Below are 288,358 nucleotides of genomic sequence, written 5' to 3' on the forward strand. Positions count from 1 at the left end.
TACCTCTTGGCATTTTTTAAGTGCTTACTCTAAGGAGTAGCTTTTCACAGCCCTGTAAGAGTTAATATTGTACGACTTTGAAACCTTGCAACTATATGGGTTCATTTCTCATCCTCTTCCCCACATCCATGATTGTCATTCAGACCATATCTCCATATGCTAAAACCCCACAATACAATTTTTATTGTTTAAATAGCAATATGTTTTTATGCAAAAATTCAGGTTTTATTTTTACTTATTACATTGGTCGGAACTGATGTCAGGAACTGATAACTTTTGTTTTCTACCTCTTAGCTGAACAAAAATACACATGATGTGGCATTCTCCCTTTTCACATTTCACACAAGAATGTATTTTATCCTTTCTTGAACAAAATCCCCAGATTACCAAGGAAACCATCTTTGGAGGAAGTGTTTAATAAGCATATTTTATTTAAATAAATCCTCCAGTAAGAAATGGGAGAATTCATTGCCTTTACTTAGAAGGCAGTGTAAGTGGTTACCCGTCAAATTTTTCTGCGCAGCTCACCAACATTTCCTTATTGGAAACATCAATTTTTCCACATCACAGTTCCCGAAAGGACTTAAAATCTCAAAAAATTTCGTGTCTCCTTTGGCTTGCTTCTCCAATGATTCCACCCAGGCTTTATTAATGGTTCGCTTCATATCATCATCTCCATCTTCATATATTTTCTTGAGAACATTCATCAATCCCTCACTAGGATCTGTTTCAGTGTTGTAGGAAGGATTTTCTTTCTCTTCTCATTCCTTTTCAACCCGAGTCAGGTAGTCCCACTGCGTGTTTTCTGCGTCCTTTCTATATAAGATGAGAACTGTATCTGTTTGACTTCTTTTTGAACTGCCTGCCACAGAGATGGGTTTCAAGAGATTGTTCACAATCATGGAGTAACTCTTCTTATTTATATTCTTTACCAAAAGATCAAATGACCTCTCTGTGAAATGCACTTGCACATTCTCAGTGAGCAGCTGATGAACTTAAGTTTGTGAAAATCTACATTGCCTTATCTGACTGACCCCATCTGTAATTACCAATTGTCACCTTATATCCTGTTCTAATGGGAGAAACCACAGCAGCAGCTTTTCACTGTCAAGTTGTGCTTTTTTCTGTGCTTTCTGCTGCATCGTGTTCTGGATTTCTGTCTCCATCTTGGGATTTTTCAGCTGGCTTTTTCTAGCGGTCTTTTCCAGCAGCACCCTCACCTCTTCCAGATCTTTCTATAGCTTCCAACCGCCCTCCACAGTGGAGTGACTCTGGGTTTCTACAGTCAGCATAGATTTAAAGAAGCTTCCTGGCCTGGGTAGCAGAGTGGGAGCTGAGGGAGCCTCGTCCAAAGCTGAAGCCATGGTCGGGCTGAGTTGGGCAAGGCCCCAGCAGCTGCCGGGCATGGGAGAGAACAGGAAACCATGCACCAAGTGAGCGTGCGCATGCGGGCGGGCACAGACTTCACCTGTTCGTCGCGGCACCCGCAGCCTGCCCGAACACCCACCGGGTGCAAGACCTAGCCCACCTCTGCAATATAGATTTCTTAAGAGAAAGTCTTCTATATTTGTGCAGGTATTTGCTCTTTCTGGTGGCTTTCCTTCCTTCCTGAATATTTGAGCTTCTCTCTAGTATGTTCTTCCTTCAGCCTGAAGAATGTCCTTTAGCATTTCTTGCAGTGCACATCTGCAAATTCTCTTAGTTTTATCTGATAATGTGGTTATTTTGTCTTCATTCTTGAAGGATATTTCCTCTGGATATAGATTTATGAGGTGACCTTTCTTTCTGCATGTGAAAGACCTTTTGTGCTGTCTTCTGCCCTCCTGTTTCTGATGAGAGGTCAGCAGTCATTCAAATCATTGTTCCTGTTCCTTCTAGCTGCTTTCAAGATTTTGTCTTAAGTTTGGTCATCATGAGTTTGACTGGGAGGCACCCAGTGGAGTTCTGTGTTACCCTGTTGCTTATTCACTGAGCTTCTTGAATTGGTAAATTTGTCTCACCAAATTTCCTTAAATATTTTTCTGCCCCATACTTACTCATTTCCTAGGATTACAATCGCATGGAAGTTAAACCTTGAGATATTATCCCACAAATCCCTAATTCCTACCCCATCCCGTTTTCGGTGTTTTCTGTTTGTTCTTCAGATTGGATAATTTCTATCTACCTATCTTCAAGTTCCCTGACTCCTCGGTCATCTTCTTTATGCTACTAAGCCCATCTACTGAAGCCTTTAATTTCAGATTATGAGAGAATAGAAAATACACCTACTGGTTCATGCCTCCAGTTCATGACACAGAGCTCCCAAAACCCTTGTAAATTCGTAAGTGGTCACAGTACTAGGGACATCTTAGATTCTAATGAGGTGACTCTGGGTGGGTGGGCAGGGGGTTTGTTCCTGGATTGGAGCTGGTCACCAGGAAGACCAAACCATGATAAGAAACTTGGAATTTTCAGCCGCCTCTCCCCATTTTCCAGAGAGGGGAAGGGACTGGAAATGGAACTCGATTTATCATGCCTCTGTGAGAAAGCCTCCATAAAACCCCAATAGTACAGGGTTTGGGGGAGGTTGGTGAACACATCCACACTGGAAGGGTTATGCACTCAAACTCCATTGGGACGGCTGCTCCCGAGTCCAGGACCCTCCCAGACCTCACCCTCTCTCTTCACCTGGCCATTAATCTGCATCCTTTATCATTCGTTTAACAAACTGGTAGTAAGTGTTCCCCTGAGCTCTGTGAGCTGCTCTAGCCAATTAATCAAACCTGAGGAGGGGTAAGAGGAACCTCTGTTTTATAGCAGATGGGTCAGAAGCAAAGGTGACAACCTGGATGTGTAACTGGCGTCTGAAGGGGGGGGGCAGTCTTGTGGGACTGAGACTTTTACCTGTGGGATCTGACACTGTCTCCAGGTTGTGTGAATTTAAATTGTAGGACACCCAGCTGGTGTCTCAGAATTGCTTGGCATGGAAATCAGCCCCACCCATCTGGTGACCAGAAGTGTTTTTTTGAGTGTGGTGGTCATGTGAGAGTACAGGAGGCACACAGAGGGGGAAAAACTGCTGTCACTGGTATCCTATTTTTCAGTTCTAAAATTTCCATTCAATTCTTTAAAAAGAATTCCTACTACTCTGCTGAGATTTGTTATCTTTTCTTCAATATACGATTTTTTTTTTTTATACTCTTGAATGCAATTGTATTAGCTGTTCTAAAAATCTTTGGAGATTCTTTTGGTCTCCTTTGCTTGTCTTTGGAGAATAAGCCGTCTTTCTCTTTATTCGTATACTGAGTAATTTTGGATTATATCCTAAGCATTGTGACTGATAAATAATTTAGGATGTGTTGTAGAAACTCTGAATTCTGTTCTTTTCCTCTGAAAATAATTATTTTTTAAATTATTATTTTTAAATTAGGCAGTTAATTTGGCTGAACTCAACTGCAAAGTATCTCCCCCACAGTGGGAAGTAGCTTAATTTTAGTTCAGTTATTTTAGCCTTGGCTGTGCATGAACAGTTCAGAGGTCAGGCAGAGATTTGGGCAGAATTTATATACAGAATTTGGGAACCCTCTCTCTGGCTCGCTCTTATCTTTCCCTTCTCATGCTCAGAGACTGTGGTTGCTCCAAATCCTGTACCCTGGATCTTCTAGCCAGCAAGACTATATATTTCCACTGGAGGTGGACCTGACCTCAGGCCCAAAGTGGTCAAAACCCAAACCAGGAAACTCCCCCACTGTGGTGCCTTTCTTCCAGTTGCTGACTCCCCTTCGGTTTCCGCCTGCTTTCAGTCACTTTTAGTAGCTGGTTTTTAAAGACTTTTCTCTGAGTTTATATGTTCTATTTGTGAAAGAGTTGGTTCAACTGGGGCTATCTGGCCCTGCCAGAAACCTGAGTTTCTCCCACAACATTATAAAATGAAATTTTCAAACATACACCAAAGGTAGAAGAATTTTATAGTGGTAGCCTAGATTGTGCAGTTAAATTACCTTATTTCTATGCATCTCAAAGTAAACTGCAGCCATTACTACTTGCTCCTAAATCCTTCAGCCATATATATAATTAGAATTCAACAAGTTAGTTTTTTTCTTTCAATGTAAAATCTACACACAATGAATGGATATCTGAACTGTGCATTCTTTGAGTTTTTAAAAATCAACTTTATTGAGTTATCATTTACAAGAAAAGTTACCAATTTGGTGTATAAATTCAAGGGGTTTTGTAAAATGTAACCAATGTCACCATCATGATAGAAACGTTTCTGTTGCCCCCAGAGTTCCCTCATGCAGCCAATCCCCTTTCCTCACTCCTAAACTCATTTTTAAGGCCACCCAGTTCTACTTTGAGTGGGAGCCAAGGTGCCCCTTCAAGAACAGGAATTAGAGACAAAGGAGAGAGGCCATCCACTGCCAAGTGTGTCCTGGAGGGCCAGGGAAGAACATAATGGCAAAGCAGAGGCTGGGCTCTTTAGAAGTCTTCCCAGGCTGTCTCTGGAAAGGTGCTGAGTGGCTCAATGAGAGCACACAGTTCATTCTCCTATGGAAAGGTGGATTCTGCCAGTCCATGCAAAATTAAAGATGCCCAACTCTTGAGCCTGTTCTGGTATCAGAGGAGTTTAGAAGGCAGGAGCTTGCTCTGATGATCTTCAAGAATACAACATTAGGCAGGTTCCCATCTCTCTTTGAGCCTGTTTTTTCATTTGTAAAATGGGCTGATCCTCCAGAGGTAAAGTGTCAACTCACCCTTGAGGTTCACATTAACGTGGACTCCTCCTATCCAACAGGTAGCAGGCAACGTGGATTCAGGACATTTAGGACTAGACGTCTGCAGGTCAGTTCTATGGAGTTGTTCAGGGTGTTTGAGAGACTGGGTCCAGGGAGGCAGATTTCCTTGTGAATAGGGTCCCCTTTCTGTGGAATCCAGAGGACTACTGGTTACGTTGCCGCAGCCAGGACTCAAACCTACTCATCTTCCAGAAATGACTTGCATGAAGTAGTTCAGAAGCAATATTTGTGGGAAAATGCTAATTTTTCAGAGATATGGGTTTTATTTTCTACACTTGAATTACCATCTAAGTGCCCCAGAGAGAGACTGCTAGTCCCAAACACTTTTACTCTGAGAATCATTACAACTTAGATTTATGGAGTTCTTGCCAGCGTTTAAGAGCACCCTTTCATTCAATTCTTAAAAAACAATCCAATGAGGCAGGAAGGATAGGTATGAGCCCCCACGTAACGGATGATAAAATGAAGACTTAAAGGGATCACACAACTTGCCTAAGGTCTCATGGTGTGCAGAGCAGAGCTGGGATCAGACAATTCTGAGTCCTGAGTGGCTTGGAGCTGAGTCACCTTTCAGGCTTGTCAATCTCAAGCCATTATCCATGGAACTGTCTTCACTCAGCAGGCTTGAACTAGCAAACCTGGGAAGGAATACATTATATATTGTAATCCTGAGAGCACTCATAAATACACATATTGAAACAATTACTACACTTTGTGCTACAGATATTTTCAGATTTTTCTACTAGATTTCATTGAAAACTGCTGGTCATGATTTCTGAAATTGATTTCATGATTCATTAAACTGTTGACTGGCAGTTTGAAAAATCAGCTTTAGAACACTCAGATTACAAGGGTTTACTTATTGATGCAAATTTATGAGAAATTTGGACTTAAAAATGCCCTTCATTTACTTTTGCTTTTAAATAAAATCTGCACACTTGCACACATTTAAATAAAATCTGCACACTTGCACACATTTAAGGCCAAGGCATAAAAAGGTTCCTCTGGCACACTATTCATACTTCACCTAGAGACACTTCTTACTCCAGAGTGGACTTCAGGCATTTTCGACTTGTCTTTGGAGAACTCCACACCTGCACCCTTTGCACCAGGGGCAGTCCCCTAATCTGGAGTACTTGTACCAGGGATGGACAGGTGACTCAACCTGGCCAATCAGGTGCATCAGGGGACTTGCGGGAGCTACTGGGAAAGCAGCTCTTTTTGTTGTTTTTTTGTTTTTAATAACTACCTGGAAGTAATGTGGGATCCTGGAGCCGGGCAGAGGGTATGGGTATTTCAGCATCTGGGTATAGAAAGCTTGCTGGAGAATGCAGATATTCTGGACCTGGAGAGAGACTGGTACTTCATGATTCTCTGGCTCCAGCATTTGCTAGACTCTGTTAGTCTTTCGTTGTTTTATGCCTAATGAATCTGACTTCTGTAGCTGTAAAAGCATCCTAATGTATTCTTTCATAAAGATATTGATAAATTATTGAATAACAAATTTGTAGGGGCTTTAAAATTTTAGTAATATCAAGTAGCTTAAGGAAACAAAATCAGCATTCCACTACCATAATGTTAACTTCTAAAGGACTATGAGCAAAGAGCTACCAAGAGCATCCTTGGGGCCAGAGGGGAACACATACTAGTTGTGACCCTGAATCTTATTTTACCCTATCAAATGAGGTGTCACCTGCCCCACAGTGCGATGTGTATAGTTACCTACGATTGATATAAATTCCCTATGGACGCAATTTCTCCCTCGCCTTTCCCTTCTGAGTTTCCCTGTGTATTGAAGACTGGTCCTGATGCCTTCCAGTTCTTAATCACTGTGGGGAGTGCTCTGAAAAACTCACTACAAAGGGACCAGGAAACAGTGCCGTAGACTGATTAACGCTGGTGAGTTTCAGTGGGGCTTCTGGTAGGCATGAGAGAACAGAGCGTACTTGAGATGGACTTGCTTTGAACTGACTTTACCCCAACTAACACTGCTTTGGCCCTCATATCTGCTCGCTACCCCTCGTTACTGCATGAGGCACCCTCCTTTCATTTCCTGGGCTGCCTCTTGCCCTCCTCCTCCTCCCCAGCATTTTTTATGCTGCCTTCTCTTTTGACACTTGGCATAATCAGTTCTGCTCTCTGCTTTAGGTCTAGTCCATGGAAACACCAGGTTTCAGTCAGAGACGTTAACAGAACATAATTAACATGGCAATATTTTCGGCTGTTGATGCTCTCACTTCAAAGGAACCAGTTTCACCATCGGTTCTGGTTTTACTAATTCGGTTGATTCAAGCCTGCATATTAATGCAGCACTGAGTGGTTGATTTTATGGACCCACGGCTGGTTCGGTCATGCCAGCTACGATTTGCTGTTACAGTGGATGAAGGTGTAGCTGGTTTTGTAGCTACCATTACATATCCTGGACACGAGGCCTGCTCCTTGGCTGGAGCTTGGGAACATGTGCCACACTTGCTGCCTGGTTCCTCATAGCAGCACTGTCTGGGTTCAAATCCCAGCTCTGACTTCCAACAGATAATCTTAATTTCCCCATCTGTAAAATGGCCGTAGTAATAGCATTGGGTTCTTATGAAGATTTGGTTCATTAATACACAGAAAACAAACAGTACCTGGCAGACACCAAGTGCTCTGTACTTGCTGGTCAGTGTTCTTACTTGGGGACCAGCATAGTCTGGGCTCAGAGGTGGTCCCCTGTCTCCATGTTGGGTTCTGGCTGTGGACACTGCTGGCATGTCTCAGGAGCAAACGGCTGTATCTTACCCCTTAAGACATATAAGAGGTACTTAAGACCTGTAATTTACTAGCTGTTAAAAATGCAATAAGAAGTTGTGGTTTTGTTTGTAGTACTTTTTGTGCCCTGGATATTGCTTGAAAAACGTGGGCTACTAAACTTGGAAAATGTCAAAAATTTTATAATGAGATCTATGCATACATGTAGTTAGCACATTATCAACAGAATTTTAGATTTAATCCTATATAATATTTAAGCTATTTCTGCCAGTAATTGAGTTCCTACACTTTTGCCGTCATACTTTGTCATTATAATGAATATCATTCATCTGTCAATACAACTGCTACATTTTACGGATGTAAATAAAGAATGCCTACCTAACCTTTTTCTGAGTTATTCATCAGTCAAAAGCAAGTATTTTCAAGGCATTCTCTTCCTTGAATTTTCGAGGAAGGGATTAATTACAGCTCTGATTTTTCAGTTATGAGGGAGAAAGTAAAATGTCCTGAGATTTGAACCAAACATCCAGATCATCCAAAAATGGTTTCACAATGGACTAATAGGTCATTTCCCTAGACAGTAAACTAATTTTATGTGGGGGGAAAAAGTTGACAAAATGGAATCTAAGATCCTTATTTTCAGCATACCAAATCTGATGCAGAAACTGTACGTGTTGGAAGTCACATATTAGTAAGTCCTATTAAGGAGAACTATTTAACTTCTACACAAGAGCCCAGGAAAACAAAGCTGGGCTCCACGGTTACTGTGGAACCTTACGGATGTCATTTCACAAAAGGCTGATGTGAGGATTAAATGTAAAGCATTTAAACACACTAGTCAAGACCTAGGAAGAGCTCAGGAAACACTGGCTATTACAATATGTGGAAAAATACAGCCTACCAAATCGGTGAATTTTAAGGACGATTTGCATCAACTCTAGTTAAAACCAGGCAGCCTTTCTCAGGAATGTGATAAATAACTTAGTGGTACCTGGGAGGTGCAGTCAAATGCCCGATTCTTGATTTCAGCTCAGGTTGTGATCTCGGGCTGGTGAGAATGAGCCCCACACCAGGCTTCGACTTTGAGCTCAGGCCACAGTCTGCTTGTTTCTCTCTTCCTCTCGCTAAAATAAAGAATCCTTAGAAAAAAAAGAAAAAAGAAAAAAAAATCCTCTCCCTCTTTCACCCCATAAAAGCATTCCTCTCTTCATAAGAGAGTGTGTGGGAGGTGGAGGGGACATGGAATCCTCCTGCCAAAATGACAAGTGACTTATGTTGCTGTGTGTGGGGACCGACAATTTTCTGCCTCCAAATTTTTTAGGACTCAAACGCTCATTCAGAATATTTTGTCGAAATTCATCATCTAGTATGAAGACCTTGTTTAGACTTTTGGCTACATGTCCATCTCTGTAAAAGGATGTCAGGTAAGTTTTCAAAAGATCAAGAGAAAACTCCACAGAAAGGCAGCAGTTCCTTTTGTCCGCATTCTGAGACACTCCTTAATCAGCCAGTAAGTCTCCTATATTAGAAGTTTATGAAATGGCAGGAAGTTGAATTTTGACGTGGATGTTTGCCCTCAGCAGGTATAGTCACTGGCTGGTGTTTCCAGATCTGAAGCAGGGGGAGTAGGTGGGGGGAGAAAAGGATAAAAGGCGGCAGGCAGCTACCTGCAGACACAAGGGCGGGGTGAGCGATCCTTGAGTCACGGAGAAATAATTGTTAAACCCAAACCTGAGAATAATGGAAGTAATTTCCTCAAACATTAATAGGCATGTTTGATGATGTTTTGTAGCACTTTGGGTAATTCGGTCAGTTCCATTTAAAAAAGGATCAGATGAGGCAGAACTGCTTGCACTTTGGGTTCCCATGTTGATTATTCTTGGGGCACTGCTTTCCATGTGTGCAATCAACTATGCCCAGAAAGCTCATGTTAGGACCCTACCTACCCATGCTGGCCTGCCTTCCCCGAGACCATGCTGATCAGGGTAAGCGGCACAGAAGGCTGCTGTTAGCAGTTGGGCCTGGACACCCACTGAGTGCATAACCCTTGACCATGGGCTTCCCCTATGTTACCTTGATGTACCCAGCCACTCATTCTACAGAACTTGTTTCCAGATGGGCCCCTCTTTGGGTCCCCACTGGGTGTAGAGGAATGTTACTTGAAGTATGGCCCATGGACCAGGGCTGGTCTGTGAGGAGTACAGAAAATAAGTGAGCATTTAGAACTTCCACTGAAATCTGACAGTGCTGTAACATCCAAGCACCCGATTCTGTATTCTATAAAAGTGTCCACAATACACTGGGGGGTAAAAACTGTCCCTCTCCTCCCATACCATGCTGTCTGGGAGCTAGGGCCACCTGGTAGAAAACAGGCCTTGGACGCTGACAGACTTGGGTTCAAATACTGGTGAGAGCACTTTCTAGAAGTATAACCTTGCACAAGCACTTCACCTTTTTGCGTTCCAATTTCCTTATCAGGAAAATGAGGATAATCCCAATGGATCAACTGTAGCAGCGGCAGGTGCAGGCTCTGAGTATCTCCACGCGTGCACCCACCACTCTCCGTCGTCCTCTGCGAGGACTATTCACCCCTGCCATTTTACAGTTGAGGGATCAAGGCACAGAGAAGTGAAATAACCTGGTCTAGGTCACACAGCCATAAGTGGCAGAGCAGGGATTCAAACTCTGGCAGTCTGACTTTAGCTCTGAGCTTCAACCCACTTTGCAGGGATGCAGATCAGATGAGCACTGTACCTGTGTGACCGACTCTGCCCAGTGACTGCTGTCGATCTGCAGCTGTCCTCTCGAGTGGCTGAACCCATCCTGCAGAGCCCAGGCTTGCAGAGTCTTGCTCACAGTCGTGGTGACACCGCTGACTGAGATGCTTGCTTGGTGCCGCCCCACCCCCACCCAGGACGGGACCACCATGCTGGTGAGAATCACAGGTCCCCTGCCAGGCCTTTGGACACACGGACTGCCCAGCACCCGCTCCGGGCCAGCCCTGGGAGCCTTCCCGGCTCATATGATGGAGGGTTTGCATGTTCTAGGAAGTAAAAGGGAGGGTCAGAATAGGTTTAAGCCTTAGTTTAACCAGTTCATTACACAGGTAAGATGAGTATTTCAGTGGCTTTTTACTTTTTCTAAGCAGCGGGAGCACGCAAACACACATAATCCCAGGTAATATCCTTTACGGAATCCCAAAATACTGACTAGGTAAAGCAGAGTTTCTGCGACAGAAGAGCGGAGGGCTTGCCAGTCTTCCCAGACTTCTCTATGACAGCACGCTCCCTCTGCCCTGCCAGGTCTTAAGGTGAAAATCGTAGGCCTCTGAGGAACAGTACGAAAAGCAATCTTAAAAAATCTTTCAAAATTAATATTCGACACTCTTCTAAGTTGTAAGATAAAGAGGCTGGAGACAAACTGGAAATCAGCCTCATGTGGAAAAGAAGGTGGTCCACATCACCTTAAGAGAAAGGGATTCCTAAGTATGAAGGACATACATACATAAAGCAGAGACACTCACAGCTTTGACCCAAATCAGCTGTGATGCAGGGAACATTCTGAACCTTTCTGGGACTGAGTTTCCCTGCTTGCAAACTGAAGGCACCAAATTAGGTTACCTTTCAGGGTTTCTTGCAAGTAAAATACTTGTGCTTTATATGGTTCTGTGAGCTGTCTTTTCTGGAAACTTGTGGGGATGAAAGAGACCCCCATCCGTTCCGGGGAATGGATGAGAAAATGGGGGGTGGTCCAGTCCAGCAGGACCCATCTGTAAGCAGAGGCAGCCAGCATGGCACCTGGATGAAAAGCCTTGTGAAGCTGCATGACGACAAGAGGCAGGAGGACTCGGTGCATCTGAGGGGTAGCCACACCGACCTCAGTGGCAGAGGCCGGGAACATCTGCAGACTCCTGTCCAGCAACCCTGAGACACGCTCAGAAAGCGGAGGGCTGGGTGATAAGCCAATGATCACATTCTTCCCCTGACAAGTTTCAGTTGAATGAAGAGCACCTTTCAGGATGGAGAACGCTACACACCTTCAATCTCCACTTTGGAAGAGCGGACATCATTGTGAAATTCCACATCACTATACTCTTAACATTGTCAAATTTGATAGCTCTCATTCCAAAGCTTTTAGTGAATTAAGAAAATATATTTTTTGGTGACACTGTTAATGACCATTGAAAGTACAAAGAGCATCCATGTTCACAAGAGTGAGTTATGCAGAATTTTGTTAGGGGTGTCATTTAAGGGTGAATATCCAGTACAAATAAGAACATCTATTATTTGGGGCTTGACATCTTGCACCTAAATTTCACAGTGCTTTAAGATTCTCAGGAGGGAACCCACATATTCCCATGTGTATCTGGTGCTTTGGTATAAGGAATGTTCCAAATCCATGGCCGATCTAGGGGGGAAAAAACACATTACATATGTATAATACTTATTTGAACAGGATTACAAAAAATTCACTTAACTGATAGGATAAAACCACACATATGTCAGAGTCTACAAATTGTTAAGAACCCCCAACCTTTTTTTTTTTCTTTTAAAGATTTATGACAGTGCACATGAGCACATGTAGGGGAGACAGAGAATGAATCTCAAGCTGACTCTGTGCTGACCCCGGGGCCCAATGTGGGGTTCAATCTCCCGACCCTGAGATCATGACCTGAGCCAAAATCAAGAGTCAGACACTTAACCAACTGAGCCACCCTGGCACCCCCTTAAGAATTTCCAACAGTGGCTGTTGGCTAGGGTTCATGCTAGGACACAGTCAAGTGACCACGGAAGCAGACCAGCGGAAACCAGGGCGTACGCCCTGGCTTGCCGCTTATATTGACCAGTCACTTTGCTTCTCTCAGCCTCAGTTTCCTTCTGCGTACGTAGAGCTGTCAGGAGGGGTAAGTGAAATGAACACACATAGTGTCCTAGAGCATCCGGCAGAGAAAGAACCTCACAAAGGGCAGCTATCTTCTCTTCTAACACTAGAGAAACCAACAGGGACAGATGGCATACTGCTCTCAGCTGGACACGGTCACATATAACCAAGAGGCCCAGGGTCACCTCCATGAAATGGTTTTGTTCTGTTCCTTAAGAGTAATAACTGATGAGGCATGAAGGTCTCTGTATAATGACTGTAGACCGACGGTAAAGCAAGCAACCGCCTTAGTAGGACATAACAGAACAGAACACTGAAGACCTAGGTTCAGGTCCTGCCCTCATCCTTCTCCGCAAACTTGGGAAGACATTGGGATCTTGGCCTCGAGTTCCGCAGCTGTGAAATGGGAATTAACTACATAAGCAACCTCTCAGGTGGATTATGAAACATAAAGGAGAGGACACCTGTGAAGTTTCTGGCATGTTGCAGGTGCTCAATAAACATGAACTTTTCTCCCTTTTAACCGGGGTTTCAGAAATTGAAAAAATCTGAAATCACTACTGCTAGAATCAAAACAACTCAGAAGAACCATAATAGTATGGGTAGGGTGTAAAGACATTGCTAGGGTGAAAAATCAATCCCCACATAACTGTCCTGATAAGGAGAGCTACATCAGCTCTGAAGGGGGGAATGCTTAGAGTAGAGCAGCCACGCAGCAGGTGTGCTGAGAGGTACCATCCACAGAAGCAGCTGCTCACTGCCCACCCGCTCCTGGGGGAAGCTTTCTCCTCTTCCCGAACAGATGCAGATGGTAGCTCGGAGGGAGGATGGCCTGGCAAACAACGGGAGCCTCTCCTCCCAGCTCATGGTGTTGAGTAACGGCAGCGCAAGCATGCAAACAGCACCCAGCGGGACGCACAGGAAAGAAGGCCAAAGATGGCAACAAGTTATCAGAACCCTGTTCTCTTGTCTTTGGCCTTGAGATGGTGTGAAAGCCTGAAGCCATACACTTCGTTAAACAAGCTTGTGAGAAAGTCCTAACCTGGGCCCGTGCAACACGCTTGCTTCATAAAAGGCTGAAGGTTTGGCAGTGCTGGAGACTCCCCACAGTGCTCCACTGGCCTGAAGCAAGCACCGGCTCTCTTCCACCGGGAGCAGTCTTCTGGGGCCAGACGTCTCCCATCTTTTCCTGCAAACTGCTCTGTTGGGTGACCTCGGCTCTACTTCATCCCCATGGTAAAGGATACGCCGATCCTTGCTGTGTGAGTAGCTATTAGATTCTTCACCAGGACAGGGTTTGTGATGCAAACATCTGCCAGTCGGCTAGCAACTTCGAGACTGCCACGGCACTTATTCCTCTCCCTCACAACTAGCCAACACTGACCAAGCTAGGGAACTACTACACTGGCAAATTCTCTGGACACTCTGCTGGATAAATGACCAAATGTCTATACCTACGGGCTGATCATTTGCCATACCAGCGGAAAGGTTCACCATTACACGTTGGGAGAGAGACGCAAAAAGGCTAACGGGAAGCTAAGAAGAGGCTGTGACTGTTGTCTTTTTACCATTACAGGAAGTCAGGATTAACACTTATGGCTTAGATGAAAGCCTGTTTTAAACAATCCTCCTAAACTGTCCCAAGAAAGAAAAACTTACCTCATGAAATAGTCCTGCATATATCTGAAATACGTGTTGAGTGCTGGCTAGATGCCAGGTACTCTGCTAGACAAAGCTGAGGTCCTCTCAGTTTATAGTCCATGGAGGATAGGGTGGGGTGGGCAGACAGACAAGGAGGCAGGCCATGGTGCCGGAATTCTGAACTTTACCACATCGGCGCGGTGGTTCCCAAACCCGGCCGATGTGAGAACTGCCGGAGCATTTCCCCAGAGCTCACCTCAAGGGAGCTTGTTTCAGTCGGTCTGGGCTGGGGCCTGGCCTTACACATTCTTACCAAGCTCTAAAGGTGATCTTAACACAATCAGATTTGGGGATCAGAGGCTAAATGGGATGAGAAGCTTCTTCCTGGGATACAATGGAAGGATTTAAAACAGGAGTGTGACATGATGAGAGGTACATGGCAGCAGGGGAGATGATGTCCAGTGGGAGGGGACCAACACCAGGGAGACGAACAGGCGGTGCAGTCTAGGTGAGACACAGTGAGGCCAACATTAAGGCCATGGCAGGAAGGCTGGGGATGAGGGGAGAGCCAAAGGGTTTTAGCTCTGTGTCTATCCCATCTGCCCCCATGGTCGGTCAGTTGAGGACAACGTGCATCTGATATCTCTAACTCCAGAACTTAGCCCTCTATGGGGAGGTGGCACAGTGTGACAGTAAAGGGGGCATGGAGTTCACCTGAGTGCTTAGGTTCTTTGTAAAGTAGGGGTTATGTTAATACTGGTATCATGGGGGTAGTGAATATTCAATAAATTCAGGTCAAGTGCCCATAGCAGTTCCTGGCACGTAATATGTACTTAAAGAGTGCTAGCTGCTATAATATAATTACTACCACCCTCAACTCAGTGGGTGAGGATTATCATTAGCCTATGTGCTACGTAGGTCCTCAGGTGTTTTAACAGCTAGACAAATCCAAGTACAATAACCCGTTCTACTTAGCCAGGAAATAAGCTCTTTCCTCTAAGAATTGCCCTTGTGTTAAAAAGTTAGGACTTGACCCCCATGTCCAAACACCCATACAGACATTTACTACTGTCTTCAGGGGAACATAATATCCTACCTATAGAAGTCACTGTCACCTGAGCAATCACCTTTAATTCTTTCCTTGAATCAGGCACAGACTATTTGTATATGGTGTGTGTTGTGTGTGATCCCAAAGAGATGAACTAATGAGATGATTCCTGATGCCACTTTACTTTAGCCTACTCTGAAATCAACGAATGTATAAAAAGACTTGCCAGCTTGCAATACAAAGGAAAGCTCCAAAGTATTGTACACTGGGTTACCGACCTAGTAGAGAAGCAATCTTTGCTGATTGTGATACCAGTGTTACCTGAAACCCATTAACACTCTTCTCTGTGAAGATCTCCCATATTAATCTGTGGCTAAAAAAAGCACAAGAGAACAATCTATCCAGTGGGAGGAGGAATAATTCAAGTTGCTAAAAACCAAGTACTGATTTCAATATCATTTGACAAAATTACTTTTTTACTTTGATAATTCTAGATTTCCTTAAGGTTTCTGTTTACAAAGTAATTTTAAAAGCTAAGCTGGAAGTTTGGTGTCAGCCTTCTGTTTGTACTATGAAACAAAAAGATTTTATTAAAGGAGATGATCAAGATCATGTCTAAAAACGTTTTCTGGTTCTCTCACTAAAAAAAAAAAAATCCTCATTTCTAAAGATCTTTCAAAAACACGTCCTTGAAAATTAAGCATATCAAAAATATGCTTAAGTGACTTACTTCTTTTGCATTTTCTTTGGATTAGAAAGCTGAATCAGTCTCTGTTTCCCTTACAAAAATACTTTATGAATCGGACTCTACTATTTAGCAACAATTCTGACAGGTCTAGACTGAAGTTTATTCCTATACTATCTGAATTCAAGGAATTATTTCAAGTGAATCAAGCAGCAGGGGGAATAAACTATCTGGGAACTAATGATTTAGAGGATTATATACACTACATGTATGCTAAATCTCGATCACGTATAACTCATGTGACAACCAGGTTTTAATGACCTCTCCTACAGAGCAATTACATACACAGCTAATTAGCTTAGTTCTAGACAATTAAAAGTTAAATTCTGAAATATACTAAACCTGCAAAAGATAAACACAACTTGGCAGATACAACCTTAACCAAGTGATCAATATTGACCTCATCAGTATTCAGGCAGATGGTTATCATGTGACTCATTACATGATGCACCAAGAAAAACAACATCTCTTCTGTGGTGTTCTTGGCAAAAGTGCATAACCTGGATCTACTTATGAAGAAACAATGGACAAACCAAACATACAATGTCCCTCACCATCTATAAAATAACTGGCCTGTGTTCAGCCAAGTGTCACTATCATAAAACACACAAAAATCTTGTGGCACTATTCCAAATTAATGAAGACTAAAGAGACTGATGAACAAATGTGACATGTAACCTGAAACTTCCCTTTTGCTTATAAAGGACATTATTAGGGCAACAGATGAAATCTGAATAAATTCTGTAGATGATAGTATTGAATCAATGTTAATTCCTGATTTTGGTAACTGTACTGTGGCTATGTAAAAGAATATTTTTAAGAAATATATACTGAAGTATTTGGAGATCACAAACATTGTGTTTACAACTTTCAAAGGGATCAGAAAAAAGTTAACACGAGAAAGAAGGATTATGTAAATATTATAAAATATTCACATTTGGGGAACCTGGGTGAAGAGAAAATGGGAATTCTTTGTACTTAGAACTTTTTTCTAAATCTGAAATTATGTCAGAAAAATTCAAAGAAAAGAATACTACACTTAACTCTTGAACAACATGGGTTTAACTGCATACGTCCACTCACATGTGGGTTTTTTCCCCAATAAATATACATACAATACTCAAGTGTATTTTCTCTTCCTTATAATTTTCTTAATAACGTTTTTTTTTTCCTCTAGCTTACTTTATTGTAGGAATACAGTGTATAATACATGTAACATACAAAATACGTGTTAACTAGGTTATCAGTTTTCTGGTCAACAGTAGGCTATTAATAGTTAAGTTTTTGGGGAGTCAAAGGTTATATGCGGATTTTCAACTGCACTGGGGGGGTCAGTACCCCTAACTGCAGCATTGTGCAAGGGCCAACTGTATACATATACCATGTGTATTTAAAAGAAAAAAGAAAAAAAAAAACCCACAAAAAACCCAGATCACTTAACTAAGTCTCTGAAGCCCTGTACGTTCAATTATTCTTAAATTTGCCATATGACTTATTCTTTGAGTACAAATCAGATAGGCTCTACTTAACCTTACCTTGTTTTACCTGCTTTAAAGTGTATCAGAGAATACGAAGAATATACGCTAAAAAGGGAGTACGAAGCAGATGCCTCTGGCATATAATAGCTCAAGAGAGATCACATACTGGCCTATTTCATTCTTTTCAGGCTCAGGGTCACACAGCAAGTGGGACATATGGAAATAAGATTTAAAATGTTGGTGATTTTGCTTTATAAAAGATTTTTTTTTTCTCACGTCAGACGGGTGATGTGCCGAGGTCGTAACAAGGTTTGAGAGAGGCATGTGTCACAAATTGGCATGAACACCCAATTATCATGCTTACGAACTACAAAAGGATCTAGAAGAACTCCTTTAGAACTACAACTCCTGTCAGTCAGATGAGTTTGGTTAGGTATAACTTCTCAGGTAAAGAGTAATTGAAACTCCATAAGGCCAGGGATTTGTGTTTGTCTTGTTCACTTGTACCCAGACAGTGTCTGCACACAGTAATACACCTGTGGGGAGAACAGAGACGCAGCGAGCACTGTGTAAAGCAAGGTATACCTGCAGCTGTGTCAGTTTTGCTTTATTATTTGATCAATTTCTTGGTTTCAGGGTGTCTGGCTGGTATTTTATAATAAACTGTCCCTTGTTCTCAGCAGTGTATTTCTTTGCTAAACCTTCTATATAGTCCTCATAATAAAAAAAAAAATACCAAGATCTTCTACATGTTACAGTGGTTTGAAGATCATTTTCAAACAAAGTGCTTTTGAGATGTTCTTAACCACTCACTTTTCCAAATTTTAGTAAGACGCCTTTCTTCTAGTCCGTTGGATTCCCTCAAATGCTGGCTACATATGAACTGGTGATACTGGAGTGACTGGCATTATTCTGCATGACAATGAAGCAGTGTGGAAGGCAACACTGTACCAATAAAAAATCAAACACTCCAGTCTCTCTTGTATATATCTTTCAAAGGAAATGTATAAACCCAGAAAACTCCGCTAAACAGTGGAAAACATTCAGCTTGTTGGCCAAATAAAAGATTCATCATAACAAAGTCTAAGATACTACACAGTCATAAACTTTTAAATTCTCGGGAACGTTTTTTCTATCAGAACCGAAGAAACCTCAGGATATTTTTAAGTCTCCTCTATCTCTTTCATTCTTGCTTTCAAAGGCCTTTGGAGATCAGGATTAAGTGGAGGAGGTGGAATTCCAGCCAAGGTTCTGGGCTGGGGGTGGAAAGTCCAAGGCCAGACCACCGGAAGTCAAACTCACTCAGTCTGTTGGTCCATCCATCCATCCGTCCGTCCGTCCCCACCTCCACTAAGGTTATTTAGAACTCAGGTTTAAGGAGGAAAAAACAAAGAACACGAACAGACAGAAGGAGAAAAAACAAAGGTACAGCATAAAGGTGGAAGGATGTTTTCATCATCAGGTCCCGTGACACTGGGTGGGTTCAGGGACGGTCCTGCACAGGCCTTAGGCTCTTTTCATCAACTTGGCAAGGAGAAGGGGAGAAAATGACCACTGGTCCATTACTACATGCCAGGAATGGAACTAGATATTCTAAATAACAGAAACAACAGCTCACGATTATTGACTGCTAACTCCGCACTAGACACTGGGTTAGGGGCTTCACAGATAGCATCTTGGTTACTCTTTTCAACAAATGCTATGAAGTAGGCACTCTTACTTTCCCATTTTACCAATAGAGACACTAAGGCCCAGAGAAAGCAAATAACTGCCCAAGGTCACTTAGTAAGTTGCAAGGTTGGCACAGAGTCTCTGAAATGCGGATAAAACCGACATAATCTTGCTAGCGAAAAATGAAGATGCATAAATATACAACAAATTTAGAGGACTCAAATATACATAGCTTGGAAAGAAGGAAAAAAGAACACCTTCAGAAACTTGCTATCAATACGACTGGTTATAGCTCTAGAAAGTCACCTGCCAGAGGTAGCTGCACACTACGCAGCATGAGACTGTATGGACACATCTGACGGAGTCAATGCCATCGAAGAAACAGGTCCACTGGAAGGGGAAGGTTGGTTTACCACCAAAACCAGAAAGGGCAAGTGAGGGTGGGGGAGTAGCTAGAACCCATCTAGCACTGTCCAGGGAAGAAAGGGACCCAGTGGACAAGGCTGACTCTGCTAAGGAATCAGAGATTTTGGTATATTAATGGAGTGATGTCATTAAAACTTCCCAAACAAAAACCAAATTTTCCCTGTTCAGATTCAGAATTTATTCAAAAACCATTGACTATAATCTGGCTATCTGTGTAGGCATCTACCTTCCAAGGGAAAATATGCTGGTTGTAATAGGACCTTTTGCCATTTTAAATTAATAAGCATGTCCTGATTATTCATCTGCTCCTGTGTGAGTCTGACAAGTGTGAACTTGCCTTAAAGACAGACATTCTAGGGCTAAAAAAAGTGCAGCCCATGGAGCTGGGTCAGACCTGGGACGGAGTTGGTGCCACTCATGTCAGCCAGCTTTCCTCCAAAACACCATGAACCTGAACCAATATTCCAATGACTTTCTATTATGAAAAATACTTGGGTCACTATCTTTAAGAAAGTCATAGTCTAGGGCAGCCTGGGGATCTCCCCTTTAAGAGGATGGCAGGTGTTTGTGAAGTCAAAATTATTTTCATCAAAATATTAAGCCATGGGTGCCTGGGTGGCTCAGTCGTTAAGCATCTGCCTTTGGCTCAGGTCATGATCCCAGGGTCCTGGGATCGAGTCCCACATCAGGCTCCCTGCTCAGAGGGGAGTCAGCTTCTCCCTCTGCCCCTCCCCCCACTCGTTTTCTCAATCTCGCGCGCTCTCTCAAGTAAATAGAATCTTAAAAAAAAAATAGTAAGCTATCATTTGTCATCTTTACTTCTTGTGAATGTATAGAGGCTTTGTGACGTGACATTGCAATAGGGCAGCTCTGAGAATTCAGTGGTTTTTCATTAAACCAGATAGTAAAGAGGACTGCCTGCAAAAATTGTAAATAATGCCACCATGCCACCTTCTTCACTTTTTTTGGGAAATACTTAAAAAAAAAGTTATATATAATAGGTTTATTACTTTTACAAACTAATATAAAGAATTCTTGGTTTTGAGGTCTAATATAATAAATCTCAATAGATATAAAAACCCAAGTGAAAAGCTCCTTATGGTCCTTAATAATAAGAGTGCAGAGGGGTCCTGGATGAGAATGACCACTCTAGTGGCCCCAGACAGGGCAGCGAAGACGCCTCTGCAAACCTGCATTTCCAAAGTATTCCATGAGCCAACCTCCCACTGAGAGACCGATGGCTTCTTCTGGGCACAACACCCATCATCTCCTTTCATGTGTGTCCTACCTTTACTTCCATACAGTTCTGGAGGCAGGTCATATGGCACAGGAAAGGCGGCCGCTGGCTCCTTGCTCCCAAAGAAGAATTTCTGTTTTACTTTGAAGCTGTCCAGGCCCTGCAAACACAGAGGGCATCTATGAGTGCACCCCATGTTCTGAAAAGGATCTCAAGAAGCAATTATATCTGTATCGTACTCACAGCAAAACTGAAGTTATTTCAGAGCTATTGTCAGTATTTGATAGGTCAGATATATTTACAACTCCCCTAATCTTTCCTAAAAATAAGAGGTTCAAATTTTAAAAATTAAATCATAACAAAGTTCACAGAAGTTTAATAAAGGAAATAAAAGAGAAAACAATTTTGGATATCATAGCCCATTTCTCCTAACCGCTATGTACAGTTTGCAAGGAGTGTGTAGAAGACAGTGTATATAAATAATTTCAATATTGCTATAGTAACAGGCTGCTCACTCTGGTGTAAGAATAAAAGTTGCCTTCATGTATAATGAAAGTGTTCCAATATAATGTGATAGGAATATAAAAACAAAAACTCTTCCAGACTCACCAAAATGGAAGGTTTATTCCAAGAACTCCAGAATAGGGTATTATTTTTAGATCTTAACCAGGATACGAGTTAAAGTGCTGTATCTCAGCTGATGTACAGAATCACTACCGCCTTCTAGGACCTTTGCAGCAATGCAGGTACTTAATATGGGAGCCTCATTTTCCCCATGCCTCCACACATGGATCTCCTCTCTGGTCTCCCTCGGTGGATCATCCCAGTACCTTGTTTGCAAGTCAGTCTGTCTCTCATCCCTTCTGTCCACCCATCCACATACCCACCCTTCATATCCTAAATACCCACATATCACACAGTGCTAATGTCCTTGGAACCCATAAAAGAACTAGAACTCTAGTTCTTAGTCTTGATGATCACGTAACTGAGTAGGGGAGGCTGCTCGTGGGCACAGTGTAGGATGTGCTAAGAGTCGGAGTTATGCTGACCCGGGCTTCAGACAATCGGGTTCTACCATTGCTCTGGCATTTGGTGAGCTGCGAGAATGGCTGATACTTGCATTTGTTCATTCCACACATTATTTCTTGAGTGTCTCTTTGGTGTCAGGCACGGTGCCAGACACTGACTGCCTAAGCGTTAAGAAAGATGTCATTGTCCCTGTCCTCATGGGGTACACAGCCTAGTGGGGAGACACTGCATTTATAAAAGTGAAATAATTACATATTTGTGATAACCACTATGAAGAAAAACACAAGTACTAGAAGAGAGAATAGACCTGTTTTAGACTGGATGGGAGGGTGGATGGGAGGTCAATAGAAGTCTCCCTAAAAGAGTGACATTTTAATTAGACCCTGAAAGAGGAGTAGGGTTGGGAGAGGTGAGAGGGGAAAGAATATTCCAGGCAGAAGGAACATATCTGAAAAGATGCAGAGGTAGCAAAGAGCTTGCATGTTCCAGAAGCTAAAAACAATGGTTAGTGGGATACCTAGCCACTTATTTACTAGACCTCAATTTCCTCATTTGTAAAATCAGAATAAAGCATCTGGATGTCATCACGTTAAAATGTCTTTCACGTCAGCACCTAGTCTTGGTGCACAGCTGGTGTTCAAGCAATGCTAGGCTGCAAAAATAGAATAAAGGTGATTGCCTGCTTACTCTACAGGCTTTTCCATTAGAGCAAATCAATGTGCAAATGCTCTGTGCACGTGAAGACCTACAGAAAGGTATGGGTGATGAAGAAAGGGCCAGCACTGATGAAGATGGTGATGAGAAACAGTGAAAGGCAGTAAGTGTTGGGAATCAGTGTAAGAATGCTACACAGAAAAGGAAGAAATGCCTTTTACCAATTTTGGGATAAGACAAGGCTTTGTAGAAAACATTACAGCGGGGCCTTGAGAAATTGGTAGAATTTTGATAAGCAGAGATGGCAGGAAAGAACATCAAGGGAGACCAGTATAAGCCACGGCAGAGTTGTTAAAGCAGAGAGCAGGCACATCAGGCCCAGGAAGAGGGCTGAGAACACTGGAGAGAACCAGACAGAGAAGGTCTGAACAGGAAGCAGTGTGGGTAACAGTGGCTTGTACCTATTTAACTGGGCCCAACCCCAGGCCATAGTGACTTGGGATGGGCACATGGGCCACATCAGAGGTGTCAGGGAAGAGACCATCTTTGTGCTGAGGAGTTCATGCTTTAAGATGTGAGCCTTGAGCTGCTGGGGGCTCTCACGTACTTCAAAATGAACTATGAAAATATGGCCCAAACCCCTGGATTCAGCTCTGCCCAAAGCAAGGGACTCACCCTCTGTGTTTCCCTTTTTTCTTACGCTGAGTTAGTTATCCATCACTTATAACCCACAGCATCACAAGATCCCAGTTATTAAAGTGTATGGCCCATACTTTGATATACAGTGAGGAGTTGCAGGTTTTTGAACCGAGAAGTTCCACTATAAAGGCTTACTGGCACAGATGAGAATAGATCCAACAGGGAATTGTTAGAGCCAGAAGACTGACAGCTACTGCCACACCAATGGGAGATTGGTGAGTGAATGGTAATAGGGATACAAATATCAGCATCCTAACAAAAGGTGAGTTTCCAACGAGGCGAGTTCAGAGGAAAGTGGGGTCAGTGGAAAAGGAAGGAAATAGATTTGAAAGAGACTGAAGGAAAAATTAAAAATCAGGGATATGTGAGAGCAGAAGGAAGGGGGCAGGGAGACCAAGGGAACCTGAAAGGGGACACTGTAGTCTGCCTCCTCACCCCCACTTCCTCCTACCCTGTGGAGGGCTGCTGGGCCATCTCCACAACAGTCAACACTGGTGCCCCTACTCACAGCTTACCTTCAACAAATTCTGGATCGGAGGATAATCTTACGCTCTTCCTTGTGCATATCACTTATTTGCTATGTGACTCGAGGTAAGTTACTTAACCTTTCTGGGCCCGAGTTTCCTCATCTATTAAATGGCATGCTGACAGTAAGTTACTTAGAACAATGACTCGCACACGGATGTAAGTTAGTGTAGTATGTACACCCTGGATGTTCTTGTGATGAAATCACTCCTATTTTACAAGGGAGGAAATAAAATGGAGGTTAAATAGTTGCCCAAGTCCATACAGCTATTAAACAGTAAGGCTGGAAATCAAGCTCTGCCTTTCTGATTCTTAGTCTTCTGTTCCTTCAACTAAGTGAACAAATAGTCTCATATCACCCACCAGGAGCCACAACAAAGGAAGAAGTCCTTGAAAATTTAAGAGGTAATATTAAAGCAGACCAAATCAGGAGGAGCCAAATTCTCGAAACCCCGGTTCTTGACATTTGTGAAAGAGGCCAGAGGTTGGGAAATGATGTCATTTAATGACTATTAAATAACTTAGGTGGAGTTTCAGACAAAAACAACTTCCCTCTTCTCTGGCTCCTAGTCTAGTTCTGTTATTCTCAAGCAAATCATCGCAAAGGATGGAGAGTCTTTATGGCCTGGCCTAGATCTGATGCCCCAACATGCTTTGGCACGCGCCTGTTCTGTGGTGTCTTACTTCACACAGAAGAAGCTTTGAGCCCTCCATGTCTGACAGGAAGCAATATGCTTTCCTGAATGCCATTTCTGATCTAAATTCTAGGGTATTATGGGGGGGGGAAAAAAAGAAGTACCACTTTTCCCTTCAATCTGGATGTCAAATAATTTGAAGCTGTCGTCTAATTATCATTATTTATGTATCAGAGTGGTATCACTTGGCATTTTATAAAACAGAGGAAGGCACCCTCCCAGGCACAGATAAGTAAAAAGACAGTTAAGACAATATATTTATAAAACACTAGGTGAGAGGGTGGACATCTATCACACTTGAGAAATTACTGGCTTTTCCCTTCATCAGCTCTGGAAGGATAAGAGCTGTTACTGCCATGACAGATTAAGTTTAGCGGCTTACCTCAATCACAGAACAAGAAACATGTTCAAATCTCAGAGATATCGTTTATTTTTTAGTTGCATCCAATTAGCATCCTCAAGCAGTAAAACCTTACACAAGGTATCACGTTTTCCTGGGCAAAATGGTAATGACAGTGAGCCTTCTAGAAGAAGCACACTTAATCAAAGATGAAATCAAAGATGGACTCACTGACAAGAAAGTGAAGTACAGGGAGGTGGCTGTCTTGTCCTCCCTATAAGGCGGCATATGATCAACTGTGCTTCCAGGTGGGGGCTTAAGAAAAGCTTCACGGAGGAGAGTAAGCCCAAGAGGCCCAAGAAGGGTGGGTTTCTGATAAACAAAGGGCTCTGTCAATGGGGGGGAGTGCACTTAAGAAGAAAAAGGAACAGCATCCCATCACCATGGGTGTGAGGTCAAGATTTTGACCTCTGCCTTCCACCTTCTGTTGAACTGCTTGATCTACGAGTTGGTGCTGCTACTGCTCAGTACTTGCCAGTGCCAGGCACCGCTTCAACAATTTACAGGCAAGAACTCTCAGTTCTCAAACGATGCTACAAAGTTATTAGTGACTGCCCTGTCCCCACTTCACACTTAAAAAAGGAAGCCTATGGAAGTAATAGCTCCAAAGCCTAACCGCTTATAAACAGGACCCCAACTCCATCGTCATTTTGGCTCCTCTAGCACTGTGTGCTCCCAGACAGTTCCTTTGCTTGGTCCCCGGTATCTCTCCAATACTTCTACGTTCTCCTTCCACATGACTTCACTTTCTAATGGAGGCGAAGAACAGTAGCACAGGATCACACAACTAGTAAGTAGCAGTTGTACCACTAGTGCCCCAGCGCACCTTGCCCGCTAACAAGCACTCACAGGTGACTGGAGCACTGGCTGTGCAGGACACGTTGGGGGAGGGGTGGGAACAGAGGCTGGGGGGCATGCTGTTCTAGGTCACGCCCTGCTGTCACACAAAGGATTCTGGATGTCGTCTCGTGGGCCACGAGGAGACACTGCAGGTTCACAGGGGAATGCAGACCCTGGCAGGTGGGCAAGAGAGCTTCAGAAGTGTAGCAGCAGCCAAGATGGGGAGGGCAGAGATGGAATTAGTCTAGGGAAGGAGAAGACAAAGACCTACAGCAGCAGGCAGCAAAATTCTTGCTAGGGCAGAGGGGACAGGATGTGGCAACTGGATGTGGATAGGAAAGAGGAAGGAGTAGAATGCCAGAATGGGGCTGAGTGGGAGAACATGAAAGCTTAGAGGAAAACTCCACGTGAAACAGTACTGCCCAGCTGTAGCCCCGTGGGAAACCCTGAGTACCCTCAACAGATGGCCGGGGGTCAGAAGTGGTGTGAGAGGGTCAAGGCGGCGGCTCTTGTGAATTTCATTAGTTCTTCCAGCCAGAGCCACAGTCATGATGAGAGAGCAAATACATGTGGTATATATCAATTCTGGCAACAAAAGATAATAAAATAGCTTAACCAGAACAGAGAAAAGAGACTGTAAGAGACAAAGTTCTTGTGCATTTGACTGAAGCATTTTTGATTCTAATGACAGAAAAGAGAAGCTGCCATCTTAGGGGTAAACACATCAAGGGCTCAGAAGGAGCCAAGGTGCCCCTCAGCCCTAAGGCAAGCGTAGGAAAGCTCAGGCTACCCTTGTCTGGAGGAAACCATTTTGGACATTGACCCAGGATTCTCAGATTGTCGTGCACATTAACTCCCAGAGGCAGGAGTAGCTGTAGTCCACAAAGTACAAGGCAGGCTCAAGTCCAGGACTAAGTCAGTGCCTGACAAAGTATGTGCTCCATAAACACCAAAATGCATGAAGTTCAAATAGAAAACTTGCCTCTCCCTGATATACTCACAGACGCCCAAGGACTTGGAATAGAGCTACTAATCTTTGAAATTGTTGGATCTTTCCTATATTCAAATTTTTCTGAACCTAAATGAATTAGAGTCATGCACAAGTTAAATACACTCAAATGGGAGCGCCTGGTGGCTTAGCCGTTAAGCGTCTGCCTTCAGCTCAGGTCATGATCCCAGGGTCCTGGGATCGAGCCCCACATTGGGCTCCCTGCTCGGCAGGAACCCTGCTTCTCCCTCTCACACTCCCCTTGCTTGTGTTCCCTCTCTCGCTGTCTCTGTCAAATAAATAAAATATTAGTAAAATAAATAAAAGTTAAATACACTTAAACGGACAAACCCAACAAAAATTATATACTTGATATATTGGTATTAGACCTCAAAAGAAGTCTTTAAGCACCTGTGTAACAATAGCTAAGTGAAATGTACCCTTGACATTAATCCCCAAAGCTCCCCAAAGTGTTCCCAAACACCGCATGGCTCTAACAGCAAGTTAGGTTCACTTGAGATGGTATGTTTATGGATTCATTCATTTAAAAGCAGAAAAAAATGCGAACAAATCAAAGTTTGGTTACCAGAGACTTTGCTTCCAGACCAAGCCCAGAGATTTCAAATGGCCTCTTTATTATGAATGAAAAATGGTGGCTCCCCATCTACTATTTTCAGGCCACAGAGAACATCCCTTCATGCAACCATTGCATTGGTTCCTGAGTGACAGGTCCTTATTATGGCTGTCGGAAGTGCAGAGCTGAGGGGCCTTCTAGGTGACTGCCTCAGCAGTGTCTGAGACTCTTCATTCTGGGCACCAAACTCAACTGTTGGCAAATGCTAACCTCAAGTCAGTGTTCCGGAACACAAGGATCAGGATGGCCTACCGGGGAAGGACAACAGTGGCAACTCCAGTTGCTGATCGCTCAGAAACGTGGGAGTTTTGGACATGGAGCTCTGCTAAGAAGCACAAAGGTGGGCTGATCTCAAGAAACCGGATTCTGGATGATGTCCAGTTAGAGAAATGATTACAGAACTGGGTATTAAGTAGTCTATTTGGCAAACTTGTAACCAAAAACATTAAAAGGCATGTCTTACTAGCACTGAAGAGGAAACACAAAGCCTCATTTTATAACAAACCGTGTTCTCATTAGTAACCTTTTGGAGACTAACAGATACAGAAATTTTAAGAACATCTACTAAACAGAGAGGGATTGGCATTTGCAAGTATCGCAACAGACTGAGCACATGCACGTGCTTTAATTTCAGCAAGGCAGGTGAGCAATTCTATATTGCAAATTGCTTACAAACATATTTGAACACCTACTACACACAACACCCACTGGGCTAAATCCATGTGGTGTCCAGAGCCATTGTTCTCCACATTTGCTCTCCTCACAGAAAGGACAGTGTGTACTCTAGGAACTGAAAGGAAGCAACACCAACTAAGAGATGTGCCAAGCCCCAGTAGAAAGCAGCTCACAGTTCAATCAAGGAGACACACAAGTAAATAATAATACAAACGATATGTGATTAGCCTACATTCTAGAAAGCTGTGGGATGCAGAGGAGGGGCACCTGGACTGGAGATAAGGGAGACAGGTGGGTTTAGGGGTATAGGGGTCCTGTTCCTGATATAGATTAAGGCTGATGAATGATGGCATTATGGTCATTGGGTATCCACTCGACTGGGCCATCAGATACCAGATGACCGGTTAAACATCACTCACTCTGGGGGGGGGGGGGTGGGGAGGGTCTCTGAGGGTGTTTCTGGATGAGAGTAGGAAATGAGCCAGTGGACTGAATACAGCAGACTGCCTCTGACCCCCCAATGTGGGTGGGTATCATCCAATCTGTTGAGGGCCTGACTAGAACAAAAAAGCTGAGGAAGGGTGAATTTGCCCTCTGTTGGCTGGGACATAGGTCTTCTCCCAAACTTACATTGGGACTGAAAGCATCAACTCTCCTGATCCTCAGACCTTCAGACTCTATAGCTGGTGAAATTACATCACTAGCTCTCCTGAGTCTCTAGCTGGCAAAGGCTGGGACTTCCTCGCCCCAAAGTCATGTGAGCCAATTCCTCACAATAAATCTCTCTATATGTATCTATATATCTTATTGGTTCTGTTTCTCTGGAGAACACAGATGGGCTTGACTCATAATAGGAACTAGTTCTGTATGGCCGAACATAAGGGCCAGGAAACAGAGAGAAGTGGTCAGGCCCAAAGAGTCAGGAGTCACGGCATGAAGAGAAAAGTAGGCCATGCCAAGAAGTCTGGCTTCTATCTTACAAGATTTGAAAGTGGATGACATGACCTGATGTATGGTCTACAAAAACACTCCGGCAGCCGGTGGAGAGCAGCTTGGAGCTGCCTTGGGAAGCATGGTGGGAGGATACTACAGCAGGAGTTGACATGCCCTGGACACAGTGGCAGCAGGAATGGCCAGAAGTGACCAATTATCAGGCAGCATTATGCAGCAAAACTTGGGTGTAAAAGAGTGGCCAGAGATGACTTTGTACACTTTGAGCTAGGACGGTGGGGTGATAATAGTAATCATTAATCAAATTTTTATAATAGTATGGCTTAAGTGATGAAGATGATTTTGGTGAGATTTACAAGGCCCATATCCTCAGGTACCTTTTGAATAATATAACTTGAATTGTAATTGGAAGAGTATCTTATAAGCTTCAAATTATTTGAAAATTGGCCCGATGACATCACTAATCTTGCTGAAAAAACGGGGCTTTCTACTGTCCACGTGGGACGAAGTGCAATTTCACTGGGTCCTGCTTGCCTGTCTCCTTCAGAACAGGAGTCCAACCTCGAAGTCTATGGCCCACATCCCAGCCCCTTCCCAGGCACACAGAACGGCCTGCTGCTCCTCAAGTATAACACGCACTGGTCTGACTGGAAGCCTCATCTCCCTTGATGCAGCGTTAAGCTCATAACTCGGTTTTCAAGATCCAGGTCAAACGTCATCCCCTTACAGAAGCCTTGCGCAGGCCCACCAGGCAGATTACGTGCTCCCTTTCTCAAAGTCCTTACACTGTGTATCACCTACACCACAGTTCTCATCACATACTATAATCCATGAGCTTCATGAGAAAGAAGACTCCATCTCGTTCCTCCTCCTGTTCCCAGGGCTACTGAACTGGAGGCACGGGGAGCTGGTGGAGCTGAACTGGAGGCACTGGGAGCTGGTGGAGCTGAACAGGGTGACTTTGAGGTCATTCCAGGCAGGCTGGAATGTTCAGTGACGAGTCTGGGAGACATCCGAGGAGGGAGCCGTGGAGTTGTGCTGGACAGTCTCTCCTTCAGAAGCTAAGTGTCTCATTCTGTGTTCGAATTACCTCAGCAAAATGACAAATCACCTCAAGGCAAAGATCTTTGGGTTGCCCTGAGTCAAAACCATAAATGTTAACTCTGTGAAGAACAAGCAAAGGTCCACTGGTTTTCCAGAAGCTTCACTTATCAGTAAGTGACACAGTAGCTTAAGGACAAAGTCTCCTCTGTTGCAAAATTTCTTGACGTGGTTTTATGCAGACTGATAAAACACCCATCAACTCACTTGTGGGTGATACCCTCACGCAGTAGCTACCTGTGGGATGGCTTCCTAGCCATCTTCCCTTCTCTGGGAAACAGGCCCACTATCATAGGACAGGGTCAGGGCAGCGCAGAGGTGTGAAAAGCAGACCGAAACTTGAGCAGTCCTTAAATGCAAATGGCTGGCAAATGAGGGGACAAGCCGCTGTGGAGGTATCACCAGTGGCAGCCACCCAGACAGGTGGTATACTGCTGAGGTCCCCAGGGCTGGCCCAGCTCCACCCCTCCCAAGTCTCCGCTGTGCCACTGATTCCATGACATGCCTTTCAGCAGCTTTTCAGAAAACTACCTCCTTCTGCGGGCTTATACAAGCTCAAGTTTGTTTCTGTCAAGAGCAATGAAAAGGACCTGAATACCCACTTTCAGCCCTTTGGGTTCTGCTCACTCACGCCAGTTACTTCTCTCCCAGTCTTGGCACCTGGACATCTCTCAACGAAAGTGCCTTTTTAAAATGACCTTCTTGCTCAACTTGACTAGTAGGTTCCTTGGGAGGAAGAGGTCAAACACTTTTTAAGATTTGAGAGAGAGGGAGAGATAAAGAGAGAGAGGTGAGGAGGGCAAGCGGGGGAGGAACAGAGAGTCCCAAGCAGACTTCCTGCCGAATGTGGAGTCTGACATGGGGCTCGATCCCACGATCCTGAGATTATAACCCGAGCCCAAACCAAGAGTCAGACACTCAAATGACTAAGCCACCCAGGCACCCCAGGTAAAATACTTCTGTGTCTTGTCTACACACCTCATTTTGGCACCCTGCCCAAATAATTTATGGTTCAGTGAAGGACACAGACAGTTCACCCAGAAAAGAGAACGTCTGACGAGACAGTGACGGTTTTGAGTCTTTACTAGTGTTATGGAGGAAGCCTGCTTTAAAGCACTGTTCTAGGATCTGTATCTGAAGACATGCCAAGGAACCTGGATTGCTGGATAAAACGCTATCTTTTTAGTCACTACATTAATTACATGGTCACTGTGCTTGGAGGTTCACTCTTGAATCTTATCAGCATACCATGGAAGGACGGAATCCATTTTTAATATTCTTGCCTGATAGTCTTTATAAATAACTGAATCTCTTATCTAGAATGTACTGTAATGGAGCTCTTTCTTATTCCAACAGTATAGAAGAGTCTAATTTGGGGATTCTAAATGATTATGCCTATTTTTTCCTCTATTAGCTGTCTCTAATGTACAGATAGAAATAGAATCAGAAGTAAAAATTAGCTTAGCAGGGTCTAAAGGACCTGAAGTGCAATATACGTTTTTCCTATTACCATTTTCATGATGAGGCATCGAGTCAGAACAGTTAGAAATGTCTAGAATTTTGCAAATGTGGACAACAAAAGCCAAACAAGAGGGACATGGAATTTATTCCTTAAGCTAGGAAATAATCCTGACCTTAGTTCACAGCTATGGTCACTACAGTCACACCAAATTACTATTATTACCCTAGTGTTATGAATTTACTATTTCCCTGTGATAAAGCTGAAAGATCACAGGAAGGATCAGTTAGAGATGGTGGCTTGAGGGCTGGAGCCCACTCAGCTGTGGAACCCTAGGGAAGTCACTTCCTTGTCTATAGCAAAGGGGGAACCATCGGTCTCCAAGGAAATGGAGGGGGCAGCTGTAAGCAGCGTTAGGATCTGCTCTGACTCTGAAGGAAAGAAACAAAAAGTGCTAGAATTTCATGATTATTACCCTTAGGAGAAACTTATTTGACAGTTATGTAGCAAAACCCTCTGAATTGTAGAAGAAAAGGATGGAGAAAGATTAAGGTAGGAGGGAGAGAGGGAGGGGGAGAAGGAGGGAGGGAGGGAGGGAGAGAGGGAGAGAGAGAAAAGGACTTTTCACCAGAGTGTAGAGGGGAGGGATAGTGAGGAAGACCGCCAAGCTCGGGGGGAGGTGCTCTCTGGCACGCCTTCTGACTATGCCGACAAGTCACATGCGTCTGGACTGAAGCCTGAGGATAAGTACACAGCACTCCCTTAGCTAAATATTCTGGTCTAGTCCAAGCGGTTTACAATGGAGCTGCATCATGTGTGTGTTTATCAGAAGTTCAACTATAGCAGGTGGCAAAAAAAAAAAAAGCATTAACCACTTCATCGTGTGGGCTGTTCTGACTGCATTCCACCGAATGTGTGAGTGAATGTGAGAGGCAAGATAGGTGGTCTTGGGGTCTGTGTGCCCCTCAGAGTGGGAATGTCTCTCTGGGCCAAGAGTGGTTTTAGTGTTTAGAAATCAGAAGGCCTGTACAGCTAGTCCCTACATTAAAAAGCAGCCATACTGTCCAGTGTTCAGCTGCAGAAACTGAGAGCTGCTCCAAGCTGGGAGACAAGCTGGGCTAGACGCCTCAAGAGAGAGACACAGCTTCCAACTTGGTGTGTTTCTAGGGGGCATACCAGTGACTCTGGTCGCACAGATTCTCTGTGACCTTCTGAACTCCTTTTCAAGCAGATGTTGTAAGCTTCCTTGCCTCCTGACTTACACTCATGCCACTTCCAACATGGGATGCCCTTCCCTCTCCTCTCCGCCCACCTTAAACTCTAAGCATTCTTTCCTCTCGCCCCCCCAAATTTTCTAGCTTCCAAAGACCTCCTCCAAAGGAACATCTTGCTCTTGGCTGACTCATCCCTTTGGTGACCTGTCACTACCATCTTGTAATGAATCTTAACAATATTTAAATCCTGCGAAACATGTGATTAACTTTACCCAACGCAATTACCTTCAATCTGTCATCAGGTACGCTCCCTGAGAGCAGCAATCTCACGGCACTCAGAATAGTGAGTGCTAAATATATGTTAGCACAGGCCAGCAGTTGAGAGCGCAGGCTCTAGGTTAGAACTCTGGCCCTGCTACCTCCTGGCCTTGGGCAGGTCATGATGATCAAAGGAAGAGAACATAAAAATCCAACTCGTTTCACGTGTGACCACTCAGGCAGGTTCAAATGTGAACTTACAAATGCTGACGGCAGGAAAAGGACCCCAAGCTCATAGGAACGGATCATCAGCTGGGTGCCGTTCTTCTCTAATGCTCCCCAGGCGGCCCTGGAGAGATTTGCGCTGCAGGACAAGGACAGAGAAAGGGCTGACTCAGTGAGGCATTTCAGCTCAGGTCAAACTTTCACAGCTGCGAGAGCATCGGTCAAAACCACAGATAGCTGCAATCACACTCATTCAGTTTTTGGCAGCATTGTGCATTTTTAAGAAACAGAATACTAAATCCTGCTGTGCTATAATCCCCAGGATTTAGCTAATTGTTAATTTGGGGCAGCTTCACCCTTATCTGCGTTCCCTGCCCCCCCCCCCAGGACAGCTATTAAAATAATTATCCTTTTTGGATTTTTTTCCCCCTCTGTCTAAAGCCCTTTCTTTTCATGACTGGTGTAGCCAGGAGGTCTGATTTTGTTATTTACTAAACTAGCATTTAAGAAAAAAACTATGTTAATATGATCTTAGGTAGTATCCTTAAGCTTCACACTTCTTTCTTCTGCCCTTGGTTTTGGGCCAGGAAATACTAAATTCTACTTTCAATCTAAGGAAAACAGAGGAGGGCAGTAGACTGGCATTTGTATCCAAAAAGAAACGGTGTGTTTGGAATCCTGTTTCATATAGGCAGAGAGTCGCAGGTATGCCTAAAAATCACAGGATGAAGCAGAAGGAACGAGCCCTGGAACTGACCAGATGGGAGGCACCCAGATGCAGTCGGGATGCCTGGGGACAGACCTAAGCTCTGAGGCATCAGCTCTAGAAACATGCTCTCCTGCACCAAACCAGGCTGAGAACCCTCACCCACCAGTTAATTAACATAAACCCACCATAATGTTTTTTTATTTCCAATGAGGCACACCCAAATTCTGTTTTTAGAATAGGAAATATTCTCAGCTACTCAGACCCTTACAGCCCGACTTCAAGGACAATGGAATTATTTCAAAATTTGTTCACTGGGGCATCAAGTATTCTTCTGAAGCAAGTACTGAACTGGCGTCACAGGAATCACAGAATCAAAGAGAGCCAGTCACCAAGAAAAGTGAAAAGTATGACCTCTGTTCAGGGTCCTATGGGGATAGACAAGGACTATGGAAATCAGAGCTAAAAAAGTGCTAAAACAGTTAAGCTAATAACTTTATATGGACAGACCTGCCTGCCTTCTTTCATGGACCATCCTGAGAACAACAAATTCTACTTTGTTGCTCAAGGGCTACAATCATGAACACCACCATCTGTGATGGAGCTCAAGGATGGAAAATGCAGGGGAAGTGGGGAAGTTCACAATAAAGTGGTACTATGATGCTAGAAAAAACTGTTTCCTTTAGAAGTCCAAGAGGATAGCTTGTTTGTAGGTCTCTCACGCATTAGTAAAAGATAGTGACCTCCTGGGCAAAGGCACAGGTCTAATGGCACAACCAACTAGTTAGCGTGAGGTGGAAGCAGTCTCTCGTTGAATATATCCCCCACTTTCTAGGTTACCGCCTGATTGCTCCCTTGACTTGTAACAGCTAACCATCATACACCAGAGGTACTTTCTGGAAGGCCTGTTTCCATTCTTCACTAGTCATTTCAACGTTCCAAGACCGAAGGGCTTATTCCAAGGTAAAGATCATTGGAGACCACGAAGACACCTCTTCAGATTGTTTCTTCTAATCCCTCCTTTGTATTTATAGCATCGAATAAAATCCTAAGCATCTGGAACAATAAACTATATTCTAAGTAATTATACTGAAAGTCACTTGTAAGCTGTCTAGGTGATAAATCAGTATTCCTTGAAAGAGCACCTTTAATGATTCTTTGTATCTGAACACACTTTGGATCCCTGGTACCCAGGGCAGCCAGGACAAAGGGGTATTTTTCCCAAACTCCAGCCCCACCTGCAGTGTGTGTGATGTAGACGGGCACCTACAAGTGTCTGGCAGAAACCCAGTGTCTTGTGAGGTACAGTGACAACACAGGGCTGCTTAGGACAAGTTCTTTTACTCCCAAAACTCCAAAGGAGTTCTATTTTTTCTCTTCCATTCAGGATCTAGGTCTCTTGCTGGTCTTGGCTTCTAGCTATGGCCACTGCTGTTACTCAGGTTCACTTCTACCCTGTTCCCTATCCTTGTTCTTTTGGTTTTCTTCTGCCTCCTGCTGGATGGAGCTGCTCTCTCCTCTGCCAGTGCTCGGGTCTGTTTTGCTGTTGTTGCTGGGTGTCAAATGATGCTTCATCAGAGAGGGCTGGGATTTTAAAATTTATTTTCTATCCTTTAGGGGTATGGGAGGATTCTGAAAGTTGGAGGATTCCAGACGGTGGGGTCCTGGAAGTCCAAAGTTGTACTGTCCCACAGAAACTCTGCCCACGCTGCTAAGTAAGGTGAATAAAACGGTTTCTCAGAAACAGGTGTGTGGCAGTCATGGTTCAACCAGAGAAGCAGAACCACAAGAGGAATGTCTATGAAACAGAATATGTATTAAATTTACAGGAATTTAACTTACGTAATTGCAGGAGCTTCTAAAGCCTCTAAGGGCCATCTTTGCCCTGAAGCTGGAGTTTGAAGTCTGCAGGGCTGGCAGAAGCCAGGAAAGATGCATATACAGCTAGAGCCACAAGCTAGAACCAGAGGCAACAAGCTGAAGCCACAAGTAGAGACTAAAACCATGTTTGCTTGTGTTGCCTCTGGCATTGGGGGGCGGGGGTGGGCGCAGTCTGTGTACACATACCAGGTGAGGCCAGGGTTTAGAGGAGCTAAAACAGGAAGCTGCAGCGGGTGCAGAAGCTGCCGGTCACACTGCTGCCTCTTGCCAACAACATGAGCTGACTCAAAAGGACAACGCTTACGTTATAAAAAGGGCTGCCACTTCACCTGTGCCCTTCAAATCTCCAAAAAGAATCTCCTCTGGGGCCCACTCCAACCAGAAACATACAAGAAAGGGAATTCTGGAAAACGTGGTTCAGCCTATGCATACTGACACATTACAAAGCCACCACAAGATAGGATTTTTTTCTTGAGCCCCCAGCTAAGTGGACCAATGGTCAGTTACTGAACTAGGCAATTTATAGGCCCCTTAATGACAAAGAGCTCAACTGGTAGTAGATGACCCTGACATAGCTTGTAAAGCATGCCTGCTAATTAGAGACCCGAACTCAGTCCAGAATATGGAAATTTCGTCCAAAGTTGAAACCTTTAAGAGTAAATTTAAACTGATAAGGTGTAACAAAGTTCAAGGAAAGCTCAGGAAAGCATAAGGATGCCACCTAAGTAAGGTCCACGGAAAAGACAGATGTTAAGAAAAGATCCCTCACCCCTAATCGGGAGAGAAGATTTCTGTCCTGACTTCCCCATTAACAGCAACATGCTAACACACTCTTCTTCCCAGGCATAGTTTCTTGTTCCTAGAATGAGGGAGTTTTGGCCAATGTGGCCATAATCCGTTTCTGGATCACAGTCTACAATGACTAGAGACATCCACATCCTAACTATATAGGTGCCCTCCCCCTACATATTCCAACCAGAAAGATTAAGTCCATGATACTCACTGGGAGCTCACTGCTGAGGACTGTTTACCTGAATGTTCATGGTAATGTGTTGGGGAAACAGACATACAAGAAAGAAGGGAACAAGGAAGAGGACCTGGGCCCATCTGGCTTCATGCATCTTTAAAAGTTTAAAGTCTGGTAACATCATCTGCCAACTCCAACCCTGGCCTGAGCACCTGTTTGAGCTGTTCATTGAGTTTACTTGTAAGATTTAAAAAATTTTTATTTATATAAAATTTTACTTGAAGTATTATAGTTGACATATTAGTTTTGAGTTTACAGCAGTGATTTGACAATTACATCCATTACAAAATGCTCACCACTGTAAGTACGAGTTTTAAGACTTTGTTAGAAGGTGTACAAAACCACAAGGATGACGGTTATGGGAACATGTGTCCACGGAAAAAACATTTCTTTCATCCTGAGTACTTAATCTAGGCAGCAGCTGCACAATGAGTGCAGACATGGCTAACAGACTGAGCTTTTAGCCACATCTCTTAGAGGACCGGGGGTGGGGGTACAGATACTTTCACAGACAGATGCAATAAACAGAACGTTGGCAGTAGATGTGAGAGAAGATGTAGACAGAGCAGCTGTGTGACGAGGAGGGAAAATGATTAACTCTAGCTAATGCTGCTGTCACCTCATCCTAAAATCTGGCAGGCAGTATGCCTGTCTTTCTCCCCTTCCCCCTCTCCTCTCCCCTCCCCGCCCCCATGCAGTTATTTTCCATTTTGCATTTGCTGGTTTTCTTGTATTGCTCTTGGACTCGGTTTCTTTATGCATTGAAAAATAGTTTCACAAGTGATATGGAAAGATACTCCCTGTGAAAGATTCAAGTTGTATATAGGTATACACAAGGAAATAATCTTTAATTTTGATGGGTTTTCCCTCTAAAACATCTTTCCTGTTTAGACGATCACCAACAATGTATAAGAGACTCTTCTTGGATCCTTGAGAAGACTGGATGGATAATATCTATGAAAATTTTTGCTAACCTAATAGGCAAAATAGTTCTCACTTAACTTTCTCTGATTAGTGGTGGTCAGTGTTTTTAAATGTATTTATTAGACGTCTAGGTTTACTTCTGTGAGTTAACCATCTTAAAATTATGTTACTTGTCTTTTTTACTGATAAGAAGTATGCATAGTTTCCTACTGCTGGTCTAACTGCCATAAATTTAATGGCTTAAAACAGCACAAATTCATTATCTTACACTTCTGGAGATCAGAAGTCTAAAATGGGACTTCCTGGACTAAAATCAAGGTGTTGGCAGGATTGTATTTCTTCTGGAAGCTCTAGGGAAGAATTCATTTCCTTGCCTTTTCCAGTTTTTAGAGGCCACCTGCATTCCTTGTGTCTCCATTCCTCCACCTTCAAAGGTCAAAAAGGTCAGAGGAGTTCTTTTCCTGTTGCCATCATTCTGGACTTCTCCCTCTTCCACTTGTAAGTGCCTTTGTGACTACAATGGGCTCTCCGCGATAATCTCCCACATTATAATTCCATCTGCTACCTTCACGGGCTCTGGAAATTAGGACAACTTTGAGGAGCCATTATTTTATCTCACGGTGCTTTGCATATATTGTAATTATGCAGCAAATGTTCTCCCAGTTTGTTGAAGCTGCTAATGAGAACCTTTATATTTCAGGTCTTTCTTGCTTGCTTTCTTCCTCTTTTGGGGGAGAGGAGACAATTTATCCAAGTTGCAATTTTTTCCTTTACCATATTCTGAATTTGAGGTCTTGTTTAGAAAGGCCTTCTTTATCCATCCTCAAGTGGTGTCTTTTGATGAACTAAATTTCTAAAATATTTTTGAAATCTAAAAATACATCAATTTTTTATGGTCAAGTGCACTTCTGTACCATCTACTAAACCTTTGCCTACTCCAATGTCATGAGAATATTCTTCAGTTTTCACATCATAATTTTAGCTTTCTTGCTTAGGTCTATCATCCATCTGAGATTAATTTTGTTCATGGCTTAAGATAGGCCACAGTTTGTTTATTCTGCATGGATATCCAACTGCCTTAACCACCATTTACTGAAAACCTGGTGCCTTTGTCAAAAGTCTTTGATTACATCTATTTCGGGACTCTATCTCATCAATTAGAATATCTATTCTTATACTACACCACAGTCTAACTCTCATTTTATGCCAAGTCTTCACATCAAGTGCTGTAAATACCTTCCTTAAGACCATCTTGGCTATTTTAGATCTTTTGTATATACACATGTAAATTCTGCAATCGGCTTGTTCTTCTCTAAAGTTGTCTTGCCTATTCTTAATACCTTGGATTTTCAAATTTTAGAATAAGCTTGTGATTTCTTATAATAAACTCTGCTGGGATTTTGATCAGGATAGTAATGAAATCGAAGAAGTTGGGAGCAACTGATGTCAATATTGAATCTTCTAATCCACGAACACACACACACACACACACACACACACACACCTCCATGTATGTAATTTCTTTCAGCACTATTTTATTTATAGTTTTCAGTGTAGATGTTTTACACAACTTTTGTTAAATTTCTAGCTATTTGATGCTTTTGATATTTTTTTAACTTAGAACTTTACTATTTGCAATCCTGTCACCTGTCATACAGATAGTTCTACTTCTTCCTTTATGATCTTTATGCCTTCAATTTCTTATTGCACCAGCTATAGAACAAAAAAATCTCAATCTTAAATCTGTTATTATCATTTCATAAGGCTTCTCCCCATACCACTATCCTGCAATCACGCAAAGTCACAGAAATCCTCCACATTATCAAATCCAATGGAAACTCCTTTGACCTCATCTTCATCTCTTAGCAGCAAATAAATTTCATAACTCACCCAAATCCCTCCTTTAAAAATGAGATATTTTCCCTTGATTTCTGTTAAACTTTGGTTTTCTACTTTCAATCTCTCTGGTCACTTCTATGTGATTTCTAAATACTGGAGTGCCAGGAATGTGTCATACGCCATGCTAAGCTATTAACAGATGATCACTCAGACAAAAGAAGATTCTTAAAATTAAAGCCTCAATGAAGGGACACCTGGGTGGCTCAGTCGGTTAAGCGGCTGCCTTGGCTCAGGTCATGGTCTCAGGGTCCTGGGATCGAGTCCCGCATCAGGCTCCTTGCTTAGCAGGGAGCCTGCTTCTCCCTCTCCCTCTGCTGCTCCCCCTGCTTGTGCTCTGTCAAGTAAGTAAATAAAATCTTAAAAAAAAAAAATTAAAGCCTCAATGAAGAGACACTTTTATAATGCAAAATTTCAAATCAATAGGAAAATAATCCTAATCCATCATGAGAAAAAGTTAACAGAAAATAGGATTAGACTTAGGTAACTGACTAGATGGTAATTTAAAATTAAATATATTTAAAACGATGAGTATGAAAAAAAGTGAAAAAATGCAAATGTGACATTAGCAGTTAATGCACAGCACCTATACATACCACAGTTTAATCCCTTTATTATTATTCTATTAATTCTCACTCTGAACTATTAGATTCTATATCTATAGTATATACTATTATCCTAATTTAACTGATGAGAATAAATCAGTTAAGTAATTTGCTGGTGGTTTCACAGTATGTGGTGAAGCAAGAATCTGAACCCTGCAACCTGACTCTGCTCTAAATTCTAAACCACAAAGCATACTACATACTACAAAGCCTCAGACTAAAAATACAGTAACGGAAATTAGAACATCAATTTGACGAATAAAATAACACTAGTTGCGGCAAAAAAAATTAATGAACTACAAGAGAAATACTGGAAGAAATTACATAGGAAGCAACTCACATGTATTTAGTAAGAGTTATAAAAGGGAAGTAAAAATGGGTAAGTTGAGGGGCGCCTGGATGGCTCAGTCAGTTAAGCGTCTGCCTTTGGCTCAGGTCAAGATCCTAGGGTCCTGGAATCAAGCCCCAAGCTGCGTTCCCTGCTAGTGGGGAGCTTGCTTCTCCCTCTCCCTCTGCCTGCTGCTCCTCCCTGCTTGTGCTCATGCTCACTGTCTCTCAAATAAATAAGGAGAAGCTTAAAAAAAAAGGGGGGGGTAATATGCTCAGAGATGAAAACCAGTAATTAGAGAATTGTTTAAAAAGTAGATCTTCAGACTGAAGGACAACAAATGCTGCTAAGACCAAATAAAAATAAATCCACATCTACTGATCGGTTGTAGTAAAACTATAGAACTATAGAACACCAAAGAAAAATCTTAAAAGCAGGCTGAGACAAAAGGTAGATTTCCCTTAAAGGAACAGTAATTAGATGGCTAATAGCAACAAATGAATTCAAAGCCAATGAAAAAAATCTCCAAAGAAATGGGAGAAGATAATGACCAACTCAGAATTTTAAATCCAGTTAAGATTATTACTTGAAAATGAGGGCAAAAGTAAAGGTAGTTTTACAAAAACAACTCTAAGAGCCTATTATCAGTGAAAAGGTTTCAAGGAACTAAAAAAGGATATAGTTTAGGAAAGAAAACTATAGATTCACTTGAAAGGACAGGTATGCCAGGAAGAAAAGCAAGCAAAGAAATTAGTAAACCTGCGGGTAACTCTAAATAAGAATGATTCATTTCCAAGGCTTCAAACCTGATGAATCTGATAGAAGTAAGAAAAAGGAGGCAAAGAAAGAAAAACACGGAAACAAGGATGCATAAAGTAAAATCATAGAAAATTACAAATACATCAGTATGAACACTGAATGCAAAAGCATTAAAGTTACCTACTAAAGTGGAGATTATCCGATTAGACTTGTAAGGTACATGCCTAAGAAAGGAGAAACAAACATTAAAAGAGAAGGGATTTTTTGGATTCAACAACAAAAGCACAATCCCTGAAAGAAAAAATTGGTAAGTTGGATGTAAGAACTTCTGCTCTGCAGAAGAGAATTATGAGAATTGAGAAATATTAAGAGAATGGAAATAAAAGCCATGGACTGGGGAGAAAATATTTGCAAAACACATATCTGATAAAGGACCCATAGCCAAAATAAACAAAGAACTCTTAAAACTCACGAAGAAAACAGTCACTATTTACAGATGACATGATACTATACGTAGAAAACCCTAAAGGCTTCACTGAAAAGGTCTTAGAATAAATGAATTTAGTAAAGTTGCACGCTAAAAAAAAAAAAAAACAAAAAACAAAAAACACACACAATATGCAGAAATCTGTGTTTCTATACACAAATAACTCTGCAGCAGCAAGAGAAATTAAGTAAACAATCCCATTTATAATTACATCAACAAGAATAAAATACCTATTAATCAAGAAGGTCAAAGACCTATAACTCTGAAAACTATAACACATTAATGAAAGTAACTGAAGACAATACAAAAAAATGGAAAGATGCGATACTCATGGATTGGAAGAATATTAACACGTCCAAAGCAATCAATGGATTCAATGCAATTCCTATCAAGACACCAATGGCATTTTTCAAAGAACTAGAATAAATAATACTAACATTTGTATGGAAACACAAAAGACCTGGAATAGCCAATGCAACCTTAGGAAAGAACAACAAAGCTGGAAATATCACAATCCTATAATAATCTAAACAGTATAGTACAGGCACAAAAACAGACATAGGTAGATGGAACAAAATAGAGAGCCCAGAAGTAAATCCACATTTATATGGTCAATCCATGATAAAGTAGGCAGGAATATGCAATGGGAAAAAGATAGTCTTTTCAATAAAAGGTGCTGGGAAAGCTGGACATACAAAACATGTGAAAGAATGAAACTAGGCCACTTTCTTACACCAAATAAACTCAAAATGGATTTAAGACCTAAACTGAGATGAATCCATAAAACTCCTAGAAGAAAACAGGAGCAGTAATCTCTTGGACATTGGCCTTAATATTCTTCTGGATCTGTTTCCCCAGGCAAGGAAAACAATAGCAAAAACACAACTCAACACCAAAAAAAACCCAAAACCAAAACCAAAAAACACCCCACAAATAATCTCATTAAAAACGGGAAGATGATCTGAATAGATATTTTTCCAAAGACAATATACAGATGGCCGACAGATTTATGAAAAGAGGTTCGGACATTACTAATCACCAGGGAAATGCAAATCAAAACCACAATGAAATAACACCTCACATCTGTTAGAATGGCTAGTATCCAAAAGACAAGAAATAATGTCTTAGCAAGGATGTGGAGAAAAGGAAACCCTTGTGCACTGTTGGTGGGAAAGTAAACTGGTGTAGACAGTAGGGAGGTTCCTAAAAAAATTAGAAATAGAATACCATATGATCCAGTAATTCCACTTCTGGTTATTTACCCAACAAAAACAAGAACACTAATTTGAAAAAATAAATGCACCACTATGTTTACTGCAACACAGTTTATAATAGCCAAGATATGGAAGCAACCTAAGTGTCCATCACTAGATAAATGAGGAAAATGTGGTATATATACACAATGTTATATTACTCAGCCATAAAAATAAGATTTTGCCATTTACATGGATGGACCTAGAGTGATTATGCTAAGCAAAATAAGTCAGACAGACAAATACTATATGGTTTTATTTCACTTATATGTGTAATCTAAGAAACAAAAAAAACGAACAAACAGAAATAGACTCACTAACAGAACTGGTGGGTGCCAGAGGGGAGGAGTTGGGGGGAGGGGTAAAACAGGTGAGGAAATTAAGAGGTACAAACTTCCAGTTATAAAATAGACAAGTCATGGGGACGAAAAGTACAGCATAAGGAATATGGAATATAGTCAATATTTAATAACTTTCTATGGTGACATTTGGTAACTACACTTATAGTGAGCATCTTGCAATATATGTAACTGCTGACAACCACTAAGTTTGTACACCTGAAAATATTGTATTTCAACTATGCTTCAATAAACAAAATTCAATGCAAATTCTGGGTGTGATGAAATAAAAACTAAGAAAACAAACAACCTGATTGAAAAATTGGCAAAGGACGTGAACAGACACCTCACCAAAAGGTATACAGACGGCAGAGAAGCTTAAGAAAAGATGCTCCACATCATGTCATTAGGGAATTGCAACTTAAGACAACGAGCTACCACTGCACACCTGTGAGAATAACCACAAAACAAACAAACAAAGCCACAACAGCAAATACTGGCATCAAGAACTATCATTCTTCGCTGATGAGTACGCAAAATGATAGACCCACTTTGGGAAGCAGTTTGGCAGTTTCTTTCCAACTAAACATACTCACACTATACAACCCAGAAATCATGCTCCTTAATATCTACCTAAAGGAGTTGAAAGTTTATGTCCACACAAAACCTGCACACGGGTGTTTGTAGTAGCTTTATTCTTAACTGCCAAAACTTGGAAACCACCAAGATGTCCTTCAGTTGGTGAGCAGACAGGCTGTGACGCATACTCAGACAATGGACTATTATACAGCACTAAAAAGAAATCAGCTATCCAAGTCACGAAGGAACCTTAAAAGCATGTTGCTAAGTGGAAGGAAGCAATCTGAAAAGACTAGATAGAGTATGATTCCAACTATACAACATTCTGGAAAAGGCAAAACTATACAGACAGTAAAATGATCAGCACTGCCAGAGCAGGGGGTGCAGGGATGGTAGTAGGGAGGGAGGAATAGGTGAAGTGCAGAGGATTTTTGGACAGTGAACTACTCTTTATGACAGTGTAACAGTGGACACATGTCCTTATACTTTTGTTAAACTACATAGAATGTACATGAACCGTAATGTAAACTATGGACTATGGACTTTGGTCAATAATGTATTAATAGTGTTTCATCAAATATAACAAAGGTCTCACACTAATGCAACATGTTAATAGAGGAAAGGGAGATGAAGGGTACTTTCTGCTCAATTTTTTGTTAAACTGCTTAAAAAAGATAGTCTATTAATTTTGAAAAGTAATGAACTACTTATACACATGAAGAGACATGGGACTAAATTATTTGTACTTTTAATTTAATCCCAGTAAAAATACCACTACTTTATTTCCCCAGAGCAAGACAAGCTTAATGAGTTTAGCAACTAATGAATCATTGAATGCTACAACAAAAACTTATGATGTACTATATGTTGGCTAACTGAACATAATGAAAAAAAAATTTTTTTTAAATATTTGTGAGTAGACAAAAAAAAAAAAAAAAAAAAAAGAATAAATAGCCAGGACGACCTATCAAAAGAGAACGGTGGATAAACGCTGGCTCTACCCCACAAAAACTTGCTGAGGTCAGAGCTCAAGCGTCTGCTTTTTATCTCCTCTCTGATGTACTGAGTGGTCTGCATCCTTAGTTTCCTTTCCTTCCCTTTCTCCCTCTTCAATTCTCTGTAGTCTGACTTTCACTCCCCTCAATATTCGTAACTGCCAAAGTCAGTGGTCTTTTCATATAGTACTTATTCTTCTAGATAGATCAGCAGTTCTCACCTGGAAGCAGTTTTGCCCCTAGGAGGACACAGGGTAAGGTCTGAAGTCATTTTCCATTGTCAGGACTGTGGCACGCTGCTGACAACTAGTGAGTAAAGGCCAGGAATGCTAACATCCAACAGTGCAGAAGGCAACCCCCATAATGAAAGTCATCTGGCCCCAAATGTTGACCATGCCATGGTGGAGAAACCGTTTTAGACTTCTCTGCCGTGTTGATGTGATTTTCTGCACCTTCTTTCCATCTCTCTTCCTTGGCTTTCTCTCCACTCGACTATTCAGCTTCTCTCTCATTTGCTGCCCTTCCCACCATGAACCCTCTAAATTCATGCTCTGCCCTGGGCTCATTCTACTGTCCTCTCTTCCTTGGGGACTGTCCTGCTCACCAACAGCAAACATTATGCTGACAAGTATGACTCCTAGACTTCACTAGCTTTGGGCTCTCACCATATTCAACTGACATCTCCAACCATAAGCTGGATTTCTCTATTGGGATGTCACATTATCACCCCAAATCCAATACTCCAAAAACAGAACCTATCAGCACACCTTTCCCCTCTGAAAACCAGCTCTCTCCCGCTTTCCCCTCTATCCGATACAGTCTCATTCAGTCAGGCTCAGAAATCTCATGCGTTTTGGACTTCTCTGCTCCACAGTCAACTAGGTAGAGCCAGTCACCAAGCTATTTCACCCTCTAACATCCTCTATTTCCAATGAGATCTCCCTAGTTCTACCCCTTTCACCCTAGACTCTGGATCCAAGTGGATTGCCCTGTCTCTAGTTTCTCATTTACACCTTCCTCTGGGGGCTCTAAAAGTATTCGTGTGTCCTTCTACCTAAGCATAAGGTAAATACACGACCTGGCATTTAGGACCCTCCTCAGTCTGACCAGATTTATGCTTTTCAATCTTATTTCCCATTATGTCTCTTCCCGACTCCACTACTCTTAAGGGAACAGATTTACTGACTGCCTCCACATCTATGCAAACATTTCCTAGTCCACAAGGTCTTCCGCCCCCGCCCCCACCCCCACTCTTGTGGCTATCTGAGCCCTTTCCTCCCCCACAAACCCCACTGCTTTCAGAAGCTGTCTATGGCTACTGCAGCCCACAGATGTCTCCCAACTGAATCCTGCAGATGTTACATCAGCAAGAAACATCTAATTAACTCAAGAAAAGAAACTAATATACAAAGGCCTAGAAGATACAATTTATCAAGACTATTTTGTTCATTATGGTTATAAATTAAAACTTTAAAACCTAGAGAAAAAGTCTTACTGTTGAAAATTAAGCACAAAAGGTGTAGTAGGGCAGTGGGGTAAGAGCAGAATCTGAGCTGGCATGCATTTCTATTAGTGCCAACACTGCTGATCTTCAAGTTCTGTACTGGTAAAATATGGTAATGTACTTGCTTCATAAAGGTAATGTGTGGATTATATCAGATAAGGTGTGTAAAGTGTCCCTGGCACATAGGTGATGCTTATTAGATATGAGCTATTACCATCACTAATAAACTTGCTAAATTTCTGGGAAGAGGACTCTCTGGTCTTCCTCTGTTGTGACTCACTAAAAAAATGAAATTCTCCAGAAGGCAGATCATCCAGGACTCCTAATCCTAGGAAATTTCAGTGGTAGACAGGTTTAAAGTTTCTTCAATGGACCGCTTCACTGATTTCACAATTCTAGCACAAGTCCCTAGGGCAGAAGTATAGTGAGCTCCTGTTTTTATTCTGTCAAGGAAGTCAATGGGATTTTGGTCCCCTTGATACAGATACATGTTCCAAATTTTTTTTTTAAGTAGGCTCCACGCCTAGCATGGGGCTCAACATGGGGCTTGAACTCACAACCTTGAGACTAAGACCTGAGCTAAGATCAAGAGTCTGACACCTAATTGAATAAGCCACCCAGGCACTCCTCCCCAATTTTTAATGTAGTGACCAGGAATTTAATAGCATGGTTAAAATTAAACCAAATCTGCAAATGTCCAACAATCTTGTGAAATTAAGTACCAAAGGGGACACAACAGGTCAGTTGTGTTTTGGGGCTATATTGTTTTATAGATATAAGGCATTCACAAAGAAATTCCAGAAGGAAAAGAAAAATAAAAGTGATTATGACCAATGTTTTCTCATAAATAAGAGCAGAGCACTAAAGGAGATCAGATACTTGGGTGTGGGCTTTTACAAGTCACAATTCTGACAACTCACCAAATAGGTTGAGAAATCTATTTACAACCTCATTTTGTTCCTCAGCCACAGGCATATTTTGTCCCCAAGCAAATGCTCTCATATCCACATGGAAGTCAGAGGGCTAGCTTTGGTACCATGGTGTAACTCAGCCCAGCTGTCAACCTAGTCTTTAAAAGGATCCATCTATCCAAGGGGCACCTAGGTGGCTCAGTCCTTTGGGTGTCCAACTCTTGATTTTGGCTCATGATCTCAGGGTCGTGAGATCAAGCTCCACATTGGGCTCTGTGCTGGGCATCAAGCCTGCTTAAGATTCTCTCTCTTCTTCTGCCCCTCTCCTTCTCTAAAAAAGTAAAATAAAAATAAAAGGATCCCTCTATCCTTGATCCCACAAATGGAATTACATGGGCTTTAGAAGCCATAATATCAGTATCATTCTACCAAAGAATTTCAGTGTGTGTTTAATAGTCACCACAATGATAACCAAAAACTATCTCGTTTTCTACTGACATATTCCATTATTTGGGTCCACCTCCTGTGGTAGAAAGGCAATACAAAGAATTGAAAAGAGCAATGGACTCGTAAGATTTGAGTTTTGGTTCTGGGCAGCTACAACCTTGGGTTTACGTCCTTTGGGTGGCACCTTTTCATCTATAATATGGGTTTAGCATCATTTGTTCACTTCCCTGGTTAATAATGAGGAATGAATGAAATAATCTAGGTGAAAGTTCTTAGTAAATTGAAAAAACATAAAGGTGGTGTTTGGGAAGTATTAATACTTAAACATGTAAAATGTGAGATGGGCTTAGGAGATCATCATAATGGCTTTTCAGTCTTTAAAAAAAGAAAAATCTAGAGAGTCTTTTGTGCAAAGAACACATTTCAAGCAGATAAAAATGTCTCTAGGTGAACAGGAATTACCTGCATTCCTCTTCCCCTACCCACTGTGGTACTGGGCTCTGAGTTTCCAGAACCCTTAGGGCTCCAAGGAACATGGCATGAAAATCCCTGCTTCAGCCCAATCTCTGGTTTTACACATGGAGAGAAAGCCCAGAGGGCTGAAGCAATGGCCTAGAAGCAAAGAGAGCTTGCAGACGATGGACTGTTATAGACAGGTAACACTACAGTCCAAGGTACAGCCGGCACTGCTTCAATTTAGACCCTGAAAAGCCGTCTGAGTAAAAGTCTCCCCCTGGTCCCCCGACCAAGTGTGTGCAGGCAGGTCCCTGCCTTTATTCTCCTGGGCCCCACAGCGGTGCAGTCTGCTGGGAGCTCTTCTCTTCCTTTGATAGCCTCAGAGTGAAGAGCTCAAAGTACTGGTGCTGCAGAGCAAACAGATGGTTTCTACCAGGACACTGAGACAGCTTGAGGAGCAGCCTCCTCAGGGTCAGTGACCAGCTCCCCAAGGCCTGATGGTGCCTCTCTCCCCTAGAGAGCTAGGCTCACAACCCTACTTCTCCTGCCCTCTCAACCTGTTCGGAGTCTCCGATTCTTCTGTAATCGTCTATGTGAACACCCCTGTGTTTCCACTCCACTGGCACCTTTGCAGTCCCATGTTTGGAATTTCCTAGCAGTCGCTCAGTAGGTTTTTCTGCCTCCATGCTTTATTTCCCTTAACCCACCCCATAGGCTAATTCCAGAAAGAGTAGGACTTAGAGGAAACAGAAGATGAGAACAGTATGTCAATCATAAAGCTGTGAACAACAGCTTTTATCGGTACTACTATCACAACATTGTTGGTCGTCTCACTGTCTCGTTTAAAAATATTCAGTGATCCTTATCTGAAAAGTCTGAAATCCTATACCTGTCGTACAAGCTCCATGAGCCTGGCCCCATCCGCTGTCAGGCTTCTTCCCCATCCTTCCCAGACAAAGCTGCATGCCAGACCAGATGATCTCTCTACCTCCCCCAGCACATCTTGTCTCATGACTCTAGAATAGGATTTCTTCTACTTAAAGTGCCCACCTTCACCTAGCAAAAAAGTACCATTTTCTGAAGCTTCATCTAGTTACTGAATGCAGAAGAGAGCTCCTTCCTCTGAAAGACACCCCACATTATTAGTACTATCCTGGATGCATTTAATTGCTACAGTGTAAAAAATTCCCCTGAACACCTGCATGCACACACACACACACACACACATCACCTACCTACCCCTCACGCGCTACTTATCAAGCTCTCAATGGATCAGCAGATCCAGCTACCAATATGCCAAGCTGAGGGACATCCGCAGGCCCACAGACCCAGCACGGTTAACAGAACGAGTACTGTGTATTTGCAAACGGCAAAAAAAGATGAGTGAAAGAGTGAACAATTTAACACATCTCCCACCCATCTCATTCCTGGTAACCACCAGTTTGTTCTCTATAGTTAATCCGTTTCTTGATTTGCCTCCCCCCACCTTTCTTTGCTCATTTCTTAAATTCCATATGAGTAAAATTATATGGTATTTGTCTTTCTCTGACTTATTTCACTTAGCATAATATTCCGTAGCTCCATCCAAGTCATTGAGGAGTACACTTGTTGTGATGAGCCCCCGGTGTTATACAGAAGTGCTGAATCAGGGGCGCCTGGGTGGCTCAGGTGGTTAAGCGTCTACCTTCGGTTCAGGTCATGATCTCAGGGTCCTGAGATAGAGCCCCACATCGGGCTCCCTGCTCAGCGGGGAGCCTGCTTCTCCCTCTCCCTCTGCCTCCAGCTTCCCCTACTTGTGCTGTCTCTGTCTGATGAATAAATAAAATCTTAGAAAAAAAAAAAGTGCTGAATCATTATACTGTATACCTGAAACTAAGTTTTACATTTATGTTAACTGAAATTTGATTAAATATAAGATGTGAGGACAGAGTTGAGACAATGTACACAGATTTAGCAGATGGCCATCTAGAAGAGAAACTAACCCTGCCGACACCTTGATCTCAAATTTCTAGCCTCCAAAAGTGTGAAAAAATGTTTACACACACAGTGATCAATGATAAGGGACAACAGAAACATCCAGAAGACAGAGGATGTGGGTGGCATTAACCACTATGCAATATGGTTGAGTTTGGTATAAACAGACTGGATGAGCAGAAGCCAGAGGATTAGGTATCAAGACCTCTGTCAGCTGCCCAAATGTTGACCACTAAATGTAAACTGGATGCCCAGGATGAAGAAGTGTTTTAAGAGAGCACTGAAGTTTATTGGTTAAGTATCTGACTCTTGATTTTTGGCTCAAGTTATGATCTCAGGGTCATGAGATTGAGCCCCATGTCAGGCTCTGCACTGAGCATGGAACCTGCTTAAGATTCTCTCCCACTGCTCCCACGTGCGAGTGTGCTCGCGCTCTTAAAAAAGCAAAAAAGCACTGAAGCTTTAAGCGCTATACCCCAACAAAGCCTGGCACAGAATGGATGCTCGGTGAACACTTGGTCAGTGAACCAAGAGGCAGGACACAGGCTGAGAAAAAGCAGCACCGTGGTACTCGGCGGCAGCCCACAGCTGTCAGAGCTTGCTCAGCAAGGGCCACAAAGGATTGCTACAGCAGAACCTAAAACCTGTGCAGGTTGGGAAAGCTATGGCAAAGCAATGGGTAGGAAGACGTAGCATTCTGAAGGGCAGGGAAAGAGGAGTCAGGGGAAGGCCTGGCACAATAGCACTGAAGGATGTCAGTGGGGGAAGAGGGAAGACTTGGCAAGTACTTAAGAAAATGGGGGCTGCAGTAAGTTTTTGGGCTGTGTGTTTTCCTCACAACCTTAGCCAGCAGTGCTGTTCTCAAAGCAGGAGAACAAGATACAAGGTCCTTGTGGGCAGGGATCATGCCTGCCTTGGTAGCCATTCATAACCGAAGCCTGGAGCAGTGCCTAGCACACACGTATGAAATACTCACGCTGGATTATCTGGATTTCAATCCTAGCTCTACCGCCTTATCAGCTGGGCCACTTTCACATCTCTAAAATGGGAACATTACTATGTAGCTCCTAATTAAGAGGATTAAATAAGTTAGAAAAAAAAAAGCAATTGAATATAGCAGAACGCATAAACTTGTTGAATCACTGTTGTACACTTGAAACGAATTTAACATTGTGTGTCAGTCAACTATACTAAAAAAAAAATAAATGAAAAAAATAAAAAACCAAGAAACAAAAACCACTTGGTCAGTATATAGTAAGCATCATGAAAGTATCTGTTATAATTTGTAATGGGTTTTCTTTGGGGGCTAGAACCAGATGAAGGACTCCCAAATAGAACCTCTTCATCTCAAGCCACAGGTATACTTCATAACCAGCAGTGCAAGTGTACAAAGGGTTCTAGGGGCCCTAGGTCAGGGTGGGGGTGGGGGGTCAGGGTCTTTTCCCCATTAGGGATAATGCTCCATCAGACAAGTTCCCATGAGCATGAAAAGGGGCATGCTCTGTCCTTGGTCTACTTGTAGCAGAATGCAAGAAAGTGACGGTGGGGATAGGGCTTCCAATCATCTGTAATGCATAAAGGAAGTCATCCAGAGACTTTGGTACTGATACCATTATTTTTGACAAAGTACATGAGGCATACCAACTAACTCCAATATCTTGGAGCCACAGTGCCAGGCAAATCAAGTCTACCCAGTGACATCTACCAATATTTTTTTGTGTGACCCAATTTGATTTTCACTGCAGGGAAAAAAAATAATCAGAGCAAAAAAGACTGTTTCAGAGCCAAAGGAAGAGACATTAGAGAAGTAGTACTCCATGGCAATGCTGAAAATCAGAGCAGGGTACCATGTCTTATGTTTCCTCAAGAAGCCACGGTGGTTTTACAGTTAAGTATTTGTCTCGTTTTCCCCTGAAGTGGCAGCACCAACATTTCTGCTTCTCCCCGACTATCCCTCAATGCCTGTCAGTTGCTAGGCAACTGTAACTGCCAATGCTTTCTGCCCACCCACAATGCACAGCTTTCCTAATTGTGCTCACTGGGTTTGCCAATTACTCCTCAGAATTATCTTTTTAGCCAAAGCTGCTTCTTCAAGTTCGTCCTCTTGCCTGCTTGGTCCTGTGGTAAAATTCAAACACCGTATTGGTCATCATGTCCCAGTAATTTCAGAAACAACAGGCTGCCCATCAAATACAGGATGATTTCATGGTAGGATCAAAAACTATAAATAGCTTGAAATAAAAGCAACCAGACAAAAGAGAAAATTGCCAGCCAACATAACACCTTAAGTTCAAATGTAAGTGATAGTTTAAAGTTTCTTTGAATAATATACTTCTGGCTGAATGTACTCGTCTTGACTTCATAGAATTTTGACCAGTTTGTCAATTAATCACATATTCAACTTAGAAAAGGCTCTTAACTATGGACAAATCTTTAGGTCACATATCCTATATTGTATGAACAAAACAAAGGCTTTTTAAGCTGTTTTTTTTTTTTAAAGATTTTATTTATTTATTCGACAGAGATAGAGACAGCCAGCGAGAGAGGGAACACAAGCAGGGGGAGTGGGAGAGGAAGAAGCAGGCTCATAGCGGAGGAGCCTGATGTGGGGCTCGATCCCATAATGCCGGGATCACGCCCTGAGCTGAAAGCAGACGCTTAACTGCTGTGCCACCCAGGCACCCCTAAGCTGCTTTCTTGAATCCTAAGAGGACTAATGAATATGAGCTGAACACACGGTTGTTAACAGGAACTAAAATCAAGCAGTGAATGTTCAATACAATATACGGTAGGGTGTGTAACTTCCACATGTATTTTCCATCATCATCCTCACGATGTTCCATAAAAGAGATAAAACCCAAATTATAAAGGACATTCCCAAAATTTATGTGGCAAGGCACTATAGTAAGTGGCAACTGCAAACTAGAATGTCATCTTTAGACTCCATCTCAGTATTATTTCCTCCATAGTACATCGACTGACGGGGTAACATCCCCCACCCTCTGAGGTACCTGGGTCATGGGGTTAAAAGCTATTAAACCCAAGCAACTAGTAGTAGTGGTTTGAGGCTGAGGAGCAGGAAGGCTGACGAATGGGAAGACAAACTTTTTCCATCTACCATTTTCCTATTATGGGCATGCATTACCTATTTGAACATTTTGTGAAGAGCTCTCATTCAAGTATATATAGGTCACTGTAACTATATATAGTTAGCTGCTGAGGACCTAACATGAGTAAAACCTGGCACCTGTTCTCAAGCAGTTCATATTGTATTGAGGCAAAGGAACCCAGAATTAACCAAGGAGGAACATGTAAAAAAGACCAAGCAAAAACTGCTACAAAAACACAATGGGGAAAACAATGAATTATGTCTGCTGAGCTAGAAAAATTTTCAAAAGCAAACACTTGAAATAGACCTTAAGGATAAGCATAATCATTCCGGACAGTACAAAAAGAAAAATAAACTTGGAATCTGAGAAACAGTGAGCAAATGAATGGTAGCTGCATTACAGGGAATATCATTCACTCATACAAAAACTTCTGGACCGCTACAGACCAGGTACTGCATTATGCATGGTAACTACTGGTCTGAAAATACAAGACATTAAAAGTTACCAACAGGATGAATATTTTTGCAGGAAAGGTGTAGGAATTACAAGCTCATTTTCTCTTAAAGTAGAATACTTCTAAAGCACACAGTTCAATAAAGTAGACACTTCACTAAAAATGGTTTCAGTGCAGATAACAGAATTCTGCATACCAACTATATAGTAATAGTTGATGTGGCAACTATATAGTAAAACTTAACCCAGGATCTATGCAAAAGGCTTTCAGTCAAAACCCCAATCTCAACACATAATCAAAGAGAGAATATTAAAATTTTGTGATTCATGCATAACTAGAAGGATAAATAACAGAAAACGAGAACTGTAGTAAAGCTATCATTTTTTTAAGATTCCAGTCCCTGATCTTCAGTAGACACATCTGAGTCCCCATGACCAGAAAGCCAATGTCCTCTACTTGTAATGGGTGGAGAAACGACAGGTAATAAAGTATGTATACGCTGGAAGCAACAAGTAAAGGACACTTTTTTTTTTAATTGCGCCTCACCACTGTTGACGAGGGCCTGTGTTTTTGTTTTTTTAAAGATTTTATTTATTTGACAGAGAGAGAGCCAGCGAGAGAGAGGGAACACAAGCAGGGGGAGTGGGAGAGGAAGAAGCAGGCTCCCAGCGGAGGAGCCTGATATGGGGTTCGATCCCAGAACCCTGGGATCACACCCTGAACCGAAGGCAGACACTTAACGACTGACCCACCCAGGAACCCCAAGTGAAGGACACTTCTAAGACGATAAGTGTTTTTTTTTTTTTTTCAGAATAGGAAATTAGATATTTTGGGATTCTGCTTATCTTTCACAAAATTTACTTTTAACAACTCTGCATATACTGGTCAATGTGGTTCTACAAAGCAATCACACTGCAGGGTTACTCTTTCACTCCAATAAAGCAGCCTCCTTCAGCTCAAGATAATTATAAATTTCCTTTCTCAAATAGCCTTTGGATGCTGACGTTCAGTCTTTTGAGTATGTTCATGGGTAGTTTTGCCTAACTATGAAAAATAAACCTCAATTTTGAGAACGGTAAGAAATGATTTCAAGTCAAAGTTGGGGAATAGGATGGAGGGATCTAAGTGGGTAATAAATACCAGTGAATCCCATGGAAGGCAGAATTGGAAGATGGCCGCCAGGATCCCTGCCCTTGCTCCAAATTTACACATCCGGTACCAACCTCTCCCTTTGAGCATGAGCAAAATTGTGAATATGAAGGATTCCATTCATTCCATTCAGGTTACCAATAAACTGAGTTTATCAGAAAGTTTGGGATGACCATGGATGAGCCTGACTTTATCAGGTGAAGCCTTAGAAGTGGAGGGAAGGGGTCCTTCCCGAGGACAGAGATTCTCCTACTGGCTTCAAAGCAGCAAACTGCTTTGGGGCGCCTGGGTGGTACAGTGGGTTGAGCGTACCACTTGGTTTCGGCTCAAGTCGTGGTCTCAGGGTTGTGAGATCGAGCCCCACGTCGGACTCTGGGCTCAGTGCAGTTGGCTTGGGTTTCTCTCTCCCTCTGCCCGCCCCCCCATGCACTCACTCTCTAAAATACATAAATATTTAAAAAAAAAAAAAAAAAAGGTAAGCAAACAGCTTTGCTGTGACCTGTCCACTGCAAAGAGCAATGGCACAGGAACCAGAGGAAGCACTTTGGAGCCAAAACAATCCCTGGATTATCACCAAGAGAGCAGGATCCTCAGAGTTCTGCCAACAACCCGTGAGCTTGGCAGAGGACCCCAGGCCTTAGAGGAGATCATACACAGCCGGGTTCACACCCTGATCCTGTGTAGAGGACTGCGTCCAGACTCCAGACCCATGGAAAATGCAGAATAAATCTGCAGTTTTATTTAAGCTTAGTTTGTTGGTAACTTATTACACATCAACAGAAAATAGAAAACTAACCCATGGCCAAAAACTGAAGAATGCCTATTTAGAAACAATGCTGGGGGTGTCTGGGTGATTCAGTCTGCCAAGTGTCCGACTCTTGGTTTTGGCTCAGGTCATGATCTCAGGGTTGTGGGATTCAGCCCCGTGTCGCACTCCACACTCAGCAAAGTCTGCTTCCCCTCTCTTTCTCTGCTCCTCCACCTGCTTTTGCACCCTAAATAAACGAACCCGCAAAAAAAAATTTTTTTTTTAAAACCCAATGCTTGTTAATGTGCCTTAAATTCACATCGAAGGAAATTCTCAAGTGACAAAAAGACTTGAGCAATGGCAGTTTTTTTGGTAAAAGTACTTAGCTTCAAAAGGGGACCACCTTGAAGGGCAATACTTTTTTGATGTATGAATCTCGATTGTTAAAAATTCTCATCATGTCAGAGTCAAAATTCATATTGCTTATCATCCATCTTGCTTATTACTATTATTTTTTCTGGTGAACTTGTTTTAATTCTGTTGTACTTAAGAAGGAATTACTCATCCCAAATATGAACATTAACATGGACTGGCAATACACAAAGTAGAAAAGGGACAAAAATTCAAATTTATGTAGTTTTTGATGTATTTGTCTTTTGCTAAAATCCAATTCTTAAAACATAATCTGTCTGCCACTTTGTTGATGGTTAGATTTGCTAGACATTATCACTTCATTTGGACAAGAATCCATGGTTGTCTATATAACTATGTCTCGTCTCTCTCAAGCAGGAAAATGTATTAAAGGATAGCAGCATTCATAAATCAGTTATTCATAAAGTTCTAAATGATGACGATATTATCCAACAGGACAGAATCTAGGGGATACCTAGAAGTATATGTGTTTTGTTTTGTTTTTTGCTTTCACCATGATGTGGCACTTGGTAGGTGAGGCCAGGTTATTAAATATCCTATAATACATGGGACAACTCACAGGACAAAACTATTTTGACAAAAATGCCAACAGTGACCTGTTGAGAAACCCATTATTTGAGTAAAAGCTAAATCCAACTACATTAAGACCATGTCTTATTCCAGAAAGCCTCATGGTAACAAGATATATTTTTAAAAACGCTTAATTGTTCTAATCAATCAAACTGTAAAATACATTGACACAGGACTGCTTTCTATAGACCCAGGACTAAAAGCTTTAGGAAACGCAGGAGACATGAAGACAATGGCAACTCTGCCTTGAAAGCCCGTAAAAGGCAGTCTGCCCTCCCACCCCACTTACTCCAGTAACATCACTGTTTCTTCTCAAACACAACAAGCGCAAGTGTGTGTATTCCCACCTCTGCTTCTCTAGCCAGAATGTTTTCCCCCAGCTACCCATCACAGGGCTCCCTTCCTTCTTGAATGTCTCCATGACAGTGAGGCCTCCCTGACCATCCTATTTAATGAGCAGCCTCCCTCCTCAACTCAAGCATTCACCGCCCTACAGTACAGGGCTTGAGGGTATGGAGGGTTCTTGGGCCCTTGTCTAACCTCCCTGTGCTTCAGTTCCCCTCCCTGTAGAGGGGATTAACAGCTACACGTAGAATACTGAGGATTACATGAGGTGGGTGTGGGGGGAGGAGGTCGGAGAGCACACACGCACGCAGCATGCCTAGAACAGTGCCTGGATCTGATAGTAAGCATTAAACGTTGGCTCTGAACGTAAAAACAACCTGAACCAAGTTCAAAATTAAGCTTTTACTTAACTCACTTAATGGCAAAAAAAACCCTTCTTAGCTCATTCAGTGGTAAAAGTTGACCTAAACAGACATGAGGCTACTTGTAATACCATCTATCAACAACCGTAGTACAATGTGTTATCTTTCTAAATTCCAAGTACCGAACTACATCTGGTCAGAAGGATTCTGAGTAAAAGACTATGCACCTGAATTATTCTCCTTTGTTTTTCTCCATAGCACTTTTCACCTGATACATATAAACTTACTTTTTGGGTAACTCCCACCACAACAAAGTCAAGGATTATTTTATTTAATTGTACTCCCAGCACCTGGAAGAGTGCCTGGTACATAGTAGAGGCTCAACATAAGCTGAGTGAAAGGTTAAGTTCTACGATGTGTAACAGTTCTCTTAGGTAGAAGGAAGATTATTTCTGGAGGATGGTGACCAGTTGTTCTTCAACTCAGGAGGGACAGTTGGGGTCTAATTCATTTGTTTGGCAATGGAACACTATTAAGTGTGAAAAGCCCAGCTGACATGCAGTTCCGTAGGTTTCTCAACTCCCACACTTCAACCTTTTGCTACCTTCTCCCCTAAAAAATGCCACAAAGGCTCAGGGTGTCAATAATTAGTTTTAAGAAAACTCCAAAACATATCATCTGTACACCAAACTTCGGAGTTCAACAGACAATTCCACATGACATTCCCACCCTAAGTCAATTTGCACTCAAAGTGACCATTCTCCCACTGAAACCAGTTCCATTTCCCGATTCCTGTGTGGATGACAATGACCACTCCCATATCCCTACCACCACACCCCAGGAGCAGGAATCACATGTGAAGCATCTCCCACATTCAGTTCTGCACAAAGTCTAGGCAGCACTTTCACAATTACAGCCTCAATCCTAGACAACACTAGGTTCCTTATTAACAAATTCTGAGTGCCTACGTGCCAGGTGCGGGGGTGTGTCAGCCAAGCTGACACGGACATGACTCCTAGTCTGGAGGGGAAGCCAATGGTTACACAGGCAGTCACACCAAAAGGGAAAGAAAACGGACCAAGCAGGAGGCCCAGCACATTACAGAAGACACCAGGCTAAGAAAGCAAGGAGAGTCTCCAACATGTTGAGTTGAGAACTGAAAAGATGGTTAAGGCCTTGCTAGGTGAAAATCTATGTACATAGTATACTCAAAATTGTTAAAACTGCAATTAAATAATATGTACAAGCTGTTTGATAAAACTGCTTTTGTTCTAACAAAGGCCTGGAGAGCAAGAACTGCACTTTTGCTTATTCTTCTATCCCTGTGCCTGGAGTCCTCAGTTCTGCAGTCCTATTTCTCGCCTGTGGAAGGGACACAACCACCTCACAGGCTCCTGTAATGGCTGAATGAAACAATGCAGGTAAGCGCTAGAACTTTCTGCCACATGGCAGCTGCTCAATGAAGGTCTGAAGGTCAAGTCGCTCCCTTGCCCCAGACCAGAAATGACTTTAAAAGTCTCCTACCCAGGGACTGACATTTCACTGAAGATTCTCCAAGGTGACTAAGTCTCAGGACAACCATGTGATCCGTTCAAGTGCCTGATGTTGGATTCTGAGGTTTCCATAGTTTTGCAAATTTACAGGTTGAGCTGCTACAGTGAAGTATTATTACCCTATACTTGTTATAGTCGTTTCATGAACTTACAACGAAGTATTACAAATATCATTTAGAATGTTCAAAATTAAGCTTGAATAGGGAAGATAAGTGTCATCTGTTGAACATGTACCGGTCCCTGATGACAGCTGCTCTACGTAACTTGCTTTAAGCCTCTGAACAAAACTGACAGTTAAAGGTCATATCCTACTTTCATAGAGAAGGAAACTGGAGCTTGGCGAGGTTTATTAATTCACAAATATTATGTGGTTGAACTGAAATTTGGATTTGGGTCTGTGTAGCTCCAAACCCATTCTCTTCCCACCATCCTGATTGCCCTTCCTCAAGAAAGATTCTGGGGTATGTTTTATACAGTTAGTACCCTGCCCCCATTCACATAACCCATATTCACCTGCTCTTCTCCCATGAACACTCACCTCTGCTATCTAAGCAACCATAATCTCTCCGTGTTTCCCAGCTGGCCTATGCACATCTACTCATTTCCCATGACCCTCTCCATTCAGCAGCCCGGGTTATCTTTAAAAGCCACGTATCAGATGTCATTCCATTGTTCAACTCCCAAATGGTTTCCAAAGCACTTAGATTAAAACTCGTATTGTGGCCTTCAAGGCCCTGTGTGATATGGCGTGGCCTGTGCACGGCCACACTGGACCACTCCAATGGTCCACATACTCTACAACTGAGGGTCTAACCCCACCCTTAGGTCAACTCAGCCCAAATGTTACTTCCTGAAGCAAGCCTTCTCTGATCCCTTCAAACACGCTCTAACTTCACCCCATTTTGTTGTTTCTAGCCCTCATCTGGTATTTCGTGCTGACTCATTTGTATCTGGTCTGCCTCTCCCACTCCCCTAGAGCTAAAATGAAAGCTGTTAAGATAGGTTCTCTGTCGCTCTTGTTCCCCACAGTATAAGCAGTGTCTGACACAAGGCAGTAACATGAAGTCTTGCTGGGCACATTGTTCATGCTCTCAAGCATTTAGTGAAAATATAGCATCTTGAGCTCCATATGGCTTTACTAGTGTCCTTGAATGCAACAATGACTGTCCCATTTAATTCCTGCTACCCAGAACTCAGACTTCTGGAAGGAAGAAAGGGAAGCCATACTGTATCACCGTTGTGTTCTCTCCACCTGGCATACCACTGGCATTGAAGAAATGCATGTTGAATATCATGGGCTACTTAAGAAGGTGACTTGGTCCCAGATCTGCATGAGCTGATCACTGGTTACTGGGACAGAGTAAAGTCAAGTAAACATTGGCACACAAATTGAACAGGGAGGCTGTTTCAAAAGCACTTCAAAGCAAGGGTACTACTGTTATAAGCAGCATCAGACATCCCTTAACACTGTACATTTTGAAGATTTGAGAGAGCATGCGAGGACGTGCGCGAGCAGGGGGAGGGGCAGACTCCAGCAGACTCCCCACTAAGCGAGAAGCCCCACTTGGGGCTCGATCTCATGACCCTGAGATCATGACCTGAGCCAAAAATCAAGAGTGAGACACTCAACTGACTGAGTCATCCAGGTGCCCCTGCTGTAAATTTTAAACTGGGCCTTTGAGGAAACAGATTAGGACTCTTGGAGACAGGAGGGGCAGCATATGTTAGGCAAATGAGTATCATAAGCAGAGGCACTGCAGTAGAGCGAGCAAACGTGTTGTGGGAGCACAGCAGAGACAGCCCTGCCTGGAACATAGTGTTTCAAAGGAACAATGGATACGTGTGCACAAGGAGTGGTTTGATAAGAATGCTTTCATTCTAGTGGCTGAGAAGGTAATACACAGTGGTTGTGCTAGACTGTCACTAGTAACTCTTGTACCTGTATTACGATTTTACTTCCACTTCTAGCTCTTTCATTATACTTTATCAATTTATTGCAGTGAACCTGTTAGCTGTGGCCTTCTTTCAGCCTGTGGGTCCTGTCACTGAATGTGGCACCTCATCCTTACAGCTGCTGTGCAGATAAGGGATCTGGATCTGAACCTCATATCCCTTAAGAAACTTCTCTACAAGAAGAGACAATACAATGAAGTAGGAGCTTCAAGTTCCAATGGTGGTACCTTCATAAGTGCTCTAAGGATCTGGAGAAAAGTAAGCAGGAGGCTGGCAAAGTCTCCAAGAGAGGACACCAGACCTGAGACAGTTCTGAGGTGGGGGGCAGCAACTGGAAAGGCAGAGAGAAAAGACAAAGGATCAGGAGAGGGCCACTGGCAGGGTGATAACTGGGGCACAGGAAGCTGCTTCTGGTAGTTCATGCTGGAGAACACAGGATAAGAAAGGTGAACATGGTATGGTCTGGGTCACAATGCCAAGGAGGGCTCTGGATTTTAGCATATAGGAAGTGGGGAGAATCTGAACATGGGACAGTGAGAAAAATTCATGTTTCTTAAAAATGGTTATTGACAACTAGGAAAGGAAAGGTGGCCTTGGAAGTGGGCCTTGGAAGATGGGACAACAGATAGGCAATCGGTTCACAAGTCCAGGTGGCATCTGACTTGGTAATTTCAGAGATCAGAAAAGTAAAGTCTGAAACATTTTAAGGATGAACAGGCTTTGACTGTCCTATCCAAAGGACCCACATGCCCACCTCAAGCACAGAATCCATCTCTTCCTATTTTAATTACTTCTGCGTCCAGCTTCTAATATCGGAGAGAAGATTTAGGTAGTGCCTTTAAGATGCTTATGTTTTACTGTATGGTGACTAACATAATAAAAAATATTAAAAAAAATTCAAAAAAAATAATGCTTATGTTTTTAATCCTGAGTGCCCTGTATTCACAAGAGAAAGGACCTCAGATAGTGGATGCTTTCTGGACTTAAAAACATACGGTGCCCTAGATTGAGAAAATCCATTCTGAAGGTATGTGAATCTCTTCTCTTTCATCTAGCTGCAGATTCACTCAGATGCTCCCTGAAAACCCCATGTACTTTTCCAGCTCCATGGCCTCTGCACCCCCTTCCTCTGCTCAGAGCCCCCTTCCAGTCCACCCAGTTTTCTCTGAGGCATATTTCCAGGCCTACCTGAGATACCACTGTCTTAGCTTTAACGGGTCTCTGACCCACCCTGAACCCACCCCAACCAGATAATACATTTCTAAGGGTGCTTTCACCAGATCCTTACACAGGTAAACAACTAGTGTTGTTGAATAATAATGGCGAGAGTGGGCATCCTTGTGTTCCTGATCTTAAGGGAAAGGCTTCCAGCTTTTCCCCATTGAGAATGATATTTGCTGTAGGCTTTTCATAGATGGTTTTTATGAAATTGAGGAATGTACCCTCTATCCCTATATTCTGAAGTGTTTTAATCAGGAAAGGAAGCTGTATTTTGTCAAATGCTTTTTCTGCATCTATTGAGAGGATCATATGGTTCTTGACTCTTTTCTTGTTGATATGATGTATCACTTTGGAAAATAGTGTGGAGGTCCCTTAAAAAGTTAAAAATTGAGCTACCCTATGATCCAGCAATTGCACTACTGGGTATTTACCCCAAAGATACAGACATAGTGAAGAGAAAGGCCATATGCACCCCAATGTTCATAGCAGCAATATCCACAATAGCTAAATTGCGGAAGGAGCCGAGATGCCTTCAACAGATGACTGGATTAAGAAGATGTGGTCCATATATACAATGGAATATTACTCAGCCATCAGAAAGAACGATTTCTCAACATGTGCTGCAACATGGATGGGACTGGAGGAGATAATGCTAAGCGAAATAAGTCAAGCAGAGAAAGACAATTATCATATGGTTTCACTCATTTATGGAACTTAAGAAGTAGGAAGATCGGTAGGAGAAGAAAGAGAAGAAGGGGGGGTAAACAGAAGGGGGAATGAACCATGAGAGACTATGGACTCTGGGAAACAAACTGAGGGCTTCAGAGGGGAGGGGGGTGGAAGAATGGGATAGGCTGGTGATGGGTATTAAGGAGGGCACGTATTGCATGGTGCACTGGGTGTTATACGCAAATAATGAATCACGGAACTTTACATCAAAAACTAGGGATGTACTGTATGGTAACTAACATGATAAAATATTATAAAAAAATCATCATAATTTCCTCTTGAAAAGCAAAAAAAAAAAAGACTACATACATTTCGCAAGCCCACAAAGCTAGTAAATGACAGAAGAACATCTTAAATCTTCAGTACTCAAATGTATGTTTTTCCATTATAGTACGGTGCCTCAAAAACTTTGTAGATGTCCACTCTTGTGTCTGATGTATACCACTAACACTGTTCAGGTCACAGTTCCTAACCCTGAGCCAGGTGAAAAGCATAACTACTAATTCCCATAAGCTAGGGAAGCAACTTGGTTTTGTTTCTAAATGGCTTTTTTAAGAGTTTCTTTGTATTTTCAAACTTTTAAGTTTTTTCATTAAAGAAATTAATTACTCTGTCATACCTTAATTATTACTAATGACATCAATTGTGTTATTAAATCGTTAAGAGATGCCTAATGGCCTTTGGTCAGAGTAGGAGTCAGGAACTAAAGTTCTAGTCCAGTTCTGTTTTTCCAAGAGCATAGCAACCTACCTTGCTATAAAAATAGACAAGAATGCTTAGTCGGTAAGGCGTTTCTTATAGGGGGTAATGAAAATTCTGAAATCATAGTGATGATTGCACAATTCTGTGAGTATACTAAATCATTAAATTGCAGACTAAAGTGAATCTTAAAGTATGTTAATTATTTAATAAAGATGTTTAAAAAAACACTTAAGAGACTGGATTAGTCAAATGTTAATTACCTAAGAGAAAGTAATTAAGGAATACTAATTTTACCGTATCACTTTTGTTCTGTATTTATCCCGCATGTTAACTTGCCTAATTCCTACTATTGAAGTATTAGGTAATAAAAGTAAATGCAGAATTTATGAAAACCTTACAAATATCAAGACTCAAAATCTGGCAATGATTAGACATACACTCTGAAAACTAAATGACAATTTACAAAAACCACTTTTTGGAAACCCATTCGGTATTCAGAGCAGGAGTTACAAACACATTTTAAAAGTTCTTCCCATCAAGACTATAAAGACTACTTACCTTGTGACAAGGAACCAAGCAATTTCACTGAAGTCTGGAGAAGGTCTCATATATGTTTTAATATGTGGCATAGCATTGCTGCGGCCAGATGTGTCAGCCGACCATTTACTAGTGACAGGAAAGACCCATTACCAGTAAGAAAATATAAACCTCTCATAATCCTAGTATTAGGAAACTTCAATAAAAGCAAAATCCTATAATCTAAACAGTGGGAACACAGTCCTGTGACAGGACCTCTGATATTTTATTAGACTCTGTTTAGAGAGCAGTATAATAAAGCACTGTAGCCTTTTAGTATTTAGTCTTCCCATTTTTATTTTTTTGCCAATAAGACATGTATATACTCCTGTCTATTACCTCTGTTGTGCTTTCACCCACATACGTGCATGTCTTGTCTCCTACAAGGACTGTGAGCCTCTTAAGAGGAGGAATCATGCTCCCACAGTGTATTACCAAGTACAGGCTCAGGAAAAGTTTGTTGAAAGAAAATACAAAATGGGAAAAATGGCAACAGGATGAATATTAAAACAATGTTAAAAAGCAGGAGGACTGGGCACCTGGGTGGCTCAATCGGTTAAGCACCTGCCTTCAGCTCAGGTCATGATCTCAGGGTCCTGGGATCAAGCCCTACATAGGGACCCCTACTCAGAGGGGAGCCTGTTCCTCCTTCTTCCTCTGCTGCTCCCCCTCCTTGTGTTCTGTGTCAAATAAATAAAATCTAAAAAAAAAGGATAATTCAGAAATACTTCAGTCCAAGTCTTAATACCTGCCAGTATTGCAGGACTGAGGTTCTATAGAAAAAAAGGGCCTACATCACGAAGCAAGAATCCTTGCTTGCAAAGAGAAGAGGCTGAGATCAGAATTAGGATTAGGTAGATCATCCCTTCAATCATTAAATTCACTTGGATGACTCGTGAAAGGAGCTCAATATAAAGCAATGTTCTCTGTAGGGAATAACCTCCCAAGAGGCCCACGATGACACACTGAATCAGCCTGCAAGCGACGGCGATGCAATCTGTCTTTGCTGCCAGCCGACAAGTGTAATGAATGCCCGAAGCAACAGGAAACTGCACTGGCCTAGAATATGCAGAATGCACACAGTGGAGCGAGAGGAAGACGGAAGACCATCTTTCACCTGCCCATTCCACCACTTACTGAACCCTTACAACAAGCCAAATATGATCCCATGTCCTGGAGAAAGAGTGGTGTGGATTCTGCTCATAGCAAGCTTGCAGTCACACAGTATGAGCACGTGCAGACAGAAGAATTGTAATCTGGAAATAGTTAAATGCCGCTGAACCACTATGTCGTACACCTGAAACTGATGTACTACTGTATGTCAATTATACTCAAATAACGTTTTAAAAATGCTGCTCACATAAACTCTAGATTACCCATCTTTATTTTTTTTCTTTGCGTGCCAATATTTAAATACAAACTTCACAGATCAGTTTTATTCTTTGGTATTAAAAATCTATTTCAAATAATGTTCAAAACCTTGTTTTAAGTTATTTCTATCACTAACATATGTAGATGAAAAAATACAGCTGTATTATGTAAGGTTTTTTTTAAAAGAACAGACTGACATAAATAACATTCTTATTCCTGAAGAAGCAATAGCAGCATTCTCAACCAATTACTTACTGAAAATAGGAATGGAGCCAATTCTGTTTTTCAGCTGTCTGGATGCTATAGGGAAGAGAGCCCCCAGCTTTTAAAAGAAAAAAAGAAGTATTATAGAAAATAATTTTAGGATCCTTTATTAAGAATCTACAGTAAACACTGAAAAAATGAAGTAATTTCCTATCTCATCTTATAAAATAGTTCTTTGAAAGAAAAGGTCTACACTTGTATTAGTTACGTTCCCTCAGTGGTGTTTCCTTTCTTAGGGATACATGTTAAATGGTAAATGTTTACAATCTGAAAAGAAAAAGGTATTATTTAATCACTCAGGGGTGGTAATTTCAACATCTGTAACAGCACATATTTGAAGTGTTTGAAAAACTCCATGAAGAATTCTGGCCTATCCTGCGGTCCTCATGCAGGTGAGAAATCCTTGGCCTCGTTTTGGTCTGGAGCATCTCCGTTTTTGCCCACGAGCAGGGAGCACTTGGGAAGGCACACTAAGGTGAAAACTCAGTCCTCCTGCTTCCTTTACCTTTTACATTCTGATATTTCCAAGCACAGTTTGTATTAGCTGAACATTCTTACAAATGGAATAGTCATCACTAAAATTAAGATGTTCAGGGGCATCTGGGTAGTACAGTTGGTTAAGCATCTGATTTGGTTTCGGCTCCAGTCACAATCTCAGGGTCATGAGATCGGGTCCTGCGTTGGGCTCTACGCTCAACGGGGAGCGTGCTTGAGATTCTCTCTCTCTCTCTCTCCCCTCCCCGCTCCCTCTGCTCCTCCTACTCATGTTGTCTCTCTCAAATACATAAATCTTAAAAAAAAAAAAAAAAAAAAATTTTTCAGTAAACAGTTGTTTTTAAAAAGCAATTCTAAATGCCATATTCCTGCATAGAAAGTAGAGATATAGTTCCAAGTGGAAACACAGTTAGTAGCCAGCTTTTGTTCATCTTTGAAAGGAGGAAAGTTCTATTGTAGATTCATCAGTGACTTTCCAAACACATGTTGGAACTGCTCCATAAATAATCTATATCCAAAAAGGGCTTTAAATTTCTGAGTCATCACAAGGCATGTCGTATCCTCTACTGCAAATAACTAAAAAAGGTATTCAGGGCCAGTTATGAAATCGTTTTATGGAAAATACCATGCTCTTCCCCATTAAAAAGCACATTTTGAATGAATCTAGTACATCAGAAGTAGAGAAAAGAGAAGACAAAAACCAACCAAACATCACCATGTTTCTGAGTCTCAGTGAAATGATTTTGGCTTTGCCGTTAGGTAGCAACAAATGGGCTGATACACTACAATCCAAACCTTACCAAGATTTTTCTGCCAGGGTCACATCTAGTTTGACAAGCAATAAATGGACCAAATTAGTCTAATTCAGAGCATTCTACTTCCAGCCACAAGCAAATACCAATCAGATTTCCTTTTTCCAGAGACAAACCCTGCTTGGGTTTTTGGTTATTGCCTCCTGAATGTGCTATCTGGAGGGCTGCTGAATTCCAAATAAAAGTTCAGTGTCTAGCACTGTATAAGGAAAATAGTCAACAAGGCTGAAAGTTGCCTACAAAATCATCTTAGGCATTTATAGAAGAAGTGCTTTATTAGAGAGTACAAGTATCAACTAGGCAACACCAAAGGTTCGCCCCAAGATGAAGCAGAAGTTCTGGACCTTAAATATATCTGTGATTCAAAATTTGAAGAACCACACAGAGCCAGAGACAAGCAGGGAGAATACGGAGAGAGAGAGATCAGAGAAAGGCATGTTAGAATTTCTCTTGAAAAGCAGGGCACAACAGGGAAAGGTGCTTTTATTCAGACATCTTGTCTGGACAACCAACCCGTTGTTGGCGGAAGGGACCACCTGACTTGTGGAAACGAGAACAAGTCCTTATAGTGTTACTGTGAGGATTCTGTAACATACTAAAATTGCCCAAAAGCATGGAACCATCTTTGGAACATAGTACTACTCGATATTACCTATTTCCATGATTCTTAGCCAGTTAGGGGAAAATATTCTCCAAATTTCTAACCAGTTCTTTTCTCAAGGAGAATAGCATTTTTATTACTTGTTTTAAAAAGTTTACCGGGAATTTATGAAAGATACACAAAAAAACGCAACTGTGACAGTCTTCAACAATTACCTGGATATCCTTCTAAGCTGGTTCGCACATTTTCCACAGAAGGATAGATCTAAAAATAAAGGGAAAAAAATTTTAAAAAAAAGGAAAAAGACAAAATAACACTCAAAATGTACTGTGTTAAAGAAACTTTCTTAAAAGAACTATTTTAAAGATGAAAATCTCAATTAGAAAGATTTCATTTAGGGACGCCTGGGTGGCTCAGTCGGTTAAGCGTCTGCCTTCGGCTCAGGTCATGATCCCGGGGTCCTGAGATCAAGTCCCACACCCTGCTCCTTGCTCAGCGGGGAGCCTGCTCCTCCCTTTGCCTGTCACTCCCCAACTTGTGCTGACAAATAAAATCTTAAAAAAAAAATTCATTTAATAACTTAGAAAATATACTTTAAATTTTAAGAATTTCCATCTTATGAAAAAGATGTAACTTCTAGTAACTACAGGGATGCACATATACTCAATGAAAAAACTGAGTTTTCCCCTCAAAAATACCAAATTAACACTGAGTTCAATGCAAAGTTAATTATTAAAAGTCTCTAATTAATAATGCTCATAATTCTGCTGGCAAGGCTTTATCAAATTTTGTTTCCTTTGGCTTGAGAACCTGAAGGAAGGAACGGAACAATCACAGGCTAGTGTGTGGCTGAAATGGAGCTCTGCAGAGGGCAGCACCCTCCCAGCACAGAGGATAAAGGGCTACTTGATCACACACGATGGTGCTAACGTGCTGCTGCTGCTTCTAGCCAAGAATCACTGACTAAAACCTCTATGAGGAAGATAACGGGTTCTCAAGCTTCTCCAGGACTAGAGAATAAACATGATCAAGTGAGGCAGGAAGGGCACTCACCAGATGAAGAGGAACGGCACTTCTCCCTGGGGTCCGGCTTTCCTTCCCCAGCGTCACCAAGCTTTCTTTAAACTCGGAACACAACCATTTCGAGTCATCAGCTCCCATAGACCCAATGCTTGAAAACTGACCTACTATCGGCCAAGACTCTCCTTTAGGAGAGGCATGCTCTTTCAGAAGCTGTGAACAGAAAAGCGTTAACAACTCAGAACACGGTTTTCTGTCCATGGAACCCCTAATCAACAGAAAAACACTGAGAATGTTAAGTATCAATTTCATACTCACTTTTCCTTCTTTGGAAAATATTCTTTAATACTAAAAATATTTTAATGGAGTAGGTGGACAGAAGTATTCTTCCAAAATTCTTTGGTTTGTATTAAAGCAAAACCAAATTTTTAAAAAAGATCCTTTTTAGTAGGAATATCGGATAAACCACTGACCTGCCATATGAAATGAGATTTTGCCTTGAAAGAATACCCAAAAAAAACCCCAACAACAACAAAAAAACTATCGTATATTTTGACTCCTATCAATTGAGAGATTTAACACTTGGGCTCCATGTAGTGATGCTCTAGAAAAATAAAAGTGTATTTATGTATATAAACAGTATATATACAGAGCACCCTACACACTACAGGAGCCTGATCTGCACTTCCTGCTTTGATACTTATGCAAAGCTGCAGAATATTTGGAAATTTTATCTACTTAAACATGTACTGAGTGTCTACTACCAAGAGGATGAAGAAAAATAAGCTGCAGTTCCTGTGCCAATGGAGCTCATATTCTGACTGATGCATCGTTTAATTTCATATGTATTATTTTTCTTAACAAAGCGTAGGCATTAACATTATAAACACAGTTACCAAAAAGCCTAGTTCTCAGTTTTTGCCCTCCTGCAGCATGGTGGAAGAAACAGGACAGAACTGACAGCTACAAGACCCAGTTTCTGTTCTGGTGCTCCGCCCCTGATCAGCTACCTGGCCCTGGACACATCCTGGGCTTCCATTTACAGGTCAGTGAAAGGCAAGTCTGACCACGCCCGTCTTCCCTGGAAGGGAGCTGTGATGCAACAGGAGCTTGTGAGAAGTGGTCTGGAAACCAAGATGCTCTTTATCCTCTAGGAAGACTGATTCTATGCACCATGTGCTGGCACCTAACCTGTCTCAACCATCAGGCCACAAACTGACAGCCACCAACCAGCACACTGAAGGCTCAACATGCGCCTTCCTTCTCTAGTTCATCTACTCCTTATGTAATTTGTGAGTGAAGTACTGTTATTATGCCTGTTTTATAGAGGAGAGGCAGGTCACATGACTTGTCAACAGGTGAGGATTTGAACCCAGGTATGGGACTCTACCTGCAAACTATCCACTCAGCCGGTGTGCTCTAATGTCTTCTCTAGGTCAAGACATGAGGCTGTTGGCTTCAAGATCTTACCTGCTCTCAGCTGTGGTCTCATTTCAAAAAAGGAAAGTAAGTTTCATTAACCAAGGGTAATTCTTACATAAATACTTCACAGAAAAAGGTGAAGCTTTTAGGAGAGCCACTTGGGGAATTTATTACTGTCAATGTGTCTCCTGAACAGAGATGAAGAAAACCTCAATCTTTAGCTTGCTTGTTTTAATTTGTTAAAGACTTTTCTTTGTTCATTTTCATACCAGCAGCAAAGGCTGCTTTTGTAATAACTCTTAAAGGCCATGGTTTAGAGAACAAAATACATTATAGCACAGTTGTAGCCTTTACTCAATAGTATTTTTCTGCTCTTTGTTGAATTTGTATGTTAAAAATCCTTCCGATGCTGAAATCAAAAACTACAATAGCTGCATGAACGGAAAGTCTATAAGAAATATAGTAACTAAAAAAGTCCTTATACTTCTGCCATTTAGAGCAGTCTACCCCTTGAAAAGGCAAAACATTAAAAAGTAATTAACTGAAAACTATAATCAGACAAATTATCAAGAGCCTGCTATTCACCCAGAATTGTGCTATTACGAAGCTGCCATCAAAATAGATAATGAAAAATATACACTAATTTAAAAAAATAGTAAAAATTCTGTTACCTTTCTAAGCCTAAAATGTCCCCAATTATCTTTTTGACTTCCTTGAAAGCGTCCTGGGGTTGATCCAATAAGATAAACACTAAAAGGATATAAAATACAAGTTATAGAACAGAGTGATGTGATTTGTGGACCCCCAAATCACAAAATGGACACAAAAACTAATGAAATCATGAGAAGTTCTAAGAGACAACCTATTTTCTTGAGATACCTCCTCAGAAGAGTAACTGATACTCAAACTCATTTTCGAGCACATCAGATCATGGTGGAACACTCACAAGGATAAGGTACCGGCAATGAAATCAGTCACTTTAGCAGTACTCCAGGTGAGCAGGAAGATTACTGGCCCCCACTTTAGTGCCTCAGATCTAGGAAATGCAGATAGTGAGAGAACCTGCTCCCATGTTATAAAGGACAGCCAAATATCATTCTACCTCTTTCCAAGGCCCCTGCACTACAGATACTGTGAGGCTCTCAAGGTATCCACCCACTTTAAGAATCCCAAATTGTTAAATAACACATACTTGGTTTCAGAAAGATCATGCTCGTGGATGATATCTATCCACTCCTTGAGTGAAGGAGCATTATAAGCCATCAAGTAGCTGATGAGATCAGTTTTAAAATGTGTTGCTGATTCTCCAGATCTGTGGGTTCCATGGATACTTCGTGGGTATAAGGGGCTCAACCATATTCTGGAATAGAAAAAAATAACTCGACAGTCAGGAAAGCAACTGATCACAATGATACCTCTGTGTTGACTACACATTCACCCTAAGAGGCGAATCGCACTTCCTGTATCCATATGGTAACCAGAGTGAATCTTTAGGGAACGTGAAGCATAAATCTCATCACACCACTCCAATGGCTTCATGATATTCAGAATGATTTTTCAATACCTCACCATGAATTTCGGACCTAGTAATATCGGGCCTCTGCCCACTTCTGACAACTCAATGCTCTTTGCTTCCTCTTTGGCCACACCTTCCTTATTCTTTACCCTCTCCCAACTCCATACAGCTAAGACCCTGTGACAATAGCTAATAGCTGCATGCCTAATTGTCACAGCAAATCCATACCACCTGGAGTAACCCCAGCAAGCTACACCCATGCAGCTCTTCAGCGAAATGGGAAAACAGTTACCTACACTAAGAAAAATGTATACACAAATTTATTTACCATAAACTCATTTTCATGATGTATATGCTGTAGCAGTGTGAGATATTTTCATATCCTGTACTTTTCTGGCCTCTGCAATGAGTAGATACAACATTGAATGCTATTACATTTACACTAACCTCACACTTTCAAATAACCTAGTAAACAACATATTAAAGACATCTTTCATTTCACCAATTCTCCTCAAAGGAGGACAATTCCCTTCGCCCGAATTTCTAAACACCCACAAGTGGGAAAAGAGCACCTAAACCCAATCCATCTATGACATGCTCCACGACAGATCACAAACAAGTGTGGTTTCAAACCTCGTGCTCAGTTTCAACTGCAAAATGGGTTAGCAGTCCTGCATCACAGGACATGTGTGCCTCACACTTGAGATAATAAACAATGTCAGGCTTAAACAAGCACCGAGGATATATTTGCTGTCACCAACTTTCCGCTTCTGTGGCTATCCCACTGCAATTCTACCCATTAAGCCCAAAGAGAAACTGCCCAGTTCCTTTTCACCTGGCAACCCTCAAAGGAGACTGGCGAGATGCAGGCCACCGGGGCAGGAAGCATCCAGAACCACAAGGATCCTGCCTGTACGTCTTCTGAACTCTGTACACGTTTCTAACAGGGTGGCATGTCACACCTCTCCTTCCCACCTTGCAGAGACCCCTTGTATAAGGGGTAACACATGTGACAAGGATGACAGCCCACGTTCTGGGGCCAGATCTGCTTCTAAATGGCTGGGTCATTTGGGGCCAGCCCAACGACCTCTGTGAGCACCTCTGCCTCTCTACGTGAAGAATGAACACACCGGGCTGGACGGATGTGTCTGTCTCTCCCTCACAAATAGCAATTCAGAGCCCACAGGCTGCTGAGCTCCTCCCGGATTAGAGGCTCAGTCACAGCAGTGTCTGGATGAGGAACAAAACAGAGGACAATTTTCTATACCAGGATACGGAAATGTGAGGTGTTTTTAGCACTTGACAAAGTAAAATGTGAAATTATCATGGGCCAAATAATTTTAAAAGTGAGAAATTAACAGGCAGACCAAGTAGCAGCTGAAAAGGATGGCTGAGACACTTGTAGAGCAGAACAGGACCAGCAGAGCATAACTAGCAGGCCAATCATGAAAACTACACAAAAGGACTACTTTTAAACATTTAAAAAATTATAACCCACAACACAAAAATGCAATTTGAGATTAGGATCTAGACTCACAGTGGGATAACAGCACCCTACTCGAGTGGCTGGCAGGGGAAGTTGGAGATTTCATACCCTTGATACTTTAAGTTTGAAACCATGTGAAGCTACTACCTAGCTCAATTTAAAGAATTAAAAAAAAAAAAACAAAAAATTGGGGCGCCTGGGTAGCGCAGTCGTTAGGCGGCTGCCTTCGGCTCAGGGCGTGATCCTGGCGTTCCAGGATCGAGTCCCACATCGGGCTCCTCCGCTGGGAGCCTGCTTCTTCCTCTCCCACTCCCCCTGCTTGTGTTCCCTCTCTCGCTAGCTGTCTCTGTAAAAATAAATAAAATCTTTAAAAATAAATAAATAAAAATAAATAAAAAAACCAAAAAATAAAAAAAAAAATAAAAACTTTCAATAAAGGAAAAAAAATACTGAACACCTGAATTATTATCCTTAATCCCTTCCCCCACAGCAGCCATCCCACAAAGATCTAAAGAAGCATGGCTCAAGCTTCTGACTCCAAAAAGAGCTGGGGACCATAAGTGGGATTCTTTGAGCCACGTACGACTCAGTGCCAACTTGATAAACTCCATATGACTCATGAGTTTCGAAACCCAGCCCAGCAGCTAAGCAGCTCTCGGAGTGGCAAAGGTGTAGTTAATTCTAAATTCAGTTGATCAAGAGAGTCCTTCTCTGGCTGAGGCTTTTAGAGACAGTGGTGATCCCATCCACCCTGAACCAGCTGGAATCAACTGCATTTTGAGAGGATTTTAAGTGGGACACTTGAAAACTGGAACATGTTTACAGAAAAACTATCATGCATGGGGGTGGGGCTCTAGAGCTACTTGCTATGCTGGGGAAGGGAGCGAAGAGAGAGCACTAGAGATATCGGGCTCAGAGAAGAGCCTGCTTTTCAAGCTGGAAGGGCTGTCTGAAGGGAGAGAGGGTACTCTTGTTCTACACAGCAGTGGAGTTGAAGGAAGCCCACAGGACAGAGGCTAGAAGGTCCTGTATTTCAGTTTAATGTAAGGTTGGCCTCTGCTCTGCCAGAGCTAACACACCCTGAAATTAAGCATTCTAGCCCAGCCCAGGCAGTGACAGGGAACATAAGGCAGGGGAGGAGGAGAGTGGAGAATACACGAACTGTGAAAGGTGCTAGATGAATGCTTGAGTTTCTACTAACCCTGGAGAAGGCAGAGATGTATAAAATGGCTTAAAAAACAGAAATGAAAGCCAGCCAGAAGAGCTTACCAAGTGGGAGAACAATGCTTAAAACAATTTGAGCAAATCCCTAAAACAAGCAAACAAACAAAAAACCAAGCCCGTCTTCTAAAAAGGACTCAAAGACTTGATTTAGCAGCCTAAGTATACCAAGGACAAATGGTTACTAGTAACAAAGCATGAGAAAATTTCAAATTCAATTTTTCTCTTGGCAATTCAGGACCATATGGACATATTAAAGGCTCTAAAAAGGCATCAGATTTCTTTTATGGAAAAATAAACTGAGGATGACAGAAAACTTTTAGTATATGATTAACCGCTAAGTCTCCCCTACCGGGGCAAGTTACTGATGGGGCTCCCCAGAAAAATGGGCTCAGACCTTTCATTTTACACCCTTTCCTGTCTCACATCCTTTGCATCTGCTGTTCCCTGTACCTGGCTGTAGAGTATAATCCCATTTTTGTAAGAGCTAGAAAAAAAAGTATTTCTGTTTACACATATAATAGTCACGGATGTGTATGTATTGAACTGTTAGCACTCATTACTTCAAGAGAGTTGGCCTAGGGTGGGGCGGAGGGGGGGCAGTAAAATACTATTTCTGCGTAGGTCTCTTTTCTATGCCACATGTGAGGGTTTTTTTTTTTTTTTTTAAACAATATAAAAAAAGAAAAAGGGAATGCCACCCACAGCCACTGCTGTGAAGTAATTAGAAGCCTACAAACCCCTGAGTTTTCTGGTGCCAGTCAGCATGGATGAGGTTGGAGGTGTGTATGACAACCCGGAGGCCCTCTTCATACAGTAGTAACATCATTTTCCTTTAAAAACAGAGAAGAGAACAAAAGCATTAACACTACTTTTAAAATATGTACTATTTTTCCAGTGCAAATATAGCTAAAGTTCTTAGACCCTTCTAATACTCAAACTTAACATTTATAATCTTCATTTCTTCTACACATTAAAACCAAAGTCTATTTAAGTGATAGGTAGAAACCACCTTCCAAAATGCTGAGTATCAGTAAATGAACTTTTGCCTCAACCTGCCCACATGGCTTAGCCTGACACTTCGAGCCCTTACCCTTATCTATTATCTGCTTCTGTTCGGGACCATGGAAACCTTCTTGTCCAGTGTTTTCCAAAGTATGGTCACAACCTCCTGCTACATCATGGCTAGCATTTTTTAAGAAGTTGCAATTAAAGGGTGCCTGGGTGGCTCAGTTGGTTAAGCGTCTGACTCTTGAGTTTGGCTCAGGTCATGCTCTCCGGATCGCGAGATCGAGCCCCGTGTCAGGCTCTGTGCTCAGCGGAGAGTGCTCAAGATTGTCTCTCCCTCTGCCCCTCCTGCCTATGCTCTCTAAAATAAGTAAATCTTAAAAAAAAGTTGCAGTAAAGGTAGAAACTCAAAAATATATTGTAGATATTTAAATAGCTCTGGTTTCAGCACATGCGTATGGACATGTGTAACAGACTAACATGTATGCTGTATTTTTCAATGTGAGTTGCAGTTCAGAAAAGTTTGAAAATGCTTCACTATCCTAAGACTGATCTTTTCTCATACTCCACAAATGCCATATCCATCACCAATGCATAGCTAGCCTTGAAATAAGTCTTTTCTTTTCTTCATTTACTCACATCAGACCCAGTTGAGTCCTCCCTTCCCAAGGCATAAGAGTACTCGTATTTTAATTCTAGAGAGAGAAGGAATAGGATACAAACAAGAGCTTTCTACTTAAAGCTGGAAAATCTAAGCTCCAGTCATCAGTTGGAGGCTGTAGTACCCTAAGAAAGCCATCAATGTCCCTCACTTTCTCACTTACAGAGCGAAGGATCAACCCCTTCCTTGCTGCATAGGGTTGTGAGAAGGAAATGCAACATGGCGTCTGTGAAACAAACTCTCGCACGTGTGCATTTCCAGGACTCCTTCAGTGTCTTGCTTCATTTCTTCATCTACTACTGGAGGGCTTTTGGCCTTGCGATTGTTTCCTAATTATTTCTGGAATCTAAGTTCTCTCCCTGTAACTAGAGATTCACTCTTCAAGGCAGTCGCTCTGCCTCATTTCCACTGGGGCCAAAATGCTACTTAACACCTGATGTCAGTTCACGCATGGGGGGAATAATGAACCACTGGTTCTCTCCAAATCAACAATACTGTGAAGAGTATTTGGACAGGATGAGGTTAACATAAAAAGATACTGCAAAGAATAGAAAAGAGAATGAAATATTTAGCTCTTGCCAAAATGAGATTTTATTTTATTTTTTAATTTTTTTTTAAAGATTTTATTTATTTATTCGACAGAGATAGAGACAGCCAGCGAGAGAGGGAACACAAGCAGGGGGAGTGGGAGAGGAAGAAGCAGGCTCATAGCGGAGGAGCCTGATGTGGGGCTCGATCCCATAATGCCGGGATCACGCCCTGAGCCGAAGGCAGACGCTTAACCGCTGTGCCACCCAGGCGCCCCCAAAATGAGATTTTAACCCAAGCTGGCAAACAGTAAGTTAATGCAAAGCTGGAGAAGTGACAGCTGCTGAACCAATCTTTTCTCCATTTATGAAACGTGCTCCCTGAAATCTGGGCAGATTTACACACACAGTTGCCAAATTAGCAGCTGACTGTAATTAAGAATAAGACCAGTTATGAATTCAAGATGTAAGTTTCACAAATATTTCCATTAATCAAGGCATCAATTATCAGGAAAATCATGTACTGCTGTCAGTGAGTCTTATCCAACAGAATCGTGAACTATATTCTAAGGAGAACCATCATCTCAGACAAAATGGCACGAGCCAATAAAATCACAATTAAAAATGGATAAAGGATAAGAAAGAGGTCTCCCTTGAAGAAATGCTGCCCTACATATCACCTGTTAAGTTGTGGGGGCAGCAAAACGATTTATTTCCAAATCTGGAGTTATTCGCGTAAAGGGGGAAAAAGACAAATGTTTGCGGAGCACCTATATTCCAGCACCTCTCCAGAATGGCAACATGCCAAATCCGCACAGAAACCCAGGGGGCATTCGCAGTCTCACTCTACAACTGCAGAATCTATGGCTGGGTAGGTAATAGGAATGATCAAGGTTCCCGAATGAGCCAGAAGAGCTGTTTGGATCACATGTGCTGGGATCTTCCTGAGCATGGCTTCCACAGGGAAGAATAAAGCCAAGGACACTTCCCACAATTGGAACGTGACTGGGTGGATGGGCAGGACAATGTGGCCTGGGGGAGATAAAGGACTAAGTCATGTGTGGTGGGAGGCCTGGCTACAAATCCAAGCAGAAAGTGGTGCCTTGACTACCCCACAGTCTGCCACTGGCTCCCAGTTCGACATTCACCATTTAGTTGCTTCAGCTTCCTTCCTTCCCCACTATTGATTCTCAGGGCCAGAAGTACTTTTGCTCCCAGCTCCAGGGGATGCTAAAAAGCTTCGGAATTCTAAAGCACCGGGTGACAGGCCCTGGGACCACATGGCATCCTACAGAGACATGAATTCAGCATGTTTATTGTACCTAACAGGGATGATAATGATGGGGGCTACATCTCGGTGTCTTTGGATGCTCTGTGCACAGTACATGGTCAATACATGCTTGCTAAAGTGAAGGTCATCTCAAAGACTACCTCCTATTTACTGTATTATAGCTACACTCTCAAGTTGGGGAGGCACGGGACACCCCAGCACCAGGAGCAGGAAGGTTTCCTCCTTTTTCTAATTCCTAGAATTTTGCCCCTCTCATCCAAACACTAAGAGCTACAAGGACTATTAAGTCTCAAAACACTAGAACTGTGTCTCAATATAAGATACTTAATGAATTCTTTAGAAAATTTTTTTTAAACAAGCAACTGAGTAACTTCAAGACAGGAGTTTAATCTTCCATGAGATACTGGCATTTTAACAAAATGTAAACTGCACAGACTATATGGCTGGGAAGGGCTCTGTTGTAAATGCTTCCCTAGGCATTTACAACTCCAAGTGAGTAACTCCACTCGTTTCAACCTGCTGTGTGTGTGTGTGTGTGTGTGTGTGTGTGTGTGTGTGTGATGGGGGTGAGGGGGAAGCAGCAGACCAAAGGAAAAAAATGAGGTCAATTTTAGCTGTAAACAAATGAGAAAAAAAACTTGAATAGGTTCTAGTCCTGCCTTCAACAGTAGCTGGAAAGTAACTGCTTATCTACTCAGAACCTCTATACAATGAAAAGGAAGGACCAAATAATTTGTTAAATAGCATAGAAAAAAGGATAGCCCCTCTAGGATCAATCGAATGTCACTGTGCTAGATCCTAGCCAGGCCCAACACGCTCAGTCCCTCACAGGACTATGAGTGTAATTGAAACGAAGATGGAAGACACAGGCTCTTCAACATGACAGCACGTGTCAGCACATGACAGCACAACATGACAGCACGTAGCTGATTATGCCCAATGCTGACTGCTGGCACAGAACGTGTGGCCAGTGCAGGAAGCTGGCACTAAAGATTTAGCAAATCATGTCCAGGGCCCAAATGGGGGACAGTACTTGAGAATCAGTAAGATATTTGTGCTAGGAGTCCAGTTAAGGGCAGTGGACTAGGATCCATTTGGTGCTATATCCATTGCTGGCAGAATGTCTACCTATGACAGGTTGACTACTGCCATCCACCACCAGGGTCTCCTGTGATACAGGGAGGGGAGACCAAGACACCTGTTCAGTCTATCCAAGGCCATTTTATATCCTTTGCTGAAGTTAGCATCCTATGACCTCATTGCTATGTAAAGAGTAATTTATACCTGAGCTAAATGCTTAAAGTTCACAACAATTCTCAAACCCTGTCCTGTTAGAGGCTACTGATTAGGGATGGTCGGTAAACACCACAACGTTTATTTACTCAAGAGCATTTAAGACCAGAAAATGTGGAGCTGAAAGGCATCCTTTTATGAAATGGCTCAAGTCTTCCTGCTCTGGTTCCTTTTTAAGACAGGCTGTATGCTTCAAACTGTATTTTGGCAAACAAAGATGAACATATTTCCTTATTTCAAATACCATAACATCAAGAAAACAATGGCCGCAACAAGACTCAGGACTCATATTCCTCCTGAGATCCCTTGTTGCCCTAGAGACAGATACCTGAAGGAATCTGCTTGCAATACCAACCCATTTCCACTGTTGGTCTCAAAGATGAGCCTTTGTCACATTCTTTTGACAAATCCTTTCTAGAGAAATGTGATTTATAAAAATACTGAAATAGGGACAATTTATCTTATTTTCTCATTTATAGAACAATTACGTAAAAAAGCTCAAACAGCTATAAAATTCACAGTAGAACAGGAGTCAAACTGATTAGGTCCAACGTGTCAAGTAGGAAGTAACAGGAGTTTTTCCTGTCTGGTTTACAACGTTTCAGAATTATTCTAAAAGAAATTTCTGAGAAGTCTTACGCAGGGATAGGCATCAGCTTCTCAAGTTAACAACTTCGTAAAATAGTTTTTCTTTCTATCTCAGCATGGAGCTGACCTAACAAAATTCTATTTAATGCAACTCAGCATCTTAAGAGATCACCAGACTTTTTTTAAAAGTGAATCCACAGGCACATGACTGAAACATAGTCATCCACAATCACAGACCACACAACCACCAAATACTTCCCCCAAGCTGGCTATATGAAACGTCCTGAACAGAAATCACATCAGATTCAGACTTTCATGTTGAGAGCCAGAATCCCAGGACTTCGTCTTAAGGCCATTAGTAAACAGCTCCACTGCCTCTACTTTCTTACTGATAGCTTCTTTTCCCTGGCAAAACTGTCACCCGTGAGTTCCTTTAAAAGCACTTTTGGGGGACACCTGGGTGGCTCAGTCGTTAACCGTCTGCCTTCCGCTCAGGGCGTGATCCCGGCATTCTGGGATCGAGCCCCATGTCAGGCTCCTACGCTGGGAGCCTGCTTCTTCCTCTCCCACCCCCCCTGCTTGTGTGTTTCCCTCTCTCGCTGGCTGTCTCTCTGTCAAATAAATAAAATCTTTAAAAAAAAAAAAAAAAAAAAAAAAAAAAAAAAAAAGCACTTTTGGACTAGCCTCTTTGGCTCTACTAAAATCATACCCTCCCCCATTTCATAAAAATTTGCTTACGTGTGGTGTGTTCCAAATGCAATGTCCAACTTTGCCTAGAATGAAAAAGAAGTTGAGTCACTTATTTTTAACAAACTCAATATCCCTATCCATTGGAAATTAAGTTAGAAAATGTTCAGGTCAACTTTGTTTTGAATTGTTTTTACTGCCCTCTAGTGGATAAGCCCCAGACTGACACTACAACTTTTATAATCCTATCCAGTGAGCTCACTAGATTTTGTTAGCCAGAATGATTTGATACATACTGCATTTTTAATTACAGTAATCAGAAGAAGACTGATTTCTTAAGTTGCCAAGAAAACAAATGAGACCTTATGCAAAGTTTTAAGATATTTGGCTTATACAGAAATTAACGTATCCAAAAGTTTCTAGACACCCCCCCCTCAAAAAAACCCTAAGATTTCATCTTACAGACAGGATGTAATCATATTTCAACAGGTCAGGATGGGGCCACAATTCTATACTTCAGACTAGAAATGGGACCTTCTGAACAGCTCTTCGCTCGAAGTAAAGACGACCATGCCCTCTAGTGGCCGGCCTGGAGCACACCGCCAGACATGCCACACACTCAACCCCAACTTCTCAGTAACAAGTAGTTGGTATCTGAAAAAGACTTTATTTCCACCGATTTAATGGCTGGTTTTTAGGATTCCTGTGTTATTTTCCACCCACAATTAGTCTCGTGGGCACTATCCTACTGCAGTTAAACCTCTTCTGCTTTTGGAAGCAAATGCAAACCATGGGATTTTAGGCAATTGCCAAGCAAAGGCTTATCTATGTGTAGAAGGTGAGCCACAAACATGCTGGGTAAAGGAGCGACTGTTGTAAAGCCCCAACTAAAGTATAGGTTAAATCACAGCAAAAATTTAAGACAAGACTGATCAGATTGAGATTCCTCCCTTTGCATCTTTAAAAATAACTACATACACACAGATAACATTTTATAGTTGAAAGAACATTAAAATGAGTTGGACTTCATCAGGGAGAAAAAACACTAGAGAGAAAATGGAGAAAAATCATCTAGGTTCTATGTAGTTCACTCTTACCAATGCACTCCAAGAGCAGAAAGCCAGAGGCCATCGCACTCTGGCAACGACAGAAAGGGGCTAAGTACCTTACCGTGGCTGCTTGTAAACAGACTGCCCAGCTGCTAAAACAGGAGGTCAGTATGACACCAGCCACTTCACCCACAGCCACCATTTCCACAGAAAGGAAATCCTAGTATGAAAAATTCTTGCTTTTCTCTCCCCAGTGTGCTGATTTCTTGCACAAAATGCCACACACAATATTCTCTTTGAGGCAGAATCAAAAGCAACCGGTCATAATGGAAGTCCAAGACTTACAGCGTATTTCCGTGTAAGGCCCGAAGAGCATTAGGACAGAATTCTGGGGCTATAACAAGAACCTGGGCAACAACTTTCTGGCCTTTTCTGCTTTGCTTTGGTCCCAGCAAACCAAGCAGATATACCTGTTACAAGACCACATAACATCCCCTCATCAGGCTTGGATCATTTGTAGCTCAACTCATACAGGTAATCTCCTAACAGGTTTACTTTTAGTTTATCCATCTCCCCAGTATAGACCCCTTTGCTGCAATTCATGTGAAAAAGATCAGAGAACTAGGAGTCAAGGGTTAGCAGCAGCTAATACCACCCAGGTAAGTTGTCAAAACAAAGTTTTAAGCTGCACTCACAGAAAGCAGCAGCCATTGAATTGCATCCAGAAAACCTGGTTAGGTTCGAGAAGGACACTGACAAACTAGATGCAAACAGAGGAGTACTGGCAGGTTGGGGAAGACAGGGATTCTTGTTACAAGTACAACTAAAGAAACCATGCTCGAACCTGAAAGAAAACTAAGGAGGTACAATAGAGAACTTCACATTCAAGCATCAGTCACATCTGAGATGAAATTTCTTCTACGTGGCTCCAGAGAGGGGAAATCAGGACACAAGCATGAAAGGTAAAAGGAGATGGTGATGATTTATTTTTTGTGTCAAGTTGGCAAGGTGACGGTACCCAGATATCTGGTCAGATATGGCCATGACAGTTATTTTTAGATGAGGTTAACATTTACTTTAGTAGATGAAGTAAAACAGATTACCCTTTGTGGACCTCATCCAGTCAGTTGAAGGCCTAAGTGAAAAAAAGACCAACTCCCGCAAGGTAGAGGGAATTCGGTCTTCAGACTGTCTTCGGACCGGAGCTACAGCACCTACTCTCTTCTGGGTCTCCAGCTCGCAGGCTTATCCTACAAAGTTCTTGCCAGTCCCCACAATCATGTGAGCCAATTCTTTTTAAGTAAGTCTTTCTACACACACACACACACACACACACACACACCGTATCGGTTCTGTTTCTCTGGAGAACCCTGACAGACATGGAGACATCAGGTCAACATAAAGAAAAATCCTTCCAGCCACAAGGGCTACCCACACATAGATGGGCTCTCTCAGGAAGCATTTAAGTCAAGGCTAGAGTTGGTGATGCTAGAGAAAGGATTCTTGCTCTAGGTGGGTGGATAGACTAAATGTCTAAAATTCCTTCCAACTCTCAGACTAAGCAGTATCTCTAACAGCAATAAGCAGCCTACCTGGCAGAGGGAAATGTTTTCATAAGGCTTGGCCTGGGCATGTAAGTGAGCCTTAGCTTCTCGTTTATCTCCGTGCACAAGCAGAATTGGTTTCTTCCTGAAAACAGATCAGAAGTATTAAGAATATATCTGTTGGGGGGCGCCTGGGTGGCACAGCGGTTAAGCGTCTGCCTTCAGCTCAGGGCGTGATCCCGGCGTTATGGGATCGAGCCCCACATCAGGCTCCTCCACTATGAGCCTGCTTCTTCCTCTCCCACTCCCCCTGCTTGTGTTCCCTTTCTCGCTGGCTGTCTCTATCTCTGTCAAGTAAGTAAATAAAAAATCTTTAAAAAAAAAAAAAAAAAAAAAAGAATATATCTGTTGGAAATCCAGAAAGCTGGACTCTTGACTAGCTAAAGAATGCTAGTTTCCTTACCACCAGACAAGTGTTTCTGGCCTTTGTGGTCACGGAATACAGAGCTAACACACAGCACTATTCAGTTAATCTCCACTAACCAGTTACCTTTACGACAGGTTCACGTGGCCTAATCCCAAAGCTCTGTTGTGACCCAGAGAGGTTGTGACTCGAGGAAGTCCCTGAATAATTCTTTTTTGGTCCAAAAGAACATATAGTTAGTTCTGTGCTCACGCTTTCAAGTTCAGATTAAAAGATAATTGTTATCTAATATGATGCTCTTTTCTTTCCCTTCCTTTAAACCAAGCAAAGAGCCTTTCCACATTAGACCTCATTAGACTAAACTCCTGTGTGCTGGTACTGCACTAGTCCCCCGAGATCCAAGAGTGAACAAGCCCAGGACCACGGCATGATGCAGACTCATTAACAGGTGGTTAGGCATCTTGTTGCTGAGTCCCACTCAGGGAAATATAAGCAGGTGTTGCAGAGGACTTCCAGGAGACTGCTCAGAGGAAGCCTAGCTGGGATGTGGCCCTTTTGTCCTTTCTCGTTCCTGCAACCTGGAACACAGACCAGTGACCTGGAGCCCTGGGTGCCGTCCCATACCACGAAGGGACTTTGAAGACACGTGCCAGGATGGTGGGACAGAAAAACAGAATGGGCGGATAAGTCCCTGAGAACCACAGTAGCCCCCAATTCAGACCACAAATGTCTACCATCTGAACTTTTTAGGTTGGAGAAATTATTTTCTCTCTTTAAGCCACAGTTATTTTTGCTTTTCTGTTACATACAGCTCGAACTAATCCTATGTACAAGCCTTTGAGTGTCAAAGCCACTTGGGAAATTTCAATAGCATTTTATCTACTATTAATAAAGGTTTCCAGAATCTGAGGTCCTAAATGCACCAAGGACTTTGAGGACCCTGACAATCATTTTTCTGTGGGTAGATTCCTTTACCTTATTTGCTATTAGGGATTTTGCTAGGTGAATGTTAGAAACAGGACAGGTGGCAAGTCACTGTACGATGCGATCTTTATTTGGTCTCAGGTCATGATCCCAGGGTCCTGGGATGGAGTCCAGCACTGGGCTCTCTACTCAGAGGGGAGCCTACTTCTCCTTCTCCCTCTACCTGCCACCCTCCCTGTTTATGCTAGTGCTCTCTCTCCCTGACAAAATCTTAAAAAAAATTCTTTGAAGAGCACTGCTGTGCTAAGTGTGGCATGCTTACAGGTCTAGAAAGCAGGTAACAATGATCTTTTGCTTCACATTAGTATCAAAGTTGTCTTCAGATTGCTTTGTCCTCATCTACTTCTGGAAACAGGGACAGAGGCAAATGCTAAAGGAATGCATGTGATTGCTTAGACTAGATCAACAAATGCTGTTTTCCCCTGTAAAACTAAGTTTGTAGGATTTCGATAGTTTCAAAAATACTCAAAAAAGATGAACAGCAGTTGCCTGAGAAACACTAATCTTGTGTTTTAAAGCCCCATTACAGATAGGATGTTATCAGTCATCCTGTGGTACTCACCTGAACTCTGGTGGATACTGTTTTATGAGCCAGTCCACGTCAAAGCAGTAGTTAAACTAGATGGGGAAAGAAAAGGAATGGAGTTATGGGTAATTCAGGCAAGCAATCTGTAAGGAAAACAGTTTGATTACTGAATTGAAAGAAACTCTAGACTAATGACAAACTCCAAATATTATTTATAAACCTGGACAGCTGTGCTACAAAAACCCAAAATACATCTTGAAGGGAATACCCAATTCAAGGATCTCAATCAATGGAGTAGTGCATGAGAAAACAAGTTCTAAGGAAAGAATCCCACAGGCTCTGACAGTATTTGTATCTCTAAATAGTCTTACTACATATTTCTAAGAGCCCTCTGATTAATTTAAATAAAAGGATTTATAAATTTATCCCTTTTCCCCTAGGTGATTATAAAAGACTCTTAGAAAAGAACACTTCCTTTCAGGCTAACTTATGAGCTAGCTTTGTGAACAGGCCTCTGGGACTGGACATTCATTAGCCTTAGAACAATTATATCTTGACTATAAGTTCTGCACTGAACTTACCCATGGGGGCTCCTCCCATGCCTGGGTGATCCCTGGCCCTCCTCCTCCAATCTAGCTGAGAGAACACAAACTCACACTATGTTCCATTTGGAAACTAGGATTCTGGAGGCCAAGCTGAACATAAAGCATGCAGACAGCTTTGCTTTCTTCATGGATGTGACCTGTTTTCTATTTCCTTAAGAGCCTGAAGCATTAACATGATTCATCAACACAAGGGGCCAGCTCTATAAAGCAGGAGCAATCAAACATGCAGAACTACATATAACTTTTACTCACTTCGTCTCGGTAGGAAACAGTTTTCTAAATCAAACAACTTGGCCTTCACCTACCTACCCATACCTTTGCAGGAGTTGTACTAGAATCCCATGAGATTAACTGTGTTCCAAAAAGAAGTCCCTCAAGCTGGAATTCCCAAAATGACTTCTTGGCCAGTCCTTATAACCCATTCCAGAGCCAGAAGCCCCACTGATCGTGGCACCTTATTCCATGCTAACGGCTGGATAGCCCAACTGGGGCTCCTTGGTGCCTGTCTCCAGTTATGAGACATCTTGGAGACCCTGTACAGGACTGAGGTCCTCACACATGTTCTTACGGGGTTATTTGTCCTTTTTCACCCAAGGAAAAAACCACCATAAACTCACCTGAGCTGAAGATACAAGTGTCCCAAATAGAGGAGATAAAATATCTGAGAAGATAAAACATTTATGTCTAATTCATTTTTGATAAAAATCATCTGGTTATAATCACAATTGACTTAGTCATTGACAATCAAAATTCGGCTGAGAAAACTGAACTGAGAAGTGACTACAAAACTAGACTTTAATGTTCTATAAAAAAATTTGAGCTATTTAGTATTTATTACATTTTTACAAAATATAGTGTAAAACTAAAACCTACACCTTCAGAATTTGATGGCTGGTCAATTTTCAAAACTGCCAGTTTTCTAAAAGACATATTGTTTCAGATCTTAATTTTTATCTCCTTCAAGTCCCAAGTCCCTCTCTAAGGAACCTCCCCAACCCAGGACTAGCAAGACAGTCTTCTGGAGCCTGAAAGCACCTCCTGCTTCCTGTGAAGAAGGGCAGAGGCACCCATAATCCCAACCTCACATCTCTTGCATTCCATCTTGAAGGGGGTTGTATCTCGCACCCATTCCAACTTGATTTCAAGTTAAGATCAGAAAGCTCCCTTCTCATAAACTGTACCAGGAGAAGAATTACATGATTACCACCGCTGCTCTTAACTGCTGTACTCGTACCTATTAGGTACCACACACTGTTCTTATCACTGTCCCTGTGTTCACTCTTCCTCTTCACAGCCATTTTCTGAGCTGGAGCTGCTCATTTCCACTTTGTGGATGAGGGGTCTCCCCTTTGGAGGCTGTCTACGGCCACATAGCTAGGAAGGGATAGTTAGGATCTGAAACCAGGGTATCTGACTTCAGCACTTGTGCTCATAACCATCAAACTGCCTGAGGATTAAGAGTGGGCTCCTTTATTTGACCCATGCTTACTGAGTGCTTCTGAGCTACATGCTGGGGTACAAAGATTTTAAAAGCTGCCTTAAGGAAGCTCTTTTTAATAAATTTGACAGAGCCCGTGTGTGCGCAAGCATGAGCAGGAGGGAGGAGCAAGGAGAGAGCGAAAAGCAGGCTTCCTGCTAAGCAGGGAGCCTGACATGGGACTCAATCCCAGGACCCTGAGATCATGACCTGAGCCAAAGGCAGATGCCCAACTGACTGAGCCATCCAGGCGCCAAGTTCCTACCCTTATGAGAGGGAGAGGTACACGAAAGGAATGTATTGCAGCTTCTTGATGGTAACCCCTATTTTGCCCCTGCTTGGCTTTGAGAATTTGCTAGAATGCCTCATAGAACTCAGGAAAGCACTCCACTCACTAGATTACCAGTTTATTGTTAAGAGGATACAACTCTGGAACAGCCAGGTGGAAGAGATGCAAAGAACAAGGTATGGGGGGAGGGGTGTGTACCTCCATGTGTTCACCAACCTGGAAGTTCTCCAAACCCCTCCACAGTTAGGGTTTTTTAAAAAATGAGTCTTCATTACAAAGGCCATTAAAGATTAACAACCTCCAGGCCCTTTTCCCCTCCTTGGAGGTGGGGGGGTGGGGCCGAAAGTTCCAACTGTAATGACACAACTGGGTCCCCCTGGCAATCAGTCCTCCATTCTTAAGGGCTTTCCAAAAGCCACTTAACAAACCCAGGCGTGACGAAGGGGCTTGTTATGAACTGTCTTTAAGATTTTACTTACTCATCTGATAAAGAACAAGCAGGGAGGCAAGGAGAAGCAAGCTCCCTGCTCAGCAGGGAGCCCAACATGGGGCTTGATCACAGGACCCTGGGATCTTGGACTGAGCCCAAGGCAGACGCTTAACTGAGCCACCCAGGTGCCCCAGAAGATATTCTTTTAACTTTCATGACTTTATAGCTGTTACAGGAGCCTGGGACAAAAACCAACCAGGAATGAAGACCAAATCTATATCACACAGATGCACCCCAGGGGAATAAGCAAAGTAACCAAAGACTATCTTTTGATTCAGAACTGAAATGTATTTGCATGCAGGCGTTGTTTTTTCACCAGGAACAGAAACCTGGCTTCCAAGCAGTGGTTCTCAAACCTGACTGGGCATTAGTGATGGGGTTTTGGAATATAGGTGAAGTTCGGTGGGGTGAGGTCCAGAGCCGATGGCCAAGAAAGAATTCTTGAGATGTCTCTGGTGCAAAAAGGTGGTTTTATTAAAGCATGGGGACAGGACCCGTGGGCAGAGGTGCCCACGGGTTTGTGAGGTGTGGCTGATTGCGTACTTGGGAGTTGGGGAAAAGAAAAGGGAGGTTTCAAAAGGATTTTTGTTAAAGGAGACTCTCAGGATACTGGAGGCCATCCCATTGTCAAGTTAAGGTTGATTTTCCTTTTAGTAAGGCATTAATAGTAAGATAGTTGGGAGCTTCCTGGAGGAACATTACACTTTGCCCACTTCAAGTATCCGTCAAGGGGCTGCAAATTACAAGGACATTTAATTGTATCTACATTCCCTTCTGGAAGCTAGGCCATTGATAGAAATGCTTTGTTCTTGTAAATTGCTAAGACTTTTGTGAACTGAAGGAGACTCCTGTCTTGCAGGATTGTAATCTAACAATTTGTTTTTCCTTTAGGGCACCCAGGAGTGCCTGAGGAAGGTCACATATATCCCATTGGGAGGAGGGGTGTTGTGGGGTGTCAGCTTCTGCCTGTTCTCAGCTAACCTCCCTCATCACTAGAATCCCCGGAAAAGCTTCTTAAAACAGATTGCAGGGCCCTGCTCCCAGAGTTTGAATCAGTGAACCTGGGTGGAACCCCAAATTTGCATTAACAAGTTTTAGGTGCTGCTGTCAGGTATTTGCTATTTCATTAAAGTGTTATAAGTTTAAAAGTTAGCACGAGGTTTAAAATTGTCTAAGTATTCCAACTGGTTCATCTACAGGACTGAGAAACACCCTGTGATTCCCTAACAACTTGCTGTCAAACTAATGCATTTCCTCGTCAAACTGGTAGTTAAGACTGAAGGGTTCTTGAAGATCATTCTAGGTTACCCTCCTTGTTTTGCCAAGGGGACCCTCTCAAGTGCTGTCTGACAGCTCCCAGACATGCAGCATCCACTTACCCTTGATGTGGAGGGCTCCAGAGTTATACTTTGGCTTAATTCCCGAGACTCTAGTGAGGTAAAATTGGAAGGGGTTCCCTTTTTCCAACATGTCCCAAATGTCTTGGCCTTCCCCTGAGGTTTCGTACTCCTCTTCCTCCTCTTTTAGTACATGGTGGGCGGGAGGGCCATGATTTCCAGTTCTTTGGGTGGCACGGTCTTTGGGAGAAGAGATGCCGCTCTCCTCTTTGACCACCACGTTCTTAGCCTCCTTCTGCTGTGTTCCTGGTTGCAGCTCATCATCGCTGCTGGAGAGACACCAACCTAGGTCTTCCTGGGAACCACTCTTCTGCCTTTTCAGAGGTGAAACTTGTGAATCTGTGTTGAACTTCACAGGTGACAATTTCCTTCTATGGGCAGCTTTCCTAGCCTCAGAACAGGTGTATCTTGGTTCATTTGCGGCTCCTTGCCCAGCATGGGGGAGGGAAGAAGTAGATGGCTTGTCTAGTTTTGGCTTTTCCTCCTCACTTTCATCACTACTGGATATTGTCCACTTCCCATAATCACCTTCTTGAGTCATACTTCTGGAAATGAAAGAAATTATTTCCATTCACCAGGCTACGGACAAACTGTTGCTCTCAAATTCCCTGTTTCTGCAACACATACAGCACACCTGATGCTTACCAAATGCTGAGCCACGTAATGAACATCAGCTGTTATGCAGGTGTTCAGAGGCACGTTCCCAGAATCTGCTACAGGAATTTGGCAAATAAAGTGACAGCAAAAGTCCTAGTTACCTTCTCCTCTCAGACCTTGTTCTCAGAGGCCTGAGGAAAGAGTTGGGGACGAACCCCAAAAGAGAAGTATTCATTCTTGACCCTGAATCTTTTAACAGGTGCTTGGAGTTAAGATAAATTTCAAGAATCATAACTACTCAAATTTTTGAGGTCAAATTGGAGTTTACAAATCTACGCTTCACCCAAGCATGAGCGCCCACAGGACTTTAACGGTTCTTTCTTCACCAAAGAGAAGCTACTTGCTGTAAAGCTTAACAAAATCCTCAAGACAGTGTCAAATGCTCAATTCTGTATATACATTATCTAGAGTTGTTGCCATGAGGACCCAACTATCTTACTGGCCCTGTCCTAAATCATACAACTAAAACCTGCAGGAACTTGCACTGAGGCAAAACACTTGTTTTCCAAACCAGAATCGAGTTTCTATTTAAGAAACTAGATGAAGTACTTTTGATTTTGTTACCTACAAAATCTCACCAATTCAAGTGTAAAGGCCTAAGTACATTTTCCAGATAGCTAAGGAAGTTTCTTACTGTGATTTAAAAATAATTTCGTACAAGACCCAGAGAAAAATTATTTAACCCAAGCGTCTGTGCTCAAATTGTCAAAGTTTTGTTCTTTTAAAGAAACTGAGGACACATTACAAGTTTGGTTACCAAGATGGACCGTAGCACTCTGTTCGTAGAGCATGCAGACCATCAGGAGGACAGAGTCCCTGTGTGGCCACCTGTGGGTAAACATGGATCCCAACTTCAAATCCAGTCATTAGTAGGTGGTAAACAGGCAGTTGGGCACGTTATTTCACTGCCAAGCCACAGGTTCCTTCTCTGTAAAATGAGTAACATACCTTCTTCCAGGAGTCACTCATGCAACAGGTACTTAATGAGCACTTACTTTGTGTCTAGCACTGGTGATAAGGAGTTAATATAAAAACGGTTTCTGTCCCAGGAGTGATATTTCAGGCGGAAAAAAAAACAGATCAACACAAAGAGAAAAACCAAGCTATCTTTCCAAACATTGGTTGCATTTTACAGGTGTATAAGAGTTAACACGGACGTCCTTACTTTGGACTACTCTTTGGATAAGTAACATTTAAGTGAGATCTGGAGCATGAAAAAAGAACCAGCCGAATAAAGGGCGGTATTCCAAATAGAGGCAACCCAGTCTGCAAAGGCCAGGAGGCGGGAACAAAGTTGTAAAATCTCTTGGATTAGAAAAAGGAATTTGGGCAAGGAATACAGTTCAGAATGAAGGTGGTGGGAAAGAGTAAGGTAAGTGTTAAAGATCCTGGATTTCAGTCTAAGAAGGGGGGGCGGGGGCGGCACCGAAAGGCTTTAACAAACGGGAGAGAACAGTAGCCCGATTTACCTTTCTAAACTACTACCATTCCTCACTCCGTGAGAATGGTTTGGAGGGAGACGAACCTGGAGTGAGGTGGTCCTGCAAGGGCGGTGGGGCCGGAGGAAAGCGGCCGATTCAGGGTACGCGGACGCAGCAAAGACAGGGGCTTCTGGGCGCCGACCCCAGGCCCAGCACCCTTAGAAGAGTTTTGCCGGGAAAAAACTCCGTTCAAACTCGCACTAAGTCTATATACTGAGTCCCGCAAATGACTGGCTCCGCGTACAGGGCAACCTGGCCCAGAAACTTCCAGTGCCTGGCACAGGGTAGGCGCCCCACGCGCTCCAGCATCGCTGCCTGCCGACACCGCCTACCCGACGCGAGGAGAAGCCGGAGTAAGAACCCGAGCGCTGGGACCCCTCACACCCACGCCCCCGGCCGACTTCGCCTCTCCGCGACGCCTGCGCCCGACATGTTCTGACTGACGAAGCCGAGGCCCAGAGGGGACCTTCCCCAGCGTCTTTAGCTGATACTTGGCTTCCCTCAGACTCTACCTCCAGCCCCACTGGGCCTCAGAATTCGCAGGACCCGAGAAGCCCAGGCATAAAGGACAGAGTCCCGCGGGTCTGGCTCCCGCACGTGCCGGATACGCACCTGGAGCTTCCAGAGCCCACAGCAGCCGAACTAACAAACGAAAACTCAAGCAACCCGCTGCTTCGCGCTGTGTTTTCTGCCGCCCGCGCCTGCGCGCAGTTTAAACCCTCCCGGCCGGGGCTCGCGCCCTGTGGCCCTGCCCCTTCCCTTTCCGGGACGCCCGCCGCTGGGTCCTAAAGACCTCTGGATCCTGAGGGCCTGCCGGAGGCTTCCGCAGGAGTGGGTGGAAGGGAGGTCCCGGCAGTCACCAGCTCTCGGCTCACCTGCTGACCGCTTCTTGTAAAAGGAGGAGGGAGAAAATTAAGTGTTCTCTCTCTCCTCCCTTAGTTAATGGGTGAAAGTCATCCCCTGTGCCGGGATTCTCATAGACTGGTTCAGCCGCCCGGAGCTCCAGGCAGGGGGTATTTACTTAAAGGCAGAAAGAGGATTAGCTGAGGTTCGAGGCAGCTGTGGGCTGAGACCTGTATCCCGGAGGAGCGGGCTTGCTGGGGGCGCAAAGTTGTAAAACCTGCTGTAAAATAAAAGGGTACGTGAGCTTACATCATACTCAACCGCGAATACCTGTTTCTTCTTTGAAACGTGTGTTTTTAATTTTACTGTTTTGCCAGAAGAGAGAGGGGTCTAAAACTCCTTTGCAAAACGGAATCCTCCCCATCCATATTCCTTGGCTTTAATAATGTTTATAACATTTATTCTCAGAGTTGCTTTCAAACTAGGCACTTCTAGAGGACTTAGTGAAACAGCTTGGTGTAAACTGATGTGATTTTTTGGAATAGTGTTACTGGAGTCTGGAACTGGTGGCTTAGGAAGATTTCTTGAGATGCCTTCAGTGCAAAAGAGTGGTTTGATTAAACTCGGGGACAGGACCTGGGGGCTGGAAGAGCTGCTGCCAGGGTATTGTGAGGAGTTGGGGGGAGGTAAAGACAGGGGAAATTTCCAAAGGACTTTCATTTGCAAAAGAGTACTCCCCACATAAAAGAGGCTTTGCTATTGTCAAGCTAAGGTTGTTTTGCCTCTAGCAAGGCATTAACATTAAGACAGTTGGGAGCTTCCGGGGGGAATGTTAAACTCTGCCGGCATCAAGTCATTGTCAATGGGCTGCAGGTTATAAGAACATTTAATTTACTTTTCCTTCTGGCTTTGTTTCCCACATCATAAAAGTCCTAAGGACTTGGTTCCTTTACTGAACATCTACTTGGTGAAGGAATATCGGGAGGACAAAACAGACCATAGTAACTGCCCTGGAAGAGTCGACCCCAATGACTTGACTTGCTGATATGCGCGTGAATTCCGGACTTATTGCAAGGTGTGGGGGCAGAAAAGAACCTTGCAAAAGAGATTGAAGCAGGACCTAAGTGAACTCTATCCCAGCGGCGCGCAAGGAGTTAAGGGGACGAGCAAGGCGGTGCCAAGGCTCGGAGCGGCCCCACGAGCCTCTCCGCCATAGGCAGTTCCAAGGAAACGGCCTAAAGCCTCTGGCCAATAGAACCGCGGGATCAACGCCAGTGGCTAGCAGGCCGTCCAATGGGAGAAGACGTTGGAGTTGCCCAGCCAAGTTCGGCTTCCTTAGCTGCGTTGACCAGAGCCAGAGGTTTACAGCAACCGGGTTTTGGCGGCGGAGGTTTCGGCTTCTCTGGTCTCGATTCGTTTGTGGTGGTCGCGATGTTTTTCTCCGAGGCCAGGGCCCGGCCACGGACGTGGGAAGCCAGCCCTTCAGAACACAAGAAGTGGGTGGAAGTAGGTGTCCGGAGGGCTGATTCTCGGACTCGAACTTGACCAAGGGCTCCCATTTCCGTCACCCGCCAGGTCTCGCTCAGCTCTGTTGCACTGACAAGGACTGGACTGTCTTTCAGAAGGCCCATGGTTAATGACTGAGCCGAGGGCTGCGAGGCTTCTCGCTCCCTGTCCAGTGTTCTGGCTACTTCCAAGGTCCTTCTTTTCCCCGCTTTAGTTTTTTTTTTAAGTTTTTTTAGTTTTTTAGTTATTTTTTAAATTTTTTTTAGTTTGTTAATAGTAACCTCTAACCTTATATCTGTTTCACCATCCTGATTCTAGGACTGAATTTTGGGTAGAATTTATCCCAGTGGTTTAAAGGAATTAATTTGCGTCAGTCTAGCGAGTAAGTCGTTTGCACATTGCGGGGCCGGGGAGGTAAATTTTAGCACATTAAAAGTTCTTGAGAAATAGAATTAGGATAATGCAACTCCCATTTCCGAGCCCTTCTGCTCAGCCGAGTTTTACATTTTAGAGTTTTAAATTTAGTATAAACTAGTAATAAAAGTAATAGAACAAACGGTTTTGGTCTAACTGAAGCTATTTAATGTTCTTTAGGTATTTAAGGCATGCGATGAAGATAATAAAGGCTATCTAAGCAGAGAGGACTTTAAAGTTGCTGTTGTAATGCTGTTTGGGTACAAGCCCTCCAAGGTAGAGCTCTCTTCATCTATTTGGGAATGGGGCAGGCAATACAAGAGTGGGTGGATTCTAAGTGCAGTGGCTAGTTTAGGATGTTTAAAGTCACTGCCTCTCAGAGCGATTTCAGAGATGTGTCCAGTTCTTTCTAAGAACCTAACTCAGGGATGAATTAAGAGTTCATGAAGCCTTTCTCACCACCAGGCTTATAATAAATGCAAGATGTAGGGAGGTGTCAAGAGGGAAGGCTGGGAGGCGGTATTGGTAATAGGAATTCATTTAAAAATTATAAAACTAAAACGTTTACATAGGCAAAAAAATTTAGATGGTCTGGGAAAAGTATAAAGTTCAATGGGATTTTAATCCCTTCCTTTGCTACCAACGAGTCCCACTCCTCAGGGGTTACCATTATTAACAATTTTTTGTGTGTCGTTCCAAAATTTCTTATGTATAACAAACATGCCTAGCATTCTATTAAAAACATAAGTGGGTACCTAGTATACCTATTTTATTTTGCTTTTTTCACTTAGTGAACATAAAAGCACACACCACCACATTTTAAAAACTAGTTGCATAGTATTCTCTTTAGCCAGTTTCCTGTCTTTGTCATTTAGATTGCCTTCATTATTTTTCACTCCTACAAACATTGTTGTGTTGAGTATCCTTTTATATGTATATCTATACTTGTGGCTGTATATGGGATAAATTCCTGGGAGTACAATTGCTAGGTACATTTGAACTTTTTTTGGATATTATTTTCCAGGAAAGTTTGCACTTATTCACTCACAAGGAGAGTTGAGCGAGCTTCAAGGAGCGTGCTGCTTTGGGAGGACAGATTTCCTGCTCCCCTTGTTACATTGATTCTAGTGGTGGATCCTTCTTGTTAAGAAGCTGAACTGGAATTAATCAGAGATAAGATCTTATCCAGCTTTAAGAAATTCAGTTGCAGCCATCAAACAGAGGGCTTTGCCTGGAATGCCCTTCCTCGTGCCCTCCTTAAGCTAGTTTGGCCCCGCCGTTCCTCATGCGGGCTCTATCAGATTGCAAGCCCAGCAAAGCCAGGGAGCATGTGACATCTCACTACCCCATCCCTCATTACGCTTAAATGCCTCACAACTTCACGGTAAAGAAGTTCTGTTGACACAAACATGTCCCATGAACAGACCAGGTGGGCTCAGAGTGGTTCACCTCCTAGCAAATGCTTGGTTGCTGAGATGCTAATCGTGGAGCTCAGAGAAGTATTCAGAGCTGACTCCCAGAAATTGCACCTCTCCCATTCACCTGCAGTCATTTCAGCTAGAATTTCAAATAAGTCAGCTAAATGGATATAGCCTTTAAAGCATTGTATTTAACCTGTGTTCAGCTGGAAGGATAGTTGGTTTCATTCTGCTTTTATCATTCCTGAATCTACTGAATTTAATTTCAGAATATAAGTGAGGAACTGAATGACAAGTACAGTGATGTGGTAACACGCATATGTACAGTCCATGAAATTTAACATATTTTTTACTTTTATTCTCATACCTGGTTGAGGTTTTGGATTTCGTTTTTTAATTAAATGTCTGACTGCAGATCATTAAACAGTAAAGTATAGCAAATCACCTGTACACCTGTCAATCATTTGTATGCGAACTTGTGTTAAATAAATGACAACAGATACCCTCTGTGAAATGTAGCACATTTTTACTTTTATAATAGCTTGAGGTTTAGGGTTTTATTTTATTTTATTTATTTATTTTTAAAGATTTTATTTTTTAGTAATCTCTACATCCAATGTGGGGCTTGAACTCACAACCCCAAGATCAAGAGCTGCATGCTTCAACAACTGAGCCAGCCAGGCGCCCCTGGGGTTTTATTTTTGAATATTGCTTTTGAGCAAATGAAATATTTACTGAATACATGACATGTAATAAATCATTTATACACTCATGCAATTGTTTACACAATAGAATTTATGAAGTGTTCCTATTTAATAAAATGAACACTTGCTAGTTGCTAGCGATATAAAGGTGAATGAAATATAGCCCCTACTGTGAAGTGGTTCACAATTTAGTGTAAAGAGACTTATAAAATTCTGTGATGAATACTAGGATGAAGAACAGAAAGAACCCAAAGTGAAGGGGACAAGGAAGAGGGTCTTCTAATTCTAATGGAAAGTAGTTTAGGCATCACTTAGACTAGAAGAGCTCGCTAGCCTCCTCTGACATGAAGTGTCTGGAAGCATTTTATGGTGTTGGGAGATGTTATGCCCTGGTGATTAGATGTGGTTGGTCATAAGAAAAGAGTGTGAAACCGGGACTGAGGCAATAGTAAATGCCACCAAGTAGGAAAACTGAGGAGTAGGCTTGGGGGAAAGTCAGTGAGTTCAGTTTGGGGCACGTTAAGTTTGAGGCAGCTGGGCACATCCTGAGTGAATTCACTCATTAAATACTGTGCTGGTGTTGAGGTTCTGGTGGTAAAGACCTGCTCTCAGATCGTGCCACCCCTTGTAAATGCAGGAATCTGGAACTGGGTGAAGAATTGAGAGGAAAGGGCTGGAAACAGATTCAGACTCCTCAGTTTACAGGTGATAGCTCAGAACATGAGACTGGGTGGCGTTGCCCAAGAACAGTGTGCAGAGTGCAAGAGAGTAAACCACTGGGGGGTACCACCATTTCAGGGTAGGCAGGGGCTCCACGAAGAAGATGCAGTGGGAACCACCTGGCAGGGGCAAGAGGAACCAGGAAAGTGCAGGGCATGGAATCCAAGGCAGAAAGACTGTAAGGGGTTGCCAAGGTTCTAATTCCATAATGTTTACAAGTCCCTTGTAACCATACAGGAAGATGCTTATATTTTAATACATAGCGAAAGCAGTTTCCTGAATCTTATATGGGGTGTGTTCTGAAATATGTTTGAAAAGCCATAGGGGGAAAAACGCAGACTAGGCCAAAATGTTAATAGTGGTTCTCATTGGATGGCTGTTCTTAAAAATGTTCCTCACGTTTTTTTTTTTTATATTTTTCATGTTTTCTACATCATGTTACTTTTATAATCAGGGGAAAAAGTTAAAAAAAATAAAGCCATCGAGCTCATTGCAATAATTGCTTGTATTTGTCTAAAATAGAAAGGTCACCTTTTAGGTTATGCTGCATGTGTGACAGCCAAGTTGATGATATATGCTTAAACTGTTTTGGTCAATGGAATAGTTTTGGGGCCATTAGAGTCTGTAGCAGATTAGCATATTGTATCTTATATAGAGATATTTTTTGCTTTAATACCACCTTATTTTTTATTTTATTTTTTTAAGTTTTTGTTTAAATCCCAGTTAGTTAACAGTGTAGTAATTAGTTTCAGTTGTACAATATAGTCATTCAACAGCTCCATACAACACCTGGTGCTCGTGACAACAAATGACCTCCTTAATCCCCATCACGTATTTCACCCATTCCCCCTACCCTAGTTATAGATGGAAGAATAAAATTTTTTTTTTAAAAAAAAGACTATTACAGCTGTCTTGTGATATTACTTATCTGCCGAACTCAAGACAGTTGGTTTCTCATAAAATACAATCCTTCCCCACACCTCAGGAATGAAGAACTCGCACTGTGAAAACATTTGATGAAATTATATGTGCTGTTGTTTCTTCTTTTCTAGATAGAAGCTGATTCCGTGATGTCTTCAGTAAATCCAAAAACTTCTGGTAATATGAAACTTAATATTAATTTTTAGACATTCATAAAGTGAAAATTAAGAACAAAAATAGAGATTATAAAGCACATCTTTGTTCTGTTTCAAAGAAAGAGGTTTTGATTCTTTAATGTATTCGTAAGTATATATGTTTACTGTAGGGGACTTTTAAACCATTGCAAAGCATAAAGAGAAAACGTTGCTTGTAATGTCAACATCCAACTGATTATGGGGATTTTCTGACTTAGATGAACTGAAGTGGCACTCAAATGGAAAGCCGGCGCGGGGCGGGGGAATGTTTGGGGTTGGGGGAGACTCGGAGTTCACTTTTGCATATGTTGAGGACATTTCAGTCAGTGATGTCAGGGCACTCAGGCTGTGTGAATACGGAATTCAGAGGAAAGCTGTGGGCTGAAGTAAATTTGGGAGTCATTGGCATGTAGATGGTTTTTGAAGCCACGGGAATGGATGAAACCATCTAGTGAGATAGAGTGCTCTTCTGAATGAGCCAGCCAGGTGCCCCTAAAAATCTTTTTATTTATAAAGGTTAGATTTACAAAGGAGTTTACTGGAATACAAGGTCTGGAATCACATATGAATCATGGTCTGTATACAAGGTCTGGAATCGCGTATGAATCATGACTCTTAGAACAAATTATTGGCAGGAGAATATGTTTTTAACAAACTCTTGATGGAATTTCCCCAGGTTTTTAATTTCTTATAAAAATTTTTGCACTTTCAGAATATTCAACTCATACTCTGTAGTTTTCAATTAGTTGTAACTTCTTGATGATGCCTTGCCTACATTTTTTTTTCCTGTGGGTTTCTATGGGAATTTTCTAATCAAAAAGATTCCTGTCTTCTGGCAGAAGGATTTCCCACATTTTTTGCATTGATAAGGTTTCTCTCCATAACAGCCCCCTGACAGTGAGTGATTCTGTCTGAGTGAAGGTCTTACGCACACATTATACACCCAGCGCTGGTTCAACGTGCCACTTTTCTGCTATAGCAGGTGGGCTGCTGCCAGAGGCACTCTCCGATCATTATTTTCATAGATCTTCTCCCTAATGTGTATTCTCTGATTCTAAACTGAGGATTTGCCTTCACACAGAAGGTTTTCTTTCCCTGTGAGGCCTTTCTGACTTTGATGATTTGCTCCTGGGCCTGGTCCTGTATGCATTTTCCTGCATTTAATATTAGGATATTACATCTCTCTCACATCCGCTTCTCAATCAGATCATGGAGATGCTTCTTTTCACAGCATCTTTTCCTAATAATTAATTTTAAGGTACATTTCAAAAGGTTACAAAGTAACTTAGTCCTCTGAGAAATTCAGGGGAAGAAGGGGGAGGAATGAGATCACAGTGGAGGTGCTTAGCACCTTGCTCCAAAATTCGTGTCAGAAGACTCTCCTCAGTCTGCAGGTTTCCAGTCTTTTCCCTTCTTCTTCTTTTTTTTTTCCTCTTTCTTTTCTTTCTTCTTCTTTTTTTCCTCTCCTTCTTCTTCTGGTCTTGATATCAATGGCAAATTAACCTTCTCAGAGCATCGCTACCATCAAGATTAAAGGAATAGACTTAAAGTCAGGGTACTACCTTTCCAGCTAGCTTTAATTTGCGTTCCCTTGAAAGGGAGACTCAAGACCACAAATAGTCAAAAGAAAGAGTAAAAAAGTCATCCTAGCAAGAAATCATTGCTGAACTCTGATTGCTTCTAACATAATTTTTTTCTGTTAGAACTCTTCACTCCTGAACCAATTTCAGACCATCAGCTCCTTCTTTTCACTCTTTCCATACATGAGTCACCTTTTATGTGTTATTTTTCATGCAGGAAGAGGGTTTATGCACAGCTTTAATGTTTTGTCAAATGTATGATCTCTCTCGTTAATGTTTTGATCCTGAAGAAGGACTGAAATATTGGCCTTGGCTTTCTGGAAGCTATTTATTTAGGTAATCCCATTTTTCCAGGGTTGTTCTTGGTAGCCATGACGTGGGAGTTCTCCAGCTAGCTGTGGTTCTTTCTACATCCAGACAAGGCCATGCCAGGTCTTTAGCATGCTACCGTAAAGAATTCTCTGTGCAGGCCCAGTTGCTGCCCAGCTTCCTGGGTGAGGTCCAGACTCACATCTGGATTGATCCTGACTTGGCAGAGTCTTAACCAGGCACACACTTCACACAGTACCTAAACACAGGACCTAGGTGCCTAGGTCCTACTTCCCAGGAGCTTCTGGTCTCTCTAAAAGGCAGGTCGTTTCTGTAGATTTTCCTTGTGAAAATTAAGAAGAGTGAAAATGAAGTCAAAGCCATAAGAAGCAAGAGTAGAGTGTCTCCAGGAAAGTCACACTGGGAGAATTTGAGGGTAGCCACAAGTAGCAAGAAGCCATTTTAATGTCTAACAAGCAGGTATCAGCAAAAACTGTTTAGGCACCAAAAACAAGGAATTATATTAGTGGGAGACTAAAAAATCAAGCCTCTTGTTTAAGAAGCAGCAGATCACTGTTGGGATGGTTCTAATATGTACGTTGCTACCTCTTTCAAAGGGTTGTATTTCCTAATAACCCTTGTTGTCTGTGGTGCAATTCATACGTTCTTTAGGTATAGAGAACAAAAGAAGGTTTCAACTAGAAGAGACCTAGAAAACTTACTTGTTTCCTTCTTTTGAAAGAGGAAATTAGGCTCTGGAGAGGAATAATAAAATATCTCTATCCTGGCATTTGATGGTTCTTTATTTGTTTGCAGTATATCTCCATGTGTTAACAATATTTATTATAGATAATAATTACAGCTATGACTTTCTGAACGCTTACCACATGCAGACTCTGTGATGAGCACCACGCATGAATTGTTCGCTTTAATACACCTATGCTATCAAGATTATCCTCATTTTATAAGTTAACATTCTGAAACTCAGGTTAAGTTAGGGTGGCCCAGCTAGCTAAGTAGCAGACTACAGTGGTCTGATCTCCAAGCTTACCCTCTCAACCATTTGATAAACCCTTCCATGGATTTTAATAGTGTCATGGGTCGTACTAGTCATTGTGACAGAGTTAAGGCCAGTGTTCACTCCCCCAGGAACTTCCATCAATGAGTTGACATCAGGAGTGGATCAGTACACAGAAAGGTCTCCACTGCTGTTAGAGGTTGATGTCAGATTTGGTTCTGAGCTACCTAACGTCCAGAACAAATAGGGAATGACAATCCAGTGATTAGCGTCCATGCAGTAGAAACTAGTTCTCTAGAGAGACAGTTTTCCCTAATATAGTTCTTTCCCGACGTCACATGGAAGAGAGGCTCATGAGTAGCCATTGATGTTCACAAACTGTTGAGTAAATACACTAGTGAATTTTGTAAGGCTCTTCCTTAAACTTTCTTCATTACAGGCCAGTGGTTTAATGCCAAACATGTCTCAGCAGCTCCACGAAGGGCAAAGAAAGACCACGTGTGATATCCAGTGATTTGGCTTCATTGTGTGATAAACTGTTGAGCATTTTATATGAATAACAACAAATAAGATTTGGGGGACTTTTGCTTAGTATGTCAAGTGCCGTGAATAAGAACTGCGTGAATTTTGCCCCCCTGAATCCTCACACAGCTGTCGGTGTGTTTTCATCCTGGAACCTTAATCAAATATGCCTAGGGAAAAAGAGTACTTCAGAATTTTCTTTTCACTAGGTGATTAGATCCAGATTTTTTTCCCCTTCCTGTTTTCATAGTATCCTTTGAAAACAACATATTTCACTTGCATACTTAAAGAAGAAGTTTTCCAGGAACTTTTAACCTTCAGCTTAAACAATGGAAAAATCAAAGGAATTGACTCATCATAGTGGTGATTATGGACTGTTTGACTAAGTCATGCTCTCCAGTGTTAGTTCAATTGGAAAACAATTTGTGGAAGAGCTTAATGGCCAATTGGCTTATATACTTCTATCTATTACTATATCATTTGAGTTGTTTTGAGCCCAAGAGTTGATCGTGAAATGTATTGTTTTCCCAAATTTGTCCATTTTCTGGTGTTTTAAGTTCTACTGTAAACCCCCTTTTTAGATGTGTATGTTTTCTTGTTTGGGGCTCCTACCTAAGCAACCAAGTAGAACAGGTTTAGCAAGGTTTTATTGGTTTGAATTCAGATTTCACTGACCTCTTAGTTCTTTTCTGTGATCAGGAAATGCATACACATTATGCTTACCTTATCTTGCAATCATAATCGTAGGACCCCTAAATTAATTTATTTCGTTACCCATTTAGAAGATGCTGAGTAAGTGTCACTGTAGGGTAGAAAAGAATTAGGAGACACAGACACTGACCAAAGATAGGGAAGATAAAAGGGTATTGTCACTTCATTTATGGCCGGAAGTCAAATAATTACTGTGGACAGGAAAACCTCGAAGAGATAAGAGGAGGGAGACAGGAGTTGCGGGCCGGAGCTGGATGGGGAAAGGATGGGTGGGATTTGCAAAGGTGGAGAAGCAAAGAAGAGGACTCAATGAGATGAATGAGGGCAGATGCCATCTGCGTGCTTGTCCCCCAGCCCCTGGTGCTCTCCGTGCTTTGCCGCGCTGCTGTGGAGGCTGAGCTCAGCACGGATTGCTTACCCAGCACACTGCATGTTCATATAAACGTCGGGTGTCCTGTCAAATGCTGAGGCATTTGCTAAGTACAGAGAAGGGCTTTAGCCCTCCCTCTCCACAGCTAGCGATGGAAAAGGCCTGGTTAGCGCCTGGTTAAGGCCATCTGTCTCCTCTGTGTGGGCTGTCTGCAGTCCACCCCTGTGCACGCTCTCTCTCAGACCTCCTTCCCCCAGGGCCCACCATCAGAGGCTAAGACTTCTCCCAGATCCTGGCTTAGAAGACCCCCTCTTCCCCGCCCAGCCACCCCCCAGATCTGCATATCCAAAGCTATCAGCTCTCACACTGTTAGTAATGAGTCCTGCCATGACAGAATCCACCCTCCTTGCAATATTTTTACCTCTCGCACCAGCAAGGAGTTTGGGGTGTCGACCTGTAAATGAGTTGTGTTCAGCAGAGTAAGCTACCCTGATGGAAGCTGCGTTAAGAAGGGGTATTGAGGACCTCTTTGCCTAGAAGGAATAATGAAGCTTTAAATGCCAAAATAACGTATCAGGATTTTGAACTACAAAGGGGAGGATGAACCTCTGACGCTTTATGAGCAGGAGATGTACACAATAAAAAAAGTCACAATTCCTGTCCATGTTTGATAGAAGTAAGGTTTTATTGGTTCATATTTCTCTATTCTATTATAACCTGTTTTTATTCTTCATTTTCCTCCCAATGATATAGTAAAACTTGATTTCTTCCATTAAGATAGATTCTTTTCTCTTTATTCCCCTACTTTCATTCAGGAAGGGGGGGTGGGGGAGTAGGGAGGGTGGGGGGTGGGAGGGAATGTTAGTCCTCTGAATTTACTTATCCATTTTACTGTGAGAGCTCACAATTGTTTTTGTTTGTTTCAAGTTTTTATGTAAATTCTAGTTAGTTAACATACAGTGTGGGGTGCCTGGGTGGCTCAGTGGGTTAAGTGGCTGCCTTCAGCTCAGGTCATGATCCCCAAGTCCCGGGATCTAGCCCCATGTCAGGCTCTCTACTCACAGGGAGCCTGCTTCTCCCTCTCACTCTGCCTGCCACTCTGCCCACTTGTGCTCTCTCTCTCTGTGTCAAATAAATAAAATCTTAAAGCAAACAAACAAAAACCATACAGTGTAATATTAGTTTCAGGAGTAGAATTTAGTGATTCATCACTTACATACAACTCCCCGTGCCCATGATAACAAGTGCCCTCCTTAATCCCCATCACCCATCTACCCCATCTTCCCCACCCACCTCCCCTCCATCATCCGTCAGTTTGTTCTCTATAGTTAAGGCTCTGTTGTATTGTTTGTTTCTCTCTCTCTTTTTTACCCTAAGAAACAAAACAGATGGGGATGCCTGGGTGGCTCAGTTGGTTAAGCATCCCACTCTTGATTTTGGCTCAGGTTGATATTGGCTCAGGTCGTGATCTCAGGGTTGTGGGATCAAGCCAAGAGTGGGGTTCCATGCTCAGCAGGGAGCCTGCTTAAGATTCTCTTCCTCTGCCCTCCCCTCCCTTTCTGGGCACGTGTGCTTGCTTGCACGCTGTCTCTCTCTCTAAAAAAAGAAAGAAAACAGATTAACATAAGGGACATCTCACCATTGTTGATGCCACTTTTGCCTTCTGTCCTCAGTCTTTTTATGGGAACACATTTTGTCCATTGTTTCCCCCCTCATGGCCTCTAGAAGTCATAATCTGAATTTTTATTTCTCATGCTAGAGACGGCTTACATTATACCTTTTAAAAAGCCACTCAATCCTTTTAAAACCTCATTTTTAGGCATTTTTAAGCCCCCACAAAATTAATATATGGCACAATGAATGTGAACCCTCCCTTTTCTCCTAAATCTAGGACCAGACTTACAGTCTAAATAACCTGGCATTTTTATTGTTTTCTCCTTCACTCTCCCCAGGTTTATTGCAGTTTCTAATTTAAGCTCACTGTAATAGCCAAAAACTAGACGACTTCATTTTCAAGAGGATTTCTCTGTGTGCACTGGCCCTGAAGCTCAGGGTCATTGGTTTTGTGAACCACAAAAAAATATATACATAATGAAACTTTCAAGCAAAAAATTTATATAGTTTTATTGGACTTTTTGAATATATCCACCCCTGTGGTAAAAGATGATTATTCTCCTAGGAAACTACTTACAAACAAAAAAATAGAAAAGATAACATTCCTAGTCTTTCTCTGTACATGGCATATCTATATCACATATATTAAGCGGTTTGCAAAGTAAAATATATATATTTTTTATAGAACAGGGGAAGAGTCCATTTTGCTAAGAGTAGTTTATAAAATGGAAAGAAGTGTTTTCCAGCGGTATGGAAAATGCATAGACTTGCAGAGTCCGGAAGGATTTGTAAAAATTACTGGTCCCAGTGGTCTTCAGGCATGGACGGTCCCCAATCCCAGGTCCTGTGGGGGCACTTCCAGGGCCACTGCTGGACAGGGAATGGTGTAAGCCACCTTGCTCTAAACAAAATAGCTCTCCCTCATTTCCTCTACACATCAGACTTTCTTGTTTCACAAAGAACCCCCTTTCCTACAGCTAAAAAAAAAGTCTGCAAACTACTGATAGAGTCCAACTACCCAGGTGATTTCTGAACACCTTTTGTAGATAATAATAAACTCAGATAAACACATAGGTCTGTGTGGTTCGTGATGTTGTTACAATCCTAATGTGTAACTACAGTCAAGTGTATTTAGGTAGCTGTTATTAGTGGAACAATGTCCATAGGAGACCCAACATCATATTTGAAATTAGAATTTTCTGAACATATTCTTTCACTTCAGGGGTGAACACAGGTAATGCATTTGTCATTGAGTATGAAATCTGATGGCAATAGAATTATTGAAAGTCTTTGGGAAGAGGTGATTTTAGGTTTGAATATTTTGACAGCAGGTGGAGCTAGTAGTCGAAACTGTTTATTTCTAGGCCACGTAAAGAGCAGCAAGAGGTATAAAACTTACATTAATGTGTTTGCATTTCAGAGCTTTACGAATAGCAAACCGTTATGCACTGGCTTTGGGAAGTGGTTGTACTACTGCAGCGTGAGAGCCAAGCTGAATGAAACTTTGCCCTTTGTAGAAAAGGGACTTGCACTTGGATATGTGTTGCCGTGGAGGATTCAGACAAATTAAGGGCATGGGGGTGGAGGGAGCAGTGGGGATGTGTTTTCATGGCTTAATATTACTTGATGACCCTTAGAATGTTGACTTTAAAAAACAAGGTATATGATCCTGTGGGAAAATAGTGTAAAAGAACTTGATTACGTATATGGAGTTATTTGTGTTATGAGATTGTTGTCCTTTTTAAGTGGGAGTAAACATTCCATCGAAATCTACATTTTCTGCTAGGAAAAACTAAAGAACGTTTGCTTTTTATCCTGCAATATTCTGAAATAAAGACCTAATTGCTTTATAGCTCCAAATACCAATACGTTTTCTGCATGTGTAATTTAGTACTTTTGTGTGTGTGTATGTGTGAGAGTGTGTGTGTGTGTGTGAATGCGAATCACACATTGAACCAGGAATTGTCCTGGGTTTTTTTTTTTTTTTTTTTGTCATTTCCCTAAATCAGATGCAATGATAAGTGAAGAGCAAATATTATGCATGCCTTTCCTTTCTCTTTGGATTTCTTTTGTTTTTTACTATATCCTATGTATTAAGAAATTAGAGTTTCTAAAATGATGGTTTATTTTGCTGGCTAGGTGAATAGAAAGTAACCTCCTTTTGGCGTTAGTTTTACAGAGTGATGAGATCATTTAAAACATACATTTTAATGCTTTTTGCTGAAAACTAGAAATAACATCTTCCTATTACTTTATGTACTTATTCAACAAACATGTATTGCCTGCCTCCTATGTGCCTGGTATGATGCCAAACACTGGGGATAAAATTTTAAACCATGTACAGTGCTTCCCCTCAGTGCTTCTCAGGCAGACGTGGGATCAAATAATTACCATAGGACTTAATAGATGTAAAAAGAAAATCAATTGTGTTATGAACAGAGGGCTGTTGGGTTACAGAAAAGGGACTCAACTGGGAGAAATCAGGGAAGACTTCAAAGAAGAGTTAATGCATATGAAAGGAGAGGTAAACTTTCAGTAGGAGAAAAAGGAGAAGCGCATTCCAGGCAATGTGCCCAAAGGTATGAAAGGGTCTGTTGCCTTGGGGAGGCCTCGGGAAGTTTGCTAGGGGGGCCGGAAAGGTAGCCTGGGCAAGATGGTAAAGGGTCTCCTAGGGCATGCTGAGATCAGTGAATATATTATTCAGGAATTTCAGCTAATCTAGATGCCATCTAATTGATGAGCGTTTGGTGTTCATGAAAGTAAGGTTAATGGATTTGAACTTGTGGGAACGTGGCATGTCTGGACTTCAATTTTATCCTCAGCAAGTGGTCTCGATATGTTCTCTGGTCTCAGAGGTGCTGAGATGAGAGCAGAGCTGCATCCCTGCGTGTATCCTTAGCTGTGATGGGGGGAAAGGCTGCACGCACTAATTCCATATAACACACGTTTACCGAGCACATTCCAGGCACTCTGGGATGCGCTGGGAGGTGGACGCTGTTGCCTAGGGTAGATGCAGCTGCCTTCTTGGCTTTTTTTTCCACTTCCTGGAATGTTCTTCCTCCTCACCTTTAGCCAGTTGGTAGCTTCTTGTCATAAGTCTTATCTTAAATATTCCCTCTACTAGAGAGCACTCCTTCATCAGAATCTACTCTGCAGGAGGATTCCTGTGATCCTTTTGTAACTTCCTGCTTTCTCCCTTATCCACACACCATGATTTATAATTACGTGTGCATGTGCAGTCGGACCTGTGCAATCACTGTCTCCTGCACTAGAACAGTAACTCCGTTGGTACTGGAATCATGTGTGTTCCTTTTTCCCCCTCTGTTTCCAGAGCTCAACACTGTGTGGCACACAGTGTCCTAAAGAGTCGTAAAAGGAGCATTTAACATAAAGATAGATTGACTTTTTAAGTTTCTAAATCTTTAACTACAAATAAGAAAAACTTGGGAAATAAAATTATTTTTTAGTAAAGTGTAATTGACATATAGCATTATATTAGTTTAAGGTGTTTAACAGGATTCCGTATGTGTATGTATTGTGAGGTGATCACCACAATGTCTAGTTACCACCTGTGATCATATGGAGTTACAAAATTGTTTTTTCTTATGATGAAACTTTCAAGATCTATTCTCTTAGTAACTTTAAAATATGCAATCTGATATTATTGACTGTAGTCATCATGCTTTATGTTACATTCCCATGACCTATTTATTTTATAAATGGAAGTTTGTACCCATTTTGCCCACTCCCTCTCTCTTTCCCTCTGGTAGTTACTGATCTATTCTCTGTATCTCTCAAGTTTTGTTTTGTTTATTCATTTGTTTTGTTTTTTAGATTCCATGTAAGTAGAATCGTGTGTTGTCTACAACTTATTTCACTTAGCATAATACCCTCCAGGTGGATCCATGTTGTGGAGAATGGCAAGATCTCATTCTTTTTTATGGCTGAGTGGTATTCTATTGTGGGTATGTGTGTGTGTGTGTGTGTGTGTGTGTGTGTGTGTGTGTATGTATCACATCTTCTTTATCCATTCATCCATCAGTGGACACTTAGGTTGCTTCCATATCTTGACTGGTATAAATAATGCTGCAGTGAACATGAGGTTACAGATATCTCTTCAAATTAGTGTTTTTGTTTTCTTTGGGTAAATACCCAGAAGGGGAATTGCTGGATCAGATGGTAGTTCTGTTAATTCTTTGAGGAACTGGGGCGCCTGGGTGGCACAGTGGTTAAGCGTCTGCCTTCAGCTCAGGGCGTGATCCCGGCGTTATGGGATCGAGCCCCACATCAGGCTCCTCCGCTATGAGTCTGCTTCTTCCTCTCCCACTCCCCCGGCTTGTGTTCCCTCTCTCACTAGCTGTCTCTATCTCTGTCAAATAAATAAATAAAATCTTAAAAAAAAAAAATTCTTTGAGGAACTGCCATACTGTTTTCCATAGTGGCTGCACCAATTTTCACTCCTACCAACATTGCAGGAAGGTTCCCTTAAGAAAACTATTTTCTATGTTATTTGTTTGAAACCATTGGAACTATTTTCGGAAAGGTATACAGCTCAGTATTACCAAAAGTGCAAGTTCTTAAAAATTAGCACGTGGTTGTTGTATGATTTGGAGCTATTTTTAAAAATAGTGATCCATTTTGTAATGGAAATTCTGAGTTACTAAAATGAACTGCTCTTTTTATATATTTAGGGCTCAGTTCACTAAAATGTTTAAATTCTTGGCTCTACTCTTTAAACCTACTACAAAGATCACATTAGAATTCATTTTAATAGACATTGTAAGCACGGTATCCAACCTCATGTGATCACGCTGGGCTCTTTTATGAGAATCACAGGAAGCAGAGCCCAAGGCTGCCGAGTAGTGGTGGGGTGTACCCAAGGCTGGGGACGATGCCAGCTCTATTGTTTATGGAATATTCTCTCCACCTTTATCTCTGGTGTGCAATTGGTATTGACTTTTGAGAAACTATGTCTTCGCCCCGATCTCCCAGTTGGAAAAAAAACCTGTCATAATGACATCTGGCTAGGAAAAAAGGGATCAAAGAGCCATAAGGAAAGAAAAATTAGGACACCTTGTTTAATAAGTAGTTTCGGGCCTGTCTGTTACATCTTTTAGAGGGAAGAATGTTACAGTTTTTTGAGGTCATCATTCCTTTATCCTCTGGAAATCTCTGTGAACTCCAACAGTGCCTACCGTTTCTGCTATTGATTGCTAGGGTTGGGTCTGTTTAGCATTCAGCAAAATGTCTTTTCGACTTTATAGATCTTTAGGAATATGCGCTAGTCATCAAAAACTAAGATAAAATTTGTTCATGACATGTATCACTTTTCATTTATGTTTTTGTTTTTTTTCTTGAGGAAAATGGTCACTTTTGGCAAATTGTTTTTTCTAACTTTTAGGTATATTGCTTGAGGAGTTTTTAAGTATTATTAGGAAAAAAAAGGAAGTTCAACTCTATCGGAATGAAATAAGACACATCTTCACAGCTTTTGACAGGCACTGTAAGTATCTTTAAATTGTTTTGGTATAAAAAATTGCTAGTAAGAAAAGTTGCTACATACTCTCAGTAAGTAAAATAATCAATATGCTTGGAAGATTATTTTACTGTATTCATTAGCTATTACATAGATGTTGGTGTGTATTTTTTCTGAATCACAATCTTAAACTCTTGACATTTACCATGGGTCAAATAATATTTACAGTTATGTAACTGTACTTATGATTTGCCTACATTGTAATGGAAATAGCAGAAGGGCTGGCCATGTGGGGGATATAGGTCATGAGCCATCTACAAAGGTATGGGGAACCGTAAGGCCTTTTGCTTTGACTCCTACTCTGACCCACACATGATTGGAAAGAACTGTTTCCTTACACTGGATATAGGTGAGAGAAGTGGCTTTGAACGCCCTGTCCCCATAGATCACACACAGGATGGGAAGACTCGTGGAGTCCAGGGTCAGCATCTTTGGTACTGTGATGTTTTCCCTCTATCTATTTATATATTATAATTCTAACACCAAGCAAGAAGAAAAAGTGAATTTTGAAGAATAAATTGTTTTGGTAATTCACATAGACTTGAAGCCTGATGCCATTATGGCAGTGTCTGTCTGCAGTCCATTCCCTGGCACTCAGAGAACCAGCTACGTGAGATCATCTGTGAGATCATCTCCACTGAAGGAGAGTGTTAGTAGATTCTTAAATTCTTCCAATGAGACAATCTCAGATTACCTTATATTTACTGCTTTTCTTCGAGTAAGAAAGTTTCACACAAATATGGCTGAGGTAACAGTTCATAGGGTTTATAGAAGTAAGTGAATGTTTTATATTTTCATTTCAAATAGATCGTGGGTATTTAACTTTGGAAGATTTCAAGAAAGCATTTAGGCAGGTGGCTCCCAAGTTATCAGAAAGGACTATTCTGGACGTATTCAGGTAAGGCACCAAAATCTTTATATATACCCACCCCTCGATTTACCATTTGCTTTTACAAGTTTTCAGTTTTATGGAGAACACTTATATATGCACATTTTTCCCAGTGTGTACCCTTGATAGTGGAGTGCTCGCACACCAGGGAGGTGTGTATAGACATTTGTTGGTAAGGGTGGGAGAGGTGCAGGGAGAAAAGTAGAACTTCTTTGTGTATGTATATATTGACCAAGAAAAAAAAGATAAGGTTTATTAATGTTTAACGTGGATGCTGGTGTTCCCCTGTATCTGTGTTTAATCAGACACAGGTTACACGTGGGTCTTGAGTTGTCTGAAGAGAAAAGTAGAGGTTGCTTGATGGTGGCCCCCTCATTCATTTGCTTTCAGAGTTGTTGATAAATGTTGTGGTTCATGCATCCCTGATAGAGTAGACATAATGGTTATATTATGTCCTTTATTTAAACGACTTCTGATGATATGGGCAAGTGGCTTAAATATAGTTTCTGTTAGGAAGCTGCAGAGTGAAGGTCTTAATGAACAGCACAAGCACATGCTGATGTGACCAGACGGCAGAGCTGAGTCTTCTCTGAGTCTTTGCATGAGCTCTTCATCAGCTGTTCCCAAGTATATCCATTCATGGTCCCTACTGTGGCAAGAACCAGAAAACCCAGAATCACAAAACTCAAAAAAGACAGTACCGTATTTCTTCCACACGTACACAGGCAGTCTGGGGCTGACTTGATGGCAACAGGGCCAGAAGGACTCAGATGCGTTTCCTCTTACTATTCTGGCTGCCTCAACATCAGCCATCACATCTGGATTCCAGCTAGGTCAGAGGAGAGGGAGCAGAAGAGATTCCCTTCATTTTAGGGCTATCAGTTGTTTCTCCTTACATCCTAGTGACCCAAACTTAGTTTCAAAGCACTGGGTAGCTGCAAGGGGAAAGAGACTGGAAAATGTCCTCTTTGCTCTGGGTAGTCATGAGTGCTCTGAGTTTCTGATAGAGAGGAAGAAGGAGAGAGTGGATAGTAGGAACATAGGTAAAGTGTTCCCCTTTGGGATAAAAATTTCATGAAATCTGACCAGAAGCAATCCCTGCTCCATAGAAATTATCAAGCAGGTTATTTGAAATAAGGATTTGCACTCACTGTGACTAACAGTGACCTTTATGAAGTTCTTTTACTGCAACATTCACAAGCAAGTTACCGAGCAAGCTGTTGAAGAGCAAAGGAGTTAAAGCCAGACATAAGCAGAATGCCATAGGACGCTATTAGTTGATTCTAGAACAGCTAGAATGCTACTATGGTAGCATCTTTGTATACACTTTGTGATGAGATGAGTAATGAGCATCAATGTATTTTTTCCTCATGGAAGGAGAGAACAGAGAATTGTTACTGCATTTTTCTTTTAACAAAAGACAAATGTCCATGTTTGCTGACCTTTATGTGTTAAACAGTTTCAGTAGGTACAACCTCATAGTTCAAGTGTATTTTTGAAAAATACATTTAAATACAGCCCTTTCCTATAGAAGCAGTGTTTCAACAATGCATGAGAAACTACTTCTCAAAAGAAATCTGTGCTTCCAGGAGAGCATTTTTGAAAATGAATTTTTGAAAGTGTGATTCTATTTTAAAAAATGATGTGTGACACTTATTAAAACCCTTCACATCTACATGTTCAATAAGTTGAAAGTGGAATGTCCTAACCCAGTGGGAAAAAATCTTACAAAGTTTCAGTGGTTTTAGAACATAATTCCTAAAGATATAAAAATTCAGTAACTTTAATAAGCTTTCAAGAGCAACTAATATCAGGAGAGGTAGACATATACTAGCTGAATTTCAGTTAGCAATAACAATAAAATAATAATTTTTTAAAACCCTCAGAACACCGTTGAGCCTTTTCCTTATTGGAGGGTGGAATTACAAATCAAGAGATTCAGTGTCATGGGGCCTTTTCCCACTCAGGTCCACATATCTTCATGAGGTATCTCTGACAGCCCTTAAAACCAAGTATTAAAACAAATTGCTCAATCACAAAGGATTAAACTGAGATATTTGGAAATTATAAAGTATATTAAATCACATTCTTATCAGTATTAATAATTTCTAGTGACAGCAAAAATCATTTGCCATTAATAAATAAAATATTTTTATCTTTGTTTAGAATTTCTTTTTTTTTTTTTTTTTAAAGATTTTATTTATTTATTTGACAGAGACAGCCAGCGAGAGAGGTAACACAAGCAGGGGGAGTGGGAGAGGAAGAAACAGGCTCCTAGTGGAGGAGCCTGATGTGGGGCTCGATCCCAGAACGCTGGGATCACGCCCTGAGCCGAAGGCAGACGCTTAACGACTGCACCACCCAGGAGCCCCTAGATTTCTATATTATGCCTTATAATGTGCATACTCTATTAGTATAGCAGCATGTGTGCATATAACCTGTAAATAAATATATGAAATGCCCCCAAATCTTATACTTCCTAGGATTATGGATTGAAACAGTTTGGAGACTAAGCCAAACAAGGCATTTTAGTTCATTGAACATGTCCATTTTAAACATTCATTTTTATTATTTTTAGTACCAAAATCCCTAAAACAAAATTAATGATGCATAACAAGTATTAAATGAAGTTGTGAAACCAAATAAGGGAGAAAAATAGTTCCTCTGAGTGTAGATTGAAGTAGGCCAAAAACACAGAGATGTCTCTCTTCCACACAACTCTGTTTCAGTGGTGCCAACAATTTTCAAGAATAAGGAAAAAATCAGCTGCTAAGGCTGTTAGTGATACAAAATTACATAATGTTCCTAAGGTTAGACACTCACTTTTTGCACAGCTGGAGTAGTGTTTGACTTAATTGACCATTGGGAATGGAGTTCATTTCCTAGGTCCACGGTTACCCAGAAGAAAGCTGATATCCAAAGACAGTAGAAGAAGACCACTAGAGAGGGAGAATCCTAATTAGACAGAGTCATCTTTGGTGTGAATGACTGAAGTTTTCATTACCTTCAATTCACTGACTGCCATATTCTTCCAAAAGAAACTAATAAAGATCAAGAGTAGTTTCTTTCAAAAGTTGTTCATATTACACCTTAATTTTTTAAAGCCATACCAACCAACCAATTCAAAAAGACAGACTTGGGGCGTAAGACATCAAAGAATCATTTTGCTTATAACTTGATGGATCATTCATTAAAGCATCATAAGAACTAAATGAGATATTTTTGAAAGATTTGTGAATTGCTGCCTAACTATTCTCGGAATGTTTACGTTATTGATTTTATCATGAATAAAAGCTGTATGGTTTTAAAAAATATATATTGCCAGGCTTTATAACACTTATATTTCTAATGGGTATATATAACATAATTATGATTAGCAACCATAATCTCTTTTGTTTTAGTTCTACAGTTATGTGGATTCAAAGCTCACTTCCAGACCTCGTGCCATAGTTTCTGCTTAGCGGAGGTCTATCCTCCAGTAGGGATCATAACTGCATTTTCTGGTGTCTTCCACATTTCAAAATATTCACATGGGCCATTGTCCTTGAATAAAAATATATAATGAATTGAACATTAATATTTTAAGTCACTTTCCTTTTCTTCGAGAATGCTGATTATGCTTATTTGGAAAATCCTTTTAAATTGTCTGTTAGTTTCTATTTCATTGGCTTGTGTTGCTCACCATGTCTTATCGCATACTTTCAGCAAAGTCTGTTCTTTGTACTGTGTCCAATGTGGCTTTTCTTTTTCTCTTTTCTGGTTTTCTTTTTCTTTTACATTTCTTTCTTGAGCTATATATGCTGATGTGTCATTTCCTTTTGTTATTTTGCTGTATTATTTTATAGTCTTCCCTAAGTCTTTCTTTATCTACTTACAACTCTTGTTTTATAGAGGTGTTTATTTTATTAGGGGAAACAATGGTTTTGAGATTTTATTTTTAATGAGTGATTGCTTGGGGGCTGCTAATTATAGCTTTTTTCATATAAATTAAGGAAAACAAGTTTTCTACCAATGGAAGGGTTTCGAAGGACAAGTTACTTTCTTAAACCAAGAGATGATATGTTATGCAAAAAACAAAGACAGAAATTGGTTAGTTTATTTAGCTCCAAAAATATCCTAACATGTTTAACATGTGGATTCAAAATTTGAGATTCCTTTCAGTATTTGAAACTTTGCTTTCTCCTTAGAGCTGATAATTAAGATTTGTGTACTAAAATTACTGAGGCTGTATCAGAGGTGATGTTTCGTTATTCAGAAGTTCTTAGGGAATCTTTTTTTTGAAGATTTTTTTTCCCCTATCCACTACAAATGGCAGAAGCTCAAGAGGTTTGAGAACTGAATGGTACTGTTTGTACAATAGAATGAATGTGAAATAATAAGCTGTTTCTAGCACTAAAAGGTTAAAAGATAACTTTACTCTTTAATACTAGTAGAACTTACAGAAAATTTTATAGTTTTGTTTTTTGTTTTTTTTTTTTAACATTCAGAAATCCTCAGTGCCTCTAACAGGTAAGGTTAAAACTATTTAACCTGGCTCTCCAACATCTGGTTCCTTTTCACACTCATCTTTCACTAGCCCCAAATTCCTGTGTTTCCCTTGGCGTAATGTTTGTTCCTTTGAACATGTGATGTGTATTTAAACTTCATTCTATTTCCCTTGCTGGCAGTGCCTTTCTGTACTTCCTACCTGCCCAGATTAGACCTATCTTTCAAGGTCCTGCACGATAAAATTTTCTTTTTCTTTACATTGAACAGTCTTGTCTCCTTTCACTAAAGTTTGGGAGTACTTATGGTTGTATTTTTTTTTCTCTTGATAAACAAAAATGCAGTGTTTAAGATTATCTTCATAAGATACTACAAGCTCTTTGAGTTTATGAGCTTATTCTTAACTTCCACTGTCCCCAGCTTGGTGCCTCATGCGTTATACTTACTTAATAAATAATTGTTGGTTCAATGTGACTTACTCTGGATGTCTAGTGACTGAAATTCTCACTTTCAGGGTTTTTAAATGGTTTAATTTACTTCTTCTAAACTAGGAAAAAGTACTTTAAAATGCAATCAGGAACTCAATAACCACATGTGGCTTTGCCTTCCATTTTTCTCTTTTTGCATGTGGTTTTTGGAAATTAATCTCTGATGGCCTCTCTTTGCTTTATTTTGGGGTTGCTTGTGATTCACGATTTAGCCTCAGCTGTTATCAAGGGGCTGGCTTCATGTTCTTGCCTGACTTTGCCCGCCATCAGCACCCTGTGGTATTTCTGGCAGGCCTTTTTCTCTGCGTGGTATATTTACTTCTCCATGCCTAGGAGCTTTCTCCATCTCATTGTAAGCACTGAGATTTGCACTTTCCCACCACCTGTCAATTGGCAAAAAGCTATGGGAAGCTTCTGCTTTCCAGCCATGAAATGAAATGTGGATGTGCAGAAGGCCCACTCCCTGACCCGCTGTCCGAGGTTCTGAGTGCGCAGGCAGATTGCCAGATACTAATGTAATGTGGAAGTATCGGGGTACCAAAACGCTCTCTAATCATGACTGGAGACATATAAAGTTATATCTGATATTTTTGGTGTAAGAATCTCATTCTTCATATTATGTGGGGAAGGTCAAAAAACAAAGAACCTCTAACTCTCCTGGATATTTAAACTTGGTTGATAATAAAAACATCATGACTTGTTGATGAATAGGTTTTCAATGTTAGAGTTTCAGTGGGGGTAGGCGTTTAAGGATTGATGGATATTCTCTTGGCAGAAAGATCATATTTGTCTCATGTCACGGCCATTATAGAGGGAAGAGTTGTCATGAACTTGGGTAGAATGAACAGACTGTTCTGTACACTGAATGGGAGAGAGTCTTACAGAGCCAAGGGGCTGAAAGGAAAGTGATTTAAGATTGTATTTACTTTTCAGGGCGCCTGGGTGGCTCAGGTGGGTAAGCATCCAACTCTTGTTTTTTGGCTCAGGTGATGGTCTCTGGGTTGTAAGATTGAGCCCCATGTTGGGTTCTATGCTCTGTGTGGAGTCTGCTTGGGATTCTCTCTCCCTCTCCTTCTGCCCCTCCTCTCTCTCTCTCTCAAATAAATAAACAGAATATGTTTTTTTAAAAAAGCATTTATTTTTCAGTTCATCTGCATCTCTTTTGAAGTAGTATTCGTCACTGAGTTCTTTAGCTTTCTGTAATTCCTTTCTGCCGGTAGCACACTTGTTGCACATCTTTTTCTCCGACAAGAAAAGATTTCCCAGTCATTATTTTATGCATCAGAATGGTTCTTTTATAAATGTAGTCATGTGACCTCAATAAGAGCACGGTTATTATAGTGAGTACCTACTGTGATGAATATGATTATTGATCCAGAATTATCTACATGCTTCTGTGTATAGAAAAGTATTAAAAAAAAAAAGCCTAGAAATCATGTCTCATTCTTTGTAATCATACAAAGATAGCTGTTACAAGCTATACCTGTGGTGTGTAAGTCTAAGAGCCAAAGAAATAGACTTCTTGAATTTTCTATTTTTATTTTACAAATTTTTGTACCTTCTTGGCAATGGTAATGCCTTAGTTTTTATTTCACTTTTTTGTGTCAAAATTGTATTGTCAGAGATTTCCTTTTCTGATTATCCTCTTGCATGCAGTTCCTGAATGGGTAGTATCAGTGTGTGTAAGCTGTTCAAGCTGACCTCAGAATTTCACATATAATATATCTAATAAAACTGTACTTTAAAAATCCAGTTATAGAAATATATTCTAATTATTTTAAGAAAATGCCAGTTTTTCAGAGGGTTTTTAATTGATTTTGTGGGCAGAAATTATATCCTTGCATTTGAAGATTGTCCTTTGACCAGTATAAACTTTAGAATGGGTGACACAGGAGTTGAAGTTCAACAACTGGACAGGAAACGAAAAGAGGGATGACCTCATTATATAGATTCAAATAGAATGTGTTATTTTGGTTTCTTCAGTTCAGCTCGCTTAGTTCATATTATCAAGGATACATTATTTGATTGGAAGGAACATTTAATCTCTTTTACATTAGTGATCCTGTTTTCTGTTAAACCCATCCAGATGCAAATTGTACTCACCTTCAAGGCCCAGCTGTGAAGACCTTTCTTATCCCAACAGCTGGCCCGACCCTACACCCTATCCACAACCTTGCAACCCTTGAAAGGAAAATTTCTTCACCTTCTTCTTTAAATTCCTAATCTGTCATAAGTATCTTTCTTCTCTATACTTATTCATAGTTATTTGTATACATATAATCCAGTATGAGAGCGTGAGCTTAACATGAGCAAGCACAGCAAAGCATTCGACATCACACTTGCTACAGCACAGCACAATTTGTGTAAATGAATGTAAATGAATGGCTTTTGTAGCGAACGGGTTCTATTACGTATTTTTTGTTTTACTCCCTAAATGCCGCGCTGGGGCCCTGTGAAGGTCATGTGGAGCAGTAAGCCCCAGGGCTGGGCAGCAGGAGACTTGAGTTCCAGTCCCAGCTCTGCCATTTCTCTGTCTTCCCACAAATCACTGAGCCTCTGTGGCCTGTACTCCCCTCATCTCAGAAATGAGGCTGTTGTGGCAGGCTTCTTCTCATTCCAGAACTCGCTGGTGGGGTTATCTATCATGGAGAGTGGTGTGGCGGTCTTCTTTATTTTCTCTGTGTATCACAGATATTATTCAGAACCCACCACCGCATGAATACAGATGTGGTCTGTCAGTGTGACAAAGACTGCTCTCAGGAGGAAATTACTGGCTTTGACAGCTATCCAACCCAGGGTTTAGTTTTTGAGATGTCACTATAACAAGTGTTATGGCCAACGTATCCAATTCCTCATCTACATATATGGTTGAATATGCTGTTCTTGCTGTAATAGCATGAGGGCTATTTTTCTTTTAATCCAACTGTCACATAAGATACCGCTGCCATGGTTTCTTTCTTATGACCAAATGTTGCTAACCCTTTCAGTCATCCCTGAAGTTATTAATAGCCACACATCATGAATGTATTCATGCCATTTTCCTTTATAGAAAAAGGAATCAATTTCTTATGTTTTTCTTTTGTCGTAGATAGCTAACTCCTGGGTAAAATAATCTCGATAGTATTGTGTTTTGTGTTAATAAAATAAGCTCGTACTTAATAAAATAAATTTATATTTCATATGAGATATTTGAATTAACATTATTTGAAGATGGGGAAAAAATAGGCTCAGAATTAGGAGTTACACTTAAGAGTTTTGGTTGTCCTCCTTACATATATCTTAAACATCAGAATCAAAAATTTCCAGTACTGTGTTTTTATATCAGTGACAGAATGACCCATAATGAGTTTGCTAGCTCACATCTAGCCGTCTTGTCTACCTGTCTTCTACCCAGTCATTCTCTTCCATCAGGCTATCTTGAATACATACACACTTGCCATTTAAAGAGTATTCCAACGACCAACAGCATCAGCACCAGGGAGCTTATTAGCAATGCCTAATCTCAGGCCCCCCTCCAAACATACAGAGTCAAACATGTACATTTTAATATGATCCCTGAATGGTATATAGGCACATTAAAGTTTGAAAATCACTGGCCTACCCTTCCAGTTACATTTTAGATGAAGGAAATTAGCATTACTTTTTTTTTTTTTTAGCATTACTTTTTGTACTTCTTGACTTCAGTAGTTTTTCCATTGCCTACCAGAGAGCCCCTGGGTTCCTTGGCCTGACATGCAAGACCTCTACACACACACAGACCTTGTGTGCCTTTTTAGCATATCTCCCATTCTGATCTGCCTGCCGTATACTGATCCTGTCTCATTTCTAGCATTTTTGCTCATGCCAGGTTCATTGCCTTCACTTCTCCAACTCCCTCACCCACATACCTGAATGGCATCCATTCCTTAGAGCTTAGCTGAACTCTCTCTTCTATGTAGCCTTTCCTGATCACTCTAGCCCAGAAAATTTCTTTTCTCTTCCTTAGAACTCCTGTTGCACTTGCCACATTAAGGCATCTAATAATAGTAAGCATGATAACACTGGCAACTAACATTTACTAAGTACTTACTGTGTACCAGGCACTGTGTTGAATGAATCCTCACGGGATCCTCATGGGTTAGGCCCTGTCTATCCCCACTTTACAGAGGAGAAAAAAGTTTGGAGAGGTCAGAAGATTTGTTCAAGGTCCCTGGCTGGTGAGTAATGAATGGATCCAAGACTCAAACTCAGGCAGGTTGACTACTGAGCTTGTGCTCTTAATCACTGTTATATTCCCTTCTCATTTCTTTTAGCAGTATAAGCATCCCGAGGGCAGGAACCATGCCTTTTATCCCCACAATACCGAGCATAAACATGAGGAAGCAAGACACATTGGCTCTGCCCAGAAATGTTCTTGGCAAACCAGTTGCATAATTAAATAGTTTTTCTCTGTTCATATGAATTGGTTTGGTTTAGATTGTTATCCTTGAGATTTCATTTGGTTATCTCCACTATATACAAAAGGAACTGTTTACAAAAATGTACAAAAGGAAGCTGATGTAGCATTTTATCACACGAGACTACAGCAGGCATCCCAGTTCAGGTTGTTTTGTTAAGAATCCTTGCGTTATGCATCTTGCCTTTGGAATTATATCATAATAGTTAAGTATTTTGCCAAATAAGCTGTGAAAGCAAAAAACAATTTTAGGGGCGCCTGGGTGGCTCAGTCGTTAAGCGTCTGCCTTCGGCTCAGGGCGTGATCCTGGCGTTCTGGGATCAAGCCCCACATCAGGCTCCTCCGCTAGGAGCCTGCTTCTTCCTCTCCCACTCCCCCTGCTTGTGTTCCCTCTCTCACTGTCTCTCTCTGTCAAATAAATAAATAAATAAAATCTTAAAAAAAAAAAAAACAATTTTAAATTGACAAATGGGGTTTGATAGTTGGTCCTGCTCCTTACCCGTCTGTGACCTAGAGCAAGCTATTTTCCGCCTTTCTGCAGTGGGTCTACCTCCTCTCCCAAAGCACACATACCACAAAAATGTCCCTTTCTCATCAAGTGTGATGTCTGAGAGATCTGTGAACTCTGAGTCCACCTTCTTGAATCCCATTGCTTGGATCTCTTGCCACGTGCTCTGATCCTCTGACTGCCTGTCCCAGAATGGGACCACATTCTCCATTCAGGCAGAAACTGCTATGTCTACTTGACCAAAGTGTTTGGACTACCTGAATTCATCTTCTGTACAATCCCCCAGCCCTGATCCTGTGTAATTCCAGAATGCTTTCCTCTCCTTTCTCAGGTTTGGGGTAGCTGTCACTCAAGTTCCGTCATACCCTAATTGCTATCCAGGAGAACTTTATCTCCACTATCTTTGATTTCTTATTTCAGGGATAGCAAATTGTTGGCATGAGTGCCATCAGCATCTCCCGTATCCATGGCCTGCATGCGTCTGCGGGGCTCAGAATTCTCGGCCGCACACCCCAAGCCGGTTCGTTAGCATTGTCACACATGATCAGATCGACTTGCTCTCTGTCATCGTTGTACCAAACCTTTCCCTCTGCTCTGCACTGCAGGTGAGCTTGCCTTCTGCTTTGTAGACTGGGTCATGGCCTCTGCCCGGGTTTTCTTTATTGCCTCCTCTTCACCCCCAAAGTTCTCAAATTTCTTTCAACCGGAAGGTTGTAAGGAACAGGATCTCTCTCGATCTCTCTCTCTCTCTCTTTTTTTTTCCCCCCTAATTCCTCTCCTTTGTTCTGATCTCATCCCTTCACTGTTTTCTAATGTACGACTGTTCTCCATCAGCCATTTCCTCTCCTGTTTATAACTTACATCACTGTCTACAGACATACTCTAATCCCCCAGCCTAGAAAGCTGCTTCCCTGACCTAAGTCCCTCCAGATAGCCCGCTATTCTTTTTCTCAGGTTTCATTCTTGTCACCTTCTCTGGGTGTTGAGCACCCCACCAGGGGTGCTCACTCCCCCCTCCCCCCAGCTTTCCTGGCATTGTATCATTCCACTGTCAGTGACGGCAGCTCCCATTCATTAAACACATGCTAGTGGAATCTTACCGAATCCGAGCAGTGATCCTACACATCAGCTGTTACTCATACCCATTCTACAAGTAAAGCTGTGCTCTTTTATCGCTAATTTCAAGCCACCGTGGACCTAATTCTCAATTATTTTATCCTATGGTTAAAGAAGAAAACTGACATAGGAAACTGACACACAATAAAAATATTTTATTTGATGACAGTCACATTGCTGGTACTTGTTAATGGTCATGTGTCTTTCTTATACTTCAGAATTGTACCTATTTTTTTTTAATGATTTTTTATTATATTATGTTAGTCACCATATAGCAGAATTGTACCTATTGATTTAAGAATACCTCTGCCTAATTATGATAGAGTAGACTGAATTTATGGTTAAAATAAAACATCTGAACACATTTAGCATTAAGTATCATTCCACCTATGTGGAAACAAAAATAAAAGTTGCAAAACGCATTTCTCAACCGAAGTCAATATTACTGTTAAGGTTTCTTGTAATCCATTCATGACTTCAAATAGAAATCTTCTCTGCCTTGGCGATGGCATATCTGAGGCTCAAACCAAGGAGAGGAGAGAGCAGTAGAAGAGGCACACTCTTACTCCCTTTTTGCACAAACTTAACTGTGTTTGATGGAGTGTTCAATAAATATATGAATGAATGAATGAATAAACAAAAGCAAAGGAATAGAATGAAGTTGATTAAAGTTTGTATCTTTAAATTATACGTTAAATTGGGTAGAGCATCTGCTGGTCCTTAATTTAATCTGGAACTATGATAGCTTGTCTTCTTTACAGGGCTTTCATTTGCAGATTTAGATGCAGAGGGCTTAAAAAGTTTGAACTTGACCACACATTTGTATAGAGATTTAAACTGCTATCATCAGAGAATTACTACAGTAGTTTTTTAAACTCTATCAGAAAGCTTTTAATGGAACTCTGCCATCAGAGTCTAATTCATTTAATGGAACCTTCTCTTTCTTTCTCTCTTGTACATTGCCTAGTAGAGTAGTAGACAAGTTTCTAGAGTGACCAAATTATAATAATGTTGGTGCCTTTCCTTCTGCAGGTTACAAGTTGGTCATGACAACAAGTGGCTGGATGTTCTTTTCATGGACAACTTATAGGTTGTTTGGGGAAAATCATCAGACTTAGTTCTTCAGGGATGTTTCTTTTCACTGACTGATTCATTGTACAGAGATCAGATGTGAACCGTCAGGGCTCAGTTGTGCTTGTGTGTATAGTGGTACCCATTGGTAGATGGGGTTCGGTTAAACAGGAAGGAAAGATAAATGGTGGGATATATTTACTTGCCAGATGGCAGCATCCATCTTTGAGTCAGGAATCTTGGTGGAAAAGTTTTTAAAAGTGAAATTACCTCCTCAATCATTTTTAATCCCAATTAAATTAATGTTTGATATAAACACTGTAGCCCAGTGTAGTATTCAGTACCATTTAGTTTCCACTCTAATTTAGTTTCTAATTTTCATTGTAGTTCTTAGACTTTGTTTTTTTGAGGGTGAGCTTATGATATAATAAATCAAATTAGCTTTAGAGGGTAGATTTAGTTTTTTCTAATGACTTACTAACCTAAATATACGTCGTTCTTATGTGAACAAGCCAAAGTGGATTACTATTTGACTGACAAGGAAAGGCATTTCTAGTTTTATTTAGTAGCCGAAGTAAATTCCTTTACTACAAATTAAATGTGAAATAAATGTAGAATCCTCTCTTAATGAACAAAGCAGGTTGAGAGCCCAACAGACTTGTAGTAGATCTCTTTAACCAGTTGGTGGTGCTAAAAACTCTGATAAGAAGCTAATTGGACCAAGGAGGTTAAGCTGGAGCCTTCCTTAATAAATGTTACTTTATTAGGTTTTGAAAAATTAGTATCAAAAATATATGCCCAAATTATTACATCTTCTCAGTTTAAGAACCAAACCAAATCCCTTTGCTAGGCAGCAGAATACATTTCTAGTAAACTCCTGTAAAGATGTCATTGGCTCTCATAGTGTTCACATATTGGAAATTACATGGTTGTGTGACATCTGGCTCCATCCCGGAAATAGCCTTTAGCCTGTCATCTGGGGAATTGAAGTATGGGTGATAACGTACGCTGGAGTGGTATACCTGGTTCTATTTATGATCTGAATTTAGATTTAAGAAATACTGATTGCTACTATTAAAGATTTTATTTAAGAGAGAGAGTATGAGCCAGGGGAGGAACAGAGGGAGAGGGACAAGCAGACTATGCACTGATCGCGGAGCCCGATGTGGGGCTCAATCCCAGGACCCTGAGATCATGACCTGAGCTGAAGCCAAGGGTCAGTTGTTTAACCAGCTGAGCCACCCAGGCGCCCCGGATTGCTACTATTTTTTTTTTTACCACTAGTGTGCTTTTTAGGGGTAGGTTTGTTTAACTCTTTTTAATCCCTTGTTTTTTTAGCACCAAAGAAGTCTAATCTGTTGCCCGAATGTGTCCTGAGATGCAGTCAGAAGCACAGAGAGGCCTTAGGATCAGGGAGAGGAGGTTTTGAATTTTGCTACACATTTCATAACCATCATCCTGTAGTCACTTAATAAATTCTTTACAGCTCAGCTTTCCCAGCTTGTAAAACAGGGATAATAACCTCTTTTCCCCAGAGCTGGCGTAAGCATTAAATGAGATAATGAGTGCTCCTTGGGTGTTGTTTCCCTGCTCTGCTCTCATTGGAGGCAGAGGCTGGGACTCAGTCCTTTGGAGGCCCTGCTCTCCCCCCGGACTTAGCCAGGCCTGAGCACGGGAGGTCATCTTTGTGTCTAATAATGCCTCATTCTCCACTAATGAAAATATATTTCTAGGTTGTGAAGTTCCACAGGGACTCTGTAGACTCACAGAAGAGATACTCAGATAGTTTACCTGCCTTTCAGATATCTGCCTCTATCCTGGTGATACTTGTCTGTTGGTCGAAATCTGCCTAAACATTGCAGACTAGGGAGGGCAATACAAGATTGCTAAAAAGTATAACAAAGGTGTTCGTCAGAGTTGGTTTATCCATTCATTTTTTTGTTTGACATACTCTTACTAAGCATTACTGTTCCAAAGGTGAACCCCAGAAGAGCCTCAGTCCTCTGCGGAGAGCTGCAGACTCCAAGGAGCAGGGTGCTTCCCGCTTGGCAGGAACTGATAGGCAGCCCTTATCTATATAACAGGAAGATCATGTAAATTTAAGTATTCTTTATAATGTTATAAAAATCAGTTATAAGATTGTACATTTTTTAAAACTTTTTAAAACTCCGATAATGAAATTTGTTACATTTTCCACAGCATATTCTGTGTTTAGAAGATTGACACAGGTTGGCAGAGGCTTCACTGTGATGGTAAAAATCATAAAACACTCTTCATTAATAGTATGGCTAGTATGGTAAGATATGTATTTTTTAGGACTGGCCCAGCTAACATGTTTGGTTAGATCTCATTGATTTGGATCTTTGAGATTTCGAGATTACAGACTTGTGGCCTCAGATGGTGGTAGAGATTTCAGAAATCACGTACACCATCTCTCTCCTAGCTAAGAAAATGGAGGTCAACGAACTTAATAGCTTCCCCAAGGTTACACAGACCCGGATCAAAACTCAGGTCTCCTGACTCTCAATTCAGCGCCAGCGCATTATTTTTCTGCCCTAACTTCTACAACGAGGAGCCATTTTCGGCGTAAATAAAAACAAGTGTGTGTTTGTTCAGCCTCCCTAAACTTTCATGCTAAACCCAGAGCATCGTTTCTGCCCAATTATCAGATTGAAAACTTTGTATCCAAGACAGTTACTGAAGATGCTCCCACATTTCGGAGCAGAGCTAAGGGGAGTGACGGGGAGGCATGGGGAGGCACGCAGCTCGTGGTTCTCCGCACACTGTATCTCCTGTGTCTGTTACCCCTCCGGAAGCAGGCGGGGTTTTCGCTCGCCCACCGCCTCGCTGCCTCTCGTCTCTTGCTAGATGAATGACATCCTACGCTGCAGGTGTATTAGTAATTTCTGAGTTTGTTCCCCACTAAAAATGACCTCATTGTTTTGTGCTTCTTTTCCATACTTATACAGTAACAGGAAAATAAACCAGCTCTGAGTACAGCCCACAGCAGAAATCTTGTGCTCTTTATGCAAGTTTGATTTATAGACGTGTACTGCAGAGTGGAGTGACTATGAAACATTCATCTTCCCGTTGCTAGTTGCCATGGAAATCGAGTACACAGAGCAGTGTCATTCCAGTCCTGGTGATGCCTGCAGTAGTTTATCCCTTTGTTGTTCTTGTTTCTTAAGCAACTGCCTCGCGTTCTTTCATCATTACAATTAATCATGCACACAAGTTTTTATCTTTCATCTCAAATAGAAAGCACTAAAAATGTATGACAAAAAGAGGGAGAATTTAAATATTCTTGTGGCTTTAAATATGCATTTGCAATTTTCCTCCTCAGTCCCATTGGAAAATAGGTCATGTAGGAAAAAAAAAAAAAAGAAAGCACATATTAATGTACAGAAATTTCAATCAAGAGAGCAATAGAGAAATCTGAGCAAAAAAGCAGTGCGATGCTCAGGAAATCTTAAGGAGCTTCAGACTCTCAGGCCTCCCAGTGCTTGGAACTAAGTAAGTCCGCATTTTGGGAAATGCCAACCAAAACCTGCCCCTGAGCTATATATTATCACCTCTCGCCTTGTTTTGTTTTGTTTCGTTAGTCTCCTTACGGATTTGAACAACCTGAATATTTGCTGGATGGATTGCAGTAGATTTTAAAAAGTAGGGGGGCTTCTTTCTTTAAAGACTAATAAAGTTCAAGATTTTTTTAACAGAGTAAGTAAAAGGAATTCTGTTAGTCTTCCTTATTTTTTGCCCTAGTCTCACCTCGCACAGTCATAGTACATACCATGCCAACAATTAGTGTTTGCCGATTATCGGCCTTCTTTTACTGCATTTCTGCCAAGTCTGTCGGTTGAGAGAGCATGTGTGGAATAACCGCTCCTTTGCTTATTGGCTGGGAGACCTTCGAGAAATATCTCAATTTACCTTGGTTCCTTTATCTGTAAAGTGAGCAGCTATAAAAGTAGGATAATAAGGGGTTGTTGAGAGGGTGAATTCATGCAAGGTGCCTAGCTCTGTGCCTGGCAGAGTAGGAATGCTCAGGCAGGGGGACTGTGGTAGCGGTGGTGATGGTTGTTACTCCTAGGATGACTGCTCTTTTGACTCTGATGAGGCCAGGCTAGAGCTGAGCTCTAACCCAGGGAGTGAAACTTCCTTGATCTACCTTATTTCAGCCCCAAAGCCCAGGGCTCTGTCTTTAGGGTCCAAGGTCACAGGTAATTGCCAGTGCTTTCACTTGGGCTGCATGAACTCACGTCATCTCAGCACTTTGGATCCTGGGATTTTGGCCAGGAAGTATTGGCAACGGCCCTTTTATCTACAAATTGAGAAGAGAAGGCCATCCTCAAAGTTGCGAATTTCTGTCGAATTGTTTCTGACAAAGGGCTTTGTTGGGGTGCATGGGGAGGGAGTGGGCTGCCTGCTCCTGTCTTGCTAAGGGAAGGTCCTAGTGTTTGTCCACAGAGCCTGAAACACTATCTGATCTGCGCCTCTCCACCCCAACGCTCCCGTGTTGCTCTGCGGTGGCTGCAGCCCTCCTTCAGCCCTTCTGGAATTGAACTTTTCTGAACTGGTGGCAGACGCATTCTTTGTTGAAATTCACTCTCCTTGGCAGTCCTCCAGGGCACACGGCAATACCTATTTATTTGATTTAGCTCTTGTTTGGTTAGCCTTGTATTTGGTCTGTTTTGCTCTGTGCGGTTCTTTTTCTCTTCAAATTTTCATGTTTCGATTCCTTGGACCTCATTTCTATTTAGTTTGCTAGCTGGCGTCAGAACATCGCTCAAAGGTGTTTGCTTGAAGAATCACAAATGAGTAGCCTTAGGTTAATTTGTCTTTTCTCCCCCAAGCCTGATCCATAGTGGGTGAAGTAGGTGTACTTTCGTTAATGATTAAAACAAAATAGCCTTTATGGTTTCCCCTTTGCCACATCCTAATGCTGTGCCACAGTGTCCCCAGTTCTCCTTATTTAGCTCTTGGTTGTTTCCTATCCCCCAGTCAGTAGGCTCATGTCAATTCTAAAGAAGAGATCGTAGATGAACTTCTCCAAATCCTTGTGTTGTTCCTCCCTGGGTGCTCTTCCTGCTTCTCCCCACAAGCTAAAAACTCTGAAAGTCAGACTCTCGTGCCTTCCAGGTGAAACTCTCAACACTTGAAGGGACATGGGTACTCCGTAGACAGCTATATTTTTATGACAGCATTGGACACAGGAGTGTACAGCTTTCAAATCAGTGACTGAAATTTAGACCCTCTGTGGATTCTTGGTGATGTTTCCAAATCCTCCCTAGATGCCCAGTCGTATGTGTGGGCCTCACCTTATACTTAATGTGCAGTGTGCACTCCTGTCTTCTCCTTGCCCCAAGTCGCTTTAGGAGGTGTCTCTTCCCTGTGCACTTTTGTCCTCAGGCTTATATCTTTTTCTGTTTTGGAAATAAATATGTGTTAGGATCCTCTGCATTGCAGACACTGGGAATATATGAAAGTAACTAAGACAGACACTGCCCTGCCCTCCAGGAGCTTATAGTCCAGTTGGGGAGATAGGTAGTTTGTATTTGAGACGGTTAATCCTGAAAGATGACTGCAAACCATTGTGGGAATGTACCGGATTCTTAATGAAGGCCGGGGAGCGGGCATGAGGCTGACTTCGGAGAAAGCGATAGCCAGTGTGAGACCTGAAGGATGGAAATAGGCAGGCAGAGAAAGTGTGTGTCTCACGTAAAGTGCACCTGCAGAGGTTGGAGTCCATTGCTTTGCCTACCAGCTTGGATCTCCTAGGACTCAGAGGCCACCTTGGATCTAACCTGAGCTTCTTTGACTCCTGAAACCCATTGCGGTTCATACACTTGGCCCTTCCTGTCCAGCCAGACCAGATCAGACTTAACCTGAGAGTATTCCTCTGGCTTTGTGTTCCACTAGCAGCTGAGTGTCCCAGATATTCTACACTGATTCCCATTGCACTGCCATATAGGACAATAAATGTAGGAAGGAGGATTGAAATAATATGGATTGAACTAGCCATTTGACTTTGAGAAAGTTACTTATCTTCTCTGTGCCTCAGTCACCTCATCTGTAAAATACGGGTATTAGAGAACCTACATCACAGAGTTGTTTGGGGGATTACGTGAGTGAATACATGTGAGAACACTATGCCTGGCCCCGATAGACACTGTTGGTTAATGTTTTAATGAAGGTGTCTAGACTATCCTAGAGAGAGAGACAGGAGAACATAAAAGGTTTTTGACTTCAGGAATAATTTGCCACAGCCAAATGGGTATTAATCTGAAAGGTCTACTCCTCCTCTTCACTGTGGATAGTGGAAATATGACAGTAACACTACACCCTGCCCGGTCAAGGGTACTGACCAAGTTGGCTTTGTTTCAAATCTGAGATTTTATTCTGTGTTGATTTTGTTTCAGAAATTCTCTAAGTTTTCATGAAATTAAATTACCTTTGCATTTCATAAAGTGTGCTTTAATCCAAAAGGCAGTCATGATGTTTGCTTCAACTTTATAGTTTGCGCCTCCCAAGACCAGCTTTTCCTCCTTCATGACAGTGATAATAACAGCTACTAGTTGATCAGGCAGTAGATGACAACTTCCTCTCTCTCTCTCTCTCTCTCTCTCTCTTTCTCCCTCTATTGATTTATTCCACAAATGCTAGCTGAGTGAGTGCCATGTGCAGGGCACTAAGAGGGGTACCGTCAGAGCCACAAGAGCAAAGCAGACAGGGACAGGCTTTCATGGAGTGATTAAGATAAGGCAGGAAATGGTACCTACTCTAGAAGCATAAAGAGGTGAGGGGATTTGATTCCAGCCAGGGCGATCCAGGAATTTAGCAACTGAGTTAGGATTTGAAAAACCCTGGGAGGAAAGGCATCTGGAGAGAGAGAAGGCACAGACCAGGAGTGGATGAAGGAGAAGCATGGGATGGAGCAAGAACAGGGAGTCAGCGGTCAGGAGGGAGTGGTAACAATAGTGAACACACATCGGGTGCTTACAGCCTGCCAAGCCCTCTTCCAAATGCTTTGCTTGTCTTTAATTCCTTTGATCCTCACAACAGCCCTGTGAGGTGACTACTGTTATTACTCCCATTTTACAGATGAGGAAACTAAAGGGCAGAGCAGCTGAGTGACTTGGCGAAGATCACATGAACTGATAGAAATTGGCTCTGCCCCAGACAGTCTGACCCCAAGTTGGAAGCACAAATAAGCACATCCATCATGCAAGGGAGAACCTTTATCTTTCCCTTTTATATCTCTCCCCATGTGTACCCTTGAAAGGGATTTTGAATCTCTTTATCAATCAGGTCTACTACAGTTTACAGATTTTGAAGGAATCATTTTATTTAAGGGCCTTTTCCAGTTCAATTTCAATAGAATAAAGGTCTGGACAGCATATAAATTTTCACGGTCAAAAATAGAGCTATATAATCTATGGCTATAACCCTTTTCATAGACCTAAGGCTGTGGATATATGAAAACACTTTAGCTGAATTGTACACCCTTTTTATAAAATTCCCTGATTTCTGACAATTTGGTCATAAAACCTTTTGATAAAAATATCAAAAACCTCATACTGCCAAACTGTAAAATGTGACTGTGTTAATGGCCGAAAAAAAAAAATCTGTATTTTAGATGGTCATGACTGCTTAAATATCATAATGGGAAACATTTATGGCTTAAATAATTGAAGTCCACATTTCTCAACCTTTTGTTAGACCTTCAGACAAATCACAAAATTGACTGGCTGGATTTTCTCCATTACTCTGTCTTCTCCAAGCTGGGGTGATAGGGTGTACACAGGGCTGTTGGTCAGTGGTTCGGGCTCGGCTCCCACATTGTGGGGAGCTGATTCAGGCACATCTGTTAACCTCCATGGGCTTCGGTTTCCTCTCCTTCTGACTTTAAATACCTTGATTCTCTGTTTCCATACCTTTTGTTTATATACTCTTTAGAGAAAAGCATGAGTAATAGTACAGTGTCTAATAGCAAGAAATGAAAAAAAGCAAACAGTTCCCTCATCATTGTCCTCAAACATCATCAATGTCAGCACTATTTAACAAATCTTTATTAAGCACTTACTATGTACATGATAAATATGTGTTTCGCTGCCCAGGATTACCGATAATTCTAATGTCAAATTCTCAGATTTACTTGGGATTTACCTTCTCTGTTTCCCCACTGCTCGTATCTGCCTTATTATTATAGGATCTTATACTCTTTATTTAATCTTATTTTCTTATATCCCAAACAAACAGAGCCCAACGGACACTTCTCATCTCAAAGGAATCCTTAGCATGTTGCAAATTATTATTAAATCATGTTCTTTCCATTTTGGTTTTTTTTTTCCCCACTGTAAAGAAGCCCCATTTAAACCGACTGGGTTATGCTTCTTAGAAAGAACCATAGCTGTCAAATGTTCACATCTAATCCGGATGGGTCAGCTGACATATTAGTTTTAATGGTTTGCGGTGATGAATTTGTCATGGAATTGGAGCTTTCTCTGGGTTAGAAATTGCTCAGACGCCAATGCTATGGAAAATTTACAAGGACTGTTTTAAATTACCTCAGTTGTACTGGAAGAAAAAAAAAACCTGATAAGAGGTGTATCAGATAATCATAAGTTAACGTGACCAAAAAAAAAACCAAAAAACAAAAAATGGTTACTAGGCTGTTTGTCAAATAATAAACTGGATAATGATGATGGCACAAGTACCTGTCATTTTTTGAGTGCCCAGCATTGCCATGATTTCGTTCAATCCTCCCAATAACCTAATGAGTTGTACACCGTTATGATTCCTATTTTACAGATAAGAAAACTGAGCTTAGAGAGGTTAGATAATGTTCCCAAAGTCACACAGTTAATAAATAGCTGGCAATGTTTTAAGTTGCTTGCTGTCACCTTTCATTCATCATATTTAAAGTGAGAGTCATTATCCTTGTCCTCAAGTCAGCTCTTCCCTTCTATTTCTGTCGGTGATTTCATGATTTTCCCAGCTTCGTGCTTGCAGTCATCATTGATTTTTCCTTTTCTGCCCGTTCTAAACTCATTCAGTCACTGGTCCCTTTGCTAGTGCAGTGTCTTTATGCTCTCAGCCCTCTTCCCATCACCTCGGCGCAGGTGTCTGGGCCCCACGCCTAAGTGTTCATGCTAAAGGCTACACCTTAACTCCGTGTTCACAGGTGGCTAGCCTCTGCCCCCTCTCCTTAGAAGTTCTTCTGACTTCCCTCCCGATGAGGCAGTACCTTCACACACCACGCGCACAATGACTCCTTTCTGGGATGTCCCTTCCTTTGCACCCTGTCTGTGAGCCCGACCCCTTCCTCAGGGTGAGATTGGGTCCCCTCCTCTCCTGCACGTTCTCATCCATACATTCCTCAGTAACTGTCCCCTCTTCTCAGTGCTTGTGGCACGTGGCACATGCCACCTGCCTTGCACTGCTATACAACGCTTTCTGCATGTGACCTGCCTCTCTGTCAGTGGTGTCGGGGCTGGGGACTAGACCCCTCACAGACATCTGGAACATTGCTGTATACCCAGAAGCCCGGAAGTGCAAGTTTCCATGCCCCATGTGGATGTATGAGGATAGCAATCTTTATGGTAACCGAAGTAACTCACATTGAACTCATTGAGTTACGAGCTCTCCTGTTCATCCCTCAAACCTTATGATTCAGACACCCCACTGCATGGGAAAAGGAGCATGCGCGTTCATGTGCTGTTCGGTTGTTTGCAAAGTTGGCCTTAACAACTCCTGCCACCCCTGTTGGCACACCCCTTTGCAGAGTGCCTTGGCTCTCCCATCAAGAGGTGGAGTTTTTCTCCGCTGTCTGAATCTGAGCTGACTTTGTGACTTAATTTGACCAAAGGATGTAGCAAAACGTAGCAAATCACCGAACCTGAGGCTGATCCTGGGAATCACCCCCCCAAGGGATACCAGCTTTTTGCCCCATCAGCCACTGAGTTTTTGTCCCATTGCGCACACACAGATATGGTTTGAGATGCTTCTTTAATGACCATGCATTTTAAAGTTCTGTATTTCTATAGAAATGGTCTTAAAAGTAGATAATAAATGGTGATTATTTACACGCCCTAATACTATAATTGTGTATTGTCTCTTTATAATTTCTTAAATGTAATCCAAAGCTAGCATTAATTTTTTTAAATGCTAATATTTTCACAAGGGCCAAGTTAAAAACAAAAAACAAAAAAAAACTTGTGTTTCTTGGTTTGCAAACACCTGGAATCTCCCGTCCCCTCTCTCCTACCTATTATATAGAAACAAGCTCTGTATTTGCCAAATAGCAAAACAGCCTTTATTTGACAGTGTGTGTTTTACTTCTGTGCTACTGTTGAATCCCACTCACATTTTCTTTCATAGAAAATGACCATTTCTTCCAAGAGTATATGATTGTTTTTTTCAAATGCATAAAGTTTTAAAAATGAAACTTCATTTCAGACAGAATGATCTTTGGTTTTATGAAAGTGAAATATTTTTTACGGTCCTGTGGCTGTTCATCATTTTAAAACCTATTAGTTGTAACAGGTCAGCTTGAAAAATGAGGAGTTTTAAATTTAACGTAGACAAAATACCTCACGATAGATTCTGAAACTGTGCCGGTAGAACTGTGTTTAAATGATTCCCGGATTTGTTTTTTAAGGGATAGTTTTCTCCTTTAAATGTGTATTCAGTAAAACACAGTTTTTCAAATTCTGGTAGGCATGTAGGAGTGCCAGATTCACGCCTAACGCAGACGTGCCATTGTTCGTGAGTCTTTCGCTCCTAATGACTGACCTAATGTGTTATGTCTCCTTTTTCTGGCTGAGAGAAGGAATCCCATTTTAGAAGCATTTTATTCAGTGATATGTTCATATTGCGCTTTACCTCCTACTATTTCCCAGACTACAAGAATACCTGCAACGTACTGAGATAGCTCATATCATTGCTAGAAAAGTTCAAGGTAATTTGGATAGAAAATACGTAATGTAATAGCTTTAGTCACAGAATATAATTAAATTAGTGCCTAGTGTAAAAATAGAGAAAGGATTTATTTTTAGTTTTTAATGGATCAGATGAATGTGATTAAAATATGTAAATTAAATAACAGCATTCATTTCCATGCTCTTCTCTGTGGCATCAGCTCTCTAATATATATTGTAAGGAGTCCATTTTCTTCTCCCCTCCCCCCTTTTTCAGTAAACCCAGTATTCAAGACGGTAAGTTTGATAAAATAGGGGATGCATTTGTTACATGCTTCGAAGCCTTAGAGCGGAGGGGTTTTAAATTGGGTAGACATATATTCATTCATCCGTTCAGTAAGTAGTTATTCGGTACCTACTGTGCACCTAGGTGCTTTTGGGGTGCTTGAGGGTAGAGCCATGAGCAAAGCAAACAAGGTTCCTGCTCTCAAGGAATTCACAGTTTAGTTGTAAGAAGACAGGCAGCTGTAAACAAGTTAATTTCAGACAGGGATAACATGCTGTAGGGAAGGTAAAACACTACAAGAAAGAATGAGTGATGTGCACTCTTCACAGATGCCCCTCCATAGTATGTTATATCATTGTATTATTGTATTTTATTATATCCTAGCATATTCCATCTTTTATTATACCTTATATCGTATTATGTATATTATATTCATATTAATTATTTTTGTAGCCTTCTGTAATGTTATAAACCCGATATGATGAAAAGATAAAGAAAGGTGTTAAGAGTCCTCAAGATGTATAAGTTTTCTGAGCATTCCCAGTATACAAAGAAAGTCGTGCTAGTAGGCTGTGGTATCCTTTTTTGGTATCCCCACCATCTTCCCACATTTGTTTCTAATTATCAGTAAGTTCAGTTCAACAGATATCCTGAGTCCATGCTGGGCACAAGAAACTGGATGAGTCCACTGGGCTGTTACAGATGAATGTGGCAGCAAGTGGGATAGACTTGGACTGGAAAGCAGCTTTCCTGGATGGTATCTATCATTTCAATCCGTGGTCAGCTACCTTTTCTAACGTCTTATTTATCCTTAGGTTACAAATTGTAAAATGACATGAAGGACCAAATATCTAATCTAAATGTCAGTAATTTGTAAAGTTAACGTAGTCTTCATTTGTTCCTCTTCATTGGAGACACAAGACATGAAAAAATGATTTTGAGACCTGCACGTGCATCAGTCCCAAAAGGGTGAATCACTTGAATACCTCTCTTCTTGAGGAAGGGACTTGTTAAAAATTAATAATTTAATAAAAATACATGAAGTTTAAAAGATGTATACTTTTAAATGAAGCAACAGAGCTTTGTAGACTCTGTTCTATCATGGTTATGATTCAGGGTGTCTGATTTAGACTAGGGAATCAGGAAACAATATAGACGATCTCCTTTCTGTGTCTTCAGACCATATTAGTCATAATACCCTGACTTAAAATTTCCACTGAACAAACTTTCTAGTGATTTATAAAACATTGAAATGCATTGCTGAGAATATGTATTGAGTCTTCCTTCAGAGATAATTAATAAAAAGATTTTGTTATTAAAAGGCAACTGTTGAGGTTTCATTCTGGCAAAAGTAAGTTCTAGAAGACTTTCCATGGTTTGCTGCTAGTAATTCCACTCCTTGGGTGCTTGTTTGGCTTTATTCTTTCTAACTGTCCCTGATTCTGTGGTTTAATAGATTTTCCTCCTGTTTAGAGTAAGACTGTAGAAGCCAGTGCTACATTTAGTGTCTATCTCTAGGCATGGCCAATGCCTCTTCCCTCTGGCTTTGTTCCAGGGATTCTGAAAAAGAGCTGACAGGGCCTCACTGTGACAGGGCAGAGCTTTTTCAGCTCTGCTTCTTATCCCTTGGAAATGTACACGTGGTACGTCAGTGTGTATTATGTACACGTAAAATAATTGAGGCAGAAAAATAGTGCGTATACATTCCTCCCAGGTTAAGAAACAAAACATGCCATTCCAAACATGGTTGAAGCCCCGTGGGTAGCCCTGCCTGCTTGCCTTTCCCTTCCTCTGCCCCAGAGATAATCACTATCCTGAATTTTTAAAATCATTCATGTGTGCCTTTATAGTTTATGATGCAGATTTATGTATTTGAATTAATATATACTATTGTGTTATTTAGTTTTAAACCTTACATAAATGCAGATTGCCTTTTCTCTAATCATTATATTTTTGAAACATATTTACATTAATACATATGTCTTTCATTTATTTTCCCTGCTGCATACTATTCTTTCGGGGCTTGAAGAGGTACAATAACTTAGCACCCGCTTTCACCATCTAGAATAAATTGAGAAATAGATACAAGTGTTACAGAATACTAGATTAAAATGTCAGCTCTGTTTGTGAAATAGCTCTGTTGGAGGGATGGGCGTGCTAGATTGCAGCCAGAATTAAATAGATTTCCCTTCCAATCACAGGCACCCCACATGGAGGCCTGATCCTGTGGCCCTGGGGAGCAGAGCACTGTTCTTGAGTAATTACTGGGGTAATATTCGCTCCAAAGGAGGTTCCTCTGCATGGAAATATAGATAGGAGAATCTCTACAAGATTTATCTTACTTATCAAATTCTTTGCCATTATAGAATTTGATGTTTAATGTTTAAATCATAACGCCTAGATTATTTTTTGCCTCACTGTAGTTACATGGAAAGGGTATACCACAAAACACCTCTGATTTATCAAAAAGCAAATTCCTAGACCACTTGGAAAGTGTCTATGCATAACATACCTTTTCCATTGTAACTAATCTGATGTGATGCTGTATTCATGCTTTACTCTCTCCTCAGAGCTTGTGGACATTGTTGTCATCCATCCAAAGGCACTCAGGTACTAAATTACATATCATTCTACTTATATAAAGAAATTGCATCATGATTTTGTTAATTCTTGATAAGAATAGTTTCTTACAGGGTCATAGACTTTCACCAATGAAAAGATCCTTAAAACTTGGTACAGTCTCTTATCTTACACGTGTGGTTAAATGACCCACCCAAGGTCATACACCTAAGCAGGCATAGATCAAGGTTAGACTCCAGGTCTGGCAGCCCTAGCCCAGTGTGCTCTCCATTGCAGTGGTGTCTCAGTCCATTCAGGCTGCTATAACAGAAGACTAGATACTGGGGGCTTAAGCAACAGACATTTATTTCTCACAGTTCTGGAGGCTGGAAGTCTAAGATCTAGGTGCCGACAGATCTGGTATCTGGTAAGAACTTGCTTCCAGGTTCATAGAGAGCCATCTTCTCAATGTGTCCTCATGTGGCGAAAGAGGCAAAGGAGTTCTGTGGGATCCCTTCTGTGAGGGCACTGGTTCCAGAATGAAGGCTCCGCCTTCATGACCTAACCAACTCCCAGGGGCCCCATCTCCAAATACTGTCACTTTGGAGGTTAGGTTTCTTTTCTTTCTTTCTTTTTTTTTTAAAAGATATTATTGATTTATTTGTCAGCACGAGAGAGAGCAAGCGTGCACAAGCAGGGCAAGTGGCAGGCACAGGCAGAGGGAGAAGCAGACTCCCCGCTGAGTAAGGAATTGGATACGGGACTTGATCCCAGGATCCTGGGATCATGACTGGAACTGACGGCAGACGCTCAACCAACTGAGCCAACCAGGTGTCCCTTGGAGGTTAGGTTTCTATATATGAATTTGGGGGGGGGGGCAGAAATCATTCAGTCTATGCAAATGGATTATAGAAGTATAGCTTTATTCTCTATTTTTATAATGCCGATGTGTATTTTTACAGCTAGATTTCCTTGACTGATAGGTTTCGGTGCATTTTGCTTTTTGTTGCTGGCGTCTTTGTTGTTTCTTAACACTGCAAGAACTGTTTCTCATACTTCCTTGAATTAGCTTTATGGAAGCAATGTATACCATTTTCCTTGCTTATTTTTGACTGATGTTTACTTGCTAGGCTTTCCAACAGGTTGTATAAATAAGTTAAGTGTTACGATAAATTATTCCAAAATGGCATATTAACAGTTGCATACATTAGAACTATGGTATAATAGCTTGAATCAGATTGTAACAAGGGCGTTGTTACCAACAAACTTTACCAACAAATAATGGTTGTTACCAACAAAATTTACCAACAAATAATGGTAAATTTGTAGATATGTGTAGTTAATTTTTTAAATATAATTTTTCCATGCATAGTTATCTTTTATTTAAGTTAGTGTGTTTAATAATACAATGAGTACATTCAATCGGAGAACTAGAATACTACCATTAACTCACATATACCCATGTACTCCTCCATTCTGTCTTTCTGCTTTTCTCCCTTAAGAACTACTATCCAGAATTAAGTGTTTATTATTCCTTTGTTTTAAACACACAACCCCTATGTATTTCCCCAACATTTAATCTTTCTCATTTTAATACTATATAAAAAAGAGTGTCAAGATGTACATAGTCTTTTGGTGACTTGCTTTTTTCACTCAGTATTATGTTTCTAGTATGTATCCCTATTTTGTGTATAATTAGAATTCATTTAAATGTGTATAACATTCCATTGAATGAATTTACCAAAATTTATCCATTTTCTTATTGATGGGCATTTTGTTTCTCCCCCTAGTTTTGTTTGTTTTGCTATAACTAATAATACTGTGTGGACAGTCTTGTATCGTAACTCCTTGTGCCCGTGTGCAGGTGATTCTCTTAGGAGTAGAATCCCTGGGTTATACAGTATGCAGATGTTTACTTTGATGGTGCCAACATTTTTAAATGCCAAATGATATTTCCAAATCATTTGTATTAATTTCCACTCCCATCAGTGTTCAGTCTGCTGATCTGCATCTTCTCCAACGCTTGGTATTATTAGACTTCCTAATCTTTTCCAGTGGAGTGGGTATAGTTTCTCATTGTGGGCTTGATTTATATTCCCTGATTAATAATGAATCATCTGTCATATATCTTCATGTTTATCAGTCTCTTCTGTGACATATCTGTTCATCTGGTTTGTATCCATTTTTCTGTTGTATTTTCTGTTGATTTGACCATGCTCTTTATAGATGTTCTCAGTAAAATATTTTGTCATTTTAACAAATATCCTCTCCCAGTTTGTGGCTTGTCTTTTCACTGTCTTCAGATATCTTTTTAAACATAAATAAATTTAATTTGGTTGAATTTATGAATCTTTTTTTGTAGTAGAGTGATTGTGTCTTATTTAAGAAACTCTTATTTCAAGGTTAGAGGGGTACCCATATTTTCTTCATAAAATTTAAAGTTTTGCTCTTGAAAATTAAGTTCTTAATTCTTTAGAGTTGGTTTTTGAGTATTGCATGCTGTATGGGAACTTTTCCCACATGGATAACCATTATTTTCAGCTCTTTTTTTTTTTTTTTTTTTTTTTTTATGTGCCTTCTTTTCTCTACAGCTTTGCCAGGCTGCCTGTGTTCCTACATTTTGTATTATGTTCCATTGGTCACCCTGAACCAATTCCACAATGTCTACATAAAATCTTAATATTAGTAGGGCAAGTCTCCCTCTTTACTTTTCTTCTTTAGCAGTGTATTAGTTATATCCAGTTCTCTCCTTTTCCATATAAATTCCAAAACTGGCTTGCTAAGAGCCAAAGACCCTGTTCACATTTTAATTAACATTTCTTGAGTCTACAGATCAGTTTCTGGAGAATTAATATCTTAATGATACTGTTTTGCTATCCATGAATATGGCATATTTTCCATTTAACTAAGTATTTTTAAAAGCCTTTCAGAAAATTTTTGGGGCTCCTGGATGGCTCAGTCAGTTAAGTGTTTGAATCTTGATTTTGGCTCAGGTCACGATCTCTGGGTCGTGAGATTGAGCCCCGTGTTGGGCTCTGCGCCGGGTATGGAGCCTACTTAAGATTCTCTCTCTCTCCCTCTCCCCCTGCCCCTCCCCTTACTTCTCCCTCTCTTAAAAAAAATTTAAAAGGACTTTCAGAAAATTGATGTCACATTCTGCACCAACATACCACTGTTATCACCATCATAATCATAATGGTTTTCACTTTTATATGGTTTCCTATATACCAGGACTTATTCTATTACTTTGTATTCAATATTCACAACAACCTTATGCGGTAGATTCTTGTAATAGGATACTTTACATAGGAAACTGAGGCACATAATGGCTAATTGACTCACCTATGACTACTAGTAAATGGCAGAGGCAGGATCTAAGCCAAGGTGCCTAGATACAGAATTTGTGTTTTTAATCACTATTCTGTATTGCAAATTGATTTTTTTTCTCATGTTGAATTTATTCCTCCATATTTTTTATTGAGATATAATTGAAATAGAACAGTGTGTAAATTTAAGTTACATAGTGTGCTGATTAGTTACATTTACGTATTGCCATATGGTTATCACAGTAGCATTAGCTTACACCTATATCATGTCACGTAATGATCATTTCCATTTTGTCGTGAGAACAATTATAGTCTAGTCTCTTACCAGTTTTGAAGTATACAATACAGTATTTTGTAGTTTTTGTTGCTATTAAAATGGTAGCTTTTGAAAATGGTTTTTGGGATGCCTGGATGGCTCAGTCAGTTAAGCATCTGCCTTCGGCTCAGGTCATGATCCCGGGGTCCTGGGATTGAGTCCTGCATCAGGCTCCTTGCTCGGCGGGGAGCCTGCTTCTCCTTCTGCCTGCTGCTGCCCCTGCTTGTGCTCATTCTCTCTCTGACAAATAAAATCTTTTTAAAAAAAGGTTGTTAAATTACTTGTAATAACACTTAAATAAAAATGTAATTGATTTTTGTATATTGATCTAATATCTAGCAACCTCATTAAATTTGTAGATTTTTATGGATATTTTTATGAAGATAATACTGTCAGTGAAAGATAGTAACTATTTCCCTTCTTCCTTTCCAATTCTTATGTCTTTAATTTCTTTTCATTGATTTATGCACTAAGACTGGTACTGCAAGTGGTGACTGTCTTATTCCCAAACTCAGGGGGAAAGACTTCAACATCTTATCACTTAATTTTATCATAGCTATAGGGTTTTATAATTAGATCCTGTGTCAGATTAAAGAAGTTCCCACCTAATGGACTACATTGAGAGTTTTTATCAAGAATGGGCATTTACATTTTATTACATGCTTCTTTTTCTGTATCTATGGAGATAAAGATAATTGGTTTTTATTTTTAATGTGGTGAATGACATATATGTATTTTGTATAAACCCTATTTGGTCATGCTGTTATCTTTTTTATATACAGTTGCATTCAGTTTGCTAATATTTTACTTAACAGGTGTGTGTATACATTATTAGTATAGGACCATGTTAAAACAAATTCTCAAGTTGAAATTTCTGTACCCACTCAAGGTGTACTTAGATCCAAGGGCCGGTCTAGGTGAGGGTCAGTCAACATCCGTTACCTCTCAGACTTAGGTTATCATTTTTCCTTTCACTTTCTCTGGCTACTTTGTTCAGGGCAACTTTCATGTAGCTCTTTGGGTTTCAGCCTAATGTGGGGAAGTTATCCTATGAAATAATCCATGGTGGGTAAGGTAAGCCCCGGGTCTTTACTCCTGATCTCTTCTCCGATAAAGCCACCAAACCAAAGCTGAAGTGTAGATACGGACCCTCACCCTCAGGATAAAAGTAGTTTGGGGATGCCGAATTTCCACTAACCACTTTGGGTTTGAGCTGTCCCAAGAATATGGCCTGGCCGCACCATCTTTTTAACTCAGGGCCTTTAAGATAGTTTTGTTTTAGTTCTTAGGCAACATTTTTTTTTCCAGTGGGGGAATTGATCTGAGTATCCAAAAACAGAAAGTCACATGAATTATTAAGTTCTTTTTCTCTCAAACTTTTCTTTCTAAATTCTCATTTCCAGTTATTGATTAATTGGGCAGAGCATTGGATTTACTAAGTGTTGGAAAAGACTAAGCTTATTTGTGAGAGATGTAGAAAGTATATGAAATTAGTGATACATTTCTAGTTTGGGGATTCTGGCATTTCAGTTGTGCTCTATCTTCTGTTGCTGTCTGAAGCATATGCCTAAGTACTTCTGACCACTCTTGTTCTTCTCTTGAATATCGTTTAGAAGGTGTAAGCTAAATATTTATTTTCATGTGATGTCAAAGTATATTGTCAGGAAATAGTATAATTTAATGAACAGTCCATGGAATCTCAACTTTTTATCTATTTATGAGAAGAAACTATATAATGTTTTCTGTTTTCATCAAGGTATTACATCTAAAGATCACTTTTCTTGAACTTGACTTATTAAAATGCATTTTTACTATGCTTACATCACATATAAAATAATTTAACTATGTGTGGATGTTGATCTCCAAGGAAGGCCACCACCAGGTTTGATGATTCACTGGAAGGACTCTGCATGTAATTTACTTATGGCTACAATTTGTTGCAGAGAAAGGATATGAAGCAAAATTAGCAAAGGAAAAGGCACCTGGGGTGTAGTCCGGGGGAAACCAGGTGCAGGCTTCCAAGGGTCCCCTCTCAGTGAATTCACACAGGACATGCTTAATTCTTCCAATAGCAAGTTGTAGCAACCTGGGAAACTCATTCAAGACTCAGCACCCAGGATTTTTATTGTGGGATGATTATGTAGACAGTCTCTACCTGGCATGCATCAAAATTCCAGAGTCCCAGAAGGAAAGCAGGTGTTCAACATAAACCATATTGTTGCACAAACAGTTTTAGGTACTGCAATCCACTCATATGAGTTAATGTCGGTGAGAAACTTCTAAAAATCTAAGTTTCCAGATGCCAACCGAGGGCCATCCTCATAAGCGGAATAGCAGTCAGGTCTGCTGTGTTAACTCTCTTCCGTGCATGGAGTTATGGCTAAAGATTTTAAAGCACTTACTAGGTAGCAAGCACTGTTCTTTATTCATTTCATCCTCACAACTATTTCCTGGATAAGAAACTGAGGCACAGAAAGGTTAAGAAACTTGTCCGAAGTTGCACAGTTAATAAGTAGTAAATGAGGATTCAAACTCAGGTTTCAGATTCTATGATTTATCAAGTGCTTTATTGTATTTTTTTAAAGACTTTTATTTATTTGACACAGAGCACAAGCAGGGGGAGCAGCAGGGAGGGAGACTGCAAAGCAGGCTCCCTGCTCCGCCTGATTTGATTGGGGACTCCATCCCAGGACCCCTGGGGATCATGACCTGAGTCAAAGGCAGACGCTTAACCGACTGAGCCACCCAGGTGCCCCTATTGTGTTTTTTTAAAATCTTTATTTTGTCCCACCTCATGGTTACAATGTTTCACAAATTTGTGATTAAAAGAAATTGTCTTCATCTAACCTCTTTTAATCTTCAGTGTTTCATGGCTCTTAATTTTCAGGTTTGGAAAATCCTTCTAATTATCATATGCAAAACTTTCCTGATCTCATAAGCTTTTCTCAGCCTTTGTGTTTCCGGATTAGAGGATCTGAATCGTTTTTTTCCCATATCCCTACAGACTGCTTGTTTGGTCCTTGACCACTAATTTAGTTCCACTATTTTTTTTTAAGACATCCTTTTGGTATCTTCTGAGCTGTAGCAATCAGAACTGCAAACAGAGAAGGTATCCCTGCACCACAGTTTATGAACAAAGACAGGGCAGCATTTTCAGCATTTGATTTCCTTCCTTGTAATTCTCATCATCGTGCTAGCCGTATTGTCTACTCAGTAGATTGGACAATGACTTAGGGAATGGTCTTTAAATGCCCCTAGGTGGCCATCTGGGATATAGCTGATAACTGGCATGACTGATGGAGCTTGCCTCTCTGTAAGTGTACTTTAGATTATTTCTTTTCTGATTGAAATGAAGAGATCCACTATTTACTATATCCATTCCCAAGAAAATACATTATAGCTTCAAGAAAAGTCTGAGTGTTAACACATGTGCTGAAATATGATACAGATGTTTAACGTCCTACTGTAATATTACTTCACTGTTCAGAGTCACCTGCTTTTTTGATCCCTGCCTAAGCCTGCTTGCTTTATTCCGTAACACCTGTTCCCAAGAATATATTTACAGCCTGTTGTCTTTTCTAAATGGTTGGTACATATGTTAGAAGAAGGTTGATTTTTACCAGTGTCATTTAGTGAATACTGTAAGGATTCCCAATTATTTATTTTCAGTGTTATTTTATTTCAGTATAACACCATAATAGTTGTTTTTACGTAAATACCGTTTAAGAAATCTTGATATATGACTGAGGTATGATATTTATTTAAACATTCATGGATGGGAAACAAGTTATTTCTAGTTTTAACTTTTCTAAAAGAATTATAAAACTTTCAAACTTGTCCTTGTACTTCTATAGGCTTAGAAAGCTTATGTCTATTTTGTTATGCTTATGTGGTTTTGGGCATTTAGTTTTTTGAGACATTTGCTGCCTTCTATTCTGGGTCTTTGCATTTGTGGTTCCCTGTTTAAATACTGCATCAACAGAAAGTCCTTCCCTATCCAAAGTGACTTCACCCTCCTCCCAACTGCCCCCCCCCATAAATCTCTGCTACTGGTTTTATATCATTCACAGCACTTACCAGCCTCTGAGACTATCTTTTGTCTTTGTTTGCATATTGTTTGTTTCTCACACTTGACTATAATAGCTCCACGAGAACAGTGATGTTATCTGTTCTGTCTTGATTACCTCTGGATGTTTAGGTTAGCACAAAGCACGCGGTCATTTAGTTCTTGTTGAATGAATCAACGAATTAATTTTTTAAAGACTACAGAAAAATTATTTATGTTAGATACGATATGGGATCTTTATTATTCAAACATATTTGATTTTCTTTGGGTTTCTTAGAACTCGAAGAGGGTATCCAATCTGACCTTGGGTTTAGGTTCCAATAAGTAGCTAACTAGAAAGTTAATAATGGTTATATTTAATCTCTAGGTTTGGTTAAGATTTCTGATGGTTTGATGGGGCGCCTGGGTGGCTCAGTCGTTAAGCGTCTGCCTTCAGCTCAGGGCGTGATCCTGGCGTTTTGGGATCGAGCCCCACGTCCGGCTTCTCCGCTGTGAGCCTGCTTCTTCCTCTCCCACTCCCCCTGCTTGTGTTCCCTCTCTCACTGGCTGTCTCTCTCTGTCAAATAAATAAATAAAATCTTAAAAAAAAATGATTTCTGATACTTTGGGCTCTGAGGATTGTGTATTTGCATAATTCATCAAATCTACAGTTAACCAGGACTCCTACCAAATTTCAAGATACCAGATGCATACTTTCATTTTTTGTGTGTTCGTTGGAAATATTTTAAACACAAAGGTATAGATAGTAATTTAATGTAACTCTTGTGCTTCAGCTACGTAGCTTTATCTAGATATTTATTTTACATTTTTAAAGAAATAAAATTGTACATGTAGAGTTGAAAACCCCATGCATTCTTCCCTAATTCCTTACCCCCTCTCTCTCTAGAGAGAATTGTGATAATCTGTATTTGGTATTTATCAGTCTTGTGCATGTTTAATACAACTGCATAGATATTTATCCAGAAAAAGTATGTTAGCTTGTTTTGCATGTTTTCCAGTGTTATATACATTGTATTGTATTGTTCATAGCCAAGATCTTGATTTTTTTCATTCTACATTAAGTTTTTGAGATTCATCAATAATACATGTAGTTCTTGTAGTTCATTCGTTTTCATTGCTGTATAAAATCTCATTGAAAGATAATTCTGTGTTTTATTTATCCACTTGCCTGTGGATGGACATTGACGTTTTTAGTGATTCACTATTTCAACTAAATACTGCAGGAAGCTTTCCTGTACCTTTCCACGTGTACACACGTGCAGGAATTTCTCAAGGGCAGTGCTTTACAGTCTTCTTCACCTTATTGCGCTCATAGACACTAAGTATTTATAAAGCAGATTTAGGTAAACAGACAAGTTGCTTTTGATAGTCTGTCTGCGCTAGAGGCTTTGGGGCTCAATATCTTGCCGCACCTATAAGCCATCTGTGGCAGAGTTCCGGAAGCTGCGTTCAGGGGCAGTGTCCTTTGTATTTCTCTAAAACGGCTCCTAAAAACAATGTACTTCCTTGAGCATTTTTAGACTGATCAGCTAATCCTTTTTAAATGGTTGCAAAGCATATGATTTCCAGTGTGTTGTAGATAATGACATTAAAAATAAAACTATTCTATTGCTCTTAAATGTATCTGGTGGAATCTAAATATCATTGTGATTTAATACTCATCATTTTTCTTTCAAAAATGTGTGAGTAAGCATTTAAAATGATGTGAACAAATTCTTCTTTAGCAACTTAAAGATTTAGATTCTTTTTGAAATCATATTTCTATTTCTTTTCTCCTAGTAAATTTTATCCTAATTATAATATTTTTTCATCGTTTTGGTTTTCTTTCACTTATAATTTTTAAAAATCAGATTTATTAAGGTATAATTTATGTATCCTACAATTCTCCATTAATAGGTGTACAGTTATATGAGTTTGGATAAAGTATATAGCTGTGTAACCAGCATCAAATCAACATACAAACTATTTCTATTCCTTTTAGTTCCTTACCTATATTCCCAGTCTCTGACACCACTGATCTTAGTTCTATCCCTATGTTATTGCCTTTTCCAGACTGTCATATAGATGGAATCACACAGTATGTAATCTTTTGTATTGGTTTCTCTCACTTCACATAATGCATTTGAAATTCATCCACGTTGTTGCATGTGTCAATGGTTAGTTCCTGATCATTGCTGAGTCACGTGTTATTTTATGAATTCTACTACAGTTTATTCATTTACCAGTCGATGGACATTGGGGTGTTTCCAGTTTGGGGCAATTATGAATAATATTGCTATAAACACATGTGTTCCTGTTTTTGTTTAGATATTTGTCTTCATTTCTTTTGGGTTAATAAATGCAATTTCTAAGTCACATGGTAGGTTTCTGTTTTAACTTTATAAGAAACTGGCAAGCCGTTTTGTATTTTCACTGGCAAGACGTAAGACTGCCAGTTGCTGCTCATTGTTGCTGGCACTTGGTATTATTAATTTGTTGTTTTGTTTTTGTTTTCAGCCATTTTTAATAGATGTATAGTGGTATCTCCTTGTACTCTTAATTTACACATCCCTAATGATTAAACTATTTTTCTTGTCCTTGTTTGCCATCCATATCTCTAGTAATGAAGAAAATGTTCAGGTCTTTTGCCCATATTTAAATTTTTTTTAAAGTACTAGGTTTATAAGAGATTTTTATGTACGCTAGGTACAGGTTCAGTCTATAACTTTTATTTTCATTTTCTTAACATTTCTTAAAAGACAAAAGTGTTTTATTTTAAAGCCCAAGTAATTAATTTTTAAATAACTCATGATTTTTTGGGGGTCTTATCTTAGGAATCTTTGCCTAATGCCAAGTGTGATGGTTGGTTTTATGGCTGAACTTGACTAGGCTGTGGTACCCAGTTCCTGACCAAACAGCAGTCCAGCTGTTGCTGCAAAGATATTTTTAAGATGTGATTAACATTTAAATCAGTAGACTTTGAGTAAAGCAGATTGCCCTTCATAATGTAGGTGGGCCTTCTCTAATCAGTTGAAGGACACAAGGCGGAGGGGGGGGGACCCTGAGGTTCTCCAAGAAAGAAGGGTTTTGACTGACTGCCTTTGGACTTGAGAGACGATAACATCAACCCTTCCCTGGACTTTCTGTTATTTTACATTGATCTCTTTGTCTATCCTTGTGCCAATACCACACTCCTAATTATATGGCTTTTTAATAAGTCTTGATAATCTAGTGGTATAAGTCTTATAGTAATTTTTTCAGAATTCTCTTGACTGTTCTTAACTCCTTGCATAAATTTCCACGCTGACATTCTTAACTGCTATGTTGTACTGCCTCATTAAGTGATATTAGTTTTCATTTTAGTGAAATAGCCAAGATAACCAAGCCAACTAACCCCAAAGCCTGTTATCATATTAAGAACACTGACTGCCCCTCAGTAAGCTGTAGAGTTTATAATAGACATAGTTGGCATGTTTTTATCATTCGTTTTCTTTAAGTAGTTAACATTTTTTTCCATTTTACTGTTTACTTTTTATTATCATTTTTTAACTTACCCTAACCACCTTCAAAAGAAAAAAAATATGGAACAAACTCTCAGTTTAGGATCAATTTGAAATATAGTAAGAACCTTTGATTATGAGGTCAATTAATCTGAGTCCTTTCACTTGCCTATGCAATCCAGTATTCAAGAGAAAGGAGTCCTATAATAAATATTAAGAAAGGAATCCTTATAAAATTTAGAATAAAAAATTATTAATAGGCCAGATGTGGAAGAGAATATGCTGGTAGTAACATGGATACCCATACACATGTCTGACATTTCTGATAGAATAGGTTTGTTCCAGAGAGTTTATACATACTGAATTTTGTTTGAAGTTCTGTAACTCTGTGACTTCCCTGTGTTGTAATAGGAAAGAAGCATCACTTGGCTCTCTTTAGAATTGGAATAGCAAGACCGTATAAAGTTATGGCCAGATTGAGTCACGCTGAATAACAGGGATCCTGAATGATAAACCCATCCACACCAGCTTAGAAATCATTATCTCCAAGAATAATAATAGGAACAAGAGTCCCCATTAGCCCAACAGTACAAATTAGCTTGGTTTGGTAAAGGTAAAGCATTTTCTTTGCGTTCTTCAGGACTATTTATTCAGACATGCATATAAAAGAAAATTATAATCCATGTTTATAAGTAATTGAGGTGTTTGGTTTTTTGTTTAGTTGCTTGGTTTGTGTAGGGGGAGTTTTTTGTTTTTGGTTTTTTTTTGGCAGCTTACCATAGCTAAGTAAATTAAATACCTTCTAGGTCATTGAAAAATAGAACAAATTTCTGTTGAGTAAGTGATGTGGTTTCATAGGATTATATCATAGTTGATATAATCACTAAAGTAAATAGGTGATATTGGGAAGAGAGCAATAAAATGGGTGCCGTGGTCCTGAGATGAATTAACATCTGGAATAACAAGTGATAAAAGGAAAATAATAAGAAATGACCTAAATTTCATCAAAGAAGAGGTGTCTTTCTAATATTTTTAAATACAAATGAAAGAAGTAAGACAAAGAGAATAGACTAAAAAGAAAAGTAGTCCTGTGCAATGAGTCTGTCCACCAGAGCTTAACAAAAACAATGGGCCATAGAAAAAATGCAATAAATATTGAACACAGTAGCTACTGAGTCATGATCAAAGGACAGGAAGGTGGGTGTGTTGGCAAAAAGAAAGGTCAGAAGAAAGCAGAAAGTGCAGTTGAGGTCAATTCCAAAGAGGTAAAGGAGTAGAGGAAAATAATACCATGTGGGCCATGTTCAAAGGTAATGAATGTAATCGTACTGTTGTGCACATTGCTTAGCAACATGCAATTTAAAAAAAGAATGAAAAAGGAACTACAAAAAGCAATTAAAGGAAGAAAGAGGCATATGCCTTGTAAAGTGATCAGGTACAAGGTGAAATGAGAAAAGCCAAGATGAAAAGTGAATTTAGACCTCGAAGAAGGTTAAGATAAAGATTCATTTGTTAATTGTCTCTGAGATCAATTAAAAAAATAGTTAAGACACTGGATGGTAATAACTGCCCAAAGTAGACATATTGATTGCCACCAAAAATAGACTCCATACTTTTTGTCTGAAACATTGAAAATAGATTTAGGTATTCATATGGTTTAATATTTGAAGAAAGTGTATTTTAATTTAGTACGACAAGGCTGATCTGTGAAAATGATTATTTTGAAAATATTATTTAGGAAGGCATTTGGCAATGATTTCCATCCTCCATTTTCTTATTTCAGATCTGGATTGTTGCTTTGTACATATCTAATACCTTATTTAAAATATTTGGACAGCGGGTAGCATCCAACATGTTTGTAAAGTTCAGAAGTACCTTTATGTAAATAAAATAATAGCTTCTAAAGGCCAGTAGACGCATTTAAAAATAAGCAAATAAATCGATTCATCCCATACTCAGCAGTGAAAACAGAACGCATTCCCAATATATGAATTTAGATTTGACCTTGTAAACACTGAAAGCAATACAAACCCCAAATACCACAGTTACCACAGGGTTCACCTGGTGAAAGATATTATCTCATAGTATTCTTCAGAGCCATCTTTTAGTATGTCCCAACTGCAAGCTAGAATTTGTCTTCTGACTTTTGAAAGAGTGGAGTCTCTAGTCTTTTTCTTCCCCACCCGAAGTAAGCCATCAGCATTCCACAGTGTTGGAAAGAAGACACAGACTTAATTACAGACATACAAACGATTGAACAAAAAAAATGGTAATAATCAGGCTCTTTTTACTATTGAGTTTTGGGACCTGAATGTCATCACTCATGATATAGCATAACAGCACTTTCTGCCAATTAGAGTCCTTACTGCTCACTGTTTAGAGAGTGGTAAATTAAAGTGTACAGTTGGCTCTCGAAATAGTTACTCAGTGTCTTAATATATGAAGGGGTGCCTTTAGAGACACTCTGTTTTTTGAGATAGTACTCAGAATTTACCCATTGCTAAAGCTGAGTACTTCTAATTAAAGCAGCAGATCAAAACAACTGCTCTACCCTTTCATAGAGTAAAATACCATATCATTAAGTCTGAGACACATTGATTCTCGGGCACCATCATATTATGTAACACTAATGAAAGAAAAAATTCTGCCCATTAAACTATGACACAATGCTAAGATACCAATGACTGTAAAATGCATCACAGTTTTAGAGATTTTTTAAATTGTGGAAAAAGTGTCCTTGAGAATAAGATAATATGCAGCCTAAACCCAAGCAAACATTTCATAGCCACTCCATTCTGAAGTTTTTTCAGATTTTGTGTATTTAATACTATCTCCACCCAGTGTACTTTATTCTGCCTTTTAAAACCCTCTTCTTGGCTTCATTACTCTATTTCTCTGGATGTAAGTCTGATTTCACTCAAAAATAGTTTTGGCCATCTACCTGGAGAGTTGGGCCTCTGACCCCCTCAGTTACACATCTTTCCCTCCCTATCCTAGCCTCCTGAGAAGGTGTAGACATGTACTGTGGATGCTCACTGGGCTCTTTCTTGCCTTGTGAGCAGAACCTGGGCATCAGGGCATGAAGACCCAGGGCCATGATCTCTACATAGCCATGGCAGAGCTTCCGGTCAGTATTGGTTGGGCTCCCTCGAAGTGCCTGCCGTTGCGTGGGTGCTCTAGGTTACAACACTGGCTTATTACTACAGACATTGAATTTGTCTGGTGGGAGAGGAAATGCATAGATAGCGACTAGAATTCACCTAATTTTAGCAGCACCGCTGGGGGATAAAGTTCCTCTTCACCTCTTTCATGATTTACTCCAACCCTCTTCTTTTCCCCTGACCCGATGTACTCCTTCATAACATCAAATGGGTGTCATCTCCCTCACATCGCAGAGAAGCCTATGAGGAATTATCCACAAGTGGGCTACCTGAACCCGTGAGCACACTGTCAACAGGAAGTTGCTGTCATTCAAATCAGCCATCCCAAACAGGAGCAGGAACAACTCCGTGTAAGGATGATGTTTGAAGTCTTGGAGAGAGAACCCGTGAGAGAGGCCCAGTACCCTCTGACCTCAGGAGATGACCCCTGCTGCCCCCATCTGCTTCGTAGTTCTGTACCCTCCCTCACTCCAGCCCCAGCACCACCGCTACTGGGAATAATAATAGAACCCACTCTGGGCCCTGCATCGCCTCCAGCTCCAACTCAGCCAAGCTTCCTGCAAGAGTGATCGTGCTTGCCTCGTTTCTCAACTCGGTACAGCATGGCTTTCACCTCTGAGAGCTATGCTGAATGATTTTGCTGAATTCACCAGTAATCTCCTCATTGTCAAATTCACTGGACATTCTCTAGTCTCTGAGCTCTTTTTTTTTTTTTTAAGTATTTATTTATTTGACAGAGATAGAGACAGCCAGCGAGAGAGGGAACACAAGCAAGGGGAGTGGGAGAGGAAGAAGCAGGCTCCCAGCGGAGGAGCCTGATGTGGGGCTCGATCCCAGAACACCGGGATCACACCCTGAGCCAAAGGCAGACGCTTAACGACTGAGCCACCCAGGCGCTCCTCTGACCTCTTTTCAACATTCAGCCCTGGTGACCATCCCCTCCTTGGAACACTCTTTTCCATGGGTGTCTATGACAGTACTCGTTCCTGGTCCTGGTCCTACCTTTAACAGGCGTTCCTTTCTGTATCCTTCACTGGCTGGCCCTCTGCCTGCATGATTCTTCCAGGTTTCTCCCCTTTACCAATATCCTTCCTCTCGGAGATTTCATTCACAGCCTCCTGTTCCATGTGGAAGACTCTCAATCCCATGTCTTTATCTCAGTCCTGTTTTCAGAATTCCAGACCCATGGCTTTGTCCTGCTGAACATCTCTGGGTGCCTCCATTGCCCCTTCAAATTCCACATGTTCTAAATTCTTTATATTGTCTCTCAGACCTGCTGATCTTTTCTTGTATTACTTTTCTTGGTTCATGATATCACCATCTACCCAGTTACCCACACCAGAATCCTTTAAATCAATTTCTTTCCTTGACTACTTTAACCAACTGGTCACCAGATTCTGTCTGTCCTTTCCACCCACATCTGTCTCAGGTTTTCCCTCCTCACCGTCCTTGATCCATGCTGTGTTCATTTGCTATAACGAACGAATGGGTGGCTTCAACAACAAATTTATTTTCTTGCAGTTCTGGAGGCTGGAAGTCTGAGATCAAGTTGCCAGCAGGGTTGGTTTTTTTCCTGAGGCCTGTGTGCTTGGCTTAGAAATAGCTGGTCTTCTCTCTGTGTGTCTGTGTCGTATTTCCCTCTTCTTAGGAAACCAGTCCTAGTGGATTAGGGCCCACCCTAATGACATCATTTTAAGCTAATTAACTCTTTAAAGAACCTATCTCCACACAGAGTCATATTCTGAGGTACTGACATTTAGGAATTCAACATGATTTTAGGGGACACAATTCAGCCCATAACATACACCCTCATGTCCTTCTGAGCTAATGTGTGCTCTCTTTCTTAGTTTCCCTGCTTCCGGTATCATCTCCCTTCTAATGTATCTTCCATACCACCATCTGAGAGATGAATCTGGTTTCAGAGATAAGCACATTACTCTCAACGCTTCAAACTCTTTAATGGCTCCCAGTTACATAGAGTATAACGTCTGGATTCCTTCAAAGGCCATTCTTCCATGATCTGCCTCAGCCACGATACTGTTCATACTTTAACCACTCTGAAATATTAGAATTCCCTAAGGTTCTGGACCTGCACCTCTGCGCCTTTGCACATGCAGCATTCTGCATCTGGAATATTCTTCATCTTCCCTCCCTGTGTCTGGCCCTCTCTAACTCATTTGAGACTCCATGTAGGTAGCACGTTCTGGAGGAAGTCTTACTGAAGGGTAACCAGTGGCAGGAGATGTGACAAATGGCAGTAGTACCAGCCCAGGGAAATTGTTAATATATGAAAAGGCATCTCTTTCATATGCATGTAACTAAAAAAAGGAATATGTTAAATGTAAATTAAGCTAGTTGTTATAGACTCTTCTCACTCTGTGGAGCCCCCTGGCATTTCCCTAAAGGACAGATTAGGAAACCTTCGTCCTCCTCATCATTTACTTAGCCATCAGCTCAGGAGCCTCCTCCAACGTGATCACTTCCTGACGCCTTCTTGGGTCGGGAGCCCTGTCCACATTGTTGTGGCGACGTTCAGAGCACTACCTCTCAGCAGTCTCTGTTCCTTCGCTCTAAGACACACAGGAACAATGCAGCTTTCCCCTCAGCTTTTCTGAAAATAGGAGCACAAATGGCAAGAAATGCAGTACAAATTGGGAGATGTCAGTCCATTAGGAGTGATGCAGGAAATCCGATGGAGTCAGGGGGAAGAGGTGTAAATTGCAGGATAATATAAAGGGGAGGTCAGTCTGTTAGTAATGCGAGGAATGTGATGGACTTAAAGAAAAGGTATAAATTACAGGGTAATGTAAAGAAGTGGTCAGTACATTAGTAACATGGGAAAACGGGCAGATTTGGGAGGAAAAGGTGCAAATTGTAGGATAACGTGAGGTAGGGGCTTCACTGTAACGATCAGCTTACATCATATCAAGGAGGCTTGCTGGCCACGCAGCCACTGGCTAGAACTTTTCAGTATTTTTATGGTTCCATCTCATAACAGATCTTTATGTCTTTTAGAATTCTTGATTAAATTCCAAGCTAATATTATAGAACAAAATTATTATTCTTGCTCAACAGAGGAAAAAACTGAGTTGGAAAGATTCCCTCAAAACTCCTGAATGCCTGAACCTATAAATCTCATATTTGTCAACCCTAACACACACACACACACCTTTTTGGGAACTCTCTGCTGTACATAGACATTCCTCCAAGAGGCTCTGTAAACAGGACTGTCATTTCTGGGTTCAAGATACAATTTAAAACACTCAGACAATAAAACTTTTAAACAATTTTAAAGTATAACAGATAATGAGAGACTTTTCTCAATGGACCTCTCTTGTTTCTAAACATCTTGTGAGGCATTGACTTCCCTTTGTTCCAGAATATCTTTTCAAGGATGTTTGGGTGGTGAACAGGCTTAGCAGATAGAGTTAGGGTCTCCTTCTAGAACAAAAGGCGGGCGTGCTTACCAACCATTTTAAAAGACTCAGGCTCTCTAAACTCAGGCTTCCCTTCTGTAACGCAACCCTCTGTGTGTGTCGCCATCCATCTGGGCTTCTGCATCATCCGATAGGACTTGGGGGATAAAGGGAACTGACACAAATGTGCTGACCCTCATGCTGCTTGCTGTGCCGTGAGTAGTGGAGTCCTTTGTCTGTGAGTCAGTAATCCTGGGTCTTCTGCCAGTGTCCGTGAATCGATGGCAGGCTACCTTGGTAGCTTGCAGGGAGGCTGAATTCCCAGATCCTTCACGGTTCTTAACAGTTTTATCAACAAGGATGGGATGCTGAACATGGCTTTCTGGAAGAAGGATGAGGAAACCATGGTCCCTAACAGGATTTGAAGAAAGTCCAAGGGAAGTAGTGGCAAATATGTTGTCCAAATTAGATGGTCAGCCAGGCAGTAATGGCCGTCTGCTTTGTCACTTATTAATGAAGAGGAACTGGGGAGGTGGTTGTAGTATAGTCATGGAGCGCTGCCCAGACAGTGTCCAGGTTGTTGCTAACCCTCCTCCAGGCGAGAGGACTTCCTCACCAATATGGCAGTAGGCATCAAGTCTGTTCTGTAGTAACAACTAGTACAAAGATTCATATTCGATGGGCAGAAAGTTCTACCTCTTTTTCAGACAACAGTTATGTAGGCAGACACCTATGCTGAGTGAGAATGAAGGGGAATTAGTGACGGCTATGGGCAGAGCCCAAGAGTAGCCTTAAAACTTTGGCTGAGTCTCTTGGGAGATGAGGAGCAGGGCACATAATGCCTATTAAGGAAGCCTGGCAACAGCCAATCCAGCTCCTCCTGCATTCTATGGCGCAAACTGTAGATGCAGTTGGAGATAAGGTCTCAAAGTTTTTGTATTAATTAGCCAACTAATTAATATACATTTAAAGGTCCATATTTAGAAAATCATTATTTCGAAAAGCAAGGGAATGATAAATTCAAAATTCCGAGTGATTACTTCTGAAGGTGAGGCACAGGGCTGAGATCAGGAAGGACCACACAGGTAGCTACAGTAATGCTGGTCCTTTTCTAGTTAGGTTGGGGGTGAGTTTGCAAGTTTTGGTTTTATTATCATGCTTATAATGCAACTATTTGTTATATGTATCCACTCTTTATGTGTATCAATTAGTACATAATACGTTTTTGCAAAAAGCTTAGAGAAATTTAGTTTGTAATTCTAATTACTGCATTGCTAGATTTCTGTGTGGATTTTAGTAGGGTGGAGAGTAATGTCTTCCCATAAGAACCCTACGGCATCCAACAGGAAAATGGTATATCTACATGACTTTGTGGGAGAAACCCTGAAGAGGTACAGTGTTTTACCTTTTTAGACGGTAGATATGTCATGAAATTATAGTGATCGCCCTTATCCACGTATTTGTTGTCCGTGGTTTTGGTTACTAGCACTCCACCGCGGTCCAGAAGCAGAGATCCTCCTTCTGATGTATCTTCAGAAGGTCAGTAGAAACCTGATGCTACATCGCAATGTCTATGTCATTCACCTCACCGCATCTCATCACATAGGCATTCTGTCATCTCACATCATCACAAGAAGATCTATTACAGCACAATAAGGTATTTTGAGAGACCACATCACCTAACTTTTATTAAAACATATTGTTATAATTTTCTGTTTTATTAGTTGGTGGTGGTACTGGCTTACCTTGCTTTTTTTTTTTTTTTTTTTTTAAGATTTTATTCATTTATTCATGAGAGGCAGGGAGAGAAGGGGGCAGGCTCCCTGTGGAGCAGGCCACCCGATGCAGGACTTGATCCCAGCACCCTAGGATCAGGACCTGGGCCAAAGGCAGCCACTTAACCAACTGAGCCACCCAGGTGCCCTGGCATGCATACCTCTTTTTATTGCACTTTGCAGGTATTACATTTTTTACAAATTGAAGGTCTTGCATCAAGCAAGTCTATTGGCACCACTTTTCCAACAGCGTTTGTTCACTTCGTGGTTCTCTGTCACATTTTGCTAATTCTCATACTATTTCAAACTTTTCATTATTATTGTTATGGTAATCTGTAATCAGTGATTACAGCTTGCTGAAAGCTCAGTTGATGGTTAGCATTTTTAGCAATAAGGTATTTTAAAATTAAGGTGTGCACATTGGGTTTTTTTTTAAAGACATAATGCTATTGCACACTTAATAGACTACAAGTAGAGTATAAATGTAACTTTTATGTGCACCAGGAAACCACAAATTCATTTCAGTTTCTTTATTGTGATATTTGTTTTATTGTGGTGGTTTGGAACCAACCCACAATATCTCTGAGGTATGCCTGTAATCTTACTATGCCTAATTTATAATAAACTTTATGTATGTATAGGAAAAACTAGTATGTGTAAGTTTTGGTACTATCTGCTGATTTAGACACCTCCTGGGGTCTTGGAATGTATCCCCCATGAATAAGGAGGGACTGTTGCATTGCAAATTAAGTGCTCTCATATTTGCTTAAACTAAGACTAATTAGAAATTATTTTAGTTTGAGGTCTAATTCTAGATACAGTTCATTTTCCTCATTCCTAAAAACAGCTTGTGAACAGTTTCTATATTTATAATGCTGAGGGGACATTACCCAGGCATTTGGGAAATTGGGAAAATATTATGTGTACTCTACCAGCTTCACTGTCCTTGGGGATTGGGGAAGCCTGTCTTATTTCTCTTCCAAATTCTATCTTCTCTATAGTCAGGAGAGAGAAGAGTTCTTCAAACCTTTCTCAGGAGGCAAAACTCTAAAGAGAATTTTGTGCTTCTTGTGTCCCCCAAGAATGAGCGCAGCTCCTTGCTGACAGCTTAGCTTAAAAGGAGGCTTCTGGGAGCTCCATCCCTTATTACATGTGGGAAGATAGCACACTCCTTGGTCTTGCTGACCTTGAGAGTTAAGACACTAGATGCCTCGTTGAGGTCATGATTAGGATGTTGATGATCATGCTACTACCTAAGTATTGTTTCACCTACTTTAGACCAAATGCTGTTAGGACTTTGTTTCATTTATTCTTTTTTATTTTTTTTTTAAGATTTTATTTATTTGAGAGAGAGAGAGCACGGGAGTGGGGTGGGGAGCGGCAGGGGGAGAAGCAGACTCCCCGCTGAACAGAGAGCCCAATATGGGCTTGATCCGAGGACCCCAGGATCATGACCTAAGCGAAAGACAGATGTTTAACCGACTGAGCGACCCAGGCACCCTGTTTCCATTTATACTTTAAAAAATATATATATATTATTTATTTGAGAGAGAGTGCACGTGCGCACACACATGCATGTGAACAGACACACACACACACACACAGACACATGAGCCGGGGCGTTGGGCGGGGGGCAGTGGCAGAGGGAGAAGCAGACTCCCCGCTGAGCAGGGAGCCCAATGTGGGACTCCACCCCAGAACCTCGGGATCATGACCTGAGCCAAAGGCAGCTGCCTAACCAACTGAGCCACCCAGCCGCCCCTCATTGATTCTTTACAGCAAGCAGTGGTGGCTGTTAGCATCCCCGGCCATTTTATACTGAAGCAGAGCTTGGAGATGGGTGAAGTGACTAACCAAAACACAAACTAGGTCTTATGGATTCTAAAACTCATGCTTTTAACAATACCAGAGCCTTGTCATTTAATCCACTAATTCTAATAATATCATGGGAGTGTATAGAATTTTTTCACCTGACGGAAGTCAGAATGCCACAAGGTTTGGTGATTGGAAGTGGTATGGAAAGGATGTGGGCTCTGGGCAGGAGGGAGTCTACCCCGGGAGTTGCTGTGCACCGCTCCATTTTTAATGAATTCCATACTTTTTCTTCTCATCAAAACAGTATCATCAGTATCTGGGTGGTTAACGTTTTTTGATAAGCTGGATTAACATTCCTAAAGTGTGAGGGGTGGAAGGAACAAGAGATATTTTTATTTGGCTAAACACGATTATATTTCTTTACCATGCTGAAATGAGACCGAGTGTCCACACATTTGTTTCTATAAGAAAGCAAGCAGGTTTTGAACAGTGCTTGGTTTCTGGTATTCTCGTGAGTGGTGTGAATGTCATTTTCCTCCTGGTCCTAATGAGGGAAGTCAAGTACTTAATGTGAAATGGGTATCAAAGGCAGAGTTTGAAGTGTCTTTATCCTTGGCTTGCAGATTTGTCTTTATTTGGCCACAGAAAAAATAAATAAAGACTTTAATCTGACTTAGAGAATGCTTAAAACAAGGCACTGCAGTGTAGAGATAGCAGGAGTGAGCCTCCCCCAGGAGGGACCTCAGGCTGGCTGCATGGTCGAAGATGAGTGCTCAGTGCTTGAGAACCCGGGAAGAGACCCCCCCCCCCCAGTTGCAGTGTTTTCAGGAGAGCATTTTACAGAAGACAGTCCACTACCTAATTCTATGGAATACTTTTTTCTTGATATATACTTATACAGGCCTCATTTTGGTAAGGCTTGATACAAAATCAAAATATCTTGTAGTAAGAAGATTTCACATTACAAATTCTTCCTGAGGACCGCACAATCTTGTACACAGTAATGGTTGAAACGTAATGCGTAATTTGAAGGCCACTCCATCCTGCAAACTACATGAAGGCCTTGGAAGCTGATGAAAAAGAAATTTTTATTTTCGTTCAGTCCTTCTGGGCTTCTCCTCAGGGCCAGTTCTTCGATTCAGTGGTCAGATCCCACCCTGTCGATCCACCAGCTAAACAGGTGTTTACCGCATACTTATAATGGGTATAGTTCAGAGTTTTCCCCTTTGGAAGAAACAAAGAAAGTATAGACCCCAGCTAAAAATGGATTGGTTTCCAAAGTTTGGGGAAGTTGAATCTGGAACCTGGAATGTAATGCCCAGAAGTGTAATAAAAGTAATTAGTGTAATAAAATAATGCTTAATTTCCCAAGCCAGCCCACCGGGCATCTTTAACTCCTAGTGTGGTTGACCCATACCCTAAAGCCTATGTGTCCTGTTAGTGTTAAAATACAGGAAGAAAAGGAGGGGCAATCTCTTCTCTGCCTCTCTGGGCTCTAGGGTCACCCTTTCTTCATTGTCTTCATACCTCAGAGGTCCCCAGTGTCCTTGTATCATGCTATTACAAAATCACTAGCTGCTCGTCCCCCACTCTGCACCCCATCAAAACTCTTAATTTCCTCATTGTAGCTGATCTCACCTGGATGATAGTACGGAAATACTTGGATTAAACTAATTCACACTAAAGTGTGCATGACTGATACCCCCTCAATCCTCCCAGAGGCATTTGCATTATTAACAGAAAATGCTTACTAAAGTAAGTAAGTATAGATTATTTAGAACCTAAAATAAAGTGAAATAAAAGATTAAGGCAGAGCAAAGGAAGTTATGTTGGGATATAACAGGGAAGAACAGCTCAATGTGGAGTTTACTCCCTGGGGCCAGTTTCCCAAAGCCAGTCCTGCTTTTTATCACTTCTTTCTTTGCACTGCTTCTCAACTCATTAGTTCCAGAAAAGGCAAAGTGTTAATAAGGCAGAAATAGAAGCTCCATTGTTGGGGATGAGGTTTGGGGTATGGGCTGGGGAGGGCCGGAGTTATTGGCTGAGGACATTAACAACCAGTTGATAAGTATGAGTTATGTGTAAGGCATGGACACTGGCCTAGGGAAAGAGACACAGGTATCACACTAAATAGAGACCAGAAAATATGAGATCATTCAGCAAATTCAGGCCCTATCAACTGGCAGTGAGCAAGTAGCCCTGTTCCTGCCTTCATACTTGGGTACAGTCAGGTCAGGAAAGTAGACCTTGGGTAGATAATTACCCTAAAACTAGGTCCTCATAAATCTCTCTTCCTGCTGTATTAGGTAAAGCAAAGGCTGTGGTGACTGCCTGTAAGCAGGGCTCCGATTGACATGGGGGTTGCGGTGGCTTCACAGAGGGTGCGGCGGGGAGGTTCAGGAAAGACTTGGGATCCAGTCGGGTCAGCCACATGAAGAGGGTGGGGACGGCCAGGCTATGGGGTGAGCGTCTCAGGCAAATGCATAGTGTGTGCAAAACCCAGTGGAGGAAAACTCCATGGTGCCTGTGAGGAACTGCCAGTGAGGCTTGAAAAGGGAGCACCCGTGGGTGCAGGAGCCCAGAGAGAGACAGAGCACTGGTCGCCCAGTGTCGTAGCCACACTTGAGCTTGAAACCTCACAGGTCTGGGGTTTGACTTTAAGCTTCTAAGCGAAAGATCGACAACCCAGACTGTGTGGCCCTGACTCTGTATAACTGAGGTTTACAAAAGGGAAATCTATTCATGAATTAAAATTAAAACCTGAAGGGAACACAGGACATATTGCCACCTCTGTGTGATTTGTAATCTGAGAGGTGCCCATCAAGGTCCCCACACCAAAATATCTTTCCAGTCACTCCTGACACAGTGTCTAAACTCCTGTAATTGAAAAATCCCATCTCTTTTAAAACTCAGGTTCCCTAACAACCAAGGCTTAGGCAAAAGGCGACATTTAAAAAAAATTGTTCAGACCTCCAGTCATCTTCTTCTAAAGTACCTTTTCCTTTTCTCTCTGACATCTCTTCCTCCTTCAGATGCCCAGGGCTCACCTGCCAGTCTCTAAATCAACACCCGATTTTGAGAAAGGCCATGTCTGATAGGACTTATATGAACTTCATGATGCAATTTTGAATCAGTCTCTTACCTTCTCCTAGAATGTAAATGTGTGACCAATTGTAACTCAAATTGCTTAAGAGTGATAAGTGAAATCTGTTGGTTTGTACAACTGAACCCAGGAGAGGTGAGAGGCGCTTAGGTGTAATTTGACTGGGGCTGGGCTCGGCTGTACATCTCTGATATTCTTCAGCCTTGCTCTTGGCCAAGTCCACTGTGGTTGGCCTGACGCCCCTTACAGTTGCAACACTGACTGCAATTATCTCCAGCCCTCACAGTCTGAGCTGAGAGCTGCTCTCCTCAGAAGGAGCGTCAGACGTCCTGGGCTTCTCCTGAAGGTTATGGGACACCCCTGAGCCAATTATGAGGACCAGGAGTGTCTGCTAATCTGAGAACCAGTCACTGTGGGCCAGGGGGTAGCATCCTGCTCGTTGGGAGCACACCGCTGGGACTGTTGGCGGAATCCTCCCCTCCCAAATCACAGGGATGCTGGATACCAGCAGTGGGGTCAGGAGCCAGTGGGTTCTAAGAAAGCGCCAAACAATGCTGATGGCCCAGGGGTATTTATATTTTAAACTTTTTGTCTACTTGTAGAATGTTAGAGAAATGTGGGCATCGGCAGGCAGATAGAAAGGGAATTGTTTAGAGTGTTCCCATGCCAGCCTTCCTCCTGACATTCAGTCACTAATCTGCTAGTATGGCTTTTGTTATCCAGTGATTGTTGTCTCTGACATTCCCCCTGCGCTGTAGGCATTTGAACTTGGGCATCTGTGACCTTCAGAGAGGCTGAGTGTGTGGGTGTGGTGGGTGGAATTCATGAAAGATGTAGATCCTGTTTGTTTAGGATAATTATGCAGGATAAGATAAAATAATTATGCATTATTTAAAACTATTATTTAAAAAAATTATAGTGTTCCTCATTGGATGTGTTAGAATAACTTTATAAACTGGAGTTTGGCAGGAGGGAAGGAAGGTGCAAATAAGGGTTATTGGTTAATGAAAGGTTTGACGATCTTTGCTCTCTATCCACCATATCTAAGTTTAAAGGCATTTTTAAATTCAGGATAGGGGGCGCCTGGGTGGCACAGCGGTTAAGCGTCTGCCTTCGGCTCAGGGCATGATCCCAGCGTTATGGGATCGAGCCCCACATCAGGCTCCTCTGCTATGAGCCTGCCTCTTCCTCTCCCACTCCCCCTGCTTGTGTTCCCTCTCTCGCTGGCTGTCTCTGTCTCTGTCAAATAAATAAATAAAATCTTTAAAAAAATAAAAAAAAATAAAAAATAAATAAATTCAGGATAAATGAATTTTCAGGGTTTTTTAATGGGCATGGTTTCATTTCTTAGAATATTTACTTGCCTAAATGATACAAGGTTATATTGAATTCTTCAGAAATATTTCCAAATAAGGCAAATATATATATATAGCGTTTAAAAATTTTAATCCCAGGGCGCCTGGGTGGCTCAGTCGTTAGCGTCTGCCTTCGGCTCAGGGCCTGATTCCAGGGTCGTGGGATTGAGCCCCGCATCGGGCTCCCTGCTCTACTGGGATCCTGCTTCTTCCTCTCCCACTCCCCCTGCTTGTGTTCCCTCTCTCGCTAGCCGTCTCTCTCTCTCTCTCTCTGTCAAATAAATAAATAAAATCTTCAAAAAAATTTTTTTTAATCCCAGTTTTTTTCTTCCCAACCAACTATGTTTTGTTAGTATTCACATAGATACTAAAACGAAAAGGAGAGGTGTGCCTGGGTGGCTCACTCGGTTAAGTGTCTGCCTTCGGCTCAGGTCATGATCTCTGGGTCCTGGGATCGGAGCCCCGTGGTCAGGCTCCCTGCTTGGCGGGGAGACTGCTTCTCCCTCTGCCCTTCCCCCTTCCCCCCTTTCGGGTACTCTCTTTCTCTTTCTCTCAAATAAATAAAATCTCTAAAAAATAAAAAAATAAAAAATAAATAAAAGAAGCATATACACCCTCGTCAGCAAAGATGGTGTGCACAATGCTTCCTAGTTGCTGGGGATATGGAGAAATGAAAGGCACACTTCCTGTCCTCAGGGAACATTATATGATCTATTTGGAAAGAAAGGCAAAAACATGGAAAATAAATAGTAGCAGGTTATTCACAGCCTCGTCCCACTGAGTGAGATGAAATGAGGAGCAGTTGCTGGGATGTGAGGGTAGGCCAGCAGAGGACAGGAGAGTTGTGGGTATGGGCAAGGAAGGGAAGAACATCTCAGGCCAAGGAAGTTTACATTTGTAGTTGCATTTTATTTTGTTTTCCCTAAAATTATTATTAGAGCATTGCTCAAATCCAAGATTTTCTTTGCTGTATTGATATTTTCTGCAGAATTGTTAAATTTGGTCACATGGATCCCTTCCAGTCGTTTGTGTATTTTCTAACATTTCTGTAATGATTCCCATGATTCCTTCGAAATTGTTTTGTAATGATATAATAACATAATTCTAAATTTCTTTTACAGTGATGAAGAAAGTATTGCCAAAAGCAAACTAGAAAATAAAAGTATCAACTGTTCTCTTATGAAATAAATGTAGGGACAAATACTTATCTATAGGCTCTAAAAACTGGCCCATCTACACAGTCACTGTTTTATAGCATCTTAAAACATTTGGGGCTGTTCCTAATGGATGTCTTGGCCTGACACATTCATGTGAATTTCAAAAGACATGAGAATTTCAGGAAACTGAATCTGACTATAATCGAGTTGGCCAATTCTTAGCTGGCTTTATTTAACACTGAGTTGTTGAATTATTCTTCGATTAATAAATCTAGAAGTAAACCTAACATTTTCCACTTAGTGTTATGTTTTTCCTTGATTTCCTGCCCTTTCCTGTTCGTTTCCTCACACCCAGCCTGCAGTTTCCCCATTAGTCTTCCTTTTGTCCTGCGATGGTTGAATCCCTAGAGCTTTGGAGAGTGCTCAGTGAGTGCTCCATGAATGAATGAAAACATTTCACGCCACAATAGAAAGGAAGAATGCTGAGGAAATTAGGTACAAGTACATCTTATGACTTGGAACTATCTATCTTGTCATAGCAACTTCCTGCTAGTTTTTTTTTTTATTAAAGATTTTATTTATTTATTTGACAGAGAGAGAGCACAAGCAGAGGGAGCAGCAGAGGGAGAGGAGGAAGCAGGCTCTCCACTGAGCAGGGAGCCCGATACGGGGCTCGATCCCAGGACCCTGGGATCATGATCTGAGCTGAAGGCATACACTTAACCGAGCCACCCAGGTGCCCTCCTGCTAGTTTTACCTAACCAGAAGCTACCCTAAATATGAAGGCAGGCGAGATTTATGAGCCTCGCAGAACATGCTTGAACATCAATTATTTTGTAAGGCAGACCTGTTATCTGTGACATATTAACACATTGACAATAGGGATGCTCAAATTTTTAAAAGATCTTTGGCCTCCTCTTCTGCATAATTAAGTTCTTTTCAGAACAACTTATATATTGTAGATTTCACATGTGTGTTTCAGACTAGTCAACACAACTAAAATTTGATTGTGATTACTAGCTTTCCAAAGCCTTCCTTCATTTCCCAGCAGGCAGCTTCCTGTCAGAATTCATTTCCCATTTGGAAAATCTCTCTCTGACCCACGGTTTTTTGGACACAATTCATCCTTCACATAGTTGAGTCTACCCATTGTCATCAATCCCTAGCTCCTCAGATGCCAAAAGCCCCCTTTAAATTCAGAGTGATAAAATCTATCTAAAACATCAGAGGAGACAAAAATTAAAAATAGAAATACCACATGATCTAGTAATTCCATTCTGGGTATTTACCCAAAGAAAATGAAACCTTAATTTGAAAAGATATATGCACCCCTATGTTTATTGCAGCATTACTGCAGCCAAGACATGGAAGCCACCTAAGTGTCCATCAATAGATGAATGGATAGAAAAGACATGGTATATATACGTACGCACAATGAAATATTACCCAACCATAAAAAAGAATGAAATCTTTCCATTTGTGACAATATGGATAGATGGGGGGGGGGGGTATTACGCTAAATGAAGGGTTAGGGGATAGGCAAAATAGATGAAGGGGATTAAGAAATACAAACTTCCGGCTGTCAAATAAATAAGTCATGGAGATGAAAAGTACACTATAGGGAATATAGTCAGTAATATTGTTTAAAAAAAGATATTGTCTACCAACTACCCATCATTAGAAAAAGAACTGACTTAAAGAGTTGACAAATATATTCTTTCACTTTATAAGCATTAAATTAAGATCATCTTATTTAAAAAGCAATAAAATAAAATTTTCCTTAAAAAAAAAACATCAGAGGAGAGAAAACTAAGAAAAATATTTAAAGATTTTGTCCCTGTGATTTTTCTAATTAAAAAAAAAAAATGCTTTTGGTGTGTATCTGTTTCTGTTATTACACTTTAAGAAATTAAAGTAATAACCATTACAATTGAAGCAAAATGTACTTTCTATTCTCCCTCAATCTTTACATGATTAAAATTAAGCTTTGGCATAGCTGCAATATAATTCAGTTCAATTTAGGGAATATATATGGAAATCCTTTTGCTGCCCCCCCCCCATTACTGTGGCATCTACAAGAGCTGCCTTTTTGTTACAGTAATTGAGTGTGAGATGTGAGCATTCCAGATGTGACTGTGGGGAAAAATAAAATTTGCTATGGAAGAGGGTCAGGTTGGGAAGGGTTTAGGTTGTGAAGACATCATCCAAGATGGTGGATCTTAACAATGTATTTAGTTTTGGCTTGCAAAGGGGAAAGTCTTTCCAGGTTAGGGGTGCTGAGGTTGGATTCAGCAGGGCATGCGCTGATTCTAGGACAAGGAAGGGACATGATGAGAAAGGTCTTTATCTGGCTGCAGCCTGTACCATAGAATAAAGAGGTGGTTGGTCCACTGGAAGCCATTGTCACTGACTGGGGCCTAATTGGTGAGGTCCTGCTTCAAGGGTAAAGGAGATGGATGGGCGGCAGGGTGGCTCAGTTGTTAAGCGTCTGCCTTCGGCTCAGGGAGTGATCCCAGTGTTCTGGGATTGAGCCCCACATTGGGCTCCCTGCTCTGCTGGGAGCCTGCTTCTTCCTCTCCCACTCCCCCTGCTTGTGTTCCCTTTCTCGCTAGCTGTCTCTAGCAAATAAATAAATAAATAAATAAGTAAATAAGTAAGTAAATAAGGGTAAAGGAGATGGAAATGGAAAGGAAGGTCAAGTCTTAGAAATGGTACCCAGAAGGAAGCTCAGAGCCTCAAAAGCTGATTGGATATTGGGAAGCAATGCAAAGAGAACTGCCCAGATTAGCTCCAAGGGCTGGGAGCCTAGGCAAATAGGAGAATGTTGGTGTTATGTTAGCATAAATGGGGGGTTAGAAAGAGAAGTGGGGGGCGCCTGGGTAGCGCAGTCGTTAAGCGTCTGCCTTCGGCTCAGGGCGTGATCCCGGCGTTCCGGGATGGAGTGCCACATCGGGCTCCTACGCTGGGAGCCTGCTTCTTCCTCTCCCACTCCCCTGCTGTGTTCCCTCTCTCGCTGGCTGTCTCTCTGTCACATAAATAAAAAAATCTTGAAAGAAAGGAAGGAAGGAAGCAAGGAAGGAAGGAAGGAAGAAAAGAAAAAGAAAGAGGAAAGAAAAGAAAGAAAGAAAGAGAAAAAGAAAGAAAGAAAAAGGAAGGAAGGAAGGAAGGAAGGAAGGAAGGAAGGAAGGAAGGAAGGAAGGAAGGAAGAGAAGTGGACCAGGCAGAGCTTGGAGAGGATGCCTCTGGCTAGGAGGGAAGCCAGACAAGGGATGGTCAGAGGAGATCCAGGAAACCACAGTTTCATGGAAACAAAGGGAAGACCGTATTTCAGGAAGACAGAGTGAACAGAGAAGCCAAGAAATAAGGGTCTGAATTTGATTTTGTACAGGGGAAGGACAAAAGGTTGACCTTTCAGTAACTTCAGAAAAGGGGTGGAAGTGGATGCCAAATGACAAAGACCCTGAAAATGTTTGTGTGATTGGTGAGGCTGTAATACAAGATCCTTCAGTTACTTCCGGTAAGAAACCCCTTTGAAGGAAATCCACTCCTTCCCCGACTAGTAACAAAATGCCAGCCTGTTATTAATACCTGTAGATTTAAAATGTACCTATTTTCACATTATAACTCAAAAACATTATTTTTACAAACCATTTGAAAATAACGTTTTTATTTTCTTTGATTCTTCTCTTTCAAAATTTTGCTTATCCTTCTTTGATATTTATTTCTAGGTCATTGATTCAGATTCCAAAACTAGTAGTTTCTGTAAGCTTATTTTATGCCTACTAGAGTTTAAATTCAAACATTTTCTTACAGTAGCAACCGAAATAACTTCTAAGACGTTTTTTACATCCACCTTGCTTTTTTCTTTGTTGATTGTATCTTTTCAAAAATGCGCCAGATTGATAGCTCCTGAGATAGTATGCTATAGTAACAACACACGCTTTTTAGAATTGAGAAATATACTTTGGCCTCATTCTGGTTCTTAAAGATGTCTTTTACTCCTAAGAGGAGCCAGTCAAGAAAAATGTACATTAGAACTGGAGTCATAGGAACTAGGTTCTGTGTCTGTCCTTGTTGTATGACCTTGGGTTAACGTCTGGAGTTTTTCTTCTATGAATTAAGAGAATTGTAGTAGAGGGTCAATTATGTCTCTTTCCAATGGAAGATCTCAGAATGCATGAATATACTACTGTATTCTTTAACTTAGTCATCACGCCTACCATGTGGTATGATTCCACATTTGAAGGTGTGGTTGGGTTCCTCATGTGCTCTCCCTTCCCTGTTCCCTAAAGGTACTGCATCCTCTACCTATGACGGACCATCATCTCCCCCTTCATGTGGCCAACTCTTATCCTTCTAATCTCATGGTGCCTATTTTCTGGTATACAGTGGTACCCCCAGCACCAAGCACGTCCAGTACAGTTCACGTGCTCAGTAAATATTTGATGATCAAATAAATGGGTGGTATTCTATTTTTTTAATTGAAATATAGTTGACACACAATGTTACATTAGTTTCAGGTATACAATATAGTGATTCAACAACTCTATACGTTATGTTATGCTCACCACAAATGTAGTTACCTTCTGTCACCATACAACACCATTACAATATCATTGACTCTGTTCCCTATGCTCTACCTTTCCTCCCTGTGACTTGGGTTGTACTGTATTATTGTCCACCCTTGTGGTGGAGAACCACCAGCCTAAGCACTGGAATCAATTATGAGTTTAGAAACATGGAGATCTCCAGGTCCCACCCACACACACCCCTTTCCCGCCTTTGGTATTTGATTTTTTGGAAATGGGCCCATTGGTCTTGTCATTTTAGAACACTTTTCTACCTTCTGTGAGTTCCTGGATGTCATAGACTATAGTTTCTATCAGTTCATTCCCAAGCCCTAGGGTAATTGCTGGCAGAAATCAGGTGTACAATAAATGATTGTGAATAAATGAACCCCAATTTTGAGATAAATAATAAAATGTCCTTTTCTTTTGGTTGCATATATGACACCTTGAAACTTTAAATGCTAATTCACACTCCCCATAAGAAAGTATATTTTTAAATAAATGAAATTATTTGAATGCCCAAATCACTAGTTCAAAACTCATGCTTTGTTATCTAAGAACTTTGCTCCATTTGCCCATTTCTTACAACTTAATAATGAGTCATTTACTTTCATCATGACTTGCCTTGCAATGTACCTTGTTTTCAATTGTTTTTTTTTAAGAAGTCACAACCCACGCTATCTTTTAGTTCTATAGTTCCAGTATTTTAAACTGCAGATTCTTTTTGGGGGGTCGGGGACATGAAGCAGGGAAGGAGCAGAACCAGCATTAACCGTGTGTTGTCTCACCACTCACTGTATTGTATATATCATATTTCCATGCTCCAGAGAAAAGAAATTGAGGAAATTGTTTTTTTAACTGAGGAAATTATGCTATCCTGATTTACAAAAACCGTTATCACTAATCCCTATTGACCCAAGTCTCTGTTATCTATTTTGCACTACAAATGACCCTGACACTCCGCAGGTTAAAGCAATCAATAAACATTTAGGATCTCACCCAGTACCTGTGGGTCAGGAATCTGGGAATGGCCTGGCTGGTGGTTCCGGCTTATATCCTCTCGTGAGGTTACATTGAAGATATTGGCCAGAGTCACAGTCATTTGAAGGCTTCACTGGGGCTGGAGGATTGATTCACTTATGGGGGGGAGGGGGAGCTCACTCAGACACCTGGTGATTTAGTGCCTCTTGTTTATAGGAGGCTCTGTCGTCAGGGCTGCTTGAGTGTCTTCACAACTTGGCATCTGACTTTGTCCAAAGCAAGTGATCCAGGAGAGTGGGAGAGCATGGAGGAAGCCCCAGGGCCCACACTTACTGAGGGGGCTATTGGGCCTTAAGGTATCTGTGGACGCATCTTAAAACCACCACAGCTTGTAACATAAAACACCACTATTTGTTGCCTTTGATACTGTCCATGTGGTGAAAGCAACTGTGATCCAAGTTATTTATTTCACTTCTTATCCGTGAACAGAAGTTGGATATCAGAATTTCTAGTTTCCACTTTATTATTTCCGGTGTCTACTTCCTTTTTATTCTCTTGTAGAAGATAACAGATAATGTAAGATAATGAGGTCCGGTGGTAAAAATCATGAAGTGGTAGAATCAAAAGATGTCATTTTCTCTCTGTGTGCCAGACTACAAGCTTTTCCCATCTAGAAATCAATTCAGAACGTATCTGCCCTGAGAAACCTTCTTAATGGAGGTGGAAAGAAGTTTAAAAAACCTGTTTCCTCATGAACCAGTGAGTACCCATTACATAGCAGTCATGGATGATGGTAAGAGCAGGTGCCAAAAATAACAAGCCTTCAGAGAGGAGCACGTTACAGTGAAATGAGAGCTGCTCCAAAAGCAGAGCCAGTGACCATCAGGTATCTATCTCGTTGGTGGTTTTATATGTGAACTTTCAGAGAGATCGGAGAAAAGTTAGGTCCGTAACAGCTATAAGCCCCAGTGGGGAAGGAGGGGTTAAAAATCAACCAAAAGGCATTTATCAAGTGAGCCAGGTATCAGGCATTGGGTTTTTCCCTAATTACCTCATTTTGAATTAGTTCTCTTTCGATTCTTCTCCATCAGCCCCAGTCAATCTTCCCTTCTTTGTGTACTTTCCCTGCCCCACGAGACTGAAACTCTAGGGCAGAGCTGAGACTTTCATCATTGGATCCCAGGTGCTGGAGGCAGTGCCTGGCCCTTTGCTGAAGTTCATTGTTGTTAAACTTAAGCCATATTTATAAGTAAATACTATTATCTTCTTTTTCTCCAAACTTAAGACATATTTATAAGTAAATACCATTATCTTCTTTTTCTCCGTAAGATTGTATAACTTGACTGAAGGCTGAGTTTAAGTGGCAGAATTTGGGATTCAAAGCCAGGTCTGTCGTTCGTGCTTTCGCACAGATGCTCTTGCGAAGATTCCAGGAGGCCACTGTGTTGGGAGGCCCAAGGAGCATCCTTACCGATCTTCCCTGGGACAAATTACTTAGAAGGTATTTCTGTTTACCCAGAATGAGTCACTGTGGTTTAAGAGAGTCAGCCAGGAGAGAGTTTGTTGATTGACTAAAAGGATCTTGAGAATAAGCTAGCCTATTGTGTTTGGGCTACAAGTGAATTTTTGGTGTTACCTGATGTTTTTCTGTCTCTAAGTGGGATGTTAAAATTTCTCTTTAGTGCTAAGGGAAACTCCCCTATCTCTTTTCCCATTTATTTCCAGAGAGTCTACCCTGGCTGATGAAGGAATTGGAACATGGTATTTAGAGAAAAAGTTGGAGCTCAGTAAATAAGGAGATTATGTATCAAACCCCTTGGCCAAACCCATCACTACTAAGAAGGGGCCTTCTTGTAAGAGTCCAGGCCCTAAACTATGGGAATAATAGATGAGCAGATGCATTCAAATGGGGTTTTGCATCTAAATCCATAGGACCCTGGGGACAGGATGTGCAGTGGAGGGAAGTAGAGGCTCCTAGGCTTCTGTCCTGGTAGTCTGAGTGAATAGTGGCTCTGTTCAGTGTGACAGGAGACAGACATAAGCAGAGACAGTAAGTGGGGGGTTGATCATGACATCAGTTTGGGATGTGTCTGTGGGACAACCGAGGAAGGTGTTCCATCGAGAAGTAGGCATTGAGGTCAGATGGTTACATGAAAGAGAAGTTGTCCCATGATATCTGGGAGAGCACCTGGGTCTTAGATGTGTGTCTGTTGATGGCCTTTTCATGGATTGTTGGTACAGAAAAGAGCCGAATGGTAGAGCCTTTCTTGGCTGTGCTATGCTATTGGTAATCTCTGTTGCTGTCTTTGTATCTCAACGTCCTGGACACATTGGGGAGCAGTGAGTGACCTCCTGCTTGTGGACTTAAAAGGGAGCTGCCCCTGTCCCTGGAGGATGAGGGCCCTTCTCTCTGCCAGGTCTCCCATAGGCTCTTAAACAGAACTTGCTTCTACCCACTATGATTTGGCAATCTTAAATGCCTCCCTTTTTTTTTTTTTTTTCCTGGTTTGCTTGCAGTGTTGTCTGTATCTGTTTTGAAATGTCATTCATTTTTCTTTTTAAAAGACAACCAGAAATTCATGCTTTATTTTCTTGGGAAAATACTTCTAAATAAAAAACTGTAGCTTGGTTTTTCTGTGTGGGTGTTAATGGAGTTGGTTGTAATGAGACCTCTTCAATTAGTCACTTACTAGCTGACTCTATGAATTATTTTAGATGTGCTGGTTGTCTGGTTTCTGTGTGTGTGTGTGTGTGTTTTAATTCAAAGTATTATCTTGAGATGTAACACACTTAGCTTTTATTATATTCTATAAATTTTCCAGCTTATTCTTTATTGTGTGTTAATCTGATAGCATAATTAACATGTCTGACTTCAGTACTTTCCTTACAAACGCTGAACACTTCCGTCTTTCATTAACTGAAATCATTCCTCTGTAAACAAATAACAGTTGCAGATTGTACTACCTTCACTCCTTTCTTGTGAGGATTTAAGTGCATCCCTCGTTTGTTAAATTATAGTCTTAAAAAAACTAGATGTGACATTTTTTGTCATTTGGTACAATGCCAGTAGAAAACAAAGGATCACTTGTTATATTTTTAATCTTGTTACCCCTTTTCTTTAATATTCATTTGGAGAGCCAGTGAGGACAGGCTTTAGTTCACACCAACTTGAAAATGTCAGCCCTGCTACTTTTTGGCGCTTTGGATAAACTGCTTGTGTTCTCTGTGCCTTGGTTTCCTGTATGTAAAATGAAGACGATAGTATTTGCCTTGTGGATGATGAGATGAGGGAAGTAATGCAAATTACACAGTAGCTGTCCCATCATAGGTGCTCAGTAAATGCTAGCAATATCTGTTTTTATACAATAGAAGAAGCTCTCTTAACCAGTTCACCAAGTTAACAGAAGCTTCCAGTCCCAATGCAAAGCAGTCCTGCAGATGCCCACAGCATGTTGAATGCTGGTAATTGAGAGGCTTGTCTCTAGTGTACTCCTGTACTTCTGCTCCAGCTGACTTGTATTTGTTCCCAAACCTGTTTGTGGTGTTTGTTCTCAAACCCATCTCTGCCAGTTGAACTCGATATTGTAATTAGGTGACTTAATTAAATACTAAGCAAACAGAATATAAGTACAAAAGGCAGCTGCTCTTTCTATAAAAATTAAGTTTGGAAAGACAATAAATCACTAAATTAAAAAAAAAAAAAAGATCTGAGGTCCCTAGAGTAGTTATTTTCATAGAGACAGAAAGTAGAATGGTGGTTACCAGGGGCTGAGGGAAGGAGAGAATGGGGAGTTAGTGTCTAATGGGGACAGGGTTTCTGCTTCGCAAGATGAAAAGAGTTCTGGAGATGGATGGTGGTGATGGTTGCACAGCAATGTGAATGTACTTAATACGACCAAACTGAACACTTAGAAATGGTTAAGATGGGGAGCGCTTGGGTGGCTCGGTTGGTTAAGCGTCTGACTGTTGATTTCAGCTCAGGTGATGATCTCAGGGTCCTGAGATCGAGCCCTGAGTCAGGCTCCATGTTCATTGTGAAGTCTGCTTGAGATTCTCTCCCTCTGTCCCTCCCCCCATGCACTCTCATGCACTCGCTCCCTCTCTTAAATAAATAAATAAATAAATAAATAAATAAATAAATAAAATCTTAAAAAGAAATGGTTAAGATGGTGAATATTACATGTATTTTATTAAAGTTTTTAAATTTTTGGAAAAAGCTGTCACATTAGCTGTGGGTGAGATAGCTATTAGATTGCGGGGAAAGAAGGGGTAAAAAAAATTTGGAGGGATTCCATATCTAGATATCTAGATTGTTTTCTAGTGGCCTTTCAGTTTCCATGCTTTCAGGAAAACTAAAATAGGAAATCATCGATAATGCATTTTAGGTGTAGTTTATGCAGGAGACAGGAGAAAGCATGCTGATCCACGGACCTGGCTTCGAAGATGCAGGCCTTGACGTAAGTCACAATATCGGCGAAAAAATGCATGCTTTTATTTTAAATTTAAAATGAAACACATAAGTTATGGACGTGTCTTAGTTTGGGCCCTGCGAAACGGACTCCGAGATGGAGATACACACGCAGGAAGTTTGTTGACGCTGCTCCTAGAACCAGGCCTGCATGGGAGCCAGGGAGGCAGGGATAACAGAGAGCAGATTGCAACTCCGACCTGGCCTGTGCTGTAGGGCGTACTGGGCCCACCCCCCTGCGGAGATGTGGCAGACAGAGGGATTGGTACCTGTCCTCCCTCAGTGACCAAGCCTTCGGTGTGGGGGCCATCACCTTTAGCAAGGCAACTTCCTCTGGCTGGCGGGAAGGCCCTTGAGGTTCTCAGCCGGAACTCCGAGCAGGTAACACTTCCAGCAGCGGGGGGATCCGAAGGCACCCCGCAGCATCCACAGCCACGTGTGTCCATGTTCTGTGTGTTTCCTCCTTCTCAATGGACTTTTCCAAAATTTGCTGATGGACTCTTGTTCCAAATAAGAGCATTTTCACTGCTGATGAGCCATATTCTGAAGGTTTCATCGTGTTTGGTTCTCTTTACATACACCAGATGTCCCATTTGAGATCTAGCAAGACCCTGTGGCTTAAGAACAACTGACAAGCACGTATGATGTGTTTGAAGCTGGACTGATGTTTGGACCCTAGACTTTTAAATACTTTTCCAGCATATTTTTTGAGATTCATGAAAGCTCAGACATTTTGCCTCTTAAGTTTCCAGGTGTTTCTGGCATTTGATGATTTTTCGGGGTCAGACTCTCCATTTGTTATGCTAAAGGTCATCTTCCTCTTATGCCCTATGACCTATAGGTCTTTATCTGCATATTCTTCAGTTACTCTTCCATCTGCCACAAGTAACTGTCCACCCTGTTCCTTTTTTGAGTGTTTTCCCTTTAGACATGCATCTCTGTATCTTGATCCCCAGGCTCTCAGTGCGAATGATAGCCCAGGCTGCCCCAGTGATCCCCAGAATGCCCAAATACCATTTCTAGATGTACTCTTCCAATCCTTGAACAGTTTATGTTGTTGTTGTTGCTTATTAACCATCTTAATCGTTTTTAAGTGTATAGTGCAGTGGTGTGAAGTGTAGTCACCTTGTTGTGTGACCGATCTCTGGAACTTTTTTATCTTGCAAAACCAAAACTCTGTACACATTAAACACCTCCCGTTTTCCCCTTCTCCCAGTTCTTGGCAACCACCACTCTACTTTCTGTTCCTACAGGTTAGACTATTTGAGGTCGTTCATATAAGTAAAATCCTACAGTATTTATCTTTTTTGACTGCCTTATTTAACTTGATGTCCTGTCCTCAAGGTTCATCCACATTATGTCAGAATGTCCTTCCTTTTAAAGGCTGAATAATATTCCATTGTACGGGTACACCTCATTTGTTCGTCCATCTATCGAAGTACAATTGGGTTATTTCCTCCTTTTGACCATAGTGAATTACACGGCTATGAACATGGCTATACAAGTGTTTGTTTATTTTTAAATGCAAAGGTTTTTTTGTTTCTGTCAGCCTGCTTTGTCTCAAATTGTAAATGCTAAAGAGCAAGTCTGGATCCCTTTGCAAGTGTAACCATAAATGGAACACAAAGACGCTTCGATTACCCCACAGTGTCTATTTTCCTTTCGCATTTTGGCGTGTGCTGACATTTTAGTAGGAATACTATTCAGTCTCATTTATACTTATCCCTTCATTTAGCCATGTTTTGTTTCCTTGGTTTCAAATTTTCTCTCTTTAGGTGAATTGGGAACTGAAGCCTTTCATTTGACTTGTGATCTTGTACATTCTGGAAGCTCATACATGTAATCGTGGAACAAATAAAGCAGCTGGAGGAAATCTTTCCTGAACAAAACCCAAGTGGGGCATTTGGGTGTGAGCCAAGATTCCAGCAGCTACAGAGGGAGATGTGAAAAGGCTCCCTGTATTACAGCACCAACAAATCGCTTCCGGCCTGATAGGAATGTCCTTTAGGTCATGATCAGATAGAGGGTAGGGACCTTTACACATTTAACTGCCTGGCCACAAAGCGAAGTGTTTACTGTAACCTTCCAAGGTCTCTGCACCAAGCTAATTACTTGATATACCTGAAGGAAGAGCAGCATTGTGAGTGCCTCGGTGGGCTCAGCATAAATGGAGGTTCTGAGTCTGCTTAGTCTGAACCTGGCCTCCCACTAAATTACTGTGGGGTCCTAGGCAAGACTCTGTGTCGGTAACTTCCTGGGGTTCCATTCCTCCAACCAAAATTCAGATCTGTAATGCAAATTTAGCTACTAAACAACAGCTAATAATAAATGATGCCCTGAGTTAACTTCCTCTTTTTAGAGGTGAAAGCTTATTGTCCAAAGTGATCTAATAAGTAAAATTTCACGGACATTTTGAAAAGATGGGTGATTTATTTTAGTATATACACATACACACATACACACACACACATGTCTGGATTGACACATACAAAAGCAGAAGCTTGTAATGGAGGTAGGTTTTTAAAAAATGTAAAGGAGTGTTCCAAGACCATTTATCAGTTTATTCAACCAACATTACCTATTACCTAGAGCCATACTTCTCAAACGTTAGATGTGTAAGAGACACCTGGGGGGCTTTTTAAACATCCTTTCTGGGGTGCCTGGGTGGCTCAGTCATTAAGTGTCTTCCTTCAGCTCAGGGCATGATCCCAGCATTCTGGGATCGAGCCCCGCATCAGGCTTCTCTGCTGGAAGCCTGCTTCTTCCTCTCCCACTCCCCCTGCTTGTATTTCCTCTCTTGCTGGCTGTCTCTCTGTCAAATAAATAAATAAAATCTTTAAAAATAAAAATAAAAATAAACATCCTTTCTTGGCGCCTGGGTGGCTCGGTCAGTTAACTGTTGACTCTTGGTTTTGACTTGAGTCTTGGTCTTGGGATCGTGAGATCGAGCCCTGCATTGGGCTCCCCACTCGGTGAGGAGTCTGCTTGGGGATTCTCTCCCTCTTCCCCTCCTTCCCTCAAATGAATAAATAAATCTTTAAAAAAAAACAAAAACAAAAACATTCTTTCTGGGGCCCGTCTTCAGAGTTTCTGATTCAGTAGATAGTGTGGTGGGGCCTGGAAAATGTGCATATGTAACAAGTTCCCCAAGTAATATTGAGACTGCTGGTATGCACACCATACTTTGGGTGTGAGAGATCTGGAGACACTCAAAATGCCAAAGTGAAGAAGACGCAATCATGTCCGTAAGGCAGATAGAATTCATGTGAATACTCTACAACGTGATTAACCACATCGTATCACTGTGTGTGCGTGCACGTGTGTGTTTTAAAGGCACTTCAGAGAATGCAGCACATACAAAGGTATAGAGGACTGAAACCACATGACGTGTTCAGGGACATAGAATTTGCATTTCTGGAGCTCATGGCTGGTCAGTGGGTGATTTGGGGTGGAGGGACATGGAGGTGAAGGGGAATATGCAGCAGGAGAGATGCCAAGAACTAGGTAGAGCTCTGATCATAATGGAGTCTGGTTTCTTCAGTTCTGGTAGTTTTTTGTACACCATATGGTGATTTACATGTTCTTAAAAATTACCTGTTTTCCATTATTTTTGAGGTTCTTTTTGTATCCAATGAATAGTCAGCCAGTCGTCCTTGCCCAAAATTGTTTATAGTAGTGAACAATTGGACTACAAAGATGTTAACAATAAAAGTATCTGACAAAAATAGCCTTTTTTCTTACAGAAACAATGCGTGCTTACTATAAAAACTATAGACGAAAAAAAACAAACAAAAAAAAAACACACAAAAAAAAACCTCCCATAAGCACATCTATTATTTAGAAAATCACTGCTAAAACCCCTGGGGACTAACCTCCCGGATCCTTTTCTATATCCATGTGCACTTTTCCCTATTGGAATAGGGTCATACCATATGTTCTGAAAACTAGCGTCTGCCAGTTGTTGGACACGTGCACAATTCCAACTTAATTCTCGTTGTTTGACATTTGGTCTGTTGAGTATCCCCCATGGCGGATGCCTATGCAGAAAGTTGAGGAAAGAGAGTCAGCCAAGTAGAGACAGTGGGGTGGAGAAAAGAACATTCCAGGCCTGAGCAGAGACCTAGAGGTAAGGAAACCTTGGCACCTGAGGAATGGAAAGTCTTCTGTGGGGTCCAGAGGACTGCAGGCTGCAGATTGTTTTAACACATTGTTGTTTTCGTCAACTTGATTTCGACAAAGTTGTTTTTGGCAAATTGCTTTCAGTCAAACTATCTAAGTCCTCATTAACGGGATCTGGGGGCTTCCTGGACCTGGCAGTGTGCCGGAGCTGGCTCACGCAGGCTCCCAAGCCAGTTCTGCCCATCTCTGCCCACCTCACATTCAGTGATGTCCCCTTAGCAGCTTGAAATTGGCAAAATGTACAAATCAGGAAATTTTCCCTTCTTTTTCCCCCATGAAAACCAATTCCCCAGCACACCACTAGATGTAGCTGAGTGAGACGGAAAAAGTCCAAAATCAATGTCCTGGGTTTCAGCTCAGGACTCAAACACTGACGTGGTTGACCAGTGTTAGGCAGCATTAACTTTGGAGTCAGAAGGGCCAGGGTTTGAATCCTAACTGTCATTTTCCTCCCACTTCCAGCAGAGTAATTAACTTCTCTAAGCCTCAGTTTTTTTATGTGTGAAATAGGGTCACTAATATTTAACTTACAGATTAGTTATAAAAATGGATCCTTGAGAGACAGAAGCTATTATGATGATTACTGTAATGAAGGAGGAGCATGAGGGCTTTAAGTTGATTTTGTAATTTGAGTTGAAGTTTGAGTTGCTTCAGGAGTTTTAAGTAGAGAATCCTATAATAACAACAATAGCTAGCATTATGGAGTCTTAATTATATGCTTCTTCATGCATTATTTAACTTAATCCTCAAGAGAACTCTAAGAGGTAAATACCAGTGATATAAATACCCCCATTCTATAGTTGAGGCACCTGAGGTTTAAGTGAAGTAACTTAGCTGGTCAGTGCAGAGACAGGAGTTGGAATGCAGGTTTATCTGAGTTCAGAGTCTGTGTTCTTTTCCACTGTGCCTGTGGGGTCTCTGCTCAGTGGAGGCATCTAAGCTCCATGATATCAGTTTATGAATCCTATGAGTTGTTGAAGTCTTAGGTGTGAATGCGGTCACACTGGAAGGGTCTATAGAGTAAAAGGAGCACTGTGCAACCCTGGTCTTTAAAAGGCAAGATGAGAATTTAGAAGAGGAAGCAATGTGGGGTGCTTGGGTGGCTCAGCAGGTAGGTGTCCAGCTCTTGATTTCGGCTCAGGTCGTGATCTCAGGGTTGTGGGATCGAGCCCCACATCGGACTCCATGCTTAGCGGGGAGTCTGCTTGAGATTCTATCTCCCTCTCCCCTTGCCTTTCCCTGCCCTTCACATACTCATGCTCTCCCTCTCTCTCAAAAATAAATAAATCTTTAAAGAAAAGAAGAGGAAGCAGTGTCAGCAGCTGGGACATGCCACAGAGAAATCAGAAAATGTAAGAATTAAAGAATTAAAAATCCTTGGATTTGGCAATGTGAAAAGCATTGATAAATCTCAACAAAAACAGTTTGGATAAGATCATGGAAATAAAGGCCAGCTTGCTTTGGGTTAAGGAGTGAATTGATAATGAGGAAGTAGAGGAAACTGGTGTAAACTACTTTTGAAGAATAAGATTCTAGAGAAGTAATTTGGAATATAGGGAGTTACTTCACGACATACATGTATTGGGAAGAAATAGTGAGTAGAAGTGAAGCGTAGGAACATGGTTAAAGGAGCAAAGTCCCTGAGGAGGCAAGAGGAATGGGATCCAAAGCCTGGTTGAAGAACTGTGGCTGGATCAGTAAGGGATTGGATTTTGTAGGTTGCGTGGGATAGAAGAAGGAAGTGAAGTGTTGAGGATACTGGTCCATATAACTAAAGGCATGGCACTGTGCACTCTAGGCCAGGCAGAGAATAAGTAAAACCAGACAGGCACCTGTAGTCTGAGAAAATATAGAGTGGTCAGAGTCCTAGGAGTCTCAGAAGAGATTGAAATGAAGTTGGGAATCAAAGAGCAATAGAGCTGTAAGAGTGGAGAGCTGTGTACAGTGACTGGGAACTTGATACTGGATAATTCATATGCAGAGAAGTTCTATAGTTGACAAGGCCTCTGGTCTAGCATGGAAGGTCAGTCTTTGAAGCGGAGTAGAAGTGAATTTCATCAGAATTGAGATCAAGGGACTCTAGGCCTAGAGTTGTGATTGAGACCTGACATTGGTATCCTCTTGAGTCTTCACCCAACAAGACTACATTTTCCATAATTCTTTGTTATTAATCCAAATGTTTGTGTCTAAAGGTGTCCCTCCCAGTTAGGGTATAAACACTCCTGATGAAGAGTGACATATTCTTTAATTGGTGCCTGAGAGATCTGATAGAATCTTCTACCATCTCTCAGGATCCTCTTCCTGGGTTTGGTAGGGAGTGAATATAAAAGTCCTAGGTTCATTTCTTCTCTCTCTATGGGGATATACAGCTTACATTTTCAGAGGAATAATATAAATAATAATTTCTTTCATTTGTTAAGCACCTGCTATATGCCAGCTACTATGCTAAGTAACTTATGTAGATTATATCTTTATGGCCTTATAACAACTCAACAAGATGGGTGGAGATTAGAAAACTCCCTTGTCCAGGGTCACTCAGCCTATAAGTGATGAAGCCAGTATTCAAACTCAGGCAGTCTGCCTCCAGAACTCAAGATCCTCACTATGAAAAACTACCTCTCAATGCCTGGGAGACCCAGGTCAGCCTCATGTTGGACATCAGTGTATTACTGCTTATGAAGGAAGAGGAAAGTAACCACTCTGGAGATCCCTCATCCTTGTCCCAGGAGCACACCGTTAGGACTAGGTCTCCTGGCTGGCCTCTACCTCTCCACCTGCAGCCTGCTTCCCTCTGGAGCATAACTCACATGCTTTGAGCAGCCATCACCCCCATACAGCTCTGCTTTCCCTCAACAGTGCCCTCACTGCCAGCGGCAACGTGAGAGGTCTTCCCAAAACCCCCTTGAAGTTAAACCTCTGGGCTCTTCTTGCAAGAGGGCTGAGGAATGACATGAAAGGCATTTCATTGTATCACTGACTCTTAGAAATATTGGAAGGTTGTTTCACACAGATACATTACTCTGATAGAGCTTGGCTATTCAAAGTACAAGGAAGCCTTAGTGTAAGACTGCTCAGAAAAGTAATAGAAGAGGTATACAAGGAGAAGAAAGGATTTCTTTTGTAATGATAAAAATGATTTGTTCAGTGGGAAGGACCTCGTTGAAAATCATATTAATTTGCTTCTAAATTAATTTGCTATTTTCAGCAAATTTGCTATATTTCAGCAAATGATATCTTGTCCTGTACATGCCCATCTCCAACTTTTGTATTTAAAAGATGCATTTACCAGTCTCGTACTTGGATGAACTTCTGATGCATAATCAGAAAGTACTGATGGAAGAAAAATGGATGAGCATACATTTTTAAAGCTGTTCTATGTTGGGCATTTCTTTTAATGTATGTTCACTGACCAGATGAAGACTTTTTATTTTGACCCGTATCTTCAAAAGTAAAAGAATATTTCACCTTATCTTTCAAGAAGAAAAACGACAAAACAGTTTTGTTTTACTTTCAAAGTGAGGTATCTTCCTAAATAATATTAATTTGTACCAAATCCCTAAGCCCTCTAATCCCCCTGCCCCACTGCCTCCTCCAGTGCACACGTAGTGCAGGACACGGAGCTAGTGAGAGCCCACCCCCGAATGGTCCAGAAAAACAAACCAAGGAGGGTTTACCTTGTTCCTTTTTATGGGGCCAAAGGCCAGAGGGCTGATATCCAAAGCCGGGTCCCAGAAATAATAACAAAAATAAAGCCAGGAAATTGAGTTGCAACCAGGACTTTATTAAGGCCCGGGTGTCAGCACCCAGGTGTTGAGGCAAAACCAAATGTTGGGTGGGTGGAAGCAACCAAGAAACCCCAGAGTAAACAGCAGAAGAATTAGCTATGCAGAAGTTGCTCAGGATGGAGTTCAGGTAGGGAGGGCCAGTGCCCCAGGCAGTGTTGTCACTGGCATCCTAGCTGGCTTGTTTCTCCTGCCTTATGTCATTCGTCTAGCCCAGAGGTTCTCTACAAGTGATCCATGGCCCAGAGCGGTTTTGAGGTCACAGCGATTTTCCTGATGCTAGGCACTGTATACCTTGTTTCACTCTGCTGACATTTGCATTGATACTACAAAAATGTGGGAGGTAAAACTGCATGAATTGTTTTACCTGTTTTTAGCATGAATCAAGACAGTAGCCCCCAATTGTACCTAGTAATCATTATATTCTTCATCATCTTGCTCTCAGAGTTTAAAAAAAAAAATGTCAGTTTCAGTTAAGACTATCCTGGTAAAGCAATAAGAATTATTTTATTAAATCTCAATCCTCAAATGCACATCTTTTTAATATGCCAGGAAGTATTCGTACAGCATTCCTGTTACTTGCCGAAGCACAATGGTTGTCTCTTCGCACTATTGTTTAAGTCGAGATCTGAACCGGCCACTGTTTTAATGGAACGCTATTTTTATTTGAAAGAATGACTGACAAACTATCATTATTCAGACTTGAGTATCTGGTCAGCATTTTCTTAAAAATGAATGAAGTGAGCCTGTCATTTCAAGAAAAACAACTGACAGCGTTTGTTGCCAATGAGAAAATTCAAGCTTTCAAGTGAAAATTAGAATTTGGGAAACTTGTATCCACCACTGTGAGCTTGACAGTTTCTCAATACTTAAAGACTTTTCTGGTGAATTCAATGGTGATATTAACAAATGTGATTTTTTTATATTGTATAATGAAATGTGTTAACATTTAGAAGATCTGTGTAACTTGGTGAATTAATATTTTTCAGACAACCAATGCATGATGTTACAAAATCATGCTTGGGTAAAAGATCTATTGAAAGTACAAGATATGCCACTGGATTTTAATGTAAAGAAGTATGAAAAGTTAATTGATACGGTTTCAAATTCTACATTGCAGCCAGCCTTTAAGAAACTATTACTTAATTGAGTTACAGTGTAGTATCCGGAAAGAATATCTGCAATTATCTGAAAAGTCTACCTACCCTTTCAGCTACGTGTCTGTGTGAAGCTGTATTTTTCTTTACATACTACAGTCATACCACCACAAAGGGAATTCAGAAGCAGATATGAGAATCTAGCTGTAATTTATTAAACAATACATTGAAAAGACTTGCACAAATGTAAAATCTCTTCTCACTGTTTTTATTTTGTTTTGTTTTGGAAAATTTACTTAGTTTTCAAAAAACGTGTAATTTATGTTAAAATGGAATGAAATTATTGTCAATTTTTAATGAAGTAAGATTTTGAAATTTTCCCAGCTATAATTTCTAGTGTGACAAATATTGACAGATAAAGCCCATGTAAATAGAAGTGCTTCAGGGTTCTCAATTTTTAAGAGTGTAAGGGAATTCTAAAGCTACAAAGTTGGGAGAACCACTCACGTAGTACCTACCATGACCCGGGCCTGGGCTCGTGCAGGGACAGCGTGGTGTACTGGACAGATGTGGACCTTGCCCCCAGAGCTAATAGTCACCTAAAATAAAACAGATAATTCCCATGGAGTGTGGTAAGTGCGGTGATAGGAGAAGCAGCAGGTGATATGGGAGTGCACTGTGGGGCACCTGGCTCTGTGTTGGGGAGACTTTCAGCAGGAAGTAATGTCTCTGCTGATTCCTGAAGGAGAAATAAAAGTTAGCTAGGCAAAGAAGAGTTTGATTGCTTTGGGTATATGGAAAAGCATGTACAAAGGTCCCCACGCAAGAGGTCCTGGCTTCATTGCAGAAAAAAAAGAAGTTCAGTGTCATTGGGTCACAGAGTGGAAGGGATGGCAAGATATGAAGCTGGGCTAGAGGGCAGCAGCCAGGTTATGAGGGTCTTTTGTGAGATCAGGAATGAAGACCTACTCCTAGGAGAAATGGAACATCCTAGAGGGTTTTAAGAAAAGATGGTGACATCATATTGTATTTTAGACAGATCTCTCTTGACTGTAGAGAATGGCTATCTAGAGGTAGGGGACTGGTTAGCGTCAGTGTGGCAATGAAAGAGAGTTGGTGGAATCTGTGCTATGGTATGGCTGAGGTGTTGGAGAAATACGGATGAATTTAAGAGCTGTTTTCGTGGAGAAGTTTACAGATCTAGGTAAATGGATTGGTTGTGGTTAGAGAAAGAGTGGGGTTGGCACCGAGATTGAATCTAGGTTTCAGGTTTAGCACCTGGGAGTAATGATAATATTCATTGTAGAGGGAATGTAAAAAGTACAGGTTTGAAAAGGAGAAGAAGGGATTCCATTGGGACCACCTTTGGGCTGTCCAAAAGGAGATGCCCACTCAGCATCTGGATCTGCAATTCTGAAGTTGTGGGGGAAGCAGATCTGGACTAGAGACATAGATTTTGAGTCATTAGCATATGAATTTTAACTGAAGCCAGGGGCTGAGAGATCTCTCAGAGAGAGGATTTAGACAAGAAAGAATGACTGCCTAAGACAGAACCATAGGGAGTACCATCAATGAGGGGATAAAGAGGTACCCAAAGTATTAAGGGAATCCAAAGACAGATGTGGTCATTGAGACCGAGGGAGTAGAGTTTCAAGAAGGAAGGAAGGATCAGTCATGACCAGTGCTGTCAAGAGGTCAGTAAGATGAGCATTGAGAGTATCTTTTCAATTTAGCAACAGGGGAGTAGTTGTTGAGTAATTGACTGTATCCAGAACAATGTCAGTGGAGTGGCAGGCTGTCAAGAGCTTGAAAAGTGAGGGGAGGGGTTGGTGGAGGAGAGAGGGGAAAAGACTGCAGAGGGTGTGAGAGGCAGGAAAACAGAGATTGACTTGAGATTATGATTCTGTGAGGAGGAGCCCATTAGAGAGAGAAGGTTGAAGATACAAGAGAGAAGGGGAAATCAGTAGAGCCAGGTTCCAGAAGAGTCAGAACGTGAGGAGATTTGGAGAGCAGGTAGAGAGGGAAGCCAGGTCTCCAACAGGGAACCAAGTTCCAATCAGGGCATGATGTGGGGAGGGCATTAGCTGAAGAAATTGAGGGCATAGAATAGTTTAATTAGGAATGGAAGTTCCAGAGTTGGGTGGCTTAGTTGGTTAAGTGTCTGATTCTTGGTTTCAGTTCAGATCATGATCCTCAGGGTCGTGTGATGGAGCCTTGCGTCAGGTTCCGTGCTGAGTGTGAAGTCTGCTTGAGATTCTCTCCGTCTCCCTCTGCCCCTCCCCCTACTCTCCTTCTCTTAAAAAAGAAAGAAAGAAAGAAAGAAATGGAAGTTCCATGATGCTCAATGGAAAGGTTTAGGAGGAAGAGAACAGCGAGATTTAGGATCAAAGGAGAAAAGACACAGAGCAGTGTGAGGAAGAAAATGGAAGAGACTGGAAGGCCAGAGGGGTTCACCAGAGTGACCAAGCTTAGCAGTTATGAGGAGACAGTCAGGATGTACAGAAAGCTGTATCTTATTTTAGATATTGGTAATTTAATTACAGCAATCTTATCTTTTTACACAATGATGCATTTTTATATCACAACCTTAAAATTCCTCTCAACAATAGTGATTTTTTTTTAACTGAAACTTTATTTTCTGGCCAATTCAAATTATCTTTATGTGTTTCTGTTGTTTACTTTTATGTTCACCAGGTTAAATCTTCAGTTATGCTACTGCCATTAAGAGTTTCCTACGTAGAAAAATCTATTCATTATGAACACATTTATTGCTTCATTGAGTTGCCTATTTAAAATGCAGAGAACCACAAATTAAATGTAGTGCTTTTCCATTTTGAAAAAAGCGGATGAATGGGTACTATTTTCTTGAATACATCATGTTTGTCTTACATAATTAACAGTCCAGATTCATAGGCTAACAGATGCCAATCCTTGCTTGTTTTGATATTTGTTCCTTATTGAAAAGATGTTTCCTAAGACTTGAGTATGCCATGTTCTGCATCAGAGGGAATTATAAGGCAGATGTAATAGGGACAGTTGCTTGTGGGGGGGCAGCGAAGTGGTCAACGGAGAGGTTGGTCTATTTCTCTGAGGTTAATTACGCGAAGTATAAAACAATTTCTTCATTGAAATTGTTAAATATCTCAAGCAGTTTCCATATAAGATTAACCCATTAAATACTTCCAGATTTCAAGTCTACAGCCCTCTACTAAATATGCATTGTGTATAAGACTTTGGTGTTTGTTGCAGATACATTCTTTAATGACCTATCCTAATACCTCTCAATATACCCCTATGTTGAATATGTGTAAGTGTAGACTATAGTATGGTACAAGGGCACCGTTAAATGAGAAATCTGCCATTAATGCTTAGTGGACCTGATCTGGAGGTCAATTTATTTTCTTATTTCTTTCTACTGTAACCCCAAAGAGGCCTTGTATTCCATTACCAAACCCATATAATAGATTCTCCTGTCAGAGAAGCTGTAGCAGGCTAATGGAGAGAGCTTTGTCTTTGATGCCACATGACACCACCTAATCCCACAAGGGTCACAGCTCTACTGGCTCTGTTAGAAACAGAAGCCCCGGGGCGCCTGGGTAGCGCAGTCGTTAAAGCGTCTGCCTTCGGCTCAGGGCGTGATCCTGGCGTTCCGGGATCGAGCCCCACATCGGGCTCCTCCGCTGGGAGCCTGCTTCTTCCTCTCCTGCTCCCCCTGCTGTGTTCCCTCTCTCGCTGGCTGTCTCTCTGTCACATAAATAAAAATTTAAAAAAATCTTAAAAAAAAAAAAAAAAAGAAACAGAAGCCCCTTTATTTCCTCTGATTGTCTCATCCCATTCCACTCTGATCTTCATTTGTTCTGATCAACCTCCACGTTCCCCCTCCTTCAGACTTTCAAAGAACATCCCTGGAATCTTTTTTTTCCATCGTAAATGAACTTTCCCACATCCTTAACTGGCAGGTAAAGCATTGCATCTGCCTTCTTGCTTTGGTTGACATTTGGCTCTCTCCTGAGAGCTTTGCCCAGTTGGTCTTTTGAGCAAACACTGCTCCAGAAGCATGGTGCTGTTTGGAGACCGTCCTTTCCCAGCCTGTAATAAACCCTGCTCTTTTGATCATTCTGCCCTCTGGCACTGTCATCCACCAAAGTCCAGGTCACGTGTATCACATAGAGCCTCCCCCAAACCCAAAGTCCTGACATCGTCTGGGGGCCTCTCAGCACTGTAGCATCTCAGTTCCTCCACTCTCCCGGTTCCAGTGACCTTCATCTTGTCTGCTCCCTTAGCTGTACCCTGGGTCACTGCCTGGAAATGCAGCATCTCTAAAATCTCACATCTAGATAGCTGCTTTCTACAAGTCAGGACCTCTGATACAATACTGGGTAGTAGGGATGGTTAGTGGCATCCCTATTGTGTTTCTGGCTTTTCAGAGAAAATGTTTATCTACAGTCTCATCATTTAGTGAGATGTTGCTGTAGGGTTTGGCTAGAAGGGAAAATCTCTTATATTCTAAATCTGCTCAATTTTTTCCATTGGAAATAGGCATTGGGCTACTTTGAATGTTTTTTCCTACACATGTGACATGCTTATGTTGTTTTCCTCCCTTAATCTGATACTTGCAGCACTAAATATTTTCTCCTCCACTTTTTCTCTTCTGAAACTTCTTTTAGTGTATTGTCTGTGCTTTCCCTTACATCATCTGTGTCTCCTTAATTTTCCCTTCAGTTTCCCCCCCTCCTTTTTTAGATCTCCGTACTGCATTCTGGGAGATTTCCTCAGTTTTGTCTTCCAGTTCATTAAATCTCTCTTAAGCTGTGTCAAACTTGCCAGTTATATTTGCTCATTCCAGGATTTTCAGCTGGTTCCTTTTTATTTCTCTTTCTTCTTATTTCATAGCCTTTAAAAAATGTTTTTAATTGAGGTGTAATTGATAAATAACATTAAATTAGTTTTGGGTCTACAACATAATGATTAATACATTGCAAAATAATCACCACAATGTTTAGTTAACAACCATTACCTTCCATAGTTATAAAAGAATTGCTTTCTTCTTGTGATAAGGACTTTTAAGATCCCCCTTCTTAATGACTTTCAAATAGGTAATATGGCATTATTAACTAATCACCACACTGTTATTATATCCCCATGGCTTTATTTTATTTTATATACAATCTTCTATATATTTCAATCTCATTTGATAGCTATTCTTTTTCCATTATAACTGAGGATTTTAAAAGTCTTCTTAAGAGTATTCTGTTCAGTTCTGTTTTCTCAGATGTGAATTGTCTCATTCACTGAACTGTCTTTAATCATGCTGCACATCCTTATATATTTTGTAATTTTCTTTTCTTTTCTGGAGAGCATAACTTCCCAATGGATTTGCTTTATAAGGGTTCCTCTGAAGGGTGGTTTTGAGATCCTTAGCTCTGAAACAGTCATAAATTAAGCATGGTTTGGGATTCCCACTGCAGAGAAGTAACAGTGTCTGAGCTTACGGGCAGTGCAGACTCAGATGCTAGTCAAGTCTAGGCGTCTTCATTTCTAGTCACAGGTGATTTGGGGTCTTGACCCTAACTGAAATAATTGAACTAATGTCATCCCACCCTACCCCACGCCCTGATATCTGTGGGGCATATTCAGCCCCTTTCCCTTTGCAGATATAGAAACATAAGACCCCCCAGTCTTTCTAGCACCTGCCCCTACCCCAGTTTCACAGTGGCCACAGAGTCTTAGTCGTTATCACCACTGGGGGCCATTATCCTCTCCTATTTACAGAGATGTGCTTTTCTTGTTTTTGAAAATTGTTGTAATCAGTCAAGGCCCCAGCAAAAAATAGAATATCATTCAGATACTTAAATTCAAGAGATTTTAATGAAGAAACTATTTATAGAAGTATGGGCAGGAATGAAGAATCCAGCAAGGTCATTTGAGGTACCCAGAGACTAGGAACAGCAGCAGGCTGTCACCACACCGAGTCCTGAAGAGGCAAAGGAGGAGATGTCATTAACGGAGTTCAGGGACAGCTGGCACTGCCAATGAGGGGCCTCCTGGTGGAAGCCGAGTTTGAAGAGTAGTAGCCAGCATTAGAAGGCAGGCCTGAAGTAGGGAGGGAGCAAGAAAGAGGTATCCCATCCTCTCTCTTCCTGCCCTCATATCTCTTGCTGGTACCTGCTGCTGGCCAAACCCGGCTGGAAGACAGCCAACAAGAGGGCCCAAGTAATATGGTCCAGAAGGGTACAGAGCAAAGCAGAGAATGCAAATAGAAAATAAACAGAACAGGCTTATGTGGTTTTAAAAAATATTTTATCTGTTATTTCTGTATGTTGCAGCAGACTGAGAATTTTCAGCAAGTGTTTACTCTGCTGTGTTGACTCAGAAGTCTGAGAATCCCTACTTCAACCTCTTACCCGGCTGACTCCCTCACTCAGGCACACCCCTGACGTTTGCATGCCTGGGACAAGAGTACACATGGAATCCCACACGCTCTGTGTGCGTGCGTGTGTATCTATATATAGTATATCTCTCTATATATTATAAAGCAAGGTAAACTATTAAATATATTTTCTCTTCCCACCTTGACAAATACACTTTAATAACAAGCTAGAAGGCAAAAGTTTGATTAGAAACCGTCAGTTCCTTGGAGGTCCACAATGGACATCTATGGCGTGGGGGAGTACCGGCCCCTGGTCCCTGGCTGTGCTCCCTGTGGCAAGGGGCCTCATGCACTTATGTGGAGACCAGACCACCCTTCACTCTGAGCTTAATCCCCGTCTCCTACAAACAGCCACCCTTTGAGCGAGCCCTCAGGAAGAGGCCTACATAGGCACTGAAAGTGGGCTTGGAGATGTTTGGGTAGGGAATCAATCCTAGGGTCCCGGGTACCTGCAAGGCCCTCTAAAAGGTGGAGTGTGTAGGCTTGGGTGTGGGCACAACCCCTGGTCCTGCACGCTCTTTGTTCTGTGGAGAGGGGTGTGGCCAGATAAGGGCCAGAGCAGAGCCCTCCAGAACGCAGGATGCCCGACAGGTCCTCTCTGGCCCGGGTCTAGTGCTGGTCCCATTGCACTTGATCTTCACCTTCAGCAGGCCCTACACTCCCTTCCCCCTCTAGGTTTTTCTCAGATGACAAGGCTCTTGTGAGGCTGGCATGCTTCCCTGTCTAGTCTAGAGCCTGGGTCCATGACGCTCTTGGCAATGCCCTCAACGTCCCAGCCCTCGTTCTTCCATCACTCTTGCCTTGCAAAACTGCAGCTCCGGGTCCGCCTGACGCTCCGCCTTCTGCCTTACACCGAGCCTCCTGAGCACCTGCTGTACAAACAGCATAAGCCATATGAGCGGGTGCAGGCCCGCCGGGCCTCTGTGCCGGCACGGGTCCTTCATTCCCGCAGGCAGGTCTTTCCTGGGTCCCACAGGAGCACTTTCCAACCTTGGCCACTTTTGTCAGGCTCCTGCCCCACCATCGTCCCTGTTATGCTTGGCAAATGGCCTTGCTTCTCATTTCTTAAGAAAATTGAAGTCCTCAAAGCAACAGTATCTTTTCCACCCTGGCCCCCTCTACAATTTTACAGGACACTGGTGATGAGGACCATGGGGAGGAGGAGGACGGCGGTCCCACTACTCACCACTGACTTGCCACTACGACTCCTTCCCTCCTGTCAATGGTGGCGAAGGCGCTGTTCTCTCCATCCCGCAGTCTCAGATCCTTCCACCATAGCTCAGGTTTCTGCCCCTGTCTGTTTCCTGTGGACCTGAGTTCATCAGTTAGTCTCTGTGTCTGAAGCAATGCATTTCAGCCGCACTCCCCCCTCTATTCTCACATCCAGATCCTTCCAGTCCGCTGTGACCTCATTTCTGCCCCAGGAACTCTGCTGCTGCAACCGCTCTGACCAGGTTCAGCAGTGACCTCTTTGCTGCTAAAACCAGGTCCTCTAGCTGTTCTCCATAGCATTTGACGCTGACAAGCTCACCTCCTAAACGTGCTCTTTGCCCTGGACACCCACGCTCTTCCTGCTTTCCTGGCTGACTTTGCCAGTCTCCGTCCCTGAAATGTCGTCTTCCTCAGAGTTCCACCCTCACCTGCTTCTCTGCTTATTCATGATGCTCGCGGCGCCTGACCTGCACAAGGTGCTCCGTCAGCATCACGTTATGTGTGCAAATCAAGCTGCTGGCTTCACATTCAAGCAATCTACTCAAAAGTCTTTCGAAGTTTAAGCAGGAAGGAGCAAACTTTTTTTCGTAGGACTACACTTTTCCAATTATAAATGATGTATTACTTATTGCAACTGGAGTCCACTGAGGGGAAAAAACCATAATAGCTTATTTCAGAACTAATATGGCTATACGTTAGCAACAGAAATGATGTAGCTATCTTATTAGAAATACAACAAAGAGATTACTTAGCAGCTGTCTCCCCACACTGTCATTTCATTTTGCTCTGTGGTTCTTGGCAGAGAATCTAGAAAAGAAAAAAAATAATTAAGCCATTCTGTGTTCTCTCAGACTAAACGATCTCTGCTGTTCTGAGAAACAAATCTTAAAAGGCAATGTGTATTCCATGATTATTGGAAATAGAACATTTTCGGAGGTTTTTTCCCCTAGAGACGTGTGGTTAAACATGATGGCCTCTTCCCTTCCAGGTCTGGTTGTAAAGTTTCTCTTAGCTTTATGTTCCAAATGCAGAACTCGAGGGCCACACGCCAGCGTGGGGGCCATCATTAGAGCTTGAAACCCACTTTGAAAAAAAAGAATTCCACAGAGGTCTAGTTAGGGCTCTCTTTTCATTGAGATAAAGAGATACCACATGGAGAGCATTCAGTTGTTCATTCATTCAACAAATAATTATGTTAATAGCCACTTACAGTCATCTTAGCATGGATATTATTTAATGTGTGGAATGCCACTTGGCAAAAGATGCTGAGTTTATTTGTAACTTTATTTGGTCTTTACCTGCCGAGGTTTCTTCCCCCCACCGTTAGCCTGTTAGCAAGATCTATGCATAGGCACATGTGTCATATTGTTACGATTCCGTCAGTCCCTGCCGTGGTCGTCATAACAACGACCTGGGTCGTGGTATCTTTGTGCCACTCTATACTTGAGCAGAAGGAAAACTTTCAGTCCAGGCAAAGAAGGAATTGTTGAAATTAAGTCGGAAGCCGGGACTCCATTTCCTGCTGATTTATGCAGTTCGCACTTCTGAAGCCTAAGTATGAACTAAGAAAGGGATCTTGTGACCACTTTCAGTTTTAGGGACATTTTTATGGCTCACAGGGAGATAGATGAGACGTACAGATTTCATGGGGGGCAAGTTATTCGTGCCCTCAATCTTCTGGCATTACCCACATGCCCAAGACAGCACAAGGCAGACCTGAATGCAGTGAGTAGCCCAGGCAAAGAGCTCAGAGCATGTCAGTGTAGGAGCGTGAAGGTCACTGCCTACAGTGACATAAATGTATGGCTTAGGCTGCGTGTGAAGTCGTGGGGAGTGGTGGGGCTTGTGGCAAACTGGGGAGCTCCCAAGTTGCCTAAAGGCACGCATGTTTAAAAAATTGAAAAACCCTGAGCTGGCCACACAAACACGTGCCTCGCGACTCAGTACTGCTTGAGTTTTAGATCTCTATATCATGCCCGCCCCTTGACTCATTTCCTCTCTTCCCCTTGGAGTGGCCTTGGCTCACTCTTCCTCTTCCCACTGCCCACCACCCCAGATCTCGAACTGCTTGCTGCCTCAGACGAGAGCTGCAAGCCAAAAATTTCCACCTGTTTTAAAGAATAACGTTAACAAAATGTGCCTGTGTTTGAGAGTGGTTGCTTATATAAAAACCAAGCAGCATTTAAAACTTTAAAAAACTTCAGTCTTTGTTAGTTTTTATATTACATATATGATACACATTCTTCATTTAAAACTTCTAATAACATAGGAATAAAGTGTTCATTCCACTCTCCCCTCTGCCAATCCCAGTCCGCAGATAGATACTGTCTGTGGTGTATCTATCCAGATTGTTTTCTGAGCATGTAAACTGACGTATACATGCACATACTTACATACATAGATTATGTATAAATGTAATCTTACTAAAATGCTACCATACCATTCTGCAACTCACTTTTTCGTATAATACAGACATTTTCATAATCGTATAATTATATCACATCCTTTATATTGCATTCTGCATTTCCTTCAGCAGTTTATCAGTACACAGTAATTTACTTCAGCAGTCCCTATTAGTGCCATTTAAATCGCTTCTAGGTTTTCTGCTCTTTTTCTATTCTTATTCAGCAATCAGATACATCTCCATGGCCAAAACCTAACTCCTGATCTTCTTCCCCAAAAGTGCTCTCTTACAATTTTTCCATTTTAATGAATTTGATTTAATGAATGGTATCTCCATCCTTTGTATTGCTTGTGCCAGAAACCTCAGCATCACCCCCAGCTCCCTTCTTCCTCCATCCCACATCCATCATGTCAGCACCTCCACTACTGCACCCTGTCCAAGCCGCCGCCATCAGCCCGGGCCTTCCAGCCCAGCTCCCTGCTTCTGCCTTTGCCCAAAGTCTGTTCTCAGTTCTGTCCTCAACCAAAGGGATCTTTTTTAAATGTGCCATCAGGTACGGCCACTCCTCTGCTCCCAACCCTCCAGTGGCTTCTCATCTCACTTCATAAAAGCCAGCATCCTTACAGTGGTCACCAAGGCCTGAAATGGTCTGCTCCCCCTCCCCCAAGTTCTCCCCCTACCACCACCCCATTCTCATCTGTAACTCTCCTGCTTGCTCGTGCTGCTCCAGCCACACTTGCCTTCTTGCTTTTCCTCAGACACCCAGAAGCACTTCTGTCTCAGGGCCTTTGCATGTGCTTTGCTTTTTGTCAGCAGTGCTCTTCCCCTAGATATGTACAAGGCTTGCTCCCTTGTGCTTTCAAGTCTTTGCTCAGCCGCCCCTTCTCAGTGAGGGTCTTCACTGGCTGTAGTATTTATAAAGAACACACTTCCCAGCCTTCTCTGTCCTTCTCAGTAGTACTTATCACCATCTAATGAACTTTACAGTAAGGGTTATTTTGTTTAATATCAGTCAGCACCCCTAGAAGATAACTCAGTGAAGGCAGGAAATTTGTCTATTGAATGTCTGCTGAATGTTCAACTCTCGGAAGAGTGCTTGCCACAGTAGGCTCACAATAGCTACTTGTTGAACAAATGCTATGTGTGTCTCCAGTGAATATCCACGTATGCATTTATTTGCTCACATGTGGGGCATTATCCTCCAGGTAAATTAATAGAGCAGAATTTCTGAGTCAAAAGGGCATGCATGGGGGGCGCCTGGGTGGCACAGCGGTTGGGCGTCTGCCTTCGGCTCAGGGCGTGATCCCGGCGTTACGGGATCGAGCCCCACATCAGGCTCCTCTGCTATGAGCCTGCTTCTTCCTCTCCCACTCCCCCTGCTTGTGTTCCCTCTCTCGCTGGCTGTCTCTATCTCTGTCAAATAAATAAATAAAATCTTAAAAAAAAAAAAAAAAAGGGCATGCATGGGGCACCTGGGTGGCTCTGTCAGTTAAGCGTCTGACTACTGATTTTGGCTCAGGTCATGATCTCAGGGTTGTGAGATCGAGCCCCACAGCCAGCTCTTGCTCTGAGCATGGAGCCTATTTAAGATTCTCTCTCTCCCTCTGCACCCCCATCCTCCTGGAGCATGTGCACACATCTCTCACTCTCTAAAAAACAGAAAAGGGGACATGCATATTTTAAATTTAATAGACACTGCCAAATTGCTTTACCAAAAGGCTGTACTATTTGGTATATATGATTGTTTTGGTATATATGATATGTTAAAAAATATGTTTATAATATATATTTAATTTAATATACAAACATATCTTTTTACATTTAAACATAAATATATATATATATATATATATAAATCTCCCCCAGAGCATAACCTGGGTGTGCAGTGAGGGTACAAGTGAAAGGGACCTTTTAATTTAAGGATTCTTCATCTAGAGTCCATGAATGTGGACCTCTAATGGATACTTAGCAACAGAAAAGTTGGCAACAAAATGCAATCATTTTAGCGGTATCTGTGACTTTGTCACCAAAAGAAGTCACAGCTCTTTCCGCATCATAATGCAGATGTGGCTACCTTGAATTTGTTCCTTCCTTCACAGCTTTGCGATTAGAGTGAATCCCCCCCCCCATCTTCCTTTCCTTTTCCCACCACTCATTATTTGTTATGCCACCAGATCTTGGTATTTAATATGCTAATAAAGAAGCACCTATAATACATTACTGCTGATTTGGTTTTTTTAAATACTCATGTTTATTTCAATGCAACTGGTTTCACTTAATGCATTTAAAATCAGTCTTTATCTACCTACCACAAGGGTCCATGGTACAAAAACACTTAGGAACTCTTTTCTTTCTTTTTTTTTTTTTTAATGTTTTTTTATTACATTATGTTAGTCACCATACAGTACATCCCTGGTTTCTGATGCAAAGTTCGATGATTCATTAGTTGCGTATAACACCCATGCAATACGTGCCCTCCTTACTACCCATCAACAGTCTATCCCATTCCCCCACCTCCTCCCCTCTGAAGCCCTCAGTTTGTTTCCCAGAGTCCATAGTCTCTCATGCTTCATTCCCCCTTCTGATTACCCCCCGTTTCTTTATCCCTTTCTTCCCCTACCGATCTTCCTAGTTCTTATGTTCCATAGATGAGAGAAATCCTATGCTAGTTGTCTTTCTCTGCTTGACTTATTTCATTTACCATTATCTCCTCCAGTGCCGTCCATGTTGCAGCAAATGTTGAGAACTCGTTCTTTCTGATAGCTGAGTAATATTCCATTGTATATATGGTCCACAGCTTCTTAGTCCAGTCATCTGTTGAAGGGCATCTCGGCTCCTTCCACGATTTAGCTATTGTGGACAATGCTGCTATGAACATTGGGGTGCATGTGGTCCTTCTCTTCACTACGTCTGTCTCTTTGGGGTAAATACCCAGTAGTGCAATGGCTGGGTCATAGGGTAGCTCAATTTTTAACTTTTTAAGGGACCTCCACACTGTTTTCCAGAGTGGCTGCACCAACCTGCATTCCCACCAACAATGTAGGAGGGATCCCCTTTCTCCACATCCTCTCCAGCAATTGCTGTTTCCTGCCTTGTTGATTTTTGCCATTCTAACTGGCGTAAGGTGGTATCTTAGTGTGGTTTTGATTTGAATTTCCCTGATGGCTAATGATTTTGAACATTTTTTCATGTGTCTGTTAGCCATTTGTATGTCCTCATTGGAAAAGTGTCTGTTCATATCTTCTGCCCATTTTATGATTTGTTTATTTGTTTCTCGCGTATTGAGTTTGAGAAGGTCTTTGTAGATCTTGGATACCAGTCTTTTATCTGTAGCATCATTTGCAAATATATTCTCCCATTCCGTGGGCTGCCTCTTAGTTTTTTTGATTGTTTCCTTGGCTGTGCAGAAGCTTTTATTTTGATTATTTTATCACATGCTCATTTTATCTTTTGTTTCTCTTGCCTTTGGAGATGTGTCATGAAAAAGGTTGCTTTGGCCGATGTCGTAGAGGTTGTTGCCTATGTTGACCTCCAGGATTTTGATGGATTCCTGTCTCACATCAAGGTCTTTCATCCATTTGGAGTTTATCTTTGTGTATGATGTGAGAGAGTGGTCAAGTTTCATTCTTTTGCATGTAGCTGTCCAATTTTCCCAGCACCATTTATTGAAGTGACTGTCTTTTTTCCACTGGATGTTTTTTCCTGCTTTATCAAAGATAAAGGATGCCCAAGGAACTCTTTTCATCCCAGGTACCACAAATCATTTGGAAGGAGTGAGTTACTCATAGAGATAATCATAAGGTATTTTGTAAAATTGAAGTGCCACACAATTTCAGTACCAGAATAACAAGTATGGCAGTATTCATATCTGTCACATCTATCATGGATTCAACCAATGCATATTTATTAAGTGCTTCTATATACAATGCACTGTGTAACAGGTTCCGGGAATCAAAGGTGAAGATCTAGCCCTTGCTTTGGCTTACCATGGAACATTTATAATGGCTCTAATCCAAGGTTTTGCATCGGGGGTGCACATCAGAACTGTCTACCCAGAGCCTTTTCCTTCCTTCACTTGCTCCCCTTGTCTGCTCACCTCTGCATGTTGGAGGGCTCAGACCTTGCTTCTGGCTTTCTTCTCTATCCATGCTTTCTCCTCTCGGTGTTCTCGTGCTGAGTTGTGTCATCTAAATGCTAGTGATTGCCAAAGTTAAACCTTCAGACCAGATCTCTACCTAAGTTCCAGACTCATATTTACCATCTCCACTTGGATGATTCCTAGCACTCCAAACTTAATGTATCCAACCATATTTCTCCCTATTTCAGCAAATGGCTTCACCATCCACCCATTGACTCCAGCTAAAAATTGCCCAGATGTCTTCTTGGAATCTTACCTTTCCTTTATCTGGCTCCCTTATCCCACATCCCTGATGTAGTTCAGCAGCAAATACCGTTGACTCTCTGTCCACAATACCGGTAGCAGTGCTACTCTAAGTGTGGTCTGCAGGTTGGTGCTGCCACGAACTGTTACTGGTCTGTGACAAGTTAGCTATAGAAATTGAGAGGACCTTGTGACCTAAAAGTGTATAAAAATCTGTGAACATTTATTTTTATAACTTATATTTACAAGTTTTGATTTTTAATTGACAATTTTCATTTTATGATTTAACATTATTCATTAGGGAAATAAAATTTATATTAGTTATTTTTTACCCTCAATTTATTGAAGGTAAAACAAGCCCCACTGGAGGTTATTTTTGAAATATTTTTTTTTTTTAAGATTTTATCTATTTATTAGAGAGCAAGAGAGAGCACAAGCAGGGTGAGGGATAGAGGGGGAAGCAGACTCTCCGCTGAGCAGGGAGCCCAACACGGGGCTCCATCCCAGGACTCCAGGATCATGACCTGAGCCAAAGGCAGATGCTTAACCGACTAATCCACCCAGGAGCCCCAGGGAGATTATTTTTGTTTTGAAAATGCCAAGGCTAAAATCCATATACAGTTGCCAAGACATTGGTGAAGAGTGTATCAGGGTATTTATTTGGGAATGTTGGATGACTCCACAGCAAGGAGGGTGCTCAAGTACTACTTCCAGGGCCCCCATAGCTCTGCATATTCAGGAACTGGCTAATAATATGGGAGACTAACTCATAGAGCAAATTACAACTAGCAACATATTTTTCATTGCAGTGTGATAATCTCACTCATATTCCTGTTTACAGTGGTGATAGGAAGGAACAACTCTGTTGCCGACAAACATCTGAACTAAATAATACTATGAAGGATTACATTGTCAACCAATACAGTTTGGAGTTTACAATTTCTGTAGGAGCATGTTCTGACCGCGCAGAAAACATCCTGGCATCGTTACTCTGATTAAGAGGCTCACACCAGAATGTAAATCAGTGTACTGTTTCTCTTGTGAGAAAGTCCTGAGCTATGAAGAATGGTGGCTTACTGTCATACTAAACAATGGGCTTACTGTCATACTAAAAATCATGAATTAGGTAAAAGCTGGTATGTTAAATTCTGGGTTATTCTCTTGTGTTCTATGATAGTTTGGAAGCAGATCCTAAACAGCTCTTATGGCACGCTGAGGTATGATGATAATCAAGAGAACAAATGTTTGAGAATGTTTGATCTACAGAACAACTCAACATTTCTGCAAAACCAGAAGACAGTTTGGTCCCGGCTTGTTGAAGATGTGAATTGGACAAGCAGGGTTGCTAAAGCTCTTCAGTACTTTTAATGATCTCAGTACTTCCATGCAAAGAAGAAATGCAGCGTGTTTTTTGAGATAAGATCAAAGGGCAAAAACGAAAGTTAGAAGGTTGGAAGAACAGTTTCCACAGATTATTATGACACATATTCCATAATGTAACAATTATCAGTGATGTAGGTGGTGATCTTGGTATTGCACATCTGTGAAAAGCTATCACAAAACGCCTTAAAGTTTGATAAAGCATTTTGAATTTTATTTTCCATCAAAAGAAGATCTGTGCCTAAAAAATTCATGGATCCAGAATCCATTTCTTTCATCACAAGATGATTTAAATTTAACTGTAACTTACAGGATACATTGCTGAAACTGACTTCTATTTAAGTATTTAAAGGACTCTGAAAACATAGCACTTTCTCCATTTTAGATAAAATTTAAAAGTGAATAAACTGGATTTACTGAAATTGCTCTAAAATCTCTAATTCCATTCAGTGAGACTAGTTCTCTTCCTCCTCCTCCTCCTCCTCCTCTTTGTTCCTTCTAGTCTTCCTCCTCTTCATTATTATCAAAATAAAACATAGAAACAGTTTAGAGACATGTTATCCCCTGCAAGTAGTCTTGGCAATCTTAGATAAATTATTAATCAAGAAGCAAGTCTATTTGCCACACCAGATGCTTTAGATATTTCTATACACTGTTGATTCAAACTGGACCTATGACTATTTAATATGGAGATTCATTTTTTCCTCAAGATGAAAATAAAACTACAAGTGAAATAGCTTATGTATCAGTTGCCCATATGCATATTTTCAGCAAATAAGTTAAGCAATGTGTACAATTTTCGTACTTCTTTCTCTTTCTCCATATTATGTTTACCCTGGTAGTATTTATTGCAATGTAATTTCCTGTTTGTTAAACTAATAACACAAAATTGCGGCTTTTATCTTGTGCGTCTTTTTTTTTTAATTTTGTTTTTCTAGTAATTAGTTTTTATTAATTTTTACAAAGTATCAGTTTGCAACAGACTGGAAAAATTTTAAAAGGGTCCTTCACCACAGAGAATTTAAGCAGCACTGCCTTATGGGACTGAATATAAAATGAGAATTAATTCTTACAAAGAGAAGTAATTCTCTTACAAAGTCTCTCAGATACCAGACATGCTCTCAGTGACTTTATTTTGAAAAGAAAATACTGGTTGAGCCTGAAGCAGCCTCAGGCAGTGTGAGGTTCTGTGCTTACAGGGGTCAGCGGGTGAGATTGGCAAATAGAGGAGGAAAGAAAGTTAACACAGATCTAGTTTTTATGCCAGTGTTATAAACTCATAATTGCAGATATTGGCTATTGTAAATAAGCCTTTAAAAATCATTGTTTTCTATTTCTTTTTTTTGTAGCTTATTTTATTTAATTCAGTTAGTTAACATATAGTGTATCATTAGTTTCAGATGTAGAGTTCTGTTATTCATCCATTGCATATAACACCCAGTGCTCATTACATCCCATGCCCTCCTTAATGCCCATCACCCAAATACCCCATTCCCCCACCCACCTCCCCTCCAGCAACCCTCAATTTGTTTCCTAGAGTTAAGAGTCTCTTATGGTTTGTCTCCTTCTCTGATTTCATCTTATTTTATTTTTCCCTCCCTTCCCCTATGATCCTCTGTTTTGTTTCTTAAATTCCACATGTGAGTGAAACCATATGATAATTGTCTTTCTCTGATTGACTTACTTTGCTTAGCGTAGTACCCTCTAGTTCCATCCATGTTGTTGCAGATGGTAAGCTTTCATCCTTTTTGATGGCTGAGTAATATTCCATTGTATATAAATACTGCATCTTTATCCATTCGTGTGCCAATGGACATCTTAGAAATCATTTTAAAAGCAATACAGTAAGTGGTTATACATCTCAGGTTATATATATATATACATATTTTAAAAACACACATTTTTTTTTTGTAATGTGATGCAAATAGCTACTAAATGGCTTTAGGTAAAAATGTAGAATGTCAGCACCAGGCATGGAATTACAAAGTCCTATACCCCAGACAGCTTTCACAGATGTGAAGGTGACAACATGCCCTGGAAAACAGTTCCTGTCTCAAAAGTGGCTCTGATGCTAATGGAAACATTTCTGTGATGTGCACCTGAAGAATGAACAAGTTGTTTCATGAGATAGGATTGAGGAAAAAGCACTGTGTGTTAGTTGTTAAGCTGTATGTGGGCTCTCAGCCCCAAACGTGCCCTTCCATGCTCTTCGTGGTGAGGTTGGAACCAAGACTCTGAAACCACCTTTCTCCATTAGCAGCTACATCTCATCCCATTGGTTCTCCTAGGGCTGCAGTTCTGTGGGGGTCGCCCAGGCGCCGCTCTTCACTCCGGACCTGCAAGTGCTTCTCGGTTCCCAGCCTGCAGCCTCAGGCATACCAGTGGCGGCCCCCAGCACCCTCCGCCGAAGGCAGGGTTCCAGCTTCCCAGGACCCTGCAGCAGCCTTCTGGGTCCATCTCTTCTCTCTGTTTCTTCAGCCCTGCCAATGGTGGAGGCTTCATGGATTCATACCATTTTTTTTTTACGACCTTTTTTTTTTAACCTTGTTTCTGTTTCACCTTTTTAGCCCTCCAGTACCTGTCTAACCTATTTCTTATATTAAATTCTCTCTTTTAAAACAACTGCTGTGTTTCTGATTTCCTGACTGATCCCGACTTGGTACCCAGGAGTGGGCCCAGGTGGTCTGGGGACCATTTGCTTGCGCCTTTGGCCCCGAACACGGAGCTGAGCCACTTGCCAGCGCAAAGAGGAATGCGAGTAATCTGGGTCGTGTGGTGGCATCAGGGTTCGTCAGCCCATCCCTTGACATGGATGGTGACACAGTGCCTTCCGAAGCAAGTAACTTGAGGCCACTGCACCCACCGTTGTAGTAGTAATGATGCTAAGAGTACAGAATGGGATGGCTCTTTCTGCCTGGACATCGTGTTCTTAGAAAAAAAATGACGAACTTGAGTCTTGAAACACCCAGCTCAGGTCATAAATGGCAAACCTCAGATGACTACTCGTCTCCTCTCCACGGCAACCACCCTAGGTGAGCTGCCTCTTTCCTCCCCTGAGGTTTGCAGCAGCTCCCCCTTCAGTCCTCCATTCTGAGGAGCCATCTTTATAGTGACCAAAATACCTCCAAACCAGCTCCCCTGCTTCAACTCCCCCAGTGACATCCTATTACATCTAAAATAAAAGCCAACTTCTTCAACCTCATCTCAAACTGCTTTTTACCCTGGATGTTCTAGTCTTTCTAGCTCTTTCCCACCCCAGGGCTCCCATGTTTATGTACTTCTCTCTTGTTGGGATTTACTTCCCCTTGCGCTCTGCACGTATGACTACTTTTCATCATGCGTGCCTCACATTTCCTATTTTCCTGAGCTTCCCTTTATAGAGCAAACCTTCCACCCACCCTTTCCCCTAGTAAGTGCGTCTTCCTAGAGTCATTTCTCTCATAACACCTACCACAGCCTGTACACATCTCTTGTATGTACTTGATTGTGGCTCACCCAACTGCGATCCATTAGGCAGAGCTATCTGGCCTATTGGCTAATGTATTCTTAGGACCCCGCTCCAATATCTATCGCATAGGAGATGATCAAAAAATATTCGTTGATTGAATGATCCTGGGAAATAATTTTCCATCAATTAATTTAAAATTTTAGTTCTGGAGCATTTCAAGCATGCAGAAAATACTCAGGTACCTGCCAACCAAATTTAACAGATTGTGACATTTGGCCATATTTACTTCAGATTGCACTTTCTTCTCTCTCTTTTTCATTTTTTTCAAGAGCCATTAAACGTAAATGAAATTTGTCCATTTCATCTGCATTCAAAATTATTAGCACAAACTATACATGATGGTCTCATAATATTTTTTTTTTAAGATTTCATTTATTTATTTGGGAGAGAGAGCACAAGTGGGGGATTGTGGCAGAGGGAGAAGCAGATTCCCCACTGAGCAGGGAACGCAACACAGGGCTCGATCCCAAGACCCTGAGATCATGACCTAAGCTGATGTCAGATGCTTAACTGACTGAGCCACCCTGGCACCCCTCATAATATCTTTGATGACTGTGGGATCTGCCTCACTGTCAATCCTGATAGAGGTAATTTGTGGGGTTTTTTTTTTTCCCTTCTGATCAATCTAGCTAAAGGTTTAGCAATTTTATTGCTCTTTTTAAAAACCTTTGGTTTCATTCATTTTTTTGTATTATTTTTCCATTTTCTAGGTCATTGATTTTTGCTTTTCTATTTATTTGGTTTACTTGCTTTTATTTATTTCCTTCTACTTATTTTGGTTTACTTCCTCTTTTTATAGCTTCTCAAGATAGATATTTCAATCATTGATTGTAGTCTTCTGATGTAAGATTTAAAACCTTATATTTCTGGGGTGCCTGGGTGGCACAGCGGTTAAGCGTCTGCCTTCGGCTCAGGGCGTGATCCCGGCGTTATGGGATCGAGCCCCACATCAGGCTCCTCTGCTATGAGCCTGCTTCTTCCTCTCCCACTCCCCCTGCCTGTGTTCCCTCTCTCGCTGGCTGTCTCTATCTCTGTCAAATAAATAAATAAAATCTTTAAAAATAAATAAATAAAAAATAAAACCTTATATTTCTATCTAAGCACTGCTTTAACTGCATGCCACAAATTTTTTGTTTTCATTATCATTCAGTTCAAAACAGTTTCTAATTCTTCTTGTGTTTTCTTCTTTGACCGACGAGTTACTAAGAAATGTGTTATTTAATATCTGAATATTTAGAGATTTTCCAGATTTTTTTGTTACTGATTTTTGATTTAATGGCATTGTTTAATTTGAATCCTTTTAATTTTATTGTAACTTTCTTTTCACTGTCCCAGCATCTGTCTTGGTGAATGTTCCATGAGGATTGGAATGGAGTGAAAATCTTTTAGATGTTGAGAGTGGGGCTCTTTATCTAAAGAGTCATGTCAAGTTGGTTAATGGTGTTATTTAGTCTTATTACTGGTTTTCTGTCTCTGTGTTCTGTCATTAACTAAGAGGAGTATTAAAATAATCAGCTATAATAATAGATTTGTCTATTTCTCCTTTTAGTTCTCTCAGTTTTTGCTTTGTGTATTTTTTTAAGCTCTCTTATTAGGTACATGTACATTTAAGATTGTTATGTCTTCTTGATTAATTGGTTGGCCCTCTTATCATTATCATTTATCCCAGGCAGTATTCCTTATTCTGAAGTGATACTGATATAGTTACTCCTTTTCTGTTATGATTATGTTTTTTATTATGTTACTGTTAACTAATTTATGTCTTTTAAAGTGGATTTCCCAAGGATAGGGTAAAGTTGAGTCTGCTTTTTTATTCACCCTGGCAATCTCTGCTTTTTAATTAGAATGTTTACTATATTTACATTTAATGTAATTATCCATATGGTTGGATTTTAAGCCTACTGTTTTTGTATTTTCTGTTTCTTCTATTTATTCTGACTTTTCTTTTTTCCTCCTTTCTTACCTTTCTTTACAGCTCTCTTCTTTTGTATGTTTAAGACCAATTTTCCATTTTGTATTATTTTTCATAAGCCTAAAAAGCTTCCTTAAGATTTCTAGTATTTCATGTCTACTGGCGACAAATATTTTCAGCTTCTGTTTGAAATTTGTTTTAAAGATTTTTTTCATTTATTTGACAGAGAGAGAGTGTGTGCACAAGCAGGGGGAGCAGCAGGCAGAGGGAGAGGGAGAAGCAGGATCCCCGAGGAGCAGGGAGCCTGATGTGGGGCTTGATCCCAGGACCTTGGAATCATGACCCAAGCTGAAGGCAGATGCTTAACTGACTGAGCCACCCAGGTGCCTCTGTTTGCAATTTTTTAAACTGTACTTTCATTTTTGAAAGATATTTTCTTTCAGCACTTTAAAGTTGTCATTCTAAGTGGTTTCCCTTGTTTCAGATGAGAAGTCAGTGATAATTTTTATATATTTTTTTCTCTGAACCTATGTGTCTGCTCTTTTCTCTGGCTGCTCTTAAGATTTTGTTTTGTTTTAAACATTTTGGTTATGGTATTCCTTTTTATAGTATTCTTTATTTATCCTGCTTAGGGTTTGTTTAGCTTCTTGGATCTGTGGGATTTTAGTTTTTATCAAATTTGGACAAATTTGGCCATCATTCTTTAAAAAAATTTTTCTTCTATTTTATGGTACTCCAATTACATGTGTTAGACCACTCGATATTGCCCCACAAGCCACTGGTGTCCTTTCCATTTCTCTTTCAGCCTTTTTTTCCAGACTTAGTTTGGAAAGTTTCTATTTGTATATTTAAGTTCACAGAAGTTTTCTTTTGCAAGATCTCATATGATATTGCTCCCATCCCATGAATTATTTACTTCGGGTATTAAACTTTTCATCTCCAGAAGTTCCATTTTGGCTCATTTTTATAACTTCCATTTTTCTCTTCATTATGGTCATGCTTTAAAAAAAGAAAGTCATGGAGCATACTTGTAATTAAAAGTTTGTGTCTACTGATTCTATGATCTTTGTTGTTTCTGGTTGTGTTTCTATTGACTGACTTCTCCTACTTATGGGTCACATTTTCCTGTTTCTTAGCATGTAGAGTGATGTTTTGATTTGATTCTAGCATTACTTTATTAGTTTTCTATTGCTGTATGGCAACTTACCACAAACTTAAACAGCTTAAAACAGCACCTGTTTTTATCTCACAGTTCCTTAGGTCATGAGTCTGGTGTGCTCCGTTGGGTTCTCTGCCTAGAGTCTCAGAAGGCCAAAATCAAGGTGTTGGCTGGGTTGGGCTCTTACCTGGAAGTTCATGGGAAGAATCTGATTCCAAGCTCATTCAGGTTGTTGGTAGAATCCACTTCTTTGTGGCTGTAGGTTGGAGGTCCTCATTTTCTTGCTGGCTAGCAGCCAGGATCTTCTAGAGGTCACCTACATTCCTTTTTGTGCAGTCCTCTCCACCTTCAGAGCAGCAGTGGTGTGTTAGATCCTTCTTGTGCTTTGGGTGTCTCTGACCTCTTTTGCTTCCAGCTGGAGAAAGTTCTCTGCTTTTAAGAGCTCGTGCGATTAGTTTAAGTCAAACTGGATTATCTAACCTGAATAATACAGCAATCACAAGAGTGATATCACATTCCATTGCCTCACATCCATAGGTTCTGGAGACTAGGGAATATGGCATCTTGGGGTGTCATTCCTAGAAATTCTGTCTACCACAATATGTTAAGAATCAAGATTTTGATGTCTTCTTTTTAAAAGAAGTTCTGACAGGTTCTAAATTTACTTGCAAATCAGTTTGATTTTCAAGGGGCTGCTTTATAAACTTTGCTACTAATTTAGCCCTGATCCTGAGATATGGCGTTTCTGGTGTCTGCTCAATAACCGAGGTGTCCAATGAGATCTCACCGCTCTCACTAGTGGGAACCCCAACATGTACAAGCCTGTGTGAGGTCTGGAGGTGGTTCAACTGTCTCACCCCTGCACATTCCTTTCCCAAGTCTTTGGCTTCTTACCCTCTTCATGTCCACAGGGTATTCAGCCAGACTCAAGGGAAACCCAGGAAGATTTCTGAAGCTCTTTTTCTGCGTAGCTCCTTCCCCACAGTACTCCACCCCACAACTTTCAGACCTTTGGCCACCGCCAGCCAGTGGTACACCAAAGGTGGGGTGAAGGGAGCAATCCAACCTAGGTGCTGGGAATTTGAAGGAATGCTGTCTGAAGATAATTTTAAAACAATTATAAAAATGACTAAAAGTCTGTCTTTTAATTATCACCATGTCTTTGCCAATTCCGATTTGTCAATGATAAAATACTCCTGGGGTAGGGGTGGGGGGTGGGAGGTAGGACTTTTGTTGGCTTATGTTCTAAACAACTACTGAGGTTCATTTTGAGTTTTAAGGAAACGTACATAAACTTTAAATTGCACATTATTTCTTTACTCTATTAAACAGCCACATGTGTTCATTTTGAGAGGACCCTTAGCGCAGTTCAGAATCATTTGAACTGGCTTCAACTACAGTTTGTGTTTTCATCATCCTGTGGTACAAGAAACTCCCATGTTTAAAAATGGATTTGGTGTAAACAATGATAGCACATGGCTGTAAAGATAAAGAAACAATTTGAGTTATTAAAATCTGTCATTTAATATGGCCACCTAAGAGTTGAAATTCATGTATAAAATGTGGAATAGTGAAACAGAGTGGGAAATGTGAGGCATCATATTTAGGTTTGTTAAGCATAAATTTTAATTTATATCTGAACTATTTTACTAAATTTGAATAATATTTTGTAAAGTGATATTTATTCTTTTTTTTCATTGTTAACGGTTTGTTTTAAAACCAGAGAATAAATCAAGAAAATAATGATTATTACTGATTATTACATGATTATTGCTGGAAGTAAATTTGTCATATAGAGGAAAGAGTGTCAAAAAATGAGATGCTTTTCATCCCAGCTTAGCCAGACCACTGTCCCCAGCTTGAGTTTCCCTTCCTGCACCTCAGTCCAGATCGTACCTCTAGACAGAAAGCCAGGGTCATCACAGCACGCTCTTCACTTGTTTCTCTTCTCACAGAGCATAGGTCTTACTGTTTGTTCCATCTCTGAAAGCCATTTTCTTTTTAAGATTTTATTTATTTGAGAGAGAGAGAGAACACAAGCTGGGGGAGGGGCAGAAGAAGAAGCAGACTCCCCACTGAGCAGGGAACCTGATATGGGGCTCAATCCCAGGACCCTGAGCCAAAGGCAGATGCTTAACCGACTGAGCCACCCAGGCACCCCTGCCATTTAAAAAAAATTTTTTTTTCATCATTTATGGTGGAAGGGCTAGTCTGAAAACCTCCAAGTTGGATTTAATTATTTGGTTATATTCCTATTCCCTGGGTTAGCCTATGAGTTCCATAAGTGTAGGAGCCATATGGTATGAGAGTTCTCCAGAAAAACAGGAACAACAGGGTCTATACGTGTAGGGGAAGAGATATTTATTTTAAGGAACTGGCAAGTCCCAAGTCCATAGGGCAGGCTGCAGGTTGGAGACTCAGCCAAGGTTTCCGTGTTGCAGTCTTGAAGCAGAACCGCTTCTTCTTCAGGAAACTTCACTCTTTGCTCTGAAGTAAGGCCTTTAGCTGATTGGATGAGGCCCACACACGTTATGGAGGGCAATCCACCTTACTCCAAGTCTCCTGATTTAAGGATTAATCACATCTACAAATCTTCTTCTCGGCAACATCTAGACTGGTGTTTGACCAAACAACTCTGCATCATAGCCAAGTGGACACAAAAAATTCACCACCACACAAATGTTACTTATTTTTACACCCTCAGGTCCTAGGGTGGTGCATAGGAATTCAGAACTAACAAATAAGACGCTGGGGTTTGGGAACAAGGAAATAATATTGGAAATAGAGGTTGCAGAAGCTTTGAGAGACTTACGTGAGGGAGTTAACTATATTATGTGGGCAGAGTGGGAGTCTTCTCACAGCTTTTCTGAGGGAAATACATGATGTCATCTGTCTTGACGGCAGAGTAGAGAGCAAGGTTGAGTGTGCGGAATTGTTATGGTAGCTAGGGGCAGAATGGCAAGGACGCAAATAATGCAGTGTCCTGGGGATGGAAAGATCAGCACAGCGGTAGTGTGACCAGTAGGAATGAGCAGAGAGCCCGTGGAGAGAGTGCAAAGAGAAAGGGAAGAAGCACATAAATAATATTTTGTTAGAAAATTCCACATTTACATTTCCTTTAGTTTGTCTCCTTAGTGCCGGGACTTCCCGAATGCTTTGGAGAAAGCTTTAGAAAGATGTTAATAAAACCCTAAAAAACAAGCCAATGTGAAATTTATTCCAACAACTCCACATTTATACCTATAATTCCTTACTTTAAACTGTTAAGGTTTCTCTGTGACCTATTCCAGTCTTTAGCCACATATAATCATAGGATTTTGTATAGTTATAATAATACTGTGTATATCATTTCATGTTCTCCTCTGAGGAAGTTTATATCCCCATGACCTTCACATATATTATGTTTAACAACAGAAAAGGTTCATGGTAAATTGATGAGCCATAATTTACTGAGCTGTATTCTTTTTGGTAGACATATGGATTCCCTACTGGGTTTTTGCCATTATAAAAGATGATGGTATAAATGGTTTTCTACCTAAAGTATTTTTAACATCTTTATTGCAATATAATTGACATGCAGTAAACTACACATATTTAAAGCATGCAGCTTAATAATTTTTGGCACCTATATGCTAATGAAATACCACCACAGTCAAGATAATGAAGATGTCCATCACCATCAAAAGTTTCCTTGTATCCCTTTGCAATTATTCCCATCTTCCTGCCCTTTCCCACTTCCCTGCTCCCCCTTCACAGGGGACCACCAAACTGCTTTCTGTCAATGCAAATTCATTCCCATTTTCTACAATAGTATATAAATGGAACCACACAATATGTACTTTCATCTAGCTTCTTTGACCCAGCATGATTATTTGATATTTATCCATGTTATAATGTGTATTAGTGGTTCATTCCCTTTTGGTTACTGAGTAGTATTCCACTGTGTCAGTATACAGCAGGTTTTTATCCATAGATAATGGACATTTGGATTCTTTTGGTTTTTGACTGTTACAAACAAAGCTGCTATGAGCATCCAGGTACAAGTCTTTGGGTAGGAGCTTTCTTTCCCCTTGGGTGAATTCCTAGGAATAGAATGGCTGGAGTATATGGTAGGTGTATACTGAACTTTTAAAAATCTAAGTAGAGTTAACATACAGTGTTATATTAGTTTTGGGCATACAACAGAATGATTCAACAATTCTGTACATTCCCCAGTACGGTAAGTGTTGTCACCATCTGTCATCAAATAACGTTATTACAATTTTATTGACTATATTCCCAATGCTGTACTTTTCATCTCTGAGACTTATTTACTTTAAAACTGGATGTTTGTACCTTTTAATCCCCTTTATCTATTTTCACCCATCCCCCCACCCACCTCCCATCTGGCAACCACCAGTTTTTTCTCTGTATTTCAGAGTCTGTTTGTCTTTTTTTTCCTTTGTTGTTTCTTAAATTCCACATATGAGTGAAATCATATGGTATTTGTCTTTCTCTGATTGAATTATTTCACTTAGCATTGTATTATCTAGCTCCATCCATGTTGTCACAGATGGCAAGATCTTATTCTTTTTATGGCTAAGTAATAGTCCAGTGTGTGTGTGTATGTGTGTGTGTACACATACATACCACATCTTCTTTATCCATTCATCTATCAGTGGATACTTGGGCTGCTTCCATATCTTGGATTTTGTAAATAACACTGCAGTAAACATAGGGGTGCATATATCTTTTCAAATTAGTGTTTTTGTTTTCTTTGGGTAAATATCCAGTAGCAGAATTACTGGATCATATGGTATTTCTATTCTTAATGTTTTGAGGAAACTCCATACTGTTTTCCATAGTGGTTGCACCAGTTTTCATTCCCACCGACAGTGCATGAGGATTTTTTTTTTCTCCACATCTTCATAAACATTTGTTATTTCTTATTTTAGCCATTTTATTTTTTATTTTAGCCATTCTGACAGGTGTGAGGTGATACCTCGTTGTGATTTTGATTCGCACTTTTCTGATTAGTGATGTTGAGCATCTTTTCATGTGTCTGTGGCCATCTGTATGTCTTTGTTGAAAAAATGTCTATTCAGGTCCTCAGCCCACTTTTTACTTGTGTTATTTGTTTTTTGGTTGTTGAGTTATATAAGTTCTTCATATAGTTTGGATATTAACCCCTTGTTGGATATATCATTTGCAGATATTTTCTCCTGTTCGGTAGGTTGCCTTTTCATTTGTTGATTTGATGGTTTCCTTCACTGTGCAAAAAGCTTTTTATTTTGGTGTAGTCCCACTAGTTTATTTTTGCTTTTGTTTTGAGAAGACATATCTAGAAAAATGTTTTTTTGTGATGTCAAAGAAATTACTGCCTGTTTTCATCTAGGAGTTTTATGGTTTCAGGTCTCACATTTAGGTCTTTAATCCACTTGTATGTTGAATTTTTTAAGCAACTGCCAAACTTTTCCAAAGTGTTTTCATTTCCTCCAGCAGTGAATGAGACTTCCAGGTGCTCTACATCTTCATCCACAATTGATCTTTGTAAATTTAGCCATTTTTGTAGGTTTGCAGTGTTTTATCTCATTGTGGTTTCGAGTCATATTTTCCTAATGCCTAATGATTTTGAAAATTTCATGTGTATTATTTTCCATCCATATATCTTCTTTAGTGAAATGTCTTTTCAAGTCTTTTGCCCATTTATTATTGTGTTGTTTGCTTTCTCGTTATTGCATTTTGAGAATTCTTTATATATTACTTTATCAGGTACATGCTTTGCAAAGATTTTCTTCTAGTCTGGTAGCTTGTCTTTTCACTCTCTTAACAATATCTTTTGAAGAGCAGAAGTTTTTAAAGTGTGTTTTCTTTGGATACATTTTCAGAAATAGGATTAAAGGGTCAAAGAATATCATCTTTTGTGTGTGCATGGTTTTAGTTACCTCTTGTTGGACTGCCTTTGGGGTTTGAAACACTGTACTTAGCAATAGTAATATGTTCCCTGGGGGCTTGCCAACTCTGGACTTTATCACTTGTCTTTGTGTTTGCTATTTTGGTGAGTGCAAAGTGTTACATTACACTTTTATTTCATTCCACTCATGTGGCAAGTTGAACAGTTAGTTACTTAAATCTGATATATTTAAATTTTTTATTCTTTTGTACTTTTGGCCATGTATCATTGGGAATTTCAACTCATTCTTACAGAATTGTAGGAGCTTTTTATATCATTTAGATGTCAAAATTTATATATAATACTTATCACAAAATATTTTCATATTAATATTTACCTTTTACCTTAGTTTTATCCCCACCCCACCCCCACTTATTTGTAATTTCTCTTTTGTTTTTTAAGTAGTAAATCTAAGCAGCCACTTGGGATAAATATATTATTCTGTTTTTCTCTAAATTTGGGAAATTGTATGTTAAATTTTACTTCACTATAATTTTATTATGGTTTTATAATTTGGTGTAAAGTAAGGGTCTAAGTTTCTATTTTTAAATATTATTAAAGAATAATCTGAACAGCTCTTCATTCTGCTACACTCAGATTATCCTATATTAAATTCTCATATAACTATGCCCTATTTTGAAATTCTGTACTTGGTTCCCTGGATTTCTGAAGTCAGCAATGTACTTTTAATGTGAGTTGCTTTACGACATAATTTGATATTTCCTAAGGCAAGTCCCCTCCTTATTGTCAAAATTAATCTCTGATATGATTTTCAGAATTTTGTATGTAACAAATTATCCTCCCGTTATTGGAAAAAATAAATTAAATATGTAAATTAACTTGAAATATTGCCATTTTTACAATGTTTTTACTTATTTTTTTCTTCTATAAGATATTTGTAGTTTTATTTATATTGGACTGATATATCCCACCTTAGGTTAGTTACCAAGTAAGTACTCAATAAATATGTGTTAAGTACAGATATGTTTGTCCTTGTTATAAGGGAAATCATTTTTGTTTTTAAAGATGTATTTATTTGAGAGAGAGAGTGTGTACTCACATGAGCAGGGGAAGTGGAAGAGGAGAGAGAGAAAGAATCCTCAAGTAGACTCCCCACTGAGCTTAGAGCCCAGTGTGGGGGCTCAGTCCCAAAACCCCGAGATCATGACCTGAGCCGAAATCAAGAGCCAGCGGCTTAACAGACTAAGCCACACAGGTGCCCCAGGAAATAGATTATTGAAACAAAAATTTAATAGCTGTTATTGCTAAAAAGGAATGCTAAAGTTATTTTGGAATAGGTTTTATATGATAAATATTCTTGAATTATTTTGTTTCTGAAATTCTTAGATTTCTTTCAGTTTCCTGAGTTTATATAATTATGACTTCAGCAATTAGTGATGTTCCTTTCTTTTTTTGTTTTTTTTTTTAGAGGGGGGAGAAGTAGAGGGAGAGGGAGAGAGAGAATCCCAGTCCAGCTCCAGGCTCAGTGTGGAGCCTGATGCAGGGCTTGACACGGGGCTTGATCCCAAGACCCGAGGATCGTGATGTGAGCCGAAATCAAGTCAGATACTTAACCAGCTGAGCCACCCAGGTGTCCCAGTGATGTTCCTTTCTTACTAATTCTTCTTACTTGTTTTTCCTGCCTTATCAGTATGACAAGTCCCTCTAATAGTTTATTAAATAACCTGAGATGGAGTATCTTTGTTTTGACTTTGCTTTTGGGAAACATACCACTAATACCTATTTCTCCATTAAGAACAATAATGGCTTTTTATTTTAAAGTCTTTGTTTTGCTTAGTTTTCAGAAATTAAAAATCAAGAATGTACATTATATTTTATAAAATCACCATTTAAGCCTTCTAATATACAAATACAGTTGACCCCCTAACAACATGGGGGTTAGGGGCACCAACTCCCTTGCAGCTGAAAATCTGGGTATAACTTTTGACTCCCTAAAACTTAACCACAATAGCATAGTGTTGACCAGAAGCCTAACCCCTAACATAAACAATTAACACATAATTTGTATATGTATTGTATACTGTATCCTTACAATTAAGTAAGCTAGAGAAAAGAAAATGTTAAGAAAATCAGAAGGAAGAGAAAATACATTTACAATACTGTATCTGTATTTATTGGAGAAAATCTGTGTCCAGTCAGGCCAGGCTGGGCCAGGGGCAGAGACAACAGTGGGCCTGGCCTGGGGGGACAGTAATGTTCTGCAGCCTGGTGACCTTGACTCAGCAGAGGCAGCAGTACAGCTGCCTCATCTGCTTGGAGGTGTGCCATGGGCTTTGGGCCATCAGCAGCTGTGTCCACACTTGAGTGCCCAGCCTCCAGGAGGCGCTTGGGCAGAGGGGCCCCCACAGGGAGGGGTCTGTGCCTCCCTGGAGGGGCCCAAGGCCCACAGCTACTCAAATGTAACCGGGAAGGCCAGCACACAGGACTCCGGGGGTGGAGATGCCTGGGGCCTGGGGCTTCCTACACAGCACTGTTCCCACTCTTGGGACCTTTCCTCTGGTTCAACCCAGCCTCCTGCCTGCCAGACCTGGGTGCTGGATCCAACCACCATGTGGGCACATGGGCCAACCTGCAACCCTGCTCAGTCTTGGGGCCCCCGGTGGGCTGCTGATGGCCTCCATGGGCCTCCCCAGATACTCAGAGGGCAGCAAGGGAGAACTCTGTACCAGTCACCTTCAGTTGGGTTCCACGGAAACTGGGGTGAGCAATCATAAATATATGCCTTGTGGCTTTTGCTGTCAACTCCTAAAAAAACAAAACAAAACTTCATATAAATAGACCCTCGTAGTTCAAACCCATGTTGTTTCAAGGGTCAACTATAATTATGAATGCCAGCAAAGTATGCAAGGGTGAATTAACTATATTATAAAAAGAACACATTTCTTTTTTGGTTCACAAATTTTTCATCATTTGCTCTGAATTTTGCAGAATTTTCTTTTCGCAGAGACTTGAGCACTCATTTATCTTGTTGCTAAGGCTTCTATAGTCTTCATGTTCTCCCCTTGTCTCAGCAGCGTCTCCAGTCTGCTCATTCGACTTTCCTCTTCATTCTCATTGATTTTTATTTTTTCAGTTAGGTGCTCTATCAAATCAGTCAAAACTCCAATCTTCAGGATAGTCCAGGGGTACTCACTCTCCTCTCATAGTTTATTTCCTCGCCATTGCTCAAAACTCAAGTTTACAGCTATCCATGTAGTATGAATTAAAAAGGATTTCGTAATAAAATTCCTCTAATTTTGATACCAGTGCTTCTACTAAACTCAAGTTTTGCTAAGGGCTCTTTTCTTAAGCACAGCCCAGCATCTGTGGGAGAAAAACCTAATTAAGAACTTTAATGGAAAATTTTCAAATGTACACTTATTGCCTAATTTTTAAGCACTAATATTTTGAAGCGTTTCTCTGTTCTCTTTTCCCACCCCCAAATTATTGGAATGATCGCTGTGCTACTGTTCTGCAGAGATCTGGGGAGCTGATCTGGCTGGGAGGTCGTGATTAGGGCATTCCAGGTCCACGGCCAACACAGAATTCTGCATGGCTATGAAAAGCTGTGGACTGACGGCACAGCCACAGTGATCCTGATCCCCGAGTTCATCCCATATCCCCACAGAAACCTAGAATGAGTTGGAAAGGAGCAGTCCTGAGGTCTTGTTCCTAGTACCACATGCTGTGTGTGCATAGCTTTGAGCCTGTCGTATTCTGCAACTTGGCTTTTCTTTCCATGTAAAGTAGGACCTATGTGGAATTTTGACAAAGGCCCTCATAATCTCCCAAAGCCCAGAATAGACCTGGTTTTCTGTCCTGGTTTTGGTGCCAGCTGGCTATGTAACTTTAGGAAAGTTGCTTTATGCTTCTGAGCCTTCGTCTTCTCATCAGTAAAATGAAAAAAGTAGGTTGGGGCATTTCTCAAGTCCATTAAAGGGGAAAAAATGACTATAGGCAGCTTCTCAGGGCAGAGGGTGGGAATTTGGGAGCATGGTGGGCAAGCGAGAGTGGCCTTTCTTCCCGTGTTCCAGAGTTTGTGAGCCTCGAGGGTGGCAGGCCCGAAGCCCTCCAGACAGCTCTCGTCAGGGGGGCTGTGGGGGTGGCGCAGAGAAGCCACCGCGAAGGGAAGTTCCCATCTCAGGGTGTTTGTTCGGCCCGAGCCCTAGAGATTTGTAACACCAAGCAGGACGTCGAGTTGTTTTATCCCTGCAGTTTGATTCTAACTAAGAAAAGGGTTTTGTTTTGTTTTCTCTTCCCCCTGGGAGCTGTGTTCAGTAAAACTTCCATACGGGGATATATTTATTATTAAAGAGTGTCAAGTGAGCCGAATAGCCAGACCATGCAGTCACAGAAAGAACAGGGCCGCGGAGGAATGTGCGCGCGGCCGGCAGCGCCCTGGAGCCACATTCCCCGCTGCAGATGCGAACACGCTCGCTCCTTCCACGGTGCCGTCCCGACCGTCCTGCCTTTCATTCCTTTCTTATAAACTCATGTTATGTAAGCCCTCGAAGTGCTAAGTGTTTTTTCCTTTGTTGGCCATCACTCTCGAGATGAGTTTATCAAACGTGAATTTTCCCTTAGCTATTGATCGCATGCGACGGGAAGCTGGCAGAATAGAGAAGAGGCGGTGGCGCGTGGGCTGCGGGCTCGAGCATTTTGCTCTGTGCACACGCGTGTGCGTGGGTGTGTGGGCCTGGGCATTGGGGGAGATACACTTACTAAAGTAACACATGCGGCTCATAGGCTTTTTGGGAAATAGGGAGAGGTGAGAAAGAGAGAATGAAAACCGACCTCATTCCTACCAAGCCGCAGATAATCATTGTTAATATTTTGGTGTTTATTCTTTCCTGTTGCTCTCCGGGGTTTTGTTGTTCAAACAAGTGAGAGTTTGTTTTACATCTTTGCTTTTCGATCATTTTGCTATTTTCACCTTTTAAAGATGTCTACAATGACCGTATTTGTCTGCACTTGTGTTATTTCCTTAGGAGAGGTCCTGGATGTGGGGAATACCATATTAGGGAGTATGAACTTATTTTGTCATTTTTACAACTCTTGGTTCTTCTTACCACATTGCCTAATTAACAAATGACAGCCCCTCCAGTGGCATATGCCCCTCTCACCATGTGCTCAGCAATGACCAAATGTTATTTACTTTTCACATCTTTGCTTGTCTTACAGGTGACAATAGTATCTCATTTTTTGTTTTTGGGGGTTTTTTCACTGACTGTTTGTAATATTGAACATTTTCACACGTTTATCCATTTTTTCTATTCCTTCTTTTGTGAATTATCTATTCATGTCATTTGCCCATTTTTTCTTCTTTAGTGAGAACATTGACCTGTTTCCATTTTTATTACAACTATTTTTCCAGTTTTCTTTTACTTTTGTGATTTTTTGAAGTATAGAAATTTTAAGTTTTCATATATTTAAATCTGTGATCTTTTCCTTCACAATTTCTTCCAATTACTTTTATACTAAGAAAGTTTTCCTCGTCTTGAGACCAGATTAATATTCACTTCCATTTTCGTGGTTGGTTTGAATCTGTGGTTTGAATTTTCAGACTATCTGCCACTTTCATGTATTTAGAAATCACTTTAGAATACGTATCGTGGAGTGATGACCTAAACATTTTTGTTTCCAAATAGCGAGTTTTTCCAGTATTATTTGTTAAATAGTCCCTATTTATATACGGTGCCTTCATTATCATATTCTATACTGAGGGGGTTTTTTTTACACACATACACAGACCTCTCCAGGCTGTGAGCTGTTCTATTGCCTGGTCTTCTTATACTAAAGACACACCTTTTTTCCCCCCAGTTCTTATAATATGTTCTCAGACTTAGTATTTCTCGTTTTCAAATTGTTCTACACTCTTCGTGCCTGTTTATTTTCCAGATGAATGGTAGACTCATTTTCGTGGAGTTCCAAAAACCTCCCTTTGGGGTTTTGATGAAAATTGCATTCAACCTATAAATTAATTGGGAAGAATTTGGCATCTTTACAACATTTAGTCTTTCCAACCAGGAATACACATATGGCATGCCCCTCCACATTTTCAAATATCCTTTTGTAAGTCTCAGTGGAATTTTGTATTTTTCTTTATACAAATGCAACACATTTCTTATTAAGGTATTTCCAGATTATTTTATATTTCGGGTACTTTTTAAAAAGTGGAATCTTTTCCCCCTTCAGTTTAGACCCCCTCTTTTTAATACCACTTTTCCCCAGTGATTGCCAAGTACTGACAGGAATCTTAAGTGACAAGCATATTTGTTTCTTTCCAAGCTTATAACCTCCGAGATTTAGAAGTGGAACCAACCTTAAATATATTTTCTTTTCATACGTGATAAAAGTGAGGCCATGAACAGTGTATTAATTTATTTAAAAATCATACAGCTTGTTAGGTGAGTGGCTAAATAGGCAGATACTTCCAAACATTCATATTCTTCGTGTCAAGGACATGGAAGGTCTAAATATCTGAAACCAAACTCATCTCCTTCCCCCTTGTGTTAATTGCCCATGGCCGCTGTCACAATGTACTGCTGATTTAGTGTCTTAACACACACGTATTGCCTTTTGGTTCTGGAGGCTGGAAATCCAAAGCGGCTCTTGCTGGCCAAAAATCAAGGTGTCAGCAGGGCTGCATTACTTCTGGAGGCTCTAGGGGCAAATCTATTTTCCTCACCCTTCTGGAGCTTCAGGAGGCTGCCCTCATTCCTTGGCTCATGGCCCCTTCCTCCATTAGCCAGTAGCTTAGTATCTTCCAAGCTCTCACTGACTCTTACTGAGTCTTCTGTTTCCCTCCTTCCACTTTTAAGGACTCTGGAGATTACATAGGACCCACCTGGATAATCCGGGATAATCTGCCCATTTTAAGGTCAGAAATCTTCATCAGCAGCCCTGCTCTTCCTTTCTTGTGTGACATCACCACACGTTCTGGGGATTAGAATGTGGATATCTTTCCGGAGGGGGCATTATTCTGCCTACTACAGCAAGGATGAACTTCCAAAATTTCTGTCTAAGCACGTTAGCCCCCTCCTTGAAGCACGTCAGGGCTTCTCATGCTCCTTGGATTATGACCAAAACCCCTTCATGGCCTGCCAGCTCCAGAATAGTCTTCTCCCACTCGCCCTCCAGCTTCATTAGGCTCCATGCTCATCCTCATTCTGTGCTCTGGCCATGGTGACTCTTTCCTCCTCTTCTTTTTTTTCTTTTTTTTATTATTAACATATAATGTATTTTTTGTTTCAGGGGTACAGGTCTGTGATTCATCAGTCTTACACAATACACAGCACTCGCCACAGCACATACCCTCCCCAATGTCCATCACCCAGCCACCCCGTCCTTCCCACTCCATGGTGGCTCTTTCCATTCCTTGAACGTACCTTGTTCTCTCTTGCCACGAGGCCCTCTCACATGCTGTTCCCTCTGCCTGGAAAGCCTTTCTGCACCTCCCAACTACCTCTCATCCCTCACATCCCAGCCCCGTTCTGCATCCTCAGGGTCGATGCCCAGTCCTCCCCACTCAGTTCTCTGTCCCACCATCTCGGAGCACCTTCTCTCTTTCCTTCAGAGCACTTAGTACACTGGTGATTTTACTTCACTCAGAATTACTTCATTCTCTCTGGCTGGACTAAAAGGAACTGTTTCTTTTTTCCGCACATCTTCAGGACCTGATGTACCTGGTCCACAATGGGCTCTTAATGTGTGTCCCTTGAATGACTAAATGAACTCAGTAACCTATTTCTAAGAAAAAGCATTTTCATTGAATGTGTTCATTGACACATTTATAAAAGCAAAAGGTTTTTTGAAAATTCAACAAATAAGTAAATCATTATAAATCCATTTGATAAAATGATATATAGCCATTAAAAATGAAAAAGACTATGGCAATGGGGGGAAATGTTTATATTATGTTTAAAAGAGCAGGATACCAAATGCTCTTACGCTAGTCAGAAGGAAAAGTGCCAAAATGATCATAGCAAGATCATGAATGGTGGTGAGTGATACTTCTTTTCTCCCATCTCCAAACTCTCCTGTTCACATGTTCATATATTCAGCACATGTTTCCTGCAGCCAGTGTGTACCAGGGACTGTGTCAGGTGTAAGAACAGCACAGTGAACAGGATGTATTGTTCTCTGCCCACTGCAGGGTTATAGCCAAGTAGGAGGAGAACGGATAGTGATCATGACACAGATGATCCAGTATTCGTGGACTATGGCTGTATTCTAGAAAACTTTGCCGTAGTGTGCACCGTAGGCTAAAGAAAATATTTTTTAGATCAGTTCCATTATTATTATGGCATTAAAATTTTTAATTGTTGGGGGGGGGATTGTAGGAGAAATATTTTTAGTCATTAGGCTTTGAAGGAGATTTCCTAAATTGTCTCTCCAATCCCTAATCACCACTTTTTTGTACATTCTAGAAGGAAAATATCTAAAGATGTGTGCAGGTGGTCGTCAGGATGCCATTGAGGCCTGCCCAATTCAAGACTCATTCCCAAGCATTTGGTGGGTCCTCAGCACCCACTTCTAGGAAACTGAAAAAAGCAGAGTTTTGCCACCAGAAATTCTGTTGGTTTCATCTTCTTACACTTATGCTCTCAGTGACTGTGCCTCTGCGCTTGAGCATAATGTAAATACTTAATTTGTTTAATAAATATCCTGAAATAGCCTCTTTGAGTTGTTACTAGAAGGGCACGAACCTTTTAACTCACTTAGTCAGTGCAGATCAACACTTAATGTCTTTAATGATGATCAGGATCTTTTTTAGTGGCTGAAAATCTCCGTAATCAGTGATGTGGTCCTGCCTGGAGGCAGGAGAGACTAGATAATGGGCAGAAAATGTCACGCTGAGTGGGGCTAGTAATTTGAATCTCTGAAATCGGTATTAGTGTGGCCATTTATGGGAGAGGCCAGTTTCTTCCCAAGGCTAGGAAGAGCCCTGCCAGCACCCCAGTGCCCCTTAGTGATTTACACATTATTGAAACGCTTCATGATGAGCCACTTCCTGTTCTCAGCCCGAAATATCTGAAGGCTCTCCTCCCCCACCCACCTACCCATCGAGGCCAATGCCATGCCAGCTTGCAGCACAGTGGTCACCCACCTGAAGAGTAATTCTCAGTGCTGGGCAGGAGGGGAGAGGACTGGGGCTGGGGGGTATCATGCGATTTGTGAGACCTCTTTTAAGGAAGGTACATCCCTTTTTTTCCCCATCCCCATACTGACCTTGGGAATTTTATTTTTTATTTTCACTTCAGGGATAGAAAACAAGTCCTGTTTTTCTAGCTGTTATATGAATAAGCACCTCCAGGTTTCAGTCCTAAAATATCCCCTCTGAACTTGCACTTGGAGTCCCTTGGTCTTAGCCTAGGATTTGATTAATTTAGCCATGCTCACATTCTCTGCATTTCATAATTTTCTAAACACTTGTCATATGCCCGGTGAACCTTCCTTATCTCTTTCGGCTGAAATTCTCATATTAAAAGCCCTCATGGTCATTCCATTTGGTGTGACTTTGTGATTATAGGTGGGCTTTATTAATAGAGAGCTTCTGATAATATGAGGGAATTGTTTCATTATGAAACGTTATTCATTTTTTATGTTGTTTATTATTGTCCACAACCCAGAGGTTTCAAGTGGTGGGAGCACGTTGTAAATGAAAGCATAAGTAATTTATTATAATTATTCTGAACTAAGGCCAGATTTCCTACTGGCTCAGTGATGCACATCAATTGGAAATGGACTGAGATGTAAAATCTTATTTTCTTAAATGGATTATTTAAAACTAAAGTGTAAGCAATTAAAAATATTAATTTTTATAAATTTCTGCATCTCGTTTAATGGAAAAAAAAAAAAAACCTGACCTGATAAAATTTTAAAACAATGTTTCTGTAACTAAGCTATATAGAGCAAGTCCCTTGGATTTCTGGTGAGGCTCCATTAACACAGTATGATTTGGCCATGTCACAGTCCCCAGGGTGACTGTCAGGTCCTGTACTCTCCTTTGATATGTGAGTGCTTTTAATTAGATGGAGCAATGGCTAGTTTTTGTTTCTCTATTATTATATTATTATCATTGCATTGCCAGAACTCCCAGTCTCGTCTAATTGTAAGGGAGCCTGGAAAATGTGGTTTAGCTATGTTTTTGGGAAGAGAAGGAAATAAGTTTTGTGGAACATATAGCAGGCTCTGCCACGGAATCAAACTTCACCCGTGTCAGAATGGGTAACCCATTATCCCAGCTCCTTTTCCTACCAACCTGTTTAATATCCACCGATTTGAAATGTCTCTTTTGACCTTTGGTGAATTCCTGTGTACATGTTCTGCATGTTGTTCTCACTCATTGATTGCTGGGTCTTAATCACACTCTTTTACTTACTGAAGCTCTATATTATGTTTTGATACCACATGTATTTTCTAAAAAAAATATTCTGAATCTTCTGGCACATTGACTTTTCCAGATAAACTTTAGCTTCAAATTTCCTAAGAAAGGAAAAAAATAAGCAAACAAAAAACTCTCCAGTCTTCCTATCATGCATTATTAAATGTATGTTCTACTTGAAAACACAAGACTATTAGAGAAGATAAGCATTATTTGACAATTGGTATCTTCTGACTCCAAGAAAGTATGCTTTTAAAAAGCAAGCTTCCTAACACACAGTGGCTCACAATGTTATTAGCAGGGATTTATAAACGGCTTGAATGTTTATGGTTCATATTTCAACTTCAAGTCTGTTTATTGCATTAGCAAAATGAAGTTCATTAAGCCTTTTCTTTTGGACCATCTCTCCAAGCCTCTGAGTCCACTAATACTCAGTTTTCTTGTCTGGGAGTATGTAATCTTTCCCACATTACACTTGAAAGTTCAGCTCATTCCTAAACCTCCAGTCAAGGATATGAACTTGTTGCTTTCAGAGAGGCCACATCTGTGCACTGAGCCATTACACCATCTGTTAAAGTGGTCAGAGTTCATTTTATTGCCTCCTTTGTGGAAGGACTTGTACTGTAAAAGCGTGTGTTATTGAAAACATAATTTTCCTCATCATTATGCTTTCTTTCTAGCCGGATCATAACCTGCGAGAATCTATTGAGCAGAGAGTGAAAAGCTCTTCAGAATAGCTGTTCTTAAGAGATTAAATGATTGCCATCTCTGTCCTATTTCTTTTATCTCATAATCAAGTTCAAGATGATACTAGATATCTCAGCTGAAGTGATTATATATTTGAAATAGAAATGGCTTTATCTCCATTCATATTTCACACTGTTGAAGGCAGGATCATTTTTTCCCCCATTTACATTTATATATGTGTATGGTTCTTTACAACTGTCTGCAGGGTTAAAGATTCAAAGTACTTTTTGAAGGCAAAAATAGCTAACGAGTTCGGTTGTATTTTTAAATGCTCTATGCACAAAGACACTAAGTTGTATATTAAGATCCAGCTTAGATTCATCAAAATTTAGAGCCATATCAAATCTTGGCAAGTCATAGCCCAACCATTCTTGACAAGTGAAGAGCTTGGGCTTCAGAGCAGCTACGACACTTGCCCAAGGTCACACAGCCTGGCTGAGACGAAAACTTCCTCCTGTGCCATTTCTGCTGGACCACACTGCCTCCCCCCTGCCACATTCAGAGCAAACCTGGCACACAGAACTGCTGTGGGGAAAGAATGGAAGGTCTAGTGACCCAAAAGCATAGGAACCAGATTTTTTTGTAATTAGTTCAAAGATGTTCACTTTGGCTTTTGTTCTTTATCCTTAAAGCTGCCCGATCTGTGCTGTTTTCTTACATTACAATTTCTCTTCCAGAGATTCAAACTGAGAAAAAAAGATCATGTCACTATTTATTAGCAGCTCAGCTAAAACACTTGCTGGAGAAGGAATATGACACTATTTGCCGGAAGTGAGACATCGGGCTGTATGTTGATTGCATTTATCCACATGCCCACAAGTAGTCAATAATCAAGCATACTGAAATTACATTCTTTCCTCCTTTTAAAATATTTCTAGCTTTAAATAAGACTCCTCATTTTTAAAACCTAGTAAATAGGAAAAAGTGAGTCATTATTTATAGTTAATCACTTTTGCCAGCTGTGACTGCATTTCACATCCATTTTTCTTTTTTGTCTTGGACTGGAGAATCTATCCTGTCGCTCTGTAAGGAAAAAACCATATTGGTCCCATCAATAGCCTCTTTCAGCACATAATCACAGTTAAGGCACTGCAAATAGAGATTTTTGTTGGATGCAGCAAGAAAAGTAACTTCTTTAGCATGCAGAACTATGGCGAATAATCCCAAATTTTGAGATAGCACCTAACAAGAAAATCTGAATTACTTTAGGGTTCATTTCAAAATGGAATAATCATTTCAAAAATACTGTATTTATGAGTGTCTATTCTATGTCTACCAAGTTCCAGATACTGCAAGGTTTAGAAAAGATTTCAGATGGGGTACCTGGTATGTCAGGATGCTTTAATCTGAAAGTATCAGGAATCCATTTCAGACCACCTTGAACAACCCAAGGACTTTATTGGGTCAGGTGACTAAGAATTTTGACCTCAGGCATGCTTCAGGCCTGGTTTGATTAGGCTCCAGTTCACTCTGCTATTCTTCTAACTCTTTCTCTCACTGTGGATCGCCCCGTTCTCAGGCTGATAATTGACATTTACGAGCACGTACAGGAAATTTTTGGATCAATGCACCATCGGCTCACAGAACTGTGGAGACTGCACCCTTGTGGTACGAAAAGGACTATTGTAACACCAAGCTTCACCTCTGCATCCCAGCTGTCCAATGAAAGGGCTTCTCCTTAACTCACAGACAAAATTCCTAGGCTTCATTATGGTTGAACCAACTCTTTACCACTCAGCAGTGGCCAAGGAAGAAATGCCCCGTACCAATTGGCCAATCAATCCTTGAACCCCATCACTGGGGTGACGAGGGCAGGATTATAGTGCTTGGCTTCGGCTAGTTAGCTCCCACTCCTGAAGCTTGGGGTGGCAAGCCACCAACCGAAATCACACAGCTGCTGAGTAGCACAGAGGGTGTGGGGTGGCTGCTGGGGAAGGACCCAACAATATCCACTGTGTCTTTTATTTAGAAAGCTGAGCCTGGCCTTAGTGAGGCCACAGTTTTGCCTGGCTTGTGTCATTCTTCGTTCCTGACCTGGTCTGGCCAGCCTTTTTTTTTTTGAAGATTTTATTTATTTATTTATTTATTTATTTATTTATTCATTCATTCATTCATTCATTTATTTATTTATTTATTTATTTATTTATTTGACAGAGAGAGACCACGAGAGAGGGAACACAAGCAAGGGGAGTGTGAGAGGGAGAAGCAGGCTTCCTGCCGAGCAGGGAGCCCGATGCGGGGCTCGATCCCAGAACCCTGGGATCATGACCTGAGCCGAAGGCAGACGCTTAACAGCTGAGCCACCCAGGTGCCCCTGGCCAGCCTTTTATCCTTCACAGTTCATCCAACATGCCCAGTTCTACTACCTGCTCATGGCCAGTCCATGGCTGTACCTCTGTATACACAAGGCCAAAGTGCTCTCTTATACTTAGGAACATATTGTCCTCATACTAAAGGAACAATTGCTGACAGACTAAATATTATTAAATAAGACACGTGTATTAGAGAAGACTGCTCCTATCATTTTCTGGTAACCCCTGGTATTTCAGTTGTCTGGAGCTTCAAACTTCAGAGCTCTTCTTAAAGGCAATATTTCATTTGCTCTAAAAATGTTTCCAGAGGAACACTCTGATCTATTTCAAGTAGTGAGATGCCCCTTACCTGAATGAGAATCTGACTGACATGTTATTGCTGGTGGCAATTTAAATGCCCTAGGAGAACTTCATCTCTCAAAATAAACTTTCCACTATGTCTCAGCCTGGGTTCTTCCTGAGAGCAGGGCTCTCGGTGAGGGATCACATGCAGGTGGTTTGTCCGTGAGCAAGAGCAGAACAGAGAGTGAGGGCAACCCAGTACAAGGATCTGTGAACCAAGTTTGTTACTTCTGGAAGCGACTAGAGCTCATTCCCACCAGAACCCCCAGGGAGCCGAGAGTACGACTTCGGAGTTGTCTGCCTACCTGCCTGAGGGACAGGAGAGAGCCGATATCCACTGACGTCTGCTCCCTCACTGGGCAAGAGTTGCCCCGCGGGGTGTCAACGCCTTATTTTTTCACACTTGCAGGCGGCATCTGTGCAAGGGCCACACCCAGGTGTTAGCAGTCCCAGGAAGACAGAGATCCTTGGTGTGGGGTGCACCGAGGGCGGTACTCCAGCCATGACCGGGCTAAAAGTTGGGGGTGAGAACACGAGGTGGGCGCGCAGGGAGTCCACCGCACACTAAACAGCCAAAGTCACACGGGAACCTAGAAAAGACCAGAAACCATCCACACATCTCTTTTATCTTTCCTGCGTGTCCAAATGGCTTTTCTTAACATGTGTCTTTAAAAAGGTAAAATTAATAAACACATTACCAACTGGATTGCCATGGAGCCCTGCAGGACTCTCATCAACAAAGAGGCAAGCACGCCGGTGGAAAGAACCAGCGGGCTCCTCAGAAGAGAAGGCTGCTTGCAGGAGAAGCTGTCATCATCACATCTTCAATTGGCGGGTCCTCTCATCCCCAGCAGGGGCTCCTTGCTTGGAGGGTAATTTCTATTCTCACTGTTCAGTCAGGATGACAGCTTTGTCCCTAATGTGATGGCAGTTTTGACTTTAGTTTAAATTATTCCATAAAGAATCAAAGAGAAAGAGATTCTCTCTCTTTTTTTCCCCACCCCAAAAATTCCACTAAGAAAACTTTTCTAATTTAAATCTTTGCCTCCACATTAAATTTCTCATTCATGTTTCAGGTGAATCAAATACAGCGTCAACTTTCAAAACCCTGTGTGACTATCACAGTGACTCAAAATAATTGCTGTCTGTCAGTGTATTTGCTGGGAACACAGATATGCCTGTCACTAGCTCTGTTATCACGCCAAGAGTTTGCCTCCCGAGTGCGGTCTTCTCTGGGCTCAATTCAGAACCTTAGTGTCAGCAAGGCAGAGCACTGGGGCAATTATCTGCATAATCCATCCTAGAAACATGTGTGCCTCAGCTGTCCCCAAAATTACCTGTTTAAAAAAAAAAAAGTCCTTAAAGAAATTATTTTAGTAGGTGTAGATTTAGCTGGAATGTTCCAAAGAATTGCCTCCAACTGTGGTTCCTCTAGCTTAGTACTTTTGAACTAGGGACGATTTTGTCCCTCAAGGGACAATTGGCAATATCCAGGGACATTTTGGGCTGTCATAGCTGGGGAGCGAAGAGGGGGGTTACCACGGACATCGTGACGGTGGAGCCCAGGGATGCTGCAGTGCCTGGGACAGCCCCCCCACAGTAAGGATTATTTACCCAAACCCTGCTCTAGCTGGTGAGGGTTTACACGTTGTCAAATAAGGCTGTCCTTTTAGAAAATTTGGACTGAAAGAAAATATTCCTTTAGTTGAAAAATATCAATATTATTAAAAAATACTTTAAAACAAGTAACCCAAAAGAGAAGTTTCTGCTTACTGTTTCAAGTTCTGGCCAAATGAATTAGACGTTTATAAGGGTGTAATTATAATACATACTAGTTTGTGTTCTTGTTTCCACTTAAAAACATATAGTCTCAATATCTTTTTGATAGAGAATATTCCATGGTTTCAATGTAATGAAATTAAACTATTCCCTCTTTGTTTCTTTCCCTCATTTTTAATTTTTAAAAAATTATTTAATTTTTTTTTTTTAAGTAACTTGGGCAAAAGCACGTACTCCAATCTGAATCTGGCTTGGGAGACCTGGCCATGCGGCTCTCTTGAATTATTTTACCAAAACTGTTTTCCAAGAAATAGCTACTTTCTAAAGATGTCAAGAAATAGTTATTATGTAAATATTTTCATACAAGAAACACTTACTACTTGTGAAAAACAGTCACTATTTATGTATTTTTAAAATTAGAAAACCCCCTGTGTTTCTCTTCAGAAGGTATTAAAGCAACACTCTGGCCTCCCTTAGTAAAAGATTCTCCGTGTGAAACCCTGGCTCCTTCAGGGTGGGGCCCACTTAGCCTCTGGGTCACAGCCCATCGAGTCTGGGCTGTTGGAGTCCACACAGCATCACAAAAAGGAGAGAACAGAACCTTGCTTAACAAGTCAGGGTGTAACAGACAAATGCTAAAGCTCATGCTGATGAAAGTAATTATAACCACTTACAGGGTGAGTCAGAAAATGTTTATATTTTAACAGAAAACTGTCAGAACCTAGCTGAGTGGACACAGTCTGGTCTTGACTGAAATTCTCAATGTGTCCCAGTGTCGGCCTGGGTGTTCCTGTACATCACAGTTCAAGCAGTGTTGCCTGGAAGCCCTATTCCATGTCCTACAGGATTTTAAAGCACTTCCGAAGCTTTTTCACAATTTCTGGAAGGCCCGTGACTCTTGAGTTCTCATTTCTCTGCATTAATTCGGCTGATGGATCATCGAACCATTCCCCACTGTTCTTGCTGGCTCGTGCACCTGCTCAGGTGCAATTCCTCTCCTCACTCAGTCTCCAGCTTCGGAGTCAACACAAACCCCCCCCCCAACACACACACACACGCACACACACACACGCACACACACACACGCGCGCACGCACGCACACACACCATCCCCAGTAGAGCATGTGCCTGTTGCACCCCTGGGTGAAGATACGGGAGGTTATAACGAGTGATACAGACACGTTTGAAGCACACGGTAAACATAGCAGTGAGCTCAAGGACTTCTGATCACCACACCCCTGCAGACTTTCTCAGGGGCCATTTCCCTTCATGGAGCATCTCCGCCTCCTGCTTCTCCATGGCCCCTTCTTCCTCTTCTGTCTCTTATCTGTCTTGTCATCCCCTTCCACCTGAGGGTCCTAAGTTGTTCGTGCTGAGTTTCACAGAGCAGCTCGGCTCTGCTGAGTCTCAGCTCCACAGATCAGTCCCACATCTTCCTTTTGCATCTCAAAAACAAACCCGGAAGCCTTCGATTTAACTGGACCTACATTTCTAGAAAGTGGTTACTGTTAACGGCACTTATTTTCCTCTCATACATCTCTATGAGCTTTGTTAACTCCTTTGAAAAGCCAGTTCTGATATAGAAGCCTATATACTTGTCTGTGTCTCCATGCACGTGTCTGGCGGGAGAGCTGCTGCTCAGCTGGGTCGGAGTGCTTGGGCTTCGGCTACAGGGCGGGTTAGACTCAGATGTGTCTAGCGTCTGCCTCAGTTTCCAGTTTCCTGCTCTGTATTTATCTCTGTGTTGTTCAGCCCGACACTCGCGTGGTTCCTTCCATCTGTGTTCTGCTCGGCAGCCTCATTTGCCAGAGCTCATCTCTCACTTGGGCTCTCTTGTACCTAGTCTGTGTTTGCAAATTGCGATTGGTGGAGACCATAACTGACTATTCCTTGTGGTCCCTGGGTGATGGTTCCTAGGGGCCTTCTGCGGCGCTTATTATTCCTCCGGCTGGTTTCCAGACTCGGTAAAAGCAGTGATGATATACTCTGTTTCTTTGACCCCCAACACTTCCTGGGAAGTGGTAGATATTCCATAATGTTGGCAGCTGGTTCTCCAGATTCGTGGATCCCACAAATTCAGGCGCTCTGCAAACATTTTTCATCTGCTGTGGGCTGAGAGGTGGGGACACAGCCAGAAACAAGAGAAAGTTCTCACCCTCCTCGACTTCATTTCTAGGTGGGGTGAGAGGTGGTGGAGTATTTTAGCGCTCAGTGTGTGCTGGTGACACCAAAATAGCACCCTCTCCTTTCGGAACCAGAGCAAACTCCTGCTGAGGCGGAATGCGGCAAACAGGAGCCATGAAACTGGGTACCTAGTGACGTGTCTTCCTCTCAGCGCACACCACTTCTGGCCCCCGGCCACACTGCGATTCACGTGCGGGGGCCGTGAAACCTTCCTTCTTCAGGATAATTCCGCCCGCAAAGAAAAACAATATATTTCACCTTTTAAAATTATAGCTCTGAAATGTGAATTTCCTCTTGACCCTCCTTGAGACAACCAGACCTGCTCTCTCTCTCAAACACACACACACACACACACACGAGGAGGAAAAGTCAGAATAAAGAAGGTATTTTACCACATCTCTCTCCAAATATAAACACGATGTTCCTCCATTCATTATGTGAATAAAATGCCACCACAAACCTTAGGAATAAACGTCTCCGTTTTAATAATTCTTGGTTATATTGTGCCCACTTTATGATGGGAAGTTTTGGCAAAGACAGCAAGAAAAATAAGTGAATGCAATTACAATGAAGGTTATTTACTGAGAAAAAGGATGCCCTTTTCCACAAACATTCAGCACCTAAGTGAACAAACACACTGAGAAAATATTATCAGAAGCAGTTTATTCAAAACATTACTTTTCTAGGTTATCCTCTTAACCCACCCTCTGGGATTTATAGTTCAACCAGACCAGTTCAGAGTGGAAAGAAAAAAGGCCTCTTATCTAATCCAATTCCTTGGGAAAAATACTTAGGCAATATTAAGAATCTTCAATTATCTAATTTAATAAAAGGGAAGGTTTATATTCTGTAGTCAGTAACATGTGATACTGATTATTTCTAATCCCTTAGAAGAGATCTGACATTCTGCTTTTGGTCCTGTATAGCATGAAATCATCATGTATATTTTACCAAAAGAAGTAGCAAGAATAATGGCCTCTGCAGTCTGCAGTCATTTTATACTAACACACTGCAACATGGTTTTGCCCTGGGGCAGAGAAGTAGGGATTTTCTCTACTTCAAAAGAATGAAAAATTATCATCACTATCCAGAACCATTATAGACTTCAGAGACTTTGGCATGAAATATTCAGAAAGTTTATTTTAGAATTCAATATTTTAAAAGCTTGCTTTAAAACTATTACAGTGATTAGTGGCTCTGTTACTTGGGCCAGTCTTTGCTTTTAAAAAGCCCTATGTCATGGTTGATACCATTCGTTGTTTCAACAAAATGTAATTTGCATCAACCACAAGAGCTCCACATAAGGAATGTAATGCATTGTTTTGGAATGCCCCCCAAAGAGGAATTGTGACCACTACTCATCAGTTATCCTTTCAAACATACTTCTTAAATAAACGTTACTTTTCCTGGTCATGGTTGAAATGTGTTTCTAATGCTGTGATTTTTGTCCTTCTGACATGTATTGTCTTACCCATGTGGAGGGGGTGCTATTTCTCTGTTCCCGTCAAGGGAGCAATGCTCCTGTCTTAGCGGTTCTAGGGATACACGGGGCCAACCCGACTGAGGCCACCCACAGCCTCAGCCAACCAGCCAGAGGCTCCCATCTTCACCACTCTTCCTAGGAGTCAGAAAAGCTCATCGGGTGTTTGTGAGGATTTAACAGAACTTCCAAGGCCAGTGAAGACTCCTGGAGCTAGAGTTAGCCACGTGTAATTGCAGTACAACCACTTCTCCTTGGACTATTCTATTTAAGTAGGGAGGCAACGTGCAGTGGAGTACTTAGCCTTGGATTGGGAATGTCATGGTCTTGATTTGCGTTCCAAGTCTGCTACTTACCAGCAGTGTGATCTTGTGAAATTGGACTGTTTTCAGCTCAGTGTCTCTTTCTGTAAAGTGGACCCATCCCAGCATCATGCCGAGATTCGATGAGTTGAGGAATGTCAAGGCAGTGCAGTGCACATGTCAGTCATTGTTCCCATCATTGCTATTTCTTCCTAAAACATTTTTCTTATCTCTCGTTGGTTTATTCCACATTTCTGTTGTGCAATGCATATATAGATTTGTTGAGATATCACAGAAGGAATGTGCGGGATGATGAGAAAAACCATCACTTCTGCTTTAAAAAAAAAAAAAAACAACACCCGTGCATTTGGCTTCATTCCTTTAAATGTATTGAATATATTATTTCTGTCGGTTTTAATAAATACCTTTTCCTTTCCTTCCCACCATAGGCATTATCAGTGTGAGAAAAAAATAAGCATCAAATTTGCCTTCAAGTGGATGCTTCTCACTCATAGACATGCGAAGAAATAAAGATTGTGGAGTGCTCTTGATGCACAAGTGTGACAAAAATAACCTGTAAATAACTAAATAACTTTTTGTTTCATTTTCCAGGGAAGTAGATCAAGACTCAGATGGTCTTGTCAGCTTTAAAGACTTTGAATATGCCATGAACTATGGACAAAATGAAGCCTAACTACTGTGAACTGCTTTTGGCAACTTCTGGGGAGACAAGTAGATCGTAATGTATATTTAAATGTCAAACTCTGCTCCGCTAGTGATGTAATTATGCTGCATACTTGTGACTAAACGCTCCATTGTGGGTTTCAGATGCTGATATGACTTGCATGGCAGAATCCTAGAGGTGGTCATTATAGGTCGTCTTCCATGGGGCTAGCAGCCCTGAGCCAGGTTGCTGCTGGCTCTGCCACTGAGGCCGGCTCCCACCCCTCCTCTTCACTCTCAACCCACCACACCCACCCACACTGCAGGCTGGGGTGCTCCACTCACTAGTCCTCACCACCCCACCTGCTCCCTCCTTTGTTCTCATTAGTTCCTAATGTCTGGAGAGAAGTCACCTTTTCCTGCCAACGGTGCCAGTTTCCTTCTTGCATTCAACTTTATTTGAACGAATAATAGCACCTGTATATACTGAGTGCTTAACGATGTTTCAAGCAATGAGCAAAAAAGCATTGGAAAAACAAGGACTTAAGATTTCTCGAAGATAAAGTACCCAGTGTCAAAATCATCATTGTAAAATGGCCCTAGGGCATTTGCTGTACACGATTAAAAAAAACCAGATTGGACTGACACAAGTAAGTCTTCTCGAGCCGTAGACAGAGGAAGAACAGAGTTCAGTAAGGAAGGATACTGGGGGCAAAAGATTTATTTGCAGGGCCCTTTCGGTTGGCTTGGGCCCGGGGTTCGTGTGGCTACCCAGCTGTCCTCTGCTGCACGCTTCCTTGTTGTGGGTGGCCCCACCTGCACCAAGAGCCTGAGCCGTGTGCGTTCACGTTCTCCATGTCTTGCCCTCCCACCTGTGGGATCTGGTAAGTGCCGTACCAGATCGAAAACTGTGACACTGGACCTCCAGCACTTATTTTAAATAAATGCTGGTATCATTGCCGATATTTTATCTCTAAGTGTTCAGAAATCGTAACATTAAGATGAGGAAAACATCTAATTCAAATTTTAAAAGTAGTAGACATTTAAAGATCAAGTACAAATATACATTTGTAAAATAGAAACATTAAACAACCATCATTCAAACACAAATTATTGGCAGATAAACTTAAAAATAAGGTCTTAAAACTGTTACAAGTCAACGGAACCTCAGGAGACAAAACAATATAATTTGATGTTCTTGGAATAGAAAAAAAGGACATTAGGTAAACACTAATAAAGAATGTACTTTAGTTCATAATAAGTACTCTCTTCACAATTTTTCTGCAAATCTAAAATGATTCCAAAATAAAAAGATTGTTTAAAAACTTTATTCAAAGATTAGCAAACTAAACATTATCAAAAATGAAGAAAACATTGAAAATCATTGAGAAGTACAAATGAAATATTATTTCAAAACCAAAGTGGATTCCAGGTGTCCTTGAGTATCATGTGTGTTTTAGTACAGATTGTTCCAGCTGGTGGAAGGCCCTTTCTGACTTTGAGTAGAGTTTTAGTTCAGGAAGTGTTTTCATCAGAACTTAAATAGTTGAGTCATTGGTCTTCATCTCGATATATAAGTGATACTGATTTTAGATTTCTTAAATATCAAAATCAGAGTAAGCCACCAACAAAGTGCTGGTATTTCAGAAATTGCCAGAATGCCAAAACCTGGAATTGCAGTCACTATTTGGACCTTATTTCTCCCGGGAAACATGACAAGAGAAAGAGAGGATTCACTTTCTCCAGTTGACGTGGGCGGCAAGAGGCCAGGCTGGGAATAGCTATCGGGCAACTCCCTTGACCCTGGATTAGTCCAGGCTTTTTTTGGTCTCAATGACAGAAATCTACCCAAACAAGCTTAGATGTAAAGGGAACTTACTAGAAAATACTGGGCTAGCTTATGGAGTCTGACATAGGACAGTGGTGCAGCTGTGTGCAAGTTTCAAGTGCAAGTACCTCCAGACCCCGCCTCTCTGCCATAATCACCATCAGCCTCACATGGTTCCAAAAAGGAGTTGGCCTGTGATCTGTCCCATTCCAAGTCCAAAGACCCCAGAAAGAGGGTCTGGTTGGCCTCTGGATCAGTCAGCTCTGGTTCATCTAAAGGGTATAGACATGGCCACTGGACACTCCCAAGCATACTAAGGGCTGGCCACAGGGAGTGCAAATTCATAAAAGCCAGGCAGCCATTCCATTTTCTTAGAAGAAATTGCACTTAGTCTAGGATGGAGAGCCTAGGATTTGCTGCTTAGGAGGGTCCAGGCTCTCAGAGCAAAGACCAAAACAAAGGGGAGGTGAGAAGCTGCTCGTGTCACCTTCCCCTCCTTATCACTTCCCCTAGGCCCAATCCAAACCCTCATCTTGTAAGTTTTCCCTTCAGCTTCTCACTTCCAGGTCCCAGTCCCTACCCTCATCCCCAAGCCACATGATGCTGTCTGTATAGGGGGACTTTGTTGGTCTGCCCTCAGTTGAATTGCCCAAGGGTGGGCATCTATGCAAGTTGATCAACTCTGTCCCTTCCCTTGGAAGACATCAAGAACATGAGTGAGTGAGACATAGCAGTGCACTCTTCTGAGTGGCTGAGTGGGTGGTTATGACTCAGGAGCAAATGGCAGACATGTTTTCCACCACATGGCCTAGAAAACCGAGGCAGCTGGTTTGCAATGAGAGCAGAAAATGAAATAGAGGAGAACAAGAAAGAAGCTGGAGAAACCCTATGCTGCTTGCTTTCTGATTAAAGCTTGTGTGCAAAGCCCAGTCATAACCCTTTGGGTCCTATGAGGTAACCCTGTATCCTTCCAATAAATCTTTCTGCTCTAGCCAGCTGGAGTTGCTTTCTGTTATTTGAAACCAAGAGAACCCTAACTGTTATAAGCATAGAGCCAAGGACAGAGTCCTAGGTAACATCAACATTTACTGGGGCAGCAGAGAAAAGAGTCTTCTAAAAAGACTAAGAAGAGATAGTTGAAGATGGAAGAGGAAGCACTTCTGTCTCCAACATCCCAGCCTCTACTTGATCTATCACTATAATCAGCTCCAGTCTTCCCCTGTGGCAACAGCTCTCAAAGAGCTCACCAGTGATCTCCTACAGGCAAACCCATCAGCACCTCTAAGACCTCATTGCACTTGTCTCTTCTCCTGGGCCCTTCTCTCTTTAGGCTCCATGACATTGCCCTCTCATGGTATCTCTGTGCCCATTTTTTCCTACTCTTTTCCTGATTGCTCTCCTACAGCCATCATGTTGTATTGTTAGTATTCTCCATGCTCCTGTAATTGGCCAGTCTTGATCAGTATTCTCCAAGGATCATTTCATCTGCTCCCAAGACTTCAGCTAACACCTTTATGGATATGACTCCACAAAGAAATCTTTATCATTAGTCTTGACCTCTGCTCAACACAGACCGGTGTTTTCATTTGCCTGTTGGACATTTCCACCTCAATTCCAAACTCACTGAACTAAAATCAGACTCATTGTTTCCTCTAATTTTCAAAATTGGTTTCGCACTCTGTGTTTTCTATTTCTGTTAATGGCAACCACCCGGCGACCCACCCTGAGCTTTCATCCAAGCCAGCTGCCTCAGGGTTCTTTTCAAGTCTCCCCCATCTTCCTCCGCTCTGACATTCAGCCAGTCACTGTGTCTGCAGTAACTCCATGACATTTTCTTCCAGCCCATCATGGTCTCCCTGCTGTGTTCTGATTCCCACTCCCATCCTCCCATCCAGCCATTCGTTTTTCTTTTCATTGGTATAAAGAAGAGTAAAGGATGTGCTGATAAGTAAGAAACAGACCCCGCTGTCAGGAAATTTTGTCTAGCATGTCAATTATCTTCCCAAAGCACAGACAAAATTTATTTTTTCTCTGCTCCAAAGCTCTTAGTAGCCACCTTTTCTATCCGATAATGTCTCAACCTTTAATATGTCATTCAAAGCCCTCTATAATCTGGTTTCAACTTATATCTTCAGCTTCATCTTTCACAACTCCCTCTATCATCCCATCCCACAACTAGGTAACTCACACATGCACATGGTCTCTTAGCCACGAAACACCAAAATGGCGAGCAGATCTTTGCCCCAAGTAGAAAAGTAACAAGTAACCTTGGAATTAATATCTGATGAGAAAATAGGAAAATGCAACCATAAAACAATAAAATCCAATGAAAAAAATACTGGGCCACCTTCATCCTAATGAGTATTCCCTCCTCACAGTTGTGACCTTCAGAAGAGGAAATGGGGTCTAATTATGCTAAGTATTTTGTATTTTTAAAGATTTTATTCTTGAAAATTTATTGAGATAGTTTTAGTCTGCTTCTTTTTACAAATGAGGAAACTAGTCTCAGAGTCTAAGTGACTTGACTCAGGCCAAGTGATGAGGGTGGGTGGAGAGTGTCAGGACGATGATGATTCAAACCTGTCAACCTTACTAAATACAGATACCTTCCTACCATGCTGTGTTGCCTCCAGTGGGAAAATCATCCATGACATTGGTCCATATTCTATAGTTACACTTTGTTTTTGACCCAAAATGAGGTTTTCCAGATTCATTGGCCACACCAAGTCAAGCATCTAACATGTAATAGGTTATATTAAATATTAATTCCCATCTTACACATCACTAGGCTTAACCCAAACTCCATTGGATAATTAATCAAACCCACATTCCATTGGGTTATTAATCAAATCAAAGATTTGCCACCAGACACAATCTCTTTTAAAGTGTGCTGCAGGTGTAATGAAAAGAAGGGGCACCTGCACCCAATGTTCATAGCAGCAATGTCCACAATAGCCAAACTGTGGAAGGAGCTGAGATGTCCTTCAACAGATGAATGGATAAAGAAGATGTGGTTCATATATACAATGGAATATTACTCAGCCATCGGAAAGGATGAATACCTACCACTACAGTGACATGGATGGAACTGGAGAGGATTATGCTAAGTGAAATAAGTCAATCAGAGAAAGACAATTTATGGCTTCACTCATATGTGAAATATAAGAAATAGTGCAAAGGATCATAGGGGAAGGGAGGGAAAACTGAATGGGAAGAAATCAGAGAAGGAGACAAACCATGAGAGACTCTTGACTGAGAAACAAACTGAGGGTTGCAGAAGGGGAGGTGGGTGGGACGTTGGGGTAAGTGGGTGATGGACATTAAGGAGGATGCGTGATGTGATGAGCACTTGGTGTTATACGCGACTAATGAATCACTGAATGCTACATCTGAAACTAATGATGTACTATATGTTGGCTAATTGAATTTAAATTAAAAAATAAAGTATGCTGTGGGCTCTAAAGATAATTGTCAAAGAAGAGTTCTAGAAATGCTCTAAACAATGGAAGCATTTTTAAAATAGATATGCATTTTTGCAACACTTATCTCTGTTGCACAAATTCTGAACGATGTGTTTCGCCAATCACACTATTTGGTGTTCACAGTTCATTTGCAGAAGTATAATTTAGGATTAATAAAAACAAACCATTGGTTAGATTACTTTTTCTTGTACTTTTTGAGGAATCTGTTTAGAACTGCAGAATTAGCTGCTCACAAAGTGACCTTTCATACTAAACAAATTTAAATCAGCTTGGCCCCATGGATTGAAAAGTGGCTTAAGGCAATTTAACATAAAACAGTTGAACATAATCAAATATTAAGTGCTTAATCTAAATTTCTTAGATTACTAAATTGGTAAAATACTCAGAAATGTGAATCAAAAAGAACATTATTGTAACTTCACAGAAAATGCAGATTAATTTACATGAAAACATAAACTGAAATCCAGGTATACTCCCTATTTTAGGGTTTACTGATCCTTGAAAAAAAAAACTACAAAGAAGAGCAAAACAGTTAAGTTTGCTATAGTATGTGACTTTAGGAAGAACAATTTCAATAAATTTTGAATTTATAGAAAAAAATTGACCAAGGATCTAGAAATATATCACATGTACTATCAAAGTAACAGTCATTGTAAAGTAGAAGCCAGGTTTGGTCATCTTCTTCAATTTAAGGAAGTTCACCTCTCTTTTAAATGATGTTTCTAAGGCCAAACATTGCAGCAATAGTGCTTGAGTCCATTTCTTTCTTTTTTTTTTTTTTAAGATTGTATTTATTTATTTGAGAAAGAGAGTGAGAGGGCATGAGCAAGGGGAGGGGCAAAGGGAGAGAGAGGAGCAGACTCCCTGCTGAGCAGAGAGCCTGATGTGGGACTCGATCCAATTCAGGGCTTGAGACTTGACTCTGGGATCATGACCTGAGCCAAAGGCAGATGCTCAACCGACTGAGCCACCCAGTTGTCCCTTGAGTCCATTTCTTTATCAAGCTTTCCCTACTGCTATCTGCATTAGACTGTTTGTGGGATGAAGCTTGTTTATTTCTTTTTCCCCCTTTTTCCTTCCCTTCCTTTTTTTCTTCTTTCTTTTGCTTTTACTATCCCTCTCATATTCACAAATAGAATTAAATACATTGGACCATCCAAGATTCAATTGGACCTGCTTTTTTTGGCTGATACACAAACTTATATCAACAGCTTTTCCCCCCTACTACAAATAAAACCCAAAATTCCAGGATACTTCGTCTTCCATTATATATGGAAACTTCTTGGCCATTATCTCTTCAAATACATCTTCTGCCACGTTCTTGAAGAGAATGTCCTGTCGGACTCCAATTATACGTATGTTATACTGAGTATATTATCTGAAAGGTCTCTCAATCTCTGTTCTCTCCCTCACTTCCTCCTCTTCTCTTCCTCCTCATCTTCCTCATCTTCCTCCTCTTCCCACCTCTCAGTTTCAGTGTAGTAATGTTTACTCTCATATATTGCTAGTGGGAATGCAAAACGGTACAGCCACTTTGGAAGACAGTTTGACAGTTTCTTACAAAGCTAAGTATAGTCTTACCATATGATCCAGCAATCATACTCCTACATATTTACTCAACTGACTTGAAAACTTCTCTCCACATAAAAACTTGCACATGAATGTTTATAGCAGCTTCCTTCATAATCACCAAAAACTAGAAGCTACCAAGATGTCCTTCAGGAAGTGAATGGATAAACAAAATGTGGTACAGTCACACAATGAAATTATTATCCAGCAATAAAAAGAAATGAACTATCAAGCCACAAAAAGACATGGGTGAGTCTTAAAATGTGTATTCAGTAATAAAGCCAGTGTGAAAAAGCGTGAAAAAATTATGATACCAATGTAACATTCTGGAAAAGGCAAAACTATAGTGGTCACTAAGAGATTAGTAATTATCAGGTTTTTTGCAGGGTGTGGGTTAAATAGGTGGAGGAACTTTTTAGTGTGGCAAAAAATACAAGATAAGCCTGGAGCATCTTGTAGTGTTGGAAAATAAGGTAGTGCTCAAAAAGCAAACAAACAACAAACAAAAACAAACAAGAGCCCCTTGTTGACAGAGGGTGTGACAAAGGGATGAAGGAACCAACAGAAAGAGCACCCAGTGACTAAAGTCGGAACGATTTGAGCAACAAAATTGATAAAGTACTATTGGGTTGTAACCTAAAGTATAAAATAAATATCCTTGAGTCCATACTGATTCAAATAAATGATCGAATAAAGAAATAAATGGAAGAGTAGAGACAAATCTCCCTTGCAGAAGAATTCCAAATGATTTATGTAAGTACTCTACCCTCTAAGAGAGGGAGCACGATTCTCCATTTCTTAAGTGTGGACTGAATATAGTGACTCTCTCCCAAAGAGTATGGTACAAGTGGAGAAACCTGACAATCACTACCCAGCCAGGTGATCAAGGTCAATATTGACAGTAATAAATCATGTTGATATTATGAACCCTTATGTAGGTGATGACAAGGACACTTTACCTCTCTGGATTTTCTCCCCAAGACCCACAACCCCAGTCTAATCATGAGGAAAGCATCAGACAATCTCAGTTCAGAGACATTCTACAAAATGCCTAATACTCCTCAAAAATGTCAAGGTCATCAAAAATAAGGAATGCCTGAGAAACTGTCACCGCCAAGAGGAGCCTAAGGAGACATGACAACCAAATGTAATGTGATAGCCAGGATGGGGTCCTGGCATAGGAAAAAGACATTAGGTAAAAATCCAGGAAATCTGAATAAAGTAAGAACTTTAGTTAATAATATTTTACCAGTATTGTTTCCTTCACTATAACAAATAGTAACATACTAATATAAGATGTTAATAATAGGATACACTGGGTTTGAGATATATGGGAACTTTGTGGTATTTCACAGTTTTTCTGTAAATTAAAACTATTCTAAAATTAAGTTTATTTAAAACTTTTCATATTACAGCTTTACTGCATGGTGGAAATTATATCCCATGCTACTATTTAAATTTCTAACTAAAGTATAAATGTCAATTAAAAATATGCAAAGGGGGGCGCCTGGGTGGCACAGCGGTTGGGCGCCTGCCTTCGGCTCAGGGCGTGATCCCGGTGTTATGGGATCGAGCCCCACATCAGGCTCTTCAGCTATGAGCCTGCTTCTTCCTCTCCCACTCCCCCTGCTTGTGTTCCCTCTCTCGCTGGCTGTCTCTATCTCTGTCGAATAAATAAATAAAATCTTTAAAAAAAAAAAATATGCAAAGGGATACATAGCTTTTCAATATAATGTTATGGGATACTTTAGCAAAAAACTTTGAAAACCACCACTTTATGGCACCTCTATAGGACTCTTTGAACTCTCAAAGGTCAAGCCTTTGCCATGGGGAAGTATATTCACAGCCTCTTACATGATTTGGGTTGGTTTCTGACAAAGAAGAGACCTCATATGGTTTAAAGTACTTGCTTTTGAATTGCATTTGGAGAACCTTCAAAAAACTAAGAAAAAAGTCCCCAGCTTTCCTATTATATTACTTTCAATATACATTTCAAGGAAAGAAATCCCTTAGCTTTGGACCTATTGAAAAGAAAGTCCTTTATTCTTCTTTTGAACTTCATAATTCCTCACAACGCTGAGAAAGCTGTAAGGTGCAATCCACCCACAAGGTATGGTTCCTAGATTCTGCCTGTGTCCAGTCTCAAAAGACCTGTTAATATAGCCAACACATGGAAACTTCAGTGCCCATTGATGGATTAATGGGTAAAGAAGGTGTACTTTGTGTGTGTGTGTGTGTGTGTGTGTGTGATGGAATGTTCTGGAATGATGGAATATTATTCAGCAATAAAAAAAGAAATCCTGCCATTTGCAACAACAAGGATGGACCTTGAGGGCGTTATGTTAAGTAAAATAAGTTAGAGAAGAAATATACTGTGTGATTTCAATTCAGTTACACCTGGAATCTAAAAAAACCAAATTCACAGAAACAGAAAATAGAAGAATGGTGATTGCAGGACTGTGGGAAATGGAGAGGTGTTGGTCCAAGGGTACAAATTTCCAGTTACAAAATGTATTAGTTCTGGAGATCTAATGAACAACATGGTGGCTATAGATAACAATACCGCATTATATATTTGAAAGTTGTTAAGAAAGTAGATTTCAAGCATTCATACCACAACTTTTTAAAAAAATAATTATGTCAGAGGATAGAGATGTTGACCAACCTTATTGTGGTGGTAATCATTTCACAATTTATAGGTGTACACCTTAACCTTACATTATATATGTCAATTGTATCTCAATAAAGCTGGGAGAAACAGCCTGTTAATGGTTGGAGAACACTAGCATGTTGTGAATAATTCTCCCTGTGTTCCCTGTACTCTTGGCAGCTTGGCCTCAGCTTGGTCCTGCATCATAGCCATGGAAGCAAGCATGGTCACTGTGAGATTACTCAGAGACAAGTTTGGTTTTATAAAGTTAATATTTTACTCATTAAAGTTATAATGGTGTCTTAGTCTGTTTGAGCTGTTATAACAAGAATACCATAGCCTGGGTGGTTAATGAACAAAAATCTTTTATTTCTCAGTTCTGAAAGCTGAAAGTCTGAGATCATGGCGCTGGCAGATGCTGAATCTGCAAGAGCCTCCTTCCTTATAGATGCTCATTTTCTCACTGTAACCTTACCTGAGCATTAATCCCATTCATGAAGGCTCTGCTCTCACAAGCTAATCTAGCCTCCCAGAGGTCCAACCTTCTAACACCAACACCTGGCGGTTAGGATTTTAACATATGAATTTTGGGGGGTGGGTAACAAACATTAAGACCAAAGCAAATAATAAAAAGCCTAGTTCTTCCTTAAGCCTTCATCTCATATACAGATCATACTGTTCTATTTACAAGTGTCCAAATATGTATTTATCACTTTCAGGTGGCTTTTATAGTTCTCTTACATTTCCTTAAGTCTTAATTCTACCTATAAAATAATATATTGTTGTCTTTTCTTGATTGGTCTTTGAAGGTATTCATCACTTTTATTAATCTTATCAAAACATCAACTTTTGGGCTTGTTGCTTTTCTTTATTTTCTGTTTCATTATTTCTGCCCTTCTTTTTTTTTTTTTTTTTCTTCTTTCTCTTCTGCTTTTTTCCCCTAGCTACTTGAGAGGCTAAGGTCATTGATTTTCAGCTTTTTTTCTTTTCTTATACTTACATTTAAAGCCATGAAGGTCCTAGGGTGCCTGGGTGGCTATTGGTTAAGTGTCTGACTTCAGCTCAGGTCATGATCTCAGGGCCATAGGATCAAGCTCCACATCTGGCTCCATGCTCAGCGGGGAGTCTGCTTGTCCCTCTGCCCCTTACCCGACTTGTTCTCTGTCTCTCTCAAATAAATAAATAAAATTTTTTAAAAAGTAATGAAGTAAAGCTATGAATGTCCTAAACTGCTGCTTTGGCTGCATTTCCAAGTTCTAATACATCTTATCTTCATTATTGTTATCTTCTTGCTCATTGTTGTGATTTCTTCTTTGGCGCATGGTCTATTCAGAAATGAATTACTACATTTTCAAAAATATTTTTGGTTTTCTAGTTTTCCTTATTGCTTTCTAGCTAATTCTATCGTGGGCAGAGGACTTATTTTGAGTATTTTCAGTCTTTGAATTAATTCTCTTTTAAGTCCTTTAACTTTCCAGTGAACAAAGACATCTTCCCATGCATTTAAATAAATGTTTAAGTATAAGTAACAGAACTCTATAATCTGATAAATCTTAATTTCCACGATGTTCCAATACTACTTGTGAACTCGGATTTCAACATGAAATTATAAATCTAGACCAACTTGTATTTTATGTGTTTTTTTAAGTTTATTTACTTTTTAGTACTCTCTACACTGAACATGGATGGGGCTTGAGTCCACTACCCTGAGATCAAGGGTTGAATGCTGTTCTGATTGAGCCAGCCAGGCAGCCCTCCCCCCAACTTATATATATATATATATATTTTTTTTTTTTTAGAGAGAGAGAACACGTGCAAGCAGTGGCGGGGGTAGGGTGTGCAGAGAGAAAGAGGGAGAGAGAGAATCCTAAGCCAGCTCCACACCCAGTGCAGAGTTCCACTCAGGGTTTGATCTCACAACGCTGAGATCATGACCCGAGTGGAAATCAAGAGTCGGACTATTAACCGACTGAGCCACCCAGGCACCCCTAAATTGGAATCATAAAGTGAATTTATCAGTGTAAAACTGTGCTGTCTAATGCAGTAGTCACCAGCACATGTGGCAACTTAAATTTAATTGTTAACTAATCAAAATTAGATAAAATTTAGAATTCAGTTCCTCATTGAGTAGCCATATTCAGTAGCCATATTACAAGTGTGCAAACACTGCATGTGATTGGAGGCTACCATATTGAGCAGTGCCAAATAGAATATTTTTATCATTGCATGGAGTTCAATTGGGCAGCACTCCCTAGACATGCCTTTAGGGTACTGGCCAACCATTAGATTGGCTGCTCTGGGCCCTGATCCTGGTCCAGTCAGGTGACAGTCGTGTGGCACCAGCATGGTAATTTATGCAAACATCAGCCCACATAAGAGAGCTATTGTGAGAACTTAGAAAGTGATTGAGGGAGGGAGAAACACTCTGAGACTAACTCCTGATCACCCTTCAAGGCCCCCTGCCAACAACACCTCCTGTATGACACCTGCCCTTACTCCATTAAGAGACTTTCATACTTTCTCCTCGACATCCATAGTAGCCTCTTCAGAGTTCTGCCTGTGTTGTGGTGTGATTGGTACATTTCTATATCTGTCTCCAACTTTGTATTATGAGCTTCCTGAAGCCAGGACGATGTGTTTTCTTTATCTTCATGGTCTGTAATGTCTGGCGCCATGCCTGGTGTATGATGGGACTGGGTACGCTGATGAATAAGAGGGAAATTTCTCTGAGAGGCAGTGTGATTTGAAGCTAAGTAGTGGAGGATCGGAATTCTACTCTCCACTTTCTGTGTGTTCTCTTTGGCAAGTCAACTACTTTTGCTGGGCTTCAGTTTCCCCTTTCTTATCAAATTCAATGAAAAGTTTGACTTAGATAAAGTGCCTCATTGCCCATTTATATATAATTAAGTGTTATATGAGAAAAAGAGCACCGTGGCCAAGGAAGCTTGGGAATACTCGGCCAAAGATGATAAGTGGGTATTCTTATTACTGTAGGAGTCCCCCAACCTTTAAATGCTAACATCCCATTATGGCACTGCAAGAAAGAGGTCGAATGTACAAAGTTTCTCAGACTTTATTTAATGGACCACGGAACTCTGTGTGTGTGTGTGTGTGTGTGTGTGTGTGTATGTGTCTAGAGAAAGAGCCATCTTAAAGGACAGCGTTGTATGGATCCTACCCTGGGAAATGGTTGATTAGCTGGTCTCTAAGGAATCATCCAGTTCCATGTTTTTATGACTTTTATGAAGATGCTGCCCAGTTTTACTGCCCCTGGTGCCCAACTTGGATAATGGTGTGACTGTGAACTCATGGAACCCTACACTTAACCTTTCATTCCCTCAGTTCCAGCTTCCTCATCTCCCGTTGTACCCCCTGACCTACCCAGGAGAAGAAACTGGAACAACTGTACTTGAAATGCCTGTCAGGAAGGAAGGGACTGAGGTGCGTGCATTGAACTTTGGACCTTTCATAGTGAGGTAACGTCAGGGCTAATCTAGGAGAGCAGCTGCTTTGAAAATTGAAGCATAAGACAGAGAGAATGATTTTATTTTAATTTAAAATTGATTTTCTCAGTTCTACTACCTTTTTTTCATGATATCACGGGTGTCACTGTTTAATATATCTAATTTGAGCCATAACTTAATATACCAGGCTTTCATGCCCATGAGTTCTTAAAGCAGCAACAGATTATTAATGTTATGTTAATAAGAAAGCAATAATGAAATATTATACAGAGTTCCTACTCCATATATTATTAATGAAGACCTTTGTGTTTTGGTGGGCCTGATACTTCACGATGTGGTCGCCGAATAGATTAGAAAATGTTTTTGCCTTCTCAGCAAAAAGGCCCCAAATCAGGTTACGTGACTAGAAAGTATTAGCGACAGGTAGCAAAAGTGGCCATGAGGCATTGTGGGACAGGAAGCAATGAACTTATTTCAATCTGAGGTGCCAGGAATAGGAACATTCCTGTTACTCAAGAGTGAATTGAACAGTTCTATCAGCTGCCTTAGAAATAAAAAATAGAGAAAACAGGCCTACTACAAAGCTTAGTCCTGTGGCATGCTAAATTGTCACACGCACTGAAACTTACTAACATTGATAGTAAAAACCAGTGTTCACTATATGTCTGCCATTGGCTGACACTGTTCTAAGCACTTGGCATGCACTGTCACATTTAATTCTTGTGGTGACTTTAAGATGGAAGTGCTATCTTTATTCTCACCAGGGGGAATAAGCACAGGGACGTGAACGGCCTTTAGTAGTAAGTGGCAGACATAGGATTTGAACCTGGACAAGCCGTCTGAGCCCATCCTTGTAACCTCAACACTGAGAATGGAAACTTGTCCTGTCAGGTCTGAGCTCTGGGGAAGCACCGCAGGCCTCTGGCCCATCCAGAGAAGCTTCATGTGTGTCCAGTAATGGACTCATTTGCCTGGATCTCAAAGATCACCATGGGGGGCGCCTGAGTGGCTCAGATGGTTAAGCTCTGCCTTAGGCTCAGGTCATAATCTCAGGGTCCTAAGATCAAGTCCCACATCAGGCTCCCTGCTCAGGGGAAAGTCTGCTTCTCCCTCTGACCTACCCCCCTTTCATGCTCTGTCTCTCTCTCTCACTCTCTCTCTCAAATAATTAAATAAAATCTTTAAAAAAAAAAAAGGTCCCATGGGTCTCACAATGACCAAGCCCCTCAAGCCAAATGTTATGTTAGAGTGGGAGTAGAAGTCCAAAGAGATCTTCCAATTATACTGTGACTCTGTATTAGAGGTGTCCAGAGTCACGTGCTCTCCTAAAAGGCCATTTTGTTCTTCATGAGACCAACATCACCAGAGGATTGGGGACCTATCAAAAATTACACACATGCACCCCTACCCCCCGTCTCCCCCTACATCCCCACCCACATCCTCCATCCCAGCCATCAGTCCTGCCCTGCCCTTGGCTATTGTGGTTTTGTCTGTATCCCCCAACCATTTCTCACATGAGATTGGCCTCCTCTCCCCTTGGCAGGTGACCTGTACTTTGTTGGACTTTGTTCAAAGAGCACGGGCTCCATGTTCACCTGCTAAGTATGCCAGTCACATACTCAGGTGGGTGAGATGCACCCCAGTCTCACCCCACTCAGATCATTAGGAGGAAGAGATTGTGTAACCCACAGATTCCAAGATCCCAAGAATCCTGTCGCCATCTTGGCTTCTCCCATCTCCCTCCCTGGGTTTTGCCAGACACAAGGAAATTCTGAAAAGCAAAGTGCCATTTTCTTCAATCATTTGATTTTGAAAATGGGAGAGATGATACAAAGTTGACTTAGCCAATGCCCTTTCCGTGCAGATACGAAGCCCATTGTAGCTGTGATTTAAATACTAATTATATGCCAGTTTTCGTTTTAAGGTTTTTTTTGTTTGTTCCTTTATAGAAGCAGTCAGGGGAGTGACTAAAAGCTTATTCATTGGCAGGATTTTTCTTTTGGAAATGAACATGCTGGCACAATTTTAATTGGGTTTTAGTTGTTGTTGTTTTAATTCTCACAGTGATGGCTTGGCTATGTCTTTTGGGACTGCAGAGGGAAACTGGCATCTGGTGTTTGAGGATTCTGGGGATTTGCACCATATTTATGTGTAATAACTATACAGTAAATAAACAGAATGAATAATTAAGTGAATAATGAGTTTCTCGGAAAAGAGGATTCTTCGGAAGACTTCGACAGAAATTCTCACGTGTGTTGCGCCCTCCGTCCTATGCAGTGAGTCCATGCTGCTCTCACTGTGTCATTGCCCCCATGGAAACCAGCAAGGACACCTTCCAAGCTGAAATCCAGCATGCCATTCATCAACGTGGTTTGATAGAAACAAGATATTTTCTTCCCGTTGTGAGGAGGTTGGATTTATGTCTCTTAGAATTACCTTTTTTTACTCTAGAGAGAGATATTTGCCTCTTAAAAATAAAATCCACGAGATTAAATTTCATTGAACAGTTTCTCTCTGAGGAACTAAAAACCTGAAATTCCAGGAATTCGCCGTAGCTGGTGAAATTACATTAATGCATGTTAATACCCATATTAACCAATCCAAGGTGCCCTTGCTTCTGGATGTGCCCTGGGCCCAAAGTGAGTCTTCCCAGAGGTAAAACCACTGTGTAATTACTGTTATTTCATGTGTGTGTGTTCGTGCATTCACTCATTCGTAAGTTTTTGCCTTCTCTCATTCATTCAGCAAGTTATTGAGCACCCACTGTATACCCAGCACTACGCCAGGCTCTGGTGATACAAGATGATGAGCAAAACCAGACCAGTGCCAGTCTTTCTGGACCCCTCATTCTTACCAGGGAGACAGCAACCACATCACACAATGAAAGGTAAGTTGCCACTGTGACAGGTGCTATGAAGGAGGCCATGTTAGTGTGCTCGGGCTGCCATAACAAAATACCACAGACTGGTGGCCTCAACAACAGAAACTCATTTTCTCACAGTTCTAGAAGTTGCAAGATCACAGAAGTCCAAGATCACAGAATCAGCAAATTTGGTCTCATCCGAGGCCACTCTCCTTGACTTGTAAATGGCCACCTTTTCTCCATGTCTTCACCTTGTCTTTCCTCTGTGTGTGTGCTTGTGTGTGTCTTTGTCCTCATGACCTCATTTTAACTGAATTACCTTTTCAAAGGTCCTATCTCCAATACGGTCACGTTCTGAGATATTGCGGGTAAGGGCTTCAACATATGAATTTTGGGGGACACCATTCAGCCATAACAGAGAGGTATCTGGTACATATGGAGATATTAACAGGGACAGATCAGATACCCAAGCAGAGACATAGGGTGGGCTTGCTGAGGATTAGGTGGGGATCTCAGGGATGACTAGGAGCTAACTATACAAGAAGAGGAGCAGAGCATTCCAGGAAGAGGAAGGATCACCAAAGCCCATCAAAGAGAGAGTATGGCCAGTAGCAGAGACCAAAGGGAAGCAGACTATGGTGGCTAAAGAGCTGTGAGGTAGGGCATGGCCCCTAGGATGATGCTGACATTATAGAGGGGGGCCAGGCCATGCAGAGACTTTTGTCTTTTTCTCAAGATCAGTGGAAGACCACTGAAGGTTTTTAAGTGAGGACAGAAGTGGCATGCCTAGATTTGCCCTTTGGAAATATCAGTCTGGCTACCGTGTGGAGAACAGACGTGTGGGGTTCTGGAGTGCCTTCAGACGGGCACTGGATACAGAGGAACACTGTAGGTATCCAAGCAAGAGACAGAAGTGGCTGGATTCAGGAATTAGGGTAGGAGCAGAAAGAAATTAGTCAGTTTGCAAGAGAAATGAGGGACAATGGATTAAATATGGCTAGGCACTGAGTGACAGGAACTGGTGACGGATTAGATCCATTGGGCACTGGGTGAGGGAGAAGATGACAGATTGTCTCCTGCATTCCTGACTCCCATAACTGGGTAAACAAAGTACAAGTCAGTGGGATCAAGTTGAGTTTTGATCATATTGACGCCATAGTCACCAAAGACCCCTTGGCCACTTCCTGTGCCTCCACACAGATACCTCTCTCCCTTGTACATGCTGTTCTGCTGGCAGCACTCTTTCCCACTTACACTTGACCACCAAAGCCCTTCACATCTCAGCCCAAGAGCCAACTTCTCAGCACTGAGGCCTTCCTGAATTGCTCAAACTAGACTACGTGTCCCTTTCACACACTTTTATAACACCTGTACTTTAATTTCAGAGCAATCGTTATAATTAAAATTGCACAGTTACCGGTTTAAATTCTATTTCTCCCACTAGAATGGAAAGCCTACGAAGGGCAAGGCAATAACTGTCTAATTAGTACAGCAGACTGGTGGTTCCAGTCTGACTAGAACCCGACTCTTTGGGTTCGAATCTTGACTTCCCCACTTCCTAGTGGTGTGAATTTGGGCAAGGTCTTTTATCTTGCTGCACTGCAGTTGGCTTTATATATAAAGTGTGGATTATGACAGCACATTCTTCATAGAATTGTTGGGATGATTAAATGAGTTCATTAGCAAGAAGCATTTGTAACAATGCTTGACATATAATAAGCACTCAGTAAACATTAGCTACAATTATTTTTCATCACTGTATCCCTAAGTATTTGACGGACAGATGATCAGATAAATGGATGGACCAATGAATAGGTAGATTGAGGAATAGGTAAGGTGAGAAGAAGTAAGACACAATCCTTATTAAGCTATGTTGAATGAGCACAATGGTAAAGCAAGGAAACCCAAATAGGTATTGTGAAAAGAGGAGCTGGCCCATTCTTCAAGACTTAGCTAACTTCCAAGATGTTGGGTCCCATGAAGGTAAACTTCTCCTGGACGCTCACTTTCAGGCAGGGCCTTAAGGAATCTCCATCAAACTTTCTTCAACAGTAAACCATATTATTTGTTTCTGACCTCCAATAGAGAGAGAAATAAATCACCACAACCCAACTGTCCCCTTCTTAATTAAACTGCACATTTCCCAACTTCCCTGTGAATTTTTTTAAAGATAAAATAAAAAACTAAGTTTAGTCTGACTTAAACAATAAACTGAATCATTAATTCATTCTTGTGTCCCTCCTCCAAACATTTATGGAATTCCTCTTCTATGTCAGACACTGGGGTGGGTATGAGGTAGTTACCAAGCCAGATAAGATACCGTCCCCGTCCCTGAGAAGCCCGAGTCCTAATAAACATCATAAAGATGTTTTACATAGATATTCATGATAGATAGACCTGATCAAAATAAAGCAGATCCAGAAGCAGAAGCTGTTTTCTGGACAGAGGGCAGCAGACTATTACAGATCCTCCTCACTGTAACTCTTGCTTACCCCGCTCTGATGGGTCTTCAGTGCTGAAGCCACCACATAGGAAAGCCGAGGCTGCTTGGTCCCAGCCGGAAGGTATTTTCATTGCTGTGACTCTACTTATAAAAGCAACTCGTGTCTCGTATCTTCTTTTTTGCCCAAAGGATTCTCTTTCTGTAATTTATTACAAAATTCAAGGCCATTTCATTAGGGGGAAATGCGCCATATCATTATTATAACAACTCCCCCTATTTTTGTTCAATTTTGAAACTGACAATCTAAAGACTATTTTTAGCTCAGTCATGTAAGATTATTTGTTTCCTTCTGAGAAGTTTTTCCTTCGGACTAGTTAACATGAATTTTATGCTCACTTATTATGTCACATGCTCCAATTCAATTTATTTTAAAGCAGATTCTTTGTGGAAAACTGTAAAGCTAATTTGAATTGATTCTTTAGAGATTCCATTTTAAATGACGTGCTATAAAATTGGCAGACAAAGTGAAAAAATGGAATTGAATTTTCTTCTTCAGCTACTCATTGGATTCAGAAATCTTGCTTTTCGGCACTGCCAAGGGTTTTGATATAATGTTTTATGCAATTTTCATAACATTTATCTTAAACTCCACCGCCTTTAGTTCGGTTGTTCAACTCAAAATGGTTTCCTGATATTTCCATGGAAAAAAAGCAGAGTTCTTGCTACAGGAAGAATTGGGTGCTTTCATACGAATCTCCTGCCGTCCACAGGGGTGCCCGTCTGTGAAACATCTGGTGTAATGCAGGTGTTTTAATTCCGGAATGAATGTTGAACGTTTGTGGACAAACGTGCTGAGGGAGGTGTGGAATAAAACCGCATCCCCCACTTCCTCCCACTCTGCACAACTTATATTCCTCCCTCTCATATTTGATGGATCTACAGCTTGAGGAAAGCGTGGGAATAATAGGCAAGACGCCCGACGGCTTACTTTCCCGTCCTTCATGGCCCCCGAGAGGCGCCCATTGTTCGTCAGGGCTGCGGGCTCCAAGCTAATCAGAAACAGCCGTCACCGAGTGGTGACAAGGACCCCGGGTTTGGTACATCTGATTCCACTCGATGATTTATATCAGATTATTACCAATCGAATGGAAAATACATGGAAAACACATGTCTGCAATTTCCCCTTGAGACACACTTGTTTTCTTTGATGTGTTTTTTAGAGGGAGTTTTATTTCACACTCATCTTTCCCTGGAATGCCCTAAATTGCAACTATCATTGCTATTGACCCAGCTCATCGGCTCACAGGCTGAGGGTCCCCCGTGTGCACAGCCACCACCGAGTGTGACATCAAGTACTCGGAGTCACTTTCCTAAACCCAGGTTGGTCCAGAAAGGAGCCAATCCTTGCCACCCTTGTTTTTGTTCTGATTACAAAGAAGGTAACTGTGTGAAGGGAGTGCACTCGTCAGTCAGGGTTCATAGGAAAAAGCAGACCTCGGGCCCCCTTCTCCATTAGACACACAATGCCTAGGGCTCACAATATGTGTAGGGGCCCACAAAAGCTTTCATTGTAATTAAAATGAATGTAATCATCAATATATAATAATGAACCAAGCCTAGATATTTGTTTTTCTACCAAAAGAGCCTTAAAATATCAATTTTAATATATATATTTTTTTAATGGAGGAAGGGATACAAGGCCAAGTATCTTGGGCCCGCCAGTCATCATGCAGCCCTGAGCAGAATAGCTATGAGAGACATGGGACAAGGATTGATTATAGGGTCAGACCTTCTGTGACTATAGGAGCTGGTAGAGAGGTCTAAGCAAGCCCTTGTGGGCCTCTGCGTGTGAAGGTGTAGGTCAACAAGGACAGCAATTGGAAAAAGAGCTGGTTGTGAAGACAGGGGGTCTCAACTAGGATGATTCCCCACCTCCCATTCAGAAGACTGGCAATATCTGGAGACCATTTGGCTTGTCACGACTAGGGTAAAGGTTGCTACTGGTATCCAGGGGCCCTTCTAAACATCCTACAATGTATGGGACAGCTCCACACAACGAAGAATCATTTTGAATTCTCAAAAGAGCAATAGTGCTGAGGTTAAGCAACCCCGAGGTTAAAGTAGAGGAAGGCCGGGAACTGCAGGGCTGGTCAGAGCCCATGTCTATCTCCCACAGCCACCAAGTTCAAGGGGGAAGTGACTTGCAGAAGGAGCAGATCCTTCGCCATGGAGCTACGCTTGCACCTGACTGAGGACTTGGAGAAGCTGAAGCAGGAGACTGGGGGGGCTGCAGGCCTGGCGAGCCAGCAGATGAGCAGCCATGTACGCGAGCTGCAGCAATGCATGTGCCCTGCGCCCACTGTCAGAGTGGGAGGGCTGCTGCTTCTCTGCAGATGCATTCCTGGAACCCCGGGCTAACCCGCCCCCAACCTTGCATGCCCTGAAATCAGATGTGGTGGAAAACCGTCTCAATGCAGACACCTGGTGTGCCTTAGACCCAGGGTCGCACATCAGCATCTGTTATTTCAGAAATAGAGTTATGGCTGGACACGCAGCTGCCCAGACAGACTACATGTCCCAGACTCCCCGGAAGTGAGATGTGGCCGTGTCACATGACTCTGAGGGCAAGCCATTGTGCCAGCTCCAAAGAGGGGCCTCCAGACACTGGCTGTGCCCTCCTCCATGTGTTTTTGCCCCCTTCCCACTATCTGGGACCCAGGCATGAAGGCGATCCAGCTTCAACCATCCAAGGACAAAAGCTGAACACAAGATGGAAAGATTCTGTGGCCCAGAAAATCCTTACCTTAAGCACCTTTTGTTCTTAAGGAGTTCTGAGTGAGCATGTTAGTTTCTTATGTTGTAGATGATTAAAGCCAACTCAAATTCACTGAAGAAAGGGAATGTATTTGCTCACATCATTGGGAAGTCTGGGGTAAGAATTTCAGGCATAGCTAGATCTAGGGCTTCAAAAGATGTCATAAGGCTCTCCATCTCTCAGCACTGGCTTTCTGCTGAAGTCCAGAGAAGATGGCATTGAGAAACCCCAAGCTTCTAATTTCCTAAGAGCTCATGACTCAGGAGAATATAGGAAATCCTCTCTCTCAATGTGTATTTTTAATTATACAGAGCAAATGCTGAATGGTCCTGCTGGGGTCACAGGCTCACCCCTGAACCAACTGCTATGAACCCCAGAAGAAGGGAGATTGGAATAAATCTGTAAAAATCAGTCACTGCTACAGTCCACTCGGGAACTTAGCCAACATCACCAGGAGTGAAGACAGTGCCGATGAGGGGGTAAGGTCAGGGAATATCCACTGGGGTTCAAGGGAGGGAAAATCATGCTCCACTAGGGTAGGAAAGGCTTCACAGCAAGGTGGGATTGGAGCTGGGTGTTGAAAGACTAAGAGTTTAAAAATGGGTACAGAAGAAAATACTGTACTTTCATTCCTGACCATTTTCAAAGGCTTGAGCAAACTCAGTAGCCCTGTGGGATGAAAAGGATCATGTTGTTTTTCTTCCCGTTGCCGTTGGTTCAGAATGAGAAGTGTTTCCCTTTGAGCACCGAGTCCTTCCAGAGACTGACCAAGGTGGGGGAAGAGTCGGGGTCTCGGGACACAAATCTCCAACACGGGCACTCGCACGTAAAGCAGGAAGAAACTTTTGCTTCTTCGTAACCTGAAGAAAGGTTGGTAAGTGTAACTGGCAGTTCCCTTAATCACTCCAGAAAGGCTTGTTATATAAATAAGTGATTCAAATATGAAGTGACTTACCTGAGGAAACATGCATTTCTTTTTGTTTGTTCGTTTGTTTCTCATGTTCCTAGCATGGTTTCCTTCAGTTTGGAGTGGAATGAGTTTGTAATTTTAATACACATGTATTAATTCCAAAACTCCCTGGTGTTGGGATTTCAGGAATATGTTTTTATTGAGGTTTCATGTAGCTTAGCGATTTCCCAAGCAGTCAGGCCGCCAGGGCCTGTGGTGCGTTTCTGCAGTAAAGGGGTCAGACCTTTGGGATGGAAATGCCTCTGTGGCCAACCACAGGGCTACTGGCTGCATCAAGCCAGGTACCCTAAAAGGTGGTGGTGGTGATGATGAGAATGATGATGGTGATGACCACGATAGCAGCTGGTGATCTTACAGATGATACAGCTAGGATATAAGCCCCATTCTCCCCTGCTCTGAAGAGACTGTTGTATTGTCTTTTTTAAAGAACTGAGGTACCTTTCATTGGTTCAAGAGCTGTAAGAGCATCTGGGGATTTATTGTTTCCAGTTATTTGATGATGGAATGATTTCTTGGGATACAAAGTTCTTTTCGTTGGCAAGTCTGCACCTTCGTGCAGGGCGTGGGAGATGTACTCCTCTGTGCCTTAAGCTGACCCTCTCTGGACAAGTTTGTCCTTAGAGCGCCTTGAAAGCAGGCCAGCAGCCCAGCCTTTGTCATCTGTTTCCTTTGGGGGCCGAGCCATAACACTCCCATAAGGACAAGAGTCCTATAGGGATTCCTGACTTCAGATGGCTAGAGCCACGTAAACCACTCTAACTTAATTGGATTGATTTGACTGGTGGGGTAGATCGTATTATTGTTCTCAATCATTGGCTCTCCATTTTAATTCCCATGCACTGCCATGTAACTTGCAGTGTCTCATATGCTGGGAGCATACTTCTCCATCGCCTTGACATAGAGTTTGGTGCCGTGACTTGCGTTTTCATGAGCAAATGGAGATGTGAGTGGAAGAGACTAGGTGCCAGGTAGGAGCAGAGGCTTTACGAGACTTCGCTCTTCCTCCCTTGCTCATCTGCCTCCCTTCCGTTCCATCTGCCAGGAGAGTGGCTTGTCCCCGTTTGGTACTGATCTTTCAGCCTAGGTTCTCATATGTAAAGTAATATTTGTTGTTATAAGCTACTGAAATTCAGGCTTGTTACAATGACATAATTATGGGAAAGCTGACTGGTACAAATGGCCACTTACTGTCCTAAACACTCCAGTGAAGAATGGTCCAACTCTCTATATATGTGGATACAGACTAAGGTTGTGACAAATCTATCAGGAAAAATTAATCCTAAGCATAAGAAAACTAAGGCACTCTAGTCAGATTAAACCAACAATAACAAGAAGCCAATTTTGCCTGTGAAATTTGTGAAGGCTATAAAAATAAGCGTATTGGAGAGAGTGTGCTAGAAATAAGCATTCTTAGACATTGTTAGTGGGGCGTAAATTAATATAATGATGCTGGAGATTAATTCAGAAATAATCCTAATGCTAATAATAATAGATGCCATTTATAGAGTACCTTGATGTGCCAGGCACGACTATTTGAAGTTTTACTAATCTCACTTGAATAAATAAAATTGGTTTACCTGTACTAGTTCACTTAATCCTCATAACAACCTTGTAAGGGAGATATTATTATTAAACAACATATTTCAACAGCCTTCAAAATTTTGTCTGCTCTTTGATTCACATCTGGGAATTTATCCTAAGGAAACAATTAAAGATGGGGCATACACTTTTAATATAAGAATGTGGATGACAGTATCGTTTATAATTATGAAATTTGGAAGCAATATAAATATTCAGAAAATGGGGATCTTTTCAACAAATTGATCCATTTAAAGGTGATATAAAAATATGTAGGAGGCATGAAATACAGTAGGTAAATGATAGCCACTAGCCATATGAGCACCTGAAATGTGGCTAGTCTGAAATGAGATATATGGTAAGTGAAGAATCAGTATGGGGAAAAAAGAATGTAAAATAATCTCCTTGATAATTTATATCTATTTATTTTTATTTATATAATTTTATATTGATTGCAATGTTGTATTGATATTTTGGACATATTCAAATTAATTTCACTTTCTCCTTTGTACTTGTGAAATTTTTACTTTTATTTTTTAGTAACAACTATATATGTTTAAAGTATACAACATAATGTGGGCTATACAATAAGGTTTTGACGTACATATACATAGGAAAATGATTACTACAATCAAACTCATTCACATACCCACCTCCTTACATCATTCCTTCATTGTGTGATGAGAGTGCCTGGAAATGTACTCTTTTAGCAGATTTCTGGTACACAATGCGGTATTATTAACTATAGTCACTGTGCTGTGCATTAGATCTTTATATCCATTCATCCTACGTAACTGCAGCTTCTCTCCCCAATGTCTCCCCCTTTCCCTCACCTCCCTGCCCCTGGTAACCACCATTATGCTCTCTGCTTCAATGTATCCAACTTTTTTGTGTTCTGCATATAATTGAGATCATGAAGTATTTTTCTTTTGGGGTCCAGCTTATTTCATGCAGCAAAATGTCTTCTAGGTTTATCCGTATTGTTGTGAATGGCAAGATCTCCTTCTTAAAGGCTGGATAATATTCCAGGGGCTCTACATGCCACAATTTCTTTATCCACTCATCTGTTGATGGGCAGTTGGGTTGTTTCCATATTTTGGCCATTGCGAATAATGCTGCCGTGAACATGAGAGTTAAAGATCTTCTTTGAGGTACTGATTTCACTTCCTTTTCATATATACCCAGAAGTGGGATTGCTGAACCATATGGCAATTCTCATTTTAATTTTTTTGAGGAACCTCCATACTGCTTTCCATGATGGGTGCACCAGTTTGCATTCCCACCAGTGTACAAGGCTTCCCTTTTCTGCATGTCCTCACCAGCACTTACCGGTTGTCTTTTGATAATAGCCATCCTAACAGGTGTGAGGTGATATCTCACTGTGGTTTTGATTTGCATTTCTCTGATGATGAGTGATGTTGAGCATCTTTTCATGCACCTGTTGGCCATCTGTATGTCTTCTTGGCCATCTGTATGTCTTCTTTGGGAAAATGTCTATTCAGGTCCTTGGCCCCTTTTTAAATCAGGGTGTTCCTTTGCTATCGGGTCGTCTTTATACTTTTTAAAAATGTGGCTACTAGAAAAACTTATGAATTCATATGTGATTCACATTTATTTTAGGCTTTGCGAGCCACATGGTCTCTGTTACAACCATTCAACTGCTATTATAAGGCAAAAGCAGCCATAGACAACACGTAAATGAATGGACATCACTGTGTTCCAATAAAATTTTATTTGTAAAAATGGCAGCTACCCAGCAGGGGCTGTAATCTGCTGAACTTTGTCTAGATCAGAGTTTCTTAGTCTTGGCCCTATTGACATCTGGGGCTAGAGAATTAGTTGTTAAGGGCTGTCCCATGCATTGTAGTATGTTTAGTGATGTTCTTGGCTTCTACCATGAGACACCAGTAGCACTATCTGCCCCAGTTTTGACTCCCAAAATGTCCCCAGACCTTGCCAAATGTTCCCTCTGGTTGAGAACCATGGGTCTATTGTATATGATTTTATTTCCATGAGAACAAAAATTGTGTGCCTGTGTAGTGTTCTGGAAGGCACACTCCAAGGTGCTGGTATTACATGGTTTTCCCGCATCCCTTTGCTTTTTTGTGTTTTCTAAATTAACATATGTTCGTTATTTAATATATAAAAAGCACAATTGAGTAGTTAAAGGAAGCAAAATGACAAAGATAAAATAAGATGACAGAAAGAAAACCATGTATAGGAAAGAAAGTTTGGGTGAGTGGAGAACGTAACCTCTTCCTCAGAGAACACGTTCTCCATTCAAGTCAGGCCCTCAAGTGCCACCCAACAGGTAATGTCCCATGACCGAGTTGGTGGGTTTGGAAAGATGAGTCTACCACTGGAGTGGGCTGGTGTAAGTATTTACCGAAGAGAAGTAGGCTTGATTTTTATTTTCACGCAACACCCCATTGGGTCTAAGGTATACTGGGACCCCCGCAGCTGGAAGCTATAAGGGAGGGGGGAAGTAAGAGGTTAGACAGAATTTCAGAATGAGACTTGAGAATGCTGACTCCTGAGGCGCCTGGGGGGCTCAGTTGGTTAAGCATCCAACTCTTTTTTTTTTTTTTTTTAAAGATTTTATTTATTTATGTGACAGAGAGACAGCCAGCGAGAGAGGGAACACAGCAGGGGGAGTGGGAGAGGAAGAAGCAGGCTCACAGCGGAAGAGCCTGATGTGGGACTCGATCCCGGATCGCCAGGATCACGCCCTGAGCCGAAGGCAGACGCTTTAACGACTGCGCCACCCAGGCGCCCCAAGCATCCAACTCTTGATCTCAGCTCAGGTCTCGACCTCAGGGTTGTAAGTTCAAGCTTAAAAAAAAAAATTGTAGAACACTGACTCCATGTAACTACTTCTCGCAAAGGCCCAGATAGTAGCAACTCATGGACTTAAGCAGTAGACCAAGCAGGGGGGACTTCCGGCCACAGACCAGAAGGTACTACTGTTGGACAGAACAACGGAAAAGCACAGATCAAGCTGACAAGAGTGGAAGGGGGTCAGTGGGGAAGCTGATATCTTCATCTCACTCTGTGTGGAGTTAGGAAATATTGTCTCAAGTTTGTGCAATGAGAAACAGAATTTCAGTACATTAGTTGAAGTTATGAAAGTAACCAATGGAAGAATAAAAAATAATACTGTGACTACCAAGCTTTGGAATGGAGAAGGGGAAGTGAAGGCAGAGTAAGTAAACTTTCATCTTCCAATATTGACCAATAATGATAATGATAAATGATGAAAGCAACGAGTAAGCATATTATCTATGGTGACAAGGTCAACACCACAAGACACAAAAATAGAAATGGTCAAGCAGTTGCCTTTGGGATGTGGTTGCAGAGGGAGGTGGTTTGAGGGGTAGAGTGTTGCTTCTGTAGTATTCAAATTTTTTTAATCCTATACATGTATTCCAAAAATTGAAAAATATGTATAATTTGAAAATCACCAGGCAAAGTTTAATTATTAATCAGAAGGCTATTCAGCAAGTATAGACTCTGTGTAATTCATGGGACAAATCTCTTACATTGTGGGAAAGCCCAGTGAAATCTCCCTTCCCAGCAATAGAGAACACATCTTTGGTGTTCCCCCAATTTCTGGGCCTGTCACCACCAAAAAGAACTGGCTCCACATGGACACAATTTGATTCGCTGGACTCCATTTTCGTCCTGACAACATGGACCAACATGAGAGTCATCAGACTTCTTCTAGAAGTAATGTGTTTCAATCTTTTGTTGCTCAAAATAGGGAATAACGTAACAACAGTGGTTCTCAACTGTGGCCACACGTGAGCCTCTCTCATGGAGCTTTAAAAACATAACCCTGCCCAGGCCCCACACTAGACCAATGACTTCAACGGTCCAGGCTTTGATATTAACAACAACCAAAGTTCCCCGGGTGTTTCTATCCTGCAGTTAAAGTTGATAATCTCCGGCCCAGTCTCCCATGTTTTGTTCATCGAGTATTGAAGCAGGCTCACCTCAGGGTAGTACACGCTTCCTTCATCATCATGGTCCTTGCAAGCAGTCACATTTCTTCTTCTCAGTGCAGAATCTGAACCTCTTGACAGCTCCTCTTACTGTGAAATTCTCTCCCTCAGTTTCTTTGATCCCCTCTCTTCCTGATGCTCTTCCTCTCAGTCTGTTCATGGGGTACCCCTCCCCTGTCTTCTTGGGACTCCTCTCTCCTTCTTGGTCACATTCTCTCAGGGATTTCAACTACCTTCTTGACCACCACTGTCATCATACTGAGGATGGCATCCAAATCTTCATCTCCACCCCAGATCTCTCTCTGGAGCTCCAGTTGTCTACCGGACATCTCCACTTTGATATCTCACAGGTTCTTCATCCAAAACTTGCCCCCAAACGGCACTCCTCCTCTATTGCGCAAAACCCTCTCTCCCATCTTCCCTGCTGTGTTGAACGGCACCAGTTATCCAATTCCTTCAACCAAACAAACCCAAGCTCCAGGAATCCCCTAGACACTTCCTTTCCCTCCTCCAACCAGCATTCAATTCACTCTGTCTTAGTTAACCCCCTTCTGCTTCATCTCTATGGCCTGGCTATGGTCAGTCTATCATTATCTCTTTCTTGGATATCTGCAAGAAACTTCTATCCAGTCTCCCTGCCTTAATCATGTCCCCTTTTGATGCCTACTTTGGCCAGAGTGATCGTTCCAAAGCACAAATATGACTGTGTCAATCTCCTGCTTAAAACCCTTCCATCACTTCCTCGTGGTCTTCCAAGTCCAAACTTAGAAAGGTCCACAAGGCACGCAGTAACTCACTCCTCCCTGCCTCTCCAGTTTCAGCACCTGCTACCGCTAACAGATGCCCCATGCATCTCACCACACTGAGCACCTCTACCCCACCCGCAGGCCCCCTAATCTGCCATCTGCCTTCCTCTGTGCTTTCCCCTGTGGATCCTGGGCCTGGACCGGCCTTCTTGACTTTAAACTGTCTCCTACTTATGCTTGAAAATTTTGCTCAGACCTCACCATCTCCAAGCCACCTCCTCCTCCTTGGTGCCTGTCCCAGCACCTGGAAAACATTCAACAAGTGTTTACAGAATGAGTGAATACATATGTTCTTAATTTCAGAGAAAGAATGGAATTACTACATGGAGAAAGTGAAAAAGATAATTATAATTTATCTCTACCTCTTAAATGCACTGATTTTTAAAATAAAGTTATCAGTGTATTCTAAAGAGTCCTGGGGGTCCCATGGAGCCCCCTCAAAGGCTCCCAGAGAAGCTCTTCATTTTAAATAAAACTACTTCATTTCATCTATTTTATATGTGGGTCTTCTGAGAAAGGTCTAGTTTGAACAGTGTTTTGTGGCCAAGAAATATTTGAAAACCAATGGTCTAAATTATTCAAATAATTAAAATGAAGTGCAATTTCTGTTTGAATTACTCCCCCCAAAAGTTCTCATCTCTCTGTTTCTTTTTAAAGCAGCATAACACAGGGATGTTTTCTCCTAGTTTAATTTAGTATCCTAGTGACATATTGCCTTTTTTTTTTTTTTGGCTTTAAAAAGAAATTGTTATTTTGAATTGATAGTATAATGCATCTGGTCACAAAAAGGAATTCAGTGAAAAATCAGCCTCCCACAAATACTCATCCTCCATCTTTGAGAGACAAACTATAGCCAACTTCAGCACATCATTCTAGGGACTTCCGTTCAGGGATCACTGCTCTGGTGAACAGGGGGCCCATCCCCTTGCTAGCGACAATGGAAGAACAAGCCTTCTACACGCCACTGATGGTTTAATCATTAAGAACTTGGAGTGGCCTTGGAAGGACACCTGGCCCCGCTATCCAATGACTGTCAGGAAGAAGGGCTTAACATCAACTCTCCCAATATCAAAACCATTTTTTGACAGACAACCTCTAGCATTTGCTTGGCTCATATCCAAATACCCATTTCAGTCAGCTTATTAACTTACCTAGGGGCACATTTTCTTCCTAATATATTTTGGAAGTGTTATCAGGAAATTACACTTCTTAAAATGAGACGGTCTGTGGGTGCTTTACTGAGATTTTTTTTTTCAACTGATTAGAGTATTTGACATTTCAGTAGATAGTGTTGGGACATTTGACTCTCAAATGGGAAAGAAAAGGAAAAAAAAAATTCCTACTTCATGCCCATCACAGAAACGAATTAAAGATCAGCTGCAGATCAGGGCACCTGGCTGGCTCAGCTGGCAGAGCATGGGACCCTGGATCTTGGGGTTGCAAGTTCGAGTCCTATGTTATGTGTAGAGACAACTCAAAAATAAAATCTTTAAAAAGATGTCCTGAAGATCTAGGCATGGGAAAAAATACTCAAAATCTATGAGAAGAAAATAGAGCACCTCTCAAAATTTTGGAGAAGGAAAGTTGTGGTGTTTTTTTTTTTTTAAGATGACACAAAAAAGGCAAACTATGAATAGAGGAACATCTGATTACACCTAATTAAAAACCTTTGTCAAAATAACACCATGAACAAGATTAAAAGACAAGTGGTAGCCTGTGAGGAGTACAGAACAGCTAAGAGACAGGTCTATTATTCTCTACAATGTATAGGATTCCCACCAATGAGGCAGAACAAGACATACAACGAATGGAAAAGCAGGCAAAGGACACAAACTGGGAATGCAGAGATGAGGAAATAAGAATGGATGATGCACGGGGCGCCTGGGTGGCACAGTCAGTTAAGTGTCCAACTCTTGGTTTCGGCTCAGGTTGTGATTTCAGGGTCATGAGATTTAGCCCCCCATCAGGCTCCACACTCAGCAAGGAGTCTGCTTGAGAATTCTCTCTCTCTCTCTGCCCCTCCCCCTGCTCATGCGCACACTCTCTCTCTCTCTCAAATAAACAAATAAATCTTAAAAAAAAAAAAAGTGGAAGATGCACGTATGAAAAGATATCCAACTTCATATATAATGAGGGAAGTGCGGTTGAAACAACAATAAGATCTTTTTTTGCCAATCATATTGGCACACATCTTGAAGTTGGAGAATATGAAATGTTGGCTAGGATGTGGGGAAACTGGCACTCTCATTCACTATTGTCGAGAGTATAGACAGATACAGACGCATCAGAAGGCAATTTGGCAGCATCTTGCAAATTTGAAAATGTGCCTCCCCTGTAACACAGCAATTCCATTTCTAGGTATTGCCCTAGAGAGACTCCCACACATGTGCACAAGGAGCCATGTGTTTCGTTTCCATCTAAATGGCCACCAGTAGGGGAACGGCTGAAAATACTGTGGCATTTGTGTTCCAGGCTGTCTGTATCCGTCTGCCAGGGCTGCCAGAGCAAAGTGCCAGAGACCAGGTGGCTTAAACAACAAAAATTTGTTATCTCACAGATCTGGAGCCTAGAAGTCTGAGATCAGGGTATTGGCAGTGTTGGTTTCCTCTGAGGCCTCTCTCCTTGGCCTACAGACGACCACCTTCTCTCTGTCTTCTCATGGTCTTCCCTCTGTTATGTGTCTGTGTCTAATCTCTTCTGATAAGGACAGCAGTCATATTGGATTCAGGCCCATACTAACGTAATTGTTCAAATAGATAGTCCCCGGCTATAGTCACATTCCGAGGCCCTGGGGGTGAGGATGTCAACATACAAATTTTGGGGGACAAAATTCATCCTGTAACACTGTCCATGCAAGGAACTAGCAAGATGCACATGTGACAATGCAGCTTCATCTCAGAAAACAATGTTGAGTTGAAAGAGTGTGATGTGTAATGATACCTACCATATGATACCACTCTCCACTTACAAATCCACTTACAAAACACACACATGACCCTACACAAATATCTAATACACGTATATCAGCATTTAACATTCTGGAAGGATCATTCAGATGCATTGAAGTTGCCTCTCTGTTGGTTAGTCAAACATGACTTTAGCTGTAGTATTTTATTTCCTTAAAAAGTATTGTCAACAAATATGGTGAAATGTGAATGGTTTCTAGTTCTGAGCAGCAGAATATGAGAGCTTGGATACAATATTCTATGTAATTTTCTGTATCTCTTATATTTTTTTTAAAGATCTATTTATTTATTTATTTGAGAGTTGGGGGAGAGGCAGAGGGAGAGAGAGAATCCCAAGCAGACTCCACACTGAGCATGGAGCCCAACGCGGGGCTCAATCTCATGACCTTGAGATCAGGACCTGAGTTGAAACCAAGAGTCAGACGCTTAACCGACTGTGCCACCCAAGCACCCCTGTATCTCTTGTAATTTTAAGGAAGTTTAAAAAATGAAAAAGGATGACCAACTCATCCATTCCTCAAGATACTTTAAATGTATTTTTGCGTGAAATCAAAAACCATGAAGGAGCTGCACACTAGGACTTCATTTCACCTCTGCCTCTCTAGAAAAACATTGCTCTTTCTTGCTGCATTTTGAGGCCCTGCAACTGCAGGATACTTTAGGGATCAGCCCTGTGAGCTCCCTTTTGAATTTGTTATGGGAAGGTGGTCGACGATCTTGTCTACTGCCTCCCACTATTTATCCCTTATGAGGACTAATTTATTCTGGAGATATTTTTATGAGCTGACTAACATCCTTTTAGATTGAAGAGGGGCATAAATAAATAAATGAATATAATATCAAATGCAGTAAACATTTCTCTGCTGGCAAATAACAGGCTCGTGCCTTCAGAAGGATGAAAGCAGCTTTTCCTGAACTCCTACCATGTGCCAAGCACTCTGCTGGAGGCTTTAAATAATTGTCATTTAAATATTAATTTTTATGACCTTAGGAAGCAGGTTATGAGGAACAGTGAGTTTAAGTTACTTGTCCAAAGTCACAGTGAGTGACTAAACCAGACTAACTTCAAATCATAATAGAATACAGTATTTGGGAAGTCATAGCGTTTCCTCATTATAGAGGGTATGGAAGAGGTGAAGGGGACAAGTTCATGTTAACCTGGTCAGAATCTACATCCAGTGCAACAGTCCTATGAACCAAAGATTTTCATCCCAATTTTGAAATGAGGAGACTAAAACTCGGAGAAGTTTTATATATATAACAAAATGCACAAGATGAGGGCACCTGGGTGGCTCAGTTGGCTAATCATCTGCCTTCAGCTCAGGTCATGATCCCGGGGTCCTGGGACCGAGCCCTGCATTGGGCTCTCTGCTCAGCAGGAAGCCTGCTTCTCCCTCTCACCCTCTCCCCAATCTTGTGCTCTCTCCCTCTCTCTCTCAAATAAATAGAATCTTTTAAAAAAAATGTTGAAGATGACATAACAAATCAATCTATGAGGTAGGTCTATTTCTAGAATAACAGGGAAGGTTCAAGGTGAGGCTCTTCCATGGAAAATGCATATGCTGGCCCTACTTCCTTTGTCCCATTGATGTAGTCAGCTGAGCTTGCTATAACAAAGTGTCGTGGGCTGGGGGCTTGAGCAGCAGCAGTTTATTTTCTCACAGATCTGGAGAGTAGAAGTCTGAAGTAAAAATGTTGGCAGGATGGATTTCTTCTGAGGCCTCTCTCCTTGTCTTGTAGGTGGCTGACCTCTCCCCATGTCTTCACATGCTCTTCCCTCTGTGTGTGTGCCTATGTCCTAATCTCTTTCTATAAGGGCACCTATCATATAGGAATAGGGCCCATACTAATGACCCCTTTCTAACGTAATTACTTGTTTAAAGACCCTATCTCCATTATGTGAGGGCGATCTGGCTGCAACATCTGTCACCCCGTTGATCACCAAGCTTTATTAGGCGGATCTGGCCGGCTAGACGGGTGTCCCCTTCCTCCCTCACCACTCCATGTACGTCCCTCCCAAAGCTAAGCACTCAGTTGAAGGGGACGACCTTCCCTGATAGAGGAGGACCACTCTTTGGTCAAGGGTATTCGGGTAGCTGCCCTCCCCTGCTAGAACTTCCAAACAAGCTGTCAAGGTCCACTTGTAGGAGAACGCAGGGTAGTCAAGCTCCCAAGATTCCTGACACATCCAAACAAGGTGCTGCACGTGGCAGTCTGCCTTTTAAAAAACAGAAACAGAAACAAACAAAACAAAACAAAAAAACCAGACTCTGTCTCCAAATACTGTCTCACCCTTAGGCACTGGAGTTCAGGACTTGAGTATATGAGTCCAAGGCAGACACAGGTCAGCTCATGACGCCCATCATTCGTGGTTGGGCTCACTCCATGCTACTGAAGAACAGAATGTGTTTAGGAAGCTCCTATGGTCTGGAAAGCTGGTAGTCAAAAAAAAAAAAAGGAGGAAAGGAAAAAAAAGAACCCCAATTAAGATCTCCAGAGGGATGATTAGGGCAAAAGCTGCCCTTTTCGTAATGAATAATTCCTTATGAACCAGTCTAATTTCATTTGATTCATGGTGCATCTCACTTTCGTTATGCTGCCGTTAAAGTGTTCAAACACAGCTAAGAAGAGAGAAACTATTTCTTCTCTGCGTGAACAAAGTCCTCAGATACCCAGATGAAAGCACCTTGTGTTTCCCGCCCAAATTTACCACCAGACTTGAAAAGGACAACAAATGTCAGCCCGGATGGGTGATTCTCTTTGTTATGATTTCCTAAAAGGTCTATTTGGGGAGGGGGAGTGGTCTTGCCAGACCCCATGAACTGACTTATTTTCCTTGGATAGAAATCTTCCAGGAAATCTCCTCTACTTCGCCCAACCGTCAAGTGATTCAGTTATTATCTGCAGAGGGTAAGGGTTTTTCTGACTCGTGATCTCGATCTGTTTTGAGATCATTCAGGAGGAAAGGAAATCTCCCCCCTCCCATTTTATTTTTAAAAATCTCCATTTCAGAGGTGCCACGTGGCTCGGGACACTGTTGTTCCTCATGTTTATTGACTTTCTCTCTTGGTGCGTATTGAGCCTCACAGCTTTAATTATCACTTATATACAGATGATATTCAAATTTACACTTCATTTCCAGCCCTTTCAGATGATGTCACCCTTCGCCTCGCCCCAGACTTGGCTCACGTCTTGTCTTGGATGAGCCACAATTTTCTCTGATTGAATATGGATGAGACGGAGGCTTTGCAGTTTAGTTGTAAATAAACTCTAAATGCATTGAAGTTAATTTACCTCATTGATAGCCCGGTCTTCCAGTTAAGAGCAAGGGTGTTCAGCGACTGACTCTGCATTATCCTCCTTCATTCATCGGAGAACTACCCGGCCAAGGGATTAATCTCCACCAAATATCCCAAAGACATGTGACAGTTTCCATCACCGCTAATTTTGGCCAGAATTCTGGTTATCTCACAGCTGAAATTCTGCCATGATCTTTGGAAAGGCCTCCGATAAACCTCCTGTTTACGGTCTACTTGGAATATGGCTGCCCTTTGGCCTTGCTTTGTGTACACAATCCCAGGACACATTTTCCTTCAGGCAGCTGCGCTAGTTTCTTGCGCACTGAATAAAATGTAATTTGTCAAGATCTTGGCCAGATTGTCTGCCTTCACATAAACTAGCTTTTGAAATGACTTAAAATTACGGGCTCGTTTTTTCAAGAGTTGCTTGCTGTTTTGTTTCATCGTATGGCTGGAGATGTACTGTGCATAGCACCTCAACACTCTTTAGAACATGCTAGCTTGAACAAAAGTGTGTATTTGAAAACACCAGGAGTAAGCACTAGCCTACGAGAGCCTGGCACGTAATAAGCAATAAGCACTCAATACATACTTGATGGAATAAAGACTGGGTAAATGAATTTGTAATCCTTTGACCCATTTGTGGGTTTTGCTGCTGTAGTTATTTATAATATATTTTTATCTACCTCTTAGATTATTATGTAACTGCGACTGTGTAATTATTATTTCAACTAGAACATATTAGAAATCTCCATTAACATAACTGAAGGGTATAAAATAGAATGTTTGGAGTTGTCAATTAGCTGATTTGTCTTGTGTTGCTTTTCTTCATTATTTCAGTGCAGCTAACGGTTCATTCAGCACATTTTAATTAAAAACAAACATATGTGGGTCTGCTAAGAACTCAAGTGTCTAGTAATGCCGTTAGACAGGGATGGCAAATATTTCTAGCAGTGACCATATGATATCTTCCATTCATCTCCGCAATAATCCTCCAAATCTAATTATTGGGAGGATGGCAGCTGCACTCAGTTAGGCTTTTCTTTATTTTTACAGAGATGTGTTTTTTTTCAGCCCGTTGTGTTGTAGAAAATCAGCTGCTGCCTGAGTCCCTTCCAAGGCTGAAATCCCCACATCTACAAGACTTTCCTCCAGTTGCTTCCATTGAGACATTACCCATTTGTTCCTGTCCATGTGCCTTCTGGCCTGAAGATGTACCAAGGAAACGTATAGCCTTCTGACAAGATCGCTTTCTCTGTTTGTACAAATGTGTTAGGTATATTATTGTGACCTGAAGGTATAACCGTGGAGTATGTGTCACCAGGGAAGCCCTAGTAACAGATATGACATCATCTGCATGAAGCCGCCATGTTCCATGGTCCGGTCTTTAGCTTTGCAGGCTCAGGCAGGATTCTATCAGCTTCATCTCTTACTGAGGATGCAGAGGAGAATGTACTCATTTAAAATGAGAATCATAGCAATTAAAAAAATATTTACTCATACAGAATGTCCCTCTAGTGTAATCATTGAGAACGGGGACTCTGGAGTCAGACTGCTTGGGGTCCAATCCTGTTTGTGCTGCTTGCTAGCTGTGTAACCTGGAACACATTGCTTAACTTCAGTGCATGTGGCAGACAGACTTTAGGGTGGCCCCCACGATCTCTGCTCCTCGGAGGCACAACCCTGTGTCAGTCCCCGCCCCACGAGTGTGGGTAGGACCTGTGATATGCTTCTAACCAGTGGAAGGTGGCAAAGGTAATGAGATGTACATTATGAATGCACGATTATGTAAGAGCGCAACACTCACCCTGCTAGAGTTTCTCTCTCTCTCCCTGTCTCTGCCTCTGACTTGGACTTGTGCTGTTGGAGTGCTGAGCTGCCTTGTAAAAAGTCCAGCTACATTGAAGCCATCATACTAGAATGACCACACAGAAAGACTAAATAGAAATAGATTGGGGCGCCTGGGTGGCACAGCGGTTAAGCGTCTGCCTTCGGCTCAGGGCGTGATCCTGGCGTTATGGGACTGGCGTTATGGGATCGAGTCCCATGTCAGGCTCCTCCGCTATGAGCCTGCTTCTTTCTCTCCCACTCCCCCTGCTTGTGTTCCCTCTCTCGCTGGCTGTCTCTCTCTCTGTCAAATAAATAAAAATCTTTAAAAAAAAAAAGAAAGAAAGAAAGAAAGAAAGAAAGAAAGAAAGAAAGAAAGAAAGAAAGAAATGCCCAAGGAACTGTCTTCTAGCCCTAGGTTCCAGCTATTTCGGTGTTTCCAGGCCCTAAAGGAATGTGTAAAGAGGACTTGAGATGATTCCAGCCCCACCCCCATTACTGCAACCATGAAGAGGTCCCCCACGAGAACCACCCAGCTGAGCTCGGTCAACTTCTAGAACTGTGGGAAAGAAGAAATGATGGTTCTTGTTTATAGCCACTGTTTTAAGGTCACTGGTTACATAGCAAAGGAGAACTTGAAAAAATACACATACTGAAACTCACATTTGTGTGTGTGTGTGTGTGTGTGTGTGTGTGATACAAACATATATTCTGTTTGACATATGTGTGTCACACAGCTTGGTAACCAGTGCTAGCAATGCTGTTGTCACATTCACTGTTCTATCGTGGGCACTTGCCATCCTAGGGTCAGCACACGTGGTTTTGGTGATTTTGCAAATCCCAGATCCATGATGTGTGGTCATTTGTAATTTTGCTGAGCCACGAATTTGTGTCCCAGGCTTGTGGGAGAGAGCAAGCTTCTCACTGGTGAATGATCCTAGCTGACTACCAGCACAAACGGGGTTTTGTTTTCTGTTCGTAATGCCTTATGCATTCAATTTTATGATGTAATTTTTTTAAATGCTTTGCTCCCTTGTTAAAACGAAAGGCTGTAAAAAGTATCTTAGTGATAAAAATGAGAAAATAAAGAGGCCTGAGAGCTCCTCCCCCACCCCAGTAACAGGAATATGAAAGACTGGAGTATCAAATGTGATGGCAGCTTAATGTATGCAGTGAGAGCAGTTGGAGGGGGGGCAGTCCCAAAACCAGGGAGCACAACTGATTGAGCCATTTTGGTGAGAACTCTGATCAGAACAGTGTAGTTTACAAAGTCTTGAGAAGCCTCCAGGCATCATTGATGTTTTTGAATTAAAATAGACTGCATTTGGGGAGGAAATTATATGCTATTTCTGTTCACCAGTTTGTGGGATATTCAAAGGTGCAGGAACATATATGTCTTGAATTTCAGCAGAATGTAGTCCCAAAACTTTATATTTGAGAGGCTTGTACAGCCTTAAGAAGAGTTTAAGTCATGGTCCTTGCCCTTGAGATGCACACAGTTTATCCAGGTGATGGATGTGGAGGAAAGAGGGGATAAAAGAAGCCAACGAGTGACAAGTTAAAGATTATCACTCTCGTGTATGGTGGTGAATGTCACCTGTGATAAGGTGCCATAGAGAATAAATGTTAGTTCAGAGGAGGAAGACCAAGAACTTGAGATCTCTCACAGGATAAAGTACAAGGTCCTTGGCCTGGCATTCAAGGCTTTCCATAATCTCTCCCCAACCTTATCTCCAAACTTCTCTCTTAATATCCACCACATAAAACAGCCCTTCCAGTCAACTTGGCTGATTCTTTAAGAAATACACCTGCCTCTAATTTACACCCTCTTAATTTAAGGAGTTTAAAATAAAATGAAAAAGAAATGAGCAACACACACATACGCATAAAATAATTTCAGAAGAGCACGATTTATGTTGCCTGTCAATTTTTTTTAAACAGAAAATTCCTTAGCAATGGTGAGTGAGAAACCTCTCGTCCATGATCTACCCTGCCCCTTCTCCTTCTGGCTGGCTGACCGGAGCAGAGTCAAGCCCCCGGGTCACCTTGGAAGCTACACGCTGAAGATGGCAGAGCCTCTAGCAGCTGGGTCCTGAATGTGTGTGTGGAGGAAGGTCACCTAGCAACCAGGAAGGCCCCTGTCAACTCACACGTAAGTAAGAAGTACATCTATTGTGGTTGGCCTTCGAAATTGTGGGTCTGTTTATTACAGCTGCTAGCTTCCTGGGCACTTTGCATCGGGTAAGATGAAGAAGGGCGAAAAAGCTATCACTACTAGCATCAAAATAGAGGTTACTCACTGCACTGATAAAGGCTAACAGGACACTTCCCATCAAGACTAAGGATTCTGGCACCAGACTGCCGGACTGAAAGCCATTTCTACCATTTACTGGGTATATAACCTTAGGCAAGTGCATTAGGTGGGGACGTGGGGTTCTCCAGAGAAACAGAACCAATAGCATATATCAGAGAGAGAGAGAGGGAGGGAGAAACAATTGGCTTATGTGATTGTGGAGGTTTGGCAAGTCCAAAATCTGATGGGGGAGGCTGGCAGGCTGCAGACACAGGAAAGAACTGCAGTTCAAGTTCAAAGGCAGGCTGTTAGTGAATTAGGAAGAGCTGAGGCTGCAGATGGAGTCCAAAGGCAAGTTGCTGGCAGAATTTCTTCTTGCTCATGGAGAGGTCAGCTTTTTGTTCTCTTCAGCCTTTCAGCTGATTAGATGAGGCCTCCCCAGCATTATGGAGGGCAATCTGCTTTACTCAAGGTCCGCTAATTTAAATACGAATCTCATCCAGAAACACCCTCATAGAGACATCCAGAATAATGTCTGACCAACTATCTGGGCCCTGTGGCCCAGCCAAGGTAACACATAAAGGTAACCATCACAGGACGCTGTCTCTCTCAGTGCCTCAGTTAACCTCATCTGTGAAATGGAGATAATGAAAGAGCCTATCCTACCGGCCAAATCTGAAGACCAAATGAATAAGTGCATGTGTTTAGAATAGTGCCTGCACTCTTGACTATTATTATTAATAAGAATCATTAGTTACTATTTTCATAGGCTTCAGCTGTATGTTTCCCTCTGACAAAAGAGCTAAGAAAATGATTAAGCAGGGGCACCAAGAGTAATGGGTGTTCAGTTGGGAACACCACTAACATGAAGAGAGTCTTCATACATGAGAATTCTTCTAGTGTGGAAGCTGGAGCCTTGCCTGCCGGCCTCTGCAGACTATATTGGCCAGGGCTCCATTAGTGAGGGGCTATCTTTTTTCTTGTTGTTATTCCATGAATAAATTTTAATATATTCAATTTTCCCAATAAACTGTTTATTTACTGCTCATATGAATGCAGTCTGTGAAAACGTTTACATGACCGGAATCCTTGGCAAGCTCCTGCAGCATCTCTCCTGCTTTGCTTCTCCTTCATTTCTGGTGAGAAACTTCATTTTTACTTTACATGTTTTTGAATTAACTGTCACTTCTCAGGAATGCAATGTCAGCGTAAATCAAAAGGCTGAGGTAGAGTAGAATGATTAAAAATCTGGCTCAGGGTTCACCAGAATTGTGTGTAAAGAAGCCCCAGCTTCTTCACAGGGGGTTATTGTGGGGATTGAATGGGGAGTCTCAACACTGTGCCTGGCACAAGAAACACTTGGCGAACGGGAACTAGGAAGATTCTTTCCATGAGTAATTCTCTCTACATTGTTGTTACCATGTTCCTCCCTGTGCTGAGGAGGGGGTCCCAGGATGCCGAGGAGACCTAGGATCGTGGGACCCTGAATGACTGTGTAGAAGAAGTCACCCAGCAGCCAGGACTGGCCCTGTCCGTCTATTACATATGCAAGAAGTAAACTCCTATTTTCATTAACTGTTTAAGTGTGGGGTTTCCTTATTATTGCCCCTAGCTTGTTAGGCACTATGAATCCCCTTAGGCACTTATTGCCCCTAGCTTGTTAGGCACTATGAATCCCCCAGTGAATATTGAAAGAAGGCCACCAGCCATTCATGATGTTCTCTTCACCTCTGCGGGCTGCAGAGGCCTTGAACTTCTATAGAAAGTGTTTGCTATACAACAGCTTATTTACTTCCCATATCTACTGCCCAGTGACAATACCTCTCCTTTTATGGAAATGTCCTGCTCCCCCAGTTAGACAATATTGTAGATATTGATTTCAGGGTGCAAGAAATATAATTTTTAAAATTTTATTTTGGGGCGCCTGGGTGGTTCATTAGGTTAAGTGTCTGGCTATTGATTTCGGCTCAGGTCATGATCTCAGGGCTGTGGGATCGAGCTCCGAGTTGAGCTCCATGCTGAGCATAGAGTCTGCTTGAGATTTTCTGTCTACCTCTGCCCATCCCCCAGTTCATGCTCTCTCTCTCAAGTTAATAAATAAATCTTAAAAAAATAAGATAAAATAAAATAAAATTTAATTTCTTTCTTGAGTTTCCATGCTACTGATACAGCCCAATAGGAATTCTAGTTAATTTGAGATTTTCCTGATTTCTTTTGGAGTTGCATCTAGTCCTGGGCTGTGGAGCTGGGCATCTGATCTTCAATATCATCATCTGGTGCAGACATCCTCATTTCTGCTGGGTATTTCACTGTCAGTTAGTGTGTAGTTTTCTCTCATTCTTGACTGTGAAGCTGCCCACCATTGGTCCCAGTCTCAGCATTTTCAAGCTGCTTATACGTATGTAAGAATAAAGAGGATTGTGTGAGTGTCCAGGGTGTATAGAAATCTGTCCATGGGGCGCCTGGGTAGCGCAGTCGTTAAGCGTCTGCCTTCGGCTCAGGGCATGATCCCGGCGTTCCGGGATCGAGTCCCACATCGGGCTCCTTGGCTGGGAGCCTGCTTCTTCCTCTCCCTCTCCCCTGCTGTGTTCCCTCTCTCGCTGGCTGTCTCTCTGTCACATAAATAAATAAAATTTTAAAAAAGAAAAGAAAAAAAGAAATCTGTCCATGGGGCAATGGGTAGAAGAAGGGACTACAGACCCAAGAAAATCAGTTAATACTTCAAAGATTTTTTTATTTATTCGAGAGACAGAGAGAGAGAGAGAGTTTGTGTGCACAGAGGGGGAGGGGCAGAGGGAGTAGGTGAGAGAGAATCTCAAGCAGACCCCTCCTTGAGCATGGAGCCCATCGAAGGGTTCGAGCTTATGACCCTGAGATCATGACCTGAGCCGAAACTAAGAGTCAGATGCTTAACCAACTGAGCCACCCAGGGGCCCCAGTTAATATTTTAATATTAAAAATATAATTCCACCACAAAAAGAAAGGCCCTTGAGGATAGGAACTGTATCCTGACCATATCTTGGTACACTATCCAGCAAATCAAACAGAGGAAGAAAAATTCCCAGTCTTTTCTGAAACAGTAACTTCAATAGGGAAAAGCACTGTTATGAGCTGAATTCTGTGTTCCTACCCACTCCCCATGTCTAGTCATGGCGGAATAACCAATACTTGTTTTCTTCCTGCCGTAAACAACTAGACAATCTCGTAAAATAAATGATACAATTATTTCAGACATTGGACAGCAGGACTGTACCCCCTGAGAGAAGGGGAACAAAGCAAGATAAAAGAACTACCAGGGAGCTATAAAGTGAAAGTTTCTCAGCATCCGCAGTTCTCTGGGAGACAACTGAGTTCCACCTAGTCAATGTGGAGAAACCTCACTGACCGCTGTCTTTGTTTTCCATGGCTACTATAACAAATTGTTATAAATTTAGTGACTTAAAACAACATAAGTTTATTATCTTACAATTCTGTAAGTCAGAAGTCTGATACAGATCTCACTGGCATAAAATCAAAGCGTTGGCATGGTACATTCCTCTCTGGAAAACCTAGGGAAGAATTCACGTCTTTGTGTCTTTCACCTTGGTGAGGCCACCCACTTTCCTTGATTCACGGCCCCCTTTTTTCCATCTCCAAAGTCAACAACACTGAGCTGAATCCTCACGCTCTATCTCTTGTTCTGTCTTCTGCTTCCCTCCGCAGTTTTTAAAAACTGTTAGAAATGCCAGTATAATCTTCCTATTTTGAATTCAGCTGACTAGTAAACTTAATTCAGCTGCTACCCTAATTCCCCTTTGTCATGTATCCTAACATGTCCCCAGGTTCCAGGGGTTAAGATGTAGGCATTTCAGGAGGACTTCATTCTGCATACTGCAACCACTGAGGCATTTTTAGAGACCTCAAAAGTTGTGCCATAGTAGTGGAGATAAACTACCTCTAAGGTAATGGATACTCTATACCCAACCTAGCAAAGCTGTAAAATAAGTTCGAAAAGAATTAAGCTAATCCACAAGTACATTAATACTTGCCAAAACCAATTCCAAAACTCTTTAAAGAAAGACAACACAATCCAGACACAAAACAATGTGTTGTTTATAATCGCAACCAAAAGTTACTAGACATTCAAAGAAGCAGGAACACATGAGTCACAACCAGAAGAAAAATTAATCATTAGGAACAGACCCAGAAAAGACAGCAATGATAGAATTATCAAACAAGGACTTTAAAATACTTCTTATAAATATGCTCAAGAGGAAATGATATGAGGAAAGAAATGCAAACTATAAAAAAGAAATGAGTAGAATTTCAATGGAACCAAATGAAATTTAAAAAGTCAATGTATAAATGTAACAAGAGACTGGAGACTGCAGAAGAAAAGATCAGTGAACCTGAAGAAATAACAAAAGAAATACATGGAGAAAAAAAAAAGTCTGAAAAAAATGAAAAGAACTTTAGTTACCCGTGGGACAAGATCACGTAGTTGGATATATATGAAAGGGGAGCCCTAGGAAAGGGGGAACAGAAAATCTGTTAGAAGAAATAATGGCCAAAATGTCCCCAAATTTAAAAACTAAAAACATAGGTCCAAGACACTCAATGAATACCAAGCAGAAAAAATACAAATAAAAGCACATCACAATACATATAATCAAAATTGCTGAAAACCAGTGATGAAAAAGTTCTTAGAAGAAGCCAGATGGTGCAGTCGTTAAGTGTCTGCCTTCGGCTCAGGGCGTGATCCCAGCATTCTGGGATCAAGTCCCACATCAGGCTCCTCCGCTAGGAGCCTGCTTCTTCCTCTCCCACTCCCACTGCTTATGTTCCCTCTCTCGCTGGCTGTCTCTCTCTCTCAAATAAATAAATAAAATCTTAAAAAAAAAAAAAAGAAGAAGAAGAAGAAGAAGCCAGAGAAAGAAAAACACATTATAAATAAGGACGGGACACAGGCAAGGATATTCACAGACTTGTTGTCAGAAACAATGCAAGCCAGAAGACAAGGAGAATACATTGTCACGGTGCTGGGAGGGGAAAAAAATGTCGAAGTAGAATTCTATATCTAGAAAAAAGATCCTTCAAAAATGAAAGCAAAATAAGGCTTTTCATCTAGGAGACCTATACCGTCAGAAATGTTTAAGTCAGCTTTTCAGGCGGAGGCAAGTGACACCAGTCGGAAACCGGGATCTAAGTAAATGGAGGAAGGACATTGACGTGGTGAATTTGCACATAAAGATAAAACATGTTTCCCTAACATAAAATTTTCTTTTAAAGAGAATGAAATGTTTAAGGCGAAAATAATAACAATGTATTATGGAGTTTATTATGCATGTAGAAGTAAGATGTGTGGCAACAAGTGCCTTAAGGACCCAGAGGGAGAAACGGAAGCATACTATTGCAAGGTTCTTAGGTTCTACATTACAAGATACATCATGATTGGAAAGTGGACTGTGCTGTTAAAGATGCATATTGTGAACTCGGTACCCCACCCCACCAAAAAATAAAGCAGGTAGCTATGCATAATAAGCCAATAGAGAGAAAATAGAATGTAAAAATACCCAATCCAAGAGAAAGCCATGAAAGAGGGGGAAAAATAGCAGATAACCAAGTAAAAGACAAAACAGTTGAGATAGTAGACTTAAATCCAACCATATCAGTAACTACATTAAATAAAAACACTTTAATTAAACAGTCAGAGATTGTCAGACGGGATAAGAAAGCAAGACCCAATTAAACATTGCCTCCAAGAGATCTAATTTAAATATAAAAAAGGTTAAAATAAAGGAATGGAAAAAGATATACTGTACAAATATTAATAATAAGAAATCTGAAGTGGTTATATTAATATCAGACAAAGGGAACTTCAGGATAAAGAATATAACTAAAGAAAAAGAGGGACAATTTACAATGATGCAAGATCAGTTCATTAAGACAACATCACAGTTGTGTATTCAACTAAATGTGTGTTCACAGAGCTTCAAAATACACAGAGCAAACACTGAAAGAACTGAGAAAGATTTCAAAGTCTACAGTTATGTGTGATTTTGAAACTAAACATGGTGGAATGTTTTGTTTATTTCAACAAATGGTGGTGGGAAAACTGGATTGCCACATGCAAAAGAATGGAATTGGACCTGGTACCACATACAAAAATTAACTCAAAATGAATCAAAGACCTAAATATGAGTTGAAGCCATAGAACTTTGAAGGACAGAGAAAAAACTTTGTGACAATGGATTTGCATTGGTTTTATGGATATGACACCTAGAGCACAGTTGACCAAAGAAAATTAGGTAAAGTGGTCTACATCAAAATTTAAAACTTCTGTGCATGAAAGGATACTATCAACAGAGCAAAAAGGCAACCTACGAAATGGGAGAAAATACTTGAAAATTATTTATCTGATCAGGGACTGATAACCAGAATATATAAAGAAGTCTTAAAACTCAACAGTTAAAAAAAAAACCCAAACAACCCCATTAAAAATTAGCAAAGAACTTAGATAAACATTCCTCCAAAGATCATATACAACTGGTCAATAATCCACGAAAACATGCTCAACATTACTAATTATCGGGGAAACCCAAGTCAAAACCACAATGAGATACCACTTCACACCCATTAACATGGCCATTTAAACAACAACAACAACAACAACAAAACCAAGAGAACAACAGATACTAGTGAAGATGTGGAGAAATTGCAACCACTGTGTATTGCCGGAGGGAACATAGAATGGTAACTTCTGTGAAAAACATATGATGGTTCCTCCAGTAATTGAACATAGAATTCTCCTGTGATCCAGCAATTCCACCAGAGAACGGAAAGCAGGGACTTGCACAGATATTTGTACACCCGTGTTCCTAGGAGCATTATTCACAATAGCCGAAATATAGAAGCAACCTCAGTGTCCATCGCTAGATATGAATAAACAAGATGTGGTAAATGTGGAAATACAGCAGAATAGTATCGACTCTTTTAAAAAGAGGGAAATTCTGACATATGCTACAATACGAACAAACCTCGAAGATATGCTGGGCGACATAAGCCCGTGAGGAAGGAACCTACCCTCTGATTCCTCTACTGGGAGGTCCCTAGACTAGAAAAAGGAAGTAGAATGGTGGTTTTCGGGGACCGGGAGGAAGAGCAGGAGGGATGGGCAGTTAGTGTTTCCTGGGTATGGAGTTTCAGTTTGGAAAAATGAAAAGTTCTGGAGACGGATGTTGGTGCTGGTTGCATGACAATGTGACTCTACTAATGCTCCGTGAGGTGTATGCTCTCAAATGTTTAAGATGAGAAATTTTATACTGTGTGTGTGTGTGTGTGTGTGTGTGTGTGTGTGTGTGTGTGTGTGTTACTACCATAAGCAAAGAGAAGAAGGGGGAGGAGAAGGAGAGAGTTAAAGCATTTGAAAAGAAAGGCTCCATATGTTTTTGACTGAGATGATTAAATTTTCTTTTTTTTTCTTTTTCCTTTTTTTCTTTTTCTTTCTGTTTTTCCACATCAGAGGGAAAGCTTATATTGCAGTCTGGCCCGGTTCCCCAGCTCTGCTCTCGGGGAACTCCCTTGTGCTAGAAAGCTCTGGCCACGTGGGCCTGTGGGTCTGTATGCTGGCACAGGGACGCGTTTTTTCTTACTTCCCGGTTTAATTTAGGGGTGGCGCTTCACAAAGGGCTTCAACAGGAAGGAGAAATTACCGACCCTGCTATTTTCGTTTACAACAGCTTCAAGATTCAAGCTAAAGCTCCCATTACCCTTTTCCCTCCGTTCCTCTAAAAATACTCGTTTCCCTCTCGGATTCCGCGGAGAAGGGAACTTTGGCTGGTTCTGCAGGTGTAGATGGAGCCCCGTGCCTCCTGGTCCTCAAGGGCTCTCGCAGTGATAAGTCACCCTGTCCTCCAGGGGGTTCTTGTTCAGCCTGGGGAGCTCCTAGTGGATTCAAGTGTTAGGCCAAATCCCAGACTTGAATATGGACCTCCTTTCTGAATGATTGGATAAAGGGTTATTTTATCCAATATTCATAGACCCTGTGGATAGTTAATTCAACTTGGTAACAGTTCAAATCTGATGCCAAAGGGTGCCTTTACATAGGGCAACAGAACACAGGCGTTGACATAATAATTTTTAAAATGGGGAATAACATGGGGCACCTGGGTGGCTCAGGCTCCCCACTTGACAGGGAGTCCACTTCTCCCTCTCCCTTTGCCCCTCCCCTGCTCGTGCATGCTCTCTCTGAAATAAATAAATACAATCTTTTAAAACACTGGGAATAACATATAAATGAAAAAATGAAAATTAAAACATTAAAAATGGAAATAGGGGCGCCTGGGTGGCACAGCGGTTAAGCGTCTGCCTTCGGCTCAGGGCGTGATCCCGGCATTATGGGATCGAGCCCCACATCAGGCTCCTCCGCTATGAGCCTGCTTCTTCCTCTCCCACTCCCCCTGCTTGTGTTCCCTCTCTCGCTGGCTGTCTCTATCTCTGTCAAATAAATAAATAAAATCTTTTAAAAAAATGGAAATAATATTAATAACAACAATATTGGCTAACATTTGGGGTACTACTTTTCAAATACTGATTTACTTAATCCTCACAATAAGGCAGGTTTTATGACTGTCCCCATTTCACAGATGAGGAAACTCAGCCTCGAAGCAGTGAGTTAGCTTTCCCAGCTACGTGCTCATTCTTAAATTTGAATTCCTATCCCTTGACACCTGCTTTCACTATTGGATGTCTCACTAAAAGTCAGACTAGTTTGAGGCTTGTTCTGTGTTGCCGTATTATTCAAGTTATTTTGCTAGCCAGCCATGGGAAACCAATTCAAATTTGGTGAACTAAGTATGGGAATTTGTTGGTGGTCTATCCAAGACCATTGGGTACAGCCAGTTTCAGGCACAACGGTATCCAAGTGACCAAATGGTGGTTATCTGTCTGTCTGTCTCTCACACACACATGCACACACATAGTTTTTCCACCTCTAGAGTCTGCTTTACCCTTCTGCTGACAAAGTTAAAATGACTAGCATCAAGCCTACATCCGAAAGTTTAAATTCTAGTAGAAAGAGCTTTTTGCCCCCTCAGGAGTCCCAGCATAAATCCTGGGATTGTGTCTTAGAGGCCTATCTTGAGTCACCTAATACCCCTAAACCAATCACTGTGGTCAAGCGGAAGGAAACTTTGCATTGGCCTGACCTGACACAATTGCCCATCTTCATGTTTGGAGGTTAGGGAGGGGCTTGGCTCCACCTAAACTGTGTGACCCAAGAGGGAGAAAGGCCAGTTGAGATGCTACTACCCGAAGAAACAGGGTGTGCACACAGGGCAGACAAAAGTAACACTCACTCTTGCCGCCAGGAGGGCAGTCAATCAATGGCAGACCCTGAACGTTACCTGACCTCAAGCTGGAATGTAGGGAATCCCCATGTCATCGGATTGGATGTCCAGTCGCCTGTTTTTTCCCTACAAAGCTTGCTGACCAAAGTTCTTTTAAAGATTCTAACAGCTTTGAATTCATGACTCATGGATCTCTTAAGAAACTGAGTCACTGCCGTCTTTCTACTTCCATTTTGACATTCATTCAGCAGACACTGATGGAGCCCTAGCTGTATGTAAGGACCTTGAAATGCAGAAGTGGGTCAGTGTCAGGGCCCTCCCTTCCAGTCCAGCCAGGGCTTATGTCCACAGCCATTAGTTGTGGGTTTGCTTGACTTCATAAATCACATGAAGCTTTTGCATTTAATGTTGGATTTTCCTATAACACCGTGGATAGAATTTCAAGTAGTAGCAGGTAGTCAATACATGTTTGCTGATTGATTATATGACAGAGAAGATCCATCCTTCTGTATTTATTATTTTTTCTCTATTGTTTGTCTGCTTCTAGACCAATCAGATCACAAGTGTTGGAAACCTCGAGCTGTTTTTCCAAGAACAGTGATATAATGCTATTCTTTATAGGTGGTGGAAATGGAAATTATTTGCTGTGGGAACCCCACGTTTATTAATCATTTGTGTGATGGTAAATGTGTGTGGGAGTAGGAAGTCTCACAATTGCCTTTCTTCCCTTTCTGTATTTTTGCTAACTTTGATCTGGAATTTTAGTCTTATTGGGTTAAGTTATTTCTGGTGAGGTGTTCAAAGACTTTCAAGTATCTCTGCGTTTCTGAACATTAGCTTCTTTCTGGTGTGTTTTTTCCTAATTATTCCAAATATAGGACAATGACCATGAAAGCAGAAAATAAAATATTTTCTGTTCCTGAATTTGATTGCATATTCACAACTTCCACTCAGTACCTCTCTAGTTATTAGGTTCATTTCAATGTCATTTTCAAGGTGCCTGCCAAAATTATAGTCATTTCAGTCCAAGTTAATATACATTTAGGGCACAAGTCGGTTCATTTGATTTAAACACAGGACCTCAATACCTGCGTTTACACATGGCTCAAAGCTCCTAGTATAGTAATTGTAGAGCTAGGCTACTGCATATTATTTAATATACTTATTAATTCATTCATCAAATATTTGCTGAACACCTGTCCTATGTGAAGGTGGTCAAAGGCACAGACTTCCAGGTATAAAAGAAACAAGTCCTAGGGATGTAACGTACAGCATGATGACTATAACTAATAATGTATACTGTCTATTTGAAAGTTTCTAAGAGAGTAGATGTTAAAAATTCTTACCACAAGAAAAAAAATTGTAATGCTGTGTGGTATGGATGTTAACTAGACTTCTCATGGTGTTCATTTCAAAATACACATACCTATATAATCGTTATGTTGTACACCTGAAACTAGTATCATGTTATATGCCAATTATATCTCAATTTAAAAATAAATATAAATAAATAAATAGGTTCATACCTCCTGTGCTAGGAAGAGATGTGAAGCAGGCTATGGGGAGAGTCAGGAGAGGGCTTTTAGATTGGGGGATGTATTAGTCAGCTGGGGCCACCATAACAAAATATCACAGCCTGGGGGACATCAGCCACAGAAATGTACTTTCTCATAGCTCTGGAAGCTAGATGTCCAAGATCAAGGTGTAGGCAGGTTTGGTTTCTCCTGAAGCCTCTCTTTGACTGACAGGTGGTCATCTTCTCCCTGTACGTGTGCCTGTCTGTTGTCTCTCTCCATGCTCATCTCCTATTCTTACAAAGACACCAGTCACATTGGTTGAGTGTTACCCTTACAAACCCATGTTAACTTAAGCACATCTTTAAAGGCCTTGTCCCCAGATGAAGTCACATTCTGAGATATTGAGTGTTAGGGCTTCCACATATGAATTTGGGGAGGACACCACTCAGCCCATAGCAGGGGGGTTCGGGAAGGACTCTCTGAGAGGAGGAGACATCTGAATGGAGACATGAAGAAGGAAGAAGTCATGGCTGTAGGGTGAGTCATCCAGGAGTCGAGCGCCTGTGGCAGGGGCAGACAATGAGTGCACAGGTTCAAGGCTGGAATGTCAAGGGGGGATGGTGGCCGGAGCCTAGTGAGGGAGGCCAAGTTTGCCGCAAGTCCAGGCAGAGCCGGCTCATGAGGAACCTTGGAGACATGGTGAGGACTTAACGTTTTTTCTTCTGTCATCGGAAGTCATAGGAGTGTTTTGCGCAAGTCAGAGACATAATCTCACATATGTTTTTAAGGGATTATTTTAAAACTTACAACAGATTTTCTGCAGGCTCCCAAGAATTCGGTGGGAAAGATCATACTGATCATGAAGCCCAGAAGAGTTTCTTAGAACGGTTAAGAGGCAGACCCCGGAGGTTACTCTCCGCTGATTTTTTAGCAATTTCTTCCTTCAAGGGTTAAGGTATCAGCTAAGAATTATTTGGAATACTGGACTGCCGCCAAGTTTCTCCTGCCACAGTCACTGACGCTGAGTTTATAACAAGGGAAATATCCGGCTCCATGTGTATATACCCTTTTCTTGAAGGAAAACGTGGGTTTAGATGATCTGGTCTGCATTAATTTATAAGGAGTAATGTCAAATTGACATCACTTGGAACAGCTTGAGTCAGGGCAAGCTCTGAGATGTCTTTTCCCTCTTTGACAGATGCCATCTCTAGACGTACATGGAGGAACAAGAGAGTGAGTAACGGTTACTTTGGAAATTTTGAGCAACTTGTTGCCAAAAAATAAGGGATCTCCACAAAGCAGTTCCCACTCATCACACCTAGACCCTATCCTGAATTAACCATCCTGGGCATTCTAAAGCCCCACATAGAGGAAGCCTGCGTGACACTGGGTTATATATATACCACAAACCAGCCAGGTATTTCTTAAGGTGCTTCCAATGGCCATAGCCATTTTTACAACACATTTATGCTGTACTCCAATGCAAGCACAGCACTCAATAGAAAACATACTCATCAAATACATTAGGAGTCATTTTCATGGGAACTTGTAAACATCAACCATCAATTTTCCCTCTTATGCCTCCATTAAACTTTGTTATTGAGGGCTGCCTTCCAAGATCTGTAAAAAGTTTCCTCATATAAAAGAGTATAAAGATATTAGACACACACACACACACACACACTTCCTACTGAAATATTCTGATTAGAGTTAGTAAAATTTGAGCCGAGATCAGTGACATGTCAAAAATGACACTCGGTCACTTTTTCAGTCTCTCTTCTTCTTCTTCTTCTTTTTTAAAAGATTATTTATTTTGAGAGAGAGAGAGTGAGAGCAGGGGCAGAGGGAGAAAGAATCCCAAGCAGACTCCACACTAAGCCTGATGTGGGGCTCGATCTCACGACCCTGAGATCACGACCTGAGCTGAAACAAGAGACGGATTCTCAACGAACGCTGCCACCCAGTACCCCATCTTTCTTCTTTTTGAAACACAGTATCTGTTTTATGAAGGGGGACATGGTAAGTAGAAACAAACGTAACCTGTTTATGCCCTGAAAATCATTTAGAGATCATTGGAAACAACTTTAATATGAATATGAAAGCTTCCCTCACCCCCACGGGGAGAGAAAATGGACTAAATCTGTTCTGGCCAAATAATTAGAATTATATATGTATGAATGAAGTCCTTAGTAAAACAAATCATCTGCTATGGAGTTTGGATTTCTGTATCTAAAGCATGTTTGAACATTCCCCTAAAGACTGTCTTTGGACACCCAAAGAAACCCAAGGCACGACACAAACCAGAAGCCCACAACACGTTTTCCCCAGCCTTGGTACCGAAGGATACAATGCAGAGCAGAAACAAGCATGCCTCAGTCAGCTTCTCAGCCAACTATTTGGAGGTTATCCTCGACGGCTGAATTAAAAGACCAGTGCAGCAATAAAACAATATTGTTTCATTTGCTTTAATAGGCAAAGTTAGAGATAGTTAGAGATTATTTATGATAACTCCATCATCAGCGGAGTGCGCGCCGTGCATTCTGAAAACAGGAAGCCTCGTTTTGAGTCTTACTGTTAAGTCCGTGCTGCGCAGGGTGGCAAGTGTTATTAAGTTGTTAGATGAGCAAGGTTCTACTGCGTTTTCGCTTTAAGCCAGAGTGCTTTCACAGCTGAGCTGTAATGCTCTGAAAATGCCTACCTAACAAGATCCAGACGTGGAGCTGAATCCCAAATGGTAAACGGCCAACGGCATTTATACACTATTACCTTGCTGAAGCCATAAAAAGTCAGCACGTCTGAAAAGACACTATGCCTAAATCCAAAACCATAGAGGACGCCAACACAGGAAATAGGTGGCTCTTTCCATAATAACATACCTTTACAGGGCGGGAAGGCAGTTCCGTTTTCTAGAGAATACCAGCGTGAACTCCAATCCCTTCTTAAGTAGGCAAGTAGAAAGAATGAACCTAAATTATCCTATTGATGACTAAACGTTACATTTAGCTCCCAGGAGTCCATGGAACAGAATTTCAAGGAATCGCATTTAGCCTGCTGGCCAAGCGAGACTTGCCGCATACTTGAGTAAACACGAGGTTTCATAATAAACTGCCTTTCTGAGAAACCTGAAGTGCTAAATCCCTAAGTTCACGCAAACCTGAATTTCTCAGGCAGGAAAAGGACTGAAATTGTAGAACGACAGAGCTAGAAAGAAAACCCAGATGCACCTGACGGCAGATACTGACGGAGTTTGAGAAATCACGTTTCAGAAAAGTACATTTCAGTTGCCAGTTGAGGCGCTAGTTGGCCACAGCGCCTGGATCCATCAGTCGGGTTAAACCTTGTACAGACCCAATCGGCCTTGGCTCGACTCAAAGTAGCCTGTGACTCGTTCCTCGTGTGATTGATGTGGTTGACAGGTGTGCCCCTGGCCCAGCTGGCCCCATGCTGGGGAACAAAGAACAAGACCTGGCCTTGGGCTTGGGAGGTTGGACGGGAACATGAACACCTGCAGCAAAGCTGAGAAACGGTGGTGGGATTTTCGGGGTGGGTTTAAACAAAGTTAGGAAGAGTTCAGTGGCTTGCGACCTAGGACGGAAAGGTAATTTGTTCCTTTGCTTTGGTACTTGAGGTAGCTTCTCAGAAGAGGTTAGGGAAGGGCCAGTGACGGAGAAGTATTCCTGAGTCACGATACCAAGAATGTAGGATCCAAAAGTTGCGTGGGCTCTATCAGTGACTACCGTGGCGGCTTCCAGAGTTATTTAGGGGGAAGCTAATACTGTTTCCTAGGAGGCTGAATGATGACACTTAACTGGCTATCTTTGCAAACTTTGGGATGTTAAAATGAAACCTGTGCACATGACCCAAAGTCAGTCATTGTTTTCATAATACATGGACGCTCCGAGAATCCTTTTTGCTGCTAATGGTTCTGTGAAATATCACAAACCAACATTTTAGTACGTTGATGTCCTTAAATGTGTTACATAGAAATTTTTTTAAATGAGCAAATTCTGAAAAATAAATGTTATTTTCTAAAGGGAATAAACAAAAATAAGTTTCTGCCTATGTATCTGTTATCCCATTACCAAGGAATGACTGGGTAGATTTTCACTGTATTAGAGGGCATGTGTGGAATGAACTGACTTGAAATATGGGCTCCTTTGACTTGTACAAAATTTGTTTGGAGTTAGGTCCTGGAGGGCTACCTCAAAGAGAATGTCAACCATCACTCCAAAAAAGTGGAAGCTGGTAGAGTGTGTTGGGGTTGGGGGGTGGTGACTGCCAATGACCAATGAAGAGATGCACCATATGTATTATCTTAGGTCAGGTTCTCCCAGAAATGAACTTGGAAATGAATTTTCATGTGCAAATATTTTCTAAGGAACAATTCCCCAGGGGCGCCTAGGTGGCTTAGTCGTTAAGCGTCTGCCTTCGGCTCAGGGCGTGATCCCGGGATCCTGGGATCGAGCCCCACATCAGGCTTCTACACTGGGAGCCTGCTTCTTCCTCTCCCACTCCCCCTGCTTGTGTTCCCTCTCTCGCTGGCTGTGTCTCTCTCTGTCAAATAAATAAATAAAATCTTTAAAAAAAAAAAAAAAAAAGGAACTATTCCCCAGGGAAAATCAGTGCTGGGGGGGGGGAGGGGAGGAGGACAGACAGGCAGGACAGAGAACTAGAAGAAGCCAAGCCAGGAACCATTTCAGGCCAAGTCCCAGCCTTGACCTGACTCTGGGAGAGCCATGGAATAGAAGTTATGCCTCAGACTCTGTCCCAACTCTGGGCAAAGAACTGGACTTTGGGCACCAGCCAGTCATTGACCAAGGGTTCCTCAAGAGCACATAATTTCCAGGTACTTCTGATTTGAGTCTTCTGAACAGTCATTGGTGCCAGCTTTTGGAAGACACATATAAGCCTAGAGCAAGGCATCTAAGAATGGAAAAAAGATTTTGAGGGTATCAGGTAGAGTCCCAACGGTGTTCACTGCATGTATTAAAACCTGTGGACAGGATAAGAAATAGATATTTCAGACATGAGCCCAAGATTCCAAGGGCCCGAGACACCAAATTGCAAAAGCTGGTTTACAATTGAGCTGCTTCTCACACCGGAGCTCTGTGCAGCTCGTCCCTCTTCTCCTGCTGCCCTTGGGGGCCCAGGGTGTGGGACTGCTCCGAAGGCAAAGACACGTCTGACCCGAAGCAGCTATCAGGCCTCTTTCTTATTCCCCCTGTGTCTGGCTGAACCCCTTTTCTCTGTGATGACAGGAGACGCTGAGACAAGGCTCATCGAAAAGACTACATTATCACAGGGGAGACTCTGATGCAGAGTAAGGGTGTCATGAAAATGACAGTTAATTAGGACTAGAGGAGCCATGGAAGGCTTTTTGGGGGGAGATGAACTTTCCTTTCGGCCTGGAAAATGCGGAGAAGTCAATAGGTAGAAGAGAGAGGGAAGGGCATCCTGGCGGGGGGTGGGGAGACAAACTGGGCAAAGGCACAGAGGTGAGACCTGGCATGCGCTGTTATGGCACAAGGGGAGGATGGGCCGAGCTGCCAGGAGGACTCCCAGCACAGAAGGCTGCCCGTCGGCCGCCCCGGGTCTGCAAATGGGGTCATGGTCTTAAGCCGCCTCCCCGACGCCGGCTTGCTTCAGCTTCTTTCTGACTCTCTGCCCAATTCCCCACTCAGGCTTGCTTTCCATCAAGCTGTGTCGTGCACTGGACCAGCCTCCTAATTAATACGTGCCAGGTTCCAGGAGCTGACAAGCTTTCAATACAACGAAACAAATGATACAAGCCAGGACAGAAAGCAGAACAAAATAAAGACAGCAGGGGGTGTTTTGAGTGAGCGGCATCACAGAACAGGCAAATTTCAGAGACTTTTTGGAACAGGGGAAACCTGATGTGTTAATTAGGGGTCTATTTCAGTAATAAGACCGCTCGGAGGAAGGGCGATGAAAGAAATAGAAGGGGCAACAGAGGGAACCGCTCAGGCAGAATGGGGCGACGGTGTCCGAGGGGAGGGAGTTGATTATTCTCTGTTGTCTTATGTACGTCTGTGGTCTGTTGGCTTCTAAGACAGAGGACTTAGCCTTTTGTGTTTTGTAAAGCACGAATAAAGATCTTCGGGTATAAATAACAATGCGGTTTCTGCCCCCAGGACCCAATTCAACAGGAAGTATTGCAGCCTTACCAGCTCCAGCTGGTGGTGGATTTGGGCTTTTCAGAGCAGATTGTGCTCAGAGGAACTGTTTGCTGCTGAGATGGGGCCAACAGAAGGGTTCAAAACAACAGGAAGTGCAGCAAAGGAGTGAGGCGCCTAGGCAGCCACAATGAGGAAAGGGGGCTTGCGGAGCCAAAAGCCTTCATCCAGCTTCGGTCTCTCTGCCTGGCTTGGGGGGGGCGGCGGGGGTGGGGGATTGGGATTGGAGCCCCAGCCCAGGAATCAGCCTGCAGCAGTTCTAACCCCAGCTATGCACTTGCCGGCTCTATGGTCAGATCTTCCAGCTGGTGCTGCTGAGCCAAGAAAAGGCAGTCTGTCTTCTCCACTGCTGCCAGATTGATTTTCCAAAAGCGCAGCTTCGAACATATCTTTCTTCTGTTCAGAACTGGCTCCCAACTGCTTAGCTAAGTCAGTAGGTTTTTGGGACTGAGTGAGTGAAACTTCCTATGCCTCACTCCCTTCTTCGGTGAAGAAAGCCTGGTAATAGTCACTGCATTGTTGGGCTGCTGTAAAAATTAAAGAAGATGATCCATATAAAGCACTTGGGACATAATAAGTGCTCGATTAACATTAATTTTCATTGTTGGTCAAGAGATTGCCTGAGTGCACAGCCCAGCTCTCCACTCCCTAGATAGATGATCTGGGGCCAATTTCTTAATTTTTCTATGCCTCAGTTAATTTTTTTAAAGATTTTATTTATTTATTTGAGAGAGAGAGAAAGAACACCCAGGAGCAGGGGGGAGAAGCAGAAGGAGAGGGACAAGCAGATTCTGGGCTGAGCCCTGAGCCTGAGGCAGGGCTCAATCTCAGGACCCTGAGATCATGATCCCAGCTGAAATCAAGAGTCAGGCGCTCAACTGACTGAGCCACTTGGACACCCCTCTATGCCTCAGTTCTAATCTTCAGAAGTTTGGATGAATTAATGCATCTAAAGCGTCTTGACTAATACTTAGTGCTCAATAAGTTTTAGTTTTATATTATTAAGATATCACTATCACAGCAGCATCACCACCACCATCTTTTAGATCTGGGAGGGAAAAACATTACTTTGGGAATATGCTTATTGACAAGAATCCCCAAAGTTGCTCTGGGGGTCAAGGAGGGGAAAAGGGGACTGGGCTCTCTCCATCCTTCTCTCCACAGAGACTTCTGACAAGCCCCTGGGTGGATGGGACATTTATGACCAGGGAGGGAGAGAGAGGTAGAGGAGAGAGAAAGAGAGAGATTTTAAGGGATTGGCTCACAAAAATACAAAGGCTGGTGGGTCCAAAATCTGCAGAGTAGGCCAACAGGCTGGAGACCTAGAGAAGAGTTCGAATTCAAGTCCAAAGGCCAAGTCTGCTGGCAGAATTCTGTCTTCCTCTGGAGAGGTCAGTCTTTTTTCTATTAAGGCCTTCAACTGAACAGGTGAGGCCCACTCACAATATCAAGGGTAATCTGCTTTATTCAAAGTCTACTGATGTAAATGTTAATCTTATCTTTAAAATGTCTTCAAAGAAACATCTAGAATAATGTTTGACAGAATATTTGGGTACCATGACCTGGGCAAATCGACACACGAAATTGACTATCACACTTCCTCAAATGGTTTTTGG

At 41.4% G+C, this 288,358-nt stretch overlaps 2 protein-coding genes, 1 long non-coding RNA gene and 1 other non-coding gene across 8 annotated transcripts; 2 read left to right on the forward strand and 2 right to left on the reverse strand.

Moving 5' to 3' along the window:
- Window positions 1–4,130: 4,130 nt before the first annotated feature.
- On the reverse strand, window positions 4,131–91,906 carry TDP1 (tyrosyl-DNA phosphodiesterase 1). Of its 3 annotated transcripts, XM_026515465.4 has the most exons (16): window positions 91,770–91,906; window positions 89,002–89,564; window positions 85,984–86,027; window positions 84,798–84,853; window positions 82,876–82,972; window positions 80,286–80,320; window positions 74,920–75,012; window positions 71,149–71,316; window positions 70,628–70,706; window positions 68,568–68,747; window positions 67,730–67,778; window positions 65,598–65,664; window positions 63,954–64,061; window positions 33,034–33,136; window positions 20,702–20,810; window positions 4,131–11,930 (listed from the first exon to the last, which is right to left on the reverse strand). In XM_026515465.4, exons 2-16 carry the CDS (start codon window positions 89,558–89,560, stop codon window positions 11,857–11,859), a joined length of 1,821 nt encoding a protein of 606 aa, XP_026371250.1. In that variant the 5' UTR covers window positions 89,561–89,564; window positions 91,770–91,906; the 3' UTR covers window positions 4,131–11,856. The 3 variants fall into 3 exon arrangements, with proteins under 3 accessions (XP_026371250.1, XP_057174458.1, XP_048075951.2); XM_057318475.1 differs by lacking the exon at window positions 63,954–64,061 and having other exon boundaries at window positions 11,655–11,930; window positions 91,770–91,898; XM_048219994.2 differs by lacking the exon at window positions 4,131–11,930 and having other exon boundaries at window positions 11,941–20,810; window positions 91,770–91,905.
- On the reverse strand, window positions 17,592–17,695 carry LOC113267443 (small nucleolar RNA U13). The gene has a single exon (XR_003320790.3). It is a non-coding gene; the product is annotated as a small nucleolar RNA U13 (small nucleolar RNA).
- A 1,394-nt stretch (window positions 91,907–93,300) lies between the features above and the next one.
- On the forward strand, window positions 93,301–233,672 carry EFCAB11 (EF-hand calcium binding domain 11). 3 transcript variants are annotated; one of them, XM_026515466.4, is made up of 6 exons: window positions 93,301–93,506; window positions 94,101–94,196; window positions 97,815–97,860; window positions 109,403–109,504; window positions 110,345–110,435; window positions 230,801–233,672. In XM_026515466.4, the coding sequence occupies exons 1-6, from the start codon at window positions 93,432–93,434 to the stop codon at window positions 230,880–230,882; spliced, it is 492 nt and encodes a 163-aa protein (XP_026371251.4). In that variant the 5' UTR covers window positions 93,301–93,431; the 3' UTR covers window positions 230,883–233,672. The 3 variants fall into 3 exon arrangements, with proteins under 3 accessions (XP_026371251.4, XP_057174459.1, XP_026371255.4); XM_057318476.1 differs by lacking the exon at window positions 230,801–233,672 and adding an exon at window positions 114,914–116,800 and having other exon boundaries at window positions 93,331–93,506; XM_026515470.4 differs by lacking the exon at window positions 94,101–94,196 and having other exon boundaries at window positions 93,331–93,506.
- Window positions 233,673–242,202: 8,530 nt separating this feature from the next.
- Window positions 242,203–282,164, forward strand: LOC113267373 (uncharacterized). Its single transcript, XR_003320744.4, has 6 exons — window positions 242,203–243,821; window positions 246,590–246,731; window positions 252,277–252,444; window positions 252,687–252,839; window positions 269,354–269,564; window positions 281,747–282,164. It is a non-coding gene; the product is annotated as an uncharacterized LOC113267373 (long non-coding RNA).
- Window positions 282,165–288,358: the final 6,194 nt, after the last annotated feature.

Source organism: Ursus arctos, unplaced genomic scaffold, assembly GCF_023065955.2.
Source record: "Ursus arctos isolate Adak ecotype North America unplaced genomic scaffold, UrsArc2.0 scaffold_25, whole genome shotgun sequence".
Classification (NCBI taxonomy): domain Eukaryota; kingdom Metazoa; phylum Chordata; class Mammalia; order Carnivora; family Ursidae; genus Ursus; species Ursus arctos.

Excerpts from the sequence above, each read along its gene's own strand:
- TDP1 (XM_048219994.2), bottom strand. The coding sequence starts at position 89,560 with ATGACTCAAGAAGGTGATTATGGGAAGTGGACAATATCCAGTAGTGAT. Across the intron at positions 71,317-74,919 it reads TGGCACCAGAAAACTCAGGG|AATATGGTTGAGCCCCTTAT; the intron begins GTTTGTAGGCTT and ends TTTCTATTCCAG. Across the intron at positions 70,707-71,148 it reads CATGATCTTTCTGAAACCAA|TGTTTATCTTATTGGATCAA; the intron begins GTATGTGTTATT and ends ATATCCTTTTAG.
- EFCAB11 (XM_026515466.4), top strand. The coding sequence starts at position 93,432 with ATGTTTTTCTCCGAGGCCAGGGCCCGGCCACGGACGTGGGAAGCCAGC. Across the intron at positions 94,197-97,814 it reads TTGGGTACAAGCCCTCCAAG|ATAGAAGCTGATTCCGTGAT; the intron begins GTAGAGCTCTCT and ends CTTCTTTTCTAG. Across the intron at positions 110,436-230,800 it reads ACTATTCTGGACGTATTCAG|GGAAGTAGATCAAGACTCAG; the intron begins GTAAGGCACCAA and ends TTCATTTTCCAG.